At 37.8% G+C, this 288,358-nt stretch overlaps 4 protein-coding genes and 2 long non-coding RNA genes across 12 annotated transcripts; 2 read left to right on the top strand and 4 right to left on the bottom strand.

Annotated features, from left to right (window-relative positions):
* Nucleotides 1-9,824: 9,824 nt before the first annotated feature.
* Nucleotides 9,825-17,331, bottom strand: LOC148124143 (uncharacterized). Its single transcript, XR_015740004.1, has 3 exons — nt 17,135-17,331; nt 12,293-13,483; nt 9,825-11,033 (listed from the first exon to the last, which is right to left on the bottom strand). It is a non-coding gene; the product is annotated as an uncharacterized LOC148124143 (long non-coding RNA).
* Nucleotides 17,332-29,798: 12,467 nt separating this feature from the next.
* Nucleotides 29,799-57,145, bottom strand: LOC148124142 (uncharacterized). The gene is made up of 3 exons (XR_015740005.1): nt 57,019-57,145; nt 56,748-56,840; nt 29,799-29,921 (listed from the first exon to the last, which is right to left on the bottom strand). It is a non-coding gene; the product is annotated as an uncharacterized LOC148124142 (long non-coding RNA).
* A 6,758-nt stretch (nt 57,146-63,903) lies between these two features.
* Nucleotides 63,904-95,917, bottom strand: CDK12 (cyclin dependent kinase 12). The gene is given in 15 exon segments (XM_026717597.2): nt 63,904-65,615; nt 65,618-65,662; nt 67,140-67,607; nt 70,362-70,576; nt 71,206-71,337; nt 73,668-73,784; nt 75,417-75,494; nt 76,005-76,106; nt 76,823-76,879; nt 77,908-78,097; nt 78,645-78,815; nt 80,705-80,844; nt 84,116-84,292; nt 86,511-87,380; nt 93,764-95,917. Coding segments are annotated over 15 exon segments (4,434 nt in total). The 5' UTR covers nt 94,819-95,917; the 3' UTR covers nt 63,904-64,998.
* Nucleotides 95,918-96,631: 714 nt separating this feature from the next.
* Nucleotides 96,632-131,999, top strand: MED1 (mediator complex subunit 1). Its single transcript, XM_026717487.2, has 17 exons — nt 96,632-96,944; nt 101,338-101,447; nt 101,834-101,912; nt 103,198-103,252; nt 104,231-104,363; nt 104,666-104,694; nt 107,127-107,198; nt 107,613-107,687; nt 108,676-108,749; nt 113,623-113,712; nt 117,006-117,117; nt 117,334-117,458; nt 118,358-118,482; nt 121,343-121,544; nt 123,855-123,950; nt 124,283-124,388; nt 126,117-131,999. The coding sequence occupies exons 1-17, from the start codon at nt 96,917-96,919 to the stop codon at nt 129,376-129,378; spliced, it is 4,773 nt and encodes a 1,590-aa protein (XP_026573272.1). The 5' UTR covers nt 96,632-96,916; the 3' UTR covers nt 129,379-131,999.
* A 21,456-nt stretch (nt 132,000-153,455) lies between these two features.
* On the top strand, nt 153,456-207,503 carry FBXL20 (F-box and leucine rich repeat protein 20). 7 transcript variants are annotated; one of them, XM_087915978.1, is made up of 17 exons: nt 153,456-153,835; nt 155,908-156,026; nt 158,428-158,489; nt 171,613-171,674; nt 184,679-184,733; nt 186,824-186,898; nt 188,251-188,345; nt 190,538-190,606; nt 191,378-191,473; nt 192,131-192,257; nt 194,982-195,056; nt 197,062-197,192; nt 201,093-201,153; nt 202,934-202,978; nt 204,284-204,340; nt 205,135-205,347; nt 206,431-207,503. In XM_087915978.1, exons 4-17 carry the CDS (start codon nt 171,613-171,615, stop codon nt 206,536-206,538), a joined length of 1,269 nt encoding a protein of 422 aa, XP_087772104.1. In that variant the 5' UTR covers nt 153,456-153,835; nt 155,908-156,026; nt 158,428-158,489; the 3' UTR covers nt 206,539-207,503. The 7 variants fall into 7 exon arrangements, with proteins under 7 accessions (XP_087772104.1, XP_087772107.1, XP_026573395.1 ...); XM_087915982.1 differs by lacking the exon at nt 158,428-158,489 and adding an exon at nt 189,452-189,578 and having other exon boundaries at nt 153,662-153,835; XM_087915981.1 differs by lacking the exons at nt 155,908-156,026; nt 158,428-158,489 and adding an exon at nt 189,452-189,578.
* A 7,017-nt stretch (nt 207,504-214,520) lies between these two features.
* Nucleotides 214,521-238,908, bottom strand: LOC113447392 (transcription factor CP2-like protein 1). The gene is made up of 15 exons (XM_026717569.2): nt 238,725-238,908; nt 236,134-236,285; nt 234,619-234,692; nt 233,950-234,055; nt 232,837-232,943; nt 231,378-231,530; nt 230,695-230,805; nt 229,855-229,952; nt 229,705-229,759; nt 227,219-227,312; nt 226,610-226,700; nt 224,942-225,024; nt 223,999-224,144; nt 220,242-220,293; nt 214,521-218,109 (listed from the first exon to the last, which is right to left on the bottom strand). The coding sequence occupies exons 1-15, from the start codon at nt 238,805-238,807 to the stop codon at nt 218,072-218,074; spliced, it is 1,443 nt and encodes a 480-aa protein (XP_026573354.2). The 5' UTR covers nt 238,808-238,908; the 3' UTR covers nt 214,521-218,071.
* Between the last annotated feature and the right edge of the window lie 49,450 nt (nt 238,909-288,358).

Here is a 288,358-nt window from a genome sequence, read left to right as displayed (position 1 = left end):
TTGTAGAAGATGCTACGCAAAATGATGCATACATTTATAATGTAACGTTTCACAGAATTCAGCTTTGCTTTTTGGTTTCCGAACATGAAATGCTTGGACTTAACATTTGAAAGGACTGTGGGTGGCATGCAGATCCCTGGAGTGTAGCTGAGCCACAGGGCCAAAAGTCAATTTTCATCCTGTCCATCCCATAATTCTGCTCTCCCCTCCCTTGGCTGCCTAGTGTGCATGGCTCTTTGAGGATCCCTGCACAGAGACTCTACGGTCTAAAATTATCCAGCTGCCATGGAGTAATCCTAATTCTTATTTGGGGTATCAGATGCTGAGAGAAGATGTATGTATTTAGTAAATCCCATAAAACGGCAATGGGAGAAGATGTAGTGTACTGTGTGTTCTCACTTTGTGAAAACATTTGGTCACTTGTGTTTGTCTGCATAGAGAGAAACACCTTTCTCCACCTTTCTTCCCGCCCCCCCCCCCTCCATTCCTATCCTGCTGTCGGCGTCTCATCTGCTGGTACTATCGTATTTTATATGGCACGACATTTTATGGAAAATGCTCGCTCTCCGACCCCACCTGTTCCCAAGCTGCGCAAAAGCCCATTAATGAAGTTGGGCTGGTCCAGGAAGCCAGCCAAATCCTTGTGTCCTCATCAAAAGAGACATCTGTCCTTATGAAGAAGCAAGCGATTCCCCAAGGGACGGAGGGAAGGAAGGAGGGAACGAAGGCTGCCAAGGCGGCGGAGGGGGGATTGTTTGTTTGTGAGGAGCCGAGCAGTGTCTCTTTGATACAGATTGCCCCTTTCCCGTTGTTTCTAAATGTAACATTCCATAGCAGAACTAGAGATTCTTATCTTTCCTGGCCAAAAACAGGGATAATAACCTGAATTCCAGGCCTTAAATGCCCTCATCCACTGCTTGGGACCTGCATCACCTTGTTTCTGCCTATCAGGGAGGGGAAGAAATTGTTAAAAAGCTCCTGACTTTTTTTTTTAAATTCATGTGTTGTTTTATTGCTGGCAAAAGCTGTCAGAGGGCGACTTCTGCCAAAAAGCATCCCTGAGCATCTTGGCCTAACATACAAACGGCATGCTAATGTGGAAATTTTAAAGAGCCTCTTTTGGTTTTTAAATCAGAATTTTAAATGAATGGCAAGGCACAGAAGGGACCCAGTCAAACGCTAACAATAATAGCACATCTTTCCCCTTGCTTCTCCCCCACCCCGCCCGAGATCCAGCAGGCAAGGAACGTGGCAAGAATTTACCACGCTTAGCCTTCTTCAGGTTGATCGTTCTAAGGGAAGTGAATACTAAGTTGCCATGCTTTGAAGTACAGTATTATTAAACTGGAGATATTCTCTTGGAGATAGGCTACAGCTAGCCTATACCCAAGTGATCAAAACAGACTGATTCTGCACATGGGCAGAGTGCCCCACTCCACAGTCTTATAAAATAGCAGGGCTTTAAATTAGCTGTTCACAATTAGGCTGTTCCTTATCGACATTTTATCGCTCCTCACGGACACTACTTCTTACAAGAAAGGAACAAATTCATGTTGGCGTTATTTATATAGCGGCATTACAATTTCTTTATCTGCAATCATAACGCACTCGATGACAGACAACTGAATGTGTGGACTGACAATCAACAATTGGAGAGAGCACTATCTGCAGGCCCAGTTAAATACAAAAGTGTCAGATTTGTTTCTTCACAATGAAACGGGGGTGTTTAAAAATCATAAGGAGCATCCAAGGAGGAGGAAGGTAGAAGAATCATTGGTTTGCTTTTCTTCCCAACAATCATTGTTCTCTCCCCTTCCTGGGGTGATGTTTTGGGAGAGAAGGACAACACTTATAGGAATGGGAGGTGTTCCGGACTAGCAGGCTCGAAAGCCTGCAACCCTGACTGGCCCGCTGATAGCCGATCGTGATTGGTCGCCATAGACTGATGCAATTGGCCAGTAAACGGGCTGCCGCGATTGGCCCTGCCAAGAGCGGCAAACTCAAATCGCTTTCATTGGCTGCCTAGCCATTGCCAGCCCTATATAAGGGGCTGCTGCGGCTGGGATAGTTTGCTCAGATCTGAAGTCACTAATAAAGAGCTGTTGTTATCTGAGTCTTGCCTCCATTTCTGAATCATCCTCCCAGATCTAACACTGGTGACGAGGATGGGATGCGGAGGCAACGAAGTCTACTAGAACTGAGCTAGCTGAAGGAGCACGTGGCTGACAGAGCGCAACGATGGCAACATGGCCAACAGCGCTATACCACCCGCCCCATTCGATCCAGCTAGCGAGGACTGGGACTCATATATGGACAGATTTCAAATGTTCCTAGAGTCCAACAACCTCAACGATGCCACGCCCAGCAAGAAACGAGCCATTTTTCTAACCCATTGTGGACCAGCCGTTTTTAAGATGGCTAAAGCCTTAGCGAAACCAGCTGAAATTAAAACTATGGATTGAGACACCCTTGCTCCCATCCTGCGCAACCATTATGCCCCAGCAGTACCAACTCTCATTCGCAGACACGAGTTCTATCAGAGGGACCAGCGTGAAGGTGAGAGCGTTGGGGATTTTGTGGCAGACCTGAGGAACCTGGGAGTTTTATGTGGCTTTGCCAATCTCGAAGAAGCCATGAGAGACCGAATCGTCCTTGGCCTTAGAGATCCAACTGTCCATAGCAAGATCATGGCCAAGGGAGACATCTCGCTTGCAGATTCCATAGCAGACGCCACCGCAGCTGAAGCCACTCGTAAATCAGCAGCACGAATGCGCCGAACCAGTGGAACCAACGGCCAACCCACCAATGATGCTGGGAAACCTTCAGACAAGTATTCATCGACCACCCATCATGAAGATGTCGAGTCATCCTCAGACAGCAAGGAGGAAGAAGTCCACAGACTCCGGTCAGAATGTGAGCAACGAGACCAGCGGGGTCGTAAAACCAACTACCAATGCGCCGGATGCGGGGGAAACCATCCTCGATCCAAATGCAGATTCTTAGATGCCATGTGTCATTTTTGTGAAAAACGAGGGCATATTGCGAAAGTATGCAGAAACAAAAGAAATTCCAGCCCCAGATGGAGAGGGAGCAGCCCGAAAAGGAATGATGGCAACCCCACCGCACAGAGGGACCGCCCTAACAACCAGTGGAACCAGTACAGCAGACCCCAAAGGTTTAATGGTACGCCCAGACGAGAAGAGGCTCACCAAACCATCACCATCGGCTATGCTTCATCGCTAGATGCTAAAAAAATCCGTGTAAAGGTCATCATCGAAAATAAACCTTGCATCATGGAAGTAGACTCTGGGTCCTCACTATCCATGGTATCCTGGAAAATGCTCAAGCAACTGATTCCCAACATCCAACGCCAAGACCTCAGCAGTCAGAGACTCATACTGAAAGATTATCAAGGCAACCGGATTCCAGTCGCAGGTACCTGCCATTTCCAGGTCTCTTTCAAAGGACATAATGCAATTCTACCACTCACCATTGTAGACAGAGACTGGCCAAGCCTATTGGGCCTTCAGTGGTTCGCGCCATTAGGAATCGGAATGGCTGGCATCCATCATACTGAAGACAATGACTGGGAGGCAGCCCTTGTCCATGATTTCTGAGAAGTGTTCAGCGAAAACTTAGGCAAGTACAAGGGGTCCCCCATTTCATTTAATCTTCGCCCTGACATTGCGCCCATTCACCTAAAGCCACGCCGAGTTCCCTTTGCTCTCAAACCCAAAATTGATGAGCAACTGGACAAATTAATTGCACAAGGCGTGTTAGAGCCCACTGACCACGCCCGATGGGAGACACCAATTGTCACCCCCATAAAGCTTGACGGGTCCTTGAGAATCTGTGGTGACTACAAGGCCACCCTCAATCATGCGCTGCAGCAGAGCACCTATCCGGTACCAGTCGTTCAGCATCTCCTGCATTCACTTGGGGGTGGCAGAATATTCGCAAAATTAGATCTGACCCAAGCGTATCAACAGCTGCCAGTTGATTCCGAAACTGCAGAAGCCCAAACTATAGTCACACATCGTGGTGCATTCAAATGCAACAGGCTCCAGTTTGGAGTAAGCGTAGCCCCAGGCATCTTTCAAAGCCTGATGGAGAGACTATTACAAGGCATAAAAGGGGTCGTGCCCTATTTTGATGACGTACTAATAGCAGCCCCAACAAAAAGTCAATTAGAGAAACACCTCAGAACAGTCCTACAAAGGTTCAAAGATGCTGGCCTCAAGGTTAAGAAGGAAAAATGCCAGCTATGCACAGAAAGGGTGGAGTTTCTTGGCTACCTTCTTGACAAACAAGGAATCCACCCTACAGAAAAGAAATTGGCAGCTATCAAAAATGCCCCAAGACCTAAAAACAAAACTGATCTCCAAGCCTTCCTGGGACTTATTAACTTTTATAACATTTTCCTACCCCAGAAGGCGACTGTTGCTGAGCCCCTTCATAGACTACTCGATAAAAGGGCCTCCTGGATTTGGGGACGTCGGGAGGAACATGCCTTCCAGCAAGTAAAAGACCTCCTTACCTCTGATGCAGTGTTAATTCAATTTAACGAGACACTCCCTTTGACTGTTACTTGTGATGCCTCACCATTCGGGGTGGGGGCCATCCTGAGCCACGTCCTACCAAACGGCTCAGAAGCACCAATTGCATTTTTTTCAAGGACTCTGTCAAAAACAGAAAGAAATTTTAGCCACCTAGATAAGGAAGCCCTTGCTATTGTCTCTGCGATTAAAAAGTTTCATGAATATGTATATCGGAGACCATTTTCCATTATCACGGATCATAAGCCATTACTTGGCATTCTGGCGGGCGACAAACCTACCCCACACATTCTCTCCCCCAGAATGACCTGATGGTCGGAGTTCCTGGCTGCCTACGACTACCAACTAAAATATCGTCCGGGGAAATCTATTCCTCATGCTGATGCCTTAAGCCACTTGCCACTACCCGAGCCGCAGGAAGACCCAGCTCCCACGCTCCCAATACTACAAATCGAGACAATTCCCTCACCTTCACTAACGGCCCAGGACATCGCCTTTGAAACCAAAAGAGACTCATGTTTGGCACAAGTTCTTGGCTGGGTGGAGAGGGGATAGCCAGAATACGAGCCCAAGGAAACCTCTAAACCATTCAAAAACAGACAGACAGAACTTTTCTCACAAAGAGGGTGCGTTTTATGGGGAGACCGAGTCGTCATACTAACTAAACTACAAAAAAAAGTCCTCCAAATGCTACACGATGGACACCCAGGCATTGTGAGTATGAAAACGCTGGCAAGAAGTTACGCCTGGTGGCCAGGTATGGACAAACAAATTGAAACCTGGGTCGCCTCTTGTAACAGATGCCAGGAAAATCACTCAGCCCCACCAAAAGCTCCACCAGCAGAATGGGAAACACCCAGGGGTCCCTGGTCACACATTCATATTGACTTTGCGGGACCTACTAGAGGCCACACTTTCCTAATAACTGTAGATGCGTATTCTAACTGGCTTGAGGTCAATAAAATGAAAACAACCACTACTGAGGCAGTCATCAAGAAATTGAACAGACTCTTTGCCACACACGGCCTACCTGATGTCCTGGTTTCTGACAATGGGCCCCAATTTACTGCCTTAGCCTTTGAACAATACACATCGCCGGCTCATCCAGCGGCGAATGGTAGGGCTGAACGAATGGTTCAGTTCACAAAGAAAACCCTACAGAAAATGGAACAAGGTAATATCCACAATAAAGTCACTAGAATGCTGCTTTTTCAACACATCACACCTAACAGCATGACTAACAAGAGCCCAGCTGAACTTCTGATGGCCAGGAAACTCAGATCGCCTCTAGACTGCTTGCACCCTGCCTACACCCCGGAAAAGCCCCTGGGTTCCAGCAGCAAGCATCGCGCCTTTAAGGTAGGAGTTCTTGTATTTGCAAAAAAATTTTCTGGGGATCCCCTTTGGATTCCTGCTCAAGTAACTCAAGTCACGGGTCCCTGCTCCTACCATCTACTCACCACTGATGGCAGAGCATGGAAACGCCATATTGACCAGCTACGCTCCAGACTGACCACAACTTCCATCCCTGACCCCATCCTTGACACCAGGGGGGGAAGGGAAGCCATGAGCCTGGAAATAGAACCAACACCTGTTTATTCTGAACTAACACCGAGATCACCACACCATAGCTTGCAATACTCACCAGCTGTAGTTGAACCTGGGCAGATGAACACTTCACCAAGAAGCAGCAGCCAAGCAGGTTCAGCGAGCCCGGGGAGCCATAGCAGTAGCAACGAAACTGAGGACTCAATCACTCCGGGGGCATCAGAGGAGAGCCCCAACCATGGCACCAGTTCACCGTTCCTGCTAGATCCAGCAAACAGTCCATCTGAACCCGAATTTGAACATGGACAATTGGACTTGCGTAAGTCAGGTAGACAGGTGCGAAGACCTGCCTACCTGCGAGACTATATAACTCCACCCCTTAAACGGAACCGAGAGGACTAGCAGGCTCGAAAGCCTGCAACTCTGATTGGCCCGCGAATAGCAGATCGTGATTGGTCACCACAGACTGATGCGATTGGCTAGTAAACGGGCTGCCGCGATTGGCCCTGCCAAGAGCGGCAAACTCAAATCGCTTTCATTGGCTGCCTAGCCGCAGCCAGCCCTATATAAGGGGCTGCTGCGGCCGGGATAGTTTGCTCAGATCTGAAGTCACTAATAAAGAGCTGTTGTTATCTGAGTCTTGCCTCCGTTTCTGAACCATCCTCCCAGATCTAACAGGGGGAACCTTGTTGTTTATATCTACAAGACAAAGTTTTCAGTTAAAGTTAACCTCACCCATTCTTGCTACAAGAATCTAAGTGATCTGGTTTTAAGTACATGAAATAACTCCCATTGAGTCTGCTTGAGTCCTGAGGTGATTAAACAATAGCGTGCAATTTAGTCTTTTCTATCCCGATTTCTTCCAAATGTTCTTGGACTGCAACTCTCACAATTGCTCCAGGATATCTGGTGGACACTAAGTTGAGAAGGCTAATGGAGAAAACTAGATCAGGGATAGTCTGTTGACTCAACTGCCACTCACTGTATGTTTATTCATTCAGAAATTGATTCAGATGTTTATTAAGTGACACTAAAGGAAAAATTTCCCTTGGTGCTTTTCATGAATTAAAATACAACTATACCCTGACTCACATGCCGTGTGTATTCATGGAATACCTGGCCCAGTGTGAACTACCTCAGCCTAAAAGTCCCTGCTTGTAACAACAGTAATTAATATCTTCAAGCACAAAAATATGGAAGCCATCAAAGATCACTTAAAAGCCATGTCATGTGGCCATCTTCCTTAAGGTAGCTATATGCATGGGGGAAAATACATGTATATCTGTAGGTGACGTATGCTGCATAAATGCACTGTGATGTATCCCTGTGCATCCCCATACCCAATGCTTTATTTTAGGGGAGGAGATTCTCTCCACATAGGCATTCACAAGGAACAAAGGACGCAAGAGACAAAATGTGCTTTGAAATGTCATGATTGAACCTCCATATTTTATATACGTAGGCAATCTTACAATGAAAGTGTGATGGGACACAGATTACATTATGATGTCACAATGTATGTTTCATCATTTTGGCTTTATTTTGCTTAGGCATGCACATCTACATTATCTCTATTCAGAATGTGCTTAAGTATATTTCACAGTATTTTTCCACCATTGGCCATGATTGCTAGACTATTGAGAGTTCCTCATCTGTGTCCTTTTCTGTTGCCATTTCTGTGTAAATTTCAGACAGATACACTTAGCTTTAATTTTAATAGACAGATGAGAGAATAAAAGATCTGAAATATTTGCAGTCTTTTAAACTTCACATAGCTTCCTCACTTTGTTTTTCTTATCCTCCTTGGCACATTCTTCTGAATGTTATACCATGTTTTCCCACATTCTCCCACATTTAAATGTTTTTCAAAAGGAGGTTGCTCCATGATGAATCAATGTGAAGCTGAAATTTTACATGGCAAAGATATGTAGTACTCTTTTTCTTTTTTTTAGCCTTTAAGTCAGTCTTGACTCCTGGGGCTAGTTCGCACAGTTTTCAATGCAGCATTTTCTGGAAATGATTTACTAGGGCTGAGAGAAAGTGAGTGTCTCAAGGCCATCGTAATATGACCTTGTGCCTAGGGCAGGGCTAGAACTCAGGTTTCCTCATTCATAATATAGCACCTTAAGCCCTGGAGTGAATTTCTTTTTAATGTTCTTCTGTATATCCCATTAATTTCACCTGTAGGAAAATCTGTTTCTGAGCTATGTTCTATAAAATTAATACCAGGGAGCAACATGCCTTATAGATTTTCTATCTTAATCTTCAATATAGCTTAGGTTCTCCCTTTTTCATTCATCTATCCATCTTTCAGATGAATCTTTCATTTAATTTTATTTAGGAAAAAGCATTTCTTTGAAATGAGTTCTTTCCATAAATGGCTGCTTTCTCTCTCTCTCTTTCTACATAAAATCAGTTTATCATTATGAACCTTTACATGATCTAGGAAATATTGGGATTTGAGCACATAATATTACCCAATGTTGCTTTGTTTATTATAATGTATACCAAGAATACTAGAGAAAGTGGCATATTATTTTGTCATCTATTTTATTAAGTATTAAAACAATGGGAATTAAAAGTAACATCTATTTACATATGGCACAGCCTCCATATAAATTATATAAATAAATTAACTTTATGCACACAAGTCAAAGAACTTTTGAATCAGTGGCCTCATTTGAAATATTTGTCCATGGTTTAATAATAAGTCAAGTTTTACAAAGCCCATGATGAGGACCACTATCTACAGACTTCTTTTATGAACATTTCTTCTGGCCCTAATCACAGTTTGCATCATGTGAGACCTTCCTTGTATTCTTATTGGAGAACTCTAACCTGATGTTTCTTATAAGACTGGAATAAGATCAACATCAAATCTAATTCATTACACGAGCTTTTTAAACTGACCATGTTAAAGTATAATGCTCCTCTTAAGATGTATGTAAAAACATACATAACCATGATTATGGCACAAACTCAGCCAGAGAGAAGCATACATTCATAACATTCCATTTAGCCACAGTTATTTGAACAACAGCATATAAAGCCAGAAGATTTAAATCCAGACAGTAATTGAGGGACCTGCTCTAAGTTTTGTTATTAGTTCATTGGTCTCCTCTTTCAATTGGGCAACATTTCACATTACTTAAAAAATGAGTTTATCTTTAAATATATATTTTTAAATGTAATGCTCCTCCGTCTTTGTTGCAATATCTTTATGCTTATACCTGTGTTGTAATTGTAAGCAAGTTTAATTAAAACATGTAGTTTGGACTTTTATAGAAAAAAATTATTGAGAAATCTGCCATTCTGTCTTCATTTATGCAAATCTCTTCCATGTTTTTTTTTTAAATATTAAATTAATTTTTGGCAATTGAACTATAAAACTATAAAAAACTAACTATAAAACTATGAAAACAATATTATCCTTACTATGGTACTCAACAAGCAGTTGATTGAACAAAATGAGGTCTTTGGTTTAGCTAGCTCATTTGTTATTTCATTTACAGGTTTTTGTTTTTGTCTGTAATTGGAATAATTCTGATGATTACTTATGTAATTTAGAACATTTGTATATATGCCACCTTTAGAATCCAGTTGAACTACATAATGCAAATAAAATAGCTAATTAAAAACAACAGTCATCATAATTATCAACCTGTGTGGCATGAAAAAAAATCATCTTGGAGTTTACATATTCCAGTAAGACACAGTTGCTTCATCCTAACTATAGTTTATTGAATAGGAAATAACTAGCTGGTTACAACATAACCATAAACTATGGTGCACACATTTAGAAGCTGAATTTACATAAAACATTAAGCCAGACTCGAATAAACCATGGAGTTATCAGGGAGAACTGACAGGCTACATGGAAGTGCCCCCTAAACCCCTTTTCAAAACCCACAGAGTAAAGGTAAAGTGGCAAATGGTCGGGATAAGACTTGCAAAGCAAATAAATAAGTTCTAGCATTAGATACACATCAGTAATCAAACATTGAGATACCAGCATGAAAATTGGTATCCTTGTGTAGGGCATTATCTCCTTTTATCTCCAACTAGCATTGAAAATTTAAAACATGATTCTCCTTTACAGTTTCAACCTACATTCTGTAATACACTCAGCAGTCTATTTTGTAACAAAGAGGCCAATACAAAATTACTGTGGCTTTTCTCTAATATTTATATAGATAAAACTAGATTACATCAAACCAGAACAGGGCTTCTAGGTCTGTGGTCCATTTAAGCTCCAACAGCTGTTTACGTCTAAATCAGACACAGACTGGCTTCTCAAATTATCAAGCTATAATGTGATTTTTCCCTCCAAATTTGTGCCTTAACCTAGTACATGAAATCTGTTTGTAAACCATGACTTCTGGTTTAGCTGTTTGAACTCAGTCACCTCTACTTTTCTCATAAATCATCAGCAAGCAATATGTGAACAATATCTCCTTCTACAGTTTTTTTACTAGGGATAATTGTACTGTGTCTACTGGATTTAGCAAAGTCCAAGGTCTAATCCAGAAGATGTCATGAACCATCTAGAAAATATTAGCTGCCAAATATGAATTTAAAGAGCTAAATAGGGTTAGCATCATTAAAGTGAAAAAAATACAAATACAAATTCAAGGGAACAGTCCAAAGTACAATCAAGAGTTAAAAAGACAAGATGTCAAGATCAGAGTTTGCTCAAAAATAAACTGTTGTTCTCAGCAATTAGCATTCAATCTTTCTATAATAAGTGATTCTATTTTCAAAAAAATTGATTTTTTGGTTTGCCTTGTTATAAAAATAGACACCAAAATGTGCACATGCAGATGCCAGTGTTATGGAGAAGTCAAGTTGAGTTGATGTTTCTTCTTCCAAATTGGCAGACTTCAAATCTAAAATGGATGATGATTTGCATGAACTTCTTTCTGTTCTTTCCTGAAAAGGAGGAGTTTGACTAATACCAGCAAGATATAAAATAAAGATATAAGATAAAGAAAAAAACATGATTGCTTATGTAGCAGGCTTAAAAGAGCACCATTGTAATATTATATTTATTTATTTTTATCCTGCCTTTATTATTTTTTTAAAAGAAACTCAAAGCATCAAACACACTTAATATACACCCCTCCTCCCATTTCTAATTAAAATGACAAACAATTTTAGATTATATCATAGGAAGTATAACTTTCAAATCATGGAAATAAATACTTGCATTATATATTTATCATTGGTCAGAACCCAACATAAGCATAAAATCCAATTCTGGGCACAATTTTTAAAGAAAAAATCAAAGAAATTGCACATATGCAGAGATGGGTAGTGAGAATAATGAGAGAACTAGAAAATAAGCCTTACTGGGACAGACTGAGGAAACAGGCATATTTGGTCTTGAGGAAAAATGAGGGCTGGGGAGTTGGAAAACAGCTAGATAACTTTGGGCCAGTCTCTTTTAGCACACCCCACCCCACAGCATTGTTGTGCTGTGAGAAAGTAGGATGCGAGAGTATTGTATCAAATGTTGGTGGGACACAAGTCAAATGAATGAATGAATGATTTCAAGGCTGCCGAATATAGAATAATGTTCTTAAGTTATAGAAGGAAGATTCAAAATGGTAAGAGAAGTTCAACAACAAGGATAAGAGAAGTAATGAGTTTCCCTTCCCTAGGAACAATTCAGTGAGAGAGAGAGAGAGAGAGAGAGAGAGAGGGAGAGACTGAGAGAGAGAGAGAGCCATTTGTTGGGGTGCTTTCATCTGGAGTCTTACACTGACCAGAAAGTTTAATGGCCTAAATCAATGCTTCCCCACCTTTTTCCTTCATTACCCAAATGAAAGAAAGTCTTATTGAACTTTGAGGACCAGTCTTAAGTCCCTTCTTTCAGTAATATCATCACTTGAATGGTCATTTAACAAATGGTCAAACTCAAAGACCACCTGTATTATAAAAACAATATCATTGAATGATATTTACTGTCATTTCAACAAATTTCCATTGGTAATTTCACCAATGTTTTATTTAATAGGAATATTTGGGAAGTTCTTGAATACACCTGCATGTAATGGATATTTTAATTCAACTTTAAGTCAATTTAAATGTCCCAGTTGTAATGGGTAATTGGTTTGGATATCATTATCCAAAGAAAAAACACTTTTATCCAACTTTGAGTAATTTACCCAGGTTTGGGACCCACTCACCTACATGATCTCTTCCAGCTTTGATTCTATGATTCTCTCATTCAGCATTTCTTCCATGTAGATTTTATCATATTCTCTGGACTGAGCTGCTAGAGCAGGTATATTTGCTAGTAAACGCTATTTCGGTCTTTTAATGTTGGCTTTCTGCTGCTTGGTTTCATGGTCAGTACCCACCACAACACTTTCTTGGCAGTTGCCATTCCAAATGTGAAACGCAGTCTGGAGCATCACACCTCCACCCCACTTTTATATGTATATGCACAATTCACACATCACAAGTTTGTGAATATAGCTATTCTCATGCAGCTAGTGAAAGCTTATTCTCATCTATGGGCTGACTCAAGCTGGGCTAGTCCGTGTCAACAGATTGCATTTTTAAAATGTTTTAATATTTTCTTCCCCTTTCATTTTTTCAAACCACATGGTGTTCCCTTAAAAAAAAAAAAAGTCACCCAAATCAAACTCTCCACTCTCCCCCTCCCTATAGTCTTGGCCATCATGGTGCCAGCAATTTATTAAAGATGAATGTACTGATTGTTGCTAAGCAACAGGTCTCGGCACAGGACAATCAGAGAATGCAGTGTGCTGGCAACCTGATGGGAAATGTGCTTGGAAAAGTTGCCCAGAATTGAGTATCACCCTCAAAGCTGGGCACAAAGGTCTTTCTGAGCCTTTCCGCATAATTATATAAGGCATGCCCCAAATACTGTTTTTTTTTTTTTAAAAAAAAAAAAAACACCTCGCTGCATCAGCTCCATAAGATAGAATTAGAAAATGGCAGTGAAGCATCACACCTGTATGTAGCGGATCTGGGAAATAATAACTTATGATGCTTTGTTTAAAAAAAATGGTATACAAACTGCAGGGCATCTATTTTCTGTGCTAGTTGTTGATGTATGTATTTACAAATCATTTAGGTCAGAGCTAAGGCTGAGGCTCACTTATTATTTGGGGAGAGAGAATACAGCCACAATGGGTAAGTAATGGAGTCAGGCTGTATCACATATTTGGGCAAAGATTGGATTTTCGTTTTTCTGATGGTTTTTCTTGTTAACATTGTAATCAGAACTTTGTAGAGCTTATTCTACAGTCCCAAATGGTGGGAAGTTGAGACGGGGCGGCGGCGGGGGAGAGATTTGAGGTCACATAAACAGCTTTGCCATGATCCATCAGGGAGCACATTTGAAGAGACTGAAAAAGAAGAAATATAGCTGTAGTTCTACTGGATTCGAGATGCATAAATCAAGACAACCACTAGATGGCAGCAAAGAAGTTTTGGATTTCCCCAAGTGGAGGAAGCATATTTGAGAATAATTCAGATTGTTACCTAAGAAACTATTTCTTTATTCATTTGCTAGCAATATGTATATTTTCTTCAACAAAGTGCAAGGTAGCTTATAAATATGTAATATCCAATAATTAATCTAAATAGAAAGTTGCATTAATAACATTAAAAAGTAAACTCCCAAAATCTTTGTAATGCTCTTTCAACATTGTTTGCACTGCAAAACAACACTTCATTTAATATTCTAGCCAACACTGAACCCTGGAGATCCATGTTTGCCATGAGATATCAGAGGGCCTTCACTTGCTACTTTGCTGTTTATTAAATAGGGAGGGATCTATTGGCTTCTCTTAAAGGGTAACAAGATCTCTGGGAAAAAGAAAAGAAAAAAAATGCACAGTAGAGATTCTGAATTGTACACATAAGGAAGGAGAGAGGCACGTATCAAGTAAGCTGGAATCAGACTGTACATATGGAAATGTGGAATCCCCAGTTATTATATTTAGAAATCTTTCTTCATCTTTCTTAATACAAGAGGGCATTATAGTATTGGAAAATAAGATCTAAATGAATTGGACTCTGCAATAGCAAATATTTGGGAGAAAGATATATCTGTTCACCTAATAACTTAGCTATGAAATACACACATGCACGCACACATCATGTTAAATCTCCCATGAGCAATGCAGCTGTTAGGGTTTTAGCTGGCTCTAAAACATCCACAGTTTAAACATCTATTCACTATATATATGCAATTCATTCAGAGTCACACACTGTCTTGGGTAACTGTCAAAAGGCCATTGAAATATGATCCTGCAGCAGAATGAATTTGAATGGACTAAGGACTAAGGCTAGGGAATACAACTTGGAGGACCTGAGTTCAAATCTCACTTGATTATGAACAAGAAGCAAACAACCCCGCCTCCCTTCTGTATATTTGGATCCACCTTGCAAATTGTAAGCTGAGCTGAGCAGGGATCTGTTCTCCTATTGCACTGATGAAACAAAAGAGTAGCAATCTAAACAGAAATTTTCAGCTGTCTCATGGAGCTTCATGAAATGCAGACCTAGGTCTTGCCAGACATTTCTTCCATAAGCAATACATGTTATTCAGTCCCAATTCCTGTAAAATAACCTAGGAGTAGGGTGTGTATGTGTGAGTTATTGTATTTTCATATATCTGAATACATATCTGTTTGTGAAATTCTCCCTTCCCTCTCCTTTTGCAACAAGGGAAAAGCAATGCCTCATGAGGTGTGCAAATGAGGTATGGGGGTTCTAAGTGTACTAAAAGGGGAAATGGAGTTGTTTTAAAGTAAGTGCAGGAAACTTCTGGTTCAATTTGGAATGGATCTTATTTGGAGTCAGAAGAAACCATTGTCAATGTTTTAGGAAGCAAGAGGGAGAAGAAAGCTGAAGGCACACATGCCTCAGGAGGTAAATACTGTTAGTCCTTGTTTAGCCATTGCCTCATTTAGCAGTGGTATTGATGAAAAAGAACTCTGTGATCAAACTTTACAGATATATAAAGCCAAAGGAAAGCTGAAGTGAGATTATAAGCACAGTCGCAGATTCATTTAGCAACAATTTAAATCAAACGAGCAACTTGCCGGTCCCACTAGTGCTTGCTAAACGAGAACTGCCTATAAAACTGGTGAAGATGGAAGAAGGTGAGGTGGTCAGTTAGTGAGTGAGTGAGCAAATAGAAAGAAGTTGCATCCACTTCAAGTTGCATCCGCTTCGTTTCCTATTACTTTCCACCTCCGATTATGAACCATGCTTATTTTAAAACATCTTAGGAGAAACTAAAGCAGCTACTCTTATCAGAGAATAAGAAGAGAGTGCCAAGAAGCACGTGATTAGGGTTGAGTATGGGCCTGCATGCTCTAGGATTATTAGGCTGCTTGACATTTATTTTATTTTTATTTTATTTATTTATTTTGTCAAGCGATTATAAGATAACAGGTATAACTATAAACATAGTTATGAATACATGAAATGAATACATATAAGAAAAATAAAAGAAACAATAGGACAGGGATGGTAGGCACATTGGTGCGCTTATGCACACCCCTCTTAGGAAAGGGGCGAGGTCACTAGTAGACAGTCTAAGGTTAAAGTTTTTGGGGTTTGGGGAAGAAACCACAGAGTCAGGTAGAGTATTCCAGACACTGACCACTCGTATTTCCTGCAATCAAGTTTGGTGCGGTTAACCTTGAGTTTGTATCTATTGTTTGCTCTAGTGTTGTTATGGCTGAAGCTGAAGTATTCGTTGATAGGTACATTGCAATCATACATTGCAATGTATGATTTTATATACTATACTTAGATTGGACCGAAAGTGGTGTAGTTCTAGGTTTTCTAGGTCTAGAATTTCAGGTCTGGTGGCATAAGGTATTCTACAATGAATATGACATAATCAGAATTTTGTCCTCTGGGCCACTTCTTCAGAACAGGGAGGTTTACTTATTGAGGAAAAGGTGAGGGGAAAGACCCATGAAAGGTCAAAACATTTTCCTCTTAAATTGAATCCCATCAAATGGGCGCACATACATAGAGGTATTCTGCTGCTTGGTATAAAAACGAGCAGGGACTGTAGACAGAGACAGGATTTATCTTGGGACTGTAGCATTTTGCTTTAGGGGCAGCATGATTTTAATACAACCATTGGCAAACTTAGTACTTTGAAATATACTGAGGAAATCGGGTGAGTTGGATAAGGTTCTTCACCTATCCATTGTGCATCAAAGTGTACACCCAGGTTATATTTGATACTTTATCCAGAGGTGTTTTCATGAACTGTACTTTTGGCTTGGATCCATTTGTGAGTCATGTATTTATTGCATTTTTCTACATCCAGCCGTCCTCTCAAACTGAAGTCCAGGATGGCATGTGTTGGCTTCTAAACTGACCCCACCATCCAAGCCTTGAGCAATTTCAGATCATAAGTCAATAGCCCTGCCCTGAAGTAAGGGCATTCAGGAATATTTCCAACATTAGAAATTCTGGGAGTTGCAGTCCAAATACATCTGTAGGGCAGAAATGGGGGAAATTGCCTGTAGCCACTTGTAACCATCAGGGACTTTTATCCATAACTATCTCCCATCAAAGCTTGGGATTATCACAACCATATTCAAATGAGTTGGATAAGTGAAGTGCATTTAGATAAGATAGTCCTGACAGTTGCCTATTCGGAACCCTTATTATCAAATGAATTGTCAAATGGTTTATGAAGTATTATGACAGAAGAAGAACAAGTATTTCCTTTTGCTTTCCATATTCCTCAATATATTTCATGGGGAAAAAAACCTGGCCCCAAAGTCCACTGGTCGAACTAAAGGCAGGCAGAATTAAGATATAGAATGTTAACGTATGTCAGGAATAAATGAGTGCCACAAAGGAGTATAATCTGTTTTTCTAATATGACCACAAGCAGAGTGTTAGTGGAATTAGGCCGACAGCTGCTACGTTATTTTTTCCTCTTTCAACCCCCCTTCTTTGCCACCCCTCCTCCCAATCACTCCACGCGCCAGTAGGAAAAAAAAAACAGCACCCACCACCATCCTATTTCTCTGCTTCCATTCTGCGGTTTTTCCGCAGGCACTGCTGCCGAGTTGGCAGTCCTTCGGCGTCACACCTTACTGCTTTTCAAGATTGCTCCATAGAGAGCTGGGGAAAATGGCAATTTTGTGTTGACGCCGCTTGGCAGCGGGGGAAGAGTGAAGAAAAAGTTGGAACCCGTGCCAAGGCTTCCCTAGGGAGAGATTGGAAAGATAGAGAGAGACAGGCATAGTGAAAGTTCAAACACACACACATCACATACATGAAATACAGTTGACTACTTATGCATGTTCCAGCTTCACAGACCACGTTGAAATCAACAAACTTCATTCTAAACATATAAACATGCAAATGCATGATGTGATGGGAAGATGGGAAGAGAAAAGGTGCTGAAAGTGTGTTCTTTTCTGTGTGTTTGTGTATGTTGCTTAATTTTTTTTTTTTTTGGATAGCAGTAGAATGCAGTATGCAAATGAGATTGTTATTACCGCAATGTTCATCAAGCTGAGCTGAGAAGACATTAATAGCCTGATGAATATGCATGTGAATTTGTTAATTAAGTTAATTATTCTGCTGAAAATGCATTCGTCTTCCAAGGACATTCTCCCAATGATTTCTACATGCTCCACTCATTAGTCATGCTATATTTTATCAGTGAGATGAGTTTGCTTAAGTTGTAAAAAAAAAAGAGAGAGGAAAAGGAAATATAAAATAAACGAATGAATTAAAAAGGGAGGCGATAAAGGGTAGAAGAGTCAAAAATAAATAGCTAAAGAATTTAAAGTGACAAACATCAAACAAAAGTTTGAAGGACTCTGTAGTTTGGAAACAACAATGTATTTTTGCTAGAGGAGGGAGCTATGAGGGCAATCCAAGTGCAGTCAATTTGCCTTTCCGTCTGTCCATCTCTCTTTTTTAACTTCTGTCTTTTGTTTGATGAAAAAAAAAACTTTTTTTTTATTCTGGTGCCAAATTTCCAACACATTAATTAATTGTTGTAGCCAATTAACTGTAGTTGTGCAAATGAGTTTAGCACTAATTACCATGCAGTGCTTGTAATCACATAAAAACTTGCTGAGAGAGAGAAGGAGGGGGAGAGAAGAGAGAAAGAAAGGGGGAAAAAGGAGGAAAGAAGAATAACTGATAAAGATTGAGCATTGTTAGCTTAAAACAATGGTGCATGTGGATACTCTAAATTAGAGTCCCCAGAATTACAGACCCACAGAACAAAAATTATTTTAAAAAATTGGAAGAGGTTCTAGTCAATAATCTAAGTACCGTATGGAGCCCTGAAGATATCTAGGGAGTAGCTTGATAGGTCACAGGGTGGAGTCTAGCCATTGCATCATTCTATTTTTAATGAAAGCAAGTATTCAGAAGAAGAAAAAGGTCTGCCCATATATATGATTTTACTTTAAAACAATCAATTATTCAATGACTGCATATGATTTTTAATATGACAAAAATTCAATTATATTATACTATCTTGATTGCAGCAAAATATTGTTACTCTCCTTTTTTAAATTGAGAATTGCTTGCTGTTTGTTTCATTCTAGCTATTGCTAATCAGCCCAAATAAGAAAGATTCCCAGAAAGAAATTGAACCTAAGATTCTGTGGTGTAATAAAACAGCTTTACCCAGCCTGCAGTTGGGAAAACATCTAGAGATGTTTCATGGTCCCCACAACTGAAAACCATGAGAGTTTTATTCCAATACATCTAGAAGACATGAGCTTGGAGAAGATTAGTAGGAGTAAGATTGGAAACCTACCAAGGGAAGCACAAAATCCTGATAGTTTCAGATGAATACCATGTACATCATGTATTCATGTGACAATAAATTTTAAAAAATAACAATAAAGTTATCTTGTATATCAGAATAAGCCTATTGGGATGGACATCTAAGGCCACATCCAGCTGAGAGGGTCCAAAGATTTCCTGTTGGAATGGATTGATAAAAAAGAACACATGGGATTGAGAGAAGGCTCTTCTTGCTAAGATACATATGCAATGTTCAGTAGATAGCTATTCTTAATCATGATGTTCAGAAGCTGATCATCATAAAAAGTTCAGTGCATGCAGGATAATACTAGTATGTTTCCACTGCTCTCTTTTCAAAGAGAGCAGGCATTTCAGCTTTATTTGTACATCCAAAACTGGCCATCCATTTATTAGATAATAAATCCAGAGAAGGATTTATATTAAATTAGAACTCATGCTGTGCTATAAATTATAAAAATGCCATGAATATGAAGCTGTGGGGGGTTATCAGTAATATTACAGGGAGGAGGCACATTTTTACAGTCAATTATTGAAACAATCAAATATGTTTTTGACATGAACAAAATTCCATATATATACCTACCTGTTAGCATATTAATGAACCAATTTGCATTGAATTACGTTCTTCTACCAATCCCTACATTGATAGAAATAGGGTGGCTAAAGAAAGAATAAAAACCCCAGTATTTCTATTAAAAAGAATTTCATACTGGTTGTTGCATGCTATATAATAGACTATTTGTATTTGGGCATGTGCATATCTCAATTTACAGTATAGCTGAAAACACTAGATAGGTCATAAAAGATTGATTAATGCATTAAAATAAAATGAATTAATTATTTAAATTAACAACAATAATAAGCATTTTAAAAGTCCAAAAACACCAATCATACAAAAAGTTTAAAAATAAACTAGTGGGGTTAAGAAGAGAATGCATATTTACAAAAGTAGATGTTTAAGCATATGATATTCTTATTTATAGTCATATATAGAAAAATACTTGCTTATAAAAGTCATTCATTCATTCAGTCAGTCAGTCAGTCTATGTCTATATCTATCTATCTATCTATCTATCTATCTATCTATCTATCTATCTATCTATCTATCTATCTATCACTATTCATCTATAGAGAGAGGCTGTATTCAAAAACTATTCAGAAACAATGCTTCAGAAATGCATGAACACAGCACCTCTCTGCTATTCATTAAAGCAGCCCTTCTTTTTCAGGGTACCATGTCAGCCTTTTTTAAAAAAGGATACAGCTGGATTTCTCCCCTTCATTTTCAACAGACGCCTAAAAAAACACTTACTTTAATGAAAAGCTGAGAAATGCATTTCTGAATCATTTCTGGAGCATTTGCATGCAGGGAAGTCTTGACTGCTTGTGCTACACCATATGGCTGAGTAAACAGTATGTGCCTGCACGCCACTTGTGCAAATTGCAAGGAATGAAGAGTTACCACACCTAAATTATAGCTGAAAAGCAACGTTTTCCAACCTGTGCCTTCTGGGAATGTAGTTGCCAACCAGCCACCAGTTTTTGGCAAGTATTGTCTGTGTGGATCTTATTTTTAAATGATGGAGTGCCATGCATTTACAACTGCTGTACAACTCTAGGTAACTGGTTACATCTGAGACACTACCACTCAGATGAAGTCATTTTTAGATTCCTATAATATTGCTGACCAGGAGAAGAAATCTCCTTTGCCCTGCAACTATTTGGAATTAGAACTGCTCTTCTTTTATAAAAACCACTGCGATGTGCTACTCTGTGAATGAAGGAAGCTCAGGACAGAATACACAGTAATGGCTACTAGTATATTTGCACCAAGTTCTCTACCTCAATGTATGATTCAAGATTCTGACAGACATGAAGTTTTAATGCAACAATAAGGGGTAATGTACAGATTAGTGGAAGTTATGATAGGAACTTCCTGCCCTCATTTATTAGTTACTACATAAAGATGGAGTCTCTGAATGCTTTTGATCTCTTCTTCCTGGATTTTTACATCCTGGATTCGGCTGTCATTTATGACATAAGCTAATAATGAACTCCTGTCCTCTCTGTCGGTTGTTTATGCCTAAAATCTTCCCATTATTTTCCCAGCTTCCCAACAGCCTTTTACAACTCAGAAGGATTTGAAAAATATAAATACAGATTTTAGGATTGAATAATCTTTGGATTAGATTTTAAAAAAAGGAACAAGGGCTCAAACATACCATCTGTCTAAAACTCTTTAAAACAGACATATTTTCTTTGCCCTTGGCAGTTGCCTGTAATATTCATGCTCTGAAATGCTTTCTTAGAATTGATTCCAGAGCATTGAGCAGCCCTAATATACAGACATAAGAGATACTGATGTACCACATAGACAATATTATTTTCCAAGCAACGTTAGTTTAAGCGTTCAAATATTCTCTATGTCTTTCAGGCACTGTAGCAACTTACAGATTTTTATCTACATATCTAGGGCAGAGACATCCCCATGCAAATATAGTACAGAATACAATCAAGTTACAATATATACTAGGTGAAATGAAAATAATTCTATGGATTGTTCATTTATTTAGGAAAGTTGCCCATGCTGAAAAATTCCATAGCTGTACAAGACGGCATTCTTCTTCATTCCTATGCAGCTTTTACTGCCATGATGTAAGGAACAGGATGCCACGAAAACTAATGGCACATTTAGATGAGGTTCCTCATCTAATTGTGTTGACTTTCTCTCAACTCTCTTCACATTTCTTTTCCAGTTAAAGAGCGATCTTCTCTGTTCACTTTATTCTAGCTCAAGTCTCACACAGATCACCTAGATCACCTAGGAAATACTGAAAGAATGCATTTGAAGTCCGATATCCAAGTGTTTTCTAGAGCTGCAAATTTCTAGAAGGGTTTTCATGGCACTCCAATGCTTTCCTGAACTTTTCCAGATATTGACATTAAACTGCTGTCCACCAGTCCTTAAGCTGATAGAAAAGTATGGCAGCATAAACTCTGCTGATTCCATTGCTAATCCCTATTCTGCCATGGTAATGAGGCTGACAAATTGTGCTGCCCTTAACTTATTTAATGCATGACAAGTGATTAGTGGATTGCCTTGATTTTCATTATTTTCTAACCAATTGTCACTTTCTACTGAGAAAAATAAGAACCAATCAAGCTTTAGAGCAGGGGTGTCAAACTCAATTTCATTGAGGGCCACATCAGGGTTGACTGGGGTGTGTGATCAGGGTAGGCGTGGCCAACTCGCCGTCGCTCATCAAGGCTCCGTTTTTGGCCGCGATGGCCTCCTGCAGCCCTCTGTCAGTGAAAAAGGAGATCGGGGAGGCCGCACGTGGCCCACCTGAACTCCATTTTCACTGGCAAAAGACTGCAGGGGGCTGTTGCGGGTGAAGATAGAGCCCGGGAGGGCTGCACATGGCCCTCCCTGAGCTCCGTTTTTGTTGGCAGAGGGCGTAGGAGGCAGTCATAGCCAAAAATGAAGCCCTGGAGGGCTGCACATGGGCCTCCTGAGCTCCATTTTTGCTGGCAAAGGGACCATACGCCAGTCCTTTGCTGTTTCCAGGGCGGGCCTGCAGGCAGATCTAAGCACTCTGCAGGCTGAATTTGGCCCCCGGGCCTTGAGTTTGACACTCCTCTTTAGAGAGATTCTTAGACAGTGGGTTCAGCTAACATTCAAGTTGCCTAACTAATGGTGAGCAGTAATGTCCAGTTTGGTCTAGTAGACACCAGGCTAGAAACCAGGAGACTGTGCGTTGTAGTCCCACTTTAGACACAAAAGCCAGCTAGTGACTTTGGGCCAGACACTCTCTCTTAGCCCAACTCATCTCCCATTGTGGAGAAATTAGGTGGAGTAAAGAGTATTAGGTATGTTTGCCACTTTGAGTTATTTATAAAAATAATAAAGGCAGCATATAAATGAAATAAAGATGCTAGAAGGGAGATCATGTAATATGAGGGTTCTCTCTCCCTCTCTCTCTCTCTTTCTCTCTCTCTCCCTCCACCTTCCAATCATGCTGCATGATGGAAACATTTGCCTTTCCTTCTAGTTTAGATCAACACCGAACTCTTGAAGCACTGTACTCTTTCAAAAGAATGCTAAACCAGTGTTTAAAAAGTAGCTCTAATGTGCTTTCAAAAGAATGCTAAGCCCATATTCATAATAAGCTCATGTAAGACCTGACAAGCTCAATGAAAAAGTACTGCCCAGAGTTATGCCTTTGGAGAAGCGATATACCCCATCATTTCTGCCTAACCAAAATGGCTATGGAGAACCAGAGAGGATGTTTGTGTCAGCACTATAAAGATACAAAAGTACTTAGGATAACTGGATAGCATCTTAAATCACCTCAGCAACCAAATGACCACAAGAAAAACACTAATAGAGCAACAAAGGAAAATCTTCATTTGCCTCAAGAATGGGCTGAGGATGAGACAAATGCAGGGTCATGAGACTACAGCAGAAAGATGTGTCACTGAGGCATGTTCATGTTATGGTAAGGGGCAAATAAGAAATAGTGTCTTGTAAAATCAAGACAGCATTTAAGGGCAAACATCCAGGGCTTTAGTTGGCAGACGAAACAGGAAGGCTGCCAGACACTACAGAATTGGATTTTCACATTCTGAAAAAAAAGAAAAAATGAAACACAATGGCATTTAAAGGACAATTAAGTCTTGGACCGAAATATACACATGTTCGACCTATATAAGCTTACGCAATCATCATCAACGACATCAACAAATCACATATCTCATATTTTTCTCTCAAGATACCTAACATCCTGATAAGTGGAATAGGGGACAATATAGCCCAAAATGTTGTTTAAAGCAGCAACCATGGCTTTAGATTACAATGTATTTTAAAGGAAAGAGATTATTGGATGATAATTTGTGGTACAATTTTCTCTCCTTCCTGAATACATTGCTTCTCAACCTGCAACTTAATTTTGTAGAATTGTGTTCTGTCAGGTAAATGCCTGGAGTTTAAATGACTATTCTTCGTAGTCCAGAATTCGCTGAGAAAGCTCTGCTTACACAATAAACAAATAAAGAACCAAATCACCACTTTGTCCAGTCTATTCCTTCTGAAAGGCACTGCTTTTTCATGGCCTTGGGCAAAAGTCATTCTTGCCATCCAGTTCTTTCAGATGTCATAACTTTAAATGCTGAGATGGGACCTGGAAGTTTCTACATGCAAAGTATGTGCTCTTCACCAAACAGTAGCTTCCCCCTTGCTGAACTGCAGAGATGGTGGAGAAATGGCTTCAGCTTTCTTGAAGGGGAGAGGGAAGGTATTTTCTGTATGCTCAGAAATATCAACGCCAGCATATTACCTCAGACCTTTGGCATTAAAAACAGATGCCGAGGTTAAAGTGCTAGATAGCCTTGGTACAAATTACATCCTGGTTGGTTGCTTCTTTGCCAAAGACGGAAGGAGTTAACACATGGTGTGGGCATACCATAAATTTCCCTTTGCAGAGTGCAGAGGAAACTGAGTTAGGAGAATTGGGGGTGGGGGGAATAGCTGGGAAGATGCCAGTAGCTTGTCTCTAGGTAACAATAAAGACTACAACCAAGGAGCATCTGCTTCCTTTACTCCTGCTGCATCACAATGTTGGAATAATGTTAATAAATTGGCAGGCACAAACACACCCTTACACACAGACATGGATTGTGAGGCCAAGCTAAGCTGACCCCATACTTAGACAAGAAAGGAGAGATAAGTCATAAAGAAGGATCCTTAAACTATTCTGTAGTCTCTATCGTATATGTCATATAGGGTTGTAACAATGCTTGGCACCGTTATGTTCACTGTTCCCAATATCTGAACCTTAGTGTTCTAAGCAGCACATGCCCAAAATGCTACTGAATCAAGCAGCATTGCTTGTGGACAAGATGGGAAATTTAAACAGTGGCACTTGCTAGTTAATGGTCAGTGCTACTAGGATTCCTGCCAATACAAGTAGGTAAGTCCACCAGGCTCATAAAAACAGGCAGAAACCTGACAGAAATAATATGTCCCAAGAGCAAAAGAGAGGCTGATGAATGCTAACTAATAGAAATGATAGACTTGCACAGATCTTACTGCAGCAAGTGTAGCATTCGGAAGATTGTGGGCTGAGCAGTGACTATTAGTGGTCTATCTTGAATGCTAAAGAGAAGCAACTTCTGATCTTTTTTGCAGGAGTTACGAACATAACATTTATAAAAATGAGATATCTTTCTTATTGTTAAATTGTATTTTATTCTTCACTTTTTCTTTTATCCTTTTATGACCTTGGTTCTGCAGCTTTTAATATTTTTATAAAAATATTTTAATAAAAATATTTTTAAAAAGTATATGTTGAAGAGAATTTATTGCTTTCTCACTGTCAGTATAAGATGTAAGTTGACTTGAGTTGCCATGTACAAATAGGTGGCAATATAAATCTCCTAAATAAATAAATATGTAAGAATCAGCTATCAATCCTTGTAAAAATCACATTGACATGTACATATACATGTATGTTTATACAAAGTACACTCTAATGTTTTGTCCCTAGGTTAATAAAGATTTAGGAGACTATTAGATAAGCAACCCATTGCAAACATCTCTATTATTACCAAAAAGGCTTGTCTCCTTGCCTGAGCACAGGAAAACTGTTAGAAAGAAATCAAATGAATATCTGCCTTAATATATCAGAGGATAAATTGGAAATAGTTCAGTTGTTGAAAAATAACAATTTTGATTTGAGCCAAGAACCTGGCTTACATACATAAAAAGGCCAAATCAATAATTTTTAGTTTAGGCACTACTTTTACTAGGATCAATCAAAATGGCACAAAAAGACTAAGTTTAAATCTAAATAAATCTAAATCCAAGTTAACAAAATATAGTGGAAGGTATTGTATAAAATGTTTTATCTAAGTAGAAAAACCATACTGTGCTTTAACCATATCATGATATCAGACAGCATGCTAAGAGAAAAGTTGGGTTCTCCCAATAATATGACTAATTTTTAAAATCCTATTATAGTACATTGTGGAAATCAAGCACAAATGTCCTGAGCATTTGCAATGAGAAGGATAACACTTTGTCTCCAAATGAAGACCACCAACACAAGAATTTTTCACCTGAACTTTAAGTTGAAGCAGAAACATTTAACTTGTGTTAGTGAACATTTTTAAATCAAATTTCACTTGCAATCTCTGTTAAAAGAGAGATAGAGACAGAGACAGAGATAGAGAGACAGAGAGACAGAGAGAGGAAAAATTGAAGATGTATTATTTTAAAATGAATAAAATGAGTAAAATCTTATTTAAAAGAGCTCTGAAGGATGCCCTCTAGTTTAAGAATGTTAGATTGCAATCCTATATCCTATTCTGGGATAGTAAGTTCCATTTAATTCAGTCAAACTTACTTCAGAGTAAAGCTGAACAGTCAGTTAATCAACTGCTTCATCAATCAATTTAATTTTCATAGGAAAGAAATTGCTTATGAGGAATAGGGATTATATCCCTTCAGAGGATGCATTAGACTCATTTTTAGAAGAACCTTTTTTTTCCTGGATCAGGAGAGAGAGTAGAAATATTGATGGAAATTTAAAGGACTTTAGTATATTAGCAGGTTTTCACCATTTATAACCAGAAGACAAAGATGTTAACCAAACATGAAACCAGAAGATAAAATAGAACTGATATAGAAAAACTGCTGAGAAAAAAAAAGATACCCAAATATTGATATGACAAATATAAATTATATGTTATTTCAATATAATTATGTTAAGAAATGGACTGAAATTAAGAAAGACATGTTAAAATGCAAGAATTTTAAACTGTCACTTGGATAATTTCTGTGATAAAAATGAATGTTTGCCAAGAATGTTTTTGTTTCAAACAATACCTCTTTTAACAACAGATATAACATCCAAACAATGGCAAAAAGATGTCCCTAAATTTACATGGCAAAGAAAAAAAAGTTATATATAAAATGTTAAAACATGCATGGGAAAAAGGAGGATTGGGTTTATCAGATTTAAAATTCTATTTTGCTGCTTGTTGTTTGGTCTGGATGAAAGAATTGAGACTTTTTACAGTTAAATCACCTGAAATTATATACAGAATACAGTTAAATCACCTGATACTATGGATATTTATGGTTAATGTGGATTTCAAAAATCATTTTATTACACATACTATGTTGAAAATATAGAGAAGATATAAACCCAGGTTATGCCCAAAAAATATCTTTATGGATCTCAGCTTAGGAACTATATTATAGAAGAGAAATGACAGATAAAGATAAATGTTTGATGTACCAGGACCTATTGGAAAATTATCAAAGGGAATTTAAAATCAAATGAAGAGAATAATTAATAGCAGAAGGATATAATTATCAATGGTTTTCCATTTACAATTATCAGAAAGATTTAAAATGAATAAAGTAACTTATAGCAATAGCACTTAGACTGATATACCGCTTTATAGAGCTTTACAGCCCTCTCTAAGCAGTTTACAGAGTCAGCATATTACCCCCAACAATTTGGGTCCCCATTTTACCCACCTCGGAAGGATGGAAGGCTGAGCCTGGTGGGATTCGATCTGCCAAATTGCAGGCAGCTGGCTGCAGCAGAAGTACCTCGCAGTACTGCACTCTAACCACTGCACCACAGAGGCTATGGAGTGTATAAAAATCTGAAACACAATTGTGTACTGATGGTGAAAATGTAATTGCTAAAATGTACAACGTTTTGTTAAAATTTGAAATAGAGGTAGAATACCTTAAAGAATGTACGATAAAGTGGGTTTAGAAATTTGATTGTAATAGGGTTGAAATTCATCCATTAAACTCTGCTATTTTGTTATCTCAAAGAGAATTTTTATAAAATATGTATTGTAGGTACATGATGCCAGAGAAATTATATAAATTGTATAAAGCCATTTCAAGCCCATGTTGGAAATGTGAGCAACATTAAGTAAAGTTTTATCATGTTAAATAAGCTAAAAAATTGCATCCAAATACATATTTTATTATAGAGGACTTTAAAAATTAATATTCATCTAAAGGCAGAACTTTTCTTCTTAGAATTGATATATAATTAGGGGAAAAAACATAAAAGATTATTTCAGGATATGGTCACAGTAGCAAAATAATTATATGCACAGAGATGCATATGCAATTCCTATGGAAGAATTGTTGGTGAAATTGAAATATTTTAATAAAATTGATAATTTAGTTTCATTAATTAGAAAAAAAGTTATTTACATTTAATGCTGACTAGAAACCCATTAAGGACATTTTTGTAAAAATGAAGAAAGGAACTTCTGACTTATGATTTTGACGATTACACAGGTTAGAAAAAGAAGAGTAATATGTAACTTTAGAAAGAAATGTTAAGATCTATTTGTGCTTATAATTGTGACAAAGAATATTGGAAACAACTTCTTTATACTTTTTCCCTTCATTTCTATTTTTCTTAACTTTTTTCTTTTCCTATATCTTAGGCTCCCCCCCGCCCGCTTACTACCAATTAGTTTGTGTTCGGTTTTAATCCACATTTAAAAGTTTTTAAAATTACTTTTACAAAGGATCAGAAAAGGTAGGAGGATGTCACATTTTAAAAACATGTTACTATTTTATGATATTTAACAAAAACCAATTTCGCTTATTGAGAACACTTTTATCACTCAAGCAAATTTTTAGTGGATTAGTGCAACTTATTAGCCAGAGAAAACATTGTAATTTATTTTTAGTCTAAAAATGAAGTGTATTTATAATAAATATCTTCTGAAATAGTTTTAATAATAATGCTTAAGCCGCATTCTTATTGTGCTTTAGTACAGTGGTCGCCAACCGGTGGTCCATGAGAAAATTTTGGTGATCTGCTGACAAATGTCATCCCCAGAGTACCCCCCAGAGCAATTAATCCAGGCTGTGCCGCCCACATGGCCCGCAGGAACCTTCCCACCCATTCACTCCTTATCTGGCAAACTTGCCTACTAAGTTCCTATTTTTCCTATTTCCCCCCCCCCACCATCAGCTGTTCTGCTGTGCCGGGAGATTTAGATTAGCTAGAAAGCAGGAAATTGTTGGAGTTCCTGCTTTCTAGCTAATTTTAAAAAAGAGCTGAACCTTCCTTAGGACTAAAGCTTCTATTTTTCAGTGCAGACTCAGGTAGCCGTTGGCAGAAACACAGATCTCTAAGTGAATCTGTGCTTCTGTGAGCAACTCAATCTGCCTGCTCTGCCTGATTTTGGGTAAAAGTTGCTCTTTTTTAAAATAAAAAATTCAATATTTACATACATGGTGTGTTGTGAGTTAATTTTGTGAGTTTGCTTGCTAGCAAATTTTATGGGTTTGTTTCCAAGCAAATTTTATGTGACAGACTCAGGTAGCCGATGGCAGAAAGACAGATCTCTGAGTGAATCTGTGCTTCCGTGAGCAACTCAATCTGCCTGCCTGGTTTGCCTGATTTTGGGTAAAAATTGCTCTTTTTTAATAAAAAAATCAATATTTACATAAATATTTATACTATTTCCATACAAGCTATGCACAGCCAGTCACATGACCACCAAGCCACACACACAAATTAGGCCATGCCCACAGAACCAGTTAAATTTGAATCCCACCCCTGGCTCTGTGTGTTTGTGTGTGTGTGTGTATGTGAGGGAGGGAGAGAGAGGGAGGGAGGTTAGATTAGATCTCTCTCTCTCTCTCTCTCCCAGCAAGCTACTGTCAGCAAGCCACCGTCAACCAAAATTCATATTAGTGGTCCCCGGGATTTAAAATTGTCAGTTTGGTGGTCCCTGAGGTCCAAAAGGTTGGCGACCCCTGCTTTTGTACATATAAAATTTGAACCCATGGTCATATACATATTTATTTACAGATATGCTCACTTCCATTCACTTATAGAGATGTATGCCAGGATAAAGATAGAAGAGAGTTGTTCATCTCTACATGCTGGTGATGTCAATCTGCTTCTTTCCATTTCTTCTAAATAGACAGCCATGAGAGAAAAACTACAAAAAAGAAGAAGATGGTCAATGAAGCAGTGGCTATGCCGTGAAAGAGGCTTCAGATGCACAAGGGAATTACGTAGCCTGCTAAACTCCTGCATTTCTGGCCTAATGCACAGTTACCCTCTGGGCTCAACCAATCTCAGGATGGTTAACCAAACGAAAGGAATTGTTAAAGGATTATCATCCTCAAAAACTTCATTCTGCCCTTTTTGACTACTACCCCTGAAGTCACAAACTCCTTTGGGAATTTTAAATGTGGTGCCATTTTTCTCATTCTTCAGATTTTGTTTCAGACCCCAGGTTCTCTCTTTAATACACTTACTAAACCTTTAATATCACCTTCAATAGCCACATGTATGGTTAAGTTGTGATAATTACTTATATTTGCCCACACATTTTCTTCCCTTCCCTTTTTCTTTATTACTTTTTCCACTTAGGTTTTGTGTACTCTCTCTTATCACCCAGATACACATGCACACTCACATACCTAGCAGGTCATGGATGGAGGACAACTGACCTTCTCTTCTCTACAGCAGATGTCAGTGTTTGTCCCAGGAAGTGTAATTTCTATTCTAGGTATCCCTATCTCTTCCCCTGTCCATCTAACAATCATCCATTCATGATTAAATCTGATTGATCGACAGTTTAGGCCTGCCAATTTCAATTCTTGCATTCTTCTTCTTCACCCAAGCTAGCTGGCTTCACTTTGCTTTCTTCCTCTTTTAATCTTCCAAGGTTTGTCTTGTTGCCTAGAACAGTTTCCTCCTCTGTTTCCAAGCAAAGTCATGCCCATAAAACACACTGGACTGATGGATATATTTCTACATGAAATATTTTTGCTAGTTATTGCACATTCCTGCTCATTTTAACCTACATAACAGGTGTTTGAAAATCAAATTACGCCACCAAATCACTTTTTTTCCTGGTGCATTCAAGGTTTTCAGAGGTTCATCAAAAGATCAAAGTTAAAAAAAAAACAATCCTGAGAGGAGAAGCAGGTTTCTGGCCTGGGGTGCCAACTGATTTGCCTGTGGCAGTCCTGAGTCAGTTATACTGTCATGGATTTGGAGTCAGGAGAATCAAACCTCGGGAGAAAGGCATCACCTAAAGTTCTTTTTCTCATTAGCCTATCAAAATCATCATATAGTTTGCCACGAGCCAAGAATCTGTAGAAAAACACATTTAGGGCAAAATAATCAGAAATGGCTTGCAAAGATGAGTCAAGTCACCTATGCCACACTTTATGTGGAATTATTTTTGTCATTCAAGTCATTTTTCAAGTCATTTTTCTCCCTATACCCTTATTCACTTGTCAGTCTGAGTTTTCACTTTTCTCCCCAGATCCCCAGTTCATATTCATTCATATATTTGCAGATAAAAATCTTATTAGGGATTATACTGCTTATGTTTAGCATCTTCTAACACTAGCATTCAGCTACTAAATAGCTGCCCTTTCCAGTTGAAAAGATCTGATTCATATAGTAATAACTAAATGTGCAATAGACCGTGACAATCTACAAGGGATCAGTACTGTTATATAAATAAAAAATGCTGTTTGCATTGCCTATAATGTATATACTGGATGCCTCACACAAAGACTTCATGCAAATAGTGCATATAGTGTAAATATCTGGATAGAGCATGTGGCTATAACACTTTCATCTCAGAAAAGGAATGTAAAGACTGGCCATATCATATATCTAAATGTATTGACTACAAGTTCATATATTCATTTCTCTGTCCAAGTGGCAATGTATCTCTCTACTCTTGTGTTTGCTTAGGTTTTCTGAACATGCAAAATAAGATTTTGGGAATAGACACAACATCTTCAGTTAAATGTCAGAAATCATTCTAGATGACAATTTTAATTATTACAGTATACATATTATGGGATTTTAATAGCCAGGAACAACATAGATAAGAGGCCAGAACCTCTCATGTCCATTGGATGTCTTGACCTTCAGCATTGAAGAAGGAAATCTGCAGAAGCCTTTCACTCACACTGGCTTAAATTTGATTGGAAGTTTCCATGTAATTAGGATTGATCACAATAATCATTTGTGCAAAATATTCTGTTAGTTTTGGGGTACAGATCACTAAGGTCTCCTGTAGATTTTACAATTTAACATAGAGTCCATCTGCCTGAATCCTATTATTTGTATTCATGTACCCAGTTCATCTCTAACTTCGAAACAGAATTTACAAAGAAAAATTCATCTTAAACCTAGTACTGAAAATAAAGTAAATATTGTATTGTATTGTATTGTATTGTATTGTATTGTATTGTATTGTATTGTATTGTATTGTATTGTAATTATAATATTAGGCCAAGGCTGACCCTATCATTTGACCGAGAAAATGTTTTCCTTCAGTTAGCTGATGGGGGTGGTGGTGGTAAAGGGCAATAAATAGTTAATTAATGGTATTTAATTTATTGCTGTATTTTTATTATGAGGGAGGGAGAAACTCTTCTTGATATTATTTGCCTTACATGAATGAATAATCTGTCAAGCCTTGGAGGGAGGGAGAAACGAGGGGGGGAGGGGAGGGGGGGAGAGAAAAGAGAGAGAATGGAGGTCACTACTGGACGGCATTAGTTGCCCTTCTTCAGACGGCAGCAGTCTTTGCGCCAGGCTTGTGCCTATATAGTTGCAGATTGTTTTCTATCAGCATCAATGTGGGATTCAAATTTTTTTTACTACCGGTTCTGTGGGGGTGGCTTGGTGGGCATGGCAGGAGAAAGATACTATACAATCTCCAGTCAGAGGTGGTATTTGCTGGTTCTCCGAACTACTCAAAATTTCCACTACCGGTTCTCCAGAACTGATCAGAACCTGCTGAATACCACCTCTGATCAGCACCTACTTTTATTCCTATAGAAGCACATTGCTGATCCATGCCCAACAGATGATATTTCCCACCATATTAGTTAAGGTTACCAATTCTAGGCTGCAAAAATATAGTTAACATTCTATAGCAGCAAACGTATATAAGAAAACTCCAATTCTAGGCTGCCATAGAGTGATCTTCTGGATACTTGCAATCCAAACATGAAACCTCAATGCTAAATACATACATTTCAAAAAGGTATTTTTATTTTTATTCATTTATATCCCATATTTATTAGTTTTATAAATAAAGTCAAGATGGCAAATATACCTAATATTTCTTCCTCCTAATATTTTTTCCACAACCATCCTCCTCCTATAGAAATATAGGAGGGTGACTATTTACTTATTCATTAAATCAATTTATGTAGCTCCCATCTCAGTATATGACAATGGGCAGCTCACAACATTAAAACAAATACAAAATATGCAAACACAAAAGAAAAATAAGAGATAAAATACATAGCAGCTGGAGAAGCATAAAATAAAGACTTCAGTACAGTCAGGAAATGGGTTGTGTCATATACTGGGGCCGCACACTTGAGCACATAATCAAGTCTTTAGGACCCAACAGAGGCTAGTAGGATTGGAGCCAACCAAATTTCTTGAGGGATAATATTCCAGAGGGTAGCTACATACTATAGCAGAAAAAGTTATCCTATGGGGCTCGGCCAGCCAACACTCCTAGTGCAGCATGTTCCTTATGCTATTTTGGATAGGATGGTAAAGACAACTGGGAAGAGTCAGCCCCATAAAAATAACCTGGCCCAAGCCTGTAGGGATTTAAAGATAATTATCAACTTTAACTTAGAAGCAAACTGGCAGTCAATGCAACTTGCAGAATATTTCACCTGTACTGAATAACTGACACAATCAATTTTGCACCAGCTGAACCTTCCAAATGCTCCTCAAGAGCAATCCAATGTGTTGCAATAATCCATCAGAAGCTAATGAGGGCATAATTAAAACTGAGATTATCTTGGTCCAGGAACACGTGCAAATGATGCACAACACAAAGGTGTGCAAAGGCCCTCTTAGCTAAGGCCGCCACCTGCTCTTTGAGAGATGTGAGTTCAGGAGGCCACTAGATTGCATCTGGCTTTGCAGCAGTGCCATCCATCCAGAACCAAGGATAGAAGGCCTCAAAACCAAAAGGCCCCAATACTCAAAGTCATACGGTCTTGCTTGGGTTGAGCTGAAGTCCCTGAAAAAGCTTCTTGGATAAGAAGTGAAACCTTTTCAAAAATAAAAAATAAGCAAGAAAGTCCAGTTATCTTTTGAATAGCATTTGGGACAACCATGACCTGGATGACTGAGACATTGAGTTGAAGGTTATTACCCCGCATCTAGGCCCCCAGACTCCAAACACTGAGACATAATTTCCATATCATCACTTACCCAGTCTGGAATGAAGATACAAAGCTGAGCATACCAATGATATCTCACCTCAAGGTGCTAGATGACCTCACCCAGGAGCTTTATTAGATGTTAAATAGTGAGGAGAAAGTACCAACCTTGTGGCACTCCACAAAGTAGTATCCAGGGGTTAAACCTCTTACCACTCATCAACCCTACAGGGAGGAGGACAATATTACGCTGCCCACTCCCATTCTCGAAACCAATACTGAAGGATACCATGATTGATGGTATCAAAACTATACTGCTACTATAGAACTGTATTTAAAAAAAGAAATGTGTATATGGTATAAAATGAAAGAAGAAATACAAAAATAATATACTAAACTATATAAAATACAAAACAAAAACAAAGAAGAAATAGCTCAAATAAATTTAAACATGGAAAAGAAAACTTTAAAATAAAGTAGAAAGTCAAGGTTAACAAAGCAAAATACCTAAATTATATCTATTTTTAGTATAGATATATAATAGCCCAAAGGTAAGCAGGTAGATAAGTAGACAAAATAGATAGACATCAGACAACTGAAATTATGTTATGTTAATTTTCTATTTTTGCATGTTGTGATTCAATTTTTTAACAGTGAATTAAAGCAACAGCATATGCAGTTGTATTTTCTGATCTTGCCTTCCCATCAGTGCAAAGTTGATTCAAAGTCTTAGAGTAAACAAACTCCATTAAGCTACCATGTGGAGCTTCAGATCCAAGTTTATCCAGATTTCTTCATAGAGGGAAAGAATCCAAATTTGGAAACTATAATCAAGCAAAGATTAACATTTTAACCTTTACATGGCTTCAAAGAACTTGGTTTACCATAGTCATAATATTTAGTCAATTACAAGTGGACATTTCTGTAAGATATGCACCAAAGTATCTTTATATTTATTACATCTGCAACATAAAAATGATGAGAGCCAATCTTTTTAAAACATTCCCTGAAGGATCCAAGAGCATTTTTTGCTAAATTGCCTTTTTAAGTTTTAGTAAACATATTACATTAAGTTTAAAACCTGAATCTACTGACTAACATAAATTCCAATCTATTTTTCTACACTGTCCAAATTTATTTTTGAATTTATTTTTGAAAAATTTGGTAATAATAGATGGCCAGTCTTATGCACCAATGCTACTATAAAAAACACACCACCAAAGAAATGGTTCTTAATACCTCAGAAATTGCTGGAGAGGGGAGGAGAGAAATGTTTCTTTATTTGATACGTTTTTGAGTTTGGTACAGTTTTCCTTCAGATAGGAAGGTTTAGGGCATGCAACCATCCAGTCTTGAAGTAAAATAAATTTCAGAGGACCATAGCAGCTTTAATTCTTCAGGCCAAATAAATCTCCAGAGGCTTTTTGGGCCTAGCATCTGGTACCCCTAAATGTCTGCCTGGGTAAACACATTCCAATGCAGAGGAGGCGGTGTAGACCAAGCTAGATGAAATCTCCCTGCCACACATTTGCACTTTCTTCCAATGACACTAAATATTAATGAGTGGCCTACATTAAATCCACAAGCACCTGACTCTCCCTCCCCTCTCTCCTTTTGCAGGGCAGCTGCCCTGGCGCATCACCGCAGAAACCATCATCTTTACTAGCATGAACCCATCCTCCCCTCCTTCCCCTACCATCCCCTCCCCCACCGCCAACTGGGGACTCGCCAGAAGGCAAAGGGAGGCTGGTGCAGCTGAGCAGGAAGAGAGCAGCACCAGCTGTGCATTCATTTCCAGAGGTTTCAATTCTGCCCAGCCTTGCTATTCTTCCTTTCAACAGAGGCAGTGAAATTTTGAAGTACTAACTTTGGGGAGAAGGGATAGGACAGGCAAAAAAAGGGAAATATGATGTACCTGTGTCTGCCAGCCAATCGTATTTTATTTGAAGAACCAGTGCAAATGTTAGATTCTACACCCTTCAACCAAAAAAGTTGCCATCTGATTAAGTAAAAAGTCACGATCTAGCCAGTTCTTTGCCCAATGAAACATTTGTTCCTAGAAAGGAAACAAATGCAGAAAGGAAAAAATAATTATTTATCTACTCTACTCTATCTCGTCCCATGTTCTAGCTTTAGTTATACAGCAAATTAGGAGAATCAATAGCTTTCCAGAAAATATTGGGTGGCCTCCCTAGATTTCACTCAGGGCAACCCCGATAACTAGACAGAGTTCTAAACTTGCAAGAAAATGCAACTGGTAGGTTAATCTTGAATATGGAATAAACTCTTCCCCAACAAGGTGTCATTTATCTTCAACAATTATCTGCCAAAGGCAACAACTCTTCAGAAATCATCTATTTACTGTATTTCATTTTGGAATTACTACTTCACTCTCTAGACAGCTAATAAAATATATGTAAAACACATTCAAAAGCACACCATAACAATAAAATCTATACACACAGTAGATTGAAGATTTGAATTCTTGTTTTACATTTTTTATATTTTCCTCATATGTCCCCTTGGTCAGCTAAAACCTGCATGCTAATGAACTAAGTCAAAACTGGCCACTGGTGAGGGCAGATCCAAATTGGCATAGGGCTGTTCATTTCCTACCTTATTTTTGGTTCCTCCTGTCTCTCCCCCCAAACAGCAGGTGTGTTTGGGAAGGGCAGCTCCTGTAACAACTTTGAAATGAGCTCTGGAGGACAGCTTGCCAAGTGAAGCCTGAGGGAGGCAGACTGTCATCCTCCCCACCCCCCACCCCCGACCTATTTCTTCGGTTACTTTATTGGTTGTACACATTTCTAGCGAGCTGTATAAATCATCAAAAGGCCTTATACATCAAGAGTGCCTGCCAAAGGAGTACATTAGGGTTAGTTTACCTAAAATGTGTGAGCCATACAATGTGGTCCCTCCCTGCATTTGTGGCCTTTATACAGAGAGTCACTAAGTGTATGAGAGAGTGAAGTGGGGGAGGGAAGGGTGCCTGAGTGTAAGTTTCAGGCTTGTATTTCCTCCCCAAATTATTCCCTTTGTCCCTTTGGGGGGTATTTAAGTGGAGGTGTTTCATGTACCAATTTGATCCTTAAATGTCCATAACAATATGCCAAACATTGGGCTTCTTCTAGCCCAGAAATCCTGGGAGCCATAAAAGTATCCTCTATCCTAACTGCAGAAAAATTGCCTACTACTGGCCATGGGAATAGATCCCAAAGGGAATCCATATCTTTGCTTCAAAGAGAGGTTGGCCTCTTCTGGTAGATCCTCTTTTATAACACACAATTATACACAGACACATGAAACATTATTAATACATACTGCCATGAAAAGACCTTTGAGCCTAGCTGCGTGTATTCTCAAACACAGAAGGAAGATATGGAAACTACTGTATGGATACATAAAAATCTCATTTTTTTAAGGCCAAAGTAAAAACAAGTTGCTGTAAACCTGTCTCAATGTATCTATCCTGAAATTCCTGCCTTGCCCCTGGAGATTTCTTCCCACTGGCCAGGGCTCATCCTTAGAAGTAGGGAAAGCAAATTATTCTCTTTGATTCCTTGCCTGTCCTACACACACATCACATCCACACTCTACCCATTTCCCTTTATGCTGTGTTCCATCCAAACAGCCCAAAGTGGTCCTTGATTGATGGCAGTGTTTGCCCGCTAAGCGCACCCTGCGGTCCAATCCTTGCACATTCCCCAATTCCTCCCCAGTCCCTATTCAAAGACCGACTGTGTCTCATGTCAGTCCCTGAGGTGCTATTAATTAAAAATACATCCAATTAAATGGCAGGTGAGGACGTGCCATACGAGCTCCCTCCCCCTCCTGCTTCGATTGGCTCATCTGTGCTTCGAATTGAACAAGATGCAGAGAGAGGCTACAGGAGAGCTCTCTGAACCTGTGCCAACATAGGCCATGCCAGTCTGTTCGGGTTGTGCTGTGAGTGTATGTTGCTGTGTGTGCATATGCAAAAGAGATGTGGCAGGCTGATTTCCATAGCCAATGGTTGGCATTATTATAGTTTGTCAGCTGCGTCCTGCCCCATTTTTATGCTTGCTTTCTCCCAAATACCAAATGAAACTAGGGGGAAGAAAAGCTTATCTAGTAGACAGAGAGTTTGCTAAGCCAAACAACAGAATCATTTAAAAAATAAGTCTGTGGAATGGAGGCCTGCATACAAAGTTTTGGCTATCCATTTTAAAGGGTGATCCTAATTTCAATTTCTCCTTTGCAGTTTGGCCACTGCCTCCCACGCTTCTTTTGCCCATTTTAGCAGCCTTCCTCTTTCTTAACTACATTGGACTGGTTTTACTTCAGTTCTGTTTTCACCCAGGTCACAGAATCCAGTTATAGGAGTTTCACAATCAGTTTTTGAGAACTCAGAGTTGAATTGGGGATAGGGGGAGATCAAGGAAACTTAAATTATTTTTCTCTGTCTGGCTTCTGTAACAGGAATCAATTCCCCAGACCACTAATATCCCTGACAGATGAGTATTGCATCTCATGCTTATTTTAATAACAATAATCGAAATACAGTATAGAAGTGACGAGCGAAAGACAGGCAAAATATGGAATCTCTGAATACTGATTTAGTCAACAATGCTAATTTTATCCTTCTTGTAGTGGTACAATTGCAAAATATTGACCTTTTGCCAAACTGGTGATGCATTTGTCTCCTGTTAAAGGCAACAATTCAATAACCTTATCTTTTACTAATGCTGAGGTAAGGGAAAGTATATGGAACCAAATGAATATTTCAACAAGTTAGTTCTACATCAATATCAATCATTTTGTCACATAATGATGTAAACATTTTTCATGGGTTCTTTCTAAGATCTGGCTCATAGTTATGTGTTAGCAGATAGCATGACATCTAATACTATGATCCAACCCATACTTTTCTAAAAGAAAGCAATGAATATAATGGGAATTATTTCATGTATTCCTATTTAAAATAATATAATTTATAAATTCTATAAATATTTTCCTTGGTCATGGATAATATACAAGTAATTCAGATTAACCGGTGTTGATCAATTATATACTGAAATTATATTATGTTGGATTGAGCCAGGAACAATATTTTTAAATGCCTTTCAAGGATAGCTAGAAGTATAACTCTTAACTACAGTATCTAAAAATGACCAAATTTCAATCAAACATAAGGTTGGCATTTTATATTTCAGAAGTTGAGATAGTAACACTGAAAAAAGATTCTTGGGCTGAAAATTGAGCTTTTCTTGTCAGACAAGTGTGACAACAAAAGTATTCCTTCTGAAAGTGATATTGAATGGAGGAGTGTGGAGCAAGACAGAACAAATCAGAAAAATCTTGCAATGGCCAAGAAATGGGGTAGTTTATTCAAAAGTGTTCCGTTTTAGTTTTGGAATCTGCCGTATTTCTTGCCGACTTCACATTCCTGCTAATTGGAGATTTTAATCTTCAGCGACTTTCTGCTCAGGGGTGCTGACAGGATCACCAGCTGTGCAGCTATTCCAGCAGCAGCGGCTTTTTAATCAAGCCATCTTGGCAGGGAAGGTGGGATAGTGGAATTGGGGAAGGGGAGGGTGAGGTTAGGAGGATGAGGAAGGTGAGAGCTTGGTGTTTGCCCCCACCTCACTCCAAGGGCAAAGCTAATTTGTGGAGGGAAAGAGAAACTGGTTTTTCCTTGCAGAAACTAAGAGTAAGTCTTGGCTGGATCCCAAAACAGGAGTTTATGCAGACTGCAGTTTCCCATCAGCCATATATTAAAAGATTAGATTTATAAATTACATCAAGGAGCAGAGAAGGAAACCCTAAAACTTTTTGTAGCAATCTTTAGCTACTATTTTAGAGGATGGATAGCAATTTTTGGTAAGATATAGTAAGAATAAAAACACTGAATTTCTGCTCACAGTACATTAAGTATCTTCCCCTTCTTTCCCTCACAACCATGATTCAAACACTAAGGAGACATCTCAAGTATTTATATTGGAGTAGGGAATATACAAGTCAGGTCCAAGAATTGATGCTAAGCCAATAGTCCCTATGATTCATGGATAACTCTTTAAGTATCACACTATTTGATCCACGGCATTTAATGTCCTCCTAATGCTCCTCATACAACATGGGGCCTAAAATTCACCAAATAGTTTCACAGAAAACAATGTCCTTGATTTCCTCTGGTTGCCTGGCAAGCATTTTGATCCTCTGCAGATGGAGATCTCTTCCTAGCTGTCAAGTCTTATCATTATCATGGCAGATTTTTCCTCTAAAATTTGCCCTTTTAGGGGAAAAAAAATTCATCTAGGTCAAGCTTGGTGGCTGCAGGACTTCCTTTCAATCCCTGCTACGTAACTCTAGTGAACTCCGGCATCCATACCATGAGCTTACAGCTTTTATTGAAGAGAATCATTATTTTATTTAAGAGGTTAAAAGGAGAAAATGACATAGAGAATTATCCTATGTATATTTATTTTTTAACAAAACTATAAATAAATTAAGTCCAATGCTCTTTTATTTTGTCCCAACCCCAGTTTTTAGAATGTTAAAAAGCCTTAAAAGATTTGCAGACCTCTCATTCCTTCAGAAAGAGAAAAGAAAGCCCATTATTAAAAAAAATAGCATACACAAATTTGCATATGCTATTTTTATGCATGTGCCAAATTCAAAACAATTATGATAATCTAAATGATTATACACTTTTTGGCAAAATAATAGTATGATAGTGACCAGGACAAGCTCATCTGGAGGGAAGTGCTCTTAGGACTCCTTATCTTTAAAGTGTTCTGACCCAACCCTGTTACCAGCAAGAAAATCTCAAACGCAGCAACTCAAACCTTCTCAGCTTAAATCTACAAATAACTTCTTTGTAGATAAAAGATGGCTTGCAGCCAATTAGTCCAACCAGAAAAGCCTTGCCGGAGTCTCTACACACAATGCTGAGTCCTTAGAACGTTTTTGCTTTCTGCAAAAGCAAAAACCTTTTGAAACCAGGCTTATATTCCCTGGAGAGAGGGGCCCTTACGTTGCATCCTTACTCCTAAATCGCCTGTGCTGCCCCAGCTGTTCTCTTCTATGAATCATCCTGCGCTCAAGCACACTTGGTACAGGCTCCTTGGGAACCTCCTCACCATTGCTGCCAGGTCCCACAATCCCTGAAGGCAGCAGGTTACTCCCTGATGGTCCCAGCCTCTCATCCGAGTCCTCACTCTCCTCCACTGACTGCACCTGCTGCCAGCTAACCAAAACATAAAATAGATAAGGATTGGTCTGTATTTAATGTAGAATAGATAGTTTGTACCCTTATATCTTCACTACATATTTTGGCAATAGTTGTTTATTGTATTGAGTAGCATGGTGGCCTAGTGGGGAAGATGCTTGCCTCCCACTTGTAAGGTTGAGAATTCAATCCTAAAGGTTTCTCTTCTGGGGCGCAAAGAAAAAATATCCGCTATGAACTCCGCATGGCATCAGGAAGGGCATCGGGTCAGTAAACACTTAGCTTCATCCAGTTACCCTGATTCTACCCCAAATTAAGGGATTACAGGATCGTAAAAAAGGAGTTAGTGTTATTATATTGTGTGTGCTAAAGCCATAGACCTCATATTCTATTCTGAAGAAAGGTGGAAATTATTTGCATTTCTGTGATACTCATGATTACCAATTTTTATTCAGTTTTTTAAATTTAACTAATTTATCTGGCTTCCCCTCTTGCAAATGCAACTATGAGCAGTTAGCACACACATAAAAAAATAAAAACAATGCTGATAAAAGAATAAAAATCTACAGAAGTCACTGAGGGTAAACCCAAATACAGTACTCAACAAAAACCTCTCTATGGAGTATCTAACCTCTTGACTATCAGGCACCCTAGGGTCATTAGATGATACTCTTTTAAATTAAAGGCCCTTCCTGTTGGATCTGGAAGGATAGGCAGAAACAACCCAAAAGAGGTGATCCTGAAAATAACCAATCCCATGCCCTGAAACTCTTCTTAAGTGAAAAGCAACACCTTCAATTCCACCCAGAAGCACCCAGGGAGTGTCAAACTGAGCAGAGGTTAATATACCATCTTCCGGGTTCTAATTCAGCACTATAACTATGGCACCAATCTGGCACTTTTGTTATTTTAAGTTGTGATCATTTACATAGAAGTAAGTCCAATTTTGAGATTGTATTTCAATTGTTGAGATACAATCCTGAGTATCTTAAACCTCATTCTTAATATTCACCAAAGCTCAAACACTAGCCCAGACAAGGAGAGAATGTTTGACAAATATTGTTCAACTGGAGTCCTAAGGGTGGTTCACCAATGGTTATGTTGAATGAAGCTGCCATGTTCAGTTATACTAGACAACCCAAAGTCTCCTTACTCTATCTTCATAGAATGAATTCCAATGGTTGCTTTTTAAAATCACTTCAATTTCTTTTTTCCATAGCTTTCTCAGCTTTGTGAGATTTTTCAAAATTAAAATATTTTCCAAAGACATACTGTTTGGGCTTTCACTTAAAACTTGTACAATTTTCAATATTCTGAAATTTATTATTTTTGTCCTTTGGAATCTGAGAGAATTATTGTCTGGTGGACATTCTGAAAATATTACATCAAAAATAATACTTTTCCTACATTTTACTAATCTTGGAACCTCTTGTTTTTTTTAAAAAAAGAATGGCTTTAAAATTAGTTTAAGTCTATTTTATTGCTATAACTTTTAATCTTTTATGTCTGAGCCACCAGAATAAGAATATAAGGACAAAAAGAATCCTAATAGAGATTAAAACATTGGTCAATATGATTAATTCAGAGAGAGATGGAAGGGCTAGATTGCAGCAGAAACAAACATAATAGGTGAGATCCATCTGGGTACAAAATAGAGGATTTTCAACCTTGAAGGAACTCTTTTTATTCCCATTAGAATCCATACTTCATCTAGTTTCACTTGTCCCTTTCAATTTCAGGTGTTCATTGTGCTGTGTTGGTTTGTATTTGGGTTTAACTGGATGCAGTTGCAATTGTGATCCTCAAAACAACAAGGACTATTTATTTTAAATCATGTAATTCTACATGAAAAAATTTGGAAGAGGCTGGGCACAGCAAATACTTAGCAGAAAAGCTGCTATGGGCAACACTCCCCATTTTGACCGTCACAGGCTCTACACATGTTTTGTTGAATATAAGGATAGAAATATTAAGTACATTTTATTCCATTTTGTTACACTGATCCATTAACTCTCTTGCTCTCAATTTGTTACTATTCCGATTGCTAATTTTAGTTTATAAGCTCTGTAAGTGGCAAGGACTTGTCTATTTCTGTTTTGTTTTAGTTAAAGAGAGTGTTCACATAGCATTTTAAGCCATAATGTGTTTTGTTTGGCTTGGACTTAGCTGATGTGAACCCAACCCATATGCTGTGAACATGGCACTCTATATAATCAGCTGACATGCAAACATATTGCTCTCCATACGCTGGAGAATAATTGGAGTTGTTGTTTGGCCAGTTTGGATTTTCTTTAATGTAAAACTAGGAAAGTGGGAAAGGTATTTATCTCATGTGCAGCAGAAACAAAGAAACATTTTTCTTTCTTTCTTTCTTTCTTTCTTTCTTTCTTTCTTTCTTTCTTTCTTTCTTTCTTTCTTTCTTTCTTTCTTTCTCTCTCTCTCTCTCTCTCTCTCTCTCTCTTTGTGAACAAGGAAGAATGACTTGAAATACATAATGATTCTCCAAGAATCTTCTTTGTCTCTGTAATCAGACTTCTTTAGCTGCAGATATCTCCCTTCCTCAAAATGGCAAAAGGAAATGAAACCAAAAGAGGGGTCCAATGGAGTTAACAAGCCATGATGATCCAAAAATGAGATGCCAGAACTTCCCGAGGAACTGTTTGGAAGTTTTGTTGGCATGAGCTGCCCTCTTGTGTCTAAAAGAAAAATGCCAATTGGCATTAAGAAGAAATCACCAATGACCCATCTTTAAAGATCTGCATTTAATTTATTACATAACAATATTTTCTAGTTACTTTTTGTTGTTCAGTCTTGCCTTTTAATTATGTAGCATACTTTTATATTTAATGTATACAGCATTTCTCTTTTTTATAACTTCTCAGAAATATAAATTATTCATTCATTTTTAAAGTTTTAAGTATTTCTTTTCCACTTTTCTATCAAATAAACCATTTTTAAATGAATAAAATTTATAGCTATAACTATAACAAATATTAAAAACAAAGTTAAAACAGAATGGTGGCCATTCTGAAAGAGCCAGCAGATTAAGAAACACAGCATGACAAAATCTTTAAAGATATTTAAAAGAATAACTTTAAATATTTTTAAAGATCTTCAGCAGTATAAGGGGCAACATTGTATGCAATTGTAAGCAATTACTACCAGCATCACTGCTGATGAATGTCAACTCTTAAGGTGAGGACAAAGAGCAGAATCATCAGTGATAAACTGAATATAAATTGGGAAATTATGTCTTTCCAAAGATTGTGTCTCTTCACAATTTGTGGCAGCTTTCATCAACTATGATCACAATGCATGATGATGTGGTGATATTAAATTCTTGCACTGAATTCAGAGATTATAGAAAATCCACCTGAAAAAGGCTGAATATGGAAAGAATTATGATGCAATCTTAAAGAGATAGGATAAATGATAAATTTGCTTGTAACTGCTGAAAAGAAGATTAGAAGTTATTTCTTTCTATGTTCATTTTTTTCTTTTTTCACTTGTTTTATATCTTCCTCCACTCTTTTCTTTTCTATAAATATACACTGCATGTTTGTCTTTTATCATTGTAAAAATATTTTACTAAAAAAAAATTTTTTTAATCCAATTCTGTCTCAGGCCATACCATATAATTAGGCAGTTGTCAAAATGAAGTCTCATGGACTTCTGGATTGAAAACCAGAATATAAATCTAACAAATAAAACTACTATGGTTATAGCTAATGGGAGATGGGAGTTCAAAGAAGCCTAACTGGAATCCTACAAGTTTCATAGTCCTGAGCTGCACAAATAGGCAAATATTTTACTGATAGAGAGAGCTAGATTGATCTGGATTGATAAAGACCACTCACAGGAACATCATTAGTTCATCAGCTCAGACCTAACTCTATCATTGCTATGGTATCAGCTTGAAATCGCTGATTCAAGTGAACCATCTAATGAAGTCATCTTTTGGTTCTATGCAAGAAAAAATACATCACTCTTTTAGTAACTTTTAATAACCTAAATGGTAATAACATTGCTGTATAGGTAGTCCTCATTTTGTCACCCCTAACTGTGACTAGCAACCTGCATTCACTTAGCAAAGCATTTGCTAAGTGACTTTGCACTTAGCATTTGCTGAGTGAATCCATGACTGTTCTTATGATTTTTACTTTGGGTTTTCTTTGCTTTTAGGCCCGTGAAGGTCGTAAATGCAAGAACTGGTAATGAAGTTACCTTTGCATCACTGTTCAGATTATGAATGGCTACTAAACAAGGCAGTCTTTAAGGAAGGTCTATCTGTAATCCCACTGTCCAATAATCTCACTCTGTATCTCCTCTATTATATTGACTCTCTAATTGGATTTAGGACAGGAGTATAAATTATGGATGTGGCTCTGATCTGACTAAATCCTTAACAAATTTGGGTGAATTTGGGAGATATGTGAATGGCAGCAGGGAGAATCCAAAAATGATTTGGATATATTATTTCAAAACCCCATCCTTAAACTATTGTGACTGAAGAGCTCCTGATAAGCCACTTATTTTGAATAAAAGATAGAAAACAGTGATAAAATTGGTTTTACTCTTTCCTTCCTCTGTCTCCACTGTAGCGTTCCTTATATCAAAAAACTTGATGAGAATTAATATCATTCCACAGACATGCATACACTCTCCTTCTTTCCTATATACAAAAAACACACACATAGACACATGGGCTTTTCAGGAGCTGAACTGGGAAGGGAAAAATGTACATCTGCATCCTTTTTTGCCTTTGATTAGTGTGCCATCTAGTGTCAATCATTAACACTAAAGTTAGAGCAGAAAGCATACAAAGAAACTTAAGATTCCATGCATTTGTCAACCAAATAATTCTGAAAACTGAATAGAGTAAGATCTAGTTTGATGTGGAGAGAAAAGCCAAGTGCCAAGTGCAAATAAATTGGTTTGGCCAGAAGATATGGAGGAAAATATTCCAGAAAAAAAGGGAACCTTGGATTAACCATTAAATAAGCAGATGCTTCAGATATCAATGGAGGGGGGACACTAAAGAGCTTTTTCCTAAGTTATCATGGCCTTAAACCTTAAAATGAAGTTTAAATGGTTCAAAAGGGAATTATGTTAAATAAAAATCAGTTTTGATTTTCCTTCCTTCCCCTCCTGTCCTGTCTTCCCCTACGCCCTTTCCAAGACAAAAATTGTAAGCGTTTAAGGGAAATTGAGTTGAGATAAGTAGAACACAGCATGTTTTAATAAAAAATACAACTCATAGATAGATCAACAAGAATGCAGGGATTACAAACATAAAATTTAAAACAAATATATTCCTATGAAAAAGTTCTTCCATCCATCTAGCCTACCTAGACTTGTCTAGTCTAGATGTTCAGCCATGACCCATTTATAATTTTTAGTAATTGGCATGAAAAGGGTCTTCTCACTGTGGAACAACCTCTTCATCAAGATATTGTTTGTTCAAAAAACCCAACATACAAACTATGCAGTTTCAGTAGTTTTTAGAGATGGTTGGCAATAAGACAATCAGAAAAAAATGCATCTCATTGTCAACATATATAATGTTTGATACTGCATTAATATTTTGATTGATTTATAATAATTTATTGCTTTATGCTTTATATTTTGGATAATAAAGCATATATAATTTTAAAATTATTAGAAAGATTATACACTGTTTATTTAAAACACTCACGCATATCCCTCCACTCAAAATTCCATTACTAAGCAAGGCCATTGTGCCCCATTTTACGATTTTGTTTTGTCACAGTTTTTAATCACTTTAGTTACTAAGTGGACAGTTATTCAGCAAATCTGGCTTTCTTTGTTGACTTTGCTTGTTGGAAGCTGCCTGGGAAGGATACAAATAGTGATCCCTTAACCCTGGGATAGCACAATTGTAACAAATACCCACCAGTTGCTAAGTACCAGAATTTTGATCACATGATTATGGGGATGCTGCAATGGTTGTGTGAAAACCAATCATAAGTTCCCTTTTTTCAGTGCTATTGCCTCTTTGGCCAGTCAATAAACAAATGGTTGGAGGGTGGGGTATACCTGTAATATGAACAATATGCTGTATGTTAAATTTAAAAATCAGAATTGAACATACCAGTTTCTGATTTTTAAAACTTATGCTTTTAAAACTAATCTTACAGCATTTAAATATTTACTTTTAAAGGGTTTCTTTCTATTTGTTGTGTTGACAATCTTTTATGCTTATGACAATGTTTTTTTTCAAGAATCAGAAAGATTCTGTTATTGTTTGTTAAAACAAACGACAACAAATTATGTATTGAATTAGAACTAGTGTCAAATGAATTGCTGAGAGCTAATTTTTGTAACTAATAGTATGTATACATGTGCATGTACCGTATTTATCGGCGTATAACACGCACAGGCGTATAACACGCATTCCCTTTAATATGCGGCGGGCGCAGCGTCACGACGCTGCGCCGCCGCTAGGCACTATTGGGAATGGGATTATCGGGCGTATAACACGCATACATCATTTGCCCCCTATTTTCAGGGGGAAAAAGTGCGTGTTATACGCCGATAAATACGGTATATGCAGGGGTGGGATTCAAATTTTTTAACAACCAGTTCTGTGGGCACGGCTTAGTTGGTGGTCATGGCTTGGTGGTCATGTGACTGGGTGGACATGGCTTGGTGGTCATGGCCAACTCAACATCACTCATATCGAGGCACATATCTCCTCACCTGGCCTCTTGTGACTGTGGGGATGCTACAACAGTCATAAGTGTGTAAAACAGTCATAAGTCACTTTTTTCAGTGCCATTGTAACTTTGAATGGTCACTACACACAAGCAAAGTACCAGCAAAGGAGGAAAAAAAAAACTCCAGAGAAGTTCCAGAGACAGGAAGTCTAGTCCTGCCAAGAATGTAATAAGGGTTAATGGAGAGGCAGTTTCTGAAAGCAACATCAGAATGTTTCCTTCCTTCCTTACAGGATTAGGCCAGTAATTTCTTCTAACAACCAGTTCTCTTAACTGCCTAGAATGTTAACGATCGGTTCTAGTGAATAGGTGCGAACTGGTAGAATCTCATCCTGCATATATGATATATTGTGTCTCTCTGTATATTTATCTATGTATATGTGGAAAAAGCTAATCCTGGATTAGAGCATTCATTTGAAAAAATGGATACGCAGCATTTATAAAGAACAGAAAGCCAAGATAATAATAAATAATTTTTAACACAACAAGAGAACACACCAAAGGGAACAAAACATTGTTGCCCCTTTTTTGCCCTCCTTATTTTTTTATTAGCATTAGAACTGTTAGCAAAGAAAATACAGAACACCAGGAAAATTCCTGAAATTTTAAATTAAAAACTCAAAAACATCCATTAAAATTGATAAAATTACATTTACAATTACCAAAGCAAAACACTCTTTAGTCCTCTTAATGAAGTGCATACAGCAATATGGACTTATGTCAGCTTGTGGGTCTAATAAAGAAAAAAACCTCAAATGTTGACATGAAATTTAGCAGAGGAAGAAAAGCAGTTTCTGAACATAGAAATGAGTTTTAACATTGCTGTTAAAAAGATTAAATACTTAGGACTTTGTATGACCAAAAATAATCAGTATTTATATAAAAATAACTGCCTACAGCATGAGAAAAAATACAACACATATTTCCAGATGGGAAAAAATAGATTTCACTAGGCTAAGAAGAACTACAGCCATCAAAACTAATATTTTATTCATAAAATATTTTATTTTATTCCTGATAGGTCCAGTATATATTGATGATAAGATGATTGGCATACATGTGTGCCAATAAATTAAATTCAAAATTCTGCAGGCCTCAAAAGAATGAAGTGGATTAATGGCTTCAAACTTTAATCTGTATTACAATACTAGCAGGTTAAGATAGTTTTCAGAGAGACCTGTATCTCTTGATAATTCAGTTACCAAATGGCTTAAATGGATGCAGTAATAGAGATGCAACAACTGGAATTTCAATGGAAGAAGAATGTTAATCTACTGCAAAAATGTAGTCAGAGAGAATTGATATAAAGCAAGCTATTGTTAATGAATCATCCAGTTTGATTACTAAAAGGGACAATTCATTATTTTAAAAGTTGATGGAATTGAAATGAGCAGTTATTCAGAACTGATGATAACAACATCATTAAGCTCAACAATTCTGGGTAACAATTCATACTAGAATGAAGCAAAATTTAAAAACTGAATTCTCATTTCAACTTTTTATATTCTTATACCCAGGGATGGGATTCTACTGGTTCGGACCGGTTCAGTAGAACCAGTTGTTGCAATTCTGTGCAGTTTGGAGAACAAGCAAATCAGGCCACTGGCTGGCCAAGCCCCTTCCCTCCCTGCCCAGTTACTCCTTATTGCACATGCACAGCATCACTGCCTGCATTCTACCCCATTCGCCCCGCCCCGCCCCGCTCAGTCATTCCTTATCTCACATGTGCACCATCGCTGCCTGCATTCTCCCACCTGCCTTCTTAATTTTAAGTGTTCTTCTAATCTATCCATTTCTGCACATTGTAATATTTTTTAAATTACATTTTCATCCATAGGGATCTCTTCATTTTTGCACTGTTGTGCAAACATAACTCTAGCCGCTGTTAAAACATGTAAAATTAAATATGTATTTTATTCCATTTATTTATGTGGGTACCAACAATAATATTTCTGATTTTAAAATTTAAATCTGTATGTTGCTTTACCATTTTTTCTAACCATGACACTACATACTCTTGAAGAGCTACTTGACTTGAGTACAAGCTGAGCCCAATACTGAACCTAATTCATATATTCCTGAATAGATTTCAGAAAAAGAATTCTGTGAATGTGCCTATGAGTTTCATTATTAATCTAACTTCCTAGATCCATGATGGCGAACCTATGGCATGTGTGCTAGAAGTGGCGCACAGAGCCACTTCTGCCGGCACGCGAGAGGTTGCCTGTAAGAGCCACACTGCGCATGCATGTGCACTGCCTGCCCGCCAGCTGATTGTCAGGTATCTGGTGTGTATGCATGGGGGGGCAGGGGAAATGTGAGTGCATGTGAAGAGATACATGATGTGCACGGGGGGGTCATGCACACATGCGCAGAGGCCGTGGGGGGCCCTGCATGCATTGCTTTCTGAGTGCTGGCACGTGAGTACTGAGCACGAGCACAATTTTCAGCACAGGAGCCACAAAAGGTTAGCCATCACTATCTTAGATTATTTTGTACTATATCTATATATATCTGTGTAAGACTGTAAAAAGCTTCAGTACATTTTTGAGATGAAAAGTCTAAAAAGCTTAGGCAACTAAACATGGCTTCCCCTGGCTTCTCTCTCTCTGCTATAGAGGGAGCATTCCATTAGGGACTGTTGGTCCAGGTAAGTAGTCTTGGCCAGGAAAGATTTTTGTGCCACTGTGACACAAAATAACAAACTCCCTTGGCTTGTTAATTATATTTCCATTTTAAGTGTTTAGTTTTCAATTAATTAACTGTAATTATTAAATATCAGCCATTCTTTTATATACACAATGTAATATCTGTTTTATAGACTGTTATTTTCAAATCCACTTTCAGTTCCATCTCATTCTTGTCTGGTGAAACTTGTTCTTCTTCCATAACATCTTTTAAACACTAACTAACTATAGTGTCAGACACTCTCAAAAGTAACAGAATATTACTGATCTCAGTGCCTCACCCACTTTCTTCGCTTGCTAGCCTTCACCACTCAACTTACAAAACAGAGTCCAAACCACAACATTATTGGGGTTTTTTTTTTGCAGTACCTTACCAGGATGAAAAGGCAAATGAGGCTTACTGCTTTCTTCAGTAAGAAAACAAAAGGAGATACAAAAGAGTCACAACCACAACTGTTGGAGTCTAGGGAAAACCGCACATCAACTACATTCCAACCTAGGGAAAGCAGCACATCATTTACACTCCAGCCTGGGGAAGGAGCACATCAACTACTAAAAGAACTGAGTCGGACTTTGAAATCAATCTTCCTGACTGCTGGACATTGCAGCAGTACACCAATTTTAAGGAGAAATATGATGGACTGGAAGTTTCCCAGAAAAAAATTAGGCTGCAAGTATTGTAAAAAAAAATAAATAGAGATTACAACAAAAGAAAAAAGTGTTCACACAGGAAAGCAATGGAAAAATTTCCAAGTTGAGCCAGCAGGGAAGAGTAAAGAGGTGCAACAAGCATCTCTTAGAAAAAATTTGAACTTAACAAAATATCCAAACAACTTGAGATGAAATTATAACGATTGGTAGAGTTTTTGGACCAAGATGGACTTCCTGTAGTTTAAGGTCAACCCTAGTTATGTGGCATGCTTATCCAGTGCTACATCAGTTTTTTTGTTCAAATAAAAAATACTCAGGTATGGCTGCCCATCTTGAAAATACATATTTTATCACTGATTTGGCATTGATGATTGACATTCTACATGAAATATCTCTTCTTTCTAATGCACTGCAAGTGAAAAATGTAGACATCATAAAGGCTGAAAAACTTGTGATAAGATCAATTAAATAATTTGAAATGCTTAGAATGAAAAAAGGTTGATGGATTAATTACTTCAGAAACCTTCAAAAATATAACTTTTGTACAAAATCATAGATTTGTGGGACTTCCTCAGAAAAGACTTTTAGAAAGCATTGTAACTAATTTAAAGAAAAGAATGATAGATTGCGAACATTTAAAAACAGGTAGCCAATATCAAGACACTGATAAATTAACATTTCTCAATTTTTTGCAGCCAGATTACTGGAACATCGAAAGAAGTGGTGATGCTTTCCATGGAAAGCAGCTGAAAAACAATTGGTTGCATTTGGTGAAATTTTCCATTATGAAATTAATATTAATGATTATTGAGATTTTATAGAAAATGTGTTAAAAGACAGCACTAAAAAAGCTAGAGATATTGTCAGGCCAATTGCAGTAAGTTCAGCAGAAGTGGAAAGGAGTTTTTCACAAATGAAAAAGAGAGGAGAGGAGAAGTCACCTAACATTTTCCAATGTAACTAATCTACTGACTATTAATCTAATTGACCTACCTCTGCAAGAATGTAACCCTGTTCCTATAGTAAAAAAATGGTTGCGAGCACATCACATAGCTGATGATGCTCATGTAAAACAAATGAAAACTGCAAGTGAGACACCAATAAAAAAGCAATTTGGCAACACTTTAAATAACAGTTTTATTGTTTTTGTAAAGTATTGTTATTAATATTTTAAAACTTTGTTGGAACAAAATCTAGTTTTATGTTTATTTAAGCATTAAAAGCATGACATAATAAACTACTTTTTGTTTTGGATTATACTTACTGTAAAACAGTCTTTAGGGCAAAGAAATAGTGCTGAGTTGGCCACACCCACCCAATTACATGACCACCAAGCCACGCCCAGCCAGTTACATGACCACTAAGCCATACCCATAAATTAAGCCATGCCCACAGAACCAGATGTTAATAAATTTGAATCCCACTCCTGGTTATACCAAACTTTATCAAACCATATACATTCCTATAAAGCACATTGAATTGTCTTTACGTATAACAACTGCTACAAGGATACTACATTACTATGTGTTTTGTATTGAAAAAGTAACCTGATCTCAATGGCTAAGTTGCGAAAATAAGTTTCAATGTCTAGAATATATTGACACCTTAAAAGCAAATTTGACAGAGATTTCAATTATTGAAGATCCTGGTAAAGACTGATTGAAGATCCTGGTAAAGACTCCAGCCAACTGATCAGCACAGTCTTTGTATTGGATGATATAATGGTGGTGGGACTCATCTCCAGCGGAGATGAGTCTGCCTACCGAGATGAGGTGGACCGACTGCTTTCATTGTCTGGAGACAATAACTTGGTCCTCAACACCAATAAGACCAAGGAGCTTATAGTGGATTATAGAAGGAACAGATCAGACATCCAGCCCTTGCTTCTCAATGGAGACCGAGTGGAGCAAGTGGCCAGTTTTAAGTTTCTGGGTGTTACTATAAAAGAGGACCTGACCTGGGGTGCCCACATTGCAGCCCTGGTCAAAAGGGCCCAGCAGAGATTATACTACCTGAGACTTCTCAGAAAACAACAAATGAATGAAAAACTGCTGGTGACCTTCTACCGCTGCACCATAGAGAGTATCTTAACTTACTGCACCTCTGTATGGCTTGCCAATTGCACAATGGCAGATAGGAAAGCACGCCAGAGGGTTAACGTCATTGCCCAGAAGATCACTGGTTGCCTTCTCCCCTCTTTGGAAGAGCTTAATAGCTCTCCCACTGCCTTAAAAAAGTTCAAAACATCCTCAAAGATCCATCTCATCCTGGGCACCCTTTTTTTTTGAACTATTACCATCTGGCAGGTGGTACAAAATAATAAAAACAAGGACAAATAGGCTGAAAACCAGCTTCTATCCCAGGGCAATATCTCTTTTGAATTCTGCTGTATAGTGCAGTGTTGGTGTGGTGTTGGGGGTTTTCGGTTCAATATGTGGAGGGTGAAGGATGTTTATTTTCATGGTCATGATGTGCACTGAAGATGGTGTTTGATTTTGTTGTGTGAAGTGCAATGACAATAAAGTAAACTAAACAATTCAAACTGGTAACAATTCTTAGATTATAATTTAATATTGGCACAATATAAAAGATTGGATTTGTGCATAATAACTATATTTTAGTTTTATGAGATACCTAAATCAAAATAAAGTTTTAGTAATGTAGACTGAATTAATTACAATACAGAATTCTGTTCTATAATTTATATTGTGTTGATTGTGGCTCTTGATATTCCTTTGTAGCTTAAGTTTAATGATGTCAGGATTCCAGCATACCCCAATTAAATCATGAGTCTTGAACCAGTGACAGATGATTGCTAATATTTGATGTGATATAATATTTAAAACATATTTAACTATTTACAACTAATCAATAGGATAGTAGAAAGTTATAACCTTGATATTTTAAAATCCCTGGTTTACTTATTTGTATTTCTTTTACTCTTTTTTCATATTTTTTGTACTTATTTAGATATTTTCTTTTAAAAGTCCAATAAATAATTTATAAAGAAGGAAGGAAGGAAGGAAGGAAGGAAGGAAGGAAGGAAGGAAGGAAGGAAGGAAGGAAGGAAGGAAGGAAGGAAGGAAGGAAATTCCAATTAGTGCACAGGGCTGAGATAAGTCCTGAAGATCTAAATTCCTACTTTAATTTCATCTCTCTAGCTCTACTGACCAACAGGAAGTTGTTCAAATGTGAACTATTGGCCCCAGTCAGCATGATACAGGTTTCTGAGAATTACAGTTCAAAACATCCAGAAAACATCAGGATATTTACCACTTCTCTTCTCTGCTGAATGCTGAAATGGCTCCAACACTAAGCACTATTCTTCCAAAATGCTCTCTTCTATCAGGCAGACACTGAGAAATGTCTGGAATGCATGACATCTTCGCATGTCTCTATCTGCCTATGACTGAGAATGAACACATTCTTCACACTGGACTTTAATATGCTTTGAGTAATATTATTTAAATTTGGAATTGGAACATGGCATTTCTGTACCATCTGGAAGGGCAAATGCAGGGACAGTGCTGAGCTACTCTTGCTCTTTCTTTTGCAAAATGTTGGTTTTGAAACTATGATACTATGATGTACCGGCATCAGCACGCATGACCAAGGCAAGGCAAGCCGAGCGACCAGCCAGCCAGCAGTCCCCCGCTTCTCCCCGCCACCTTCAACTCCTCCTTTGCACCTTCTTGCGGTTGATGGGCTTTTCGGGCTCTTTCTTAATCTCCTCCTGAGTAACACGAGGCTCCACCGCCATCGGGACAGCTCTTCGTTCAAAGCCACCCCCTCCCTTCGACAAAACTAAGCCGCGAAGATTCCTTCAGCACCCAAACGCCGCTTTCCATCCAACTGACAACTGACAAGCTCACCCGGAAGCACTTTCTCAAGCGCCGTCGAAACAAGATGGCAGTGCCCAAGCTAAGTAGGCGGCCCAGTACAAAATGATCCATGGACCGGTACCAGTCCGGGGCCCGGTGGTTGGGGCCCCCTACCTTAGGCAGCCTCTCCAGGTGCCCCTTCGGGTTTGGGCTGGAGGGACTTGGGAAGTAAGCCAAGCTCAGGCCGGCCCAGCTCTTTTGGTTGGCAGGCGGGCGTGCACCCGCGGCTCGCTTTCCCGGCTCTGCCCAGTCCGCATGGCTCTGGTGCGGCCCTGGCGGTTCTTTTAAAGTTCGGTTGCTAAACAAGCTATAGGATCCTGGTATATGTGTGATGAAACCATAATGTTTCAGTTCAGAGACCCAAAACTAGAGAAACTATATTACTGTGGGGAGGTTTGTCTGTTTGTGGGCGATGGGTGCAATATTCTATGAATGATCATACTTTATATCATTAAGTTACTTAATTTTTACTATGGATGTTTAATCTGCATTGATGACAGATGTTGCAATTATATATTGTATACTAGCTCGATACCCGTGCTTCACTAAGAAACTATGTGGTTAGGCTTAGTTTTTTGGGAGGAAAATAAGGGGAAAAAATTCTGCTTCTGCCTACCAGCATCCATCGGTATTCATCTGGCTAGCATCCTGTCAGTGTGTGAGAGAGTTGAGGGCTGTTTAGAAACTAAAACAGTATCTGCTGTCTGAGCAAGAAGGAGACAGCAAAGAGCCTGGGTGTGGCTTAGCTCAACTGTTCTGTACTAAAGCTGCTTGGTGCTGTGAAACTGAAACTGAAATTCCTCTCCTCTGCTTGTGTTTTGCATTTGGAAGATATTTCTTTTCAGGTGGGGAGGGAGAGTAGAACTCCTTAGCATCAGAGCGTGTTAATAATAATAATAATAATATAGGAAATGCTAATACTCTGATGGTCATTTCAAAAGAATTCTTTCTTAGTGAGCACCTAGAAGCCAAGAGGAACATATGTGCCAAATTTCAAGTTTGTAGGCTTTACAGTTCTGGAGATTTAGTGATGATGCATGAGTGGTATTTCACTTTTATATATATAGATTACAGGGAATCCCTGACAGAGCCACCAGTACTAGTTTCAAAGAACAACCCAGTTCAAAAGATGTTAATTTAGGAGACATAGCATGGAATTGCAGAAAAAGACTGCAAGTTATTTTGTTTAGTTCAGTATGTGACTGATGCAAAAAGCATTATTAAAAAAAAACTGGCCTCAACAGCTTGACCTAGAATTATTGACTCAGCTAAGGGACCTTTCTATACCAAAATACGATCAATAATCCAAAAAGTGTGGCAAGGCAGAAAAATAAAATCTCACTGATGTGGAGCTAATGCAGTAATCACTGTAGGTAATATTGAAAAGTAATATATTGGGGATAACAGCTTATCCAATGCAATTACTTACAAACTTTGGTTTTCTTCTCCCTGAAGAGCATGCTTCCTGGGCTGTTTCCTGGGCTGAAAGTAGACCTCTTTTAACCAATATCCAGAATTTAACCTGTAGTTGGGAAAATATTTTTTTGTTATTAAAGCTATTTAATTCAAATAGATGCAGTCAAGGGAACTCATGTAGCATAATGATTAAAAGCATGATTTAGGAGCCAGCCACCCTTCCACCCATCCAGATATTTGCTCAACCTAGTTCCAATTTCAGGCAAAGTTCACCAAAAACTCACTTGGAGGCCTTCCACAAGCTGTGTTCTTTCAGCCTTCAGGGTCCGGTCAGAAATTTCAAGATCTGAACCTCCTTCCCTGGTCTCTAAGAGAAATCTCAGAGTAAGGGGTCAAAACCAAGGACCATATTAATATTTTTATATTTGGCTCAAAAAAGCCAGGTCATTTTTTTTTCTATGCTAGCATGCTCCACCCCTTGCTCCAAGGCTCCACCTCCCAGTCAGTTGGATATTTGTTAGCCAGTTGTCAGCAAAGAACAATACAAGCAAACCTTAATGACTGCAGTCTATTACTGAAATGTCATTGCTTTGTATTATTAAAAAGATCAGAAACATAAATACTAAGTTTTATAGAGCTGTGATACTGTAAATAATTTTCTACTGCAGAGATCAGAACCATTAACTTCTACAAACATTCAAATTTGTACATCAGTTTGCAGTCAAACATCAGTAACAAGTGCTTGAATTCTAATGGGCAAAGCATTCTGGACTAAATCCCTGCAAATTCTATGTCTATAGAAAACTTAAGGTGCCATAGGTTGGCTGAATCACACATGGAACTTGGCACTGGAAGGTCCCAGGTTTGCTTGATTTAGATGTGCAAATAAGTTGGCCTAAGTATGAAATAACACTTTCATACTTGTTAGTGAAGTTAGTCCTCTTGTACTGGCAGCAATAAGTATACAACTCTCAAGCAATACACATATGTGTGAACTGGACCAGTAACAGAAACAGATATATGTGTTTGTTTAGGCAAACTTCATTCTGGGGGCAAAATCAGTACATTTATGTCGTCTATTAGGACTGTTAACAGAACTGTGCCTTTAAAAAAGGGAGTGGAATAAAGGGACATGTGATTATTAGGCCCACTTACAAACCTGTATAACATTCTTAAATGTGGTACATATATTGTCTTTCCTACAAAACCCTTTAAATCTAAAAGCAATTTCTGTTGAGCCAATTATACCTTATTTCTTCACATATCTTTAAGGGATTGGGCTTATCTTCATATCTGAAATACTGAAGATGAACCAGTTTACTTGAGTGATGGGGAGGATTGCTCTTTGGACTTGAGATACCATTCCCTAGCCTGGTGCCCTTCAGATATGGTGGGTTATCTCTCTCATAACAACAATCCAATTCTAGTTGGAAATTATTGAACTGATGCTCCCAAAACACAAAGTATACAAGATTTGGAGTAATGTGGTATAAGTGTCAAGATGGAAACTGACCAAATAAACATGTTTTTCCATCCAAATATGATAGATTGTGGAGCTGAACCTGTTTATTTTAAAATTGGGGCCTGTTCTGTATAGAAATATGGATTTTCCCTGTACAATTAAGTTTATGAGTATACTCTGTCACTATAGTATACTGCAGGAAAAATGGCTTCATAGCATAAACACAAGTATGCATACCAATGTCTTTATCACTACCACCAAATAGGCCCTACTTTCACCCATGTTTATATCATGGAGAAATAAATTATTCTAGTCTTTTGAGAAGAAACAATCACATATACCTATGCAGAAAAGACAAGGAACACGGAAGCCATCTTCTTAGAGGGAGTTGGATAAACATTCTATCAAACAGGAGAAGAAAGAAGTCTATGTGTAATTAATGTTGAAATGCGTATTTAAAAAGAGGAACTGGTTAATCTTTTATTTGATGCCTCATGTTGTTAGTGTGCTTTATAGTTTCATTACAGCTATATTAGTTTTGCAGTTCAAATCTATAAATGACAATAATTTGTTGATGTCAGCTAAGTCCATGGAAAGTTGAAGTGCTGACTTCATTACTATGGAGACTTTGATGCTCCCTGAGCTTGCTAGTTTTTTTGCAGGTGTTTCTTTACCTGATAGGTAACATCACCAGTGCTTTGATGATGTACATTAATGTTATCTAGTTGGGTAATGAAATGTTTCCAAGCAAACAAAGCTCAGAGAACACTAAGGACTCCACAGTTCAACCCTGAGCTATAGATATTCTCTTCTATTGGAAATACATGAATCCCTATATTGCCCATTTCCTATAAAAATAATTCTACATATAATAGCAAAGGACAAATGACATTCTGCTATTTATATTTGTATGTTTATATATCTACATAGAGATATCCACAGATACAAATGTGTGTGCACATGAGCATGTGGGGTATATCATGGAAATCTGAGCCTTAAAAATGAAATATTGTTTGAAAACCATTTAGAAAAGTACAGAATGTACAGCATATAGTTTTCTTTACTATAAGCCTATAAAAAGGAAGCAAATTTGATAGCAGGAAATTTGAATTAAATTTGCTTATGAAATATAAGTATATAATAGCCACAATGACCCAATACTGAAGCAGAAATAGCAGGGTGCTGGGTTACCAGCAACTGAGTATTATTGTAGAGTGATAAAATGTGAAAGGTACTGGAAAGGCTTTCCGTGGAATTAAACTAATGAATGCAGATTTGAGATTTCTTGAAACTGTTTTTCTATAATTAAGAGCATATTCCTAATCTAGCTATTTGAATACATGCAACCACAAAAAGAAATGTCATATACTCAAATAGCTAGATTAACTTCTGCATTTCAGTTTTCTAAATATTCTGTTTGGTATTTCAATGGAGACGTTTAAATATTGTGAATTAGTTTGCAGTGTATTAACTGCTACTAAAATGCTAATTGCATTTTAGTATTCCCAAATCTGCAGATCAAAGGCTGGAATTCTATTAAATTCAATGTGCCTTCTATCCAAAGACATATATGATTGTGCTATACAGATAGTCCTCAAGTTAGAACTATTCATTTAATGACACTCTGAAGTTACAGTGGCACTGAAAAAGTGACTTTGGTCCATTTTTCACACTTTCACTGCCCAGGAGATCAAAATTTCAATGGTTGACAGTTAGCATGTATTTATGATAGCTAGTGTCCCAGGCATATGTGATCACTTTTTGTGACTTTTCTGACAAGCAAAATCAATGGGAAAGCAGATTCACTTAATAACAGTAGCAGTGACTCTTCTAGTTGTGGCAAGAAAGGTCATACAATGGGGCCAAATTCATTTAACAACTGTCTTGCTTAGCTAAGGAAACTTGGGCTCAATTTTGGTGGTAAGTCAAGGACTTCCTGTATAAATTAGAAACTGTCAAAACTGATGGAATTTGTGAATTCTAAACAAATAAAAGCAACCTGTATTTATACAGGCAAAATATTTTGAAGTGGATACACACAGAACTGATCTATGTAAATCTGCCCACCCACCCACACTATATCTTTCTCCTTTTTTGATGATTTTTAAAATGACTTTAGATATATGAGAGATGGCCATAGCTTGACAACATTTCAAAAGAGACAAGAGTTTTTGAACAAGATTTCCACTAACTAGCAAGGGGAAATAATGCCGTCCTATGCTCTTCTGACTAGCAAAATAGAAACCATACAATTGAAACTGATGAAAAGCAAAATACGCCAACACTGTTTCAACCATATGGTTTAGACTAATCTGATTATTATTTTTCTGTGCAGAATTTTTATATACAGCCCACAAAGGGCTCTTGTTCATGAGTTGCAAATATGCTTTTTAATACTGAAACTGTAAAGGCAATTAATCAACCACCACTGGAGTATTTAAACAGGATCAAGGCCTCAATGTAGCTTGCATTCTTTACTCTTGAAGTTATAGCTTTTTGTTATGTACTGCTTGCACTGCAATAATAGGAGTTACAGGTAAATGATGGACCATGAAGATTTACAAATAGAATAACAAAAAACTTACAGGACAGAGGCACAGATCAGTACTAGTAGCACTGATATTTCAATTTTGTTTTTCCCTCATTTTTCATCCTTGAGCAACCCTTTCTCAGATGAGCACAATATATTTTTAAGATCTCAGATGCTGTTCACACTTGATATTCTCCAGGTCTGTGTCTTGCATTTGCTTTGAACAGAGTTGGAAAACAATCTATTATTCGCATGTACTGTATCTACATATTGCATAGGAATATGTAGTGAACTGACTGACCTTTAGAGAAGACCTGCCCTGACATCCCTGATCTGAAATTTCAATTAATTTGCCAGATTACAGATACATGTACTCTCATCTTTGTACACTGGAATTTGCAGGCAGCAACTCGTTTTTGTTGCATTTTTCCAACACCAAAAATAGATAGTCTTAAACCTACCAGGCTAGTACTAGCATGATGAATCACTATTTTTCCCCCCTTTTCTTGGGGATGTGTGTGTGTTTTGTAGAAAATGTTGTAAGGAGTTTTAAAACGATCCCTGAAAGTGCTATTGCTAATATACTTGATAAGAAAAGCTAAGGATCTGTTACAGGAGTACTGTAGTTCTGAAATTGTAACAGACAAGGAAACTTCAGCTTTGATAAACATAATTACTATTTTATTAGAGGTATTCTGCCTTATTATTTTGTCAAAAGGTACGTATGTGTTAATTTTCCGACTATTTTGAAAAGTATTAAATCCACGAACGAAGGTACTTAGTATGTGATGGCTCCTTCATATATGCAAGTAATTATTTGCGAAGAAGTACAGGTAGTCCTCGACTTACAACAGTTATTTAATGACCATTTGAAGTTACAACGGCACTGAAAAAAGTGACTTGACCATTTTTCAAAATTATGACCGTTGCAGCATCCTCTTGGTCATGTGATCAAAATCCAACCACTTGGCAGCTAGCATGTATTTATGATGGTTGCAATGTTCTGGGGGTCACGTGATCTTCCTTTGCGAAGCCAGATTCACTTAACAACTGCATTGATACATTTAACGACTGTGGCAAGAAAGGTCATAAAATGAGGCAAAATTTACTTAACTCTCACTCTTAGCAACAGACATTTTGAGCTCCATTGTGGTCATAAGTCAGCAGGAAGCATCTGAAATTCCAAATTAGGGATTTATGCTAATCAAATATTTAATACTGACCTTTCCCCCTCCCCAAAGTTGTCCTACATGATATTTATACCTTCTTCTATCCCCTAGCACTTAGTAGCATTTTTTAAAAAAAAGGTCCTGAAGTTTTATCCAAGTTAATTGGATATTATAATTCCTTAAGAATACAGAGAGCACTCCTTAAAAGAAACCATGCCAATCAAGATCAGGATACCATCCTACAGAAAGGAGAAGGTGGGGTGTAGAATAAAGTAATGGTCTTAGGTGAACTCAATTTACATCTTGGGTGAATAGCACTAATTCAGAAATCTTAATATGGTTCAATGATGAAAGATGTTAAAAATGAACAAGGCAATCACGTATTTAAAAAAAAAACCCAAGGTAACCATGTATATAAAAACTGTAAGATACAGTAGTTGTTGAAAATTCCAGAACTAGAGTGAACATTTTCTCAATTCCCTCCCAATGTATCCTTAATTGTACTAAAATTCAAAGCAATTCCCTGTTTCATTCAATGTACTGAACTAGGTACTAGTATTCTGCAAAATCTATAAGCCTGTTCTGCATAGGACAAAGCATGAAAAAGAGGGTGTTGAAAAGACTCCCTTCTAAAAGAAGAAAAATTATCCTCCAAATCAATTTGCAACAGCAAATTCTTCACTTGAAGTTAATTATCTACAGTAGCTGTGCTATGCTTCTAATTCAAAGGTTTTTAAAAAGTGCTTTGAAATGCGTAAGTGTGCATACATGGCACCACTTCTTTAACCAAATCCATTTTTTCCCAGGATCACAGAGTAATACTAGAGGGCAACTGCAAAATCTCAGGAAAAAAGTTATTTTTTTTCTGAAGCAAATACTTCTTTTGGAATCCAAAATGCTGCATAATTCTGGTTTGTGCCTTCAAGTTGATATCAATTCTAAATCACATTTTCTCCATGATAATCTGTCCCTAATCTGGTCTTTCATGTCCAATGGTAGGGAAAAAATCTTGAAGCAGGTAATTGTATCTGTGATGCTCAAATTCTTTCAGGTGAATACAAGAGAAAATGAATGGCCATATGGCTAAATGATAATTCTGTCTTTAGACAAAAGAAAGGATAGAAGGAATATGATTGGGATACCAGGACAATTTAAGCTTGCTAACATAAAAACATCAAGAAAAATGCATAATAAAGGAGGGGGATCAGAGAGAGAAAACCCTCCCTTTTATTTACCATATTCTGCACATATAATACTTTTTTTTTGCACATTAAGTACGAACTGAAGATTTTAAAGTACACACAAAATTTACACTTGGAATTTTGCAAACTTTCTACACTTTGCAGAACAAAGAAAACAGTATTTTTCTAATATAAGGTGGCACATTACTATACTTAATGATTCCCCCTTATCCCTTTGTTTCAATTTCAATTATGACATCACTCCCTCATCATGTTTAAAGTATATTCAGCAGCAATGTGCTTCCCCAAATATTGCAGTTTTTCTTCGCTATAATTTGAAAGCAGGGTTTTTTTTAATGATCTATAGCAACTATCAAAATTCGCAATGCTTTTCAATTTCTAGCATGCTTCTCTCTTTGAAAACCCTCATTTAAAAGAATTGGAAGTGGGAGGAAGTGGAGCCATGTTACTAAGAAATTATGTCTCTCCATAATTCTGTATTTTGAAATCTTGGAGCATTATAGCCTTCAGTGCAATGTTTCACAAAGATCTACATGGGGGAGAGGAATAAAAAAAATTGAAATTGAAAATTAATCAGTATGAGTGATACTACTAAAACAAAAAATAAAAAATAGAATTAAAAATAAGTAAGTACCCTCATTTTATTGAGGAATGTTTCAAAAAGTCTTCTCAAACACTGAAAACAGTGTTTTATCATATAAGAGATATCAACACTTATCTTTTAAAGACTGAGAAAAAAATAAACCTATTCAAGTTTCCTTCATTTTAGTATTAAATACCCTCTACCCCAAGAATTTAAGAATTACAAAGTTTTTGGTTTTTATTTTATTTTAGCCATTCACTCAGGCTGTATGAACTTCAACAAAAAGACACTTGCCATTCTTAAGAGGGAAAATTTAAAAATAATCATTCCATCCACTACTCAGTGGACTCACTACAGAAACTTAGTTCAGCTAAAGTTTGGAAGTAAGTATAACCGCACATAGCTTTTCACAGTAAACCAGGGAACAGCTTACCCTTGGAAGAATGTAGCCTCCTGCCTTTTCATATAAAGAAACAATAACTAAGAAGAGGGAAAATATCCCAAGACTTACATAACATAAGCAGTTTTTTTTTCTAATTCAGTATAAAAGGCATGTAGGCACCATCTGACAAATCTTGAAATTCAAGGCGGCAAGAGAAAAACAAAACATGTATGGACTTTGCAATACTGAGATTAGATCTACACGAGCCGTAGAATGAGCTGGTTGAGTGACTGATGATGCTGAACTGCACTTTTCAAGCATTCTTCTTCCCAGAAAGTGCAGTCTTGGCTTTAGAAAGATGATTAATACAGCCAAGGGGATGTTGGGCTAATATTTCTCTTCATAATATGCTGAATTTTCTACCTACAAAAGGGAAAATTTCTATCTCTTACTCCACATATGGATTTCTCTACCTGCTATTGAAATAGTACAGCTCATTCTAAGACTTTATTCTGCAAAAAAACATAGACCAAGACACTGATTCATCTCATCCAGATCTTCAGTGGGCTGTCAAAAATAACAGCGCAAGTCATACAAGCACATTCAATTCATGTCTCCAATTTATTCTTTAAGAAATATTTCCTTCTTTTCCCTCCCCCCCCCCACCCCCCTGTCAATGTAACAAAACTTATCACACCAAACCCAAATCAATAGATTTTGGGGGATGGAATGATGTCACAAAAAGGCTAAAGAATTTTCATTCTAAAGCCCTGAGGGGAAAGAAACAGAGCAGCCCAGTGAGCAAAGGGGGGAGGGGGGGGGATCAACCATTTCTATAGTAGGTGGTCAATAGTTTGCCCGTCAAGCTAATTGCTCTGAGGTCAAGACAATAAGAAAGTAAACACTACCCCCCCTCATGCCATCTCTTCAGTCATTTTAATAAGGTACCCCTCTTCCTCCTCTTGGAGGTACTCTATTCTGCCCACGAAATGCTTTCCCGTATGCAGTGGACTGGACTGGGTTTCCCCACGTGTGGCTTGTTCCTGTGTCACTTGAATTTGTTACTCCCACCTCATTGTAGTTATGAATGTTGGCCTCTGAGTGTACCAGTGTATTGTTACTCCCCTCAGTTTTGATGAAGGACTGCCCAATAGCAGAACGTACCCCTAAGGGGACTTGGGTGAAACGGAGGTCCTGGTCCCCAGGGAACTGAACTGATCCTGTGCTCTGGTAACTGCTGGACTCCCTGATGTGGCTTGTGGAACCCAGGAAGGTGCTACTTTTCTCCGCAGTTGGGGATGATGTCTCTGTTAAAGTCTGGATGGAATTTCTTTCATCAACATCAAAGTTGCAGCCCTCAGGCCGGACAGTGGTATAAGTCCTGGATGAAGTTTGTGACCTGGTGTATTCCAAGGAGGGCCTTGCAACTTGGGGTTCCTGTTTTGGGTGGCTCAGCAGCCCTGCCTCTTGCTGGGATAAAAGTTGGAGGAGAGCGGCTGTCATAGCCGGATTCAACTCCTGAGCTGCATTAGAGTTGTTCTCTTCGTCAGATTGGGTGGTGGCAGCAGTGGTGGTCCAGGAGGCTCAGGGGGTCTCTTCTCTGGTGGGAGAATGTGAGGACAGGCTGTGGAATGGTTACTTCTTTTAAACACCATCTCATAAGTACATGTGAACAAACATCAAACATTTCAGAGAGAGATATAAAGGAAGTGGGAACATTTAGGGAAGAGAACATTATATTTGAATAAAATAACTTTCAAATTATCGGACATAAAAAGGATTGCATACTGCAGGACTCAAAAATTCTCCTTCTGAGATCTTTGAGAGCCAGTCAGGGTAATAGTACTAGGTATGAAATAGCTGTGTGTGCTTTAAAACTTTTTAAAAAAGAGGTAAACCAAAGAAAAATAAATTTCTGCATCAAACTTGGTCTAAATTCCTGGGACCCATGTACAAGATAATCATTTCTGGCTTTTACTGTTTATTATACATCTGATTTCATAGTTAGTTACAAAGATCTAGGCAGGGTACTGAAGTTGCCTCCCAGAAAAAATGGTGCTGAACCTCTCCTTCATCTTCTTAAATTTCAGCAGTCATGGCCCACATATTTTCAAATACTATCTCTGAAAATAAAGCAGCTAAATACACTCCTTTAAACAAATGAAAATATTATTTTCACTATGAAGAGTATCATATAAACAACAAAATTCCATATAGAATATACAATAGCCCTTCCCATAATCAAAACCCATATGGAATACCCAAAAGAAAGAAATGTATAATGATTCAATATTGCAAGAGACCAAGCAATATGCTGCTCATTTCCATTTTGGTAAAATGTAGGGGTTCTCCCCATAGATAAGATATCAGATATCCCAAACCATTGAAGCTGATAAGAATGGACCCTCCCCACCAATATTGGCCTAGTTCAGAATAAGCACCTGGAATTTCTACTTCAGTTTAGACTGTGATAGTTTCTTTCATAAGAAGGGTGAGATGATGGGGTAGGCCTCAGTGGGAGAATCTGTGTCCTCTCATTTGTAGAACAGACTTCTTTAGAACTCATTTCCTCAGCACAGATCAGCAACTATTTTAAGTTCACCTTCATAAAGGACTTAAAGATTTAATTAGAGTAACATTAATTATAGGCTTTAGTCTTCTAACATTCTAAAGACTAAATGTAAGGTTTCTAAGCACAAAGCTAGGGCAATAATGAGGAGGACTATGATCTAGCCTTCTCAGTACCATGCTAGCTTCCATGTGCATGAAAACTGATATAAGAGAATATCTGAGCAATCACTTCTCAATTGAACAAGGTACATGCCAAGACTTCCCAGCCTTACATCCTAAAAATTCTTTCACAAGAGAAGCTAGGGCCAAGAGTACACAACTTGCTCAAGGTCTTATGACGAGTACTTTCAGGAACCCCAAACTGTTGCCAGATTCCACACACACTCAGAGACGACTACCAGGCTTGGTTAAAGAATATTCAAAGTGTTTTTTATTTACCACATGGAAAGACCCATATAATTTTCCCCCTTAAGTCCTAGGAGCAAGGGGGTGTCACAATTATTTACCTGCAGTTTCCTCCTGAGGCAAAGTGGGGGTTTTCCGTTGCCCCTGTAGATCACTGTTCTTCTCACTGCTATTCTGCTCTGTATTTGTTGCAGGCTCTTGGGTTTTAATTAGCTGGCTCAGCAAAACTGCCAGAACGCTTTGCATGTCTCCCTGAGTGCCTGCTGCTTCAGGAGTGGGTTGTTCCTCAGAGGGATGGGCTGGTGGGGGTGGTTCCTCAACAGCTGTTTCCTCTTCAGGCACTTTCTGGGAATCCTGCAGTTGAATGGTGGTGGTGGTGGTGGTGGTGGCTTCAGTGAGTGCATTGATAGACTGGTTAAGGGCCTCTAGCTGTTGTTGCATCTCAGGGTTTGAATGAATGTTGAGTAGTTGGGCCATCTGTGGAACACTTAGGTCTGTCTGGCTCTGCAACAAGTTCAGTAAGACAGCCAGCTCACTCTGATTCAGCTGTTGTGTGATGTCACCAAGACCTGCTGAAAACATGAAGGAAGGCAACAGGGAACAGAAAAAGAAGCAAGAAGACCTTAGAAAAAGTAGACCAGGAAAGTGTCTATATGTAACTACATCTTACTTATAGACACATTTAGTGTTATTCTCCTCTTTTCCTTCAAAAAATAATTTTTAAAATTATTTAATGTAAGAATAGTAAATGACACAACAGTCTAAGGACATAGGGTATGTACAGAGGGGCAAACAGAAAAGTTAACCAGAGCAATTCAAAATACTAGTAGGAGATTCATTCAAAATGCTAGAGGGAGAACTATCATATAAGCCCAGCTTCTCATCTCACATACCAGGATGGATTGTATTTGCGGAGCTGAATCTACGGAAACATTTCTCAGTCTGGTATCCTCTAGTCACCTGGAACTTAGCCTTCATGTTATTAGCTGGAGATTATAAAAACTGAAGTTCAGGAAAACTGACATTCACTAATTTGGGGGATCAGTCTAGACTGTACAACTGGAAAGCACACATTTCACCTTTATTGTATATGGCTACACTATTAAGGAAATTCCTCTGTTTGATCCAGTTTTATACACCTGCTAATTTGCACTACTGCCTATTGGAATTGCAGCCTCAGCTTCCTCGGTGCATTTGCCCCATCTGTTTTCAGATTCCAGAATTTAGCTCAATTTAGTGTGTAGATGATAGAAGTCAGAAAAGACAGAAAAATGAACCTGTTAACTTTACTGGGACTCTTCAGAAACTATTAACGCATTAGTCTTTTGAAAAGAATTCTAAACTGAGAGCAAAAAGCAGCATTTTAGTTATTTATAATCTGTTCTTTGTTCAAGTCTGCAGGACTGTTTTTAGTGTGACTTTCAACCAGGTCATTGGATGAGAAGATATACTAAATAAATCTTTGAAGTCAGTGATACACCGAGTAAGGAACAGAAGAGACATTAGGACTGGATACTTCAACAGCCCTTGAATAGTTAATTAATTGTAGAAGTGTGCCTCAATGACTAAAATAATGTGTATCTCAAAAGTAAATCTGACACAGATTTTAATTCAAACTGGATTCTTCAATTATAATTCAATATACAGATTCTATCACATGCAAAATTTAAATAACTCAGCATAATTTTATTAATAAAATACTGTCAATGATCAGTAGGACTCCAAGTCTATATTGCAATTTCATAGGACTTCTAAAGCAGAGTTACTTCTAATAATATGGACTGAATTTACTGAGATTCACAAATTTCATTTTATGATTTATACAGTGGAGCCTTGGGTCACAACTGTAATCCGTTCCAGGACTACGGTCGCAACCCAATTTGGTTGGGACTGGAAGCACGACCATCTGGGCATGTGTGGACCCCCCCAAAAAACGGCAAAGGGGAAATCGGCGCAGAACAGGAATCTTTCCACACCGATTTTGTTCGCCACCTGATTTTTGAATCGTGACCAGATTCAAAAGTTGGGTGGATTTTTTGTTCACCACGCAATCTGGTCACGAACAGGATCGTTCGTGACCCAAGGCTCCAGTGTATTGTATTGACTATGTTTCTAGATATGTATGCTTTGCTTAGAGATTAAAACTGATGTTCAAGCTTTTAAAATGATATAATGTATTCTATTATTCACAATCAGTTAATTATATTCTGGAAAATTATCATCTCCTAAGACATTTGTAAATCCCTTGCTTACTTTTTTGTCCCTTTTTTCCCTTCTTTGTTTACATATATTTATCTGAAATGTCCAATAAGGTAAAGATAAAAGGTAAAGATATCCCCTATCCAATCATGTCTGATTCTACAGGGCAGTGCTCATCTCTGTTTCTTGGCCGAGGGAGCCAGCATTGTCCAAAGACATTTCCATGGTCATGTGGCCAGTATCACTACATCAAGGGGCAGGGGGTGCTGTTACCTCCCCACCAAAGTGGTACCTCTTTATTTATTTGCATTTGTATGCTTTGAAACTGTTAGGTGGGCAGGAGCTGGGGCAAGTAAGGGAACTCACCCCATTGCACAGCACTTAGGTCTGAAAGCTGGGCTGTTAGATTCCCAACTGAAAAGCTCAGTTTAACCACAGAGCCACAGCACTCCCAAAATACATTTATTAGATATGTTTAATAAAAACGTAGAGACCTAGTTCCTGAACAGGCACAAGTAAACCCTGTCTGAAGAACAAATACTATTGATTGAAGTTAATACATGATGCATTATATGCATATTATGCATATTATATACATATGTGAATGGGAATTTATCCACATGTAAAATGGTAAAGAGATTTCCATCAAAATACTGCTAAACTGAAATTCAACAAATTTACTGGCTCTTTACCCTTGCTTTCTCAAGGGAGAGTAAGACCCCTTGCTTCATTGTGCTTGCCATTTTTTTAATATTATATTTTCTCTTTTATTAATTTTATTATAATTTCTTTGTTTGATTGTTGTGAGCTACCCAAGATTGTTGACCACTAGGTGGCCGCCTACAAGTTTAATAAATTATTATTATTGTATAAATTTCCAAAAACTACCCAGAAACTTTAATTAAGGTGGAATAAAGCTAAGAAATGTCTAATCAAAATTGGCTATAAAGAATGTATTACTAATTACTATTATTAACATGCATATGGTGTTTTTAAAAAGTACACACCACTATTCTAAGTACCTCTAAGTCAGTTTGGAAAGTTGAATTTCCAAATACGTAAGGATGCAAAAAATCCTGCCAATTAATTAAATTTTGAAGGATTTTCTTAGGTTATGCACTAACCAAATGAGTCTCCAGCACAAGGTTGTGTTTTGATCTGAGCAGGCTGGGGGGGTATTGGGCTGCTATGATTCTTGATAGCTTCAGTGCTTATTACAGAGGCTGTGTCCTTCCGGGAAACCTTTGCTAAGAGAGGTTCCTCGACCGCAATCCCACTTTGCCGTTGCCGCCTGCGTTTCTTGCTCCAGAGTTCATGACAATCCTGCCAACGAGGGAGGCTAGAAAGACAATACATAAACATTAGAGACAATAATGGCAAGGGCAAACAATTAAAATAAAAATTCTAATATTAGATTATTGGTATTTCTCTCATTACCCCAATAGTCCAATGCAAAACTCCTTTCTCGTGTGTTAGAAACTCTTATATAAGTCAAAAGGGAGGTCATTTGGAGTGAGTGAATGAGAGGAAGAATAAACTTAGATTTCACAAAAGGCTTTAAAGCTATACAGAAGCCACAAGAATTGCACTACTACTGTTTTAAAGCTTAGGGCATATATATCAAGGGCCATTTCAGTAAATAAATTTGGAGTTACAGAAAAAATGTGGCTTGAATCTAGACATGTCTATTTTTTCTTGGATTAAACAATTTTCTCCTTGCCTCATCTATCTGTAGCTCCAACAGATTCCACAAAGAACTTGACACACACACATCCCCAAAAAATGTGGGAGGTGGCTACGTGCAGACATATCATAGGAATAAAGGGGATGCCAGCAGCCTTTGCATGTACAAAGAAAAAGTAGATATCAGGACTGAAGTACAAGGTAGGCAATTCTAAGCTATCCTCCAAATTTGAACTAGCTTGTAAACCAAGGATGGGTTTCTTTTTCCTTTAGCAGGATACTTACTCTGGAGGATCCATCTTGCTGATATCAACATCCTTTAGGAAATCACTCTGCAAGGCTTGCTCTGCTGTACATCGTTTATTGGGGTCCAGTGTTAGCATATGGTCTAGCAAGTCAAGGGCAGCAGAAGGAATGCTAGAAGATGAGAAAAAATATGGAGAGGAGAGGCCAGAGTTGACACAATAATCAGCACTAATTAATATATATATATATATATATATATATATATATATATATATATATATATATCTCCTATTTCTTAATCATCCACCTTTTTCAAGGAGGGGACCTGTGTAATGTACAATGTAATTAAAATATAAACAACATATAAAATCAACATTAAGATATTTAAATTAAGATTAAAAAATTAAATGGTAAAATATAGCACTATAAAATTTCAGAAGTCAAATTACTTGACATAACTTTCAAATATTTAAGACAAACTTTTCAAGTTTTACCAGGTGTGGCCAATCTATAGCATCTAACTATGTATTTTGTGCCTCCAAGGCTCTTTCCAACTATGAATAATATTTCAATGTCATATTCCAAAATGTACTTCAGGGAACCTGTGGAACACCAACATAGTCCTTGTTTGCCTTATGCTTTTGTCAGTAAATTCAACTGACACCTGCAGAACCGTTTTTTTAAAGGGCAGCACTCCGTGAAAGGTAGGTCAGAATGAGCCCTTTGGGGTCAAGCCTATGGGAAAGAACTTGTTCACTGAATATGGATACACATCTGTCTTTCATACAGATAGTCCTTGACTTGTGACCACAATTGAGCCCAAAAGTTCTGTTGCTAAGTGAGAGTTGTTAAGTGAATTTTACTCCATTTTACGATCTTTCTTGCCATAGTTGTTAAGTGAATCACTGCAGTCGTTAAAAAGTTAGTAACATAGTTGTTACGTGAATCTGGCTTCCCCATTGATTTTGCTTGTCAGAAGGTCGCAAAAGATGATCACATGACCCCAGGACACTGCAACCATCATAAATATGAGTCAGTTGCCAAGCATCTGAATTTGATCACATGACCATGGGGATGCTGAAAGGATTCTAAATGTGAAAAATAGGCGTAGGTCACTTTTTTCAGTGTTGCTGTGTAACTTTGAGTGGTCATTAAATTAATTGTTGTGAATCGAGGACTATCTATACTGCAATGTGATACTTGCAGGTACATGATTCTGATAATTTGTGCTTCAAACCCATGTGTTTATGATTATCAATTGTAAAATGTTTGCTTGAAGAACTGTTACTAGTCAAAGCAGATGTTTCTGGATTAGATGGACAAATTTGATTATTAGTCATCTCCATATGTTCATTTAAAAATCAGTCTAATACACCAGCTCTGGAAGAATGGATGGGATGATCTTAAACTGGTATCAGTTGTGTTGGGATTAAATCACTAAAAATTGAGGCCACACGTATGAATTTTCTCATTTCTTTCCTTGCTTAAAGCCTACTGCCTCGGGACATGGATCTAATGCTCTCTGCTGACTAAACAAATAATTATGCCTTCATTCATTTCTATCAAATGTACATGGTTGTGGCATACATAGTAATTCAAATGAATGTACCAATCTATGTGCTGACAAAAGAGAAAATGCTTTGGGAATTTGGCAGCAAATATATTTACTCATATCCACATGTATATTTACTCATATCCACATGCCTTCTCCATTCAAATCAAAACACAACTGAGATGAATAAATACCACAATAATATCAGCACAAATTATTTATTTAAAAAACAGTTCTAATAACAAAGTACTAGGAGTCCCAAACCCTGAAATGAAATCTTGTAGCATATTTTAATTTCATCTATTTGCCCAACCATGAATTGCCTAAGAATGGATGCTCTTGAGTGCAAAGTATTCTCAAGTATGGGGGAAAAAAACAAATTGTATTTTTTCTGTATGCTGGCAGTAAGTAATCACTCCTCCCCCTTTATCCAAGACACTTATTGGACACTACTGAATGCAGTTAACAGCTGAAACAGGTAAATGTCCCCATGTCCTCTCCTAATTCTCATCTAGAATCCACTAGAAGTTTGTGACTTTAGGCCCATGAATGTTTTACAGACCCTGGGAGTTCACAGGTATCTAAAATCCAATACAATTAACAATATACATTGGGCCAAATAAAATTATCTATAACTGCAGTAAGCCTACATGAGACATAGCGGTCAACAATTTCATCCTTCTCTCTTTTCCATCCCCAAAAATTGATCTAGAAACCAGGAGACTGTGAGTTCTAGTCCAGCCTACCTTAACCTGTTTTCTGAAAGGGAGGAACTTGAGCAAGCTTTTTTAGGAAAACAAGTGGATAGCCTCTGCACCACTACATCATACCATATTCACACAGACCGCATATAGAAATAAAAAATTAGATATTGTGCTTTATTATTATACTAAACATGAGGACATACTGCATACAATGCTATGCTCTCATCCAAAGTATGCCAACTTACAAAGAAAACTCCTCCCGCAGGCGCCTACGATATTGCTTCTTAGGTTTCATGGTGTTGAAGTAGGGAAGTTTGATGACATCTGGCCAGGCAGCTGGACACGGGCTCCCACAAAGACGGCTGCAAGGAAATATAAATACAGTTTTGAATTTCTCAATAAACATAATACTTGAACTCACTCAGTTTTATGGTTATGTTCAAATTACCCATCCAACTCCAAATAATACATTACCAACACTTGCATATCACCTTTCCCCATTATGCAATGTAGAAACCAATATCCTTTGGCATAGTGGCTAATGTGCTAGCCTAGAAAGTAGGATATTGCAAGATCTAGCTGGATGATTTTGGGTCTCTCTCTCTCTCTCTCTCTCTCCCCCACCCTCCCTCTCACTACTAATTTTTAAAGAGGAAATTCACAGAGTATACATAAATGATTTTCAATTCTGTCTAATTAAACTCAAATTTTATTTGAAATATCTCAAAGGATTCATTAATAGTTATTAGCATGGACTTTAAAACTGAAATAAAAAGAACATCAGAGAAAATAAAATGAAATATCATTTGGGCAGCAAAATTGAAATTTCCATTAGTCATCTCTAAATGCAGAAGACATATGAAGAAGAGCCTATCTTTTTTTGGTAGTATTTAAAGAACCACAGAAATGAGTTTGCTACATACAGTAGCAAACTGAACATTCTGACAAGCAGAGATGATTGATTGATTACATTTATTTGCCCTCCATCTCATATCCAACAACTCTGGGTGGCTTTTAACATAAAAAACATTGAAAAAACATTAAAATTATCAATTACAAAAACACAGAAAATAAAAAGATTTAACAGATACAATTAATGAGACAAGATAGCATAGAAGGGAACCAAACGCATGGGGGGGGAGGTGGCCTTGAGTTTTATCTACTGAATCCAGTATGGAGCTCCCCCACTGGGGTCCCAAGCCATCTGGCAGGGTCATTGTCTTGAGGTACTTTTGAAATATCCAGAGGGCTCTTCTCCTGGATCCTGTCAGCTGAAATTCCTTGGCTGACAAGATCTACATTATGGCCCCTCTGCCAGCATGGGTGAGGCAAGCCATGATTAAGATTAGCTAAAGAAGACACTTGTAGATGAATAATAAAAATGTATTTATTTATTTAACTCAAATGCTGTCCATCTCACCAATAAGGCAACTCTGGGCCCAGGCAATGGATTTCAGATTTTAGAAAAATTCCTAACAAGGATTAAGTTACTTGAGAGAAGACTTTGCAGCTGATGAAACTGCAAACATTTTTTTTTCTCAAGGATTAGCAGATGTTGACCAGCTAAATAAGTCACATAGCGATTCTTTTCCGCCCTGGCCTCTTTGTATGGTATCTAAAGGGAGTCTAAATGCCAGTTTCTGGTAATCTAACGGCATCATTAGAATCACAATTCAAAATTATAGCTAAGCTGCATATACAGAAGTCTGGGTTCCTATCTCCTGAAGAGTGGATTACCAGACTGGAGATAAAGACTCATAATATAAGATATAGTTACATAAGTTCAAAAACTTAAGAAAAGCATTTATTTTGGCATCTACGTACATTTCTAACATGAGCAATCAGCTGGTACATACTGTTTATAGATCTGATCTGGACCTAATATAATTGCTTGCAATTCTACAAAATATGACAACTGCTGGCACAGCCAAGGCAGAATACACAAACTACTTCCTGTGCCCGATCTCCTTTCTATCATTCATAGAATGCTTTACCTGATTAATTCAAGCTGGGACAACTCAAGATTAGCTTGAAAAATAGGTTTCTTTGTAAACAGTTCCCCAAGGATGCAACTAGGAAGAAAACAGAACAAGCTAAAACACCAATAGCATAAACTGGAGTATTTGGGGGGAGGGAGAGATGGCAAGCTTATCTTGGTTGCCTAAGGATCTTATTAGGTATCTAGCAAATTGCCAATGAAAGGTGCATGCAAAGGACCTATCTGTATTTACCGAGCAGCATTTCCCATTGCCTTGTGTGAGAGAGAGATCTTCATATTTTCTTCTGAAGAAAATTATTGCCATGAACAATGGTAATGTTTTAGTTCACATTTATAAAAAGAAACAATAGAATATCTTAAATACAAAAACCTGAAGGCTTTTTTTAGAAGTGAGCTCTTGCATGTGCTTGTGGCTACTGTCCAAAGAAACAGCAAAAATTTAGATTTATCATATTATTTAAGGAAGATCAAAACTAAATAGCATTTCAGCTACACAATGCTTAAACCTTGAGGTATGAACCACTGTAGGTAGTAACCACAAGTTTAAGTCAGAAACCAAAGCATGGAAGAGTCACTGGCTTACCCACAGCTCCAAACATCTATAGCTGGTGTGTAACGCTCCTCGCCTAGCAGCAATTCTGGTGGTCGATACCATAATGTAATGACTTTATTGGTATATGGACGGCTAAGTGAGAAAACAATTATAAAATACATTTAGATTCAATAATTCTGTAAAAATCAATGTTAACAGAAATATATCAGATGGTACAATCAACAGAATGGCTATTGATTATTTAAGCAGAATTTTAAATTTACAAATTTCATTTAAAATCACCCTCAAGTCCAGCCTGAAACATTCATGATGAAAAGTGATCAAGATGCAATTGCAGAACACATTTTTGTGATAGGCAGATACCTGCATATCACAGTTCAGATACAAGAAATAAACTGCCTCTGATCTCATTCCCCTCTCTACAAAGAAATCATCATCTATCAGGTGTTCAAACAGGATGCTTTCATTGATTAAAAAAAAAGATAGGTCAATGCTTTCTCTCTGATAAATTGTAAACAAAATTGGTAAAATCATTGCTTTTATTGTCAGGGATCTAAAGCTCAAAAGAATTCACTTAATGGCTTCAATAAGTTTAAGATTAAAGTGGATTATAAATGAACTATAAATTTAGTTCTAAGTCCAAGGCATAACCAAGATGATTAAAAATAGGCAAAGACAGTGCAATCAGCTCTCTCACTAATACCACTAACTCAAAAAGAGAGACAACAAAGATAATGCCTACATATTTGTTTGCAATTGAATTCAATAGGGTTTGCACAGCAACCCAAACAGGTATATTACATGTAAAATATCTAAGGTCATGCCTATGCCCCTCTTAAACATCTTACCTTTCTTCTGAACTGTAAAGTCGGGCAAGACCAAAGTCTGCCAGCTTGATCTGCCCACTGCAAAAAAAATAATTATGAACCCTTAGTAACATTTTACACAAAAGAGCAACACTGCATAAACAAGAATTACTGAATTTGCAGCAGGTACCTGTAAGTAACACTTTCAAGACATAGTAATCTCCTACAGAAGAGATTCCCTACAAAATTATCCTACAAATTTATAGATATAATCTATTTTTCAACTACATAATCTATCCTTATAGAAGCCTGGGGGCAGCAACAATGCACGGAAATACATTTTCAAGTTATTCATCAGTTCATTGATCAGTTCCCCCTTGGTGTAATAGAGCGCTAAATATGCACCAGGGGGAGTGTTACAATAGTAATGGAAGGTAATTAATAAATAGCCTCAGAATTTTTAAAATATGAGGACCAGATCCAATAGTTCTGCTGAGATCAGCTGCCCGTGGCCTTTTTTCCTCTCAGAATTATTTCCATAATGAGAGTATGAATCCAATGGGAATGCAGTATGTTTGGAAGAGTTCTCTGGGTGATATCAGATTAAAATATATTAAATAAGACAAATATTCATGACAAATCCCCCTTTGCTGTGAAAATGTATATATGAAGTCATATAGATGAACTAGATTGGATCTGGTGTCACCATAATAAGAAAGATTCGTTCTGATAGAAAACTAGCAGCTTTTTATTATAATTTATCTAGCCTATCTCACAAAAAATGACCCTAGGTGGCATGATTCTTTAACAGAAATTATGGCAAAATATATGTAACTCAAATGAACAAACAGCGTATATAAAAGATGTTTTACTTGATGGAACAATGATAGTCAGATAGATCTCCATTAGAAATGTGTTTCATGATGCTAGTACATTAATAAGTAAATTTTTGCTTTCAAATTATTACTAGAGCAGGAAAAGAATACAGAGCAAAGCATCTTCCCCATATCTCAGGAAGGGTAAGAATACAACAGACATTTTTTAAACATACTAGATACAACATTGAGAAAATAATTATTCAATTCCCATACAAAGTCATCTAATACAAAATAAATTTACATCATTACCTGTTGTTTAATAAGATGTTGGAACATTTGATATCTCGATGAAGAAAGTTTTTTTTGTGACAATAGTCCAGTCCCTCCATCAACTGCTTCATGAATGATTTGATATGGTCCTCTGAGAAATGCACCAACCCAGATTCTAGCAATCCCATGAGGTCATGGTCCATATATTCAAATACAAGATAAAAGGCACCTACCAGAAGATTAAAAAAAACCAACACCACTATTTTTATTTAAGAATTAAAATATGAACATTTAGCACATCAAATACCCTGGGAATATTCTAAAGTATATTATGCCATAAGTAGGAAAATGTAATGCCATAAATTGTGCTCTCAGAAAAAAGGATTCTAAATTGTTTAATGTTCCATTTCACTTAGTATTCATTATTGACAATTGGATCTGCATATCTAAATTGTAAAGAAATTCTAAATCCTAAGAATAGCAATATTCCTCCCCATACCTATTATTGAAGAACCTGATTATCTTACACAGCACAGAATTCCTCTCAAAATTTCACAAAGATCCTCAAGGTAAATAGGAATCTTCTTACCCAGATGTCTGTTATAAAGTAAGCCACTGGTATTTTAATATTCTAGACAAAATTAAAATATACCTCCTCACAACACATTTTTAAATGTACAGAGGATGTTTATTACTGCTAAATAAGCCAGTTAATTTGAAACGCAGGTCATAATCTCACAAACTATTTCCAAACAATCTTCTTTGACAATGAGTACCTTTGTCCTTCTTGAAATCCAGTGCATCTTGTTTGTCTGTAACGATTTCCTTCATGTTGACAACACTCCGATGAATCAACTGTCTGAGAATCTTGATTTCACGGATAGCTGTAATAGGGAAGCCTTCCTTTTCATTGTCCAGCCTTACTTTTTTCAAAGCTACCAATTCACCTGTCAAATACAGCAAATTTTAAAAGTAATAATGGTCAAACAAAACAAGAGAAATGAAAAATAGGATCTTCCTGAAACATGTCCCTGTTTGTCACTTATCTGAGTAGACAATGTCAATACAACTGGTCTGCGATTTAGGACCAACCACTTAATGACCATTCAGTTATAATAGACTTGGGAAAAAATTATTTACGACCTGTTCTCAAAATTATGACAGTCACACTCACATTCTCTGTGGTCTCATGACCAATCCTGTGATCACATGACCACAATTTGTGATATTTTTTTGTCAGTTTCCAGCAAAAAATGCCCATTCAGAAGAATGGATTTGCTTAAAGACCATGTAATTTGTTTAACAACATGGTAATTTGCATTATTTATAAAATTTATTTACTTATAAAATTTATTGGCAAATTATTTTTTATTTTTTTTAATATTACTATAAAAAGAGTTATAAAATATAGTCATGTGGTACCTTGACTTACAATTGCAACAACTTCTGACCAAAATTCCAATCTGAATTGTGATTGTAGGTACAATGAAAACTTTTATTCATAACAATGTTGGGGATATTAGATGTTATATTTCAGAACCTTTCTTCATTTCCATACTTGGAATTAATCCCATAACAGGTATTTTGAATTACTTGCCATTGAGACTAAAAGGGCAACCAGTTTGTCTTTAGTTTATTGTTACCAACTATTACAAATAAACCTCTGCTTATATAACCACAATTAAGCTCAAAATTTATATTGCTAAGCAAGACAGTTGTTAAGTAACCTGTGCCCCATTTTATGACTTTTTTGCTGCAGTTGCTGAGTGTATCACTGCAGTTGTTAAGCAAAGTTGGCTTCCTATATTAATTCTGTGTGTCAGAAGCCAACTGGGAAGGTTACAAATGATGATCCCATGACATATTTTGGTTTTAAGCCAAGGACTAACTGTATAGATCATTTGTTCCTCTATTTACAGAAGAAGTCACACTTTTATAATGAAAATAATAAAAAATCGCATGTGTCAATAAATAGCTCTCTCTCCTCTCACTCATATATATGTGTGGGGTGGTGGTGTATTATTCAGAGGAGAGAGAGATGGAACCAGGACTGCCTGCATGATGACATTCCTTGCAATGTTTGGAGAGGCCAGGCTGAGTACAATGCTGTCCCAGGTCCCTCAGGCAGTGGGGGAGATGGTCGATGGGACAGAGCTGCCTGCCCTCACAGATATGGGGGACGATTGACTGCAGAAAGTGATGTTGAGAGGCAACAGATCCCTCTGATGAGAAACAGCTGTCTCCCCCTTGTCCCGAGGACACAGAGCAGAGAGGAGGGAAGTTCAAAGGTCTGAAAGATTGCTTGGAAGAAGGCCACCTCACCCCTTCTCACAAGGAATACATGGGTTGACTTAAGCAGAAGCCAGGGGAGACTCTTTGTCAGGAACAATTGTTTGCTTTGGCTTACACTCCTCCAGCTTTGAAAAAAAAGCCTTGACTTGTTTCAGCTTGTCTTTTGCCTTGTGGACCTGCCTTGCTCTATGGACTTTGACTCTTGTGGACCTAGACCTTGCACCTAGTCTTTGGATTTCCTCTCTGCCTTTGCAAATTGATTTCATTGCTTATTGGCTTTTGTTTGTTGGACTGGGTAGCTGCCTTCAGGGAAGTGTGGGGTGAAGCCTTACTGGCCATTTTTTGTTTGTTGGGAATTTAACAGAGCAATAAAGAACTCTATTGTAGTCCATCTCTGCAAAGGTGACCTGGATCATAACATATGTATGTATGTATGTATATATGTATGTATGTAATGTTTATGTATATATATATATACACTACATACATATACACACATGCTCAGGAAAAGAAAGTTAAAAATAATCCATGTTTTTATATTCACCTGTATCCTTGTCCTTGGCTTTGTACACTTGCCCATATGTTCCCTCACCAATAATACCAATAATATCAAATTTGTCAACGCAGCGCTTTCCCCAATCACTTTCTGTCTGTCTCCTCTCACCGTAACGAGGGCAACAGATTCTGGAAGAGATGGGGGGAGAAACAGAAGAATTGTTAAAATGTGTAATTCTAAGACAAAACTGTTTCATAAATGTTTTATGATCATCCTACTCAGATCTGTGTGTGTGTATGTCATATAAAGTGTATATCAGAAATGCTGTAATACCTAACTTATTTATTATAAATATGAGCCACTCTTTTTCTCAGGAACTCAAAGATCAAACTTAATTTTCCAGGTAGGCAGATAACAGTACTAAATGAAATTAAGTATTAAACTGTATAGTCCAGATTCAGACTGGAATAATGGCTTATTTAACAGATTTATTAAATAAACAACAATTGGCAAGATTAATTCATGATTAAATAGTAACCATTGTTTACAAACCACAATGATTCACTTACTTTCCTAAATCAAAATAAAAAACATAACATCACAGTTCAATATAATATCTGAGTAACGGCACTGTCAAGCGGTCATCAATTTCAGATTTCTCACCCTATGTTGTAAAAAAATTGAAGACATTTTATGTTTCATAGTCCTAAGATAAGTCTAAATTATGGAATTTGATATTTTATGAAGAATTCTGGCTTAATTAAGTACAAGACTATTATGGATAATTATATAGACATCTGTATTATTATCACATACATATATGGAATTATTTCATGTAGATGGAAAGACACATTTATATTCCTGATGTTAAGGAGTGAAGTGAAATATGGGGGTTTTGTCAATTTTTGAAATGTACTTATACTTTAACAATGACAAGCTAGTTTCCTATGGATTTAATGATAAATTTAAGAATTGAATTTATTTTATATTACCATATAGGTTTTTTTTCTATTTTCCTACATTTTTTCTTTTTTCCTCTCTATTTTTTAATTACTGCAATATATGTAATTCCTTTAATTATCACTGTATCACAATATGATATATTTTTGGTTAGTTTTTTTAAAAAAAATTCAGTGTTTATTAATGAAAAATAGTAATCATTTCATCAGCTAGCAGCTCTGGAGGAAGAGAAACATAAGCAATTATAATATCACTGAAGCATCTGAAGATGTCTAATAACTGAAACACTTTTAATATATGGCTAAAATTTTTAGCTAAAGAAAAGAATTACAAGTCCATAAAATGATGTAAAACGTTATCATAAAAATAATGAAGAAGACTTTTGAAGAATGGAATCTGAAAATAGTGTGGATAGACTATGTCCAAAAATTATTATTGAATAAATGATAGATGCAGAAAAGAACAAATTTTATCCAGCAAAATAGAGATGGAATCAAAAATGGATTTACAACTAACAGGTCAAGAGAATGACCCAGAAAAGGAAGTTTCACTGGACCTACATTAGAAACTGGCTGGTGTTTTAACATACAAAAATACAAATGACAAAACAAGAAAGTGGTCTGAGTATATATTTTTTCTACTGGATTTACAAAAGAGACTTGTTAGAGACTTGGAAAACCCTGGGTGATGGGACAGAAAAAGAAATGAAATCAAATCCTACAACATGATGAATTAAAGAATAAGACTGTTAGAAGTAAAAGGAAGGAATATAAAGTTGCTTTATTTGATCAAGGTTAAACAAGGTATGTTGTTACTTCTGGCAACCATTTATGGACTTTCTCCTAGTAGAAAATATGGTATTTATGGATTTGTTTACAGTTAAGAGATGGTATATGGAATTAAAGCATAAATGCTTGTCACCTTATAGGTAAAAGTCACTAAATTTGTTTACATTTGTTTGGAAGTTTGGAGGTCATTTCTTTATATTTTTTCTTTATTATATTCTTACTTTTCTATTTATCTTTTTTCTAACAGCTTTTACTTTTTTCTATTCTATTATCTTACTTTAAGTTTAGTTTATATTAGATTTTATCATAATCAAAATTCTTTAAAAATTTTATCTATATATTAGCTTGATGTCTATGCTTCATGGTCAGACTTAGCTTCTGGGGAGGAAAATAGGAGGGAGAATTCTGCCTCTGCCTACCAGCATCCATTGGTATTTATCTGGCTAGTATCCTGTCATTGTGTGTGAGAGTTGACGGCTGTTTGGAAACTGAAGCAGTATTTGCTGTCTGAACAAGGAGACAGCAAGGAGCCTGGGCATGGCTTAGCTCAACTGTTCTGTACTAAAGCTGCTTGGTGCTTGAAACTAAAACTGAAATTGAAACTCCTCTCCTCTGCTTGTGTTTTGCACTTGGAACAGATTTCTCTTCAGATGGGGAGGGGGAATAGAACCCTTTAGCATCACAGCATGTTATTAATAATATACGAAGCAGTAATGCTCTGATGGTCATTTCGAAAAATCCTTTCTTCATGAGCAGCTAGAAGCCAAGAGGAACATACATGCCAAATTTCAAGTGTGTAGGCTTTACGGATCTGTGCACCCACGGGTATTACCACAAAATGGCTGGGGTTTAGATGTCTTAGCTCAACATTTCTATAGGATGGTTAACTGTGTGTAAAGCAAATCCCCTACCCTGAATGTTGACATTTTTCTTAGGCTGGATTTTCACACTACATTAAGGCTTTAACTCAGGGAAACAAGATCCAATTGCAATTTTTGTATAAAATTATACAGAGCATACTATTCCTTTATAATGATGACAGAATTCATCAAAAGAGTTAAAGATGTTTCCATAATGCTAAAAATAAGCCGTTTTCCATCCAAACAGAACAGTTATTTTATCTTTTTCTTTTTTTTTCTGGTGAGATATTTAGAAACAAAGCTCTAGCTAAATCCATATGCCATTTTATTTTCAAGAATATTTCTAAGATTTATGTGAAACCCAATGCATTAATAGAAATACAAATCATATTTGAAAGTGATGCTTTGCAATATGCTTAACTTTTATTTTAGACTATAAAATAAAAACTAGATAGGCATGAAGTCGGACAGATTCTAAGGGAGATGTTGTCGGATACACTGGCACCCATGGATAACAAGCTGAAGATCAAATTTTATCTTCCATGCACTATGAACTGAATCTGCATTTTAAGATTCCCTAATTTTCCATTTCTATCCTTTTCAAAATGAATTGTATTTCAATTGGAAATACAAGTGTTATATTTACCAGTACTAATCAAAACTAAATCTAGAGTTTATGAGAATATTATATTAACTTTGCTATATGTCATGGCACAACATGAAAGGTGATTTGGCTAGGTCTATAAACCACCCAATTTATTCATTTTTGCCAATCCTCAATGTTAACCTAAAGAAATACTTTACAAGTATTTTGAACAAATGCCATCAAATAAAGTACATTTAGTTCTTACTTTGGTCTCTTTCTTAATGACTGCTGAGGTGGTGTGGCTGGCTTTGGTTCTGGAGACTCCGGCGGTGAAGGGTCTCCACCAAGAAGCTCTGGAGGAAGTGGGAGGTCTGTAAGCAAGTGTCGTGGTCTCTGTTCTTTCTCTTTCTTCACAGACTTCAGAGGAACGATTTCCTTTGGACTAAAGCACCAGAGAAAAGAAAAGTGTTATGAACTATTCAGAAGCTGATCACTGTTCCACATCTCCAAGGTTTAACACGCATGAATATAAGTCAGCTGCTACAATTATAGAGTTACTAATAGAAGTATCTAGAGGGAATCAATGTAACCGATGTTGCACCATTTTAGCACTGAAGCTCAATATCTGATATACAGCTGAAATTTCAAAATTCTGGGGTTTAGAAAATGTATCACTTTTAATTCAATGGAAGTAAAAATAAAAGAACACAATAACTAATTTAACTATATTGAAATCAAAATTGTTATTTTTTTCTTAGCCACACACATTTTAAGTACCTTCTTCCTCCATGCCCACCATTCTACTCAAACATCATTGCTTGAAAGGATCTATGAACTCCAGGCCAAGGCTGACTATGGTTTTGTTTTCCTTAAAGCAGCTATCTGACCCTTTTAACTAGTAAAAATTAATTAACTTTATTAATGTTGGAGTGAGGATTGGAAATATCCCCACGACTTGCTATGGCAAAACACCCTTAGATTACTACAAATACATAGAAAACTGTCTACATGTAAGATTTATACTAACTACAGTTTTGTAAATGAACACTTTAAAATAGCATTCTCTCTATAGATTAGTATTTTTCATCCATTCTTTTACAATTCCTGGGTATTATGAAGTACTGCCTCCATAATTGTTAGTTATAGAGATAGTGCTATATGCTGACTGACATGTGGAAAATTAGCAGTATAGTATCAATAATGTCCAACTCTACCAGCAAAGATGTAACAAAACTCTCATAATAACTTTCCTTTGTACACTTTCGAAGTCTACAGCCCCTGCCAAACATAGAATACAAACACATGTGAGGATTAAAACTGTTTGCTAGATTTGAAATTAGGAAAACAAATTCCTGGAAATCAAACCAGCTAGAGTCTTAAAAACAACTGATAGTTTCCAAAGTAACCTAGCTGGAAGAGAGTTATTTGTTTTCCAAACTTCTGCTACATAATTCTCAAGATGGTATCTGTAAATTGGTGGATAGAATTGCTTTTAGATGGAAATTTAGTTGCCTGGGTTCTGTGTCATATTCCAACACATTACTTACAAAAACAGTAGGCATTAAACCCAAGTAGAAATTGACAATGTCTCTTTTCATGTAACAGTTCACTATGCTTGCTATTTTTCTACAGTGTCTTCCCTCCAAAGAACTTTTGAAGCAAAAAATAAAATTATTTTAAGCACTATTTCTAAAATATTAATAATACTCAGACAAGATATATAGTTCTGTCTAGAATTACCTTAGGTTCATCAGACAGAACCTAGTCATGCTGCACCATTCAAGATCACAAAGAAACATAAAAATCCAGCTCTGCATCCCCAGAAATCTAAATATTGTGCTATCACTATTATATTTATTAGTTATAAATTCCCTACAGCATGATGAATATTTGACTCTGGAGAAAAGGTTCAAATTAAAAGAAAGAAAGTGGAAATAGTGTGAAACTATAATGTAGCTGAGAAAAATTAGGTCACCGCCATAGTAAATCTTGGTCTTGAAATCCTCCCATCATCTTCTGTATGCAAGACACATGAAAACAGGGTAACATGTCCAGCAAGAAGGTAAATGAAGACAGCAACCAAGATGGCCAAGTTATACTTTACCACCCCCACTACCCCAAAAAATAAATATCTGATTTAAGATCACCATTCCTATCTACAAATATAGCAATCAAATACTGGTAACAAAATAAATCAATACACATTGACTATTTAGAGGGAACAATGGATCAAAAAGCACATTGCTCGCCTATTTAAAAATTTTCTAGTCATGAATTCAGAGTTATGTTCATAAAAAGTACTGCAAGGCAAGAATAAATACTGAAAACAGTAGCATTATCAAGCAAGTCATTGAAGTCTAAAATTATTCTGACCAGCAGCAATACATTGCTTGGATTTCAGATAAAGCCCCATCCAAGTTATTTTCTATTAAGAAGGTACATCTTTCATATCCTGCAAGAAATTCCCATTCCTGTCGACATTACTAGAAATTCGAGGTTGCAAAGGCAACAAGCAGGTTACTATTACTGCAAATTCTATTGACTGCAGAATTTACTGCACCAGCGCAACAGTTTTCAGATACCAATCTTCATCAGAACTGAGTGAAATAACATATTACGCTAACAGGCCTCTGTAGAATAGCAGTGTCTGCAAACCTTACCTTTCCAACTCATCTTCCCCAGGCAAAATTGGTGGCAAAGGGAGTGGAGGCAACGTTGATGTTTTCAAATGAGGAACAGCTATGGTCACAGAACCATGTCCCTTTGAGAAAGATTGCATGGTGGACTGGGAGTTAGCCTGAGAAGTCAAGGATGTTTTAGAAAGGGCAGAAAATGGCAGAGGAACTAAAGCAGGGCTTTGAATAGTAGATGACTGGGCAGATGGCAGAGGGGGAACAACTGGCAATGGAGGCAAAGGAGGCAATGGTGGAGGAATCTGAGGAGGTGGGGATGATGACGGTAAAGGAGGGAGTGACTTTACAGAAGGCAAAGGAGGTTGGACCTCTTGCTCAGATGTCTCTATTTCTTTTGGAGTCACAATTTCCTCCTTTGCTATAACAAGTTTCATATCTTTTGTTCCCTCAGTTTTTGAGTCTTTAACCAAAGGAGGACGTTTCTTTTCAGAATTTTCTGTCTTTGTTTTGACAGGCTCGGGAGTTGTTTTCATCTCTGCACTGTGCTGTAGAGTATTTACTGTCACCAGATCATGAGGACATTTTTCAGGCTTAGCCATTTTTGCCTTCCTGACATCGATTACAGACTCTTTTACTTCAGCTAAATTATTTTCTTTTCTAGACACCAAGCTAGACGAGTCCTTGATCTCCCTTCCGTCAACTTTTGCTGCAGCGGCTGCGGCTGCAGCCCTCTCCTTTTTCTTCCTACTCAGCTCAGCTCCTAAACTGGAAGTCAGTGGTAGCCGAGCAGGTGAGATACTGGAATGGCGACTGCGAGACCCAGTTCTCTGCTTTTTGTTATGAGATGAAGAATGCCTTGAATAAGTGGGACTTCTGCTTCGGGATTTCTTGGGCTTCCTGTGAAAACAAAATAGAATAAATCAGAATCCAAAAGCATCTCAACTGCCATACTTTTATATAAAAGTCAACCTCTAGCTCTCAAGAAGTTAGCTCAATAATTTATGTTCTGTATTTCTATTACACAATGTTTCTTTTGAGATTACAAGATATGTGAACAGTGTCACTGCAGTTTGTAAACCATGTTTAAATGCTACATGAACCCAGCTGATTTATTCATCAGACCATGGTTAAAATAGGCCATGCTTTAGCTATTTCAGAACCTACACTATTTATAGATACCGACCATGATCCTTAAAGCTCCAGTAATTCCTGAACTTGCTACAGGTTTCTGTTTTTTTCTTGGACTCGCTTTATGTGCATAGGCTGAAATTGCAGCTTCCACTCAACATATAACATAATACAACAATCTTTATAGTACCACATGTTAAAATAAAAGGGGCCAAACATTTTAACCTGCATATATTTAGAACTTTTGCTTGGAATCTAGAAACCATGATATACCACCATTTGCATGTGGAAAAACAGATATACACTCCCTGCACAAAACAAGACAGACATTTTTAATATTTACTATGTTTTTCTTTAAAGTGTTCTAACTGACAGATGGGAGGGAGGGAAGCTGAGCTGCCTTTGCTTGGGTCAGCATTGCTTTCAAATTTCACTTTCTCATATTGGTGGTTACTCTCCCAAGATGCCCTTAAACATTTATGTAATCAGAAAATAGCCTCACTGAAGTTACCTTTTCTTTCCTACCAAGAGGACTGAGAGTTCACTGGCCAGATCAGAAAGGAAGTAAATTTTCAATTGTTATTCAACATAGGCTATGTGTTTTCCACTACAGTACAGCCATAGAAGGTTGTTGTGTGACTGTGAGCTAATAGCTTTTTTTTAGTCCAACCTAGGTCATTGCCCCCTATCTACAGCTTCTGAAAAGTTATAATTAAAAATTTTTAAATTAAAAGAACTGCTAAGACCAAAACTCAGTAAGTGTCAAAAATCCATATGCTGGTTCTTAGTTTTTCCTAATCCTTCCCTAACATTGAGGTATTTCAATTCTAATGTTACTGGACAAAACTGTTCTAAGAATCAGATCACAACAGATTAGTAATCTTATCTAAATCATTCCTAATCCAAAACACTCCAACAAAATACTAAGATTGAAAGCAATTTCTGCAGTTAATTATAGGAAGCTAAGATGTATGTAATCCTGAAGGTTCTTTGCAGTGTAGGTTACTAATCTAAAATTTAGAAAATACAGTAAGTTTGAAATGTAAATGTTACCTGCCTCCTTACTTTTTTAAAAAAAAACCAGTGAAATATATTAAAAGCTACCCCTTTATTTTAAGATTGTTTAAACGTTACCAGAAAGGAAACATGTAGTTAGGGATGAACTTTGGAGTTCCTGGTACTATCTGAGCTTGGTTATTTGCTTGCAGACTTTTCATTACCCAACTAGGTAACATCATCAGTGCTACAAAGTGTGGAATTTGGTCCATATTTATATATTGTTTATATTCAAACATTTTAGCTATTTTAAAATCTTTAATATGTTCATTTTAACATAATATAGCTATCCAAGACTTGAAAACTAATTTTTAGAAATCCAGTTGCCTGGATCATTATATATGCAAGATTGTACAAGCAGTTGTTTATGACGAGTACCTTTGATTTAAATTAAGCTGAAAAATAAGCTATCAATTAGTCCTTATTTGCTACTTTAAGCAAAGTTTTTATGACTTCCAATAGGAAAAGAGATAGTTGTACTCTTGGGGATAGTAAAGCAATATTTACTGATGTTATTCTGGAAATATAAAGGCAGATCTCTATTAACACCAAAAGGGAATGAATATTCTTTCTTGAATAACATTCAAGTTAATTTCTTAAATGTAACTAACCAAAAGCGGGATTCTCTCCTTGCGATTGTTTTGTCATTCCTAGAGAACACAAATTATCCAACAGGAGTTAAATAATAAGAGGTTTTTTTGGCTAAAAATGGTTACTCCCATGGAATGCACTCACTGGCTGAGTTCACACATCAAGCTGTAGTGTTTGTTTTAAAAGCTATGATGGCCTAATTTTACCACAATACTGGGTTTACCCAGTACAATTAATTATAATCCAAACCACAAAGTTAAGTGATATGTGAACCAATCACAAATAAATATTAAATATTCTTCAGGGCACACTTCCAGGTAAGGCAACATACAGCATTCTCTGGCTTTTCATACACTCCAAGAGAGCACTCCCAGATTTAGCTTATGGTCACCCATTCACAGCATACAACTTGTAGGTCCCCCTTACTTTCTTTCTGAGTTTTTCAGATAGATACAATTAAAGCAGACAACATACACATCCCTGATCAATAGCTTGAAAATAATTAGGGACACACACACACACATCACTTTTATCCAAATACTGAGGCACAAGGGTTTTTTGAAATACAGAGACTCTGTGAATTTAAAACAAGAGAACTTTATGAGTTACATAAACATTTGCTCTCATACACACACATACACAATTACCCAAGCTTTCCTCAACTAGGCTGACAGGCACTAACTAGAGCTAGAGGGGCAGAAGCCACCAAGTCTGGCACCAAAAAGTGAATGGATTTTAGGACCCCTTTTAGCCCCCCAAAGTCCTTGCTTTGTTGATTCACAAGTATGGTAGCTGTAGATCAGATGGCAGTATGCTCCATGTATTCAGGCTCAGTTTCCTTGTCTGGCCTAACTTTTTCAGTTAATAGTTAATTTTTTTCCTTTGAACTTGGTTCTTTCTTAACTACCTCTCTAAAGGGATCTTTTAGATAAGATTCCTGGCTTGTTGTGTTCTCTGCTTATGCCTAATCTCACAATATCCTACAATATTCCCCAAAATTGAGGTCATCAAAATAAATCTGCAACAAAATCCTTTACAGGATATTTGAGCTCTAGTGACCCATATCCCATTCTCCAAGTTAGCAGTCTGCCAATCCAACTTGAGAATTCGCTCTTGAACTTGCTACAGACACCTCATTCTATAGTGTATTGTACCAAACATTAAAGAAGCCATTCTCAGTTAATATGAAGTTTAGAGGAAGGGCATCTGTTTAGTGGAAGGGCATCTTTTTTATAAAAGACTGTAGTGCAGAAAGTGAGTTAAAAATAGTTTAAGAATTTCAGAACCCAACATATGTAGGTGAATGGGAAAAAGAGTTGGCAAACTAGAATGCCAAAGCTTTATAAAGTTTATAAATAAAAGAGAATATAAAAAATGAACAGGAATGAGATAGATGTTTCCTTGCAGTTTTACATATTTAAATATACAATACTTACTGTTTGTTCAGCTCAAACCCATTTACTCCACATATCATAAAGACTCAACCAGGTCACTTTCATAAGTTTTCTAAACTTATGAACGTGAGTTGTTAGATGACAAAATGTTTACATATATTAACCAATCCTTTCTCAATAGACATGGAGATGCTTTGCTGATATTTGGCTCATAATCAACAGAAACACCAGCTCCATTTGTCCATTATTTAAAAGTAATTGCTAAGAGTTGAAGTACTAACCATCTTAACAATAGGAACAAAAAATATTGGATTCAAAATGCAGCCACCAAATATAGGGTTCATCAGTTTTTCTTTCACACTTGGTGAGAAGCTTGCCTAGTAATATTTGCTTCACAACATTTCAGTCATATAAAGTGCCTTATGTTAATGATTATATACTTTCTCTCATGTTCATTAACTATCTCATTATAGAGAGCAGAATGGAGCTGTGAGACACACAATTCATGAAGACCATCCTGTTGTGGTTCGCCAGCAGCAATCAGGTGGACGTTCCCGAGAAGCCTGTGCTGGGTGTGAATGAGAGCATGATGATTCATGGAAGAACAGCACAGGCAACTCGGGAGTAAGAATGCTAATTAATGGCCCCTCCCTCTAGGGAAAAGAAGTATGGTTTCAAACTGCTTTTGCCTTTGCAAAAGGCAAAAGTTCGAAGGAGTTAGTGAGATGATTACAGACTCTGATTTATTGGACTAATTGGCTGCAAGCCATCTGTTATCTACAAAGAGGGTTATTTGTGGAATAAAGCTGTGAACGTTTCAGTTTTGGAGTTTATCTGTGTTTGCTTTGGTAAACTTCAGCTGGGACAGAACACATCCAGAATTCACAAAAAGAAGAGGAGAGTTCTGTGAATCTTCAAAATGATGTGATAAGATTATTGTTTAGGTCTGCTAGAATGGTAGCTGCTTCACTGAAAATACTCCTACTTGAACGCCAAGGTTCTGCATTAAAAAGTGTTAACAAAAAATTATAGAATCTTATCCATGGAAATGTTAACTATGTAATGCCCAGTGATAACCAGTATTACCAGCTCCAGACATTTATTTATTTATGGTGACTCGAGGCAGCTTACAGAATGTAAAACCATATTTAAAATAAAAAAATAATAAAAACTAACAAAAGGAATCAAATAAGTTAATAAAGTACAATAGAACAAAATCTGGAAAAAATAAAAAAATCACCCAACTCCCACTCTCCGCCCTGACGACAGCAAGCCATTTAATGGGCTCCATCCCGTTCTGGGTTTCTCAGACCCGCTGGCAGAACCAGGACTTCAGTGCCTTCTGGAAGAGGGGGCCATTCTAATCTTTGGGGGAATGATGTTCCAGAGAAAGAGAGCCACCACCGAGAAGGCCCTTCTTTTGGGTCCCACCAGATATATCTCCCTCAGGGATGGGGCCCGCAGCATTCCCTGACTCCCCATTCTAATGGGTCGGGTAGATTTGACCGGCCACAGATGTTCCCTCAGATAATCTGGTCCCAAGCCATGAAGGGCTTTAAAGGTGACAACCAGCACCTTGAATACACCCAGAAGCAAATCAGCAAGCAATGCAGCTCCCACAGGAGAGGTGAAACAAGTGCACATTGGGGTCTGGACAAAACCATGCAGGCCCCTGCAGTTTGCACCAACTGGAGCTTCCGGATGCTCTTCAAGGGCAGCCCCATGTAGAGCGCATTGCGCGTTGCAATAATCAAGACAGGAAGTGACCAGGGCATAAGTGACTTTGAGTAGGAACCGTTGGTCCAGGAAAGGACATAACTGGTGCACAACCCAATTGTGCAAAGGACCTCCTGGCCTTATTTAAAGTAAATGATCAGTATAAAGCTTAGAATCAATGATAAATGTTGATAGGAAAGAGGACTATTTTCTAAGTTCCTTTCTGCTTTTAGGTTTCAATAATTAGTTGTTAATATTACAGTTCAAAGGAATAATATAAATATTTTAGCTATACTATATATAGCTAAAATTCCTATCTATTCCTATATAGTGTTCATAAATATCGGAAGATGAAATCAAAGATGATTTTTGAGCACATAACTGTTGTTTTTCTAAATATGTATGAACAAAATATCTATCCCTACTTAAGAAAGGTCCAGTAAAATAATTGTGATATAACTATCACACTATATGGAAAGTCATGAAGCCTGATAAAACCTGATAATTCAAACTCTATATTGAAATGGTATATTAAGTATAGTTCATTTTCTTTGAATTGAGTACAATTTGCTAAAGAAGAAAGTTCCTTGCAACACTGGTTTACATATTTACTAGGCCCATTCTGTCATCACTTCCAGTTTTTTAATTTCATAAAAACTGAAAAACCATAATATATATCATGAGAATGGATTAAGTTGCAGTTTTAGTTTTCAGAAATTTCTGATTACATTTATACATCTGACTATAGCACAATGAAAGCAATTAACAGTAAATCTTAGCAGCTGTTTCTTGCTTACACACCTGGCACAGAAGCTATCCATCTGCACTAACTATAACGTAATGTCATTCATCCTTAATGCTGTAGTTCATGCCAATCATGATTTGATCATTGATTCTAGTTTGCCAAGTTTTGATGACATGACAAATTAAACCAAAGATCTGTTGAAAAATGTGCAAGACCACTGCTCACTGGCAATAAGTTTTCATATTATATGATTCTATTTCATAACATGGTTTAGCCTGATTCCCCATCAGTTCAGTATTATACTGGCTGTCCTGGCTTTTTTTCAACTTCATTCTCCAATAAGATAGAAACTATTACTTAGGGTATAATAATTTGGAAGAATGAAAAACAAGTTTGTACCTTAAATCATCCTGCTTTAAGCCACATGTGTTAGGCTCCAACTCCATTCTCACAAGCATAAGCTTGCTATCTTAAAATAATATAATTCAACACATAGGGCCGCATCATGGTGAGAAAGATTACCCTACTGAATCAGATGAATATAAAAAATTTTGTTCTAAGAGACAATAACAATTCTTGGACTTTATTCCCTTTAGTTACATTTTACTTAGGAGGCTCAACAATTCTGATATAAGTATGAAGACCAGTACCTGGAAACAGGACTACGACTCAGAGACCGCTTGGAAACAAAAGGACTGCTGGAGCGCCTTCGATTGAATGGACTGGGAGATCTTCCACTGTATGATCCACTTCCTCTTTCATAACTGGATGAGCGCCTCCTGTTGTATGGACTGACCGACCGCTGTCTCTTGCCGTAAGGACTGGGAGAACGCATACTGGATTGGTAGGCAGCAGGTTCCTTATATGGAGGGCTGACTGATGGTCGTCGTGAGGATACACTAGGACTCTTCTTATATGAATCATAGTTACTGGATGTATGTGAGCGTGGAGGGCTGTTGTCATAGTCCTGTGAATAGGATGCACCTGAGGGACTGTCATCTTGTTTTGGACTATCTGACCATTTACGGTGTGGGCTTCTGGATTTCCGCTTTGGACTGTCCAATGACTTGTAACTTTTAGGGGCATCTCTTTTCCGATGACTTTTACTGTGATCTTTGTGGCCAGATTTTGCCTCCCGTTCTTTTCTAGACTTCTCCTTATGCAGTTTGGCTGCACGGGACTCTTTGCTACTACTCTTGAATGATTTAGATGAGTGGTCATCATTCTCCTCCTGTAGTCTTTTGGAAGTACCAGATAGTCTGTCTTTACTAGAACTCAACTTGCCTGAGGACTCTTGGTTTCTGTCCATTTTCTTCTCGTCTCCCAGCTTACTTTTCATCAATTCACGGACACGCCTGTGTTGATGATGGCGATGTCTATGTAGTCTATCAGTCTTGTCTGATGCTCCTTTTCTCTCATCATTTTCTCTGCGTTCCAACTTGAGGACTGCTTCATCTGAGAAAGTGTCAGAATCAGAGCTGATATCGTCATATTCCACCAATGGCTTGATCATGCTGCCAAGAGGTGCTCCTCCTTCTTGGGACCCCAACGGCGAATCTTTGGAATGCCTGGATCTGTGTCTTTTATGCTTGGAGAGTCGATGCCTTTCTCGGCTGTTTGAGCTCCCGCTACCGGACACTGCATCTTGATGCAAAGACCCCCCACCTCCCGTATCCTTCTTGCCATGTCTCTCCGGGTTTGGCATTCCTTCTCCACTGTGCTTGAAAAGAGGGAGGAATCCTCCAAAAACCCCAAATTCTACTCTTTAAGCCCCTCCCCCTACAATGGAAGGGCTACTTTTTCTTTTGTTACCTATGTCCTACATTCAACCCACCCTTGGTCTCTTTATCAGGATAAATGTGGTTACTCTAAGAATACCTGATTCTGCAATTACATGCAGAATGTTGAAAGAAGCTAATTAAGGAAATAGATCTGAAACTGAGTTGAGCTGCCTTTCACCTGGAGGAAATATTCTCCAAAATATCAAAATATCCTCTGGTCTCACACTTCACATATAGGAAAGGAAGAGACGATGTTTTAAACCCTGAGCAAGAACATGCTCTTCCTTTACTCCAAGTCTAAATTAACTCCCACTTTTAGGGTATTAATTGTTCAAAAGGATTGGTTAAAGGGAAAACCCAGTTTGTAAATAGGTAAGAAGCTGAACTTTACAAACGCCAAAAAAGTAAGTAAGTTCTGGAGACCAGTCACTTCAAGGTTTTTGAAAAAGCCCCCCACCCAAGACTAGTCTCTCAAAGTACTTAAACAGCGGACTGCCTTGGGTCGAGGTTGCCTTGCCACTAACTAAAGGTCCCAACGTCCCTACAAAATGAAAGTAGGGACTGAATTTATTTGCTATTTCCTTAACTTCCTGAGAGGCTGACTATATACTCTTCCAGCCCGCCCCGGGGCCTCGCTCACCGAGCAAATCCCGGAGGCCAGTGACCAACCCAAGAGCCTCTACTAAGGGGACACCCCCTTCCTCAACCTGAACCTCTAGTGAGTTCCCCAAGTTAAAATTCCCATCTTTTTTTACCTACTTCCCAGACCGAAACGGCGCTGTTTCCAGATTGGGGGGGAGGGGAAGGGAAGAGGAAGGCAGGATAGTGAGGAGGGAAGGTTAGCCACCAATTCTCGCGAGAATACGAAAAAATAATCGCCCACGTTGTCGTCCTCTGAGCCGCCGACGCCGTGGCTTCTTTTGGTATACCTCGGAGGCTCCTTTCCCCCAACTCCTCTCTACCAGCTCCTATTTCTCCAAATACCGCGAGAACACGCGCCTGCGTGCGCGTGTATTTGCTCTCACGCAGGCGCACGCGCTCCCGCACAAGCCGAGTTTTGCGAAGTCTCGCGACGCCCGCCCAGAGATCAGAGATGGGACGGAGGTTATTCTGGTTTCTGACCTGCTGCGGGGTTTCTTAGACGAGAATTGCTGCTATGATCTCGCGGGATCTGGGTTTGGGGTTTCCCTCCCCCAAAGCATGGACGGTTAAAGATTAAAATGCACTATTAATCAAACATTTATTTTTGAAAAACCTAGAAGACCGAAAAGGAAGAGGGCGTTTGCTTTCTGGCAGTCATTTTTCTTCTCAACAGTGGGGAGAAAAAACATAGTTTAGCTGTGTTGTAACGCTTTTATACGATCCTAGACCATTCTAATTTTCGGCTATGGAGTATATTAAACTTTATCACAAGGCAACTGCGGACATTTTTGTTTTTTCACAAAAAGTGATGAATTTCCTCGGGAATAAAAACAATTTGATTTAGAAATGGCGCCCCCCTTGCCTTTTTCTCTCAATGCATGCTTATTAAGAAACTTGGAAAGAACATCCTGCCAGGATCAGACGTAAGGGGAAAAGAATGACATTTATTGAAAAGCATACTGTACTTGAAAACAGCTGAAAATAAAAAAGCAGCCATTATGCATGTTTAAAGAATGAGGAATTCGATAACACAGGCGGGGGAAAAGGAGACGGAGATAGAGGCGATTTTAAATATCGCGAGAATTACTAGCCTTCCTGCCTTTGCACTGGCTGCCACGCGGGATTCTCGCACGACTTCCTGCTCTACATTTGTCTGTTTCGAGCCCGGAGAGGAGGAGCAGGGAGGTCTCGCGCGGCGGGGATGGGTGGGATGGCGGTTGCTTTGCAGTAGTCGGGACTGAAGGAGGCTGCTTTTGCTGGGCCCGCCCTTTTCTCACCAAGGGAGAGGGCTTGTCTGGCTGGCAGGGGCAACTCGAGTCTCTACATGGGGGAAAGCAGCAGGGTCGCTTACCCCCTTACCCCCCCACCATCATCAGAGGGATGAAGGCAGTTCAGGGCAACACCGAGGGTGAGTGATGGGGCTTCGGGCTGCCAAAAAGCGCTTGCTCTCCTCCTCCGTGGCAGAATCTTTAGGGAGGTAGCAATAACACGAAAGACTTATGTACCACCCCATAGTGCTTTACATCACTCTCTAAGCGTCAGCATAATTGCCCCAAACTGGGACCTCATTTTACCGGCCTCGGAAGGGTGGAGGGGCAGAGGTAGCCTTGAGCCGGTGAGACTCCAACTGGCAGAATTAGCCTGCAATGTAGGAGTCACGAAGGTTCTCTGATCAGATGGGAAGATCCCTTTACCAAGTGCTCAATAGGGGATTGCCGTTGCGGCGGTGGTAATCGCAATAACCGTGCAGGAGGGATCAATTTGGGGGTTTCGGAAAGAAAGGCGAGTTCTGAGAAATTTTTGTCAATTTCGGATAGACCTCCGAGAAGATGCTTTTGTAGAAAATTGGTAGTTGTGGTATTGGGGGGGGGGGGTAAGAAAACGGAAAGGAGGTTTCGTTTTGCAGCATTTTACAAAAGCGATTTGGGCATGAGCGACAACCTGAGGGCAACTGCTGAAAAGACAGTTGGGTAACACATTAACAGCCATTGCCCTAATGCGACCTCGGTTGGAATCTGGTGTCCATTTTGGGGCGGTACAATTCAAAAAAGACTGAAACAAAGCAAGTTTGAAGAGGTCTGTCAAGGTAGTGAGAATCTGGAGTCTAAGCTTTATGAAGAAATATTAGAGAATCTGTGTGTATTTACCTTAAAAGATGACTTAGGGGAGATGGAAAAGCAGTCTTCAAATATTTGAAGACTTCTAATATTTGAAGACTTGCCATGGAAAAAAAAAGAGCAAACTTATTGCCCGAGAAGGCAGAACCACAACTAATATCTTACATTTTCAAAGAAGGAGTTCAGAATAGATATCAGGAGAAATTCCTGGCTGTAAAGAGATGTCAAGTATTGGAACAAACTTTCTCATGAAGTGGTCGGATCTTCTCTGACTTTAAATTGAGGCAGTAGGAGTCCTGTTGCTTCCTTTTCTCCTTGTTTCTTATGCTGTGAATATAGCATATAATTGGGCTAGTGAAGAATTTTGTAATGTATAATTAGTTATACATTAATAAAAATCCAAGATCCACATGCCCAAAGGTCTTTTTCAAGAGGCAACTTGACTTTGTTTTTCTTTGAAGATGTCTTGCTTCTTATCTAAAAAGCTTCTTCAACTGACTGGACAGAAAGGAAATGGAAGGATTTATATTCCTTGCAGACAGAATTTGCATTCTTTCAGAGAGTTGTTAAGACCATTTGGACCCTAACACCCTCTACTGAGCAAAAGCTGTTCAGTTTTGATATAGGGCCAGTTTTGAGCAGTTGAGCAGACCTCAACAGAGGGGGAGGAATACGGCATTTATCTCCAGTCTACAACATAGTTCTTTCAATAGTTCTAAGAGGCTCCATACCCATTTGCACTATTCAGGTGACCCCAAGGACACAGATTAACCTCCAAATGGCCTCAACAACTCTCTAAAAGAATGCAAATAGCAATAGCGCTTAGACTTATATATTGCTTCACAGTGCTTTTTACAGCCCTCTCTGAGTGGTTTACAGAATCAGCCTATTGCCCCCAACAATCTGGGTCCTCATTTTACCCACCTCGGAAGGATGGAAGGCTGAGTCAACCTTGAGCCTGGTGCGTCTCAATCTGCCAAATTGCAGTAGGAGTAGCTTGCAGTATTTCACTCTAACCACTGTTCCACCGAGGCTCCTAAATGACCAGCTGTCTAGAAGGAATATAAATCCTTCCATTCTCTCTCCATCTAGTCAGAGCTAAAGGAGCTGGGATGAGCTCCTTAATATCTTCAAAGAAAAACAAAGTCCAGTTGCCTCTTGAAAAAGCACCTTTGAGGTAACCATGACCTGGATGACTGAGAATCTCCATAGACAAAGATCCACATATTTCAGATCTGTCCATAGTATTGAATATTAAGTATCTAAGCCAATAGGCAGAAAAGGAAAGAATCAGTTGGCTTAATTAAAATAGGGAAATCTGTCATTGTGTCTTTATATTTCCCAACAGATTTTGAAGCCTATATATATAGCAGATTCTAATACAGTGTTTACTATTTCCTCCTATGCCCTCTGTTCTGAATAAACTAGATTTTTGTGGCTTCTACAAGAAGTTCTATCTTCTATTTTGCCTGAACAACATAGCTTGGTATTGTGATTTTGTTTTCTTTGGATGGAGTGGTTGGCATAGACTGCACAAATAGTCCTTGACTTAAAACCACAGTTAAATGAGTTTTGCCCCAAATGAGTTTTGCCCCAATATGACCTTTCTGGCTTGTTAAGTGAATCAGTGCAGTTGTTAAGGTACTAACATGTTACGTGAATCTGTCTTTCCCATTGACTTTTCTTGTCAGAAGATCGCAAAAGGTGATTATGTGAACCAGGGACACTGCAATCATCATAAATACATCCCAGGTGCTAAGCTTCTGAATTTTGATCATGTCACCATGAGAATGATTCAACAGATGTGTGAAAACAGTCATAAGTCACTATTTTCAGTACTGTTGTAACTTTGTCACTAAATAAATTATTGTAAATTGAGAATTACCTGGAAAGTTCAGTTAGGTAAAAGCTGGAGAGAGAAACAATATCAGTTTGTATAGAAAGCAGGTGCTAATTAATGTCTAGTAGATGAACCGTTGCTTGATTGCAAACAAAATCAAATTAGCAGCCAAATTTTTTATTTGGTTAAGAAACACTTTAATTTGGCGTCCAGCAACTATATGTGTAATGGATTTTAAGTGATATAATATCCAAGTCAATCTAACAATTAGAATGTAGAATTTTAGCAGAAACTGAACAACCCATGACTGTTGGGCATCTTTTCAAAAGTATTTTCTTATCTAAACAGAGAAACAGAATGGACAAAAAAGCAGTGGGAGTAGGAGCTCCCTTATGGAAAGCTGGCAGGGAGTATCAAAAAACATGATCACTTGACTAGCAATGCTGCAGCAGCCATATGTTTGCTAATACAACTGACTTGAAGATCCTTTAAATTTCAATCATATGAGAATAACGGTCTTGGATTTTGTATACATTCTTTAATTTAGTAGATTTTAGGTACTTAATTTAAAAAATGCACTATGAGGTATCATTTTGGAATTGAAGATTATAGGGTTTTAGTATACAGAAAAGAGATTGTAGAGAAACAGAGTTCTACAGCTATGTATAATAATTAAAAATTTGCTGTTAGCAAATTTGTTTTCTAGAATTTGTTCAGAATTTGAAATATTTCCAGAGAGAAAGGCAAATGATGTACAACTAATGATGCATATTGAACAGTTTTAGTTATGATATTGTCTGCTGAACTTATGCATTCCTATCTTCTCTAAAAATTACATTATGATGAAGTCTATAAGAGAAAATTCTTCTGAAAACTTTACCAACCATTTTGAAATTTCCCCTGCAACAATAGATAACAAGGTCCTGATCTTCTGAAATATTTTAGGGATGTAATAGATCTGTGGGAAGGATTTTCAAAGGTTTTGAGACTTGATTTGCTTTTCTTTCAACCTAATCTTTTCTCTTGTTTGAGGCCACTTCATTATATTATTAGCCTAGAAAATTTTATCTTTCATTAATGCAATGTTGAGAATTAATTGTAAAATAATCATTGTTAGTTTTCTTCACAGGTTATACTTGTTCAGTTAGGTTTGGTCAGGGGTGCGATTCAACCGGTATAACAACTGGTTCGGTGACCGTGCGCTTTGCTCTACACTGAAAAAAGCTAATACTAACTTTCAACTGTAGCTGAAGAAAACAGCTGAGGTACAGCAAACTGCTCTGCCATGCGAATCAGTTGTGCTCTAATAAAAAGACATAAATAGCAGGGGCAGGTGGGCAGGGCCACATGCTCGTCAGAGTGAACCAGTTCGGAGCCAGCTGATTGTCAGAACAAGGGGTTCACCCAAACGGGGAGAATTCCACCCTGGGTTTGGTGATTATTTACATGATGCTCTTTGCTCTGCAAAATAAACATTGCAGAATAGTGGTTTGTTAGTCAGCCCTTCTAAATCTGTAAATCAGAAATTGGGGAAAAAGTATTTACAACCACAACCCAAAAAGAACACTGAATATAGGTCATGGTCATCTTCTGTAAGCTGTTTTTCTGTGCAGAAAACCTGAATCTAATTTTCTGAGTTTCAATAATAATAACTTATCAAACGTGTATACCTCCCAAATCTTAACAACTCTGGGCAGCACACAGCAATCAAAGAAATTAAAATCAGTTAAAAGATAAAGATAAAAGATGACAAGTGTAATGAAGCAAGGGTTCTTACTCTCCCTTGCTAAAGCTTTGGTGAAAATTAAAGATAAATTACACATGACTTGTGATTTTCCTTATAGAATCAGAGAAACTGAATAAGATGAGTTCCCTTCTGGAAAGACTTCATGTCAAGTTTAATCCCAACAGTAGACCTTGGACAGAAACCATGAAGCTTGTTAGACAAGTTATGGTAAGGATTAATAGACTTAAATTAATTTGTTTTTTTAGACTTTTGCTATCATCCCCTGTGAATTAATTGATAGTCTATTGATAGTCTTATTGAGCAACTATTTCAGATCTTAGGAAATATTAATTAGAATTTACTTAAATTTGAATAACAGTTGTCACATTCTATCATTCCATAAGACAATTCTAAACTACCATTGGTCCATTGTGTTGATATAATCCATATCTCTCTTTTCTTGATTTCTTTGTGATGATAAAATACAGCTTGTTCAAATCTCCATTTTCTGTAGCTATAGAACATATATATTAAATGTATTAATATCTTAATTCTCTTTCATTTTACTATTAAATATGACATGAAATATTTTCTCCTATTTCTTTTGAATGTAGGAAAAACGAATTGTCATGAATTCTGGAGGTCATCAGAATCTCATCACTTGCTTAGAAACTTTGCAGAAGGCTTTAAAAGGTTGGTGGTTGTGTCAAAAACATATATATTAAATATTTAATTTTTAACAAATACTCATTGGTTTATAAGAATTATCATTAAGTATCTTTTAATGCTTTGTTTACAGCATTTATTCAAAAGAAACTCACAGTATTTATTGACTCTTTTTTGTGTAACAATACTTTTATGTCATATTCCTAAGGACTTATAGATTGATGATAAATCTGTGCACATAATGATTTCCTGCAGTCTGTATCTTTATGTTTTATTAGGTTAATCAGCAGATATATTTTGCATATTAATGTACAAAATGCCACATTACTAATGTGTCAGTGCTTTTGCTTTTTCTCTCCACTCAGAACCAGCAAGCAGTTGCACAGGCATGTTTGTTTCTCTTGCTTCTATACTGTTGCCAGTTAGAACTTAAGCTGGTTAATAGGTGCAAAGTTAAGCCTCTGCCCCCAACTCTATCCTTCATAGCACAGTTAGAGGAGTTAAAGACTTTTGTATCAAGAAGCATAGAGTTAAAACAATATAGCTATTTTTCCTCTGTTTGTGATTGGAAAGAAAGTACCCTTTTTTATTAGTGCTTGACCAACAATTTGAGAGAGCTGTAGTGGGGTCATAATCCAAATCTTGTTTGAGGAAATAGATTTAGTTCCAAGGCAGCATATTAATTGGAGTCTGTTTCTTGATTTGTTAACATGGGGAAGTTGATTTAGAATGATACATATCAACAGCAATGAAGTCAATGTTACATAGCATACAGTGATATATAATAAATTAAAATGCTTAAAACAAGAAGTTATGATGCTGAATTAGGATACTTGAATCAGACATGCAAAAGTTCCCTTATCATGTTTCTCTGCTTTTCTTCCAACTATTTTGGCTAATTCACATGTGGTTAAAGAGAAAAGCAGTCCAGAAAATGAATGGAATGAAAAAACACAAGATTCTGCTATTTTCATCTACATGGTTTCATCTACTGTTTTTAAAACAGATACTACCATTCCCTACTTCTTGCTAAATAATAATAATATATACACAGTGCTGCTGTTACCATGTTTTGATGTCTCTTACCAGTCTTTTGCTTTAGAAAAAATAAGACATTTTTCTTGGGCAATAAAATCCTTAGTCCTCTTACCCCAAGCCTTTGGGGTGAATCACCATAGGAGAAAAATAGAAAAACTTAATGCCACACAAAAGAAATTGTAAATTTAATCTAAAAAGTGAAGATTCAACTTACCATTTATATGAAGAAACTAAAGTTGACAGAGGACCGGATCTAATTAAACTCTCTTCCTAGTGTCATCTCTGCCTGCTATGACAGATCGCTTAGAGTCCATTGCTAGACAAAATGGGTGAGTTATTTATTTCTTTTATAGGTTTTACCTAGTTAATTTAAAAGAATAAGTGGTGGGACTCAAAATTTTTTACTGCCGATTCTGTGGGCGTGACGTGGCTTGGTGAGCATGGCAGGGAAAGGTTACTGTATAATCCCCATTCTCTCCCCACCCCACTAACCTGCTTTCCAGCTCCATTCTCCTGTGCAGGGCAACAAAAGAAGACCCAGCCAAACAGCTGGGACTCGGGAGGCAGTGAATAGATAGGGTGGGGCCAGTCAGAGGTGGTATTTGTCGGTTCTATGAACTACTCAAAATTTCCGCTACCAGTTCTCTAGAACTGGAGAGAACCTGCTGAATATCCCCTCTCATGCTAATCTAATTGTCTCTTTGATATACTACAAAAACACACGTTTCTACTGGTAAGCAGTTTCAAGTTCAATTCTTTTGCAGGAAACATAGTTTCCTTTGGTTATGCAGTACATGGAGTGTAACAAATGTGTTGATCCAAGCGCAAATCTCAACTGTAGGACCATAGTGCAGTGCATAGCTTGCTATTGTGGACCTCTGTGATCTGAATTGTATTATTTTATGAGTGGATTAAAATGTAATTTTCCATAAATTGACAGAAGCAGAATAGTTCTAAATATTTATCATTATACTGTATTTGAAAGCAAGTTTGAAATAATTCTATTCTAATGTCATACTACTCCATAGGTTTCATAGCTCTCTTTGGCCGGCATTATGCATTATACATTTTTATATATTTTCATAATAGTTTAACATTGTTTTGAGGAGATAAAAGTGAAAATTTGGGTAGGAGGCACTTAATTTCAGATATGAGAAGCTACTTTTCTAGTTTGGTATAAATCAAGGAATTGATGAAGTATTGAGTAAATTACTAGCAAGTATAAGTATGTATAAGGTCTTGATGAAATTTGGTAAAGTTATATAATCTTATACATTTTTTTGACATAATTTTCCCCTTTACAAAAGTCTTGGATCTCATCTTAGTGCAAATGGCACTGAATGCTATATAACATCTGATATGTTCTATGTGGAAGTCCACTTGGATACTACAGGACAACTGCGTGATGTCAAGGTGGCACATCATGGAGAAAACCCAGTGGTATGTAGAGTGTAATGGCTAAGTAATTTGTTAATATTTATGTTGATTTATAACATGCATTTATATAACTTATATTACACTAAGCCAGTATTTGCCAGGCTTTTTCCCTCCTTGAGTTAGATTTCTTTTATAATATCCATGGAAATCACAAAATTTTCATTTTTAAAAAAGAAATTTTTATGCATTTAAGGACGTCTCCAAATCCCATGTTAATCTTTATGTGATTTATTTTGCTTTAAGGAAATGCTATTGTATTCCCAATAATTTGTAGTTTATATGTTATCCTTTCCCCCCCACTACAGAGCTGCCCAGAGCTGGTACAGAATCTAAGGTCAGTACTGTGTTCTTTTATTCACTGGCTATATCATCCTTTCCTAGCTGTATGTTTTCTAACAGCTGAATTATCGTTTTATCAACTGCTTTTTGATCTCAGCTCTCAGGTTTATCAGTTGGCCTTCTCCAACTTCTGGGTTAATCTTTTAAAATACCCAGGTTTGTTCATGCTGTAATCCTTTAGGGCACCATAAGGAAAGGTTATACAGCTTATACTAAATATGAGGGCAATCCAGGGGTGAGCTTCAAATTTTTTAACAACTGGTTCTGTGGCCGTAGCTTAGGTGGTGGACATGGCTTGGTGGTCATGTTATTGGCTGGGTGTTTGGTATAAATCAAGGAATTGATGAAGTATTGAGTAAATTACTAGCAAGTATAAGTATGTATAAGGTCTTGATGAAATTTGATGAAATTTAATATCACTCACATCGAGGCACGCATTCTCCTCACCTGGCCTCTCATGACTGTGGGGATGCTGCAACAGTCATAAGCATGAAAAATGGTAGTAAGTCACTTCTTTCAGTGCCATTGTAACTTTGAACGAACATTCCACACAAGCAAAGTACCAGCAAAGGAGGGGAAAAAAACTCCAGAGACGTTCCTGAGACAGGAAATCTAGTCCTGCCAAGAATGTAATAAGGGTTAACAGAGAGGCAGTTTCTGTAAGCAACACCAGAATGTTTCCTTCCTGCCTTCCTTACAGGATTAGGCCAGTAATTTCTTTTAGCAACTGGTTCTCCGAACTGCATAGAACAGGGGTCACCAACCTTTTGGACCTCAGGGACCACCAAACTCATAATTTTAGATCCCAGGGACTGCTAACCGGGTCTGTGGGCGTGGCCTAATTTGTGGGTTTGGCTTGGGGGTCATGTGACTGGCTGGGCATAGCTTGTGTAAATATTATAAATATTTATATAAATATTGCATTTTTTATTAAAAAAGAGCAACTTTTACCCAAAATCAGGCAAAGCAGGCAGATTGAGTTGCTCACAGAATCACAGATTCATTCAGAGATCTATCTATCTGCCATTGGCTACTCAGTCTGTCACATGAAATTTGCTTGCAAGCAAACTCATAAAATTAACTCACAACACACCATGCATGTAAATATTGAATTTTTTATTTTTAAAAAAGAGCAACTTTTACCCAAAATCAGGCAAAGCAGGCAGATTGAGTTGTTCACAGAATCATTCAGTTATCTATCTATCTGCCATTGGCTAGCTCAGTCTCTCAAATTTGCTTGCCGTGAGTCTGCACTGAATTTTCTTGCAAGGAAACCTTCAGTCCTAAGGCAGGTTCGGCTGTGCTTAGCTAGAAAGCAAGAAATCCAGCCATTTCCTGCCTCCTAGCTAATCTAAATCTCCCACCACAGCAGCACAGATGATGATTGGAAAAAGGAAAAATAGCAACTTGGCAGACAAGTTTGATGGGTAAGGATTGAGTAGGTGGGGAGGGTTCCCGCGGGCCATGTGGGCTGAGCAGCCTTGTGTTTCTGTGCACCCTGGATTAATTGCTTTGGGGGGCTGCTCTGGGGGTGAGATATCTCTGCGGCCCACCAAAATTTTCTCATGGCCCACCGGTTGGCGACCGCTGGCTTAGAATGTTAACAACTGGTTCTAGTGAATAGGTGAGAACTGGTAGAATCCCACCCCTGGGGCAATCTTTTCAAAACCTTTATTTATACACAAACAGTCTCCATTCCTTTCCAATAGTTTTCTGCAAATTTCTCTCATTAACAACAGCAAACCAGTGATTTTGTCCCTGTCAGTCAGATAATCAAACAATGAGCTAGCTAATGCAGACTAGTTTATTTGCCTTTAAGACTGGCCAGCAGTCAGATTTCCTATGGCTCCAAAGCTGTGCTGATGGGTACCATGGCCTTGTTCAGGCAAATGTGACCTCCACTGTAGTATTTCACAGAATTATTAAGAGTGAATAGGAAATTGTAATGAAAAATTGATAGACTTAAAAAAGGTTTATGCTGTGAATGAGATAGATAGAACTGAATAATTGTACAGTATGGGCTGGAAATATTAATTAGGTATTTAAAATAGAGACATTTGAAAGAAGAAACTGAAGACTATCTTAATTCTGCATTCTAACAGGATGTTATGTCCTTCAAGGATGTAGAGTTATGAAAATGTCTTTATTTCTTGTATTATTCTTTATAAATGTTTGTTTCTTTTTGAAGGTTAGAAATTAAGGCTTTGAGAAACACATCAAGAATCCTCTACTACAGAAGTAAAAAACAATCCAGAAAGATTGATGGGTGATATAAGGGTATCTCTGAAAAGTATACAATGCACATTAAGGGTATAATTGTTCCAAGCAGGATGCTACACGGCAATATCAAAACGGTCACTTCTCCCCTTCCTCCTTACAAATATTCTAAATAGAATGCTGGCTTCAAAGGATTTTCTTCTTTCCTAGAGAGAGAAACTTCAATGAATTTTCCAAGCATCTTAAGGGTCTTGTTAATCTATATAAAGTGCCAGGTGACAAGTAAGTATTCCATTAAATCATAGTTTCTTAATGGAGAAATAGAAAGCAGTTTTTGTGTTACAAGTTGTTTTATAAATAATTATCCTATTCTGTCATGAGTCAACTGAGACTGACTGCAGCAAGGGATAACACAATATCAGGAGAGGGAGAATTGCAGAACACTGGATATAAAATTGATTTACTTATCTAATTTCTGTAACATCAATCCCACCTAAGCAACTAAGAACAGATTGCAAACATGGCATTACACATTATGGGAGGTGTTTTAACGTTCTAAAACATTGTAGAGCATCTTCTCTTTTACAGAGAATTGAAAGCATTGTTTGATTCTAAAATCTTTAGCTAATTCTTATAGAGTGGGGAATTTCTTTTTTTGTATAAAATGTTTAAAACAAGTTTTTCTTTTCCTTTCAGCAAATTGAAAACTAAAATGTATTTGGCTCTACAATCCTTGGAGCTTGATCTTTCAAAGATGGCAGGAATGTATTGGTAAGAACAGTTTACCACAATGAACCCAGGATTTAGTTCTAATTTTTTTAAAAAAAGAAAAAAAGTACCCAGGGAGTGCAGGTGGCCTGAGAAAGAACTGGCTTTAATCCTATTTGAACAATAGATAAATAAAATATTTGTGCATCATGTTGTTTCACCAATGTTCTTTCTGTTCTGCATAGGAGCGTGTTCACTTTTTAAAAGTTTCAGCCTTTTACCTTTGATGGTAATGGAGGAAGATGGAGTGCCTACATCTGTATTTAGACAAGGCTATAGAGATCATATCTCATGTCTTTATTATGCTGACCTTTATACTCTACACAGTGTTTCAATTAAACCAGAACTCTTCTCTTAACCTGAAGAGTTATTGATCTGAAGAGAAAAAATATTTTTGTTAGCAAATCAGTCCATAGAAATATCCAAAAAAGCTGCCACTTCATCCATTGTGATTGCTGTTAGAAAGAACTGAGTTTAGAAGATTGCAAATGCCAGTTTACTATAACTTGAAAGTTTGTCAACATACTACATATTTTGCCAAATTTTTTTCCTTTCCTCTTTATAATGTTAGTTTCTTATCCTGTTGTGTTAGATTTATTGTAGTTGTAATTTTTGGTTATTATTTTTACTATATATATAATAATTTAAATAACTGTATATGTATGATAGATCTAAGATTCTAAACATGGTTTAAAAGATGAGTTCCAAAACTTTGAATAGGGGATGTGTGAAATTAAGAAAACAGTTGCTGGAACAAAACTGAACTGTGTTTCCCAAATTCAGTAATAGATATCCAATGATCCTGACTGTTTATCCACATAGATTTCATGGCAGGGGAGGAGAGGATCTCATTTAAAGGATTAGATTGTAGTCTTGTCCAAATTTATATTATTGAATTTTACAGAATTAATTTCTGATTGAATATACTTATGATATGTCTTTTGTATCATGAATGCCTAGAAATTTGTTTTTGTTTTCTATCTGCTTATAGGCAAGCCACAAATGCAAACCCCTTGGACAAAATTCTCCATGGCAGTGTGGGCTATCTCACTCCTAGAAGTGGTGGTAGGAAGTGTTTTTTTACTAGTCATTTTCTATTTTATATAAATTAAGTAGGTAGATAGACAAATATAAACCAATTAATGGTGCAATGATTCTTTTTGTAAATAATTTCCAAAATGGTTGATTCCTGATTATTTAAAACAAATTGTGAAATTACTATTACCTAATTTTGTTCTTATATTATCAAATATTTTATCCCCCTTTTAATATTACTTTTGCCATCGTTATACATATATATCTGTTTCATGCACACCCTTCCCTCTAACTTCATCACATTTACACAAATTTTATATTTTCCATCTTATTTTCATTTGGCCAATTATATAAATTAATAACAATATAATCATTTTTTCTATTACCCTATGCTTATGTTCACATACCTCATTATCTTATACAGATAAGTAACAAATTATATTATCCATTAAAAATACTGTCATATAATATATGTGTGTGTTCTCTGTCAGATTCCACATATTTCCTTCCCCATATTACATATTAATTTCTTACATCTTCCATAGACACTTATATAATACTCCTAAGATATTATTTTCATAACTGTTCCAATTAAATTGTTACTCCTTATTCTTATGATTGTTATCTATATATCTTTAATAATATTTCTATAAGAAATTATTAATTCCAAATTCCTCAAAATCTATATTTATATATTTTAACTACTAAAATACCCCTTCATGTGGAATCCCCATCATTTCCATCTTTAACCATCATCTCAAACACTCTTTACTATGCTAGTTCATCTCTTAGCTTGCTTTCCATTCTCTATCATGTTTTGGCCCTTTCTCTTAGTCGTTCCTCCTTTCTCTATTATTTTCTACTGGGTTTTTTTTTTAATAGTTATCAATTTTTTCCCCATCCTCTCCTGATCTTTCTGTAATTTCCTTTCCTGTTGTTTAACTTTCAAATTGTTCTCCCTTTATTACATCAATCATTAACATCTTAGATTTAATTTCCTTTTTGTTCTTTTGTGTTGTTTGTTGTTTCCTTTGGTTTGTTTTGCTGGCTTCTCTTTTATCTAACTCCTCCCCCTTCTGTATTCTGTTGCTTGCATCGCCATTCTGGATTTTCCTCTGTGCTCTGTATTTTAGTACATAAGTCCAAAATTCTATTCATCATTTCATTTGCAGGTTGCAATTCCAACCTTCTTTCTTTACATATTTCACTCATCTTTATTTTGCTTGTTGTATCCAATTACCTGATTGTCCTGTAGTTTTTATTTTATTTAAACCAGCATCTTTCTTTAATTTTTAAAGTCGATGTTCTCAAGTCTTTATTTCCCAATTTTAATAAGTCTATTACTTTTTAAAGAGTTCCAAGATAAAATAACCAATAGTTCCAGGGGTAATATCTTCATATATTCCTTCGCTGTTTGGTTTTAATATTTCAACTTACTGGGGTCTTTTAAATTCACACTTTAAATTCCTTTTAAATTCACACTTTAGTTAAGTCTTTAGCTTAAAGGGATCTGCAGGATTTTTCTTTTGTCAATAGATGGCAATATTAATCCAGTTTTCACTTTCCACCCTTCCCTCTCCCCCCCACATTTCTTTAAACTTTTATTAACTTTGCCAATTTTCCAAATATTAGCTGTTATTTTCTTTTTTAAATAATAAATTTCAGCATTTTAAATAATGCCTTTTTCATGCCAAATCCTGTCCAATCACCAGTTCCAATTTTATGTTCTTTTTTTGTAAAAGTTTTCTTCTGAGTTGTTTCTGTTTTAATTTTTTTCTTTTCCCAAAAAAGTAAATTCCTTGCGTTTTCCAGTTTTCTCACTTTCCAATCGCAGCTAACACAATTCTTTATGAGAATTCTTTTCTGTTTGTTTTATCGGGGTTACCTTAAAATTTGCAGTATTATCACCCAGTCCGCACACCATTCACTGCTTCTCCGCTCCAGCACAGTCTTAGTTTTCCAGACTGCCTCCCGTTTTTATGGTAGCCATTTTAGGCTATCGCTGCAGCTCATCTTTGGAGGGGGTTTTCCTTACTGGGGAGAGGAGATGCGGCTCCCCTTGACCTGCCAGGCAGTCCCCCTTTCTTCATCACCCCTACAAGATGGTTCCGGTCCTGATTGGGACCCTCCAACGAGGAGAGCTCGGAATAAAGCCGTAGACAATTGCGGACTCTGCTCTGACTGCCAGCCTTGCTTAGCTCAGCCAATGCAGTTGAATCCGTAGTGCATTACAGGTAAAATACGGATCTCAAAAACTGCTAGTTCAGCAAAAATATTATAAAAAATGCACATAAAGTGCATATTATAATCAACCTGTACATTCGAGAAAATTATTTTGCAGTCTTAAATGAATTCATAAAGCTTCATCATTCTAGTCTTATTGTCAGCAAAAGTCCATTAAAAGGTTTACCAGAAATAACAACATCTATTTTAACCTTGATCAAACAAACCAACTTTATATCATTTCCTTTTACTTTTAACAACTCTGGTCTTTAGTCCCTTCAAATAAAGTTGTACAACTTGATTTCTTTTCATTTTTTTTCTCTATGTTTTCTCACAAGTTCAAAATTTTAACAAGCCTTTTGTACAAACAATATAATAAAATTCACCAAATTACTCTCTTGGTTTGTGTTTGTATATCTCTTTTAATTATTAAGACTAGCTCATTTCTTTTATATATCCAGTGTAACATCTTTTTCCCTGTCATTCCTGCAGCATGTCATTTTTTAATCCACTTTCAACTCATTCTTGATCTTGTTAAGTAGAACTTGTTGCTCTTGCATAAGGTTTTTAATACTATCTAGCTCTGTGATGGCGAACCTATGGCACATGTGCTGGAAGTGGCATGCAGAGCCATTTCCCCTGGCACACGAGAGCTCACCTGGAAGAGCCCCACTGCGCATGCATGCGTGCTGCCACCTCCTGACAGCTGATTGTTGAGTATTTGGTGCACGTGTGCGGGAGACACGTGCACATGCGCAGAGATGAGTGATTGCATGTGCAGACACATGGCACATGATGGGGAATCATGCACGCAGGCACAGAGATGCATGGTGCACAGCGGGGGAATTGAACACGCAGGTGCGCGGCAAGGGGATCACATGCGTATGTGCAGACATGCGGCATGCGAAGGTGGGGTGGGGCCAGCACACATTGCCTTCTGGGTGCTGGCACACGAGCGCGCACACGCAATTATCGGCATAGGAGCCAAAACAGGTTTGCCACCACTGATCTAGCTATATTTGAAGACACTATTAAAATTAAATTGTGAGTCCATTGTTCAAACATATCCTTCAGTATGTCCAATTTTAAAATAGTTGTTTAATTCTGTAATTGTAAGTTAAGTTTTAGAGGTTTGGTCCTTTTATTATGGTATTTATTTTCCTCTGGTGTCTAATTTATAAACTATTATGCTTTTTTTGTAAAAACAAATCAAACCAAAGCATTTTTCCACAGGAAGGATTCTTTATAATTAATTCCAAAATCTTATTTTCAAATTTATCTGGACTTTTAATACATTTGTCACTTTCCAAAATAATAGTCTAATTATTCTTTTGCTATTTATTCAAAGAAAAATAATTAAATTCTTAAACTTATGGTTAAAATTTCTTTTGTCAAGGATTGCAGTAAGCTTACCCAGTATAATGAAATGAATTTATCCCAGGGTTGCTAATAGATGCAAATTAGTTAACAAGCAATTTTCAAAAGTGATTAGAAAAGGAAGTATATGAACTTGTCCTTTCAAGGTATTAACTGAGTTTTGCTGAGATGCTTATTCCCTCATTCTGAGACCTCAAAATCTGCCAGAGTCCACTATCTGTTGGTCTTCACAAGAAGCAGCTGACTTGTGAGCAATCTCAAATCCTCTCCTTATATGGAAAATACTATCAAAGACCTGGTCTAGTCACGGCCTCTTCATTCTGTCCTGATTTTCAGTTCTCCTTTGCATGGAGCCATCTTTAGCTTGCTAATTTCTTCCCCAGAACAAATTCCTTTTCTGACAACAATAAAAAACTTTCAATCTGGTACAAATGTAATTCCTGCCTACAGCCAAATACACTGGTTTTTGGGGTTCCAGCAGCTGCAGGATCCTAGGATTAACAATAATAGTAATCTGGATAATGAGCAGAGCAGTACCTGGAGACAGCAGAACAGAAGAGAAAGAAAGAACTGCAAAAAATCCTAAAATAATATAAAGATCTGCAAATAGAAGTAAAATGAAGAAGAAAGTAATAAAATTAACTGGAACACTACTTGAACACCAACAGCATCGACAAAATCATTACCAGCCAATTGCAAAAGATAGTTTTACTTGAAACAGCTTGCATCCTGCGACAATATCTTTAACATCATCAAACAACATCTGCCTAACCCAGTCCTTGGGAAATCCCAAATCCAACTGTACATATCTGGCTAACTGCAAGAATAACTATAGTAATATTAATACTATTAAACATGCATGCAACCCAGCTCTCAAAGAAAGACAGACAGTATTACGTTTCAATTTTCAAATCATTTTTTCACCTTTAGTTCCAAAGTATTGAATAACTGCTGGGTAAGCTAAATGCATAAATCAAATCACATTTTAAATAAATAAAATAATAACTTATTGTTTTAAATGCTTTTTATTTTTATTGTTTTTATAGTTTTTGGAATTGAGTCATTAATTGAGATGGAAATTTAATAAATAACTTTAATTCAGGGGTCTTCAAATCTGGCCACTTTAAGACATATGGACTTCAACTCCCAGAATTCCCCAGCCAGTTTGGAGATCCTTGCACTAATTGAACAGATTAACTTATATATTCAGATCAACATTTAGACTTGATTTTTTTTATTCTTCTTACTTGTTTTTTTACTCTTCTATTCTTATTTTTCCATTAAAAAAACCTGCTTATTTCAGGTCACCTGATGAATCTGAAGTATTATGTTTCTCCTTATGATTTATTTGAAGAAGGCACTGGAGCTCCCATCATTCTGAATGAGAATAATGGTATGTTATTCTTGCATAGTATTGGCCATCATGCACTGATTATCTGAATTGGGCATTCTAGGATGCTGGATTGTCTTAAATCTCTTTGAATATCCTTAATAGCAGTAAGGCAGATTAACACTTAGGTATGCATATTTAATAAAGAATAGCTAAAGTAAAGAATTCAAATAAAAAAACTTGTAGAGGCCTCTTGCAGCCATTATGTGATAATTATTGATAAAATTAATGCATTATGAAACTCAAAGCTTAAATTATGGGTGTCCAATCTTTTGACTTGCCTGGGCACACTGGGTGAAGAGGAATTGTCTTGGGCCACATATACAGTCTATAATACAGTTAATGTATATAAACCATATAGTTTATGATCTTGTGGGGCCACATTGCTAGCTGACCAGGGTTGCACTTGGGCCATGGGAGATGGGTTGGACACACCTGGTCTAAGTGATGGGACTGTGAAATGACTGTGCTACCTGGATCACAGATATATCCTCAACCTGAGAAATAGCCTGAAGTGCTGTGCTTTCTTCATAGAGATAACTTGTTCCAACTCATTTCTGATTTTCAGAATAACTAGAATAACTCTGCTTGCTCATAGTCTAGCAAAGAAAAAACATAAATCTTTAATCACATTTATAAAGTGTACAAAATTTAATAGAACTTCCAGGATTTATAAGTCCATGGTGTTTTGATTGCAGCAACCCAATAACTAACCCAATAACTATATTGTAACCCTTTGCCAATGCAATTTGACAAGAGGACACATCCATATACCTTAAGTTTTCGCAAGTATTTATATGTATGGTATTCAGCTTTGTTCGGGTATTTTCCCACATCATTACAGTTGTGCTTTTAAAGTTGTAGAGACATTTCGGCAGAATCTCATCTGCCTTCATCAGGCTTGTGTATTGTGTTTGTCTGTGAGTCAAGCTTTCACAGCCCTTTCTGTTTTAAATTTGGTGCTAGTCTACTGCTGGCACCCAGATGAAACCTAGCTTCCTAATAAATGATAGCCGTCTATTTACCCGAAGCCAAGCTGCACTAAAAGCCTCCAATACAGGAAACACAATATTGCCAGCCAATCAAGACAAAAAAAGGCTACAAAACAGACAGAAGATATTAGAAACACCAATCAAGCAGAACACAGCAAACTCCAAGACCAATAAACACAGACCAAGACTCCCAACCAATCAGGATGAAGAAAAAACCATTCTGGTACAGCAATAGGCTAGCACCAAATTTAAAACAGAAACAGCTGTAAAGCCTGACTCACGGACAAACACAATACAGAAGCCTGATGATGGCAGATGAGATTCTGCCGAAACGTTGCTACAACTTTAAAAGCATAACTATAATGACGTGGGAAAATACCCAAACAAAGCTGAATAACACACACACACACACACACACACACACACACACACACTGAAATGGGAGGAGCATTGAAATAAAAATAAAAAAGAAGGCAGATATAAAATTGATATTTCATTTAAAATTGTTCACGGAGCAAAAAAGTAGTAAGCAATGAATTATTTTCTAAAGGGATTATTCTGGAGAAATTATTAATGATTAAGTAAAATGTACGTACAAATGAAAAATCATTGTCTTCCAACAAAAAATGTGACATGGAGGATGGAAAAAGAGAATGAAAAATATATAAACAAAGTGAGAAAGGATTAAATTGAAGTGATAGAGAAAATGTTTAGTTATTGGGGAAAAAACATGCAGATACTTAAGAATACATAATTCAAGATGAGAAGGATATGCAAACACAATCACCTTTCACCAAAAGCAGAGGTTGAACCGACAATCATAGAGGCTCCTGTGGGATGCATTGATCTCTTAAACAGTATTACACCTACCAAAATATTTGGGGAACAAAGATTGTGAAAATCTTTCCCCCTTTGCAATGCAAGTTATTGCCTTACCAAACAAATGCATTGAACTTCTGAAATATATCTTTTACACAGAATCCCAGAGAGGACTTTGAATCAGCGATACCTCTTTAAAAGTTAAAAATGATCTTGAATTTCTTCATTCAGTATCAAATACATGATTTATATTGAGATGGAGCCAGGGGTGGGCTGCTACCAGTTTGCCTCAATTTGGGTGAACCCATACTGAACTGGTAGCTAATTTTAAGGCAGTTTCAGTGAAATCCATCCTTGGCTGGCCCTTCCCCTCCCAGGAGTCCCCAAGCAGCCTGATTTGGATCCCAGGTAAGTACAGGGCCCGCACAGAGGCTCAGGGAGGGCGAAAAACAGTCTTACGGAAGAGGGCCTCCAGAGCCCAGGGAGGCTGTTTTTGCCCTCCCAGAGACTCGAGGAAAGCCTCCAGAGCCCAGGGAGGATGAAAATGCACCCCCACCTCTGCCATGGTGTAGGAGCCTGGCTAAGCTATGCCCACCATTGGCCATGCCCACCCAGCAACTCGGCAGAGAACTGGTTGCTAAATTTTTTGAATCCCACCTCTGGATGAAGCACAATACTGGCATTCCAAGAAAGTCTTAGATGAGATAATCTTACATGTTAAATTGCTGCCAGTTAATTTTCAAGTTAATTTGGACAGTTATCAAAGAGTAAATGGCCAAGGCCCAAACATAAATCATTGCCGTTCATTTTGCCAGCATCTCTTGCTACCCATGCCCATATTCCCTTCAAGTAGATTGTTGATTCCGTTACAGATACTAAAGCAAAAGAATGTATATGCTTTAATATATGAGAAACTGTTCTGTGGTTAGAGTCCCTTTCTTAAACTCTGAAAACTGGAAGGAGTGTGTCAGTGACATTTGTTCCTATTTTCAGAGCCTAATAGATATCTTTAAATGACATCGTTGACAGAGTAAGAACCCTAGAAAGGACATAGCTGGAATATTTGGTTTTAAATAAACTCTTGGGTTGTGAGAGCAGGGTTGGAGAATCCCATACAACCTTACAAATTTGCCAAGGATGCTTAAAACTTTGAGAATAAGTAGGAAAAAGGCATTATTTATTAAATGTACATGCTCCTGACTTCCAGTAAAAGAACATATATCAAGAATCTGCCATAGAAAGAAATTGTACTTCCAGTTCATGGGAGAACATAGGATTTAAAGCTTGCCTGCAGTGGGCAGGTCTTAATTTGTATACAGCAGCCTTTGGGATGTTAAAAGTCATTACTCATTCAAGAATGCCCTCCATTATCAAAGAATCACAAATCTGTTTTCTGTATAACAGTGCATTATGTTGATCACAAGTTATGTAGTGTCTAGCATTAAACTGTTTGAAAAATTGTACCTTTTTCTCCTTTCCTTTCAGTTCCTCGTTACCTAGGCATGAATGTATGTGTTACAATTGAGGGAACCTTAACTATGAATAAACTTCCAATTGCCCCTCTGATTATGGGGACTCACCCTGTTGATAACAAAGGGTAAGAAAAAAGCAACACTGAATGCTCATTAATGTTCTATAGGACAAGGTCATTTTGGTCCCTTTTTTGCACATTTCCCATTATATTCTTTTTAATGAATAAAATAGTGAGTTAAGATGCTCTTTCCCTACACATGTAATCAATCATCTCTTCTCTGGTCTTCAGTCACTAAAAACAATCTGATTATCAAATATTTTTTTCTTTTCTTTTTTTCAGGACACCCTCATTCTCCTCAGTTACCAGTGCTAATAGTGTTGATTTTCCAGCTTGCTTCTTTTTGAAATTTCCAAAACCTGTTCCTGTTTCACAGGCTTTCATTCAGAAACTTCAGAACTGCACTGGTAATAACGTTTGATAAATTCTTGCAAGACTTTTGTGGACATCGATGGATTTTTTTCCAGTGGTACCTTCTGTCATTAGATGGCAGCAAAGTAGCTTTTTAAAAATGCATTCTTATTCTTTTTCACAAGACTTTTCCATGAACCTAATTAGAAGCAATCCTAATTTCTGCTGCTGAAATTCTATTTTTTTAAGCCAAGAAAATGTTGTATATTTGTCATTATAAATAATCATGGAAATATATCATAGTCTGGGAAAGGGTAGCATCTCAGAGTAAGGTTGCACAGTTTTGTGGTAATAAATATGCTTCGTCTTTTTCTTTGCTCTCCCCACTCCTTTTCCCCTGCCCTTGCAAGTTACCCATAGCTACTTTCAATACTTTATCCCTTTTTCTTCTTCCTATGCAGACAAAACAAAATTTATATATATTTTAAAATATAAATTTGATTATTCACAACTATTTTAGCTCTCCTGTAGTTATACAAGTACACCTTCAGCCTCCAATTCAAACCAGAGATATTATGCTAAAATACTTAATTAACATGTTGGGAGATGAATGAGGAAAAATTTGATTGGGGAAAGGCACAGGTTTTGATGATTATACCTTTTTATCTCCCAAGAGTGGTATTCTCTCTGTGGACCATGTTAATTTTTAGGTTGGCTTTATTATGTAAGTAATGATCCAATCCTTGACTTCCAATTGCCAAATGGGAATGTATTTGTGTATTAAATATTTGTGGTGTCTGGGAAGATAATTATGGCAATTCCATAATGCAGTCTCCCTCCTTGGAGAAATTGCAGAATTGCACTAAACAATGCAATATTCCCTCAACTGCAATGTAATAACAGCTGTTCTTTAGTTAAATCTCTGGGGCTGATAATATTTTCTTATTATTTCTAGGTATCCCGCTGTTTGACACTCCTCCAACATATGTCCCATTATATGAGCTCATCACACAGTTTGAGCTATCCAAGGAGGAGGAGGAAGATCCTTGTTCATTGCACCACACCATGCGCTTTTATGCTGTAAGTTATCAAGAGAGAGTAACATATGAACTAGGCAAGTTCTAAGTATAGAATTTCTGAAAACCAGAACAATGTTAATACATAGTGCTATAAATATAGTTGTGTTCTATTATGTAATGTCTTTAACTTTAAACTGAGAATTTCCTTATTATTTAACTGATAAATCATATTTTGATTTGAGATTCAAGTACAGTCAATCTACAGGTTACAGTCCTAATTGGGACCATAATTTCCATCACTAAGCAAAGTTAAGGAAAACATCATATAACTATGGCACTTAGCAAAGGCAGCTCTGACAATTCAGCTTGTGATTGTTAGGCTAGGACTATGAAGTTGTTAGGCTAGCTAGGACTTCAAACTGTCTGCCCTTTTGGCCACCTTTCATAGCATTGGGGTGGATGGGTGTACAGCAGCAGAATACAGCAGCCTCTTATCTTGCAGGCTTGCTGGCCAAGGTCACAGATTGGGGGAGTAGGCTGATTGGGGGGGGGGGGGTTGAAATGTAAGCATTTTGCACAGGACAAGAAAACGTGACCACAGGATGCTGCAATAATTTTAAATGTGGATCAGTCACTAAGCACTCAGTTTTGATCACATGACTAGGAATGCTGCAGTGGCCATAACTTTGATGACCTGTTGTAAGTCCATTTTTTCAGTGCAGTCATAATTTTGAATGATGTTAAACAAATGGACATAATCCAGGGACTACCTGTAGGCTAATTTCTTTTCCTATCTTCTCTCTTTTTCTTTTTTCCTTTTATTTTCACCATTCTGTGAATTAATCTTCTTAAGTTATTCTAAATATGCCTATTTAGAAATAGTGTTAGAATAACTTTATTGTCACTTTAAATACACACTAATCAGCATACATTAAAATGAAATTTTGTTCTTTACAGCACTCAAAGGGACACCACCTCCAATATACACTACATAAATATTAATTAATTAATTGATTGATTGATTGATTAATTAATTAATTAATATGCATATACCCACATATATTATCTTACCTTGGAGTAAGCTCCATAGAATTCAGTAGGGTTTCTTCTCATTGATGTATATGGGGCTAATTGTGAATTTCTCTATCATACTGTCCATTTTATGTGAAAGAATAATAATGCCTCCATTTTGGTGGTTCAGAGCATATCTGAAAAATCCTTTTTTTTTTTTAGATAAGAGTTTGTTTTGTGTCTATGGAGATTCTCAGTCATCCAGGTCATGGTTGTCCCAAAGATGCTTTTTCAAAAAGGCAACTGGACTTTCTAGTTTTTCTTTGAAGACGTTTCACTTCTTTGAAGAAGCTTCTTGGATGAGAAGGGAAATGTCTTCAAAGAAAAACCAGAAAGTCCAGTTGTCTCTTTAAAAAGTACCTTTGTGATAGTTTGTTTTGTATTTTATTTGCTTTTTTCTTAATTTACAGAATTATCTATTTTATGTACCTGGGAAGTATCTAGAGAGCATTATATACACTACCCTCTTTGAATGGTAGTTTCAGTTTCATACTATTACAGATGTTACCAATTAGGTTTTCTATTCTAGGGAACAAAGATCAGTAGGTCTGTAACATATTTCTGCATTTTAAAGACCTTCAGTGCTCCAGCAATACAGAGAAAATAGTCTATGCTTTCCAAATGGGAATAGTTACAAGAAAATAGAAATGGTTAAGGACATTTTTTTTCTTCCTTCATCACACTCTTGTTGACATAACATTTTCTTGTTATAATACTATGATATAACATTGACATAATGAAGATAAGAAAACTTATCCTACAATATCTTTTTTTTTAATTCAAGCCATGCATTTTTATGTTGTGTTTCTATAAATTTCCAAGGGATTCTATAAACCATCTTCCACTTTCTGTTTTAGGGGGTTTTATTTGAACGTCCTCTCTTTATCACTTCTGTCAACAGCCATTTCGAAAGCTTGTAACTCTTAGATGTCTTTTAAGATTTAAAAAAAATGTTTGGTTCTTCATTTATAATGTGCCAAATTTTGTTTACAATACTTAGTTGAATCTTATTTTTTAATAAGCCTTTTTCTTGCCAAATAAGTAGTATACAATCTAAATTACAATTAAAAAGTATATCATTTTTTGATGTCACATTATTTACCTGGGATGGAAATTAAAGGGTAATAATTCCTTTATGTCATGGACAAACCTAGAAAAAAACATTTTAACTCTGTTGGATTTAAAGCATTATATATATCATTTTTTTTCCTGGAAGAGTCTGTTAAAATTTAATATATTAGGTATTAATTTTATTTTTAAATGTCTATAAAAAGTAATAAATCAGAATGTTATCCTTGTACTGTATAAGAACATACCATAAGTAAACTCTGTAAGGTTGCCTAAACAAAGTGGTCATATGTGGATTAAAGCAGTCTTTTGCCATCTTTTACGGGTAATTTTAAATTAGAATTTTTGTAATCATCCCCAATAATTGATACTGATTGCTGAGATTGATATGAGTGGAATATTTGCTGAATTTAGAAAGGATGCTTTCACTGTTACTATTTTGACCCATGTTATTAAAAGGACAAAAAGGTTGTTACTATATACATCCCAGGATTTGGTAGTTCACTATTGGAACACATCTCCTTTACTCCAGTAAACACATACAGATATTAGATATTGTAAACAGTATAAATATTTTTAAAAGTATAACTTTCCCCTGGATAAAATCTACCCTATCTGTATTGTCACTAGGAATTGAAACAACTTTGTGGCACATAATCAATAAACATTTGCCTTAAAAGGTGATTCAGTTCACCTTTGTAAAGCTACTCCTTATAAAAGCATTTGCTTTGTAATATTCCCCCCTGCTTTATGTATATATGTTCATGTATTTCAAATTCCAGGCCTTGCCAGGACAACAGCATTGTTATTTCCTCAACAAAGATGCCCCATTGCCAGATGGACGAAGCCTTCAAGGAACACTGCTTAATAAGATTGCTTTCCACCATCCTAGTCGAGTGCCTCTCATTCTCAGTATGATCAGGCATCAGGTGGCCTACAATACACTAATAGGCAGCTGTGTCAAGCGAACTGTTTTAAAAGAAGGTGAGTACTACTGCTTCTTTAAAAAGGAAGCATCCAAAGAGCTTTTAAAAGGCACCTTTGTTACTGGCATTGTCAAGTTACGAACACACACGCACACACACACACACTGATTTAAACATAACTATTATTTTTGTTTAATAAGCCACTTTAAAAAATCATGCCTGCTTATTTTACAGATTGTTCCAGCAAAATAGAAGATGCAAGTATGCTTTACTTCTGCATCTGTCATTCTGCTAGTCAACATACATTTCTAATAAACATGTTGTGATGCTGTTATTATATCCAGTACAGATAGTCCTCAACTTACTTCAGTTTGTTTAGTAACAATTCAAAGGTATAAATAACTACACTGAAGAAAGTGACTTATGACTATTTTTCACACTTACAACTGTTGCAGCATCCCCAGGGTCACTTGATCAAAATTCAGACACAGACACCTGATTCACATTTATGACAGTTGCAATGTCCCAAGGTCATGTGATCACCTTTTGTGCCCTCCTGACAAGCAAAGTCAGTCTGGGGAAGTCAAGTTCATTTAACCGTGTTACTAACAAATGCAGTAATTCACCTAAAACTTCTGTCGAAAGATCATAAAATGGGGGAAAACTCACTTAACTGTTTTGCTTAACAACAGAAATTTTAGTTAACTTGTAGGCATAAGTCAAGGACTACCTGTAATGTATCACCTGTATTTACATGCTACTGCGCATCTTTCGTCTCAAGAATTACAGTAGGTTGTATATCTATCTGAAGGAAAGACAAGTTCCAATATTGGACTTTATTTGGTTGTTTGATTTGATTTGGCAACATGCAACTCAAAAGTACTTGAAAATTTTAAAGTACAGGATACTAGTACAAGCAGACATAAATTCGATTTTTAGACTGTTATTTTTTCCAGATGAAACTAAATATATTTTGTAGCTAAAAATTTCTTTTTTACAGAAAATTGGGTAAGATCAGAACAGTATTGATATCGTGCCTTTAGACAATATTATTAGAAGGAATTTCAGTCATGATTTTGAATTCAACCATGTTGAATTTAAAACTAATTTTCTATTAAATTTAATATATTAGTATTCTCCCAACATAGTATGTTTATGTCTTTGCTAGAGGCATGAAAGGAGTACAGAATATGTTAGATACTTTGAGGAAATATTAAAAGTAAGATAAACGAAATCAAATTACAATTAGGAGAATTTGTTATGTCTCCTCCAAGGAATCCAGATTGGTGAATTTAAGATTTTTTTTCACTATAGACTTGCAGCAAATCTGTGAGATAGGTTAAGTTACAAATGGCAACATGTGGTGGTTAGGATATTTTTACACTGCAACTCTTGTCAGTCTCACATTGACCTTGATCTTGGCTAATACATAAATCAGAATCACAGATAAGAGCAAACAGCAGAAAAAACAGTTGCAATACTCCTACAGATATCTCTTTCATTCCCAAAGAGACTTCATTTCAGAATTGTTTTTAAAAATACTAGCCGTCTCTTTATCATCAGGAATGTTTCTTCTACCAAGATTAAATATATATTTCACTTTCATTTGCATATTGTTTCCAAGAGCAACTAAATTCAATAGGAACAGGCAGAGTACAAAGTAATAAAAGCCTAAAAATGGCAATAAAATATATAGTAGTTTATAAACACATAACAAATATGATTTAGGCAGCTATGATGAATCATTGAACTAAGCAGTTTTGTTCTATGCCAGGGACAAAGCAGCCTATCAGAAAGGGAGATAAATAAATGTGCAAACCTCTAAAGAAAGGAGCATTTGAAAAAAAATAACATTTAATTCTAAAAGTGCATGCTCAGAAATAAGTTCCATTGGAATAAGTGATCCTGAATAAATCACTAAATCCTAGTTAGCTAAGTTCTGTCTATGGGAGGAAAAAAAATCATTGTAGGGTCAATTAAAATAATAAACAGTGCAAAGATTTTCAGGTTTTCAGAACTCAACAAGCAAACAACAGTTAACACCAGTTAAAGTTCTGTCAGCAATATGGTTCTGTCATTCCCTAACACAAATTCTATTTGGGAAGATCTTCTATTAAATCAAATTTAAAGGCTCCCGGTTTACCTCTCTATGTTTTTTTAATGGGGACAACAAATTATCTGACCTTGCCTTCAAATCAATTTTTCCATGTCATAAATAAGTTGCAAATAAAAACATTAATGTCTCTTATTTCCTTGACTTCCATTATAAGTGAATAGTGTTCTCTAGACCTTCAAAGGCTTATTGATATCCCTACTTAAAACAAATACTTTTCTTTTGGCTATATTAAAAGTTGTGTCCTTTTTTCAGATTCCCCTGGCATCCTGCAGTTTGAGGTCTGCCCCCTTTCTGACTCCTGCTTCAGTGTATCTTTTCAGCATCCTGTTAATGACTCCTTAGTTTGTGGTGAGTTGCAGGAAGGAGGAGGTTTGGGGCAAAATATATGTATAAACTGAGAGTCAGTTTGGTCTAGTGGCTAAAGCACTAGACTAGAAAGCAGTGGCTGTGAGTTCTAGTTCCACCTTAGCTATAAAAGCCAACTGGGTAACTTTGGGCTCAAGTCATCTCACAAGGTTGTTATGGGAGAAATTGGAGGAGGAAGGTATGTTGGATATGTTTGCTGCCTTGAGTTACTTGAAAAAATAATAAAGGCAGGATACAAATAAAAAAATTAACTGGCATTGTTTGAAAATTGAATAATTTTCAGTAACATTCTGCTTATGAATTCTGTCTTTCAGTGGTAATGGATGTACAAGATTCTACCCATGTGAACTGCAAATTGTATAAAGGGCTTTCTGATGCACTCATCTGTACAGATGATTTCATTGCAAAGGTTGTTCAAAGGTATGTCTGCTTAAACAAAAGAAAACTGAAGACTTGAAACCAGTAAAATATAAAAGTGATTATTCAGAGATATATTCAAATAGCTTTCTCCATAAATCCTTCTTTATTATTTTCCTGTTTGATACACTGCTATTTTTCAGATGCTACTCCAATAGCAAAAAAGCTTCCCTCTATGCAACACTATTCTGAATTTACTTTGCCTAATTTTTTCAAAGCTATATAACAGTGGTGGCTAACCTTTTTCGGTTCCTGTGCCGAAAATTGTGCATGCGCAACCAGAAGGCAATGCATGCTCCCCCCTGTGCATGCACATGACACACACACACCCCACACACGCCATGTATCTGCATATGCGAGTGCGATCTCCCCACGTGCCATGCGTCTCTGTGCATGTATGTGTGTCTTCCGCGCACCCCCTGCCCCCCACGCATGTGTGCCACATACCCGACAATCAGCTATTGGGCGGCGGCGCGCACACACATGCACAGTGGGGCTCTTCCAGGTAACCTCTCGCATGGTGGCAGCAGAAGTGGTTCTGCGTGCCACTTCCGGCACTTGCGCCATAGGTTCTCCATTACAGCTGTATAACAAGATTGGCTAAATTCATATATATATTAAGATACAATGTACTTTGTTTTGTTATGGCTTCACATAGTAAATCTTTGCAAGCAGTAGTTTATGGCTTCAAAGTATGTATGAATTGGGCCACTAGCTTGTCCAGTATATGAAAGCGTACAGGTAGTCCTCGACTTACGAACACAACTGAGCCCAAAATTTCTGTTGCTAAGTGATATAGTTGTTAAGTGAGTTTTGTTCCATTTTACGACCTTTCCTGCCACAATTGTTAAGTGAATCATTGCAGTTAAGTTAGTAACATGATTATAAAATGAACCTATCTTTCTTTGACTTAGCTTGTCAGAAGGTCGCAAAAGATGATCTCATGACCCTAGGACACTGCAACCAACCAATATGAACCAGTTGCCAAGTGTCTGAATTTTGATCACCTGACCATGGGAATGCTACATAGGTCATAAATGTGAAAAATGGTCATAAGTCATATTTTTTAGTGCCATTGGAACTTTGAACAATCACCAAATGAATGGTTCTAAGTTGAAGACTGCCTATAACATACCTATGAACCTAATCAGATATAATCACTTTTATGTAGAAGAAAATGCGTATAACCCATGAGATCTTGATATCCCATATTTTTTTCTCATTCAGGATTAGCCAACTTATTTTAAAGCTAGGGACTACATTTATTATATTTTTGTCTAATTGCCTGCGAGAACCAAGAATTGTGGCAATTATGTTGTTATATTCCCAGTAGGGATAAGACTGGAAGATTTACATCTTTCTTTGAATCAGAAACAATATGGAGAGTTAAAGTACATATAGTTCTTTACAACCATTCATTTAGTGACAATTCTATATTCAACAGCATAGAAATAAGTGACCTACAATCAGTTTTCACATTTATGACTATCGTAGTAACCCTACAATCACATGATCAAAATTTGGGCAATTGGCAACCATGTTCTAAAGAAGAAAAAATTAAGTGTATATACTACTCATAAAGCATCTGAACTTGAATTATATTTGGTTAAAAAATGTATAGTTAGACCTACCGTTGTTGGCATCTTTTGTGATAAGAGTAGTTGTGCTTTTCTGAGAAAATTATTAAATAGTAGGACTAAATGTGCTTTTTTACAACATTGTATCTTGCAGGTGTATGTCGATTCCTGTGACTATGAGAGCGATAAGGAGGAAGGCAGAGACAATCCAAGCAGACACACCAGCTTTGTCCCTCATTGCTGAGACAGTTGAAGACATGGTGAAGAAGAATCTGCCTCCTGCTAGCAGCCCAGGATATGGCATGACTACTGGCAACAACCCAATGAGTGGCACCACCACCCCAACCAGTACTTTCCCTGGGGGCCCCATCTCCACTTTATTCAGTATGAGCATGGGCATCAAAGATCGGCATGATTCAGTGGGACATGGGGAGGACTTCAGCAAAGTGTCTCAGAACCCCATTCTTACAAGTTTGCTGCAAATCACAGGAAATGTAGGCTCTACTATTGGCTCTAGTCCCACTCCTCCACACCACACACCTCCCCCTGTGTCATCTCCTGCAAGCAACACCAAAAATCATCCAATGCTTATGAATCTTTTGAAGGACAATGCTGCTCAAGATTTCTCAACTCTTTATGGAAGCAGTCCACTTGAGAGACAGAACTCTTCTTCTGGCTCTCCAAGGATGGAAATGGGACCAGGGGGCAATAAGCAAAAAAAGAAAAAATCACGTGTGTTAGTGGATAAACCAAAGCATCAAACTGAAGATGACTTTCAGAGAGAGCTGTTTTCTATGGATGTTGATTCCCAGAACCCTATATTTGATGTCAATATGACCACTGACACTTTAGATACTCCTCATATTACTCCAGCACCCAGTCAGTGCAGCACCCCTCCAACAACTTATCCACAATCTATACCTCATGCCCAACCCAGTATTCAGAGAATGGTCCGGCTCTCCAGTTCAGACAGCATTGGTGCTGATGTTACAGATATTCTTTCTGACATAGCAGAAGAAGCATCCAAATTGCCGAATACCAATGAAGATTGTCCTCCTATTGGGACACCAATAAGGGACTCATCCAGTTCTGGGCATTCACAAAGTGCCCTTTTTGATCCAGATGTTTTTCAGTCAAATAACAGTGAAAACCCATACACTGATCCAGCTGATTTGATTGCTGATGCTACTGTGAGCCCAAATAGTGACTCTTCAAATCAGTTCTTCCCAGATGGAGTTGACTTCAATCCTGATCTCCTGAACAGCCAGAGCCAAAGCGGTTTTGGAGAAGACTATTTTGATGATAGCAGCCAGAGCGGAGACGCTGATGACTTCAAGGGCTTTGCACCGCAAACGATAAGTACTCTGGGTGTGCAAGTACTGGGGGGAGATGGAGGGGAGAGTAAGTTCAAGGCAAGCAGCCAAGCGGACACAGTCGACTTTAGTATTATCACTGCTACCAGCAAGGCTCTGGGAGCCTCTGATGTATTGGAACATCATAGTGGAAGCCAGAGCCCCTTACTGAGTATGGGAGAATTGGGGAAAGAAAAATCACAGAAGCGGGTCAAAGAGGGTAATGGAACTGGGAGTTCTTTAATGGGCCCTGGGCTGGATGGCAAGGGTGGAAAACGCAATCGCACCCCATCCAGTGATGGAAAGAGTAAAGAAAAGGTCCAGAAGCGGAGGAAGGTAGAGCCAGAAGGCAAATCTCCTTCTCATAGTACATCCACCAGACCTTTCACCCCACCAGCAAGCACAGGTGGCTCAAAATCTCCTGGAAGTTCAGGCAGGTCTCAAACACCCCCTGGGGTAGCTACTCCTCCCATCCCTAAAATCACCATCCAGATTCCCAAGGGAACAGTGACTGTTGGCAAACCTTCCCATGGGCAGTACACAAGCAGTGGCTCAGTCTCTTCTTTGAGCAGCAAAAGTCATCACAGTCATTCCTCCTCCTCCTCTTCGTCCTCCTCGTCATCGTCATCCTCTTCGTCTTCCTCCTCGACGTCAGGCAAAATAAAGAGCAGCAAGTCGGATGGGTCTTCGGGGTCCAAGATGAGCGGCAGCCTCTACTCAGGCCAAGGCAGCTCTGGTTCAGGTCAGTCCAAAAGCTCCACCCAATCAGTGGGCAAGCCCGGGTCCTCCCCAATCACAAAACACGGCCTCAGCAGCGGCTCTGGAGGTACCAAGATCAAACCTCAAGGGAAGCCTTCATCGCTTATGAACCCTTCCATGAGTAAACCAAACATTTCTCCTTCTCATTCTAGACCCTCGGGCGGTTCTGACAAGCTGGCCTCTCCGATGAAACCTGTTCCAGGTACTCCCCCGTCATCTAAAGCAAAGTCCCCTATTAGTTCCGGTTCTGGAGGTACACACATTCCTGGGACAGGATCAAGTTCAAGCATGAAGTCATCTTCAGGGATGGGATCTTCCAGTTCCACATCCCAGAAGCCTCCTCCTTCAAATTCTTCAATGGGATCTTCATCTTCCTTTTCATCTGGCAGCTCTTCCATGTCTTCATCTCAGAATCAACATGGGAGTTCCAAAGGCAAGTCTCCAAGCCGAAACAAAAAGCCATCTCTGACTGCTGTCATTGACAAACTCAAACATGGGGTTGTCACTAGTGGCCCCACAGGGGAAGATTCAGTGGATGGACAGATGGTCCAGAATTCCAGTTCATCAGGCCACTCCATGTCCTCTAAGCACAATCTGTCAGGAAATGAATTGCAGGGGAAACGAGAACGAAGTGACAAGGAGAAATCCAAAGTCCCTGCTTCAGGAGGTTCCACTGAATCTTCCAAGAAAGCATCTGATTCAAAGAGTGTTGGAAGCACTGGAGTGGCCAAAATCATCATCAGTAAACATGATGGCGGTTCTCCTAGTATTAAAGCCAAAGTTACCTTGCAGAAACCTGGGGAAGGAAGTGGGGATGGCTTAAGGCCTCAGATGTCATCTTCCAAAAATTATGGATCACCCCTGATAAGTGGATCAACTCCAAAACATGAGCGCTGTTCTCCTAGCCACAGTAAGTCACCTGCATATACACCCCAAAATATTGACAGTGAGAGTGAATCTGGATCATCTATAGCAGAAAAATCCTATCAGAATAGCCCCAGCTCTGATGATGGAGTTAGGCCTCTTCCAGAATATAGCTCAGAAAAGCATAAAAAACACAAAAAGGAAAAGAAGAAACTGAAAGATAAAGACCGTGACAGGGATCGTGACAAAGAGAGAGACAAAAAGAAATCTCACAACATAAAGCCAGAAAGCTGGTCTAAATCTCCCATCTCTTCAGAACAGTCCCTGTCTATGACAAGCAGTGCCATCCTTACATCAGATAGACCATCTAGGCCCAGCCCTGATTTCTTAATTGGGGAGGAAGATGATGATCTCATGGATGTTGCCCTGATAAGGAATTGAGAATATTTGTAAATTGTGTGTATGTGATACATTTAATTTATGTTTTTTAAAAAATAAAAATGTGAGCATGGGTTCAAGTAAATCAAACCTGATTTGGACAGCTAATGAGGTGTGTGTGTGTATGTGTATGAGAGAGAGAGAGAGAGATACACGGAGAGAGAGAAAAAACACTTCTATCTATATTGGAAACCTGTCTACCAAGAGCCTCTGCCACAAAAAAACCCTGTTTGGTTATAAATCTGTCACTTGTTCACAAGATTGCATTCCTTTAGGCAGAGGATGAACATTACCTTTTTAGCAGAAATAGATCTTCATTGCACCACTTTTTATATTTCTATTTGGTGCTTAATTTTAATCCTTTTTAAATATTTAGAGCTTGGTTTTTATTATTCATATTGGGTAGAGATTTTCATTAACCGATTATTGGAAGCAATTTAGTGCCTGATATTTCTCTAGTTCTTTTAGGTGCTGACACATTTCTTTTTAAGAAAAACAAAAACACCCAATCTGATAAAAATTTACAGATAGCACCAACTTTGGCACTCATCCAAAAGGGTGAAGTATTTTGATATATATGTGTGTGTTATACCTATAAGGTAATTTGACTTTCTCTTCGTATTATAAAACTGAATTTTTTAAGAGTATCTGTGTTGAATTTTATGTCTGTTTTCTGTGTAACAGTTACACAGTAAAGATTATCATTTGATAAGAAGCAGAAAGGGATGGTTTTAGAAACTCTTGAACACAGAATTTAAATACTTCTGGTCTGTTTAATTTTGTATGTATATACAAACTACAAAGGAGAGACTTCTAATAGTGAGCATCATGTCCGTTTGCTTCAATGAGTATATTTTTTTAACATATCCTGAGATAATATGAGTCCTCTTTGATGTATAAGCCACTCTAGAAATGTAATGTTCTTGATCATATAACAGGAGTCACTAGTACAGTATTTTAAAGAGTTGTGTTAGTTCCCAAGAGTTTGGCCAGCTCATTACCTCCTTTCATGTTAGCGGAATAACATTGAAAGCATCTAGGAAAAGCACCCTTGTTTGCACTGTTATATTTTGTCATAGGAAATGAACTGAGACTCCATAGACTTCCAATATTACATATGCATCTGTTTACCAATCAATACTTCCTGTCTTTTATATTTTAACACTAACATTTGCCCAGTATTTTGAAAAATTGCACAGCTCAGCACTCTATATGCATCTGGATTAGGCAATGGCAGTATATGGCCATATCTGTACTGATAGATTAAACTGTGGCCTTAGGACTATGCATTCTAAATAAATTGTTTTTTTTTACAAGGTATTATCTGGTTAGTCTATCTATTCTTGGATTCTGTTTATTCATGAAATATGAGGCAGCTTTCATTTAATCTGGTATCCTACAAAATATAAATCCTTACATTTCCAGTCAGCTAATTAAGAAATCTGATAGCTTAGCCTTACACTTCTGGCAGTGCCAGCTTGGATAATGCTGCTCTAAGATACAATGGAGATAACACTAACTGTACTTTCTTTGTATTGCATTCTTGCTTTCTTGTTTTTCAAATTTAGAGCAAGTTACATTATTGTGTCCTTACAGTTGGTTAATTGAATTGCACACAAAATCTATGAAATAGTAAGAATTATTTAACTGATATTCCTTATATAGCACCATATTACAGACTTGCAATTTTTTATTGGTCAGGTTGTCATGTGTTCAATTTCTATAGTATTTTTAATTGAAATGCAAAGTTCTAAATAACAGCAGCATAGGATTTTCAAAAGCAAAACTTCATGAAAAGCTTGCTATAATTCCAGGCATAGTATCATATATAGAGAATAGAGATTCTCTGTCATTTGCAAGAATTTTTGAAAATATCAATGGTAATAAGCAAACATAAATACACCGGTTCTTTAAATCAGGATCTACAACCCCCGGCCCCCAGCCTGTTTGTAACTGGGCTTCACAAGCAGTGTGCAGGCAAGACCAGCTCCACATGTACAAGTGGTGGACCTGCACACAAGTGCGCTTGCTGCGCAGCTTGCAGAGAAACATTGTCACCACTGCCTGTCCTCAAAGCCAGAAAGGTTGGGGACCGCTGCTTTAAATATTGTGTCTGCCTTTCAGTGAAGATATAACAGTATTGGCTCTAGATCCATTTTATCAATTGGCATTAAAACCAGTATGCTGTCAGAGTCATATATTCCCCTTATATATTGAGTTGCCCAAACATGTGGCACATAATAGGATGTTCTTTTTTTCTTTTGTATATGTTAGATTGAACCAATGTGTTAACTCTAGAGTTTGCTATCACATGATTAAAAAGAATAATTTTCAAAAGAATTTACTTATTCACAATATTTCAAATCCCTCAGTATTGTCAAACCAAACATTAAGAAATTAAGATAGGAGAGCTACATGTTTAAATCTCAATTGCAGCATCTTACAGATTTTTTTTTCCATGTAAATATATGACTTTTACTTTCACTGTATGAACAATTTGTATAAAGCCTGCTTCCCATGACAGGTGGTTAAGGAATATATTGTATAGCAATGTTTTAGCTTCTTGAAAAGTATTTTAAACTATATGTTGGGTTTTACATATAAATAAATTTGTTTGGTAGAAATATTTGCCTCATTTTGATTATTGCATTTTTAATATCATTTTCTATGCGGAGGAAATTCTGATTATTAAATGCTATTTTGGAAAGTCTGTTGAAATCCTGACATAACTATAATATCTAAAATTAACTGGAAAGTGTAAATAATTGTGTAATAGTGTAATAATTCTTATCCTCATCAATAATTGTACACAATATAATTGCAAATGCTACATCCTTTGATTATTTGGGGGGTTCATGGCAATAACATAAGATTTAATGCAGTAAAAACCATTTGTCTATCCTTTTTTTGTTCCTTCATTTTTGCTCTTTTGTTCCTGAAGACTTCATTACTAGTTTTATTTATTTTTATTTATTTATTTGATTTGTCAATCGCTTACAAGATAATAGTTATAAGTATAAACATAGTTATGAATACATTAAATGGATACATATTAGAAAAATAAAAAGAAACAATAGGACAGGGACAGTAGGCATGTTGGTGCACTTATGCATGCCCTCTACAGACCTCTTAGGAAAGGGGTGAGGTCAATAGTAGACAGTCTAAGGTTAAAGTTTGTGGGGTTAGGGGAAGAAACCACAGAGTCAGGTAGAGTATTCCAGACATTGACCACTCTTTTGCTGAAGTCTTATTTCCTGCAATCAAGTTTGGTGCAATTTACCTTGAGTTTGTATACCTTGTGTGCTCTTGTATTGTTATGGTTGAAGCTGAAGTATTCATTGACAGGTAGGTCATTGCAATGTATGATTTTATATACCGTACTTAGATCAGACTGAAGGCGGCATAGTTCTACATTTTCTAGGTCTAGAATTTCAAGTCTGGTAGCATAAGATATTCTGCAGCAAGTAGAGGAGTGGAGAACTCTTCTTTTGAAATATTTTTGGACTTTCTCAACTGTGTTAATATCAGATACGTAATGTGGGTTCCAGACTGATGAGGTGTATTCAAGTATTGGTCTAGCAAATGTTTTGTATGCTCTAGTTAGTGGTATATTACCAGAGAAAAAGCTACATAGGATTAGGTTAACAACTCTTAACGCCTTTTTGACTATGTAGTTACAGTGGGCTCTAGCACTTAGATCACTAGAGGTCCAAGGTCCTTGACAGAGTTTCGATCATCAACAAGATCTTGACTATTCAGCTTGTATTTTATTTTCTGATTATTTTTTTGGCCAATATGTAAGACAGAGCATTTATTTGTGAAATTTGAAGTTGCCATTTGTTTGACCCTTCTGATACATAGTTGGGGTCTTTTTGAAGGGTAGCAGTATTGTCTGTGATGTTGAATAGCTTTACATCATCAGTGAAGAGAACACAGTTGCTCTTAATATGATCACAGAGGTCATTTAAGTAGAGTATGAAGAGAGTTGGTCCTAGAATACTGCCTTGGGGGACACCACTGTTGACAGGTACAGAATTTGATAGGACACTCCCAATTTTGACCATTTGTTGTCTGTTTGACAGGAATGCTTCTATCCAGTTATGCAGTTGTCCAGAGATACCATAAGATTTTAGTTTTAGTAATAGTTTGTCGTGTACCACTGAATCAAAGACTTTACAAAAGTCTATGTAGATTGCGTCTATTGCTTTGCCCTGATCGAGTTGTGTAGTCCATATGTTTTTGCAGTGTAAGAGTTGCAGATTACAGGAAACCAAATTGTTTATTATAGAGAGTAGGTTGTTTGTCTCTAAGTGGAGGATAATGGATTGGTTAATAATTGATTCCATGACTTTACAGGTGACGCAGCATAAAGAGATTGGTCTGTAATTTTCTTTTCTTTTTTTTAAACAAATTTTATTAATTTTACAATTAAAAAAAAACAAATCTACAACATATACACAAATAACAAAACCAGAAAAAAGCAAGAAAGAGAGAAAGAAAGAAACACGAAAAGAAAGGAAAAGATAGAAGGGAGGGTGAACATTTAAAAACATTTTCCTTTTTGACAGTTTGTAACATCTTTTCTTCTTAAATTGTATCATATACGCACATCTTATCCGTATCTATATTTGGATTGCACTCAAATAGTTTATCTCATTCTTTTTTTTATACCTTATAATACACGATCTATCTTTGGTCTAACCACTTGTACCAGGAATTCCAGTTGTTGTAATATATTGAAGACTCTTTGTTTTTTAGGGCTAGGGTTAGTTTGTCCATTTCTGCACAATTTGAAATTTTCTGGATGATCATCTGTTCTGTAGGTATGTGACATAGTTTCCAGCACTGAGCAAACGCTAGCCTGGCCGCTGTTAAGATATATATTATTATATACTTCATCTTTTTTGGTAATTGTTTGTCAAAAATCCTTAATAGGAAGGACTCTGGTTTATATTCAGTTTGTTCTTTGGTTATCTCCTCTAGCCATTTTCTAATTCTTTGCCAGTATTTCTGGATTTCTTTACATGACCACCACATGTGGAAAAAGGTTCCGTCTATACTTTTACATTTCCCACACTTTGGACTCGTGTCGGGGTGCATCTTCACCAACCTCGAAGGGGGAAGGTGCCATCTGTAAAACATTTTGTATGCATTTTCTTTATAAGCTGCCGATTTTGTGATCTTGTTGTTTCTGTTCCAAATCCTTTCCCATTCTGTTAATGTAATACTCCGTCCAATGTTCCTGCTCCAAGCTATCATATTTCCTTTGACTATCTCTTGTTCTAATTCCACTTCTAGTAAGTATTTGTAAAATTTAGTTATATTTTTTTTTGTTTGATCCTAATAAAATTTTATCTAAGTGCTGGAGTTTGTTATAAATTCCGAAATCTTTGTTATCTTGTTTATATCTACTATGGATTTGGAGGTATACCCACTGGTCAATTTTAAATCCTTGCTCTTGTAATTCTTGTCGTGTTTTCAGTTTTCCTTGTGAATCTAATAAGTCTTTGTATTTAATCATTTTTGTGATGTCCAAATTGTTGGGATGAACCATTGCCTCCATTGTCAATAGCCAAATCGGTACTTTTAAGAAGTGTTTTTTCTGTACTTTTTTCCAATTGGTTAGTAGTGAATCTCTAATTAGGTGTCTATGAAAATATGACAGATTGGGTTTCCCCACCTCCCACAAGAAGGCGTGCCAACCTCTCTGCAAATCGTGACTTTCTAATAATAGTGTTCTTTTGTTAAGTAAGTTCACCCAATCTTTTAACCATAATAAAGTAGCTGCCGTATAATATAGTTCCCAGTTTGGAAGTGCTAATCCCCCTCTGCTCTTCAGATCCTGTAATGCCTTTACATTAATTCTAGCTTTCTTTCCTTGCCAAATTAATTTGAGTGTTATCTTATTTAGTTCTTTGAAAAAACTTTTATGCAATTTAATTGGAATTGTCTGAAATAGGTATAAGAATTTTGGCAAAATATTCATTTTGATAGAAGCAATCCTGCCCGATAGTGAAAGTTGCAACCTGCTCCAAGATTCTAAATCTTTCTTCACTTGTTGCAACGATTTGTCATAGTTATTCTCTTTGAGTGTTTTACATTGTGGTGTTAGCCATATTCCTAAATATTTGACTTTCTTTGTTACCTGTATTCCCATACTTACCTCTAATTCTTTTTTCAGGTCTTCTGTTAAGATTTGGTCATTAATTTTGTTTTTTTTCCTATTGATTTTAAGTCCTGCTACTGCGCCGAATTGTTCTAATTCTTTTATCAATTTGTATCCTTTTTCTATTGGTTCCTCCAAAAAGAAGACCATATCATCAGCAAACGCATGTAATTTGTACTCTTCTGCTTTAATTTTCAATCCTTTAATTTCGGGATTTTGCCTGATATGTGTTAAAAGTGTTTCTAGAGCGAATATAAAGAGAAGAGGTGAGAGAGGGCAGCCCTGTCTAACACCTTTTTCTATTTTTATTGGACCTATGTGTTCCCCATTTGTTAAGATGTTAGCCTGCTGTATGTCGTAAATTGTTGTTATGATATTTTCAAATTAAGTGCCTAGATTCATATTATAAATTTTTTGAATTAAGAACTGCCAATTTAGGTTATCGAATGCTTTTTCTGCATCTAAAAACATAAGTGTGAATTGTTTCTCAGGGTGAGCTTCATAAAATTCTAAGACATCTATTACTGTTCTTAAATTATTCTTTATTTGTCTAATCAGGAGGAATCCATTTTGGTCTTCATGTATGTGTGGATTTAAAACTTGTTTTAGTCTAGTGGCTATAATGGAGGAGAGTGTTTTATAATCAGTATTTAGGAGTGAAATTGGTCTGTAGTTGTTAATATATCTGTGGTCAGCTTCCTCCTTTGGGATCAGCGAAATCAATGCTCCCTTCCACGAGTCTGGCATCTTAGCTGCTAGTAGTACCTTGTTGAACACTTCCATCATCAGTGGTCCAATTAATTCCATTATTGCTTTATATAATTCTGCCGGAATCCCATCTGGCCCTGGGGTTTTATTATTACTTTCATTCTCTATTGCTGATTTCAATTCAGACCATGTAATATCTTTATTTAATAATTCTATCCATTCCTCTCCAATTACTTTGTCATTCATTTCCTCTAAGTAAGTTCCTATTTTATCCTCATTAACTTCTTCCTTTGTATATAACTTTTCAAAATATTTGTGAATGATGTCTTTTTTCTTTTCTATCTCATGTTGTAAGTCGCCCTTCTCGACTATTAATTGGTATATCAATCTCTTTTCTTTCCCTTTTTTAAGTTTATGAGATAACCATCTTCCTGGTTTGTTTGCATATTCAAAATAAATTTGTTTAGTCGTTTTCAAATTTATTTCCATTTTTTCTTGTTCCAATAAGTTCAATTTATGTTTAGTTGTTATTAACTGATTTTGTATTCTTTGGTTTTTAGGGGTTTTTATATAATTGGATTTCTAATTCCTTAATTTGTTGTTGTAATTTATTTTGTTGAGCATATTTTCTTTTATTTCTCATGGCATTATAAGAGATTGTTATTCCTCTTATGACTGCCTTCAATGTATCCCAAATATTTTGTTTCGAGGTTGCATCGTTATCATTTTCCTTTAGGAAATAATTTAGTTCCTCTTTAAGCTTATTAATATACTCTTCTTCTCTTATTAATTGAGTGTTTAATGTCCATCTTTTCTTTGATTTTCTCCTGCCTTTCCAAATTATTTGAATTGGGTTATGGTCGGCCCATTCATTTGGTAAAATTTCGATTCCTTTTATTTCATTTGCAATTTCCCCATTCATCCAGGCCATATCTATTCTTGTCCATATTTTATGCGGGTTAGAGTAATATGTAAATTGTTTGTCTTCTGGGTTTAATTTTCTCCATAAATCTAGTAAATTTAGTTCTTTCATCATTTCCTTACAAGTCTTTCTTGTTCTTACTCGCATTACTATGGTCCTTTTGGCAATCAGCAATAGAGTTAAAATCACCTATCATACAGATGTTCCTTTTTTCAAATCCTATTATTTTTTGGTGTAAATATTTTAAAAATTTTCCTTGTTCTTCATTAGGTGCATAAATTGCTACCAATAGAAATGAAATATTAATCGAGATTTGTAAAACCAGAGTTCTTCCTTCCGGGTCTGACCAAATTAGATCTGCTTTTAGGTCATCTTTCACGTATATTGCAATTCCTTTTTTTGTTTATCTGCTGGTGCCGTAAATAACTTCCCTAGTTTCAGGAAAATTAAATATTTTTCATCATTTTTCCTAATATGAGTTTCTTGTAAACATGTCGGCGTTTTGTTTAATTAGTTTAGCTAATATCCTTTTCCTTTTAGTTGTTGAATTTAAACCATTTATATTGATAGATAGGAGTTTCTTTTCTTCCTCCATTTAGCTAGGTCTGTTTCGCTTTTTGTCTTGTGATAATTCGGCTCTCTCCTTGTAGTTGTTGTGGGATTGGTTCTTCTCTCTCTTGATGTGGGTAGTCGTTCCCTTGGTTTTGGTGGGGTCCTTCTTTTTTATTTCTATGGCGATTTCGGTCTTCCTGCAAATTTCTTTTGGATTCCTCCTTGGTATTTTGATCTTCCGTGCCTACTAACTGTTCGTAGAAGTCTTGTGCCCATTCCATAGAGTCTATTTTGATTTTCCTTTCTTTCCATGTTATTAACATCCCTTCCAGGATTAACCATTTGAATGGGATTCCTTTTTGATTTAAATAACTGGCTAGGAATTTATAATCTTGTCTTATTTCCCTCACTTTCCTTGGGATTTGCTTGAGGATCATAATCTCTTTGCCCTTGTACATTATTGTTCCATCTCTCGACAGTCTAAGTATTATATCTCTCATACTTCTTCTTGCGAAACGGATGTGAACCTCTCTCGGACATTTATGGCGTCTTGTGTAATTGGTACTGACCCTATAAACTTCATCAAATTCCCTGAGTATATTGTCTTTCTCTTTTCCTAACAGTTCGGCCAGTATTTCTGCCATTAGCTGCTCTAGTTCTTCATCCTTCGATTCCTCCACATTCTGAAATCTCAGGTATGCAGCTGTCTTGTCCATTTCTAGGTAGACCAGGGAATCTTCCACTTCCTTGCTTACATTTTTTAATTCTTCGTCTACCCTTTCTAGATTCTTTTCCATTCATTCTGTCCTTGTCTCTATTTCTTTTATCATTGTTTCATTTTTTTCCATAGCCTGTTGTAATGTCCCAATCTTGTCTTCTACCTTAAGTATGTCCGCTTTCATCTCAGCTTTTAGCTTTCCCATCGCTTTTAATTCGATGATATCCACTCTTGTTTCATTATGATTTTTTTTTTGAAAAAAAGTTTTATTGACAACCAACAAAAACACATAAAACATAAAAACATCATCCTCCTTCATGAATTTACAGACAGTGTATCGGTTGGTTTACCACTTTTTTGTGTGCATGCATCCATTTCGTAGTCTCCATTGTAGTTATATTACATAATAGCTCATATTATCAATCAACAATTATATAGCCGGATATCATTATTAAACAATCATTTGACTATAATTTTATTAATTCATACTTGAACGAGATAACTATAATTTACTTAATTTATTTTATAACAAATCATAAAGTCATGCCAAGTCTATCTTAATAAAATTTTATAAAGATAGTATCAAAAAAAGAAATATATATTCATTATTTCCTAAGTTTCTAAATATTCTATTATTATATTTTATTATCTAGCCATTGATAGAAAAGGTCCCAAACTTCATAGAATTGCTTATCTTCTTGTTCTCTAATTTCAAATGTCAATCTACTCATTTCAGCATATTCCAATATTTTCTTAATAATTTCTTCCTCTGATGGTATTTTCTCACTCTTCCAATTTTTAGCAAATACAATCCTAGCCGCTGTTAATACATTTACAATCAAATACTTCAAATTTTTATTATATGTAACAGGTAAGATTCCCAATAAAAAAATCTCTGGTTTCAAATCTATCTGTTTCTTTGTCATTTTTTCCAACCATATGCAAATTCTAGTCCAATATTTTCTAGCGTCCTCACAAGTCCATCACGTATGGTAATATGAGCCAGGTATCTGATGACATTTCCAGCACTTTTCAGATTTATTCTTGAACATTCTTGCTATTCTTGTCAGGGGAAAATGCCACCTGTAAAACATCTTATACAAATTTTCTTTATATGCTGTTGACATTGTCATTTTGTAATTTTGAGACCACAATTTTTGCCATTTCTCTATATCCCATATCCAAAATTCTTCCCCCAAGCAATCATCGTTTCTTTAACTTGTTCTTCCTCTAGTTTAATTTCCAGCAAATAACTATATAATTTTTTGATCACTTTTTCATCAGTACCTGTCAAAATCCTATCTAGGTCAGTCAATTTATCATAAAATCCCTCTGTTTTAGAATCTTTAAGATACCTTGAATGTATTTGCGCATATGAAAACCAATTCATCTTTATACCTCATTCTTCTAGATTTTGCATCGTTTTAAGTTCACCCTTTTCATCCAATATTTCCCCATATCTAACTGTTTGTTCCTTATATGTTATAGGATAAGAAAAAGCTTCAATAGTTGATAACCAAACTGGGATTTTCAAATAACATTGTCTCTTAATTTTCTCCCAGTTCAACCATAAAGACTCCCATATATAATGCCTTCTAAAATAGCCCTGCGATTTAGTTCCCTTATACCACAGAAAAGCATGCCAGCCTAGTAATAAATCATGTCCTTCTATAATGTCAACAATCTAGTCTTTCTTAATGTTATCCATTCTTTGGCCCACATTAAATTTGCAGCTTGGTAGTACAACTCCCAATTAGGAAGGCCAAATCCTCCTCTAGTTCTAGCATCTTGTAAAAATTTTAATTTTATTCTCGCTTTCTTACCTTGCCATATATACTTCAGCACAATTTTATTTAATTCTTCAAAATAATCTTTGCCAAGCCTAATTGGTATTGTTTTGAACAAATATAAAATTCTGGGTAAAATATTCATCTTGATTGTTGAAATTCTGCCTATCAATGACAATTGTAGGTTTTCCCATTTCTTCAGATCAGATGCTATCTGCTGTTTAAGTTTAATATAGTTATTCTCTTTCAATGTAGTACATCTTGACATCAAATATATCCCCAAATATTTAACCTTGTTCATAACTTGAATTTTCAATAGGTCTGCCAGTTCTTCTCTTTGTCTTAATAACATGTTCTTTGTCAGAATCTTTGTTTTATCTTTATTTATTTTCAAACCAGCCATCTCACCATACGTCTCTATCTTTTCCAATAGTTTTAAGGCTGTCTCTAGAGGATCTTCCAGAATGAAAACCAAGTCATCCGCAAAGGCTTGCAATTTAAATTCCTCCTTTTTGACTTTCATTCCTTTTATATTTTGGTCCTCTCTAATATATAGCAAAGGTGATAATGGGCATCCTTGTCTTGTGCCTTTTCTTAAGTTAATAGAGTCTGTAAATTCTCCCTCTATCATTACTTTTGCCGTTTGCTTATAGTATATGGCTTCTATTGCTTGAATAAATTTTCTGGCAAAGCCCATCTGTTCCAGTAGTAATAACATAAATCTCCAGTTCACATTATCAAATGCCTTTTGGGCATCTAGGAATATCAAAGCCATTTGCTTTTCAGGATGCGCCTCATAATATTCCAAAGTGTCCAGAATTACCCTCATGTTGTCTTTAATTTGTCTCTTTGGTAAGAATCCATTCTGATCAGGATGAATAAAATTGTTTAAGTATTTTTTAAGCCTTTCTGCCAAAATTGAAGCAAAGATTTTATAGTCTGCATTCAATAAAGAAATAGGTCTATAGTTCTTGATTTGTAATGGATCGGCCCCTTCTTTTGGAATAAGTGTAATATAAGCTTCTGACCGTGTTTTAGGTATTTTCTTATTTAACATAACTTCGTTCATGACTTCTAGCAGTGGAATGCTCAATGATTCTTGTAGTGTTTTATAAAATTCTGCCGGAAGCCCATCTGGACCTGGTGCTTTTCCATTATTCTGTCTGTTGAATGCTTCAGTTAGTTCCATCATTGTTATAGTACTTTCTAACATTTTTTCAGTCTCTTCAGGTATCTTAGGTAGGTTAGCATTTTGTAAATACTGTTTAATTTTTTCCTCATCAGGATCCTCCTGTTTATATAGTTGTCCATAAAAGTATCGGATAATTGCCTTTTTCTCCTTATTACCATAGCACATTTGGCCTTGATCATATATTAACTGTAATATTTTCCTTGATTCTTTCTCCTTTCTAGTTTATATGCTAACCATCTACCTGGCCTATTTGCATCTTCAAAATAGTTCTGTTTAGCACTTCTAATTTTTTGTGCCAGTTCTTCTTTCTCTATCTGACCCATTTTATGTTTAATTATGTCCATTTTAAGTTTAATATCTTTTTTCTGTGGCATTTTCTGTAATTCTTTTTCCAGTTTTTTGTGATGATCTTCTAGAGCTTTAATAGTTTGCCTCTTCCTAATGTTCTTTTTCTTTGTATAGTCTATTATTAATCATCTCGCATATGCCTTCATTGTATCCCAAACATTCTGTATTGAAGTATCTTCTTTTTTATTTTCACTAAAGAAGAAGGCCAATTCTTTTTCCATCTATTGTGTGAAGTCTTTTTCCTTTAAAATAGTATTATTTAATGTCCATCTAGATCTTCTTTTTTGTCCTTTCCATTTAATTGTCATTGGATTATGGTCTGCCCATGTACTTGTTTCAATATTTATTTCTTGAATATTAGATATTAATTCTGTTGAGATCCAAATCATATCTATTCTGGACCATGATAAATGTCTATTTGAATAAAAAGTATATTGTTGAGTTTTAGCATTTCTTTCTCTCCATATTATGATTCTTGATCATTATTTCTTGCAGTTTTGACATTGATTCTTGCAAGGTTAGCAGAGTAGCTTGTATATTGGCGTTTGAGACATTGGATTGTTTTTCTCCTGTTAGGGATTCCTCAATAGTTTTTTGAATTGTAGGGGAAGCTGTTGCCAAGTGGTTGTTAGGGTCGGGGTAGTCTTCCTTCCTGTTTTCAGGGCCGTGGTTGTTGTGGAGGTCATTTCTTTTAGTGTTTGTTTTTGCTGTTGAATTATGTTAATTATGTTGTCCCAAATCACCATTCAGTGTTATTACTCTTATGATAAAATTTCAATGTCTAATTGCTTGGACTACCAATCTATTGAGTGGTTAAATTCAGTATTCTCAACTAGAAATTAAGATATATAAATACATATTATTTTTGGTTTATGTCTTCAATCAGGCATGTAGTTTACACAATCTATATTCCAATACTATAGAGCACTATCCACCACAATATAATATTCTCTATGATAAATTTATATAGCAAATATGTATAGCAAGTGATATATCAAATCAAACCAAATTTTAACTTTATAAAATTCTAAATTTTATAAATCTATATAAACGTTTATCTAATCCTATTTCTTAATATTAAATATTCTAAATATTCTAAATCAGCAATATTTTACAATCCTTATTGTTACTAAGTATTCAAAGCAATTAAATCAATTAGCAATTAAGTCTAGTAATCCATATACCTTTTCTAAGTAAATAATTTATAGCTATTATAAGGAAAAAAAAGTGAAAAGAGAAAAGGAATTTGCTTTAATATCAAAAAGTCAGTAAATAGAAGACAGGATAGAAAGTTTAACAGAATAGTACCAAGGGAGAATTCAAGAAAGTAAAGTAGAGTGGTGAGAAAATAGAGTTTTAAGGTCCAGTTTTAAGGAATATTAAATCCAACGTTTTTGGAATTTTGTAATTCTCTTCAGGCATACCGGAAGGAGGGTGGTGAAAAGTGCTGACTAATTGCTGTCAGCAATCAGTCTCTTCCCAAACTTCAATTACTCTCTCTTTTTTTTTTTCCAATACTTTGGAGTCTGATATCTTAATCTCCTTCATTTACTGCCTTCACCTCAGTCAAATAATGTTCTCCTCCAAATCGGTTAAAGGTCTATTGAGCAAATAGTGTCAAATAGAGTCTGTTATATTGTTGCACTAAATTCAAAGATTCAATGTATCACATTTAGCGCCGCGTTTCTTTCTCTTCGGTCGCCTTTCTCCTTTTCAGGTTTTAAACCTAGGGAATAGTCCAATATAACAATCCACTCAAAAGCTCGAATCCACAAGTCTCTTAGTCTTTCCAACAGTTCTTCTCCTCATAGACTTCTCCTTTCAAACGCTGTAATCCACACTTTCACTCCGTCTGTCAAGCCATTCCACCCACGCTTATCACACTTTCGCTTTTCTAGCTGCTTTTCTCTCGGGCTTCCGACAGATATAACTCACGATCAAAGGAAAAGAAACCACTTGCTGGTCTCACTCTTCACTGTTAGAGTCTTTCTGCACATCTTTCTCCACCGATCTTACAAGCTGTCACTTTCTCGCTTTGTCACATCCGAGGCAGACCGGACTTTGGAGCCGCCATTAACAGGCGGCTGGCTCTTTCGCGCTGGGCTCAGGGGATCTTCTCTTCATTGCCAGGGGGTTGCCTTCCCCCACACTGCAACCCGAGGGTCCCCTACACCAACACGAATCTCTCCGGGATTCGTGTATCTTCTGGGGATCGCTCCAAACGCAAGAAGAGGTACTCGGAAACTGCAGCTGGGCTTCTCCACCTCTGCACGTCCCTGTCCTGCCACCGGAAGTCCTGGTCTGTAATTTTCAACTAGACTGGGGTCTCCCTTTTTGAAGATGGGGATGACCGTGGCTTGTGACCATAGTTTTGGCAAAGAATTGGTCCTGAAAGATTTTTAAAGATTATGCTTAGAGGTTCGGCTATGACAGTGGATAGCTTTTTTAAGAAGTAGGCACATATTCTGTACGGTCCAATAGATAGAGATGGTTTTAGATTGTGTAGTACTTTTTCAATATTGTCTTCTGTAAAATCGATATGTAGCTGATAGATGGCTTATAGGCCCTATATTAACATCCAACAAACAGCAGAAACAAGTACTCCTTATTTTTATTTGTGATTTGAAATTATTGGGGAGCCATCACATAATACTTACGCAAGACAAGTTCCTTAAAAGACAGCTTGCCAACAACCAACATTCTTGGCTTATGGAAGGAGGCTTAGGCTAGCAGTCGTGTTAAATACACAAACTAAATGCATAACTGTCCTTGAAATATTTGAAGATAGGAACATTTCTGAGAATGAAAAACATTGTTGAATGTGATTGACTACAATCAAGGTTAAGAAAAGTCACACTTTTTATGATCTTAAAAAAAACACCAAGTAGACTGTTACAAAGAGTATATACTACTTTGCAATTTGAATGCCTATTTGTTTTAAAGGACATATGTGTGGAATTTATTGTACTGAAAAACTAAAACAAAATTCAACTAATACAAAATAGGAGGTAGCAAGCAATTTATAACTTATTGCACAAGCTGAAATAGGAATCTACAATGCATCAATATAGAAAAAGATTTATTCTCCCCAAATTATTATCTAAGAACCTTAGCAGAGGTCAGAAGAAAGAATATGCCTGACAAGAGGTAGCCCATTAGAGTATTTTGCTCTTAAAGCCATCTCTAGGAGAGTATACAAAGAATTTGCTTCCTGCTACAGCTTCATTATCCCATTTTGTCTTAAAAATCTTTGTTTCATTTAGTAAAGGGATTTTAGTAATAATACCACTGGATATGCTCAATGTTATTCAGAACTTAATATCTCAGATTACATGTGGGGAGAAAACAAGACAATAATTTAAAATAGTGAAGCTCTGATTTTATTTAATTGTATCTAAACTCTTTGATGTTTTAAGGTGGGAAGGGATCATGCTTATACCTACGTGAACCAGGTTATAATGTAAGGAAGGTAATTATCCTTACTCATGATGGCAAGTTCATACTTATGGTGGCCTACTGGTCTAAAGTTGAATCTGAGGCACAGATCCTTACAATTCAGAATTTTTCTACTGGATCTACATGAAATCATCATAGAATTGTCTGCATGTAATCATAATTATGTATATAACATCATTTTGTAGCACTGTGACTCCAGAATTTGGAGACATCTTAATAAGATCGGTAAGATCAAAAACAATAGCCAGAGCCCATTATATGCTATGGGTGAAAGTACCCTTGATTATATATCAAAATTGAATTTTTTAATATATTTACTAAATTTATATGCTGCCCATCTTGCAGTCATGCAGCTCTGGGTGCCATTGAACATACTTGCACATAAGCCCATTTGCAGATAAATCAATCTAGAAATTTTCGTATTTTATTTTTTATAAATGGTTTATCCGTAAGAGGTGTATTTTTCATGATACTTTGATTAAAAATATGAGCAGAGGCTTAGCTGTGGATAGGCTTGTAAGTATAAAATATATGGGATATATGCCAGCCTTGTGAAGTAGTATCAAATGAAAGAAAGCCTAGGTGAACTGTTTCTATTGTAAAGACATATTAACAAAATTATGCGAGTCTGAATATACAATAAAAAGTAAAGTGTGATGTTACATGACTGCATCACTTAGGATGACAGTCCAGGCGGTCCAGGTGTAACCGCAAGATATGCAGGTCATTAATTGGCACATGCAGGGAGGCCAGGGAAAGAAGGCTTTGTGTGCAAACAGCAACAACAGAGCGTGCAGTATACATTAGTGAAGAAAGGCCAATTGGAGAGACTTACCCATGCAACTTGTGACCTTCCCTGAAGATTTCCCCATTCACTTTGCTCGTGGGAAGCTACCAGAAAAGGTTGGCAACAGCAATAACATGACCATGGGATGCTGCAACTAGTCATTAGTGTCAGCTGGTTCCTGAGCATCTGGATCCTGGTCATGTGATCACGGAGGTGCTGTAAAAGCCAGAACTTCAAGGACCGGTCATTCTTTTTGTTCAATACCATTGTAACTTTAAACAGTCACTGAACAAATGGTCATAACTCAATGGCTATCTACACAAGTATTTTAAAAAATATATTACTGTACATACTTGTAGATAAACTTATCCACGGATAAGTTGAACTCATTTTTCTGAGTGTATTTTGGCACTTAAATTCTTGGCTCATCTGCAAGTATACAGTATATTGGATTTCTGCATAATTACTGTAATAAAGATTTAAGAAGAAAAAAGATTTTTTTAAAAAAGTTCATTATAAGTAGGCCTTTCATTTTATACTTGGTAACCGCAAGATACCCTTCTTAGCAACTATTCCTATCCCTGAATCACCTGCTCAGCTTGAGCCTATACTTCATACACCATCATGGCACAAAATCATAATTGTGTCACAGTTTAAGAGGAAGCATTGCACATGAAGGATGAACACTAGTATATGATAAGGTTTGTGAAACATGCTTACCATTTGCTCTTTTTTGTGTGAACTGAAATGTAATTGTTTATCATTGATATGGTTTTACATATGTTAACTATGCAATTTTGCTTTATCTCAAAGGTGCTTTTTTCAAAAGGATTTTATAGGGTTGTGTAACCGTAAAAAAAATACTGGAGAAGAACCAATGTGAATGGTAGTGCCAGATTGCTGTCTTCCACAGATTATCAGCGGAATTATTTGTTAGTCTCTCAGAATCATGGCAACACAGTGCTAGTCATGGCACATGTTGATTAAGAAACCCGAAATACAGGCAGGAGACATCTAGCTTTTTGCTGTTTCCTGCAGAGCAGTCCCATTCCTCTCCAAGGCCCCAATGGCTAATGACCTCAGTCTAGAATTGATGATGTCCACTCATAATTGATCTGGTAGAAGCTGAACACTCACCTATCATATTACTGAAGCTTGGTTTCATAAGATTGTTAATATCACTTTCACAAACATCTGTCTTCCTAACTTTCAGGCAGTTGTCATCAATTTCAACAGCAGGAGGGGGAAGGGAGAATCCCTTTCTGAGGCTCTGGGTCTAATCTCAGCATTAGCATTAGAATTACCTTACCTGATAATATTACTATAGATGATTTCAATCTCCAGATCTCTGTGGCTCATAGCCTATATGGCAATCATAGGTTTGTCCCAGGTAATGTCAGGTCCACTATACGCTGATGTCCCCAGTTCTCTCAAGCAGTTATTTAGTGACCTGGAAATGGAAGACATAATATCTAACCCTTTACTCAGATCTGTTTCTGGTCCAGATAAGATTGGCTCCCAAGACCTTCACACGGTAATTAGGCTGATTTCAATTACCTGCTTTAAGTTTTATGAATTAGAAAGATCCTGTTAATCATTTGGTGAATTTCAACAACCTAATCCTGGGTATTTTGTGGAGTTCCAGGAAATATTGAGACAGAAATTATTCCTACAATCAGTCATTCATGTAGATTCACTATCAATATCTTCTCTTCATGGGTAGAATCCATAGTAGTGACTAGGGCAATGCCTTATCACAGGGGTGTCAAACTTGCATTGTCATGAGTCGTCACATGACATATCATGACTTTTATCCCCTTTGCTAAACCAGGTGCGGCCATGGCCAGTGTGGGATGCATCCGCGAGTTTAACTGGCCTGCTTATCATATTAATTTGGAATTCCTTTTGGCCTGTGAATTCCATCAAAGTCAATAAAATTTATTAATGTGTCCCCTGCCACTTTTGGCTGGATCTATGTCATATGAGTCCTTGCAAAGATGAGAGTGTCAAGTCAGTTAGATGTGGGAGGTGATCTATGCCTAAATATCTTTGAAAAAAGCATCTTTGGGATTCTCTTTATGCCTAAGCTTCATTTCTCTGAGGCCTTGATTCTATTGGAGCATATCTTTAAGACACCTTTGTGGATTCCTTAATTGTCCTGTTCCTAACCTTCCCTTTTTAGGAAAAAAATGTAAAGCTGAAGTGAGAGTGCAAATGCCAAGCCCCCTAGAGGAAGTGGATTATCTAGACCTTTTACAGTCCTTGACATAAGACAAACACTCCATTGATCTCACCACTTGGTAATGTGCTCTACATGCATTTGCATTTAAAGTAACCCAGAAACTGCAGCTGATACAAAATTCAACAGCACTAGATACATCAGACACATCATGCCAGTGTTGCTGATTCTGCATTGATTGACAGTAGGTCTTCGGATGGAGTTTAAACACTAACTTAAAAAAAATCAGCTCTCCTTTTTTTAACTAGAATTGAACTAGATCCAATAAGTATCCCAAAAAATAGTCCTTATAATTTTTCACTACTGCAAAATCAGGAGGCTGAGGTCAGGCTGATATGCTTGTTTCCCTGTACTGCAGGACAGCTTTTTCTTTCTAATCAGATACCCCAAACTGTTGGTCTTCTGTAAATATGGTACAATGGAAAAGAGCATTTTAATAAGCACCCTGGGTTCAGGGTAGGAATATTCCAGAGCAGGGGTGTTAAACTTACATCATCACAGCGGTATCACATGACCCATCAGGACTTTTTCTCCTTTCACTAAACTGGGTGTGGATGTGGGTGTGACTAGCACATGACACATCTGGCCAATGGGCTGGGAGTTTGACAGTCCTGTTCCAGGGCATCTTCACAAAGAAGACCCACCTGTGAGTAGATTGCTTTTACTAATCTTCATAAATATAGAAAGGCCTTCCTGGATGATATCAAGTCACTTACCAGGTCTAAATTAGCAAAAGCAATCTGACAAGTATTCCAGTTCCAAGTTGCCAAGGGCTTTATACGTCATAACCAAACCCTCAAATCTGGTTTTATACTTAATTGGCAGAAAAAGCTGTGATCATGGAAGAAGATAAATCAATCCACAGGAAATATTTTTAATAGTAGTAGTCAAGCTGCCATCAAAGGCTGTCTTTTCCATCCCCTTCCAAATCCAGGAAGATATGGATTTCCCCCAAGGATGTCTGTTTCTTAGATACACTTGAGAATGAACATCATTCAAAACTGGATATAATTAGAACGTGTCATATTACTCATTCCTAAGCAATTTTGGAACTGGGAAGGAAAATTGCTTTATTTGAATGTTTACATGTAGTAAACATTCAACAGTATCCCACCAATAATGATGATATCATAACTTTAATGCACATTGCCCTTACAGCATACTGAAGTCAGAATTTAATCAAACAGTAATATGAGGAAAAATGGATTTATTAAAAAAAACAGCATCAAGATAATTGATAGTAACATACAATATACAAAGCGTAGCCCATGGCAAGATAGGTGGCAGATAAACTTAAAAACAACATATATTTTGTGAGTGAGCTAAACATCATGCTAATGAGATAAATCTGTTCAGATTAGGGTTCTTTTTAGTCTCCTTATGATCGGAATATTGGTAAAGAGAAGTCCAGTTATATGTCATCCATGTGTTTACAATCCAAACTGCCAGACAACATTCCTTAGCCAAATATTATGCAAATATTAAGAAATCTCAGTCATAAGCCAGTGTCTGTTACACTATTTTCTAACTCTGTTCTCTAAACCAGAGTTAAATTATACTACTTCAGATGCATTATGCAAAGTCCTAGCTCTCTGGAGAACATTGTTCAAAAGTATTTCAGCTATAAATGTGCTTTATCATTCAGCAGCAAACTTGGAAGTATTGCATATAAAAATAAAAAGGAACTTTGGGATTCATGTTTCCTATGCCCGTTTTGAATCTTGATAATATAACAAAGCAACACGTGCATGGGCTGGGGGAGGTTCTTGGGGGGAGTCAAGGTGGGACGCTTAGGTATTGATTTGGACATTTTGGGATGTGTTTAACTATATATGCCTTGGTTAGAAGGGAGTGATGGGTAAAAGCAGGGAGGAAAGACTGAAAGGGCTGGCAAAAATATTACATCACCAGCAGAAGAAGAAGGTATTATAGGAATCCAGTGTTGCACTTGGGGATCAGGCCCACTGTTTGAATGTAGTCTCTCTCTGTCTACATTCAACTTACGGTCACAGTCAGGATTGAAATATCCATCATGGCATGATGCTGGTGATAATTGTGCTCAAAATTTTTAGATAGCTGATTGTTTTGGACTACTTCATGCAAACAAACATTATACAAGTATTCCTTATCTAACAGTACATTTAGTGACTGTTCAAAGTTACAACAGCACTAATAAAAGTGACGTATGACTCTTTTTCACACTTATGATGATGTTAAGTATCTCCATGTTCTCATGATCAAAATTAAAACACTTGGCAACTGGCTCATATTTATGACAGTTACAGTGTCCCTGTATCATTGATCCCTTTTTGCGACTTTCTGACAAGCAAAGTCAATGGGAAAGCAACATTCACTTAACAACTGGGTTGCTGACTTATCAACTGCAGCGATTCACTTTATATTTGTGGCAAGAAAAGTCATAAAATGGGGCAAAATTCACTTAACAAATGTCTGACTTAACAACAGAAATTTTGGGCTTAATTGTGGCTGTAGGTCAAGAACTACCTGTATATGATTTTGAAGTTTTATATAAATCTGTCAGGTGGGAAGAATTAGAACCACAAGTAAAATTCCAGTTAAGCTGATGTGTTCAGGTCATGCCTATAGACACAAGAATCTAGTCAACTAAGATCATGACTAGCACTGATGATGCTACCTAGTTTGGGTAATGAAATGTCTGCAAGAAAACCACCAAGGTCAGAGAGCACTAATAATTCTTCATTTCAACCCTGAGTTACAAATATTCTCCTTTATTGGCACCTAAGGTCAGCACTAAATTGGTGCTAGAAAGAATTAACCGAATTACATTTGAGTTCTGCTAATTCTTATCTAGTACGAGTTTAGTTGTACAACTATGGTGCCAAAGTGGTGAAATCTGTAATTTTGATGGCTCAATGTATGCACACCTTCGAATTTTTGTCTTGGATTCATATTTTTATCCTAGGGGGCTATTAAGAATGATTAAATTTCTAATTCTGATCACTCACAGTATGCAGGTCAATAGCCTGTGATTTGTTGTTGGTTTTCAAAATGACTTCCATTTAAAAATCATGTGAAGTCAAGATACTCTGTGCTTTTGAGTAAAGCAATGTGAAAAATTGTCAGACTCATGATTGTCAGAATTTAGTATATGCAGAAATATGTGATCTTTAGTTTTATAATTTGATATGGATCGTATGTTGATTTTTTTTTGCACCGTGATGCAGTAAAAAGTGCTGACTCCATTATTGTGATATTTCATTATGGATAAATAAAGCTGTTTTGTGATTTGGTAGTACTTTCATGAGGATACAAACAACAATTATGGCTATTCATGATAGTTTAATACCTTTTTAACACCCAAAATTATCAGATACATTATTGCAATGGCTTACCGCATGCCAGCAAAGAGAATCTGTAATGGAAACATAACTTCATATTAATCCCATGCAAACTGACCTATGCCTCTGATCCACGTAGCACTCTAGTACTCAGAGCCATGATTATTTATTCATTTAATTTATATTGCTGCCTATTCGGCCATGGCGACTTGAGGTGGCTTACACAATGTAAAACCATATTTAAAACAAAAAATAAAAAACCATAAAAACTTAACAAAAAGAATCAAATAAATTAGTAAAGTACAATAGAAAAAAATAAATAAAAAATCACCCCCCAACTCCCACCCTCTGCCCCGATGACAGTAGATCACATGAGCCATTTGATGGACTCCATCCTGCTCTGGGTTCCCCAGGCCTGCTGGCAGAACCAGGTCTCCAGTGCTTTCTGGAACCGTGCTAGAGTGGGGGCCATTCTAATCTATGGGGGAATGATATTCCAGAGAGAGGAAACCCTCACAGAAAAGGCCCTTCTTCTGGGTCCCATCATCTCCTTCAGGGATGGGACCCATAACATTATCTGCCTCCCTGCTCTAATGGGTCGGGTAGATGTGACCAGCAAGAGATGTTTCCTCAGATAACGCAGAGATGTTTCCTCAGATAACCCAGTTCCAAGCCATGAAGGGCTTCAAAGGTGACAAGCAGTATCTTGAATTGCACCTGGAAGCAAATCGGCAACCAATGTAGCTGCTGCAGGAGACACCAGGGTCTGCACAAAACCATGTGGGCCGCGGCATTTTGCACCAACTGGAGCTTCTGGATGTTCTTCAGGGGCAGCCCCATGTAGAGCGTGTTGCAATAATTAAGACGGGAAGTGACCAGGGTATGAGTGACTGTGAATAGGAACAGTTGGTCCAGGAAAGGGCATAACTGGTGCACAACCTGCAGTTGCGCAAAGGCCCTCCTGGCTATGAGCATCACCTGCTCTTTGAGTAGGAGTCATGAGTCCAAGAAAACCCCTAGATTACGCACAGGGGCTGTTTGGGGTGGTGTCACCCTATCTAAGACCAAAGGGGGCAATTCTCCCTGAGCCAACGAACCCCAAACCCAGAACCACTCGATCTTGCAAGGATTTAGTTTCAACCTGTTGCTCCCCTTCCAGCCCCTAACACCTTCCAGGCACTGCAAGAGGGAGGACACAACTTCATTCACCACAGGCCCAGACATACAGCTGAACATCATCAGCATATTAGTGATATGTGGGGTCCTTGCCCCCATATAACTGTGTTTTGTGTTTTAATTGTGATTTTATGTGGGTTCCATAACTTTATGTTAGGATCATACACAATCCAGGGAAAACTTGAAATTTTAGCATGCTCAATCATCAATTGGTACTAGCTTCTTTATTGATCTATGTATTAATGAATTGGCTTTATTTTTAATGAATTAGTGGCTTTATTTTAGGACTCAGTTAATCAGAAAGCCAGATCTCAAGTTTCATTCCTCTTCCACTTCCATCTCCATCTCGGAGTGAAACTGAGATAGAACGTATTAAAAGTACTGCAGAGAGAACATGCCTAACGCACGTAAGCACGGAAAGAAACACGTACATAACTTAGTGAGCACGTAAAGAGTCGGTGAGCACCCCCAATACCTGAACTTTCTAGACTGGGGGGGGGGAACCCTGCATCTGCCTCGGATGGGGAAGTAGCTTCTGCTGCATCGGCTACAAAGATCAGAAAGGAGGAAAAAACAGACACCTCCGCCCTCTTCCCCGTAACAGGCGCGCGCCCACGGCAGCCTCGCTCCAGGCCTCGGGAGCGCGCGCCGCCTATATTCCCTCCTTCGTCTGCGCCATCCTCGGCCAATGAGCGGCACTGTTGCTGGCAGGTGCTGCGTGTTTTTGTTTTGGGTAGAAGAATTAGTTGTAGTTGAGGAAGGCCAAGATCCCTTATTTTCGCCCTTTCGGAGTCGCGCATGCCGGGAAGGAACTCTCGCTGAGCAGCGCACCCAGAGCCTGTTCCCGCCGCTTGCCTTGGGTGGGAGGGGGGGGGAAGGAATACGGCTCCTCCTCTCTCGCCATCCCCCTCCCGCGGTGAAGAGGGAGGACGACGGCCGAGCAAGCGAACGAAGCCGCCGCGCCAAGGAGGTGGGGGGCCAGGTCTGGCTCGGCCTGGCCCGGCTTGGCTTGGTCTCGCCCGAGCTGACCGCCGCCGGGCCTCAGCGATGAGGAGGGAAATGAACGGGGTCACTAAGGGCCGGTTTGAGGTGAGCAGATGACCGGTTGGCTGCTTGGCCTTCTTGGAAGTTTCCTCGGGCGGAGGGGTGGGGAGGCTTTGTTTGGTGCGCGGTTGAGGGAGAATTGGAGTCGGAAAAGGAACATCTCTCTCCCTCCTGGAGATGCTGCCTTTCCTGTCTCCCTTCCCGATCTGGAGGAGTGATGAAGGGCGGCGGCGGCGGCGGAAGGGCCGTGCGTTTTCTTGAGTTGGGGCAATCGGGGTGGGGGGAGGGGGAGGGGGGCATACTCGGGTGGAGGAGATGTCCCTGGGTTGACGGCTGTCCTCTCCCTCACTGCCTGTCCGGCCAAAGGAAGGGAGTGCGGTTTTATTTCTAAGTGGTTATTGACAGGAGAGGCAGGGAGGCTTTTCTCTGTGGGCAGAGAAGGGATTCCTTCGGAAGAGACCCGCTGGCCTGCCTGCCTGCCTGCCTGCCTGCCTGCTTGTCTCTCCTCCTCTATGCAAACACAACCACCAAAGCAAACGATTGTCAAGATCAAACCAAACGATTGTGGGTCGAGGTAGCTCGATTGCCCAGAGGGAGGTGCCGGTGCAGCTGCTTTTACAGCCTCCTGGCTGGAGGCAAGAGGCTGGGTACGTGCGTATGTGTATGGGGGATTTCGCCCGTGCGTAGCGGGGCCGCAGGAACTGCTAGAAACTGTTAGGGATTGGGGGGGAGGAAGGGTACTACTTCGCACCGAGTTTTCCCCCCTCCCCCCCGCAACTCCGGGAAGAGGGGCGGAGCCAGCAGAGGAAGGAGGGGCGGTGGACGGGGAGGAGTCTGAGCGCTAGGTTTGTGTGAAGTGGAAGTCCCTGGGTAGGGCCGTCGTGCTCGATTGCGGGATTCCCCTTTGGTAGAAAAAATAATATTATTTTTGTTTCGGAGGGTGTGGTGGATGGAGGGTTTGCGGGGAAGGTGAGTTCAGAAGAAATAGGTTGTGAATACGTCACAAGAACTGAAGGGATAGCACGGAGCATGCAGCTTGTTTCTCCTGTGTCTAATGATAACTGGTGGTAGTCGGGATACTTAACCAGGGGCCTGTCTGGTGGCAGAAATAGGAGGGGATGTGGTGGAAATGCGTATCTATAGGGATCCCTCTGGAATGATAGAATATAGATAATCGCTGCTTCTGCCGCCGCCATATCCTCGTCTACCACGTATTTTTTCCCACTTTGGGGTAAAGGGAGGAGACGTTAGTATGATAGAGCAAAGATGTTATGAGGAACCGTATAATGAATGGTGTACGTTTTGGGAAAAGAGGAGGGCAAAAATTATTAGGTAAACAACCGGAGATATCAAGCTATGTCTAATGTTAATGTTGGGTTATGTAGATGAACAAGTATAGTATATGAAGCTTATGTAATTACTGTATAGGTTAGTGAAATGAGAGCAGCTAATGTTTTGAATGATATCCTAGACGACATAGATGTATCCATTAGAAATATTAATAAGTATACTTGATATACAGATGTGATTATGATTTTAAGGAGATTGTGGTGCTTACAACTCTTTCAACAGGAAGTACAGCTGTTTTCAGCGTGTATAATTGATCATGTCATTTTGAAAGCAAATTTAAAACAGCTATTTTACAATAAGAGCAAATGACTAGTGTTTAATATCAGATTGGTCAAAAGCTAAACCGGGTGTTCTCAATCTAGTACTATTGTTGCTTTTCATATCCTGAGGTGAAAAAGGAAGGAGTCAAATACTTGGAAGCTGAAGGAGAGATTTTGGAAGGGGAGCAATACAAGAATAAACAACGAACTGTTCAGGAAAATATGACATGTAATCAGAATAATCTGGGACTACACAAAAGCACCTTATTTTAACCAGTTACTGCCAGTGTGTTATTGTGACAAATGTCTTTCCTCCTATTTTGATCCTTTCTGAATTTATGATGCTGGCAGGGAAACAACATGGGAGGCATAAAATTTATTTCTTGGTTATTTTTCTTATCTATGTATTATCTCTCATGAATGTAAAGCAGGAATAATTTAAGTGCAATAATTTAAGTCTTGCTTAGAAACTACAACTCTGAACATTGTTGCTTCTTCATTTTGTAGTTTAGAAAGGAAAAATAAAACTAACCAAGTGTTATAAAAAGTATTTAGCACCAGATGATAAACCTCCAAGCATGAAAAAGAATATCTTCGTCCAGAAATTGGCTGTTGGATTAAGACAGGTAATTCTGTGTTTTGTTTTTATTTTTCTATTTTATACAAACACTAAACTGCATGTTGATGCAAGAAACAAATAAAAAAGAGATGGTATATTAATTGAATTAAATGTCACAAATTGAATAGCATTGTATGATGTCACTAGGTTCAAACTCCAACTCAAAAGATAGAACCTTGTGCTTGGCATAGAATAAGTTTCCACCCAGCACCACCATCCCACACAAATTTAATATTTTGTTCAGTTTCAGTCACCGTGCCTGAAAGAAGAAAGACTAGCAATCTTTGAAAGAGAATTTAGCTGTTTAAACTGCACCACTTGAGCATTTTAAAATTTGAAATGAGTTAGAAAAGACAGCCATGCTAGCTCAGGAATTCTTGGAGTTGAAACCCATAAGTCATAAAGAGGCTATATTTCTCCACCTCTGTCCCAAGGGTTTTGGAAATCAACTATATTCAAATCTATTGGTTTTAATTTTGCTTTGCATGTAATAACAATATTCTTATTTAAAAAGGGATATGTACAATATAGTTTGCAAAATTATGGTTTTCACCATAAATCAAAAAAACTTTCTAAAGGAAAAATACATTATTAAAAATATAATGTATTTATTTATTAAAATAAATAGAATAATGTAAAAAAGTGTAAAAAGCTTTTTATGCAGAAAATATTTGAATTGTATAATTACATTGAAAAAAATGAAAATTATCTTGAAAACATTTCTATTACTGTGTTTTTCTATATAAAGTTTTTCATTCTCATGAATATCTTTTATCATTAAATTACCTAGTAATAATATAAATAAGCACTGTATAGGCTTAAGTGGAAAACTGGAATGGATATAATACAGGTAACCCTCGACTTACAACAGTTTGTTTAGTGATAGTTTGAAGTTACAACAGCACAGAAAATAGTGACTTATGGCCATTTGTCACAGTTGCGACCATTGCAGCATCCCCATAGTCATGTTAAAATTCAGGTGCTTGGCAACTGACTCATTTTTTAGGGATGCAGTGTTCCAGAATTATGTGATCACCTTTGGTGACCTGACAAAATCAGTGGAGAAGTCAGATTCACTTATCTGGGTTGCTAACTTAACAACTGCAGTAATTTACTTAACAACTATGGAAAGAAAGATCATAAAATGGGGCAAAGCTCAGTTGTCTCACTTAGCAACAGAAGTTTTTGGTTCAATTTTGGTCATAAGTCAACGACTACCTGTACTAATCAAATCAGAGTTGTAACATACTTTCTTCTAGAATCCAACTTGAGACAGCTGTTCATTAGGACCATTGAAGTTTTACAAAATACAATACAATACTTAGATAAAGATGTTTAGAAATAGAAGGGAAGTTACATTTAGAGAATATGCACAAAACAAATTGGGTAATATCAAGATCTGAAGTAATTTACTTTTGATGAGTAGAAACTAGAAATGAGAGTAAAAGTTGGAAGTAATTTAAGCTATTTCTGGAGAAAGCAGTTGTGCATACAATTCTTTAAGCATGCTAACATCAACGTGATGCTAACATCAGGTTGTGCTGCCATTTTTTTAAAAAAAAATCTGTCTATATTAAATCTATACCATTCAATTTTTGCAAGCATTTCACTGTAAATAATTTCTAAATAAATATTTGAATATGTATGATTTTCATATTAGGCCATACTTAATGCACTGATTCTAATTGCCTTCTCAGATCTAAATTACCTTTAAGCAGTTGAAACGTTGGGGGAAAATAAATAAAATACTAAACACACACTGTACGTGAAATGTTCTCGATCAATTTAGAATTGCAGAAAATATTTTGGAATTATCCATAAAATATGGAGACTCTTGATAGTCTGACCACAAAGTATTTCATATATGTCAAAGTGTTGCATACCATTATAATGACCAAAATTCTCAATTCCAATAAAAGGCAGACTTAAAGCAAACTATAGAATACCAATAGGAAGAAATTTAAGTGTAGAGGGACTGAGAAAAAAGTAACATAAATGCATCATAGAAATAAGCTTAATATGTTTGAAAATTATTGATGAGCAAACGAAATACTATTTGATGGAGGGGTGGGGGAGAACTAACTTAAGTGATCCTATGGGAACTTCTGATGGGAACTTCCAGCCAGCTGGAAGGAGGGATCTAGCTTGGAGTCTGCACAGTCACAAATGTGGTAAGTGTGACCTCCCCCAAGATCCATGAAGCCTTATCTTGTTGTTCCCAGAGTAAGGTAAGCAGTCTGGTGAGATTCTTGTAGCAGAAGTGGTAGATAATATAGTTACTGACTTTACTTATTCACAAGTGACTCTGGTTGCTTGTATTTAATAACTTCAAAGTTATACAGATTTTCAGGCAGAGGTGCTAAACTGAAACATTTCATAGTGCTAGTAGAAACTTGATATATTTCCAGATTCTTGAGTGAACTTCAGAAGACTTTGGCCTGTAACAACTAGACTTTCATCAAGGAGAAAGGTATTTATATATGTTCCCTGAAATTAAGAAAGCAAGATACAGTAGTAATAGATATTCTTTGGTCCTTGAAAGAGACAAAGATGGCAAAGACAACTTTATATAGTTATTATGAAAAATAGATACCCTGATAATTCTTTTCATGATCGGCATCTCAATAAATAGAATATGAAAAACTAAGTGGCCCAAATGAGCAATATAATGGGAAGGATTGGGCTTAACTTTAAATCACTATATTTGATACATATTAACATATTTATTTAAAACTTATAGTATGAATGAGTTGGGTATTGAGTTACTGTTTCTGATAAAAGAATGTAATATAAAACTAAAATACAATAGTGTTTATATATAAGTTCTCATAGTTACTTCATGGTATTTAAATTTGCCTACAAAACTCTTGAAGGATTGAGTTGTTTCTGAGTATTCAAAGAAATGTTTTGGCAGGAAATAACTTTTTCATTAGCAAACTATGAAAGATATTGTTTGTTTATAATTTTTCCTCTTCTCTTGATTGAAAAAAAACAACAGAATTACAGGGTTTGAGCAGCTAACAGTTGTTTATTGAAGAACCAAAACAGAACGTTGGATTTTGCCTTGGATCTTGAATTTGTTGCTTCAAATTATTACCTGTCTTGAAGATTTATAATGTTCACATGGTATAATCCTGACTGATGTATTTAGCTTCCTGAAATTATATATACTGTAAAGAAACTCAGTGGTAAAAGCCATTAGGCAAAAATATTGTTTTAAAGGGCTGAACAGTCTTAAGTATTTTCTCTTGAAATTTAATTTTCACTTATTTGCACCCATTTGTTCTTGTGTCTTAGTTTTTCTTTTTGTCAATACAGATTCTGTCAGATCTCATAGAAATAATTATTTGGCTTTTGAAAAATGTTCATAGTATCTTACATTGTCTTGACTCCATCTTTAACTGAAATATGCAATATTCAGACCAAACATTTAAGGGGATAATCTTCCATCCACATGTGATCCATTTTTGCAGCAAAAATTTCTGGCAACCTGCTGAACAATAATGAGAAAAATTCTCATCAGTTTTCAGTGACAACAAAAATAAAAAAAGTATTCTGTATTTAGTATAATCTCAAGCATTAGTGTATTTTGTTTGGTTTAGATTTAGCATGTTATGTAAATCCAGATATTACAGTTTATAACTTTTTTCTAAATATAATATATCTAGAAATGTTTTCTTTCTAAATATTTAGAAAGTCCTGCTGCAATTATCAGCAATACACTACTGTCACCAGACAATGAATATCATTCATCCTTAGTCTAGACTAGAGTAATAGCGTCTGCTATTTTTGTAATAGCAATGCTGCTATATTGATTACAAAATGGTTTGGTATTATTTATTATATACTTGGTTTAGATACCTTTTAGTAATAAGTTTTAAACATGTTCTCACTATCATAGTGTCACAATGCTTGTCACTACACACATTCATTTAGTTTGGGGCTCTTTTTTATAACTTGTTTCCACTGCATACAGTCAAAAGCAATTGCAACGAGGTGCCTGTTTCTGATATATTCTTTCCTGTTAAAGGTTTAGTGTAGTATGACTTCTCTATAACTTGCTAAGTCTGCAAAGGGAGATAATAGAATCATAAGACACCTTTTTAAAATACTCTTAGATATTTGGGTACTGTGATTTCCCCCCCCCCCCATACCTTCTTTGTTTTTAAACTGTGAAATTAATTATGCTACCTTATGATTGACACAAATCTTTTCATGTCCTTGTAAACAAACTTGGAAACTTGGGATTTAAACAGTGGTAAAGTCAGTTACTGTTAAGTTCCAGAATATTTTATATTAACATTGTTATAATCACTTCATTGATAATATCTTAATGACTTTGTTGGGGATAGTAAGCTTATTACAGTAAAGATCAGTAAAGATTTTTTGTGCAGAATGAGCAACTTGGTTTCTGTACCTGACTGTTGTCTGTCCAGTGGGAAAAGTGACTGGCTACAGCAAAACAAGTAGGACAGAGTGTAACTCAGTAACTAAATCCTCACACATAAAAATTCCCATCATGCTCTTCCCTAAAACATTAAACAAGGTGGACAAAAGGAGTAAAATAGTAAGCCAAAGTAATTGGAGCATGAGATTAAAAAAGGAATGGAAAGGTAGCTGAATTTAGTAGACATCAACACTCCTTATTTTTCTTGCAAACTATCCCTGCTTTTTACCAAGTATCTATACTGCTCAGTGAATTTATTTTCTTTAAGTTTCTTACTTCTCCTTTTTTGAGGATCTCATCACCTTAATTTAATCATGACATTCTTGGTCTACCCATTTCTTTTAAGCCACCTCCCCATTTCCTCTTAAATTTGTTTTGCAATTAGAATCTCTGTTTTCCTCTTTGTACGATCACACTGTCTCATTCTTTCACACATTGCACATTGCCTTTGGTATTCAATTCATTCAATTTGGTCCCATCTCTTCTTACTTTAGGGCATACACTCAAATAACTAGTTCTGTTGCATTCGACTTAAAATTTACATTTATGCTTACCTACCCAACACTCTTGTCTACTCGAATGGGAAGAAGCACACTCTTATATAGCCATCTTTATTTCTTTCAATAGATTCATCAGAGTAGAACCACTGTAGGACAGAATTACCGCTTCTTATTCTCAGTGGAGACCCAGAAAGATACATGGGATTGAAAGCCACTGAAAGACCAAGCAGCACAAGGGGGTGACACTCCAGAGGCTATCTATGGGTTCGCTGCAGGGTTCTCTGGAGTTGATGCCCCATCATTTTCTCAACAATTTTCCCCCCAAAATTTAATGTCTGATTGGTGTCTAATAAGTCTCATGTTATTAGGGACTGGATGAAAGACTGACCTGGCATATATTATTGAGACCTAGCTGAGTACCCCTCTTAAAAGGTAATGCTTATAAAATTTTAAAAAAACAGACAACTAAATAATATTATTGGTTTCAGATGGCTTTACAAACAAAGCAAGATTTGGCTATATTCAAAGAAACAGTCTATACCATTTGTCTAATAAATAAAATGGATTGCACTTTCACTTCAAGGATACAATCTTAATAAGTTACGTTCCTGAATTTTCCTTCAAAAATGACTGTTGGAACTGTGTTAAAATATGCTAGGCTTAGTGCTCCTAAATTTAAGGAACCATATTTAGCTTAAATAGCTTGTTAGTATGAAAAAAAAAGACTAGGTATTCCTTTTTTTACTGGTTACTTTGACTAGATACCAAAAATAGCTCCAAGATGGGTAATAAATTGATTTTGTGCAACCTCACTATGTGCTAGCATGGAGAAATATATTTGCTTGGCCTCAAAGGTTATATTTAAAATATTCTGCTTGAAAAATAAGATTAGAGTATGAAGCAGACTTGGTCAGGCGTCGTCCTTTTGCAATCCCTTATCAAACACAATGCCATGGTCAAGTTGAGCCTGCTAGTTCTTGGAAATGTTTTGAATAGTCAAAGGACTGTGCCAAGTGTGTGAAATATGCGTATATCTTCTACATAATTCTCTGCTTACTGTTTCAGATATTTAGGGATGATGGTTAGTTAATTAAAGAATAAGTTATTTTTTTAATTAGTAGCAGAGCATTTCAAGATATTAGTTGAACTCCGAAATATAACTTGCCTCCAGAGTATTTCTTTTCTAGTCAGGCACTGTAGAAGCAAAGTACACAGTACTTACTGGTTTCCCTTTACAGAACACACTATTAATTTTATTTTAATTACTGATTATAGTTCTGTCCTGTTCTAAGAGGCCTCAAATATTGCAGGCAGTCCCTTTCACATAGTCTTCCTGTCCGAAGCCTAAATTGCAGTAAACTAAGGAATTTGATCTTGTTCTCTCTGGTTAAAATACATTTATTCCATCAAGTTTATTAATATGTTTTAATAGGTTGGTGGTCTTAGGAAATTAATAAGTTGTAGAATTGAACAATTGTCAGTGCAACCCACGTCCAGGGTTCTTCTGTGGGGAAAATAGAAAGGAACATTATATGCAGCTCCTTAAGTTGCCCAAAATGAACAGTATAAATCTAATAATATATATATATATATATATATATATAGCAATGAGCTTATTTCATGCTTCCCTCTGACTTTTTCTAAACTTAGCTGAGTTTCTCATCCAGCAGACTCCATAATCCCAAAAAAGTTATGGAAATTTGGACCACTTGCTTACATATGTAACAGTCAGTTATATCAGATTTATCAGTTCCCATTTCTTAGGTTTTTGATGGAACATAAACTACCAAAAACAGTGGAGAAAATGGATAATACTGACAGCTGACATGATAAAATTCATTTGATGTAAAATAAATTATTACTTTGTTGTATGTTTGCAAGAAGTAAATTTGAATCCATTTAATAAAATGGGAGGCCATACCTAGACAAAACTTGCTTTAGAAAATCTCAACTTTGCAAAACATTTTTTGAATATCCACAGGTAATTAATACAATAGAATTCAATCTATATTGAGACATATCTGTAATGTCTATTAATGAACATAAATTTCCAATGTTGTCTGTTTTTGAAATGGAGTAAATTAAAGTCCTCACCAAGAGTCTTAGAATCCTTTAGCCAAAAAGAGACTAATATCTAGGTGTCTATAGTAATTAATGTGATCTGTTTAGGAACTTTTACCTGGTTTTAAAATAATATTATAAATTATATAAATGTTATAAAAAGATAAAGGCAATTTGCCACATTTAAATGATTAATTATAATTTCTAACAATACTGGAGCCAATAAATCTATAAGAAATGTATACTCTTTGGCTTAGAGGCTTTCCCATTTTTCATCAGTTGGTCTTCAATATCTTTTCTGATTTCAATGGTTCTTTTAAGACATTTTTGCAATAATGGTTTAATGCCCCATTCATTCTTAAAAAAACCTATCCATTGCATGCAATTCATCCAGCATTATCCAAATTATAACAGTAATGGATTTTGTATCTTTAAGTCTCAATCCTTAATTTGTTAATATTTCAGAAATTCAGAAGTTAACTTCAGAACAACAATCAAATAAGCAATCAAGAAACTGCCAAAGAGCCATTAGTAAACAACCCAACCAAAGAATCCCTAGGACTGCCCCTACCCACACAGACAAGACACCAGAATATATCCTGACAGCAAACAACACTCCTTACTAGCACTGATGAGGACCCTCATTTCAGAAATATTTCATTTTCAAATGATATGCTAACAATTTACCATATTTACACCATATTCCCAGTGTTTTAGCTTTGATATCTTCAAAGACGGTTAACCCAGGAATTAAAATTCCTGCATAAAAATGAATATCTACTCTAAATTGGGGCTGTAAAGACAAACTGGGAATACTAATGGTTCACCAGTCATTCTATTACCAGCAGGTTCCCTCTCTAAACTTGTAGAGTTGGTTGTTGCTTGAAGCCTCCTCTCATTTGGTGTCAGGACAATTCAATTTCCATGTTATGAGCACCACATTGAAAGGCCCAGAGGTTCATGGTCTCTATGGTAATTCAGCTTGTCTCAGGTGATCTGAGGCATAACAAACACATATGGATAGACTTTGGACCTTGCTTTTGTGTGAGATTAGTTGCTATGTAATTAACATTACCCTCGAACTTTTGCCATGATCAGATCATTTCCCAGTTTGAACATGATTTACTGTTACGTTGGAGTTCTGTAGAGCAAGTCAGCCTCAGGCTCCTTATGGTTTCTGATGAGTATTGGGAGAATTTAATGACAACAGATTAATCTATTCAGGACCTGGTTTACAAAATAAAATAACAGACTTGGAAGGGACCTTGGAAGCCTTCTAGTCCAACCCCCTGCCCATCCAGGAGACCCTATACCATTTCAGACAAATGGTTATTCAACTTCTTCTTAAAAACCTCCAGTATTGGAGTATTCACAACTTTTGAAAGTAAGTCATTCCACTGATGAATTGTTCTAACTGTCAGGAAATTTCTCCTTAGTTCTATGTTGGTTCTGTCATGGATTAATTTCCCTCTATTGCTTCTGGTTCTTCCTTTAAATGTTTTGGAAAATAGATTGATGCCCTTCTTCATATGATCATGAGGTGACCAAGCTCTTGACAAAATGACAAAATAGCCTTTGCTGGCTAAACCTGGATGGTTCCTTGGTTTGTCAAGAACCTGCAGGAGATGAAGTGACATCTATTCTCCCTATATGAGATTAGCTCCAATTGTTGTGACTTTCCAGAAAGCCCTTAAAAGCATGCTTTTTTCAGCAAGTCTGAGAATCTTCTGATAAAAGGGAGTGTGTGTGTGTGTGATTGTGATTAATTTTATATCATATATAACATATATGATGTTATATGTAAAACATCTTCTCATGATTGTTTTATTTATCCTTGTTTTTAACTAGCTTTATAGAATACCAATTTTATTGTACACTACACAGAGTTAATTCATGGACAGCATATAAATTTGAAAAATAAGTGATGCCTAGAACATCCGTGAAGAAAGTAAAGTGTATCTGACCCAACACATGTATTCTTGTTTTCAGGACTACTTTGTCATGAGTGGGGATTGTTGGGATTTGGGCACTATATTGTAGTTCTCCTTTGCTAGTTAAGAGTTTAACTAGTTGAGAATGCCATCTGAAGATTTGAGGTTTGATGTCATCAATATATTGATGAACCCAGCTTTATATTATTGTGACTGTCCAGATCTATTTTTGATTACTGTTTGGTTTAATTAATCCTATTTTATGTTTCCATTATTTTATAGACTTTCTGTATCTTTTATACCTATTGTTCAAAATATATTGATTTTTGAACATTTTATCTTGTAACTGAGAGTCCTTAAAGATTCAGCAGTCTATAAATATGGTAAATACTAAATGTATATGGTTGCAAATGTTTCCAAGTTTCAAGTGGATTACAATCCATTGTGCTCTGATTGTATATTGACTTACGGTCACATAATAGTTTTCTGTTAAGCCATTTTCTGACATAGCATGCTCTGTAGAATATGTTATGGAATTAATGTGAGTAAATCATCTGAAATTAATGAACTGTAAAATAATTATTAGGATCCCCTTGGTTTTAATGAAGCTTAAAATCTAATCCATATTATTTGATATAAATCAGCCTTCTCTAGCTTAATATTTTGCAAATACATTTGGGCCATATTGTCATTAGCAGTTGCAACAAAATTATATTTTATTTATTTAATTTCTAAGACATGGAGCTTTATTTCAAAAGAAATTGCAGTGACCTGCCAAGTTGTGAACATACAAAAAGTCTCCTGTAGTTTAGGAAAATCACATTCACTTTTGTGTATCTTCGATACTTTTAATATTCTTCATAATACTTATTTCTTAAAGTTAATGAAAAAAGATTTAACAGAAATCTGAAAGACATGAAACATTTGTTAATCAAAATGAATTAAGACTATTTTTTAAAAAAATAGTAACATTTTCTCTGTTATTTTAAATACTGTAGCTGTATTAACACAACTGGTTTGTTGAACATATCGTTACTTTATAGTAAGCTGTAGTTGTAGACTCAAACATCACATTGCCAAAACAATGTTATAGCTAATTGTGATTTGTAAGTATGCCAACTAAAGCTTACTATTATATATACTTGCTCAATAGTCTCAGGATACTACCTTGTTGCATTAAGCCATGATTACTTTGTTGTGATGTTGTATTCTATGAACAAAACATTTAAGATATTTAAACAGTATTAGTGTTTGTTAACCTTGGTGAATTTTAAGATCTGAGTGATATCTGGGGAACTCTGGGAGTTGAAGTCCACAGATGTTAAAGTTGCCAAGGTGAGAAAATATGGATTTATAATATAAAAAGCAAGCTTGAGCTTAATGAGTAAATTGGCCAAATAAACATGGCTTAATGTAATGTGTAATCTTTTATTTCTAAGTTATCTATTCATATTTGTTTGATGTATAAAGCATAAGCCCAGCTAAAAAAATCCATAAGCAATGAACAGAAAGTTCATATGCATTTTGTACCAGGGCTTTGATTATCCAGGTGACATTCCAGTTCCTATCAGCCCCAACCAACCTGGCTATTGGTCAGAGGTTATGAGAGTTATAGGCCAGCAACATACAAAGGACCAAAATGCACTATTGCTGAAAATACTTAAATATCTAAATATATTTATCTGGTAGCATTGTGCAAATAGCATTTCAGCTGCTCATGCATTCTGTCTAAAAAAAAAAATACAGATAGTAAAGTAGACTAAAGTAGAAGAATTTGTAAGCATTTTACGAACACTTTTTATTAATGAGATGAGGATTTTAAAAATGATCATTTTAGTTAATTTATGTTTAACAAAAGTTGTTTTTCAAAATCATACCCTGTTTGCATTTACAAACAAAGAATTAGGATTCCATCAGGAGAACATAATAGAAGGTATAAGGAAATGAAAAAAGAATGTCCTTAAAGTAATTCACAGTCCTTGAAGTAATTCACAGCCAATGTGAAATGTTTTGTTCTGTAGAGTTCTGTATCTACCACACCTTTGCTTTTAGTAAATTTCAGGGCCCTCTATAAAGCCACCATCAGTTACAGCCTTAATTTTGATGTAACAGTTATAAAATGTAAAATGCAGACAAATCAAAAGAACTAAAGAATTAAAAGTGATAATTTATATGTAATCCTTAACATGAGTAGAATTGGACCCAAAATTTCTATTGCTAAGCAAGGCAAATGTGAGTTTTGCCCCATTTTACAACCTTTTTGCACAGTTGTTAATTGAATCATGTGATCATGAAGCAAACTTCCTTCATTGACTTTGCTTGTCAAAAGCCCGTTGGGAAGGTTACAAATGGTAACACATGACCCTGAAATAAATACATGCCAGTTATTTAGTGCTCCAAATTGACCCCAGGAATGCTGTAATGTTTGTTAGTGTGAAAACCAGTCATAAATCACTTCAAACAGTCCCTAAATGAGTGGTTGTAAATTGAGGACTTACTATATTGAACATCAGTTACTCAGTATTCCGTATAACCAGTAACAAAATAAGTGGATCTGAGACGAATACTGAGAAAAATTAAGTTCAGACATAATATATTTGTAATACACCTATTAGTTAACATCATGACTACATTGTTAGCTAATCTTCCTATTAACAATTGTATAAGGATCATTAATAAGTAATTTTGATTTCCTTAATTGCCAGTCTATACATGTTTACATTTAATTTTTCTCACTGAATTTTTTTTTGCATTTATGGAATATAATTAGAATTTGGAAATGACCAATAACCCAAGGTAGAAATCACATGCTGCATAAAATTGGTCTCAGTCAGAAGTTTGTTGTATCATTCTGATCCAGCTGAAGTTTCCAATGCTTTTAAGGGAATGTCATGCTGTGATCCAAAGGTTAAAATCTTTTATATCCTCCTTAAATCTGATGAAAATAAGAATAACCATTATGATTGTGTAAAAAAATAATTGCTTTAATTATTTGTTGTTAATTTTAAAATATTTCTTATCGTGCAAATTAAAAACCTATATGCAAGATCAATACTCCTCAATCTGTCCTGTAGTGATTAAACTCATTTCCTGGTGATTTGATTAACATATTCACATAGTTTCCTTAGCAACAGTGTGGAGCTGGTGTGTCATTATTTTCTTTTGGCATATGTAATATTAACAAATAATTATCATTGAAGAAGTAACGTGATTGTTAGATGGAATCCAGTGAAGGTGTATATGAAAATAAAAAGTTATCTTCTTAATATAGAAAAGCTACTATGTTGAAAGTATTACATTAATCTTTGTTTGCCATACTAATGTGTGTGTGTGTGTATATACATACACATGTGTGTGTGTGTGTATGTGTGTGTGTGTGTGTATGTTATTCAGCTTTGTTCGGGTATTTTCCCACGTCATTGTAGTTGTGCTTTTAAAGTTGTAGCAACGTTTCGACAGAATCTCATCTGCCATCATCAGGCTCCTGTATTGCATTCGTCAGAAGCCTGATGATGGCAGATGAGATTCTGCCGAAACGTTGCTACAACTTTAAAAGTACAATTATAATGATGTGGGAAAATACCCGAACAAAGCTGAATACTAATACACACACACACACACACACACACACACACACACTGCTCAAAAAAATAAAGGGAACACTTAAACAACACAATGTAACTCCAAGTCAATCACGCTTCTGTGAAATCAAACTGTCCACTTAGGTAGCAACACTGATTTACAATCAATTTCACATGCTGTTGTGCAAATGGAATAGACAATAAGTGGAAAGCATAGGCAGTTAGCAAGACATCCCCTATAAAGGTTCTGCAGGTGGTGGCCACAGACCACTTCTCAGTTCCTATGCTTTCTGGCTGATGGTTTGGTCACTTTTGAATGCTGGCAATGCTTTCACTCTAGTGACAGCATGAGACGGAGTCTACAACCCACACAAGTGGCTCAGGTAGTGCAGCTCATCCAGGATGCCACATCAATGTGAGCTGTGGCAAGAAGGTTTGCTGTGTCTGTCAGTGTAGGGTCCAGAGCATGGAGGCACTACCAGGAGACAGGCCAGTACATCAGGAGAGGAGGAGGCTGTAGGAGGGCAACAACCTGGCATCAGGACTGCTACCTCCGCCTTTGTGCAAAGAGGGACAGGAGGAGCACTGCCAGAGCCCTGCAAAATGACCTCCAGAGGGCCACAAATGTGCATGTGGCTGCTCAAACGGTCAGAAACAGACTCCATGAAGGTGGTATGAGGGCCCGACGTCCACAGGTGGGGTTTGTGCTTACAGCCCAACACCATGTAGGACGTTTGGCATTTGCCAGAGAACACTAAGATTTGCAAATTTGCCACTGGTGCCCTGTGCTCTTCACAAATGAAAGCAGGTTCACACTGAGCACATGGGACAGACGTGACAGGGCCTGGAGATGCCATGGAGAATGTTCTGCTGCCTGCAACATCCTCCAGCATGACTAGTTTGGCAGTGGGTCAGTAATGGTGTGGAGTGGCATTTCTTTAGGGGGCCGCACAGCCCTCCGTGTGCTCGCCAGAGATAGCCTGACTGCCATTAGGTGAGATCCTCTGACCCCTTGTGAGACCATATGCTGGTGCAGTTGGCCCTGGGTTCCTCCTAATGCATGACAATGCTAGACCTCATGTGGCTGGAGTGTGTCAGCAGTTCCTGCAAAACGAGGGCATTGATGCTATGGACTGGCCCACCAGTTCCCCAGACCTGAATCCAATTGAGCACATCTGGGACATCATGTCTCGCTGTATCCACCAATGCCACATTGCACCACAGACTGTCCAGGAGTTGGGGGATGTGTTAGTCCAGGTGTGGGAGGAGATCCCTCAGGAGACCATCCGCCACCTCATCGGGAGCATGCCCAGGCGTTGAAGGGAGGCCAGACAGGCACATGGAGGCCAAACACACTACTGAGCCTCATTTTGACTTGTTTTAAGGACATTACATCAAAGTTGGATCAGCCTGTAGTGTTTTTTTCCACTTTAATTTTGAGTGTAACTCCAAATCCAGACCTCCATGGGTTGCTAAATTTGATTTCCATTGATCATTTTTGTGTGATTTTGTTGTCAGCACATTCAACTATGTAATGAATGAGGTATTTAATAAGAATATGTCATTCATTCAGATCTAGGATGTCTTATTTTTGTGTTCCCTTTATTTTTTTTGAGCAGTGTGTGTGTGTGTGTGTGTGTGTGTGTATACTATATATATACTATATATATACATATATATTTTCTTAAGTTTTCGCGGGTGGCGAAAATGTATGGCATTCAGGTTTGTTCGGGTATTTTCCCACATCGTTGTAGTTGTGCTTTTAAAGTTGTAGCAACGTTTCGGCAGAATCTCATCTGCCTTCTATACAGAAGCCTTGACTGGAGCCCGGTTACTCCTCCAGAACCATCAAATTTCCAATTTACTGGAACATTTGTTTTACAAAACTGAAACATCCGCATTAAACATGCTGGTCTTTTATCTTATACAGTATATGCTTTAAAAATAATAATAAACCATTCTCAAGTTTTGTTATAAATTATATATGGATTTGCTTATATGCTTAATGTTTATTTTGGTTTTCTTAATATTTAGAAAATAAAGAAGGATTTAATAGCAGTGCCAGTCCACTAGAACAATCTTACCATGGAGATCATACTGGCACCATCCCTGAGTGCATATAGGAAGATCTTGAAGAAAGAAATGTTCTGAAGAGAGCATTTCAACCTGCCTGAGTCATCTTTTATTTTGTTTTGTAGTGATTTTTTTTATTTCTTGTTATTTTATATTTTATTTTGCAAAATTTTGTTTCTATTTTTAGATTTATTGTGGACATTTTAAACATTTCATAACAGAAAGACATTTGCTTTCTGTTATATCAGCCACCAGAACCATGTATAGTTCTACTGCACATCCACTGGAAATCTTTCTTACCTGCTGGCATAGACATGTGGAAATTCCGAGTAGTAGTTAGACTCATCTCTACTTAAACTGATAGTGTTTGCCAAATTGTATGTATTCAGACAAAGTTTGGGGACATAATTTGGCAAGGCAAAATATATGTTGAAATACCCAAAGAGATCAATTTTGAATACAACGTTAGAATTAACAAATCACATGACCCAGTATTTTCAAGATTATTTGGACAGATGTTTGATCTCAATTTCTGGGAATGCACCATTGCTTCATGATCACAGTCCGTCTGCCCAAAAAGAATAGTTTTATCTTAAAGGAAAACAAAGCCTATTCCGCTGGTATAACACAAAAGAAATGTTACTTAGACTCAGTAACTTGTGTCTAACATGCACATATCTATATGCTCTGGCAGAAAAAAAAGAATAGCCTGAGATGAGGGGGGAATAGTGTTCTTGGTTCCAGTGTTATTACAGAGATTAAAAAATAAGTATAGTATAATTTAAAATGATACATAGTCCCAGCCATTCAATAGGATTGCAACATATTTCCAAATTACTTTTCAAAATAAATGTACAAACATAATATCTAAAAGCTGTCAATCCAATCTGATTTAAAAACAACTTTTTTGTGCAAAAGTGCCATATTGATTTTGTTGTAAGGATATGGTCTATAATGAAAATACAGAAGACTTAATGTGTGTTCTGTTTTTATTTTGTAGATGTTCTCAAATAATGATGAAGCTGTGATCAACAAAAAGCTTCCCAAAGAATTGCTTCTTCGGTAAGATGTCTTCTGTTTTATTCAAAGATTGAGCACAGATTTAACTAACATGAGAGTAAAGCAAGATGCTAGCTGACTGCAAACAACTCCAAAGCCTAGATGCTGTAATCTGGAAAGCTACATTCCCAAACCTCTTGAATCATTTGCTTTATCAAATTAGTTCTGCTATATGCAGTGCAGCGTTTCAACAGATTTAGAAAAGGGCTGCTTTCAAGGTGGTTTGGCACAGTCAAAACTTAGTGTCCTAGCCCCTTCATAAGGAGTCATAACTTAAGGAGCAACATTATGATGATGAGCAACATTTTAAACCTATTTACAAACATCAGAGCAAGTGTATTGAAATGAAGGTATTTCTAAAATAACATGGGAAATTGCTACGTTTGTTTCAGATTCCCCCCAAAAGTCATATAGACAAATGATCTTCAGATTGTTCTTTAACATGCTCGACTATCTGTCCAGATTCAGATTTTCCCCCAACAGATTGTATTAACCTTTTCTACTGTTTAGAGAAAAGAGATACTTCTCTTTGTTCAACAATTGCAGAACTGTAGGTCTTGAACAAAACCCACAGATTTTAGCATTGGTTTTAGCATTCCAGTTTAAGTTTTGTGAAAGGAAATGTCTGATCCTAGTTTTTGTTTTTGTTAGCCTGTTAACTGTTCATCCTTTCTCATGCTTTCAAATGCCAGCATTATGGTAATCTAAATAAGGAAAAGGAAGGTAAAATTTGTCTTAAAAATATAATGTTCATTTCATCATTTAAGACAGAAAGAAAGAAGTAGCATTTTTACCCTTAATATTGTTCCTAAATGTCTATTTAAATCAGTAGCCAGTAAAAACCTTCAAGTAAAAAATTGTTTGGGTATTTTAATTATTGAGCTTTGAGAGGAAGAATACAATAAGTATATCTAGGTTTTAAGATACTTCAGGCAAGGATTCCCTTTCACCTCTCTGGATTTCCCATCTTGATTAAAATATAAGCTAAGGAGCTATTTCATTGCACTCATATCAGGAAATTAGACCAGGTACTTTTGGTTTTTGCATTAGTATGTATTTTTTCTACTTCTTGCTTCTACATCTAAGTACTTTTTCTTGCTTCTTAAGATGAACCTTCTTCTGTTTTACTATGAACCCAGCTTCTGCTTTTTTGTGATTTACTCTGTTCCCATTCCCATAATTTTTCCTCTCAGTTTCCTTTCTTTCAGCTTGCTTTTTCTCTGTATTAATTTGTATTTAAATCATTTCCTTTGCTGCCTTTAAATACTCATTTATTTTATTGCTCCCTATCTGAACAATGCTTTCAATCAAATTCTTGTTTCTTCCTGATAAAAGTAATTCCAAGGTAAAAGTCACTATTCTGATATCTTCCTTCTTCCTTTCATTATCTTCCCAGGGCTTCCTAAAAGAACCAATTTTATAGCTTTTTCTAAACCCCAGTGGGGTGGGGCTATCTGGAATACAGGGAAAGTGTTGTTCCAAAGAATATAGGCATCAGTTGGTAAGAGAGTCATTCTTCCTGAACTTATTAGATAGCAATTACAATTGGGAGTAGGTAGTCGATACCTGGATCTTGAACTGTGTAGGATTTTGAAGATGAAAATTTGCACATTAAATTGCACTCAGAAATCAGCTGGTAACTGGTCAGCACAATTAAATGTAATGCTGTTATATGGGTGAAAGGATATGCCTTTAACTATTCAAAGTGCTTTGTTCTGGATGAACTTCTGAGAACCCCATCTATATAGTCCAAACAATGACCAAAGCTTGAATGTTCTTGATTAGGATCATAAGTGGCACACAGGGTGGAATTTGGAAAGGCTCTTTTAGTCACATCAGTACTGAACAAGAAGCAATGAGTCAAAAGGGCCCACACATTATGAACCAATTTGATATGGTAGCATGACTCCATCCAGTATTAGAAGTGGGATTTTCCTGAAATTGGATGGCTTCCAAAGCCAAACCCATTCTATCATGCTAGGATTGGGCCTAAATATTTTTCTTCTTCTGGACCCAAACAGCTTCCAGGCATAGAATAACCTCTTGACTTCATTTGTTCATATAGAGTTGATTATTTTTGTTATAATTTCATATTCATGTCCAATGCTATTTGCCTCTAGAAGAAAAAATCATAATTTTTAGAAATCTTATGGATCTTCAAGGCTCTTACAATGTGTAATCATTTTTATCTCCCATACACTACCTGACAATGAAAGAGTTTTGTGTAGTCAGAACAAAAGAAGGGATTTTCAAAAAAAAAAAATCAAGCTACAGAATCTGTTGGTTAAAAATAAATTCCTGGAAATCCTGATCCACAGCCAAAGCTATAGTGCTAGAAAATTGGCTGCTTAGAATACAGTTTGAAAAATCTCAGTCTAAAGAACCGTACTAAAAATTGCACTATATGGCAATAGGAAATCATTCAAATCAGTTTTGTCACATGAAAATTTTTGCTGTCTGATGCCAAGATCTGCCAGTGGAATAGTGAGATATGATAATTAAAGGGGTTAGACCAGGTTGAGAGTAATTCTAAGCAATTTCCAACACTTTAAATCCCGTAGAATCTCCAGAAGAACAATCCCCTCTTCTGGATTAAATAAGGAGATCACCCGAGATTTAGCTAGACTAACGATAGCTCATCCTCAGCAGATGGCAGCACCTAGTGAACCTTGCTCCTCTCAGAAAAGTTGAACATGGTCAAACTTGATTAGCAAAGACATCTGTGTATCCGATAGTTTGAATCACACTCATTTCTATTGTTAAGTTTACAATACCGTTGTAAGCCCAGATCTGTTCATTAGAACTAGGGATCAACAGTCTATTTCTAATAATTATCATTATATATTTACTCATGTCCATTCAGATTAGCTTCCATATTATATTTATTTTAAAAAATGCATACAAAATATGACAGAAGAATGTTAATCTGTTTGTAAGATGTTAATTTATTAATTTAAAGATAATAGTTTTAGTAAATGGGATGTTTTCATTCATTTCATTCATCCAGGCTTTAAATAATCAGGATCACATGTCTCTTTAAGACTACCCCTTTAAAAATCTTTTTTTTCAATCTTAGATAAGATTCTCACAAAAGTGTAATAGATGACCATATTTAGTGTAACACAAAAGCAGAATAGCAAATTAGATAGCATACGTTCTACTGATCAGTCTATAATCAGTCTTTTGTGATTCCAGTCTGGTAGTGATACTGCAGACTTTCTGGGTATACCAGTTTTATATTCTCATTAATTACTCAGCATAGACAGTTCCTTTAGAGTGAATAACAGAATAGCAATCTTCATTTTTTTAAATGTGAGCAATAGATTCCAATGTGAGACCTAGGTGCTGATTAGCAAAAAGTTACAAATCCATTAGCTCTGACTCAGAAAAAGTCTATTTCACATTATAGAATTAAGGAACTAATTTAAACTGCTTTGTTACTGTGCCTTGGCTACTTAAAGAGCAGCACTTGGATTGCCTTTACTTGCTATAGAGTGGAATAATTAGTATTTAAAATTAGTTTGCTTATTGGCTATCATAACATTTATATTTCTATTATATTATATAAGTCATTGTTTCTGGCTTTTAAAATGTGCTTGTTCCCATTTAATATTACAGCACATGAATATTGAAAATATGTATTAATAGGACTCTGCTTTCTAGAACATATTGTTGATGGATAGAATTCATTTGTTTCAGATGTGGAAAATAAATAGCCATGATGCAAATCAAACACTCAGAGTTTAATCCGCTAGTGCAGGGGTGTCACAAGACCCGGGGCCTGGATCTGGCCTCCGGGATGCTTAGATCTGGTCCGCGGGGCCACCCTGGTGCCTCTGTGACCAAAAATGGAGCCTGATGGTGGTGCCTCTGTGACCAAAAATGGAGCCTGGGGGGACATGAGAGGCCCATCCAAGCTCTATTATTGCTGGCAGAGGGCTGCAGGAGGCCATCGCAACTGAAAACAGAAGCCCATTTTTGCTGAGGAGTGTTCGAGCCACCACAGGTGCCCCCAACGAGTGACATCAAGCTGACCATGTCCACCCCAGCCCCTGAGGTTAAAAACCACCCCGGTGCAGCCCTTTATAAAATTGAGTTTGACACCCCTGCTCTAGACAGATGCTTTGAAGATTAAATACACATTGGAACTCATCTGAAATTCTCTATTGCTGTTTATTTAATTTAGAAATTGATTCGAGTGATCTACAAGATTCAGTCTTGCAGATCATCCAAAACCACCTATTTGAATGTCAATCTTAATATACTTTGGATCTTAGTCTCGGTTAACCTTGATCAGCTTTCTGTTACATTTTTAAAACTATTACATAAGTTATCATCTTAATGAACTGGTTGGCTGTGGGAGCTGGTGAATTTATTATTGCATTGTCCTTTGTCTTTCCATATGAAAGACAATTGTCCTATATTTATCTATGACTTTTATACATGAACTCTAATGTTGCACTCACACAAAATCCATCTAGTCTAGTACTTTGCTTCCCCAACAGACAACTAGATGTTTCTGTGAAGCAATAAAGAAATGTCCTTTAAAATAATTATTACTATAGTAGCCTTAGTATTTTTTTGTGTTTAGCAAATTTTTCTGTATGTCATAGGACTTGGAAAGAGGACAGCATACTATATCTTGCTGTCAGTTTTGAAAGTAACTAAGCATTTAGTGTATTCTTTTGAGTTACATTTTGCGTCTAAATACAGATCTGTTTCTTATGTAAGCATTTCTGAGTTTTAACCAACAACGGTTTTCAAGATGGTTGCGCACATGGATGCCGCAGCTGGCTGCTTCTCCTTTCAGTGTATAGTGTGTATGATTCTGTGTGTGTTTTGGATCCTTTCCTTGATTGAATCCTGTGGGGCAAGGGGCATCTATAGTTGGCAAGCTTTGTTAGAAATTGGACTGAAATGTGAAAAGGCTGTTAAGGACGATTTTATACATTCTCATAATATACCGAAGGAAGCAGCTAGGACCCTGAGGGAGTCATGGATCATTATCCCTGTAGGAAGGAGGAAGAGGTGGAGAAAGAGGAACAAGAAGGGGAAGAGAGAATGCCGTGCTGGGGTTCTCTTTAGGCTGAGTAAGTTTCCACACAAGCCTTCAATTGCAAGTATATTTCTTACCAATGCAAGATCTCTGTCTAACAAAATGGATGAATTAAGGCTACAGATTGCAGACTAAATTCATCAAGAACTGCTGTGTTTTGCTAATCAGAGAAACTTGGGTTCATTCACTCATTCCAGATGCAGCTGTTGAGCTGGAAGGCTACACAGCTTACCGGCAGGACAGGAGTAGAGATTCTTGCAAGAGCAAAGGGGAAGGTTTAAGCCTTTATGTGAACAAAAGCTGGTGTATCAATACAGAAACTGTAGACAGCCACTGCTCCATGGATCTGGAGTATATGACTCTTAAATGTAGACCCATATATCTTCCACAGGAATTCAGCGTGGTTTTGATTACTGCAGTCTATATCCCACCTGATGCCAATACTACCATAGTTTTGGGATTCTTGTATAACATTGTTAGTAATCAGCGGAATACCTATCCTGATGCTGTGCATATCATAGCGGGGGACTTTAATCAAGCTGATTTAAAAGCAGTGCTCCCTAAATTCAATCAGCATGTTAAGTGTGCTACTGGAGGAGCAAACATATTGGACAAAGTATATACCAACATCAAACATGGCTATAAGGTTATACAATTACCACATTTGGGACAATTGGACCATATGTCACTGTTTTTAGCACTAGCATACATACCTCTTAGGAGATAGGCTCTCCCTATAATAAGGACAGTAAAATCTTGGCCAGAAGATACTTCCCAATAACTTATTTTGAGAACACAAATTGGGACATCTTTTACCACCCTGATCTAGAGGAGCACACTGCAACTGTTCTGTGCTATATTAGACACTGCAAGATACTACTACCACTATGGATAAATGTATTAGGATCTATCCCAATCAAAAACTCTGGATGATCAAGGAAATCTAGCACCTCTTGCGTGACAGGACCAATTCCCCCCCCCCCGTCACCCTCTTACCTGCACTGCGCCTCACAATTGATTTTTCAGCTGGTTTGAGGCCTTTTTTGGCCTTCCAGAGGCTTGAAAAAGCCTCTTCAGGCCGAATAATAGACCTGTTTTATCACTTCCTATAATATGAAACAGGACTATTATTCGGCCTGCAAAGCCTGCAGAGGCTTTTTTCAAGCCTCTGGGAGGCCGAAAAAGGCCTCAAACCAGCCAAAAATCAGCTGTGAGGCGTGCACATGCATAGTGAGGTAAGGTTGCCTGCAGCTTGCATGCTGGCACAAATGGCTCTGCATGCCACCTGTGGCACGCGTATCATGAAAGTCTTCTTTTTTTCCTATCCAAAAAATTACAGTTAATTTAATTTTTTTATAATTAATCCAGTTATACTTAAATATATTTTCTCTGATATCAGCCCATTTTATTACCACATTTCTATAGTAAATGGAGGATCTGGAAAAGGATTTAGAACCTGAGCCTCAATAGTATAGTACGTAGCAACCTACTATAGAACTTTTGCTTTTTGGAGTGTTTTTTGTCTGTGTGTTTGTGTGTGTGTAAGTAAAGCTATACATTTGATACTATAATAAAGAATATTTTCAGAAATGCATCTCTTATGGAAATAAAATGAAGACTTGCTTTCAGACCTCTTCATTCTAAAATTTTGAAGCAAACTATTATTTATGAAAGCATATTCGACAATAAATTAGTTTGGAAAGTCAGTACTGTAAAATCTTTCTGCAGATCAAATCAACTTTGACTTTAGGAATACTTCTTGACAAATTTAACAGTGTGCTTTCTGGGTTCTGTGTTTTTGAAAACTTATATGAAACATAAGAAATAGCTTTGAGAATTAGAAGCTTCTTCCATGCAAGCTGTGAAAATTTATTAACGCAAATTAGCACACAAGATTTTGAAAGAGAGCTTTATCCAGAGGATTGCCTTATAAGTAAGCTTTAGTTTCTACAAGACAAAGACTGGTTTGTTTTCATACAGAATTATTGCATAAGTAGTTGTTTCTGGATTTTCTTAATATCAAAAAATGTCTTGGCATTTCATGTATGGGGGTGTCAAGCAAAAAGCATTATATTTTTCTCCATTTATTTGCAATAGGTGTTCAGTGAGTGACTTCCAGTTTTGATGACTTAGGAATATTTTGATGATTTTGATTTTAATGATTATGAATCTTTCCCTAGGCCTGACACTGAAAGCTTGTTGTTTGACACGCACTAGAAAGCCAAGAAGACAGATGAATGAAGTATTGGCATCTGTTCAGCATCTTCTTTCTTTTACACATTGGTGGCAATTAGACACTTTTGTTAGAAATGGGAAAGTATGAATAATAGTACTAGCAGTTAACTGGTACTATTCTAGAATATAACTAGAATCTCATTGATATGCTGTAGTATCATATGTATTACATAGCATTAAATAAAGTTGTGACCTATCAAACTTTACTTGGTCATTATACCTAAATCCATTCTGTAAAGATATTGTAGTTGATTATCTGGGTACAAGAGCAATAGCACTTAGACTTATATACTGCTTTATAGTGCTTTACAGCCCTCTCTAAGCAGTTACAGAGTCAGCAAATTGCCCCCAACAATTTGGGTCCTCATTTTACCCACCTCGGAAGGATGGAAGTCTGAGTCAACCTTGAGCCTGATGGGATTTGAACTGCCAAATTGTAGGCAGCTGGTTGCATGCAGAAATAGCTTGCAGTTCTGTACTGTAACCACTGCGCTCCAAAACCCACAATTATTTAAAAGCTAAAGTTTACAGTTCGATATATCCAAAAACAATATTTTAGATAATTTTGATTTGGTTTTATGCTCCATCCATTAGAAAATAGGTGGAAGGCAAAAGTAGTTAAAAACTGAAAGTGCTCCAAAGATTTTAGTTTCTTGGCGTTTTTCCGGAATTAAGCCTCCTGCTGCAAACAACCTAGCAATAGGAATCTGACCCTGCACCTGCAGGAATACACTAGGAAGAAGAAGATCACAGTAGATATTTGTAATATCTCTTGTTGGTTGTGAGTAGGCAATTCTTCCTGACAGGGAATAAAGTTTTGCTCAGAAAGTTATTACCCAAATTCACTAAGTTATATATGATACCTCTTTCTTCTTCTGGGATACTCTTTTTTCCTACTTTCCCTCAAATTTCCAGCAATATATATTCCAGTAGTGGGTCTGATACAAAGGTGTGGTGGTGTAGTTACATTGGCCAAATACTAGGAAGCTATGAAGATGTCCAAATAGTTCATTAATTTGTTAAATTAATATGCAGCCCATTTCACTATTAAGCAACTCTGTTATTCACATTGATTTTATGCTGTTTGCTGTTACAGTAACAGTGTAGTTACAGTGATCAGTCTGCCCATAAGGAAAGCAAGATATTCTTTGGGTCCATGATAAAGCTATCAACCTTTTGGAAAGAAGATAATTTGGGTTACATGCCTGAATATTCTGTTTAGAATTATTTGGTAGTTGAATTCACACATTGTTGTAACCTTTTTTAAAAAAAGTTATTGGTTTTTAAAAACAAACATCAACAAACAAAACATAAAAACATCAAGCTATCTTCCATAGGTGTACATACAATGTGCCGGTTGGTTTACAAATTGTTTTGTGCTTCCATTTCGTAGTCTTCAATTACAATTACATTACATATAACCTCATATTGTCAATCAAAAATTAAATACCTTAGTATCATTATTAATCAATCATTTGACTATACTTTTATTCATTCATGTTTTACAAGATAACCATAATTTACTTAATTTATTTTATAACAGTTCATATTATCATCCCAAATCTATCCTAAAATCATTTTGTAGTTATAATAAGAAAGAAGTACATCTTTATATATTTATTATTTTCTAAAAATCTACATATTTCATTACTGTACATTGTTGTCTAACCAAGATCCCAAATTTTATAAAATTGTTTATCTTCTTCTCTAATTTCAAATGCCAGTCTACTCATTTCAGCACATTCCAATATTTTCTTGATTATTTCCTCCTGTGATGGTATTTTCACATTTTTCCAGTTTTTAACAAATACAATCCTAGCCGCTGTTAATACATTTACAATCAGGTATTTCAAGTCTTTACTGTATATTTCAGGTAAAATTCCCAATAAAAATATCTCTAGTTTCAAGTCTATATGTTTTTTCGTCATTTTTTCCAACCACATGTGGATTTTAGTCTAGTATTTTTTAGCATCCGCACAAGTCCACCACATATGGTAATATGAGCCAGGTGTCTGATGACATTTCCAACATTTTTTGGATTTATTCTTGAACATTCTTGCTATTCTTGTCGGGGGGAATTGCCACCTGTAAAACATCTTATGTGCTGTTGACCTTGTCATTTTATAATTTTGAGACCACAATTTTTGCCATTTCTCTAAATTAATCCCATATCCAAAATTCTTCTCCCAAACAATCATAGTTTCTTTAACTTGTTCTTCTTCTAGTTTAATTTCTAATAGGTAATTATATATTTTGGTAATCATTTTTTTCACCCCTTGTAATATTTTATCTAATTCTTGCTAGTTGTATAAAAACCAAATTGTTTCTTGTCTTTTTTATGTGTTTGGACCTGCAAATAAGGCCACCATCCTATTTCAGTTCCCTGGGATTCTAATTGGTTTTGCGTTTTTAATTCCCCTTTTTCATTTAAAAGATCTTTATATTTTATCATTTTGTTGAAATCTAGAGCATTGGGATATATTAGTGCTTCCATTGTTGATAACCATAACAGTACTTTCACATAGTGGTTCTTTTTTAGTTTCTCCCATATAGATAATACAGTATTTCTCATCCAATGTCTTTGGAAATAGGTATGATATTTGCTTTTCCCATCCCAAAGAAACGGTGCCTGCCAAGCTGTAGGTCATAACCCTCTGTTGTTGATATTCTTTTATCTGTCAAATTAATCCAATTTTTGATCCATGTAGTTATTGCCACCTGATAATATAATTCAAAATCTGGGAGGCCAAATCCTCCCTTGCTTCTACTATCTTGCAGTAGTTTATATTTTATCCTAGCTTTTTTCTTCTGCCAAATAAATTTCAATATGTTTTTGTTTAGGTCCTCAAAAAAGTTCCTTCCTAGCTTGACTGGCACCGTTTGGAACAAGAATAATAATTTTGGTAACACATTTGTTTTTACAGTTGCTATCCGTTCCAGCAATGACAGTCATAACTTAGCCCAATTATCTAAATCCTTTTGAATTTAAAGTATTAATTTATCATAGTTGTCTTCTTTTATCGGAGAACATTTCACCGTGAGCCAAATTCTGAGATTTTTTTACTTTTTTTACTATCTGCATGCCTAATTTATTTGCTAGTTCTTCATTTTGTTTTTTTGGTGCAGTTTTTAGTTATTATTTTAGTTTTTTCTTTATTTTAAGCCCTGCCCCCTTTCCAAATTCTTCTATTTCACTCATTAGTGTAGAACTTGTTTCTTTTGGGTTTTCTATTATAAATACCATGTTATCAGCAAAGGCTTGGAATTTATACTCTTCTTTTTTAACAGTTAATCCTTTAATATCTCGATTTTGTCTTATCTGTGACAACAATACTTCTTCAGATAATATATATAACAATAGGGCTAGTGGACATCTTGCCTCACTCCTTTACTTATTTCTAAGCCATCCATGGTTTCTCCATTCACTATTACTTTTGCCATTTGTACGTTATAAATTGTTTTAATAAGTCCCCAAAAATTTTCACCAAACTGCATATTAGTCAATTGTTCAATGAGAAAATGCCAATTTAAGTTGTCAAACACTTTCTGGGCGTCCAAGAACATAAGCGCCATTGGTTTATTTGGATGCATCTCATAATATTCTAGGACAGGGGTCATCAACCTTTTGGACCTCAGAGACCACCAAACTCATAATTTTAAATCCCAGGGACCACTAATTGGTTCTGTGGGCATGGCTGAATTTGTAGGTGTGGCTTGGTGGTCATGTATTGGGCATGGCTTATATGTAAATATTATAAATATTTATATAAATATTGATTTTCTTTATAAAAAAGAGCAACTTTTACCCCAAAGCAGGCAAAGCAGGCAGGCAGATTGAGTTGCTCACAGAATCACAGATTCATTCAGAGATCTATCTACCTGCCATTGGCTAGCTCAGTCTGTCACATAAAATTTGCTTGCAAGCAAACTCATAAAATTAACTCACAACACAATATGCATGTAAATATTGATTTTTTTTATAAAAAAGAGCAACTTTTACCCAAACTCAAGCAAAGCAGGCAGATTGAGTTGCTCACAGACCCATTCAATGATCTATCTATCTGCCATCGGCTAGCTCAGTCTCTCAAATTTGCTTGCCATCAGTCTGCACTAAATTTGCTTGCAAGCAAACCTTCAGTCCTAAGGGAGGTTTGGCTGTGCTGAGCCAAAGATCTAAAGACTAGCTAGAAAACAAGAAATCAACCATTTCCTGCTTCCTAGCTAATCTAAATCTCCTGGCACAGCAGAACAGATGATGGTCAGAAAAAGGAAAAATAGCTATTTAGCAGGCAAATTTACCGGGTAAGGAGTGAATGGGGGGGAGGGTTCCGCACGGGCTATGTGGGCGGGCGCAGCCTTGTGTTTCTGTGCAGCCTGGATTAATTGCTTTGTTGGGGTGCTCTGGGGGTGAGATTTCTCTGTGGCCCATCAAAATTTTATCACGGCCCACCGGTTGGCAACCGCTGTTCTAGAACATCCATAATCAGTCTTGTGTTGCTCTTCATCTGCCTATTGGGGAGAAAACCATTCTGGTCAGAATGAATGATTTCACTTAGTATCTTTTTCAGTCTTTCGGACATTATCGTTAGCTAAGATCTTATAGTCCATGTTTAGGAGCAAGATCAGTCCTAGAACCCTTCTATTATGAAGGGAAAATGGTTTAAATTAGTCCTGTGCTACTCTGTCTGAACTTAAGAATGTAGCTATTTTAAACAGTTATAGTGGAGCAAAAGGGAAAGTGTGGTCTTTAATTGATAACATTCATCAAAAACTAAAGTAAACTAACCCTTTTTAACTACCGGTATAAAACACAGATCTACACCCAGATTTATATATCCTATATAGATCTATTTCTATATATTTGGCCTGGTACATTCTATCTTCCATTCAATAGGAAATGTAAATTGAAAATCTCAGATGTTAGAACTATGTTGAATTAAGATTCTCAGTGGCTGAGAATGGACTTCAGTGTCCTAAAAAATACCTTACTAATAACCAAATAGTCAAGATCTTTGTGGAAAGCTATCTTTTAATTGCATCATAATGAAATGATATCAAGAGTGAAGATAGAATTATAATTTTTACTTGCCATCATATTTTAAAACAATATTTTATGATGTTTTATGAATTTTGTGATTTAATCTTTGGATAATTCAATGTTGTTTAGTAATATGATAGTTTTTGGATTGAGATTCCAAATAATATGTCACATTTATAGTACAGACATTATAATTTAGATTGCTTCTATCAATAGTTTTAATCTTTGTCTTTACCACTTTGTTTATCTAATTTAACTAATTTTAATAATTAATAATTTTGGTTTGTGGATTTAAATGGTAAAGAATGCAGAATCAGAAGATGTATATCTCCAGCTAATTAAAAGTTAGACACATGATCCAGTTGCATTATCTTAAGCAATGAATTATATAACTTTAATTTTTTTCTCCACTATGTTTCAATTATTCAATTATAAATAAATAATATTATGCCTTGAGATAATATACAGAATAAATTGTAAATTATTGTTGTAATAATGCTCAATTGTAACTTTACATAAGTGACTGCTCACTTGACTATTTTTTTTTTACTAATTAAATGTTACGTAGTAGTTTTAGTTTTTCAGACCTGAAGCCTTGATAACTTTTGCTTGTTATTTTGCTGTACATTTATACATATACATTTAGTTATTTGTTTGTGTGTGTGTGTGTTTTAACAGAATATTCTCCTTTCTGGATGTGGTCACTCTATGCCGCTGTGCGCAGGTCTCCAGGGTAAGAATATTTGCATACTAGTATTGGTAAGGCTTTCTCTATTGGGTACTTCCAGGTTATCTCTTGAAACCCAGAAATCAGATCAAATCAAATCTTTAATATGATTATCAGCATATGAAACTCAGGAATGTGTCAGCCTTAAATAATATTCAACATGAGCCCATTTTCTTCCACCTCTCCATTTTTTGTATCAATACAGTACCAACAATGTCCACTCAATTTGTTATTCTAACATGCAGACTTTTATGTTGCTGGAAAACGATGGGAGTGCAGCTAATGCATTCTCTTCACCTATAATTCATGTTCACAGGTCCTTGGTAGCAAAAATTTTCAAGTGCATGAGTAGGAGAAGACTAACAAAATGCATTTTATATAGGCGGTCCTTAGTTTAAGACCAAAATTGGCCAGAATTTCCATCGCTAAGTGATGTAGTCATTAAGTGAATCAAGGCCAGTTTTATAACATGTTCTGATGGTCCTTAAAGTGAATTACCATGACTATTAAGCGAATCCAGCTTCTCCATTGGCTTTGCTGGTTGGAAGGTTGCCATGCATCCAAATTCTGATCATGTGATGTGTGGATGCTAAATCATAAGTGTTGAGGACTAACTTTTTTAGCACATCATAATTTTGATCATTAAATGAATGATTGTAAGTCAACTATTCATAGAGAATACAGAGAAGTCTGTGAACTATATTTGGCTCAATAATTAAATGCTTGTCTGGGGGGAAATGTCATAAGATGCTCAGACTCATATTTTGTTAGACATCAGGAATAGAATTTAAAAACTGAAGATGATTACTGAGAGTATTTTCCTATATTCCTGTATGGTTCATTTGTTTCATAGAAATATATATGGTATACCTCAGAGGAAATGATGATAGACTACTAGACCATGAGCAGAATAGCACAGTTATTATAATTTACAGTGTGAATTGGGTAATGTGATATAATAATCTTGATTTATTCCATAGCACATTATATTACATGTCTGGTACAAGTTTTCCAAACTTGCTACTTCCAGATGCATTAGCCTTCATTTCCCATAATTCCCAATTAGACCACAAAATGCTGAATAAGCATATTGGGAGTAGTTATCCTACCTAGATAGTATTGTGTTGAGAAGTTATCTTAACTTTTAGGGGCTTATTGCGCTGATTGCCCCCATTTTTAAAAAAATGCCAAAAAAAGAAGTCAGATTAGTCAAAAGGTTGGAATATTACAGTCCAGGGCTGTGCATATCCTTTAGAATTGCTGTTGTGCTATATCTGGTGCATGTGTGCAGAGGCCAGTTGCAGCAGTTTCTAAAACAGCTGCACAAGCTTGAGAAAAATCCCAGCTGCTTTAATGTATCACACCTCTTCTGAAGGATTTGCATAACCTTGTTGAAATCAATAAAATTTGCATTGGGAAACATAATTGGGAAAATAGGTTGTTTAGAAGCATTATTTCAAAAACAACTCATTAAAGTGTTATTAAAAGCGTTCAAAGGATTTCTCATAGTATCAAATATAGGATCAGTGTTATCAAACAACATAGACATCTTTTTTTAAAAAGGGAAACATATAAGCTACTCACTGATTGAATTAAAGATTCTTTGCAGCTCCTCATATTTCATAAGGAAGCCTTTCTGCTCCTTTAATCATCTGGGCTTTAAATAATATCATTTGAATTAAACTGAACTAAGGTGGTCCAGGCAACTGTTGTATATTGTATTATATTACATAGAGCATTCACTCCTAAAACATAATGAGGCATTATTATTTGTGAAATGGAATTGTGCAGGAATCACATGTGAGTTGTTCATGCATATATGTATCCTCTGTAATTTCTGAATGAAAGATTCAAAATGGTTAGCTACAGAAAGATTAATTCAAATCTGCATTGTTTTAAATATATGCATGTTTAGACCATTTGTGCTTGAATGTATTGATTCTCATGAATAAGTAACTTGTTGATTGTATTATTAGAGTACAGAAGCTTTGGACTGGCTCAAATGATAGAGAGGTTATATCTGCCTTCAGTTTTTCTATATTTAGAGGTATATATCTGACAATCTTTTTTTCAACTTTCTACCAATTTCATTACAGGCATGGAATGTTCTAGCTTTGGATGGTAGTAATTGGCAACGCATTGACCTGTTTGATTTCCAAAGGGATATTGAGGTATAATTAACTGACAAGCAAAAGATTGTCTCTAGATAAACTGTAATTACTGTACTGTCTCAGATTAATAACAAGCCATATCATCTTTTTAGTTGTTCAGAGACAAATCATTAATTTTTACTCCTCATTCCAAAGAGCCTTTAAAGCTATAGTATGCTTTAAAAAAAAACCTGATTTACACTGTGAATGCTTATCTCTGCATGAATTTATTCAGTATCATCTGTGAACAAAGATTTACATCCCTAACCTGAAAATATTAAAGGAAAAATGTATTACTTGAGGGAGGTAATAATCTTCTCAATTTGAACATTGTGCCTTATATGAATATGATATCTTTGAGGTATAACTAGTATTAAATAGCATGAAGTTACACATCAACTATAGAGGTTCAAGAGTATCATTAAAAGTTACCAAATTAAAAGATTTGCGTTTAAATTTTTAGTAAAAAAATGAAATGTAGTAAGGATGCCACTTGGTTGTTTTTTTTTTTAAGTTTTGAAATGGTTGCCAGCATTTCTCCTTATGCAGTTCTTTATGTGACAATGCTGCAATGATGCACCTCAATACTGCTGCAATGATAAACCTCAGTAAAAAAAAAAAGTACAGAGGCTGCATGGATTTGAAAAGTAGATGTAATGCTTTGCCCCTTATAAATATGTTTTTATCGGTTCCTGTAGCCAAATTGTTTTTATTGGTTCCTGTAGCCAAATTAACTAATTTTTATTTAGCACCCAAGCGTATACTACTGAACAAAGTCCCTCTGTTGTTTCCATCACAAATTGTAACAGATAGCCAGTCAGTTTTCTCTAAAAGAACTAGCCCTGTACACCACACACACACACACACTACACACACACACACACACACATACACACACTTCTATATAATCATATAACCATGGAATGTATAATTATGTGGCTAAGTTAGCGGCATGATTTTTGCAGGCACAAACTGAGGAAGAATATATAGCACAATAAATAACATATGAGTTGGATGATAGCATACTACATTATGCTTTATAGTTATGCTTGAAAATATTCAGCTGACTAGTTTGCCACAGAAAAGCATCTTAGTGACTACAATATAAGCACTAAAATATAAACTTCAGGTTCTGTGAATTGATCCTAAAGAGCCCTATTTATGAACCAAATAAATTCAGGCATTCCACAGAAAATACCATTCAGAATAGTTTAGATTAGATTAGATTAAATGCCCAGAGATGAAGGAGAATTACAAGATGTGATAAAAATATATCAAATAGGAAAAGATAGTTTAAAGAAAAAAAAGTTGTTTGCTGCATGTAAAATTAAGCAAGAGAATTAATTTAGAAGATTCTCTTCTTCTTCTTACAGGGGCGTGTAGTAGAGAATATTTCTAAAAGATGTGGAGGATTCCTTCGAAAGCTGAGTCTACGTGGATGCCTAGGTGTGGGAGACAACGCATTGAGGTAGAGAGGTCAACACAAATTATTTAACACCTATCTGAGAACTAGGCATGAGATGTTAGGGCAGGTAGCTAATTTTGGGTATAAAAATTGAGGCTGCAGCATCCTCAAATATTTGATTTTTGCATTACCATAATTATCCATAACATCAAACTAAAGTATAACTTTGATGTTATTTATAGGAGGGAAGCATTATTTCTTGCTCCTATTTCCAGATCAGTCCTGCACAACTCATTAAGGGGAAAGGTTGCATTGATAAATTAAAAATTCTCATGGGCCCCAAAGAAATACTAAGAGTGCCAATCTACTGTTTCATAATTAGTGGATTAGCAGAAAGGCTGGTAATACCAGTAAACCTTGGAGGTAGTTGGTAACATTTTTTTTTTGGTGGGGGCAGCACTTTTAAAGGAATATTGGTAGGATATACAAGGCTGTTGGTGGGCTTTATGTAAGCCTGCTCTAGATGTTTTGTATCTCCACACAACTCTAAGCAGAAGATTTACTTCCACGTAGTAGTATGCAGTAATGTAATGAGGAAATCTTAGGAGACTGAGTAATGTGCAACAAACCAGTTAAAAACAAATCTAAAGAAATATTGAGAACAATTAGATATAAATCTAAAACCAAAATTATGGGGAAATGGACTACATTTTGCTCAACAACACAGACTGGCTTCAGCTTTTATCTAGAAGAATGAATTAAATACTTGGTTTCATGGTCTGTCTATAGCAGGGGTCTCAAACTCGTGGCCCACGGACCAATTGCGGCCCGCAGGACGATATCCTGTGGCCCCCACCATGATATGAAAGTATAATATTAGTGCGGCCCGCAGGGGGAATGGACCTCTGAAGGAAGTCCCACCCGCCGTTCCTCGTCGTGGCTTCTTCTCCACCCTGAACTTTAACAAGTCCAAGTACAGGTCCAGACTTACTGATGATCATCTTCAAGCCATACTGAGGGTCTAAAGTGCCTCCTCTCTCTAGCCAAATGTGGCTCAGATATGTGAGAGGAAGCGTTGTCAAGTCTCTGGCAGCAAGGAGTAAGCTGGAGAAGCCATGTTCTGAGGAACTGTTCATGATCTTCATTCAATGTTCCATTCATGTGTTCAGGACAGTTCATGTATTGGAGAAATCATTAACTGTTGATGACATTTGAGGATATTTTTTTAACAACGTTTTTTGTGGAATCCCTTATGCGGCCCAGCCTCACCCAGATTCTGCCTCCAGCGGCCCCCAGGTAAATTGAGTTTGAGACCCCTGGTCTATAGATATGCTTATGATTGAATGAGCATAGAATTCTCATCTTAGATTGAGAAATGTTAAATTCAGATCACAGTCACAGGCTGTCAAATATAGCATTACATTTACAACCACAATTGAGCCCAACATTTATGTTGCCAAGTGAGAAATTTGTTAAATGAGTTTTACGCCCGAGTTTTATGACTTTTCTTGCAACATTTGTTAAGTGAATAACTGCAGTTGTTAAATTAGTAACAAGGTTGTTAGGTGAATCTGGATTCCCCATTGATTTTACTTGTCAGAAGGTCACAGAAGGGGATCACATGACTCCAGGACATTGTAGCTGTCATAAATGTGAGTAAATCATGTGACCATGAGGAGGATCTAATGATCATAAGTGAAAAATAGTCATGTCACTTTTTTGGTGGTGTTGTAACTTTGAACAGTCACTAAGTGAACTGTTATAAGTTGAGGACTACCTGTACAGTTTCTGTCTGATGCGTCCTCAAGTCACTCCTGGTAAGATATACGATATCTATTCTATTGCTTAAGTAACTAAAATAAATACCTATTGGTCCAGTGATGCTTATCCCAGTAGAGCAGGAGTGGGAAATAATGGCCCATGGTATTCTGGGAGTTGAAATTCACAAGTCATAAAGGGACCATCATTCCCCACCTCTACAGTAGAGGTTGGCAAACATAATCTCTGAATTCGTACATTTGTGACATTTAAACATGTCACAAATGTCAACACTGATAGGAATTTTCAGTAGAGTTGTGTTTCATGGGGGGTTGCTTCCTAAACTGGGTTTTCTCCCTAGATATTGTCAAAATACTACTGAAAGTTTATGTTGCTAGCTTTACTTTTCAATGCATACAAGATTTTTTAAAAGTCAAATCATTGTGATAAAATATTTCATTAAAAGCCTGAAAGAATGTATGTTTCTTTGCATGAAGGATATTTGCACAAAACTGCAGAAATATTGAAGTGTTGAATCTAAATGGCTGCACCAAGATTACAGATGCGTAAGTGATCTTTATTTTGGAATTCTGAAATATTTCATTAGCTCTTTAAAACTTCAGTCTTATAGCACTTAACTGAGAGTAAATGTCATTGGAAATTAGTCTGGTCTTCTGAGCAGACATAAGATTACACTATGATTCTTCTCCCCAGTGGTCTTCCCTGTCCCCCTCCTCCTGGTTCTTTTGTTGTTGTTAGTTTGCTCAGATATGGTGTTTTCATGTAATTGCTATATTTCTTACCATGATTTAAAAAGGATATTGGAATGGGGTTAGAGTAGATTAGTGGTGGGGCTCATCTTAATCTCTTTACCTGTACCCTGATTCATTCATTCATTCATTCATTCATTCATTCATTCTTTTCCAATCTCTCCACATTTCTACTTCTACCAATTCTCAAGTCTGTCATCAAGCCTATCATGCCTGCCCTCCTCTTGATACAGTTCTCCACTTCCATAAACCACTCTCAACATCCTTCCCAAAGAATTCTTCTGCCAAACTCCTCCAGATCAACAAATTTGCATATTACTGCCGTCTTCATCTCTTTATATCTTAACTCAGTTTAGTGTCATCTCCCATTTGTAAATTTCCACTATTTTCAACCATTTTTATTTCTTATCACAAGAAAATCATTGAAGAAGGTAAGGTGGAATAGCAGCACAGTATCTTAATTGCTAGTATTAGCTGTTGTCATCCATGTGAAAATGTCTCCAATGCTTTTTCCTATTTTTAAAAATAAAAACAAAATGAACCTGTGGATATTCTATTTTCTTCCAGTACATGTACTAGCCTTAGTAAATTTTGCTCAAAGTTACGGCATCTTGATCTAGCTTCCTGCACATCAATAACCAACCTGTCACTGAAAGCATTGAGGTGAGTGTTCAGATTGTTCATAAAACTAACTACCTGAACTAAGTTAATAAAAGTAGACTCACAGTGATTGTCTTTGATTTAAATATGTCAGATGCCTTTGCAATGCATTTATTCTCTTCCATATCCAAAGTACTAATAGTGGTGCAGTAGACCCAGTTTATTACTTGAAGAAATAAATATGTGGTTCTTTTGTAGTTAATGTAGTTCATGAAACTCAGATAAGTGGGGACACAGGATGACTTTTTGTATGCCATTAAATGGTTTTCTGATCCCAGAACAGTTCCTAAATTTTGGGTTTTTGATAAACTTTTCAGCAGCCATGATCAATAAGATTTACATTGGAAATGTAACAAGAAATATGCAGAGAATTATGAGTCAAATCAGAGATGCTCTCTTATCTCAAATCCCTAATAAGGATGCAAAACCAGACCAAACCCTTTTCCCCAGCCCTATTTCTATAGCTATCCTGTTTGTTCCAGCTATAGCTTTCAATTGGATTGTCTGTTAAGGCTGCATCAGAGAAGAAAACTTAACAGTTTAGAGCAATAAACGTAAGCAAGGGTTAATCTACCTTGGTTCCTGAAGCAAGATGTTTATCTTTAGAGTTAATATATACACCTGCATTTTCTTTCTGTGTTCATCCCTTTTCCCCTTCAGTGAGGGGTGCCCTCTACTAGAACAACTCAATATCTCGTGGTGTGACCAAGTGACAAAAGATGGCATCCAAAATTTGGTGAGAGGCTGTGGTGGACTGAAAGCTCTGTTTCTTAAAGGCTGTACACAGGTACTGTACAAGTCTCCACGGAAAGTTCAGAAGTCTAAAAAGCTGAATTTGGATTGGCTGATTCAGGAAGTTCAGTAGTCTGGAAAGCTGGATTGGCTGATTTGTTTCATGCAATGTCTCATGATTCATATATGAGACATTGAAAATCATCTCAGACTATCCAAAAGTGTTTCAATAATGTTTCACAATTTTTTCTTTAAATCAGAACATTCGAGGTAGTCCTTGGGTTGCAACACTAATTGGGACCAAGTGATATGGACCTAAAGTGCAACATCATGTGACTGTATTTGTTTAGTAACAGCAATCCCAGCATTCCCTGTTGCCATCTTTAAATAAGGATTGCACATCATTAAGCAGGGACCTTATATGATTGCAACTTGCAATTTCCTACCAGCTTCCAACATGCAAAATCTGGGGAAGTCGGCAGGAAGTTACAGTCCCAGTCACCACAAGCCTTTCCTCAGGCAGTACAGAAAGAGACCAGAGGGCAGATAAATGTGTGGCCAGGTAGTGTAGTTGGGTGGGGAAGTGCTGTGATAGGATATGAGTTTGGCAGGTGAGGGTACTATAGAGTGCAACCAGGTAAAAAGGCAGGTACTGAAGGGTCTATGACAACTCGCTGCTGCCAGCTCCAACTTGCCATAGCTAACTGGCTGCAGCCAACTTGCCATGGGACAACTTACTATGCCCAACTTGCTGCGGGACAACTCGCCACAGTATAAGAGTTACATTAAGATAGAATAAATGGTGGAATAAAATCATTACAGAAAAGATGCCAAAGGAGGAATAAAATGAAATATAAATGACAAAAATTAAAATCATTTAAATTATTTTAAATGCTTATATGGAATTGTTGAATTGTCCCACAGCAAGTTACGTGGTGAATTGGCCATGGAGAGTTGTCTCATGGTGAGTTGTCTCATTCTGACTACAGCAGCATGGGCCGTCAGCTGGGGGTGTGGGGAACAGATGCTGAGCCCATTGCAAGCTGGTGCAAAGGAGTACAGGGAGAGTTGATGCTACATGCATGTGTTATGTAGTAGGTGATCCCCAGGATCTCATACTCTATAACAGACTCTCAAAGAAAAAAATGGCAGGAGCAGCTTGCAACCTTCCCTGCTAATGGCTTCCCCATTCACTTTGCCTTGTGAGAAGCAGGCAGGGAAGGGCATAAATAGAGACTTCAGGACATTGGAACTATTGTAATTACAATCCAATTGCCAAACGCCTGAATCTTAATCATATGACTGCAGGGACACTGACTGCTGCAACTTTGCAGATCGGTCGTAAGTTTCCCCCCTTCCCCTTTTGTTCATATTTTTGAATGGCTGCTGAATAAATGGCTGTCAAGAAATACATTATTGCAAAAACAATGTGTGCATGTTTTGTTTTGTGGAAAACATCTTTGTTTTCCCTTGGAAATAAAATGTGACAAAGTCCTTAATAGTGAAGTCCTGCACTATTTTTGAGACAGAAATTGTGGATAGCATTTGTTGTTAACAACCATATGGCAGAGATGGAAAATTTGATTGCAGCCAGAGATCATACTTATTTGGTGTTTGTGTAATATTGATGATCTTTATTCAGCTATCACAATAGGGACTGGCAACTCAATCATTAGATAATGTTGTTAGTAAGTGGAAAATCACATGACTGTGTTTGGTTTTTGCTATTTTATTATAGGTTTCCTTTTTACCCATTTCTTGCCCTTTGAAATATTCACTCTAGCACTGGGATAATCTTCAAAAAGGAAATTGATATTTGTATTTATAGTCATTGAAGAGGAAGGGGGTTACAGGTAGTCATAAAACCATTTGTTTAATGATCCTTTGAAGTTAAAACAATACTGGATACTTTGTCTTTGGGTCATTTTTCACACAACCGTTGCAGTATCCCCTTGGTCACATATTCAAAATTCAAATGCTTCACAACTGCATGATAATTGCAGTGTCCCAGAGTCATGTGATCGTCTTTTGCAACCTTCTGACAGTCAAAGTCAATGGGGAAGCCAAATTCATTTAACAAACCTGTTACTAATTTAACAGCTGCAGTAGTTCACTTAATAACTGCGGCAAGAAATGTCATAAAATGAGGCAAAACTCATTTAACAACTCTCTTGCTTAGCAATGGTAATTTTGGGCTCGACTGTGGTTATAATTAGAGGACTATCTGTACAAGAGAGTAAACAGGCACACAATGGGAAATGCTTATATGGTAGTATCAGTTATTTGCCAAACACACTCAAGATTGCCAATACTAGATATTCTTTTCAATGTGTATTCCCCATAATAATTAACATGTTATTGAGAGACACTGTAAAAATTGTATCTTCACAAAGTTATTTTTTCAGCACTGCTGTAATTTTTGACAAGTCGATGCACAAGTGAGTGAGAGTTACCCATAATTTATTTTCAGCAACATATACTCAAAATTCAAAAGCTGCAGGAGGCATAACAATAAGTTAATCAGATAATAACATTTGCGATTTCTTATGGAATCAGTTGCTTTTTTTAAAAAAGGAGGGTGGTGAAAAAAAAAATATTTTTTGTTGTGTTGAAATATATCACCAAATTTCTGGGTTTTGTTTGCAACATTATCTGTAGTGAGGCAGCAGGAGTAAGAAAGCAAGATTGTCTGAATATTGTCTACTCATGCTATAAGTGAAAAGTACAATGAAGAGATCTAAGAAATTCTCTATATTTTCTATTTCTGTCTTTCTCTTAGCTGGAAGATGAAGCTCTCAAATACATTGGTGCAAACTGTCCCGAATTAGTGACTCTGAATTTGCAAACATGCTTGGTAAGAAGTTGGACCTTATAAATGCAGTCTTGTCTTCTTTCTTATACTATGGCAGCTTTGTAAATCACCTCTTCCATATCATATTCAATGTTTTATTTTAACAGTACTGGCTTAGCAGAATGACTGTTTATTTTATAGTAGAAAAATATAGGATATAAGAAAATGTTTAAAATTTGAACAATAACATGAGCCAGAGGGAATAAGTGGGTCAAAATCTGTAAATTATATTATCCTAGTTCAACTAGTATTTTCATGAATCAGGCAGTTGATTTTCTTATTATAATCAGTACAGATGTAAATTTTTTGCCACTTTTTTTTTGTTTTGGACTTTGTACCTTCATATTCTGAATTATGAGGATCACCAAGGAAAAAATGGACCAATCCTTAAACACAATAGATTTAGGAATAAACATAGGTTTACTTAATTGGCCACTCTTTGGCATTGTTGGAAAGCTTGGCTAACATTGATACTCTCTCTCAATTTCTATTTTCCTATGATGCCCTTCTAGGTTTATGTAAGTATGTATAGGGGTGAGGGAGAGTGGCATATAAACATATTACATTGGTTCCAAGAATACTTTTGAGCCATCAGTGCCCCCCATAAATATGGCAGATGATTGCAGTCTACTAGTTTGCTTCCAAATTGATCTATTGACCAGAAAAAGGGTAAGGGTAGATTGTGAAATAAAAAGGAGATAGCACGTATCTGACTGATTACTTTTATCTTTTTTAAGTGATTAAATTGTCCTAGGCAGCTACTTTGTGAATAAACAAGTTCCCCTAGAAGCCATTTTTCACAATTCCTATGTTTTCTCCAAATTTCATGCAAGCCAATCAAATTTCCAAGGTTAAGGATTCATGCCCCACTTTCTGAATCCCTTGGATTCACCTGATTTTCTCATTTACACAAGAAAACAAGTGTAGAAACGACATCTAAGTTGAATTATTGGGTAGCAAGGTTTTCATAGTGATCTACTGATCAATAAGTGTGTACTTTTGTGCATGTGTTCCTACACATGTAGGCTTGTGCAATTTTGAAACTTTTTTTTATAATAATAAGCCTTCCCTTGTAGTTGTTTGCCTACCTTGATTTCAAACTGCATCTATCCCTCCATTACCCTCTTTTTACTAATGCATTTAAAAAGAGAGTTTTTGTAAGACTTGTTTTCTGGCACTTTCTGTTTTAAAATAATAAATGGGTACTCCATGCCTAATCCCTTCTATCAGCTGGCATTTTTCCTAGCATAGTTTGAATTTTGAATTGGGAGATTTTAAAATACTCTTTTGGCTCAAATGCTTTTATGACCTAGTTTTTGATCTCTGACCAATCAATCCAAAAGCCATTATTTTCACTGTCACTATAACGACAAAGGAAAAGTCATTTTTTTTATGTCTAAACTTTGAAGACTTTGCTTGACTCCATTGAATGACTAAATGTTTCTAAATTCTCAAATTGGCAACTATTTCTTCACATTTTTATATACTGAATATCACTTTAATATTTTGTAAAATCTTCCAAAACCATTGTAATATTAGCATTTAGTCTGGTAAATCTATTAGCTTTTATTTGCCTTATATATTAACTTTTTTCAAAGTTTGTTTGTAGAACAGTCTGGAAAAAAATCTTTATTTTGAACTATCGTGCTTTGTTGGTCTTGTCTCCATTTTGTTTTCAACATGTGTTAAAAATACAATCTGTTTTTATGTGTGTATAAAAAGAGCTGAAAGAGGAAGTACATTTTTTCTTCCAAGAAAATTTCATGAACCGGTTTGTGGTGATGCCAAAAATGGAACATTTATCCAGAAAAAGAACTGATTTGAAGTGATTGTATGTAGTTGGCATTCTGGTTTTTCATAAGATAGTTGCCAAATAGTCATTCATCCAACTGTTTCACCAGCAAATAGTTTTTAACATTTAATTTTAGAATTTGCAGAGAAAATGGAGCACAACATCATCCCAATTGTGCTTTTTGCTATAAATGATTGACTTTCTTTCCTTTTCTAGCAAATAACAGATGACGGCCTCATTACAATATGTAGAGGATGCCACAAGTTGCAATCTCTATGTGCTTCTGGCTGTTCCAACATCACTGATGCCATCTTGAATGCGTTAGGGCAAAATTGTCCAAAACTTAGGTAAATAGACTTTTTCTTTGTGGTCTCTAAGATTCACACATACATTTACACAAATAAATACATACATTTGCCTGTTTGGAACCTTTTAGAATTAACAGAACTGTTTGATGGATGCTCTGTCTTCATGCCTAACTTTTTAACTAGCACAGCTCCTGCTGAATCTCTTCAGTTTTGACTATCATTGTATTGCATGTTCTTAGAGCCAATCATATTTCCACATTATTGAAATACTTTACCTTTTATGTACGTTTTCTTTAATCTCAATTCTTCAAAACTCCTTAGGATTCATCAGAAATATCAGAATTAAGAGTGTACAAAATGTTTTTAAATTTAACCATTTCAGATTTTAACCTCCACCCCTCAAGTTTTGAATACAAAACATGGGTTTCAAGTGTATAGCTATTTCAAGTATTTTGGGAACATTTTGAGCTCAAAACAAGCTAAAGTTTCCCAGGACAGGCATACTAAATACACAACTTCCAATTGTTAATGTAACACAAATCACAAGAAAGGTAAATTATTTTTTCCAATAAGCTATGAAAATTATCATGTTTAAACTTGAAATGGTATATATGTGAACAGTTACCACAACTGTCAGAATTTCTAAGTCAATTGTTTTGAACCAATTGCAGTCCTTGTATATAATGAATCCTTAGAAAAAGCATCATTTGATCCATCTTCTTGAACAATTTTCATCCTGTTTCCAATCTTCCCTTCTTAGGGAAGATAATGGAAAAGGTGGTTGCCTGTAGCTTCAGAGGGTTCTGGATGAAACGGATTATCTGGACCCCTTTCAGTCAGGATTTTGGTCTGGTTTTGATACAAAAATGGCATTGGTTATGCTTATTGATAATGTCTGGCAAGAGCAGGATGGGATAATGCAACTATCTTTTCTCTCTTTGATCTCTCAGTGGCCTTCAGTACTACCAACATGGGTATCCTTTTGGTCCAGCTACGGGATTGGAGCTGGATAGCACCAGTTGTACTGGTTGAACTTCTTTATTCAAGGCTGATGGAAATTGGTATCAATAGGAAGTGAAAGATACAGCCTATAGCCATGCTTGTAGCATGCCGCAGGGCTCGGTATTCCCTTCATTCCTTTTTAACATCTATATGAAGTCATTGGTTGGGATCATTCATCACCATGAGTTGAAGTATTTTCAATCCTTGGGGGTTGTGAGAGGCTAGATGAGGGACAGCAGCTTTTAAATGAACCCTGGAAAAATTGAATGACTCTGGGTGTATGGAGTTCCAAAATCCAAGATTTTGACATCTTTAGTTCTGGATAGCATGACAATGCCTCAGACAAATCCAGCCCACAGTTTGGGTATTTTCTGAATTCTCAGCTCCTTGAAGAGCAGGTTGCAGTTCCGGCTAGAAGAGCTTTGCACAACTTCAGGTTGTGCATCAGTTAAGGCCTCTCCTGGATCAGGAGTCCCTGTGCTCAGTCATTCAAGCCATCTTGCATTTAGACTACTGCAACATGCTGTACAGGCTACAGTTGAAGAGCATTCATAAGCTACAACTGGCACAGAGTCTAGCAGCACCATCAGTTTTGCGGCCCCAAGAGTAGCCCATGTAACACTACTGCTCTGCGGGTGGCACTGGTTGTTGCTGTGTGTCCAGGTATAATTCAAGGTGTTGATAATCACACTTTAAACACTTCATGGCATAGATCCAGGATACGTGAGGGATCCTCTCAAGTAACAAACTTCATAAAGAGATTTCAAGAATAACGGAGCAGCTACAGGTTTTTTTGAGCGCATACGAGATTTTCAGTTATATACTAGAGATATGTGATAGAATTATCTTGCTTTATTCAACCAGTTTGAAAAGGATGAACTGAGAAAATTGTTCATGAGACAGGGCAAACCAGAGAATTGGGGAGAACTGTTCCAACATGTGTAAATTGATAAGCAATTGGAAGAGTTGAGGTATTGATTAAATTAAAATAAAGGGAGAAAGTTAGTTTTACAATCTCCCTTCATCTCTACCCCCTTCCTATTGCTTTCTCAGCACCAAACAGCCCACACAAAATATGCTTCCTTTACAACTAAATGGAAATCCTCTGCTGAGAAGCAGTAATTCAGTCTCTGGCAATATCAGATCCATCATGTTTCAATCTTTTCTCTTCATTTGAAGCAATGAGGCTTTTCTCTTCAGTGACAGTGTATCTTGTGGCTATCTCTTTTTTCTCTTTATTGGAAAATACTTACTTTCTAGCCCACTTACAAAGCATTTCATGGAAAGCCTAATACAGTTCTGGCATCTCTGTCATTTTTGGTTTGGAGCTTCTGCCTTCTCTCTATGTTACATTCTTTGAAACCCTGATTACTCTTCCAGTTAATCTCATCTCCTTGAAAATAGCATTTTTTATTGCGGAGACATTGAATTATCAAGAATAGACTTGTATGTTTCTTTTTCTGTTATTTTTTTTCTTTCAAAATCAGGGTTAGAGTTTTATTTAACACTGGAATTTTTATTGCCACCTTCCCCCCATCCTCCCCCCCCGCTCTAAATACCACTAGAAACACTGCTTCATTCTTTCCATGACACTTGAACTGAATGCCTGTTTCACTATGTAAAAAAGTTCATTCCTGGCCTTCTAATGCCTATCTAAAGGGAAGAACTTCCCTCACAGTGGTCTTCTAATAGTAGCAACCATGTAGGTTTATTATGAGTTACCAACTTTGCCTCTTGCAGTCTGTACTCTGGACTAGAGCACTTTACCGAAACCATGTGGGCAGCCACTTGATCTCAGGCCTCCACCTTTACTCAACATAAAAAGGGACTTGAATTTACAGTGAGATACAGTCCTTGGAAGGGCTTTCCTTGCTTTTGCAACCTTATGTCATTCAGACTCTGTTTTACGTGCCTAAATGTGAATGAGAGAAATCATAATAATGAAGTACTGCTTACAGTTAGTCATCTGCAGATTTACACAATGCACCATGTTACCTTGCTTCATTTCAGGTGACCTTAATGTTTCTTCAAGTCTTTTGTATCAGTCTTAGGAACTCAGAGGGTTCAGTGAGAACAGTGCATAGTCATATAGTACATATGAGAATGGGGCTTCTTTCAAATTTGTAAGCTCTGGAAGGCTCTGAATCGAGCTAGGTGGAGGCATAAAATCATGTGTGTCAAATCACAGAGTATTTGAAGAACAACAGTTGCAGGTAAGTAACCAGTTCTTCATCCGCAGGACAATGTAGGAGCATGTAATCGTGTTATATGTTTAGAATATATCCCATATCTTTGAGGGAAAAGCATAAAATACCACTATAGAATAGAGTTTCATTATATTATTATGAACTGTACCACCTCCCTTGCTGAAGCTAGTTTAGCATTCAGAAACAACAGTGTGATTCTTTCATAAGTTCATTGTTAAGATAATTTTGATTAGATCGGTTTGAGAACCTGAACAAAATTAATTTGCTCTAAAACAGATTTATGAAGCATTGCTGAGAATCAAATAAAGAGAGGGCTGTGATATGCATTGGGGAAGTGAGGGGATAGATGACAAAAGGAATCAGCTAAAAGGTGTTTCTTTAGCTAAGAAAGTCAAGCAAGCAGGAATGTAGATTTTTATTTCTGAAAAATCTTCAGTACTAATACTGGGAAACAGTAAAAATATTAATATTTAGAAATAAGTCATAAAAGAAAATTTGTTTTTTAAATTTATACTGTCTTATTTCTTTATTCTATTAGAGTCCTATTTTTTTGATAGGATTGCTGATATCTAAAATCCTATGAAATGGGAGTCGGAAGAATTCGGTATCTTGCCTATTTTGGAACAAGGAGTTTAAAAAGTATTCCTTAGTTTATACTGGCTTCCTGAGATTTCAGAATTAGGTTTTAAATACTAAAAACTATTTGTTGGTACATTTATTTTCCATGCAGGATATTGGAGGTAGCTCGATGTTCCCAGCTTACAGATGTGGGCTTTACAACTCTGGCTCGGGTAAGCATTTGATGTCAAGGCTACCTTTTCCATTACAGCTAGTCTTTAACTTACAACAATTTATTTAGTGACTATTTGAAGTTATAACAGCACTGAAAATAGTGACTTATGCCCATTTTTCACACTTACAACCATCATAGCACCCCCATGATCACATGATCAAAATACATATGCTTGGCAACTAACTCATATTTATTACAATTGCAGTTTACAGAGGTCACATGATCACCTTTTGTAACCTGATAAGCAAAGTCAATAGAGGGAAGGCAGATTCACTTAGCAACTGTGTTACTAACTTAATAACTGCAGTGATTCACTTAACAACAGTGGCAAGTAAGGTCGTAAAATGGGGTAAAACTCTCTTGACAAATGTTTCATTTAGCAACAGAAATTTTGACTCAATTGTGGTCATAAGCTGAGGACTACCTGTAAATGCTGTTGTTTGCTTTTTATGTCAGTACTTCATAACTGAACATCTTCTGTTTCAGTATTTCCTTGGGAGACCTTGTGCTTCCCTTTAATGCTGCTTGCTCAGGAGCTTTAAGGATGGGAGAGAAAAAAGCATATAACAGAGTCTCACATACCCAAATCTGTAATGCTAGGCTAAATGGGTAGGATTGGTCCGAAAACCAAAGAAGAAAGGGAAGCAAATTAAAGATCAAACTTAATATGAAAAGAATATTATTCTGTTGTCTTTCTGAAATATATGGAAAGCAGAATATGTTGTCTCAGAATAAAAACAGACCATGAGAATGAATGAACATAGAGCTTTTCTCTTTATGCTTTATCACCAATAAATACCGTGTTTCCCCCAAAATAAAATCAGGTCTTATAATTTTTTTGCCTCCAAAAGAAGCACCAGACCATATTTTGGGGGATGTCTTATCTGCTTACCATAGGACCACCACAGCCAGGCCTCCCATGGCCCAACACCTGTCGTGCCGTTGCCTGTCTTTGGCCGCTTGGGGCCAAATGCCACCTGGCTCACCAGGGCCAGTGCCGCCACTCTTGGCAGGATGCCGCGTAGCTTGTGCATCGTAAGAAACGACATGGTACAAGGCATCCTGCCACAAGTGATGGCACCAGCACAATGAGCCACACGGCCTCCTGCAGTGAGTGGCATCACTGGCACAACGCGCCACATGCCATTCTGCCCAAAGCAACAGCACTGGCGTGATGAGCCACACAGCCTCACAACGCACCACGTGGTGTCTATCTGCAGGCTGCAAGTGTCTTCTGTGGCTGCAAGTGGCTACAGAAGAAGTTGGGCAGCAGCACGACAGATGTTCAATATGATAGGAATTGAAATGTAATAACATGTGGACATCAGTGACTAGTTTAAGCCCATAATGCACAAATAACTGTGCCTTATTAATGTAATCAATTTGAATTATATTGGATCAGTTTGATACCATTTAGTGCTAAAAATAAAAATCATTTCATGGAATAAGAACACATTGCTTTGATAATTAGACATTTCCATAAAATTATATAATTTGTTGTGACTGCAAGCTTGGATATTTTTTTAGAGCCAAGTCAGAAAGAAGAGGGCTGTGTATGTTCATATTTATTCCTGAACAGAATTAGCTTGTCCTAAAATAATTTTAATATGTTGCATGCAGTTGAGTTCTCTGGCAAAGTTGGTTTTTTTATCCTTAAGTAAACATTGTCCAACTGCTTACACAGAAATTACTTCGTAGTAACAAATGAAACTATTTTGCAATACCAGGACATGTTTCTATAAACAAATTAATCTTTAATTTGTATGTATGTTCTCCAGAATTGTCACGAACTTGAAAAAATGGACTTGGAGGAATGTGTTCAGGTAATTAATTGTACTATGTTAAACCTGTTTTCTAGATTATTTAGTTAAAAGTTATCTGATGAAAAATAAATTACAATTTATCAAGAATCTGCTTGATTTTGCTTTTGAGCATCACAGCAAGCACTGAAACAAGAAGTATTTTTGAGTGATAATTTGGCTGTAAGACCGCTATGTAATGATGAAGATGGGGTATAACTAATATATAATGAGTTATTTTCATAGACCTTTATTATACCTAAGAAAAGATATTCATAGTTATGCCACAAGGTTGAAATAAGTCTCTGAATCACATTTATTCATTTTATAATGACATTCAGAACTGGAACAAGTGCAGACATATCCTATCCAATTTTTGGCTATACACACACACACACACACACACACACACACACACACACACACACACTGTTAAAAGTTTACAGTCCTATAGGACTGCATTATTAGCTGTCCAGGGTCCCATGCAACCCTTGGGACGCAGATTGGACATGCTTGCTCTAGTCTAGTGAGAAGCAGCTGATCCACTTTCTCTGTGTGGCCCAATAAACATCTTTCAAACTGTGCAATACATTAGGCAGAAAGTTTCTTCACTCTGATTCATTGGCTGCTTTAAGCAAAAAAGGAAGAGTGTCTATGAAGTTTTCTGACATCACATGTCTCTTTATTACACATTACGAGAGAGTTAAGAATAGATCATAGAGATCCTGCTCTGCTGCTGCTTTGGAGATTAATCTGTTTAGTTGCATACTATTATATTATGAAGATTCACACACATAATAAATAAGAAAAGCTTTAGATTACATGATGGGAAACAAACAACTGGTATGCCATCTACCAGCCTGGAAATAAGAACAAAGTGGAGACAAAGGGTTTTTTAAAGTCCAGAGGATTGATTTCAGTTCTACATGGTTTGGTGATTTTTTTATTTTTATCAGATCCCTCCATAATTGTCAGCAATAATTTATGATTAAGTAAGTTTAAAGATCTTCTTTAGATTAATGTTCTTAGTTATTAATTGTAAAGCGACTCAAATTTTAAATCCTATGTGATCTGAATTAGAAAGACAAATTTTACCTAATTTATGGATACCTTAGCATTATTATTGGCTTAGAAATACAGTACTTTCTATATTAAGAAATTCACATTTTGGCTTTTGGCTCCATCCAAAATTCTTATTGTGGAAATGACCAGAGAAGAATCAGTACTTCTCCTAGGAACTTTCCTCTTCGAGCATTATGTTGTTCCTGGAAACTTCTTGCCAATACAGTATAATACAGTTTTAGTTTCAAATATGTCTTTGTTTTCTAGATAACAGACAGCACATTAATCCAACTTTCCATACACTGTCCACTGCTCCAAGTTTTGGTGAGTTACATTTTTCTTGCAGGCTAAAATTTTACCCAATCCGTTTTTTCATCTGCACTATAGAAATTTAGAATATGAGTCAGAAGGGCCAAGATAATGTTTTATTATATATCTTAGATGAAGGGCCTTTTTAAGAGGCTGAGTTATATAGCTGAACATATATACCTTACATACAACCAGATAAAACTCAATATTCCCTAAATGCTCTGAACAGGACTCCAGCCCTGTTAAATGTCAACCTAAAAAGATTTTATAAATTATAAAAGGGCCAAGTATGCAATGACTTTAAAAAAAGCCACTGCAGAAATCTGAAGAGGAGAAAACATGCGCTCTATAAAATATCTTTCTGGAGATTAGTAAGGTGTTATAGACATAGCTGTTACCCCAGTGTCGTGTAGTGGTGGTCCATATAGCTATGACATATTTATGAGTTAGATTGCATATGACATCAAGCATTTGGTTTTATTAAATTGTGGTGATGGGTTTAACTTTTGTAAGCCTCCACAATCATTTTGGAGATTATTAAGATCATTTATCAATGATTCAGATTTTAAAAAAATGCAGGGAGAAAAATTGGCAAACCCAGTATATATATGGAATTGGGTTTTTTATTGAAGAATAGGGGCTCCATGGGACCTGTGTATTTTCACCTGAAGGATTTAAAATATTGTGCAGGATTTCAGCAGATTGTAGAGGATAATTGAGGCATGGACCTGGTAAATTAGATTGGAAAAAAATCTGCATAGCCAAGCCTGGATTATCACCTGTTGCTTTGTTTTCCCTTTTAATGACAGAGTTTATCACACTGTGAGCTGATCACCGATGATGGTATTCGCCATTTAGGCAATGGTGCCTGTGCCCATGATCGCTTGGAGGTGATTGAGCTGGATAACTGCCCCTTGATCACAGATGCCTCCTTGGAACACCTCAAGAGTTGCCACAGCCTGGAAAGGATAGAACTGTATGACTGCCAACAGATTACCCGAGCTGGAATTAAGAGACTCAGGGTAAGAATACATTTACATCATTTAATAGATTGATGTGCACATAGTTCTAGCTCCTGTACTTGTTTAATTCGTTTCTCATCCTAACAATAGCTGCAACTACTTAGAACATATTCTTCAAACTGAAAGTAAGGGATATATGGCATAATATCAGAATATTAGACTTAGTATTCATAGAACTGGGAAGTTATAGATTCAAGCCTCTATTTAACCACAAAATGCACTGGAAATTGGGGGTCAATCATTCTCCCAGTCCAGCCTTTCTCACAGGGCTATCATTATGGGATAAAATTAGAGCAGACTTCCATGTAAATTGCTGAGATAAATACAGGATATAAATGTGACGAATAAATAGTAAATCAGAATTGAAGACTTGTTGCCTGGGTAAGTTAAGAATGAGATGGAAATTAGTTTCCAACTTTACAAAGTATTCATAGGACCCAGTGACCATTGGTAACTTTCTATTAAAATATCCTTCAGTAGATAGCTAAAATTGAATTGATCTCATTACCTCCCTCTTTCTGAGATACTTTGATCTGTTTGTGGGCCTCTCCTGCTTTTTTGAGGGAATGTTGATATTGTATCACACTAGTAAGATCTTTCTCAGTGCAGAAAAGCACTTGCACAGTTCATTATTTAAAAGAGCTCAAAATAAGATAATTATATAATAATAGTTCAATAAAATAACAGTTCAAGCATCTTAAAAACTTAATTGCCTGACCCAAATGTTACTTCTTGGCCTGATGATGAAATAGCCCTTCAGTCATGCATATTTGTGTCCCTGCATTTGTGAAGCAGTGTCTTTTACAAATCTGTAGAAATCTGTAGAAAGTAAGATTAAGGGAAGTTCTCTTTACAGAAGCAAGAAGAAGAAGAAAATAGTGAAGTAAATTTTTTTTGCATATGCACCAAACTAAAGTGGGGAGGATTGGGTTTCCATAAAACATCTTTTATGCAGAATATTTTTTCTGCATAAAAAGGGTCCAATATTACTTTATGTTAAACTTTTTAAGTTTACAATCTTTATTCATGTTTTTGGTGTTTTAAAATTTTTCTAAACGGGAAAAAATCTGTTTGTCTTTTCAGACCCACTTACCCAATATAAAAGTCCACGCCTACTTTGCACCTGTAACTCCACCACCATCTGTGGGGGGCAGCAGACAGCGTTTCTGCAGATGTTGCATCATCCTATGACGTGAGAGCCAGTCTACCGTGTGAAAAACAAACTGAGTATTTAAATTACCCTTCTAGAAGTTACAGTGGACACCAGTATCTCTGCCAACAAAATGATGCCAGTGCTCCTTGATCAGGGCCTTTTGGAAAACAAAGCAGGGGAAGCTGGTGCAAAACATTGTTCCCCTTTTTTACCCTACGTAAACACACACACACACACACACACACACACAAAAGTATATACATACTTATTCCCATAGACAGAAGGTCTCTGAAACTGAGGACCTAAATCTATGGGAACTTGCTCCTCTCACCCCCACCCCCACCCAATCGCCCCGTGGGTGGATTGCTATAATTGTAAACCATTCCTACAGAGCCTGCTCAGAAGAAATCATGGGGGGGACACGTGGGAGAAAAGAGTTGTTGGCTGAATCACTTCGCACATCAGAAGAACTGCTGTTGCTTCCAAGAAAGGGGAAAGTTGTTCTTTTGACACTGAAAGCAGCAAAAAAAAAAAAAAATGATGTTGGGATAGAAGGAGAGGTTTATAACTGAGGAGGAACAAGGGTGAGCACTGAACCTGGAAGATACTGTTCAGGTGGGAGGAAAATGTACAAAGCAAAAAGAAAACACAGTGCCCATGGGTATATTTTTTATTTAAAAAGAAAATCATATGTGTGTTAAGGAATGTTAAAACAGCAGCCATTGTGAGATGTAGATTCCTGCGCTTCTGTACTTCCTTGTTTTCTGTGCCGGCACATACACTGAGCATGTTCATCTTGGAGGTTCAGCAGTTTCTCTTCTTTTATAATATTTGGCTCAGAGGCTTCCTAGATTGTTGTGATGATAAAGCTAGAAATCTGTAATGTCAGGCCTGATATCTTTTCCCCCCACTCTCCTCAGTATCTTCTTTTTTTATATAAACTAGATGTCTAATTCTGAAACTGTATGAAATGACTGAACATATAATACACATGCCAAGTTAATATTTCTTTTCAAAAGGCATCTTTATACTACTAGGAGATAAAGGTTTGGAAACACAGCTGTGAAATGGGTTGACGTTATAAAAGCAAAACCCTTTTATAAAGATTATTCTACATTTTTTAAACAACGCAATCTGGGGAGAAGACAGAAGTTTTGTCTATTGTAGTGTATTACTTCCAAAGAAATGGGTGCCTCATAAATCAGAAATGGTATACAAACATAGATTATTCCAATTTCAGTGACATGCCCTTTTCCATTATTAGATGAATTGGAAAAAAAAATCCTTTTCAGATACCTGGACATTTATGAAAACTACACCAGATGTTTGCATTTTACTTAGGAATAAGTAGAACTCATGATGGGAAAATTCACAAGGTCCAATCCCGTTCATCACTGAAGGATTATATTTACTGAACTTGGTTTGATTTGCTCAAAGCTGCTGTTTCAAAAACAACAACACTGGAATCATTTGGAAGCCATTTTTTGTATCAGACATGGTTTAAAATGGTTGTGGGAATGATACAACATTCCAACGTTCTCTTCACAAATAATGCAAATGGAGCCCCAAAACATGCCAAAGGTCACTCAACGCTTTCCGTGATATCCAATAACCTGCTTTTATGAATACTTCTTGTTAGGAATGTTTATCATTTGTTTTTGCCATTCAAATTACTGGACGTGTTGCTTTTTCCCCCTTCTGTGCCAGTATTTGACACAGTATGATTTACATAACAGGTTTTTTTTCCTCTCACAGGATAGTTAGGTGCAAAATTTAACCTGGAGTTTAGACCTTTCCCAATGAGGCTCTTCGGTTGTTTGGATTGCAAACTCCCATTATAATCACATTCATCTCAGCCTTCAGATTTGAAGATTGTTCTTTCAAACAACCGTGGCGATTATAGTATCGTCTTAATTATATCCTGTTGATACAGGAAATTGGAACCTACCGTAAAAATGGCAATATTTCAGAATGTTCAGTTGATAACAAGATCAGGGAGGCAGAAGGACAAACAAGGCAGGAGACATTAAGCATTCCCTACTTCATGAAAGTTACAGATTTTAAAGGGATGGTGGTGGTCACCCACTTCTGGAAGCAAAAGCCCAACACAGATTGCAAAGTCCTATCCAGACAACCTTCCACATTTTATATTAACTTATTTTTCTCTTGTCAAGCTTATAGATACTAAAAGAAACTTTCTTTAATACCTTAATTATACTAAAAATATTCAGATGGGGTAGGATTTCACTGTTTTATTAAATAGTTCTGTGACATATTCTTTCATTTTTCTTAATCAGCAACACATTTATTTCGAGATCAGAAAATTTGTTTTTCCTTTGCGCCATATGAAATATTTAAATCTGCGGTGATCTCTATATTCACAATTTCTTTTGCACAGATACTTGCTTTCTTTCACAAACATTTACAATGAATTTTCTCAACTCAACAATATATAATTTTTAAAGGTCTTTAAACCAATTTAGACTGTTCAAAAAGATATTTAAAAATATATTTTTTAAATCATTTCTCTCTTCCCTACAATCTCTTCTATTTATAGTTTTAAGAAACAATCATCTGGCTCCATTAGAGAAATATGCTAAGTGATTATCAACTCCAATATATATTATTGATCCACTAATACAGTGTAAATTCCTTCTTTTTTGAATCCCTTAACACCATTGTGATGATTATTATCCAGAACAAATTAGAAACCTGTGTGTGTTACTATCTTATCAATGGTTAGCAAAGCTTTGAAGGTAACCCCAGAGTGTTTTGGATTTTTTTTTCTATGAATGAACATGTGGGGATAAATGTGGGTTATTCATGTCAAAGTCCCCTTGAGATGAATGGAATTTGTTGCATTGCATATAGTGTATTTTAAATGGTTCTCTTAAATGTTCCATTCTATCTAACAGTGACATAGGGCTACTTGATCAGGGTAAGATAGAAATAGCTCTATGTCCCATTTGGGGTTAAAGGAAGGACTTTTGGGCAATTTTTCTGTGAATTTTTAAGATCCAGCATCATAACATGCATTTACTTGCATTCATGACAATAAGGATTTGCCATGATTGCCAATAATGGACTGCATTTTCTGGAGTTGAAACCCAGAAGATAAGCAAGGGTGTTATTGCTCTATTATTTACCTGGATATGACTTCAAAGAGCAGATGAGTCTTAGTATTAATTATTAATGTCAGAAATTCGTTTGGCTTTGACAGATGTCAGATTGATGAAAATTTCCCATTCGTTAAAACTCTATGGGTTGTCCAAACTCAGTTTGTGTTTGCTAACTGTGACAGTCTAGGTCATTAGGAGCTGGGTTAGATGATGTATGACTAAACTGCTGCACAAAAAAAGATCAGAGTGAAGATATGGACTTCAACAGCTTCATGATTCTAGATTGATGTGTTAACATAATTTTTATGGAGTCAAGGCATTCTACAGTAGGACATCTCCCTTTCTCCTAGGCAGGGTGAGAAAATACTACTGCAATAGTTTTTAAAAGCACCATTCCTTGTTCTGACTCTACTATTTTCCAAAGAGTCTTTATGACCATCTGTTCTGTCCAGGACACCCTTGATATTCAGACTGTTTCTTCCTCAGACAGTTCTTTCCTCTAATTTTTCTCCTCTTCCAGACTGATATTTCCCCAAGTGTATCAGCAGAAACTCTTAATGTTTGAAGGTATGTCAGAATTTCTTCAAAGCTGGGTCTGGGCCATAAAACCAGTATATATTTACATGCTAATGCACTCGCTTCACCTCATTTCCACAATCTCTTGAAGAGACATTAGTCAATGCTGAATCACTAGCCACAAGCCATGTGAACAACATAGTTGACACAGAACCTGTAGCCATTTCTGGGTAACCGGGTAGCCTGAGCAGTAGAGGGCAAAAAAAACTAATGCTAGGTATTGTTTCTCAACCGCTGCTTCCAATCTCTCAGCATTTATTCTCAGACATTACCAATGGAGGCCATGATCTTGGTATTTGGCCTGTATTATAAGAGACAAAAACGATTGGAAATGTCCTAGAGTCTTCCCATTGAATGAACTCAAGGTGCGAGGAGAGGTTCTGCAGCAATCCGCACATTCCATTCCTCATAGGTGTTTCCTTACTGCAGATGCCAATGTCCAAACTCTCATCAAATGGGAAAGAGCTGAATATCTAATGGAAGCTGTCCTCAGCTCTATGCAATTTAGATAATTCCATTAAAGAACAGAGAGGAAGGAGGGAAACAGTCTATGGGCCACCAATAGCCAGTCTCAGAATTTACACATGCAAATTTACCCCAGATTAATAAATTCTGTAAAATCCCAACACAAGGAACCTCCAATCTTCCAATTTAAAATTTCCTATGAACACAGACATAGTGGATATTTTCTTTGCAGTTCATATGCCTGCTTTGTGCTTCCCTTTGCCTGAAGCATGTAACAAAATCATTTATGATTGAGTGGGGAAACCATCAGGATCAGGAGGAGTGGCAAAAACTGTATAGATGGAAGGCTAATGGGATTTACCCACAAATTGAACCCACATAACTACTATAAAGACAATGTCACAAATGTCATGCTAGAGTTCATCTCTGCGTGTACACTAAGTTACTATATGCCATCCCACAAGTCTCAAAAGACAAAACATCTCACCCAGGTTCTTGTCGCTACAAAAAATGAAGATCATTCAGGATACCGTATTTCACATTCTTCATTATTGGGGGGAAAAAGAACTATACATTTATCTTGGATGTGTAATGCATATATTGCAATGTCAAATATTAAAGGTGTGGATGGAAACATCCAACAGAATGTCTCAAGAAAGACAAAAGAGTTTTATTTAGACATTCCCAAGGCACCTCACTATCTTCCATTCAACAGTTCTTGAGATAGTGATGGTAATCAGTATAGCCAATCTCATATCCCCAAATGCTGTCTGTAGGATATATTGATTAGTTTAAAAAGGGAAATGATGTTTACAGACTCTGAAATATTTGGTCTTTATAAAAATAATTTTAAAAAGAATCCACTATCACCTGGTTCATAGCACTTCAGTGCCATTCTTGACACCAAAGGCAGTTGATCTTCCTGGAGTGAACCAATCCCTATCCACATACAACTGCCACAAATGTACGTGTCCAACTATAACACAATGATAGATTAGCTCAATTGAGAGACCTATCTTGAAAATATAGCTTAATTCTGGAATGCTTGAACAAATCCCGTTAATCTTCAGTAAGTTGACAACTGATCTAAAAACGTGTGATCTACAAGATTGGGAAATTAATCTCAGATTTCCCAACTAAGGAGTAAAGGCAGAAAATATATTAATTAGATCAAGAATCTCTGTTATTTATGCCTTTACATTCCCACTAATCTCTTAATGTATTCTATATAATGCAGCTATACCCCATTACTATACTTTTATCCATACCCAACTTTTGTGACCAAGATGAATTAGCCTTCCCCCAAATTCAGGAATTGATTCTCCCCTCCTATCTCAACCCCAATGTGTAATTAAAAGGTGTTTGGCAAAAAATTGGATGTCAGATGTCTGTTAAAACAGTTTTTTTTTTATCAGAACAGAGGAATTCAAACCTCATTTTCAACAGACCCATTTGAGTTGCAGAGCTTCATTGGTTATTTCCTATATCAAAGTAATCTAGAAGACTTCCAAGTATGCACACGCCGTTAAGAAGTATAGCCACCATACCCATATTTTATTTGTTAAATTTGTTGCTGCTATCTTGCTGTGAGACAACTGGGCTACTTACAATGTTAAATATTGATACAAATGCCTCCAAAGATATTTTATGCATACTTTTCTGGTGTTCTATTTTGTAAAATAACCTTAATTGATGTGCCTCAATCAAAGTCTCTTAGATGGGTCTAGACTCTAGGGGCATTCAGCTAGAAGATCCAACCCACAAGGTCACCCTGCTCTGTAATAGACAAATATGTATATCACACTTCAGGCCCACCCAGTTACTAATCAAAATCACAGAAGAGTTTCCAATTGGGTTGAACCAATTGTACATATCAACTGAGCTCTCCCACAATTCTGCAAGGGGGATGCCATCTCTCCCCCAGAAGAAATACCATCTCAATTTTTTGTCTTGCTTCAGACATGAGCAATGATGGGTTCTCAACTGTAGAATGCTGACTATATTGAAAACTAGTTAGAAGGCCATTATTATTTATGTTCATTAATCTTATTTAATTAGAAATCCAATAACCTGACATGTCAAAATATTAATATTGGCATTGGATATGCCTGTACCTAAACATTAATAACAAATGCCTCAGCAAAAATTTCACACAACTCGAGACTTACATATTGTGGAAAACAATAATTCTTAAATATATGAATTACACATATGCATTTGCCTTATAAACAATAAATGTGCTGGGCATGACAATATATCTTCAGTGAGTGATCAGAAGACCCTCTAGCTCTGCTGTGTCAATAAAATCTAATGCTCAAGGTATGCTAATGTGATATTTCACAATTCTAAAGCAGTTATTTCTGAAGATAGAGAAAAAATAACTTTAAAAAATAGCAAACCTGTAGTTGTTTTATTTAGTTTTATTTGAAAGTGATAGATGTGGCACCTTAAAAATGCTGTATTTTCAGTAGAAAGATCCATAGATCAAGTTTTACTACTTTTAACTATGATCTATTCACTTGGTTTATATTTGTTCCTGGAGGGCAGAAATAAAATCATAGATTTGGAAGAGATCATTTAAATTTTTGGGTTTAACCTACTAGTAGTACCAAATTAAAAGACAAATGATTATTTTCTCCAGTTGGAGCACATTTGGTGAACTGCAATTCATGATTATTTGTCAGGTGGTGAAGGTGGTTACTAATAGAACAGAACAGAACATTGACCAAGTGTGATTACAAATACAAGGAATTTGTCTCCAGTAAACAAGCTTCCAGTGTACATGCAAAACAAAGTAATAATCATAATGAAGGAAGAATCATAATACCAATAGATAAGGTAAAGGAATAGATGAGAAGGATAAATGTAATAGTGTACAGTCATACTACATGGGTAATATACTAAGACATAAGACAGAACTGTGGAAAGCAGAGAATACAAGTCCTCAATGGAGGCAGGCTGGTTGCAATGGTTTTTTCTACAAACCTTACTAAACGTTGAAGCCTGTACTTGCCCTGTTTGGTTGCTGTGCTAAACCGGACAGTTGCAGAGGTACAAATGACAGATTCGGATATTCCTGCGTAGAACTGTAACAGCAGTTCCTTGGACAGTCTGAACTTTCTGAGTTGACACAAGAAGAATATTCTTTGTTGTGCCTTTTTAATGATGGTTCTAATGTTAATGTCCAATTTAAATCCTGAGAAATGATAGCACCCAAAAACTTGAAGGACTCTACTGTTGATAGTGTGTTGTCTGATATAGTAAGAGATGGTAGACTAGGAGTGCCCTTCCTAAAATCCACTCTTATCTCTAGTTTTGAGCATTTTTAGTTTCAGATTGTTCCCGCTGCAACATAGGGTCAGTTGTTCAACCTCCCATTGAAGACTCATCACCATCTCGAATGAGAACAATGACTGTTGTATCATCTGCAAACTTACATATTTTAACAGAGGGATCTTTAAGAGGTGCAGTCATTGGTATAGAGAGAAAAGAGTAATAAATGGAGAGAAAGCACATGGCCCTGAGCTGGGGGAGGGGGGTGCCTATGCTAATTGTTTGGGTATTTCACACTGTTTCCCCAACTTTCCCTCACTTATTGCTTTCTTTCTGTCAGAAAGCTTATAATCTATCTACAAGTATGGATAGGGACAATTAGCTGAATCGGTTTAAGATGAAGAATTACTGGAATAACAGCATTGAAGTCTGAAAAAGGACCCATACATAAAAGAACCCCTAGGGATTGTCCAAAGGTTGGGTATTTGAAATTTATATACCAAATATATTTAGAACCTAACAATATAATGCAATTCCATGAATTCCTTTAGGAAACCAGTGTCAAAGCACTCACACAAGCACTTTTTAATTAAATAAACATTTTATTGAACATTTTAGTCTGGAACTATACAGTATCTGTTTCTGAATTTTAAGAATGCATTTATACAACTTGATACTTTGCTTAATGTGAAAAAGCTACTTTGGATATATGGAACATAATTCTCATCTTTAACAAATATATTAGGCATACAGGATGAAATCTTGCCATTTAGTCCCTTAAATATAGGCTATAGAGAAATCAGAATATTTCAAGAACATGGAATCTATTCATTGCTCCTGAAAACTGTTGTAGATGTAATAATGCCAATTTACTCAACCAAAATATGCACATGGATCAATGTGTTTCTATTTTATAATAATATAACCTTGATCAAGTTCATAGTGTAGGAAACTTGTTGCAAAAATTTTATCTAGTTGGTATTTTGTCACCATTAGAAAAAAAAAAACTTTTCCAAGAAGAGATTTGGAGGAACAGATTGAGTAATTTAAGTGTTCTTCAAACTGTCTTCCAGAATTAAGATTTGGATGCACAGTTAACGGACAAGAAATTCTGTTCAGAGCACAACCTATTTAACTGGAATTCTAAAATCAATGGTATACTATATTATAAGTATTAACTCTTTTTTGAAATTAATACTAGGTCTGTGGCATGTCAAATGCTTTCCATAACAAATCCATCTACTACAACATAAAAGGAACAGACCAAAAATAGTGTATGAAGATGGACAATTGACATACCATAATTAAAAGGCAATAAGTTTACATGTTCCAAATAATTCCCCTTGAGTAATTGTAGGTTTTTCCCCACTTTACAAAGGACAGATCTAGATTTACTGTATTGTACAATATTGCTAGCAAGATTTGTCAGCAACAGTAAATTTACCAATCAATACCTACCTGAAACAAGTCTGTTTTCCTCATATCCTGTACAACAAAACAGACTTTAGGAGTATGGTATATGAAGAAAGCTTTGAGTTGGTAAATTGTAATGTAGGTTAAAGCTTTCATCAATATCTGGGAACTGATTAAAATATTAAGGTCAAATTTCTGAATGTTCAAGTTTAAATGGGATTTCCTTTGTATAGGAAAGGCAAGATTTTTTTTTAAACACAGAAGTTACACATCACAAACTGGATCACTGTTCAAAAGGATAGGCGTGCTTTGTGCTATTGACTTAGCACTTCATATGTGTTTGCATTAATACATTATGTTTATCTGGTATAAAAATAGGCACTCTTGATTACTTTATAATTAGGCTGCTGCTTTCCTACTGTGCAGGATTTAGAAATCATTACCAACCCCCCCCCCCACCCACCCAGCTGGTAACAGATGGCAGTAAGATACAGTCATGTTTTAATATAAAAAGATTTAGACAAATAACAGCAATATCCAAATAAAAATAGATTTTTTTAAAAAAAAAGACTGCAGTTAATACTAATTGAAATCATAGTTTAAGCCATATGAATCCAGAAATGTTTCTTATGAAAAGACTTAAGATCTAATGGTTTACAGACACTTCTTTTTTGATAGATTATTTAATAGCAAGATTCTGTACACATTTACTCAAAAGTCAGGACTGTTTAGGTCAGGGGTCACCAACCTTTTGGAACTCGGAGACCACAAAACTGATAATTTTAAATCCCAGGGACCACTAACCGGATCTGTAGGCGTGGCCTAATTTGTGGGTGTGGCTTGGTACTGGGCATAGCTGGTATGTGAATATTATAAATATTTATATAAATACTGAATTTTTGATATATAAAAAAGAGCAACTTTTACCCCAAATCAGGCAAAGTAGGCAGGCAGATTGAGTTGCTCACAGAATCACAGATTCATTGAGTGATCTGTCTGCCATTGGCTAGCTCAGTCTGTCACATAAAATTTGCTTGCCATGAGTCTGCACTGAATAATAGAAACTTCAGTCCTAAGGGAGATTCAGCTGTGCTTAAAAGCAGAGCCAAAGATCTAAAGACTAACTAGAAAGCAAGAAATCCAACCATTTCCTACTTCCTAGCTAATCTAAATCTCCCAGCACAGCAGAACACCTGATGGTCAGAAAAATAACAATTTAGCAGGCAAGTTTGCTGTGTAAGGAGTGAGTGAGCGGGGAAGGTTCCCGCGGGCCATGTGGGTGGCACAGCCTGGATTAATTGCTTTGGGGGGTGCTCTGGGGGTGAGATTTCTCTGTCTCCCACTAAAATTTTCTTGCGGCCCACCAGTGGGCAGTGGCCCACGAGTTGGCGACTGCTGGTTTAGGTCACTAGTGGTTATTCATAGATAAGCAAATGAATGAGTGCTATCTAAACTATTTGAGGATAATCCAATCATTTCAATATTTGGCTTTTTAAATTAAAATGCTGACAAAAGTTGGCAACCAATATCCCATAATCTATATTTTATAAATGTAAAAACAACTCATCAAATGTTTGAAGAAGTGTCTTTACCTACCCTGGTGGTTAGAATATATAATAATTTCATATTTATGGAAGATTGTTACATAGTCTGATGTATCTTATCTTAACTCTTTGGATTTCTCCACCAAGAAACATCAATATCTAACTCTATTTTTCCAGTAGAAGCCGACAAAAACAGTTGGCACTTCTCCCACTGAAACTATCCAATGTCAAAATGAAAGAAAGCTACACTGACAACATTGCAACACAAAGGAGTGCACAGACAAATCTGCTTTTGGGTTGAGGGAAGGATGAGCAGCAAAAGCTAAAGTGGTTTCTTTTACAACCTAACATTTTCTGGCATTATCACACTGAACTAATCATTAATGAACACTTGAAAAGCAAAGCTCTGCATTGCTTGATTATTTTTATAGAGAAAGAAATTGGCAAAAGTAGATGGCCCTGCAGCATTCTCTACAATTCCAGGTAATTGACTGATGCGCCATCTGTGCAGTGAGCATGGCTGTTCACCTTCATCACAGATGCTGCAACCATTAGTTGTGGAAAGGACCCAACCAAAAAACATGGGTTTTTTAAAAGTATTTGCAAATTTGACTGGAGGATAAGCATTTCCCATACAGAAATATTTTTGACTGTAGCTTGCTTTCCCATACAGCAAAATTAGTCTGTGATAGTTCCCATCCCTCTTGCAATGGAGAATTATTGCCCTTGTAAAGGATCAGCTACCCATTTGTTCATTCTCTTAAAAGCATTTTATCAGGTTTCATCACTACAGCAAATGTAAGTCTGATAACATCTTCCTCCTAACAGAAAATGTGGACTTGCGCAAATAATATTAGAAACAGATAATTATGCAAATAGTCATTTTGCTTGCAACATATTAGATAATCAGTTGATAATATACATCATTCTTTGGAGTCTATGTAAGTGAGGTGACATGGTTGCCACTTTCTTTTTGCAAACAAATACCGGAAAAATCCTTGTAGTTTATTTCAGTACTTCCTGTTGCTAAAATACATAACAGATGATGTCAGCCTTGAGTTATTTGGTGTAGAGTCAACTTGTGGAGTATTGCTATTAATATTCTTATTGCGCCTGCTTTTGCGCCTTTCAGCTCCCCATCTTCTTGCAGGCCAGCAGCACACCGTCAAGGAGGTCCTAGTCTATTTTAGAACTAAATGGTAGCCTTCTGCATTCTGTACTGTAGTGACACATAAGACAAGACAAAACCAAGTCAATTTTTAAGTAGTTCCTAAAAACGGAGTTTTCATCCTTTCTTAGGATGGGCCAGTATTGGGTAAGCATGGGGTCTGCTTTTATAGCTTATTAGTGGGAGGGAAATCAAATAGATTGCTTCAAAGGGACATTTTGAGTAGTCTTCAAAAACCTCTAAGGGAATATTTATGCTGCAATATTAAATGAATTTGCTGTGCCTTACATACTTAATTGGATAGGTATAATACTTTTTTCAGGACTTGGCTGCCTACCACTCTATGTGCAATATTCTCCTGCTGACTTAAAGAAACGCCTTGTTTTATGTAGTGACACATTGCAAAGCAGTAAGGACAGAAAATTCAGTAAATCCCAGGAATCCTAAGCAGGTTTAGTCTGGTCACTGCTTGAATCCTGTTCTGTAATACTGGGGTAGGGTGGGAGAGGGAAGTGGGGAAAATTATACAGCCCCCAAGAAGGTGAAGTGCCAGGTGATATTACCGTGTTTCTCATAAAATAAGGCCGGGTCTTATATTTTTTTGAGCCCCGAAAAAACAGGCCGTCTTTTGGGGGGTGACTTAATTCCCCCCCCCTTGCATCCTCATCTAGAGCGCCCCACGGGCAGCCTCGCCACCAACCGCTCCTAACGGGTGATCATGGCGAAGCGCAGAGAGCTCCCTACTCCCACCAAACACCTTTGCTGCAAATCCAAGTCCTTTGGCACCTGCCGCTGTTGCTTTCCCTTCTGACCATCCCACCACGTTTGGAGCTGCCACTTCCATGTTTGGAGTGCCACTGCCATTTGGAATGCCGCCGCCATTCGGAGCACCGCCACCATGTTTGGAGCTGCCACTTCCGCGTTTGGAGCTGCCGCCGTGTTTGGAGTGGCGGTGTTCTGAATGGCGGTGGTGCTCCAAACAGCAGCAGTGCTCCAAATGCGGAAGCGGCAGCTCCAAATGCGGACATGGCAGCTCCAAACAGTGGCAGTGCTCCAAACAGCGGTGGGGTTCTAAACACGGAAGCGGCAGCTCCAAACGGCAGCAGTGCTCCAAACAGCAGTGGTGCTCCAAACATGGAAGTGGCAGCTCCAAACGCGGTGGCGGCATGGGCAGAAGGGAAATCAACAGCGGCGGGCGCTGAAGGTCTTGGGTCTGCCACAAAGGTGCTTGGCAGGAGTAGGGAGCTCTCCGCACTCTGCCATGATCGCCCATTAGGAGCAGCTGGTGGTGAGGAATTGCTGCCCACGGGGTGCTCCTAATGGCAAGTCCCCCCCTTTCCCCCCATTTTGCATGTTTTAAAATAGGCCTAAATTTGGGGGGAGGGGCTTAATTTCATTTTATGCCTAGAAAACATGCTGGGTCTTCCTGTTGGGGGAGGTCGTATTGTTGGAGAAACATGGTACTACCTCCTGGTTTCTGTTCCTCTGGTGGGATGTATTACAGTGTGTATTAGAGGGAATACAGATAATCCTCAATTTATGATCACAATTGATCCCAAAATTTCTGTTGCTAAGTGAGACTTAGACTAAGTGAGGTTTGACCCATTTTATGATCTTTATTGACACACACTAAATGAATCGCCGCAGTTAGGTTAATAACATGATTTTTAAGTGAACCTTGACTTTGTCAGAAGATCACATGACCCTGGAACACTGCAACTGTCATAAATATGAGCCAGCTGTCAAGTGTCTAAATTTTGATCACATAACCACAGGGATATGCAACAGTTGCAAATGTGAAAAACGATCACAAGCCGTTTTTCAGTGCTGTTGTATTTCGAATGATCACTAAATGAACTGTTGTAAGTCGACTACCTGTAATAATTTTCACTAATTCCTCCTCTTTATATCCTCATGAACCTCCTAGAACAGAGTTGAAGAGGGTGAGGTCCGTGAAATGAAGAAGGGACCTCTTCTACACTGTTTCAGTCTTGTAAACAAAAAGCACATTTCTGGAGTAGAAATTTGGGTCCACGGTGTCTTGGACATTTTGGCAACTGAGAATATATATCCAAAATTGAATGATGGGGTTTTTTTTGTCTACACACACTCAGGCTTCAATAAATCTTATCAGTCCTGAAGAAGCCAGAACTCTGCTTCTATTCACAGGCAGATCTACCTACCTTTTGTTACAGCTGCTATGAAACAGGATTCATCTGGAAGATTTCTGACCATCTGTGATAACCAGGAGAGAACAGTGAAAGGTTAGTTCTTGGCTAGACTCCTAAATGTCTGCTTAAAAAAAAACTCCAGTCTGATTTACCGGAGATGGGAAGATGGGGAGCTCAGCTACAGATGGTGATGGGGTAAAGGGAGATTGTTAAGACATATAAAAGCCAGTGGCAGTATCAATAGGGGAGGTGTGTGTATATGTGTACAAAGAAATAGATGGGCTGTAAAAGGCTCTTGAAGGTGGGGTGGGGAACTTAATAGAAACGTATTTTAGTTTGTCTGAAATGCTGTTATATAAGAATCCTCCAAATGGATTGTGCAAAGTAAAGTGCTTCTTAGCTTAAGCAAAGTGGTTTTGAACTGCTGAGTGACCAAAACTTGCATTTTTTATTTAGAGCAAAGATACCAAATTTGGTTTGTGAAGGTCTCCGGCATGGCATCTGTCTACTACAATACTGTGCATATGCTATAATTACCTCTCAGAGTCTAAGACAGGTTTAGACCCATCTTGCCTTTTTGTGGTTTTAATCTTTTAATTACAAAAGAAGACAGGAAACTGGTTTGTTGCAGAGCAAAACACCTACAGTCTCGTTATTTTGTCCAAAAATAGTTTGGGTACCCAAAGTTAAAATCACGGGGCTAGAACATTAGAGTTCTCCTAGTCTAACCCTCTGCTCAAGGCAGGAATCCTTATATCATCCCAGAAAAATGGTTGCTCAATCTTTTCTTGAAATCTCCAGTGGTGGAGCACCCACAACTCTGATTAATCGTTCTCATTGTCAGGAAATTCCTCCTTATTTCCAGGTTGGATCTTCCTCTGACAAGGTTCCACCTATTTTTTCTTGTCCTGCCTCAGCTGTTGTTGAGAATAAATTGATCCTCTCTTTCTTGTGACAGCTCTTCAAGTATTGGAAAACTTCTGTCCGGTCTCCCATAAGCCTTTCGTTAGACAAAGTTTCCTCAGGCATTCATTATATGATTTAGCTTCCAGACCAGAGGTGGTATTCAGCAGGTTCTGACCAGTTCTGGAGAACCAGTAGTGGAAATGTTGAGTAGTTTGGAGAACCGGCAAATACCACCTTTGACTGGAGATTTTACAGTATCCTTCTGCTGCCATGCCCACCAAGCCATGCCCACAGAACAGGTAGTAAAAAAAAATTTAATTCCACCATTGTTCCAGACTCCTTATCATCTTTGTTGTTCTTCACTGCACGCTTTCTAGGGCCTCAGTATCTTTGTTGTAACATGGTGACTAGAACTGAATGCAGTATTCCAAATATGGCCTCACTCATGGTGCTACCATTTCCTGTGTTCTTGATGCTATCCCTCTCTTGAGGCATTGGCTTTTTGACAGCTATGGCACACTCCTGACTTATACTTAAGTGTTGGCCCACCAGAATACTTAAATCCCTTTCATAGTTACTACTATTGAGCAAGTACTGCAAATCCTGTACCTCAGCACCTTGTTTTTCCTGTCTAAGCACAGGGCCTTACTTTTCTTGCCACTGAACTGCATCTTGTTAGAGTCCAATGCTTAAGCCTGTCAAGACCCTTCTGAATCTTGAGCCTATTTTCCAAAGTAAGTAATTTGTCCCATAAATTTTCTTTACATATAAAAATAATGGTTAGTTGCAATCTAAATGCTTCCTTTGGGAATGCATTCTTTCCATAGGAAAGGAAGGGAAGGAAGGAAGGGAGGGAGGGAGGGAGGGAAAGAAAGAAAGAAAGAAAGAGAGAGAGAAAGAAAGAAAGAAAGAAAGAAAGAAAGAAAGAAAGAAAGAAAGAAAGAAAGAAAGAAAGAAAGAAAGAAAGAAAGAAAGAAAGAAAGAAAGAAAGAAAGAAAGAAAGAGAAAGGAGAAAGAGATAATCTTCTTAGTCAATGGCAGAGTCCCCAATTATAATGAAGGAACGCTCTGTCTGCTCCCAGCCAGCCACCTCCATGGCTGTCAGTTTAGAGAGATTCCGCATGTTCTCAAGTGTGTTCATCAACCCTCCAAAATTGGGATTTCCAGGGTTCAGGAAAAAGGGGAGTAGCAAAGTGATTGTTTCACTAGTTCATAATATGGCTTCCATATTACATGAAATTGGTTCTTGTGACTTAGCACGTTGCGTGACCTCTGCCAATTGTGGTAAGGTAAATAATAATAATCCATGGTGCGTGCCAATTAGGAAGTCTCCAACTCAGATCTCATTTCTGTCAAGAAGTGATGAAGTGGCTTTAGGCAAGGAAATACTTTTTTTTTTTTTCAGAAATCTGCAGCAAAGCAGGGATATTTTTACTGGTTTGTCTTTCTGGATGGTTGGCATTATTTTAACTGAAAATAATCTATAAAAATCACTGATAGCTGTTTTGGTCCATAAGAATTTTTTCCCCAAAATAAAATTGAATTTTTTTTTAATGACTAATAACTCATTACACATGCACATGGATTTTGAGCTACCCAGAATTCTTCCATCTACATCTGTATGCATGGTGATAAAGCTTGAGTCTACAGTTGTTAACTGTTTTAAAATGCAAAGCAAATGGAATTAATGCAAGAAGGTATATGTGTTGTGTTTGCAGTTCCCAGAATTTCATGCCATCATGAAGCCAAATTGGAGAAGGCAAGATTAGACCAATAACCCCTTTCAGAAATTCAGTATCTATTGAGAAGACAATTTGAAAAGGCTGTTTGGCTGAGAAAGATTACAATTAACTTCTCTTCCCGCTTCTGTCCACAGCTAATTCACTTCATTTGGAGCAAATTTTAGGTTGGATTGTGTGTGTTAATTCTATGGAAATGTCATTGAACCTAGTGTTTTCTAGATATGTTGACTATAGGTTTTGGAAGGACGCATGAGAGCATGAGGAAGATGTGTCATGTGGATATTGTTCTAAATTTTCACAATCTGAAATCTAGGAAAATGCAGTAGCTGAAACTGTGATCTGATCTGGATTCCCCAATCAAGCAATGCCTGTTTATAATATGTCCTTTCAAGCATATTTGGCCATAATCCATTCTCAACTGCTGAAATTACTTTATGGAAGAAGAAGAGTCCAATTCATTGGTTTCAGCCAAAGTTAAATGCTGGCAGAACTCACAAAAGATGCTGTGGACTGAACAAATAAAGTCAGCAGAGGGCAAGAAATGGCTGGTTTTATCCATATCATATTTGGGATTAAACTATTATCTCCACTTTACCATGTTTATATAAATAGCAAAACACATCTAATTAAATCCTACTTAGTTTTTCAAGAAAAAAAGCTGGAGATACAGATATGTGAAAAAAAGCTTATCCACTTCTAAACTTACTACTAAACAGCATGAAAGAATACCTAATAGAGTACCTTGTTTAATGAGGTGGGTAACTATGTAATAAGCAAACAAGGAAATAGATAAATAGTGACTGGTCACAAGATCCTCCCATAATGCTATTGATAAAGAAAGAGACAGGGATGCTATGGGACTGCCAGGACTTTCCAAGTACAAAGATCAGCAGACGTGAATGAGGGCTTTAGGCCCTTTGAAGTGATCTTTGCAGCCAGAATCTTGTTGCATTAAGCAAAGATTAATCTCCTTGAAAGTCCATGGTCAGAATATTACAAGAATAATAACTGTGATCTTCCTATCTCTATCTTTTAATCTTTGGAGACAAGGATTCAGTCTTCTGTGTTTCGGAGAGGTATGGCTGAATAAGGCTCATTCTTAAAATAAGTCTGAACCATACCTGATCATTAACAAGGATGTGAATTCCTGTAGGCCCCTGTTTGGAAACTTGCTGGACCTGATTGGCTGGGACGCTAAGCAATTCTGCTAATTTATTAGTCAGCTCCGTGGCAGTCAGTTCCTCCAGATATAATTCCTGGTATATAACTTTTGGGAAAGAAACATCAATGCGTGAAATATTGTGCAGTTTTAAGAAATACAATTTTAAAAAATGATTTATACAACAATTATGTGATCGGTGCTTAAAAGTTGTGAAGGAGAGACTGTAATCTCCCAAAAGAGCAGCATAGCTCCCTTGAGCATCATTGTGCCTGCAAATTCCTCCCCTGCTGCTTGCCACACTCCACCTCATCTTAATTTGTTTTGTAGACTCTTTCATCAAAACCAGAAAAAAGAAACGCAACCACCTGGCATGCTGCAATGTAAAACACCAGCTTCCATCATCCTCATTGCTTCCAAGAATGCCTCAAAGCCCTAAATGATTCCCTTAGGCATTCTTAGAAAATGGTTTGGTGCTTTGTTTAGAGCAATGCCCTTCTGGCAAGAAAAGCTGAGAAGGGACAATGAGTACTGACTTTGATCAGTTTTGTTCTGGGTAAATTAGTGTTTTTGCAACCAGCTACACCTGCCTGGGAACCATTTTGTGAATAGGGAAAATGTCTTCCAAGACAGCTGTAAGTTGCTGGAAAATTCCAGAGCCTCTTGTTTCAATGCTTTGCCAGATCGGTTTGTTGTTTTGCTTAAATTTACATAGATGCCACTTTTCAAAGCTGCTGATATTAAGCAGAACATAAACATAGTACGCAATATTGCATATTTTTAAAAATGCAAAGCACTGAATGTGTGGCTAAAAGGCCTCCTCAATCAATGGAGATGTGTTCGGATTGCTTTCTGGGAGGTGCATATAGGTACCCAAAATCATGTGTGAAATAATTCTGACTTACCAGATGCCGGGTTTGGGGGAGCATTGTTCCCACTTGTTTCTAGTTCCTTGGACACATAAAGAATGAGACGAGGGCGCACAGTCCTGGAAAAACAGAAGGAAGTCAGGCCACTTTCTGTGATGTACCAAGACCTGGCAGGATAAAATGATTTCAAGGATTAGCTACAAAATTCTCACCAGCTGGAAACTCATTTGATGGTGGCAGTGTTGAGAGGGGATTTGTGGGAGGAGCAGCCTAAATAAAGTCAAGAAAACAGCCACAACTGTGCAACTGAAGCCCCGCTTCCTTTTATAATTCAGGTGAAACAAGAAGGACCTCAGTCACGTAGAACATAGTAAATGATCTATGTGACTGAGGTCCTGCCCCTTTTACCTAAATTATGAAAGGCTTGGGGTTTCAGTTGCGTAGTTGTGGCTGTTTTCTTGACTTTTTAGTCCACTCCTCCCACAGACACACACACCCCCAACATCTCAATTATATGGTTGCTGAATGGTATGAGTAAGCTAGACTTCTAAGTTCACAAGTATCACATATATTTTTACCGCAAGCTTGGGATGGCCAGGGACAAAAAAAAAAGAAAGTTTAATAGCCTGAAAGAAAATGGAATTTGACCCTCTTCTCAGTTCTCAGATTAAGGAGCCCATCCTCTTTTATATTTGGCTATTCTCTGAGCTTGTCGATCAGAAAGGCAGGCAGTTCAGCGGTTCGAATCCCTAGCACCAAGTAATGGAGTGAGCTCCCACTACTTGTCCCAACTTCTGCCAGCCTAGTAGTTCGAAAGCACGTAAAAATGTAAGTATAAAAATAGGGACCACTTTGGTGGGAAGGTAACAGTGCTCTGTGTGCCTTTGGCGTTTAGTCATGCCAGCCACATGACCATCGAGATGTCTTTGGGCAGCGCTGGCTCTTTGGCTTTGTAACGGAGATGAGCACCGCCCCCTAGGGTCGGGAATGACTGGCATGTATATGTGAGGGGAACTTTTACCTTTATTCTCCCTAAGCTATTTTTATAAATTTCCCCATTTTTTTTAAAAAAAGTATTAATTTGGGGAGAAGAGGGAATTGAATAAATTAAATTAAAATTCAGTTGTTATACTGACAACTCAATATAGCTAGCAGGTTGTAAAACAGTATGGGAAGGTATATTTAGGTTTAAAATAACAATAATTAATATAGAATAGGAAGATACCTTGGAGGTTATCTAGAACAATTGCTCAGTGCAGGATTCCCAAACTAGCACATGTCTCCTAAAGGCCATCCAGCCTCTGAATGCATGAAGACTCACCAAAGGCACCTATCTCCTAAAGGCCATCCAGGCCTTTAATGCATGAAGACTCACCAAAATATATAGCCTGTCTCACTAGCTGGCAGCTCAAATAGTCAGGAAGCTCCTTGTTTGTCTAATCTGAAGTCCTTCCTAATAGTTAAGCCTTGGCTCTGGTTTTCTTCTCATGTAATCATTGAATCACAACAATATACTTATTTTGAGAGTGGATTAGATTTGATTTTACATTTCATCATGTGTTTATATTAAAAGTTCAAGCTTGACCTTTGGTGACTTCATGGGCTGTTTTGTGAACTTTCTTTGGTCTCCTAGGACAATAGTTTCATTCTTTCCCAATGTTTATTTCTCCTTTAATCTTGCTACCTTTATTCATAACTCCATACCTTGCTTTTAGAGCATTTGAAAGTCTAATCCCATCTGCCATTCCACAGATCTGTACAAGATCATTGCGGGACAGTTTGAGCAAATCAGTACCTGCGGGGAGAAAAGAATTTGAAATTTGCTGATAATTGATCATTTTCAGGGAGCAAGGCAGAATTGGATAAATGTTTATTTTGCTATATTCAGATCCATCACAATGCACAATGTAGTTACAATTCTTTTTTTTCATATTCACAATATCAGAGACTGGCAGAGCCCATTCTTCATTATTATATTTTATTGCATGATTAATATATAGGGTGTCTTGCAGAGTAACTTAAGAAAAAAAGAAGAAGAAACATCTAAGAAGAAAGTTGTAATTTAAATTCAGCTTTGGTATTTCCTTTATCCTCTACAGAATAGTAGATATATATTTCCTAATTTACGGAATGCTGGAGAAAACTGGGAGGTTCTCCCTCACTTAAGAAATGTGTGTGGGGTTTATTTCATGGTCTGATTTGGGAGGCCATAAAAGGCACAGGCCTGGGGGGAAAAAATGCAAAATTGCAAGGTTACACAGTCTTGGATGAGTTTATTGGCATCTTCACCCTGGAGAAGAAAAGAAGTCTCACCTGTGTAGCTGGCAAAAACCCTGGAATAATTGGAGAACCTGTTTTTGAGTAACCACTGTTGAGTTTCCAAAATGGAGGCACTTGGACTCAGGGTCTGAAAACAGGCAGACAATTTAACAGGCATCTTTAACCAAGTCCACCAAAACAGGTTAGAAGAAACTCTCTGATAACAGATTCTTTGGAAGGGTAGAAGCTCTTGTCTAGACTATTGGGTTTTTTTCAGGGCCAAATTGGATCGCAGAAAATTTATTCTGGAACTGAATTAGCCCTTATGAATCCTGTAGCCATATTTCATGATGTTCATATAATACATTAAGAAGCCATCTCGTTCCAAAAACCTCTGACAAATGCAATAATTTTAAATAAATGCTTTCTACACAAAAATAAGTGTCAGAACTCCAATGCATCTTTTTTAGTCGTTGGCCCTCAAATTAGCTAAGAAGTCATATTCTCTGATTAAAAACCTCTCCTCCTTAATCCAGATGATTATAGTTGATTACTGATTCATGGGGATTAGGAAATTCTTCAATGCATGCTGGAAATATGTTTTTTTATTATGGTTCATGTATTAAGAGTAAGTGTTGCTGTCACATGAATTGTAGAAAGTATTTTACTTCAATATCAATTAGGTAGCTAAGTAATTCACATTCTGAGGGATAAAGACCCCTTTCAAATGTGAAACAGTTACTTTGAGTGCAAAAGAACCCATGCTATTTTTTCTAGCTTAAAATACTTCCAAAAGCAATACAAATACTTTCATTTGTGGTCAGCAGCTGTTTCAAACTCAAAATAGGCATTTTCAAATTCAGAATAGTTGATATTTGAAGTATTTTGCCCACTGCTAATATCTTGCTCCATTGCTATGGCTCCTGATTACATGGGTAAATATTTAGATTTTCATTTTGTAAACCACATGAAAACTATCAGAATTTTCTTACATTTATTGTAACAGTTGGAAAAGTTAGAAGTAATGAAAAGGAATTCTCAAAATCTGTGCTTTAAGCAGCTTCATGTACAATAAATTCAGTGCTCTAGGCAAAATATTGGGGAGCCACCACCAACCTGCAGATGCATTGAACTACAGCTTCTGACATTTACATATGTGGAGTCTATTGTAGTAGGAAAAACTGGCTATGGCAGAAGTGTATAATGTAAAGCAGAAATAGTGAACCTGGGGTCTGCCTGGTGTGCTGACCAGGGGTGGGATTTACAGGTTCACACCTATTCGTTAGAAGGTTGTTAACATTCTAAGCAGTTCGGAGAACCGGTTGTTAGAAGAAATTACTGGCCTAATCCTGTAAGAAAGGCAGGAAGGAAACATTCTGGTGTTGCTTACAGAAACTGTCTTTCCGTTAACCCTTATTACATTCTTGGCAGGACTAGACTTCCTATCTCTGGAACTTCTCTGGAGTTTTTTTCCCCTCCTTTGATGATACTTTGCTTGTGTAGAGTGACCATTCAAAGTTACAATGACATTGAAAAAAGTGACTTATGACCCTTTTTCACACTTACAACTATTGCAGCATCCCCACAGTCATGAGAGACCAGGCGAGAAGATGCGTGCCTCGATGTGAGTGATATTGAGTTGGCCCTGCCCAGCCATTAACATGGCCACCAAGCTACATCTACCAAATAAATCATGCCCACAGAACTGGTTGTTAAAAGATTTGAATAACACCCCTGGTGCTGACGTGAAGTTCTGGGTATAACTTACAATTAAGCTAGGCTTAATGATGTTGGGAATTGTGATTCAGCACATCTGGAGCAATAACCCTGGAGCAATAAGCCATCGGGAGCACCAAGTGTTACCCATTCACAATTTAAGACAATATATTGTAGGTAGTGGATGAGGTATCCTATGAGTTTGTTCCTCTTCCCAATAAATGAATGTTGGGAATAGCAACACCATTTAGCTTAACATTTTAATTAAAATGTTGATTAGCCAAACATCAATTAGCTGCCAATTTGGGGTATTTTGGATGTTCTTTCATAAACTAAATTTCATCCATTTTTAAAAATTAACTGGAAACAAAATGTTACCACCAGGGGGCACCCTTACATTGTGTTTATTTGAGTGCAAAGTAAACACAGACAGTTTATTCAAACTTTTGACAATCCCAGCTGACATCACCTATTAGTAGATTGTGTGGCTTCATCAGTCTAGTGTCTTTGTAAAGACAGTCATTTCTGCTGATCATTTTAGTCTACTGCTGGTAATTTGCAATATTCTGCCCTAAAGCAGGGAAGGCAGGATAATTAGCAAGGTCATCAATGATCAAGTCATCTCATAGTTAACTAGTAGAATGGTTCACAAAATGCAACTTCTCTGAAAGCATTTGCTTTAGTTTACTGAAGAACAGGATCTGGACAAATTCAAAATACCAAAAGATCCACCTGGATTTTATTTAAACTTCATTTATTATATTTTAATAAATGAATAGTTTATGCATAAACAGTTCCACCTGCCTACATGTACTATTCGTTACCTCTGCCATGCTCTCTGATGAGCTGTCCAAGGCATAACTGGGTGAGGAGCAGACCCTGCCAAAAAGAGCAACAAAGACAGTTTAGCTTACAGATATCCCAAGACCAAACTAGAGAAGGAATGCCGTTACAGATGGCTCGGCATAGCGTACCTTTCAGGGGTCTGAAGTTTGAAGGGATGTGGAGAGACAAGACCAGGAGTTGGTGGAGGACTATTGATATTGCTGGAAACTTCAGGCCAAGGGGCACACTAAGGGAAAGCATAGGAAGAAATAGATGGGAGAAAAGAAATGTTAGATCCTGGAATTTGCACTCTGCAACTGCCGAATTTAAAGCAAGTTTATCATTTTGAAATTAAGCAGGATATTGTGGGAGAAGTCATGGCTGCTTGGCGTGTTGGTATTGACCATCCCAAGTGACATTTTACTGCATGCTTCATTAGCAAAGGTATGAATGCATCAGATTTTTTTGTATAATCCCAGCTATTATAGTCTGCATAGTGTGTAAACTAATGGTTTAGTGAAATATGTGAATTCAGCCATTGTAGCTTATTCAACAAATCATTGTTAAAAATAAACCAAGGTGTGTGTGTATGTGTGTGTCTCTCTGTGTGTGTGTCTGTGTGTCTGTGTGTGTGTGTCTGTGTGTGTGTGTGTGTGTGTGTGTGATCATCATTTTAGCCATTGTGTATCCATTGCAGGATGAAGCCCTCTTCCGCATGTTTCCAACCTATAAAGTCCTGAGCTTTCTTTTGCCAATAGGGCCAGCAATACTTGCTGATGTCGTCGAACCATCTTGTTTTAGGAAATAAACATAGATAATGTTGTGAAATGTTATTTTTGCCTTTTATTTCAACCCCATAAATTCTAGATTCTAGGATTCTTCTTATCCTTGGACTGACTTCCTTATGCTGCTAATGAAAGTAAATTTTTAAATCACACAGAACTCTTTAGCAAGACAGCAGAAAAGGATGCGAGAAGAAGCACGAGTACCTCTGTCAATACTGTGCTGTCATATGAGGGCTGGTACTTCTCCCGCTCCTGGAGGGACTGTTTTTCAATCTTCTCCCTATCTGTTTTCTGTTTCCGGTCTGCTCCTTTGGGCTGGGGAAAAAACAGCCTCACTTAAAATATAGCAGATACTCAGCAACACGTGACTCATGTCAACTAATCATGCATCTCATGATACTTCTCTGCATATAATAATGTATGTTGGATAACTAGTAATAGAACATATGACCAACCTCTGTTGATGGTTTTATCTTCTGGACAATCTAACATTCTTCCTGCTCCTTAGATCCTCAATGTTCACATATGAACAGTATTGCCCAAGACTGTTACCACCCAACAAAAATGCATATGGATCAGCCTTTAACTCAGCTCTCATTCCATTTCCAAACAGAGAAGCCTGCTTGGCAGCAGTGCTGGCTGAAGAATACGTGGTGCCCTTAGGCCAATGTGAAGATTTCCATTTTTAGAATGATTTGGAAGGAGGGATAACATTGGCATCCCCTAAGGTTTGACACCCTCCACTTTAACTTGGCAATGATTCTTTAACTCTGTCCTGCTTTCATTATACTGTATCCAGGGCAGGGAACAGGAATTGTAGTATTCTTGTAGTAGGAATCTTTACTTTCAACCACCGTGTTTGCTCCTACTGAGTCAGGCAACATTACCTTGAAGACTTTGATGAGACAGCTGGCAGAGTGCAAGTGTTCCATGTGCTCGCCCTTCTCATTGGGCTTGAAGGTGTCAACTTGGATGCGAAAGGGGACCCCTTTTTCCCCACCATTCTTGCGAAGTGTGAACTCAGTACTAATGCAGTGGACCTGTTTCAAAGAAGGAAAGAGGAAACAGACAACCCACTCTCAATTGGGAAAAATGCTGCTGGATCAGACCATAAGCATATCTAGCCAGCAGATGGTCCCCAAGTGGCCAGTGAAGGACCTGGGCACCATGCTTTCCTTCACACACCATTGGTTCCCCATAATTAGTGTGGAGGGGCAATTAACTTTCTGGAGGTAATACACAATCACCAACTAATCAATTTTCTGCAGCCTTGAAATTCATAACAACTTGTGAAATTTCCTGTGATCAGCTGGAATGAGAACACCGATGGCTTGTTGTAGCTGATATTGTTGATCTTGATATTGGCAATCTGCACAGTTTTGGGGTAGAACATTTTTTTAATGTATCACCCTGGTTCCTTTTGTGTGGAAAGCAGATATTTTGATATTGATCTACAGCCTTTCTTTTCAAAGCCAATTTTGCATCCCCTGTGCATAAAAGCTGGGGTTATACAAATCAATTCTTGCAATTTGAAGGTCATTGTTTAAGAAGCAAAAACATCATTTGAACACAAGGAAGTGAAATTAGCAGGTAGGGTAGTCACAGGGTTGTCCGAATATAATAAAAATTGTGAGGGGATAATTGGTGGAGGACCCCCTAATATAATCTACTGCTCATTGACCATGAAATGTTCACTAACTTAGTGAGTTAGAACAAAGAAGAACTGATGGCTGAAATCCCAAATGAGGAACAATCCATGCTGAGCCATTTTGTTGCAGATTCCCCCTCCTCCATCTTTTTCATACGTATTCTACAAATTTCTATCATCATACCAGATATTATAATAAAATGATTTGGGCTTATTTGTTGTGTAAAGCAGTGACAATTTCAGAATTATGCGGGAAACAAAACTAGGAAGAGCTGAATCACAATATTGGTGTGGTCTTGTGGGAAACCTGCTTTTTTCTTATTTTTTAATAAGATTTTTATATTACCTTTATTTTATAAGTAACTCAAGGCAGTGAACAAAATAGCATTTCTTCTTCCTCCTAGTTTCTCCACATCAACAATCCTGCGAGGTGAATTCAGCTGTCCCAATCCTCACCCAGCCAGCTTTCATGCCTATGGTGGGACTAGAACTTATTCCCCTAGTTTCTGGACCAGCACTTTAACCACTACATCAAACTGGATCTTTTTTTTTTCCTGATTATTGGTGTGGGGGGGAGGGGGGAGGGGCCTTTCATTGCTTTTAAGCCTGTTGTAAAATCTGCACTCCTGTTTTCATAAAAGTAAATGAAAGGGCAAAGGGATGAAGACAAACCAACTGACCAGCAGGTTGCTACCCACCTGCACAAAGACCGAAGTGCGCTTAGTTGGGTCCCACAGGAATTCCACAGTATTGAGCAAAGTGGAGGGCATGTGGGGCTCCAGAATGCCCACAGACATGGGGATATCTACAACAGGCCAGAAAAAGGAAAAACCTATCAGAACCATAAAAAGGGAGCGAAGGATCTGCGGGGCAGGGTAAGGAGAGGAAGCTGCATGGCGTTAACCATGGAAATCCCACTTCGATCAAGAGTGTTTCCGATACTTTTCTGCCCCACACCAAATTGCTTCTCAACTTTTTCATGGGGATGGTTGGCTTGACAATCCTGCAGTTCCCTTTCCAAGGAAGGAAGTGGGGGAGAGGGTCTTGCAGGGTCAATAAAAATCAACAGGATGGTCACCACTCTGCCCTGAAGACTTTGCCTCTTGTAAACAAAAAATGCATTAATGATCATATTTTCTTGAAAAAAATAAAGGACAAGCCTGAAGAAAGAGCAAATCTGAAAGAGGACCATAAACATGTTATGTTTAAAATTTTTGTTTTACAAATAAAGCTTCAAGTGCAAAACCAAGACAATAAATAAAACTAAAGGACAGATTTCTATATCTTGACTTTTTTGACTCACTAAAGGGTACCTAAGTGCTTATAAGGGCAGCAAGTGTGTGTTTTTAATTAGAATGCTCCTATTGTGCGGTGTAATGGATGCAGGGGATGGCAAGTATAAATTAAAGTAGAAAGGTTCTGCCAGCCAAGCACAGACTAGGCATAAAAATGGGGAAAGACAAAATATTAGATGGTGGTGAAACAGCAGATAAGCCAAGAATTGTGTCCCAAAAGCTTGTAATGGGAGTGTGGTAGAGATTCACTTAACAACATTGGTAAAAAGGGATGTAAAACTGGGCATGATTTACTTAACATCCACCTCACTTAGCAATGAAAATTCTGGTAGCAATTGTCATCATAAATCAAGTGTTATCTGTACAGCAGAGCTGAAGTGATCAATCCGTTTTTCTCTGTTCAGAGCAGGCATTCTCACAATTACAATATCTTTGGAAGATTTCTATGAAAGCACATTCCAAGTTAGAGATTTAGGTAGATAATACCACTTCTCCCCCTTTGAAAGTACACCTTACCGATATCCAGGATGCGGTCACCTGGCCTGTTCCATCTCCATCCCTCTAATTGCTGGTGTTCCGTGTATTGCAGTCTTCGGTCATGGAAGACTACCCTGATTACACTCTGATCAAGAAAGGGGGGGAGGGGGAGGGAGGGGGAGGGAGAGAGCCAACATTTTTTAAATCCATTTGTACCACCAGAGTGTTGCATTGAGTCATAGACAACTGGTCCTTCTTTAGGCTGCACATAGGAGAAGTTATTGTGAGATTGCTTTAATTAGATTTAATGGTTGCACTACTCATCACACCAAAGAGATTTTTGGGGTGGTGGGAATGAATTTTTGGACTCTGCGATTTTTGCCTCAAAGACACTGAATTGGTTGAACTATACAAAGTTCTCTTCTGATTAATTTTCAGTCCACTATCTATTGAACAAGATTTTCTTCAGACAAACTCTGCAAGCAAATCATGATAGGAGTACTCAAGATCTGAGAGTTCCTGAAGAAAACAATTGTTTCTCTGGGAAATCATGATTAATTATGGGTTCTACCCATAGGCACTGAATTGGAACTTTTAGAAAAATAGTAATATGTTGCGTGAATGAGTTCCATAGTTTGTTATAGGATGAAGCTTCATGAGGACTCAATTTTCAAAAATGCCAATCAATTCTCCTATCCTATGCTTTACCTTCAGCAGCTTCCGTCCCTCAGCAAATTCACCTATTTTGGGATTACACAGCATCCGGATTTCATATGATTGCCCTGGAAAATAATAATACAGCATGTGGAATGTGAGATTGGCCAAATATGCCAAACATTGCCCCAAAATCCAAAATATCATCTTTTAATGTTCCATGTTTGTTCTCTAATACATTTTCAAATGCTTGTTATTTAAAAATACAAAAGCTATTAAAAACATTACAGCTGAATATTAGTTTATAATTTTTTCTTCCTTTTATTAGGACTGATGTTTATATATATTTTAAAATGCTGGGTGTGTTTTGAAGTAGAGGCAGTCTTAAGGGTTGAGCTCTTACATCACGGGTGTCAAATTCAATCATGTCACTTGATGTGACGTATTGTGAAATTTTTTGCCTTTGCAGAGCCAGGGTGGGCATGGCCCACATATGACCAATCCAGGCCGCAGGCCGCCAATTTGACAGGTCTGTAAAATGGTGCTAATCTATGATTTGCTTAATCATACTTGAAAAACCCATGACTGTGCTAAGACATAAATTCACCAAGCATGATAGCATAGTTCATATCACATATAAGCAAAAATATTCCAGTTATTTTACTGTTAATCTTACATTTAAATTGATCTTAATCTTAATCCAACCAATAACAATCCATAACCGCACTTCCACAGACCATCTATAATTTTGCTTTTAAAATGATCTGCTCCACCTTGTTTGTATAAGTGTTTCTCAATGTAAGCAACTGTCTGGATTTCAAAGTCAGTAGGGAATTCTGGATATTGAAATTCACACAGCTTAAAATTGCTCAGGTTGAGAAATACTGAATTATATGAATAAATATATTCACAGCAAGCAATAAAATTTTAAAAACATCCATTTGTGAAAATAATCTCTATTTCAGTAGAATTTATTTCTATATGTCTAAATTCAGTTGCTAAAACACAACTTGCATTCTTGTACCAATGCTATGCTGTGTTAGTGTTAAAGGCAGCCAAAAAGAAGTAACCCATTGTGGAGACCCAACCCATGCGGCTAGTTTTTGGTAAAATATATTGTGCAAGCCTTGACAATGAGTTAATTCAGTAATCAGATTAAGCATATTGTGTAAACACAGTATACAGTTCTAACAAAAGATCTTCTGCTGGATAAAATGCAACCTTTAGCTTTTAATTAGAAAGGCAATCAATCTTGCAATGTGTTAGGATTTAAATAGTTGAAAGCCTTATTGTTACCTGGTTCAGCTGTCAGCTCATGGAAGGTCTGTAATTTACCTTTCTCTTCCAACAGTAGAGACTTTGGGTGGTGTGTGTGTTTGTGTGTGTGTGTGTGTGTGTGTGTGTGTGTGTGTGTGTGTGTGTGCAGTCATTTTTGTGTCACAATGTTATATAGGCCGTGGAATCTTGTCTGTACTGTGTTATGTTTACCACTAGGGGGAAGTTTTAAGTAGAATTTGGTCACTTTTCTTCTCTCTCCTGCACCACTTCCTTTGATTTATAAAATCTTACCTTGGTTGAGATAGGTGAGAGTTTCCTCATGTTGTTTGACAGCTGGAGAGGTAACAGCACACAGAATATACTGGAAAGATGGGCAATGCTGCTCAGCTGATGTTGAAATGTTTGGTTCTTCCTGCTTTAAGAATGGCAGTGCCAGTGGCTCTCTGCAATAGCGAAAAGGATATGGATAAGAGATAAAAGAATGTCACTTTGGTGTAGTGGTTAATCCATCAGACTACAACTATGAAACAGTTGAATTGTAATCTTGTCTTAGGCACAAAGCCAACTGGAGGTCAGTCACTCCATCTCAGCTCTAGGAAAGCAAGCAATGGCAAAGAATTCCAAAATTTTACCAACAAAAACTTCAGGAAGTAGAATTTACCAAGAGGCTATTTGTGTGTGTTTGTGTATTTGTGAGAGGGGGGAGGGAGGGATAGATTTTTTGAAGTAAAGTTCTGAATCATAATATGTTCAGAAGCCACAAAATTACTGCCAAAATATACTGTTCAATTTTTGTAGCTACCCATCTTACTTGTGATTCTGGATAGTTCATATAATTAAACGACTATAAAACAATAAACATTAGAAAACACAATAAGTACCACCATTAAAAGTAAAAAAGATAACCAGCAGGAAGTTACACGTCATATGTAAATCAACACAACCATCTTACAGACTTCACATCACCACTGTCTTCCCAACTATGATGACACAACACCATGTCTTCAGAACCTTTTAAAAGGCAAGTAATTTTTGTAAGATCTTGCTGTAAATAGCTATGTAGTAGCTAAAAGGCAGGACGATGAAAGGAAGAGTTACAAAATGCACTTTCTCTAAGATTATTTGTTATTTTTGCATCTTTTTTTTCTTTTTCCTTTTGCAAATAAGCAGGAGGTAGTAGTTCACTGCAGCTTTCTAATTCTTGGTTGCTTCATGTTAACAATCTTCCCTTCTGAATCCTGCACTGATTGTAAATTCCTCAGCAGGGCACACGCTCAGAAACACTTAATTTTTAGCACATCACAAATGTCAGGGTCTTTATTTAGCATCTACTTTGGATCAGCAGATCTTACAGTTTTAGTAAAAGCCAGGGAAAATTTTTCAAGTACACCTGTAATACTATGCAATGATAATGCACTTACTAACCATTATTTGAATGCTGAGTCTCCATTGGTTTGTTTACTTTAAAATTAGTTCTCTTTCACATTCTGTTCTGCACTGATATTGTTACAATCAATTTTACAAGCGCATGCTGTTTGATGTAAAATATATAATTAGTCTTTATCACAAAATATACCAGTACTAGTTATTAGTAGCAAGCAACAATTTTGAAGGGGAGGAGTAAAAAGAGAAAATTCTCTTTCCCTGTTCCCACAGGTGTTCTATAGAAGTCCAGTTTTCCATTTCATATAAAAAGGCTGCATCATAAAAAGGCTATTGTAAATGTTGCTAGCCAAATTACTAATAATAGGGTGGCCTTGGGCCAATGGATGACTATCTACTTAATGTATTTCACAGAAACATTTCATGCTTTCTGGAATTGATTTCTGACCTTCAGCTTTCAAAGTGAAATGGTTTATTAATATATACAAATGTTTTGGTGCATGGCCACAATTCTGGACTTCAAATGGCACCTCTTCCTCTTGAGATGCCATTAAAGTGAGCTAGTGAAATAAGGTTCGGCTACAGAAGCTGGAGGTCTTATAAGGGAGAAGAGTAGTTGTAATGCGCGAGAGTGTCAAAATTAAAAAGGCTGCAAGGGCTTGTGCATGATTAATATTTGTGTAGAAGAGGATACTTTAATACTTAGGCCCTATTTTTCACAACAAAACAGCCCTTCAATGCAATCCAAAACAGATAAGGGAAGAAAAAGAGGGGGTGAAATAGCAATTCCAGAGAACAGGGGCTCTCTGCATAATAGGAATGATGGCAGTCAGGGAATTCGAACGGAATTAAGAAAGGCCTTCCTATTAGCCTCCGAGCAACATCCAGCTCCTGCTTCTCAAGCAAGAGCAGAGCATAGATGGGCCCCCACATTCCCTGCTATGCCATTCTTAAGCTACCTACCTGTCCCCCAAAGTTAAAAGCGAACATGGTCGAAACAAGATCTGTCACGTCATGTGAGTTTATACCAGAGAAACGGACAAGATGTGTTGTTTTTCTTTTTTCTTGATCTGGCTCTGATACCAACACTGCATTCCCTTCACTTAACCACATAACGGGAAAAACAGTGATGGTCAGGTCTAAGTGGCTTTAAATTTAGAAGAGACCAACTTGTGGATGGGAAATCCTTTTATCCAGGATAGCACCATGCAAATCCTATGTGAGTAGAACGACAGCTCTGCCTATGAGGTACTGGGAAGAGGAAGGGAGAGAAACATTGCAAAGTCTTCACCTTCTGTGATAGTCTGTCTGATAGGCGGTGAGCTTTCCAGGCATTCTCTTGAAATAAACAAAATCCTGGAAACTGAATCAATACAACTATTTCACATATACCCAATCATGAACAAGTTAATTTACTTGCATGCTACCCCCACTTCTTCTTACAGATCTCGGCTGCTGGCATAGCTGGAAAGAGAGGAGTGAAAAAAGAAGTTGCTCACCTTATGAGATTGTTCCCAGGACAAGAATACATTTCTCCCGGACTTGGCCAGTAATGATCAGGTTGGCTATGCCAAAAAAGCATGACTGGTGGATTTCCAAAGGTAGACTAGAGAAGTGGCAGGAATTCAGGGAAGGGGAGAAGTCAAGTCCCAGCTCTTCAGCAGTTACTTAGTGCTCTGGAGTGTCATTTCTTTTTTCTTTTTATGCACCTGCCGGCCAAGTAGGTGTGGTCAAAGAAAGGTGTTGTCTGATTGGCTGAGGTGCTATGGAGAACAAGTCTTCTTTTTTTTTTTTTTTACACTATTTCCCCTCTGGTAGACCAAAGCTGCATAATTTTGACCATTAAATGACTTCTAGTCATTGCCAAGAACCAAAATATATTTTCTTGCCTCTGCAGAGTCATAAGGAAGGTATGAGATTTGTGGGGAGGAGGGAAGAAAAGCAAAGAAATGTCAGGAAGGTAAGGCCAGTCAGTGCTTCCAACAGTAGGTAAAGATTCACCAAATGTGAATCCTTAACTTTTAGTACACATTCTGAAAAAAATCCCTATTAAATGAAATAAAAAGGTGTGGGATTTTTAAAACCTTCTTGTAAATAAAGAAAGAATGCAAAATAGGTTTTTTTTAAAACACTAGATCAATATTTCTTCACCTTGCAATTTTAAAATATAGGGACTTCAACAGCCATCTGGCTGGAGTATTCTAGAATTGAAGTCTACATATCTTGAAGTTGAGAAGCATTGTACTACATCATCATTATCATAGTGCTACAGCAAACTGAATGACAGAAAAAACAGGAATTGGAATGTGTTTACCTATTAAGTGTTTTATTTTTTCAGGTGCAGTTCAGTTAAAAAAGCCAAGGCGACAGCAGAACATAAAAAACAAGCCATTGTTCAGATGGGTTGTCTCGATAGGATGATTCTGGAATCCTTGCATCTTCCAGTCCACACACACACACATTCCAAAACTTTGTTCGTTTCAAATGTTTTTACTTTGCAGTTTAGCAGGAAAGGCTTTCAGGGGAACTTCCAATGTATCACTATTAAGACAGGCCCAAGCCTGCCCAGTTTGCAAGGAGCTGCAAAGGAAAGGATAGTGTTGCTAGTTGCTAGCAGAGCAGTGGAAAAAATCCAGGGTAACTATCTATCAACCACACTGAAGATATAATCTCATTTCTCTTCCTCTCTACAGCCTTATGGCAGAAATACCAGGTTTGGGGATAAAATATGAAGAGGCACCATGATCTTTTATCTTTCTCTCATTTAAAAAAAGCAAAGTTGCTTGCCAGAATATGGGTGAATCATTTTGAATATGTGTAGAATGCTTTTCCTTGAGTATTGAATTATCAATCAGCTTATCTGCACCTCAGAGAATGTCCAGGCAAATAACTGGTCTTTCTGGCTAACATGGACTCTTGAACTTCTTGCTCTGGGCAGGAGGGGTTGTTCAATAGAAACTTCAAAAAGGCAACCAAATCATGCCTTTTCCAATGTTGTGTCAACTTTAATGGTACCAACAACGAGGCTAGGCAGTAAAGCAGGGTTATTTACAAAGGCTGCTGACTCTGGGACAGGAAACAAGTCTCACTTCAAAGATATCCCTAAGTAGACCCAATATTTCTTCTCTGTATGTAAATGGTGCAACCCTTTTTGAGCATTTATTTATAAGGTCATTTAAAAAAAAATCTGCCTCCAATAAACAATTACCTGATCAGTTGACAAAACACAACACAGTGAAAATACAAAACAAAATGACAACATTGTAAAACAGGAGAGAGGATTCTGGCAGGAAGAATACATACTGTATATTGAAATCATTGCCAATTTTAAAACGAATACGCATTGGCAAATATACTATATTAGAAACCAGGTGAGCCTTCCTTGGAAGAGAAACCCACTAATAAGTAAGAAAATTGTATTTATAGTCATAGGCCACTTGTTTGTTATGTATTACATACAAGTAAAAAGAAAACAATGGAAAAAGATGAAAAAACACTAAAGTTATCCAAACAGTACAGTAAATTAATTATGCCATTCTGTGAAGTACAAAGACACACATTATTTATTAATTTCTATTGCATCTCAGTGTAAAGCTGTATCAAAGCGACTGGTTTTCACAACTTTCATGCACACCATTGCAATATTGCATGGAGAGAGTAAGCAGTGGGATACCACAAGGTTCCATCTTAGGCCCAGATTCTTCATAAATGACTTAGATGAGGGAATAGAAGGGGAATTCATCAAATTTGCAGATGATACTAAGCTGGCAGAAATAGCCAACACTCTAGATGATAGGCTCAAGTTCCAGATGGATCTTTACACACTTGAATACTGGGCCCTAGTTAACAAAATGAAATTCAATGTAGAGAAAAGTAATCTCACACTGAGGTAAGAAAAATGAAAAGTACACATATAGATTGGGAGAAACCAGCACTAACTATAAGAGGGATCTAGGAGTCTTTGTGGACAACCAGCTAAATATGAGCCAACAGTGTGCAGTGGCAGTCAAAAAAAACCAATGCAATTCTAAATTCCATTAACATTATGCTAAGTTACAGGATCACATGAGGTACTAATGTCACTCTGGTCTATATAAAGCCTTAGTAAGACCACACCTAAAATACGGCCTCCAGTTTTGGTCACCACACAATAAAAAAGATGTTGAGACTCTAGAAAAAGTGCAGAGAAAAGTAAGCAGAACGATTAGGGGACTGGAGACTAAGGCATATGAAGAATGGTTATAGGAACTGGACATGGCTAGTCTAGTGAAGAGAAGGACCAGGGGAGACATGATAGCAGTCTTCCAATATTTTGAGGATCTGCCACAGAGAGTAAGGGATCAAGCTATTTTCTAAAGCGCCTGTAGGCCAAACAAGGAATAATGGATGGAAACTGAGCAAGGAGAGATTTAATCTGGAAATAAGGAAAAACTTTCTGAAAGTAAGAACAATCAACCAATGGAACAGCTTGCCCTCGGAAGTTATGGGAGCTTCATCACTTGAGACTTTCAAGAAGAGATTGGACTGCCATTTGTCAGAAATGGTGTAGGTCTCCAGCTGGGGGGTGGTTGGACTAGATGACCTACAAGGTTTCTTCCAACTCTGTTATTCTGTTCTGTATCCTCATGGTTACATGATCAAAATTTGGGCACTTGGCAACTGGCATTTATAAACTGCATAAAGTGCAATTTATGATAGCTAGCTTGTCCTGGGGTCATGTGATCTCCATTTGCAAGCCTTCCCAGCTGGCCTCTGACAAGCAAAGTCAATGGGGGAAGCCAGATACATTTAATGACCATATGATTCACCTAGTAACTATGGCAAAAAGATCATAAAATGCGGCAAAACTCACTTAACTGCCTTGCTTAGCAATAGAAATTTTGGGCTTAAGTATGGTTGTAAATCAAGAACTTAGCCACTCCTTCCTATTTTAAGACATGATTCGGGAAGTACGTTTTTCCAGTATGATTTACTAGGACAGTTAGATAGCAAAGGTATTATTAGATTAATGCACAAGACCAGACAAAATGGGCACACAATTATGATGCAAATGACTTGGAAAACGGGGAAAGTTGAGCTGGGAACTGATTGTACATTCCTTTGATAAAATAGAGGATAAACATGCATCACCATACTACCGCTATGACTCAGTGCACTTGTGTCAAATGTCTGTTGATGTCACCAGACACACGTCATCGCTTTGACTTATTTATTTATTTATTTATTTATTTTATTTGTCAATTGTTTACAAGATAATAAGTATAAGTGTATACATAATTATGAATACATGATATGGGTACATATAAGAAAAATAAAAGAAACAATAGGACAGGGACGGTAGGCACGTTGGTGTGCTTATGCACGCCCCCTACAGACCTCTTAGGAAAGGGGTGAGGTCAATAGTAGACAGTCTAAGGTTAAAGTTTTGGGGGTTTGGGGAAGAAACTACAGAGTCATCTTGCTTTGCTGTGGATTCTGCTGTGCTTCAGCAATTGCTAAAGAGAAAGATCTCCAATGTGGAGTCAGTGAGCCAAGTCCTTTTGCCCTTTACTTATTTAAAAAGAAGGAAAACAGTAGGGAAAATAAAGGGTGGGGAGAAGCAACAGCAATAACAAAAAGTGTTGTGTGAGTATGAGTATATAAAGGCTTTTTACATGTGTATACATGCACGGAAAGTTTTGTACAGAAGTTACAGTAGATGAGCATATTTCATTGTTAAATCATCCACATAATCTTTAAGCAATTCATTAATAAATATTCATAAATTGCAAATAATAGTAGATGTTTATTGGGGCCATACAGTTCTCTTTCCAGTGTTGAACACATTTTTAGCAGTAGAAAGGGCATATAAAATCTATTTCCATTGCCTAGCCATCAATAAATTTTTAGTTTGTTGAATTAATATATATATAGTGACAATTTATCTTTTCTGCCTTCTGCCCAGCTTCCCGACACCCTTTGACACTGTGGAAGCAAGAGTACCATTCCAATCCTAAAAGGCCACTGGAAGCAACCACCAGACTTTCACCTTTGCCAACAAGAGTACCTGTACACCCTAAAATGCCACCAGAGGTGACCAGCAGACTTTCACCAAGAGGCCAAACTTGAAGATTGAACCTCAAGCTTTGCATGCTTTGTTTTGTTTGATGCTTTATTAATGTTGACTGTTTCTCTTAGTTATATAGTTATCTGCTATTCATAGTATTACTGTTTACTGATTATCTTAGTTTATAGTTAATTTTTTTTTCTCTTCTTTTAATAGTGGAATTTACAATTCCAGGCAGGGAGTGTGCTGTCCCAGCCAGTCTATGGGAATTGGATAGTTACTTAGGAATTAATGAGCTGTCCCCTTAAGGGTAGGCATCATGGTAAATGGAGTTAAAGGTATCCTGGGAAATGTAGTTCATGTCACGTGGCCACATCTGTAATCCTGATTGGTCACTAATTTGACCCTCGATGGGTTGGGGGAGTTTCCCTCACTTTTGCCTGAACTCCCTAACTCATAGAAGCTGCTTTCTATCGCTACGAGATGGGTTAGGAGATAACCATCTTTTACTTTTCTGCCTTCTGCACAGAGGTGGATTTGAAACTGTACAGATGCAGATAGATATCTCAACAAGACATCCATAAAAAATTACATTTATTGGTTCATCAGGTATCCTCATAACTCATGTTTGTGATGAAGTTCTTCTTTAATGACCAATCCTTTGTATATCTGCCTTGTAGTAAAAGATGGTTATCTCCTAACCCACCTCATAGTGATAGAAAGCAGCTCTCATGAGTTAGGGAGCTCAGACAAATGTAAGGGAAACTCCCCCAACCCATCGAGGGTCAAATTAGTGACCAATCGGGATTACAGATGTGGCCACGTGACATGAACTACATTTCCCAGGATATCTTTAGCTACATTTACCATGATGCCTCTCCTTAAGGGGACAGCTCATAATTCCTAAGTAACTATCCAATTCCCATAGACTGGCTGGGACAACACATTATCAGTGTGTAACAATTTCAAGACAATACAAAAGTATTGCACCTTCAGAACATGATGAATTATCCATTTCTTATTCCTTTTCTATACAAATGCAATTGGCTCCAGTAAGTCTTAATGCCTGTTATCAAAAATTTCAACAGATTTTTTTTTGCTGAATAAGTCATAGCCTAAAAGCTGTTGAAATTTTTGATAACAGGCATTATGACTGTTGCACATTATTCATACAGAATGGGAATTCCTTGTTCTACTCAGTCTTTAAAATTTGCGGATCGAATTCATTTCACACAATTTCAATTAGATAATTAAATGGGATAAAAAGCCTGCTGGGCGAACCACTATTATAATGATGGGAGGCTGATTTTTCTGGAAGTCAAGAGTCTATAAAATATCTCTCTCATCTTTATAGTAAGTAGAATCAAAGATTGAATCAAGGGGTCATAATGTCTAAGATCTCATCAATTGTTTACTACACTCTTTGACTAGGATCAAGTGTAGTGAGAGACGCAGAGAATGGACACAAGAATAGATAAGACCTAAGTAATTTCAGATGGTCATAATACTTAGAAAAATATATGTTAATATGTCAATCAACATATCAAAATATTGCACATACCATTTTCAAATTAGAGAACATGTTCATCAAAATAGTGTGGTTTATGATACTCAAAGCCAATGGGAGATTTCCAGAATCAGATTTCTCCTGTTTTCTCTCATTGGTCATCAATCTGAATGATTCATAGCCATTTTATAGCAAGGCCAAGCCTAAAACTCAACTGAAGTGAGCCTAGATAATTAGCTGCTGTCCACAGCGTTTCCATGATAACCATCCACTCAATAATTTTGCCAGAAAAGAGATGACAATTTCAACCAGTTAAGGCTTAATGATAGTCTTTGCGATTCAGAGGGTACAGCTTCGGAAAAGATTTCTCAGTTGTGTAATTCATGGCAACTAAAACATCTGTTCTCCAAATTAAAAATATATATTTCTCCCAGGAATGGTAGCACACATTTGATAGCTCAGCCTTCCCTAATATTTCCAAATCCCCATGGCCAACCAGATGCTTTGGCAGTTGAGATCCCAACGTATCTGAAGAAAACCAGATTGAGAAGGGACGAGCTTAGGGCTATAAACTAAGATGCAATAATAGACCTGAGAAAGTCAGACTCTCCAAAGTTCTCAATTTCTTCCTTTGCCAGCAAATTAAACTAGTACCACCAACACAGGTCCGATCAGTACCCTGGATGTGACCTTTGACTTGGCCAATCAATAAAAACCATAGCCTACGCATAATTTGCCTCCAAAAGTAAAGGCAAATGTGCCTTCTCTTTTCCAAAATTGAAAGTGTAACTTTTGGAAACAACTGTCTGCAAATCTGGCAATAGACTTGTAAAAAGATCCCTTCCTCACAGATAAATAAACATGCATCCACGCATACAAATACCACAATGACAAATGTGTTTCTAGTAAGCAGTAAGGAATAACATGCAACATAAAAGAAACACTGAGCACTTCATACACATAGTTTTAGAACAATAGTACATTAAAATGGCACATTATGTATTTATTTATTAGATTTATCTCCTGGCTTTCTTTTTAGTACACAATGCACTGGCTTTCTCCTTTTGTTTCTCCCCACAACAACAGTTGCATAAAGATACTTTGGGCCAATAGAGATCGTTCTAGAACCACCCAGTAACTTTCATGGCTGTGCGTGATCTAGATCCTGGTCTTTTGGCTCCCAGCCTATGGCTTTAGCCATTATACTCTGTCAGTTTTCATATCTGAGGTTAATAGGATAAGGTCTTATATTACAATTTATTTTAAAATCCCAGCATGTCAAGCATTACTGTACAGCTGGATCATACGTTTATTTCCTGCTCATATTCTGAGACAACATCTTGCAAGATTATGGAGAATCAGAAAGCTAGCTAGAGCTGATTGATCATGGCTGCCAAAAGTGCTTCTGTCACGACTAAATCTATCCTCCCATGGCAGAGGAGGGCTGGTGATTTGGGATAATAGGGATTATGGTTCATATATGTGGGGTGGGTGGGGAATGGAAATCTATAGCTTTCCGGATGTCAATGAACTACAATTCCATAGCTTTTGTTTTCATGCTTAAATTCTACCTCCCTGCTCTAAGGAGAATTGAACTAATAATAGGTTAACTTAAGAGGCAACACTGATATTAATTATTGTTGCATACAGTAAAACATACAGTTGCCTTCAGTATCTAGGAGGTCAAGGAAGAAAAGAAAGAGATCTGACGCAATAAGAGAGGATGCATTCTTTCTACTCTTGCACAACCTTGCTGGAAACTTTTCCATTTTACAGAGAAGTGTTATAAATGTTTCATTATATAAAGCCACATAGTTGGACAATCACTGCTGGAATGAAATCAGGCCCGGGAGGAGGGGAAATTGTTGCTTTCTTACCTGTTGCCAGATCATTTCCAATTGTGCTACGGTTTAGTAGCGTCACTTTCAGCATCATAAAAATTAAGTTTCAGCGCATGGTAGTCCAGGTGTCATATTTAGGGAAGCCTAATTGCATCTGTATTTTCTACCCGAGATCTGCAGGAGGTAGGGGAAATATTAGGAGGAGAAATAACTTGATGGTAGACCGCATTCTTTGCACGCATAAAATCCCAGTTTCAATTCTCTCCAACGTTTCTAGTTCAAAGGAACTTGGGTGGTAGGGCTAGAAAAGTCCTTCCATGAACTCTTGGAGAATCTTTGCCCGTCTGATTAACAGTGGGAAGATATTAAATCTGAAGCAACACATTTGTTCTTCATAGAACCTCGAGTTCTCAGTAATCAGACAAAGAATATTTATCATAGTTAGGATACTTCTAGACTTCAGTGACTTTTTTGTCATTGATCTCATCTGATACCACTTGAAATTCTAATTATTTGTAAACTTGTGGAGCTCACAAAGAAGTGACTGCCAATAAGTTATAGGTGGTTGTTGTTGCCTTTTCCTGCCCACTCAGCTTACCACAAACCGTGTTTCTTTTCTCCTTAAAAAAGTGAAACATGTTGCTCCACAGCTCCTTATCCTGCACTGATGGCTACTCATTGTGTAGGCATATTGATCTGCCAAGAATTAACTGTGGGTGGGGGGCAGAGTGCGCTGACCATCCCTTCCAAAGACAGAATATCCCATTTCTTTAAAAACTAGATGGTGAAATGTTACCATTTCTACAGGAACACCACTCCCTCACATGATTTCATTGGAAAATAGATCATGAGAGCTATAAAGATACGCCAGGACATTTCAGGCTGGTAATCACCTAGTCATAGAGCTGTGTGTTCAGTAAAAGTCATGCCTCAATCTGCATCTCCATCTGGAAGAGTTCTTAGAAATTTGAAACAAGAAACAAAACAATAATTAAGATTACATGAAGTGTCAATGCCACTTTATAATGCCTTGGTAAGACTACCTTTGAAATATTCATCCAGTTCTGGTTGCCACGATATAAAAAAGATGTTGAGGTTCTGGAACTGGTTATTCAGCAGTTTCTGACCAGTTCTGGAGAACCGGTAGCAGAAATTTTGAGTCGTTCGGAGAACCAGCAAATACCACCTCTGACTGGAGGTTTTACAGTATCCTTCCCCTGCCACGCCCATCAAGCCACACCCACAGAACCGGTAGTAAAAACTTTCAATCCCACCACTGCTCTGGAAAAAGTGCAGAGAAGAGCAACAAAGATGATTAGGGGACTGGATGACAAAACTTGATGAAGAATGGATGCAGGAATTGAGTGTGTCTTCTTTAATGTAAAGAAGGACTAAAAGTGACATCATACCAGTAGCAATAATATCTAAGGGCTGCCACAAAAAAGAGGGGGGTCAGTCTATTGTCCAAAGCACCAGAGGGCAGGACAAGAAGCAATGGGTGGAAACTAATCAAGGAGAGAAGCAACTTAGAACTAAGGAGAAATTTCCTGACTGTTAGAACAATTAATCAGTGGAACGACTTGCTTGCAGCAATTGTGGGAGGAGGTTTTTAAGAAGAGATTGGAAAACTGTTCGTCTGAAATGGTTATTGGGTTCCCTGCTTGAGCAGAGGGTTGGACTAGAAGACCTCCAGGCTCCCTTTCAACTGTATTATTTTGTTATTGTGTTAAAAATCCCTAAACTTCTATATTGTAGAAGAGAGGGGATTGGGTTCCTGCTATTGTTAAACTATGAGGAATCAGAAATCTTTGCTGATCAGCCAGCAGATGATTAGTATATTCCACTTTGTGGATATTTCCACTCATCCAGGTCATAGTTATCTCAAAATTGCTTTTTCAAAAGACAACTGGACTGTTTTTCCCTTGAGAAAGAAGACAAAGAAATCCACTTCTATATCTTATGTACACTTCGCCTTGTATCTTTTCTAGACTTAGACAGGCAAGTGGGTGTCTCTCACTTATAAAAGAACTTTGTAATTTCTACATAATGACATATGATCAACTGTTAAAAGTCAGTAAGCCATGAGCCATGACTAATGGGTATTCTTAATTTTGCTGGTTTATTAACCCCCAGTTTGGTGGAACACTTTTAGATAAGTCTCAAATTTTGGGTGCATGTTTTAATGTGTATTTAGACAACAAATACATATAAACAATTTGTTTTAACGTTCATGTATGTATAGTATGAATACAGTGAGGAAATTGCTTAGCTGTTTTAATTACAGAAATATTCACTCCCAATACAAACTTTTCAGACTCCCTACAAGTAGGTGTTGGGGAGGATCCTACCTGAATGTAGGTAAGGCAATACCTGTATTATATAATACTTATAACAGGTATTATAATATGTTTCTGCAAAGATTTGGGGAAAATGTGACTTGTTCAGCATCACCTATTATGATTATGTCCAAAACAAACTTTCACTCCAGGGTATCATTGAATTAACTCAGCTGCCTATACAGACTCCTAAGCTAGGAGGATTTAAAGACAAAAAGTTCGTTTGCTTAGTAACCTAAGTAACCTTTTAAGTTACTGAGTAACTTTAGTAACCTATTTTAATCGAGAATAAATTTGGGACAAATTCAAAATATATTTGTTATAACAATTTTGAATTCTTAGTTTGCTTTTAATCTTTCTTTTAAAATATAATTAGAACCTTGATGTAAACCTTGATATTTAGTATAAATGTTTTAATAATTTGATATCATAGTCTTCAGCAATGGCTAAATTATATTAGTAATTGGAATGTAAAATTAAAATAAATCTGATTGCTTTTTGTCTCAGTTGGATTAAGACAAATTTGTTTAAATGTTCTTCATTTCCCTTTCCCTAAATATTAATTGACCTAAAACTATCCAGTTCCCACAGGTAAAAGATTCCAGTTTGCTTTTTATTTAATCACAATGGACTGCAGTGATTATTAGCTGGCAACTGCTATGGGAAGTATTTATTTTCTTTGCTGGCAGTATCTCGCAGCAGATTTATCCTCTTCTGAAATAGGTTGTCTGCAGTCAGGAGAAAATGAAGGAAATAAGTAAGCCAAGGAGTGACACTTTGGTTGGAGGTGAAGGTCCTTGAGAAGAGTAAGAAGTGTTGGGGCAGGGATTCAGGACACCAGGGATGCTTCTAATTTGCCAAGGGCGACAGAGTGCTAAGAAGTCATTTTGTAGCATTTCTTCCTACGCAGCCTTTCTGACTAAGAAGGTTTAGCAAAGGCCACAAAGATAGGAGAGCTCTAAGATGTGTGAGTCATAAATGCTGCCGTACGTAGCTTTGGCAGCCTACAACTGTCCTATTATTTTATTTGGACAAAAAGATGATCTTGGACTCTAGATGAACAGGATGGATGATTTCACTTCCTATTACTCTGTGCATATGACATATATTACTCTGGTGACAGCTAAATACAGCAGGGTTTAAAATAAAGCTTCAAGTTTCTAGGCCTTCGATCATCTACAGCCACACAAAAGGATTTGGTGGTGAAAAGACAGCATTTCTGTTTTGTTTCCAAGACTTCCTGGCCTCTTTCAGGAAAGTTTATCCTGAGAACAAATGAGCTATGTCTCACCTGTTGGTCTTCTTCACAACCTATCTATGTGTGGCAAAGTGGTCAGACTTTCCTTAGTCAACCTCTCGATTTTCCCTGTGTGGAGTTCAGGAGGCAAATCCTTCCTTACAGAGTTGCAGCGACAAAAACTGTTTCTTTTATTCCCTTCCATTGAAGGTAACTAGAAGGACAACTGTACTTTTGGCTCACAAAGCAGACACAGAACAAGAGAAATAACAACAGAGAACAGAAGGCTGCATTGAAAGAAGCAATGGTTGAATCTACTGGCCCTCAGTTATCAGGGTTGCAGAAAAGGAGCTGATGAAACCTTCTCTGGATAATGGGCCCTCCAGCCAGGGTTGTCAGAATGGCTTTGGCTAAGCTGACTACTGGAGAATTCTGCTTTTCTTTTGGTTTTGGTTTCTGTGGAAGGAGCAGTTTCCTTCTGCTCAAAATACTTCATTGCAGGACATAGCGCTCCCTGCTGAAGAGGCTAAAGCCCTTTTAGTTATTTCACTGTGTAGTTCAGGGATTCAATTTGCAAGAAACCTGCCTTGAATTGTTTTTCCTTTTTTTGAGAGAGAGGGAGTGGGGAGGAAAAATGAAGAGGCGGGAGTTGTGTGTGTGTGTGTGTGTGTCTATATGCAACAGGGACATTGTATTCTTAATTGCGAACAGTAAAGTTGCAAAAAGGCAGTGCTGAATTTCAAAAATAAAAGGCGAAAGAAAGGGTGGAAGGAAGGAAATCTTACAATCTGTCTTTGCATTCCATGCTGAGCTTGGGGTGTGTGAGGGAGAACGAAGATGGGGTTCACACAATATGCTGTTTTAATGTTGTTTACTTCATTTAGCGTGCTGGCTTGGCAGTCACTATGGCATGTAAATTATTACCATGAACAGACCCAACTGAGTGTGGCTATATTCATTGCATCATGGCTAAGGAAACCAAGCCAAAAAAAGAGGGGAAATGGAGATAAGGTGATGCTGATTGTGCTTTCTAGGCATAAAAAATGAATGAGAGCATTTTCTAGATTATTGTCCCTGAATCAAATTTGGGCCAACTCAGGAATACCGGAATATAGCTGCAAATATCTGGATAACCACCATATTACAACAAAAGAGGAGTTGTATCTTTCTGTTTCCTTGCGGTGCAAGTCTTTCTCAATGGCAGCAACCTTGAGAGGCATCCACCTCAACTCCAAGAATCCCCCCCACCCCCATCAACCAGCATAGAGTTCTGGAAGTTGAAGTTCAACACATCTTAATAGCAAACTGGACTCTTTTCCTGAAACTTTCACCATTTCACTATATGGATAAAAACAAAATGTTTTAAACCAGAAAGAAAAGAAGCCCAATTGTCATGATTCAGTTTTGAGACAACTCCAACCAGGGTGATTGGGAATCTTCATTAACAACACAACTTAATAGCAATAGCACTTAGACTTATATACAGCTTTATAGTGCTTTACAGCTCTCTCAAAGCAGTTTATAGAGTCAGCCTATTGCCCCCAACAATTTTACCCACCTCAGAAGGATAGAAGGCTGAGTCAACCTCGAGCCTGGTGGGATTCGGTCTGCCAAAATGCAGGCAAATTGCAGGCAGCTGGCAGGCAGCAGAAGTAGCCTGCAGTATTGCACTCTAACCACTGCTCTTATGCTTAATGTTGCTGAGGTTGAGAAATACTGTTGTGGTGGCCAGTCATAGCTTTGCAGCTAAAACTGCTGCTCTTATGCAATCGCTGTGTTCTCAAATTCAGTTTTAATTTTCCCCTCATGGCAATACAGTCCCTCCACCTTGCTGGTTCTCCAGCACCCATGCCTATCTCTCCCATGAACAGGATCCTGACCTGATTCTTTCTCTTCAAGGAACCTTAGCTTTCGGTTTTCCTCTCTTGCAAACAAAGAGGAGGGAAGCTGCAGTTTCCAGCCCTCCTGACCCATTTATCTCCCTTGTAGAGCTGAGCATAGAGAACATGAATCCATCTCGTATTTTTCTCTACTGCCCTTGTAAAAGGAAAGAAAATGTGCATACAGATGCAAACCTTCAGTTAGTTACAAATGGTAAACGAAAAATGACATAAAAGAAAACACCCTCAAATTGAGCATATAACAAAGCAATGGGGAATGTTTAAAACAAATTATCTCCTGCTATTTGTTCTTCTTACAGTACACAAAAATTATAGATTGTACTTGAAAGCCTTCCATTCTGCTTCACCATCGTCTATAGCCAATTCCAATATCAAGAGAGATTACATATCAACTATTTACTGACAGAGATCAACTTTCTGTTGAGATCCCGTGTAATAATTTGTTTAGCTGGTTCTCCCACCTAGAGGTTGACTGTCCTTAATATGACATAGATTCTCTACCTTAGGGAACATTTTAAAGAGACCTGATGCACAAATGTACAGCAATAATTTTCCTTAACAATTTTTAATACCAAATGAAGCAATAATAAACTATATGTTTGACTGCAGTACGCTCCCAAATCATAGGTGGTAGTACATTAACAGTCTTTATTAAACAATCTCAGATGTGCTAGTAAATATGAATATTTTTTTATTATTGTGATAATCTTAATTTAAGAAATCAGAACAAGTATAATGGTGTATAAATAAGCCTGCTGAACTAAGCCAAGAGATTGCCTTTAAGTTTAATGAGATGTAAATCTCAAGAAATTGGCCTATTTGTATTAAATGTACTTGCAGGTATTACAAGAAGACAGGGGGCAACCCAGGACAGTGCTCCTATTGCTGGACATCTTTTCTTCTGCACAACCAATTTTAGAGTAGAGAAGTACATTGTATAACCTATATCAGGGGTGTCAAACTCAATTTCATTGAAGGACACATCAGGGTTGTGTCTGAACTTGGGGGAGGGCAGGGTGGGAGCATGGCCAGGGTGGGAGTGGCCAGTTCAATATTTATCGAGGCTCCGTTTTTGGCCATGACAACCCGCCCGTTTTCAGCCCATGATGGCCTCCTGCAGCCCTCTGCCAGTGAAAATGAAGCTCAGGAGGGCCACACACGGCCTCCCTGAGCTCCATTTTCACTGGCAGAGGCACCGCAGGCCGGTCCTTTGCTGTTTCCAGGGTGGCCCCATGGGTCAGATGTAAGCACCCTGCGGGCCTGATCCAGGCCTCAGGCCTTGAGTTTGACATCCCTGGCCTATATCATTTCTTTTCATTCCTCTCCTATAGCCACACTACTAAAATCTGATTTTTGCTAGAGTTAAGAACTAGGGCTGGGATAGGTATGAGAAGTATCTAGAAAGGGGGGGAAAACACAACAATATCAAAATTTAAGGAAGGCTTTGAACAACATCCATTGTGGCTGAAAAATTCTGGGAATTGATATCCACCTATCCTAACATTTTCCAGGTTGAGAATCACTGCCCCAGAAAGACTTAACCATGTTTAAACACCCAGGTGTACTAGTAATTTGGCATTATCCTATACAGCTAGCTGTTCTTTTAAATACCCAACATGATTTCTCAGTCCACTCCAAAGATACACAATGTGGGGCAACAAAAACCCGATTCCACATTTATTGGTGCAAGTGCCAATCAGAATTCAGAAGTCTAGTGAACAAATGGCAACCACTGTCATCTTTGGCAGCAGGACCTCATTTTATTTTAGACGTTTCCAGAAGAATAGTTCTACTTGTTGTTGGGAAAAGAAATTAACCATGTGTTGATTTCTATGGCTTATGTGTGATCCTGATCTTCACAATCTTGCTGGATTAGACCAAGAGTCCACATGACAGAACTTTCTGTAGTAGTAGCTTGCAAGAAAAATGTGTGATGCTTGTGGTGCCATCAGGGAAGGATTATAGGGCAGAAAACCATGCTCTCACTTAGTAGAGCAAACAGGACCAGTCTGTTTCTCTTTTTTTCCTCTTTTCCCAGAACTAGAACCTTTTCCAAAGGGTGGTATCTTCACATAGTGTGTTCAGTATAGGATAATTTGAACCTGATTATTTGAGCCTTAAATGCAAACCTCTTATTTTATTTCATGAACCATTTGTTTGTTTTCTCGACTGTCCATGATATTCTCAGGGGTCTTCTCCATTACCAAAGTTCAAAGGCATCAATATTCTTCCTGTGCTATTAAAAAAGTCCAACCTTTGCTTCCATAGAATGTTACACAGAATACCATAGCTTAAATGATTCAAAACAGGATGATATGGCTAATTTCCACATAGATGCCATCTTACTATACCCAGCTAGCTATAGCAATTTAAGAGGGGCCAGGGGGCCCTTTGAGATAAAGGCAAGTCTATTCATTCTCTCTTCTTTTGTCAAGCGTGGAGATAATCTCCATGATACTGAAGGTGACCAGTGTCTCCCCAAACCATAGTCAAAGCCTATCTAGATTCTTTTATTCCATGGAGAATGAAGATTACGGGTAATCTTCAATGTAAGGATACAATCAGAAGCAGAATTTATTAAACTAAGTAAGGCAGTTGTTAAGGGGCTCATGCCCATTTTTACAATATTTTTGCCCTGTTTGTTAAATGAATCACTGCAGTTGTTAAGAGAATCATATAGACATTAAGTGAATCTGGCTTCCCCATTGACTTAATTAATCACGGGGATGCTAGGATGGTCATTCAGTGCAAGGACTAGTTGTAAGTGACTTTTTAAAGGGATATTGTAACTAAAGGTCACTAAATGAATGGCTGCAAGGCAAGGACTACTTTATAGGTTCTCTCCTTCCAATAACTGCTTTACAATAAAGTAGATTCTGTATAGGTATCTATGAGGACCACATATCAATAAGTAGGGAGATAATGTTAGGACAAAAAAATGGGAAGAACCAGCCAAAAATCTAACTGAGATGTAATTAAAGCTGGTAATTTAAATCATGATTCTTCCCTCTGTATTTAATAATGTCTTTTTTCCTGTCAAATTAGAAACAATTGTTCAGTATTAACTTTTGGAAGAGTTTTAAAGCTGCACCTGAGACTTTCAGAGAATGGAAGTAGCCTTGGGCCTTAAATCAAGCATCTTTTATCAATTTAATGATGACAAATGACCATTCTAGAAAGAAAACTTTGTCAGCACTACAAACATCTTCCTTCCCACCCACAATGTGCAATGCCATAAGGAAAAAAATGAGATTCTAGATACACACATGAGCTGAATATTAATTCATAAGGAGAGACAATATGGCCCAGTGAATTGCACAACCACTTGACCATGATATCAATCCTTGCAACATATGTAGTCCTATTGCATATACACCTTGACAAATGACACAAGGGGCACATGTGTATATAAAGTTTCAACCATTCTTATCTTTAGTCATAAGAACTCTTGCCTTTGGACCAAGACCTCCAAGGAACTTTCCAGCCTTATTATTCTGATTCAATAACTCCATGAAAATTAGGATTCATGAGAAAGCAAGATGGCTGCTTTAGCTTTGGCCCAGCTGGAATGCAGGGACCAGAACTAGATTACCAGTTCCTGTGAAAATATACAAGTAGTCCTTGATTTACGACCACAATTGAGCTCAGAATTTATATTTGTTGTGAGTTTTGCCCCGTTTTACGATTTTTCTTGCCCCATTTGTTAAGCGTATCTCTGTAGTTGTTAAATTAGTAACATGGTTGTTAAGTAAATCTACCTTTCCTATTTACTTTGCTTGTTAGAGTATCACAAAAGGGGATCAGGACGCATCCGTATGTAAATCACACGAACATGGGGATACTACAAGGGTCATAAGTGTGAAAAATGGTCATAAGTCCTTTTTTCAGTACCGTTGTAACTTCATATGGTCACTAAATGAACTGTTGTAAATCAAGGACTACCTGTATTCAACACATCTCTGACTTGTTTAAAATCTAAATCTGTCTTTTGCAATAGCAATTTTCTTCTAGCTTGTCCAGCACCTTGTGTTCTGAAAAGTTGCTGATTTATATGATAAAAATCTGCTTTGGAAATTTTACACGGGAAGGTGTGTCATAAATTATCTTATTTAAATAAATAACATAACGGAAGTGTTCAGCTTGAATATGTGAACAAAATGTATTTTTAAAGAGTCTTTTTGGACCTTGTAACTATTTTACACAGAGCTGATCGCCCCACCCTTTACTGCTTTAGGGATTAGCCTTTGAATGAAAGAGCCCACCCTATTGTTGTGATATAGATCTCTGCCTCTTTCTCCCCAGGGAATTTTTGGCACTTTCCCATTTGCCTCTGTTGAAGTTTATTTGTAAACCAATAAGCAAAGGATGTCTGACATCAATTGTATCTCTCCCCCTAACCTTTAAACCCCCAGTCCCTATTTCCCTTGTTTATACAGTATACACCCCAGAGGCTCTCATACTGTCCTAGAAACTGGGTATGTGTTTGATGTCAAAACATATGAAGATCAAAGGCCTGAAGAAGAGTAGTCGAGAGAAGAATTCACATCCTAAGCCGAGATGACTGGATTCCAGCTGTAACTCCCTAGTAATATTGTTGCTTGTGTGTTGCAAAGAGAGGAGGAGTATATATCATAGCAAAAAAAGAAATAAACAGGTACAGGGTGGAGTAACAGTTTTTATCATGTGGAGGAGGGAATGGTAAGAATCATTATCTAATTTTAGTAAAAAAAATCTCACTGTAGTCGTATGTTTCAGTCTAAACAGAAAGGTGTTTTAGGATGGGTCGCCATTTAAATTTTTTAAAATAAATTAAAATAAATAAATATGCCTGCATTCTAAGTGTTCACAGATTAGGGTCAACTTCTTGGCTGCTGCTACTGCTCTCTCCTTTGAAGTTTTTTTTTCAATCTTTAAACAAGACTTGTGGTGGAGTTGCTTTCACAAAGTGAGTGGTTGTCCATAAAGAAGCTTGTATGGATGCTCTCCAGGAGAAGCAGACAGGTTCTCCCAATGTGTATTGCTGCAGATGCAGAGCAAAAGTATTACCCAGAGATAGATTTATTTTGGACTCCCCACAATGAGTTGCTTGCTACCTAAGAGTTCCCTTTTTCCCATCCAAATAAATGAAATTGAAGAATTTGCCATTCTAAGTTGCCCATTTCGATATGCTTTCTTGGTAATCCTTTTGTGATATGTACTAGTTCTTTTAAGAGAACTTTATGTTTTGTCAACCTTCTCTCTCTCCCTCTCCTTCTTCCTTTCTTTCTCTCTCCCTCCCTCCCTTTCTCTCTCTCCTTCCCTCCCTCTCTCTCTCTCTGTCACACACAATCCCTGTCGCTGTTACTCCTAACCTTTCTATAAACTGCACATAGCAATCTAGTGTAGTAGACAATTCCCTCCATTAAAAAAAATAAAATAAAATTTCATTTTTATTCCCATTATTTCTACTGAGCAGTATCCTGCTACATGCATTCAGTTGTGTAAGCAAGTGCAAACATCACTTTGCAGACTGCTGCATGTAAAATATTGTTTCTTTTGAGCTTAAGTTGAAGAATCTGTGCTCATCCTAATATTGCTAAACTATAACCTGCAAAACCTTCAGAAGCTATGGCAAGGAATGCTGAGAATTCATAGAATCTTACAAAATCTAGTCCATTCCCTTTTTCCATGTAGGATCCATTACAAGAATATTTCCCAAGCTGGTCAACTATGTGTGGGCTTGCATTCCTAGAATAAATAAATGGTTATGCTCAGGGGTGGGATCCAACCAGCGTAACTACCAGTTCAGTGATTTTACATTTTGTGTGCGCATATGCGCTTCACACGCATGTGCACCTGACACATGCTGCGTGCGCGTGTATGTCATTGTCAGCTAGCTGCCTGGACAGCTGAGCAGAGCTGCGCATGGGTGCACAGCGGTTGAAAAGGCGCTTTTTTCCTGCTTTTTCAACTGCAGCTGTGTCACGCAAAGCAGCTGCGGTTGAAAAAGCAGGAAATAAAGATCAGGCAAGAGCTCAGGTGGGTGGGTGGGCCAAAGGAGCAGCAGACATAGAACCAGTTCTATGTATGCTCTCTGTCTGCTGCTCTTCAGAGCAATCGGTTCTACAGAGGTGGATAGAACCGGTAGAATCCCACCCCTGGTTATGCTGGCTGGGGAATTCTGGTAATTAAAGTCTATTCACCTTGAAGACACTTGGATTGGGAAACACTACCCTAGATCTTAGGCAAATGACTTTACAACTGTTTCAGGACCCCCAATGATGGAAAACGTTTTTTCATGTGGCAGTCTGTTCCACCAGCAGACAGTTCATACAGATGGGGAAGTTCCTCCTGACACCCACTCTGGATCTCCTTCCTTGCCATCTCAGCCTCTTCTATGTAATAACCCTTCCAATTACCTGAATATTGTTATCATATTTCAATTTGATCATCTCTTCTTTTGGCTAATTATAAGCAGACCCTTTCTTGCTCCTCATAGGTCTTGATTCTAAATCTTCCATAACCTTGGTAGCCCTTCCCTGAACTTGCAGTGAAATTTACAGTTTGAAAATTTCAACCTTTCCCATCCAAGTCATTGATAAAAATATTCAATCGAACCCTGTGGAAATCCACATATTAGTTCCCACAAGCTAAAGTGCAGCTAGTAATGAGTTGTAACTCAGTGGCTTCCAGCAGGCTATCGAGTCTCCATCTGTGCTTTTCTTGCAGACTGAAATGTGGTTATATTTGCACTACATACTAACTCCACGGTTAAGTGATTTTCATCTAATTCATTGCCTCGGTTCACAAGTACAAACTGTAAAGGAGCTACACCAGCTGGACTCACGCTGAATGATAAACAAGCCAACATAACACAGATCTCACTTTAGCTTTGTGAATTGTGTGGACTTCTATTGGGCCAAACATTCATTCTCCAGGTACGGACTTCACCCAGTCTACCTCCTGCCTCTCTCCAGATCCCCCAATGTTCAAAAACTATCAACTGTTAGTAGAAGAAAGGTGAGGTAACCATTACAGGCCTTGGGTGTGGGGTGGGTAATTCTGTACTTTGGATGTTTTCTATATACACATGCCAAGTTTTCCTATCTGTTTTCAGTAAATAGTGTTTCACGTACAATGCTAGTAAAACTGCAAAGTCCTGCCTGTCTGTTAGGGAGGAGGAGAATTTTATGGAACAAAAGAAAGGCTGCTTTTTTCTTTAACGGGTAACTCTTCACAGCCATTTATTTTGGTCTGAGGCTGAAATGCTTCCTTCTTTGTAGAATGCTTAGGCATTTTCTCATGCAAGGCCAAAGAAGGTTTTTCACACCTCTTTTCTGCAGATGATGGCCTGTTGCTGCCTGCCCTGTTACTATTTCAATTGTGAGGCAGGTTGTTTCCTTTCTTTTCCTACTACCACCACGGCTACTCCAGCTTTACAATAAGTTCTGCACTGGTGACATTTGTGATCTATCTGAGGAATTTAAATCTTCCCTTTCTTCTAAGAGTTCAAAGCAGAATGCATAGTGCTCCATCTTTCTTTCTTTTTTTAAAAAAAAAACCCTCTATAAAATAGCAACTTGTAAGTAGGGGGAAGAATTAGTCATAATCTAAATTAGAGCTGAGTCTCCCAAGCACAAATCCTGGGTGCTGGCCAACTGATGTAGAAGTAGTTAATTCTGAATGTGCAACTCATGTAAATGGCAGCTTCTGCAGAAATAAAGAAATAGCATACATTCTTTTTTCTGTCTGCTTCGTGCCAAGTACATTTGATTAGAAATAAGGCCATTTTGTTGAAAAATGAACATATGGAGCCTAGGGGAAAATGTAAATAAAAACATTACATATTAAAAATAATATAAGGAACCCATATATTTTTTTAACCATAGGTAGAAACAAGTAAAGCCTACCAGGGGGTCACAATCTGGAATGTAATGCGATTTCTTGGGCTATGGCTGGTATCATCTGCTACCAAGTCCTATAAGGGTTCTTATATCAACTATTGAGTGCGACTTCTCATTTTGACATCTGCATTTTAAATTCATTATTTGCCCAAGTGTCACTGGGAAGGTAGAGGCTTCCCAGATAAGTTCCAGGTTGCAAGAACCTTCAAAGAATTATAGTGCCCCCTGCAGCCCAAGAACAAAACAAACAAATTAAACAAATTAACAAGAACAAATTAAACAAATTAAACGGAACTATCTCAAATACACATCACATCTCTTAAACTTCATTTCTTTATTCATTAAAATTATTTGCAGCCCATCTTACCACAGGCAACTCTGGGCAGCTGACAACTTTAAAAGCAATAAAACTATAAAAATAGACAATTCTAATAATGACAATAAAAATACATATTATAATTAAAAGATGGGGGAGGGAGCAGGATGCATGTGTGCGTGCGAGTGGGGGTGGTAAGATCTTCTACTAGTTCATCAAACACCTGCAGTTTAGGGGCTCCAATTTAATTGGCAGAGCCAATTCTTCAGGCTCTTGAGGAAGGCCAGGAGGGTGGGAGCAAATCTTACTTTGGAGACCAAGATGTTCCAAAGGGAAGGAGCACCACAGGGTAGGCTCTACTGCTGGTCTCCAGCAAGCTGGAATTTGTTGACCAATGGGTCTGCAGTATATCTCCTTTGCCAGCACAAGTGGGGTGGAATGAAACAGTTCCTTAGGTAACCTGGACCCATGTTGTGTAGGGCTTTAAAGGTGATCATCAACATCTTGTATTGAACTTGGAGGCAACCCTGCAATCAGTGCTGCTCAAGGAAGAGTAGTGTAACACGGCTACTCTAGATTCCCCAAACACTGCCTGTGCCAGCATACTCTGCATTAGTTGTAACTTCTAATTGCCATTCAAGGGTAGCTTCATGTAGAGCACATAGAACTAGTCTAGGCATGAGATGGCCAGGGCCTGAATGTCTAAGAGCAAGATTCTTGATCCAGGAAAGGGCACAGTTGATGCTCAATGCGAAATTGTGCAAAGACTCTCCCAGCCATGACTGCCACCTACTCTTCAAGCAAAAGTTGTAGCCCAGGATAATTCCCAAGTTGCAAACCAGATCTGCCTAGGGTAATGCAACCCCATCCAGATCTAAGGATGCTGATGTCCCAGATCTTGAAGCTCCATGCATCCAAAACCACTCGATCTAGCCAGGATTCAGCTGAAGTTTATGGTGTGATCCTCCATCCAGGCCCCCACATTCTCCAAGCACCATGAGAGGGCAGCAACAGTACACTTGGATCACCAGGGGTGGAGATATAAAACTGATTGTCATCAGCATACATCAGTATTTCAACCAATGATGACAGATGATCTCACCCAGTGACTTCAAATAGATGTTAAAAGGACTGGAGAGAATATTAAACCCTGCGGCCCAGCACAAAAGAGCAGCCTGGATTTCTTACTCCCTATTAACAGTAATTGGGGCCAGCCTTGAAGAAAGGAACTGAACCAGTGTAAGACTGTGCTGCCCAGCCCTAAATCCTGTAGCCAGCCCAAAAGAAGATGGCTGAAAGATCAAGGATGATTGCACTTCCCCCATCCCACTCTTGCCAGAAATAGCGTTAGAGATCATGCTATCTCTGTCCCATATCAGAGGCTGAATCCTGACTGGAAGGGGCCAAGATAATCATTTTTATGCAGGACCCACTGAAACTGCCAAGCAACCACCTTTTCTGTCACCTTCCCTAAAACAGGAAGACGGGAAACTGGATGGAAATTGTCCAGACAGGTGGGATCTAGTGGATTTTTTTTTACTTTTTAGGATGGAGTGAACCAGGGCCTACCTGTCTACAAACTGGAAATTACCTCAGGGAGCTGGAACATATCATTAACATTACACATCAGGGCCATCTTCCTTGTAACAACCTGCCCTCTGGCTCCTATAGCATTCTATACCTGTCACTATGGGCAACAATTTCACAAAAAGCAAAGGGTATCTACTTGAAAATTGTCCCCCAAAATCTATAACCAAGCACAGTTCTTGCCTTGGCCATGGTGATTAGGGATTATGGAAACTGAAGTATACAACACCTATTGATAAATTATCATATAGTAACCCTAGTTTCTTTAAACAACCATTGCCCAGATATTTAGGATTGTAATATTTAGGATTGTAGTGGGCATCCAGAGAGATTTGACTTTGGGAAATTGTAGCTAATAAATAATTAAAATGACAATAAGTGAAAACCTAATAAAGCAGTTTATCTCAATCTTGGCAAGGTTGAAGTTGACTGGACTTATAGAATTCCCTAGCCAACATGCTAGGTGGGGAATTCTGGGAGTTAAAGTCCACCCATCTTCATCTACAGAAACACTGTAATAAAGATATACACACCAAATGAAGCATAATTTGAACATTTTTAAATAAAAAGAATGAGCAAATATCTAAAAATAACAAACTTCTATGAATCGGCAGCTTTATACAGGTGAAACTCAAAAAATTAGAACATAGTGCAAAATTTCATTTATTTCAGTAATGCAACTTAAAAGGAGAACCTAATATATGAGATAGACTCATTACATGCAAAGCAAGATAGTTCGAGATGTGATTTGTCATAATTGAGATGATTATGGTTTATAGCTCATGAAAACCTCAAATCCACAATCTCAGAAAACTAGAATATTACATGCAATCAATAAAACAAGGATTGTACATAGAACAATATTGGACCTCTGAAAAGTATAAGTATGCCTACATACTCAGTACTTGGTTCGGGCCCCTTTTGCAGCAATTACTGCCTCAGTACAGCATGGCATGGAAGCTATCAGCCTGTGGCACTGCTGAGGTGCATGGAAGACCAGGATGCTTCAATAGCGGCCTTCAGCTCTTCTCCATTGTTCGGTCTCATGTCTCTCATCTTTCTCTTGGCAATGCCCCATAAATTCTCTATGGGGTTCAGGTCAGGGAGTTTGCTGGCCAATCAAGCACAGTAATCCCACGGTCAATGAACCAGGTTTTGATGCTTTTGGCAGTGTGGGCAGGTGCCAAGTCCTGCTGGAAAATGAAGTCAGCATCCCCATAAAACTCGTCTGCAGAAGGAAGCCTGAAGTGCTCCAAAATCTACTGGTAGACAGCTGTGTTGACCCTGGACTTAATGAAGTACAGTGGACCAACACCAGCAGATGACATGGCTCCTCAAATCAACACAGACTGTGGAAACTTCACACTGGACTTCAAGCATCTGGCAGTGTGTGCCTCTCCATTCTTCCCCCAGACTCTGCGTCCTTGATTTCCCAATGAGATGCAAAAGTTGCTCTCATCAGAAAAGGGGACTTTGGACCACTGAGCAACAGACCAGTTCTGTTTTTCTTTAGCCCAGGTAAGACGCTTCTGATGTTTGTTGTTTGGGAACAGCTTGACAAGAGGAATATGACATTTGAAGCCCATGTCCAGGATCTGTCTGTGTGTGGTGGCTCTTGATGCACTGACTCCAGCCTCAGTCCACTCCTTGTGAAAGTCCCCAAAACTTTTGAATGGCCTTTTCCTGACAGTCCTCTCCAGGCTGCAGTCATCCCTGTTGCTTGTGCACCTTTTTCTTCCACACTTTTCCCTTCCACATAACTTTTCATTAATGTGCTTTGATACAGCACTTTGGGAACATCCAACTTCGTTTGCAATTACTTTTTGAGGCTTTCCCTCCTTATGGAGGGTGTCAATGATGGTTTTCTGCACAACTATCAGGTCAGCAGTCTTTCCCATGATTGTGATTCCTACTGAACCAGACTGAGAGACCATTTAAAGGCTCAGGAACCCTTTGCAGGTGTTATGGCTTAATTAGCTGATTAGAGTGGGACACTTTGAACCTAGAATATTGAACCTTTTCACAATATTCTAATTTTCTAAGATTTTGGATTTGGGGTTTTCATGAGCTGTAAGCCATAATCATCTCAATTATTACACATCACGACTTGAACTATCTTCTTTGCATGTAATGAGTCTATCTCATGTATTAGTTTCACCTTTTAAGTTGCATTACTGAAATAAATGAACTTTTGCACAATATTCTAATGTTTCGAGTTTCACCTATACATTAGAAAGAGAGAACATGGGGAAGAAAGACCATACACACACACACACACACACATGCACAAACATTTGCTGGCAGGGCGGATGGCCATGAAAGCTGGCTACGAAAGCATTAAAGAGTCTTGCTGTCAATCCTGCTATGTGAAATGGGAAGCAGGGTGGCCTGTCATTGTTCTTGTCAGGTAATAACATACCTTGGCCTGATTTTGGGCAGTGGTGGGCAACTCTGACAGCTTGAGTTTCTCTTACTTTTTCCATGTGCACATGTGTCTCATCTCATTTACATAGCAGCTTGAGATGTTTTTAAACATACGTACATGCTTGTACACATATACACACACATTCACAAACCATCTGTGTTTTGTCTAGTTTTCTCAAGCATCTTTTTGTTTACAATTGTACAGTTTCTCATGCAATGTTGCCTAATATAAAGAATATTCACTTCATTTTCATGAATTTATGTGATATGCAAGCATGAACATCTTTATATAATTTTATTCATTGATTTTGTTCAGTTTTTTTAAATTGTTGAATTGTTCTACATATCCATGAAAGTATGAATTTTGAAAGGTATCTGAGCTTTAATTCATGCATTTTGGAATAAAAACATGACATTAAATGAAACTTATTTCAACCATGAACTAAATTAATATCTCTGCATTCCTTAATGACTTCCATTTTGTTCTTAATAGCAAAGATTTCAAGTCATAAGTTATGCTTTATCTTTTTTGCCAACTCACCCAATTACAAGCTTTGGAAAGCTCTTTCTGTCATCCTTCCAATCAGGAAATGAAGAGAATCAGCCAAGAGAGACTCACAAACAGGGTTATTTCACACTATTAGCACCTTGCATTGAAGCCTAAGAATATCTACAAGTAGATAATAAGAAATGGCTGGGCCCAGCTGGGCTACCTATGTCTTCTATAATGAGGCAAGTTTTATAGAGGAATTGGCTTGTGTGTTTTGGTATTTTGAAGTGTTAATGCTTCTCAATGCTTCCTTGCTTTGCTAGTAACTCTTAAAAGCCTGTTAGGGTGAGGTCCCAGTATACTCAACATTAGTTTTTCTTGACAAGAAAGTTGGACTTGTGATCCTCCGAATTCTGAAAAGAAGCCAATGAGAGAGTCATTGCACTGCAGCCAAATTCTGCAAATTAGATGATAAAATATGTGACAAATAGGCTTACTTTTAATGTTTTATTTTATTTTTATTTTATTTTATTTGTTTGTCAAACATGTACAAGATAACATGTATAGGTATGAACATAAACATGAACAAAGGAAGTAAATACAGATAAATGGAAACAGTGAGACAGGGATGGTAAGCATGCTGGTACGCTTATGCACGCCCCCTTTATGGACCTTAGGAATGGGGTGAGGTCCATGGTAGACAGGTTTGAGGTTGAAGCTGTGAGGGTTTGAGGCTGTAACAATGGGGTCAGGTCAAGCATTCCAGGCATTGACCACTCTGTTCCTGAAGTCATATTTTCTGCAATTGAGTTTGAAGCAGTTTACCTTGAGTTTCTATAAATTGTTTGCCCGTGTATTATTGTGGTTGAAGCTGAAGAAGTTGTTGATAGGCAAGATGTTGTAGCAGACAATTTTGTATACTATGCTTAGATCAGAACACAGGCGGCGCAATTCCAGATTGTAGAATCAGATTGTGGATTGTGGAAGCAGACTGAATGCACCAATTATCACATTAAACAAGAGGAAAACCTTCTATGTACCAATTCCCGCGCTTTCTTCAATTTTGTAAACAACAAACTAAAAAACTCAAGGTCCATCCCACCGCTGAGAGGACCTAATGGTAAAGACTGCAACGATGACACCATTAAAGCCAACATCTTTAACACATTCTTTGGCTCAGTATTTGTAAATAGCAATGGATCATGCCCAGTATTTCCTAGTCGAACCACAGACAACAGCAGTGATATAATACATATCAATTTTACAGAAGATAATGTTGAAAAAGCACTACACAATCTAAAACTATCTCTATTTATTGGACTGGACAGAATATGTGCCTACTTCTTTAAAAAGCTATCCACTGCTACAGCCGAACCTCTAAGCATAATCTTTGAAAAATCTTTCAGGACCAGCTCCTTGCCAAAACTATGGTCACAAGCCACGGTCATCCCCATCTTCAAAAAGGGAGACCCCATTTTTTGTATTTTCTGTAGTTGAAAATTACAGACCAATCTCTTTATGCTGAGTCACCTGTAAAGTCATGGAATCAATTATTAACCAATCCATTATCCTCCACTTAGAGACAAACAACCTAGTCTCTAATAAACTATTTGGTTTCAGAAAATCTGCAACTCTTGTAATCCTGTAATCTGCAACTCTTACACTACAAAAACATGGGCTACACAATTCGATCAGGGCAAAGCAATAGATGCAATCTACGTAGACTTCTGTAAAGCCTTTGATTCAGTGGTACACGACAAACTACTCCTAAAACTAAAATTGTTATGTCCCCGGGACTAACACAAGTTCTCTATCAGGTCCGTCCATCCGGTGGGGGCGTTTGCAACCCCCATTGGCTGGCTCCCTTCGACAGCCGGCTATAAAAGCCGGCTGCTAGGTCGAGCCAGTTGCTGTTCGCTAGCTAGTCTGCTGTTAGCTGCAGACGCGACAGCCCCCTTTATTCCCTCGAATAAAGCGTGTTACAGAATGCTCTGGTGTGGCCTCCCCTTTCTTCGGAACTTAACATTGGCGACGAGGATGGGATGTGGCCAACCAGCAGCAACTAACAAGAGCTGAATCACACACCAAAACGCTGAACCGTAGCCGCGTCGCTGAGAGCTCGGTCAGTTGTGAATTGCGGAAGTGAAAGCAGAGCGTGTAGCCGCTCATTAAAAAAGCTACGTGAAAGTAGGGCACTGAAAACCTCAGCCGCCCAGCATTTGAGCACAGAATCCAACCGTCACAGTTCGGATTCTGCTGTTAGCGAGTTCCGGCGCTGCACTCACAGCCGCCAGGATACAATTAGGCGCACATTTTGAATAGCTGTCAGCACGGGGCTACAGCCATAGCCGCCTACGCCCTTGTAAGGGCGCGATTTTCAAACTGAAGTCAGTTACGGCTATACAGCCATAGCCACATAGAGCGTGTAACCCAGAGAGATCCTATAGAGCTGAAGCAGCACTGCGTACTGCAGCTGCCACACTTATCAGGGCCATTGCATTCCCAGTGAGATTGGTCAGTCTACAACAGACTGAACTTCAACATGAATTCAAATCCAGCATTTCCACCATTCAAGCCAGATGAAGACAAGTGGGACTCTTACAGGAACCGCTTCAATCACTACATTGATGCCATCGGTCTGGCCGATGCTACAGAGAACAGGAAGAAGTCGTACTTCCTGAGTTACTGCGGGGCCGCAGTATTCGATACCGCCACAGCGCTAATCGCCCCCAGAGAATTGAAGAACGTTCCTTGGTCCGAGCTGTTAGCGAGACGCTTCGCCTTTCGTATGAGGAAGCAAGCAGATGGGGAATCTGTCAATCAGTATATGGCCGCTTTGAGAACCGCAGCACTCCACTGCGAATTCAGAAATTACCTAGACAATATGCTCCTGGATCAACTCGTCTGTGGAGTCAGAGATATAAAATTACAGAGGCGTTTGCTGGCCAGGAAAGACCTCAACCTCACTCAGGCAATCGAAGAAGCTTTGGCAGCAGAACTAGCAACTCAGTCGGCCGCTGAAATTCAAGGTAGCGCAACCAAAGCCAACCCGGTCACTGTCCACTCCGAGGAAGTGGTAGCGAAGAAGACTCCATCGAGCACTCAGAGGTCCATCGCCTCAAACCCTTCAAACAGCCTCAGGTAGGAGCTAGACTAAAAAACAGCAGCACACCTAGACACAACCTGTTGTGCCTCTCCTGCGGGGGTCCCATGCAAGAACAACTTGCAGGTTTAGGAAGCCACCTGCAACAATTGCAACAAGAAGGGCCACATCGCCAGGGCCTGCCAGGCAACGCACACAGCTCCACAAAGGTCATCATCCTTTTACTCTCCTTCCGAGCCACCCAGGCAAGTAGAAAATTGTTATACGTGTTACCAGGCTAACCATACCTTTTTGACCCCTAATAAAATCACACTTTCTATCCATCTAGAAGGTAAACCCTGCCTTATGGAAGTCGACACCGGGTCAGCGCTCTCGATCATCTCCTGGAGCACGCTCAAGAAAATACGACCTACCCTGTCCAGGAAGCAGCTCCAGAGAAGTCGCCTCACCTTGAGGGATTATCAAGGGAAGAATATTCCAGTACTCGGAACAGGCAAGTTCCTTGTTAGATTCAAATCCTTTAAAGGCCATCTGCCTTTAGTGGTGGTGGATGGTGCCCTCCCTAGCCTTTTGGGGTTGGATTGGTTCCCCTATCTCGGCCTTAGCTTAACGGGAGTACATGCTGTCTCACCTTCCGATATTGACACCCTATTTTCAGATTATGCTGATGTATTCAGCAATGAATTGGGCTGTTACAACGGTACACCCATTTCTTTTTCAGTGGACCATAAGCTGTCCCCATCCGCTTGAAACCACGGAGAGTACCATTTGCTCTGCGTTCTAAGCTGGATGCAGAACTCGATAAATTGCTTAAGCAAGGGTGATCGAGCCCACAGATTTTGCTAAATGGGAGACTCCAATTGTCACACCCCTTAAAAAAGATGGCAGTATAAGAATGTGTTCTGACTACAAGACCACAATCAACCGCTATCTACAGACTAGCGCATATCCAGTCCCAGTAATCCAACACTTACTACACACATTTGAACCGGGAACCATATTCGCCAAATTGGATATGTCACAGGCGTACCAGCAATTTCCTGTGGATAACCAAACGGCCGAATTGCAAACAATTGTCACCCACAGAGGGGCATTTCGATACAAGCGCCTCCAATTTGGCGTTAGCGTCGCCCCAGGTATTTTCCAGTCATTAATGGAACGGATACTGCAAGGCCTCCCTGGCGTAGTTCTGTACTTTGATGACATCTTGGTTTCAGCCAGGGACAGACCCCAACTTTTCCTCAGAGTCAGAGCGGTATTGGATAGGTTTAGGCAGCATGGCCTCAAACTAAAAAGGGAAAAATGTGCCATCGCCACTAAGCAGGTGGACTTTCTTGGGTATAAAATAGACACCTCAAGCATCCACCCGGTGGAGTCCAAGGTCAAAGCCATTCATGAGGCACCCACTCCTTCTTCCAAGTCAGAATTACAAGCCTTCCTGGGTCTGCTAAATTTCTATGCGTCGTTCCTACCCCACAAGGCGTCAGTAGCCGAACCGTTGCATAGACTTCTAGACAAAAACACTCCATGGCATTGGGGACCCAAAGAGGAACACGCCTTTAAGGCAGTCAAAACGCTAATCACTTCAGATGCTGTCCTAATTCAATTCGACCAGCGCCTCCCTCTAGTCTTAGCTGCAGATGCCTCACCTTTTGGAATTGGGGCTGTTTTAAGCCACAGACTCCCCAATGGCACCGAAGCTCCAATCGCATTCTTTTCTCGAACCCTGTCAACAACCGAGCGTAACTATAGCCAAATCGACAAAGAGGCCCTAGCCGCCGTTGCTGCGGTCAAAAAATTCCATGAATTTCTTTTTGGGCACAATTTTGAACTTGTCACAGATCACAAACCTCTGTTGGGACTCCTCTCAGGAGAAAAACAAACACCGCAAGTCTTGTCTCCCAGGATGACTAGGTGGACCTTATTCCTGGCGGCTTACTCGTACAAACTGGTTCACCGCCCAGGAAAAAACCTTAGCCACGCCGATGCTCTCAGCCGCTGCCCGTTGCCAGCACCCGTGGAGGACCCGGACCCGGTCCATGCAATTTTCGATGCCAGTGAGTTTAACATCCCAGTCACCGCTGGTGACATAGCTCTCCACTCCAAGAAAGACAAACTTATCGCCCAGGTCCTGGACTGGGTACGGAGGGGGTGGCCGGGCAGTAATCTGTCAACTGATTTCTCACCGTTTAAAACCCGCCAGCAGGAACTTTCCAGTTTACAGGGCTGCCTACTATGGGGGACCAGAGTGGTCATTCCAAAACCGCTGCGTACGCCCGTCCTGAAAGCGTTACACGAGGGGCACCCCGGCATCGTCCAGATGAAAGCATTGGCTCGGAGTTATGTATGGTGGCCCGGCATGGACGACGAAATCGCGAAATGGGTAAGCTCCTGCCGCCCCTGCCAAGAATCCAGGCCAGCACCACCGATTGCTACCCCAACCAAATGGGAGAGTGCCAACGCACCGTGGTCACGATTGCACATTGACCTGGCAGGTCCCTTCCACGGCAAGACTTTCTTAGTGGTCGTGGATTCATTCTCCAAATGGATAGATGTGGCCCTCCTACTCACAACTACCACCCGAGCAGTTGCCCAGGCTCTGACCCGCTTATTTGTTACACATGGTCTACCTGACACCATAGTCTCAGATAATGGCCCCCAATTTGCCTCCACAGAATTCAGCCGTATGTCACCAACCTGGGCATCCGGCATATCCTAACGGCTCCCTTTCACCCTGCCAGCAATGGGTTGGCAGAGAGAGCCGTTAGGACAGCGAAAGAAGCATTGGCAAGATTCACTCAAGATGACTGGCACTCCAGACTCTCTCGTTTTCTTTTAAGCCAACACTCGACCCCTTGTACTGTCACAAACAAATCCCCGCCGAGTTACTGATGGGCAGGCGCTTAAGGACAGTATTAGATAGACTGCATCCCCACTACTGCCCTGACACACCAATTGGTTCTAAAAGTAGGGTCAGGAGTTTTATGTTACAGGATCAAGTGTTCGCCAGAAACTACGCAGGCAATCCACTGTGGGTGCCCGGAAAGATCGTGGCCATCACCGGCCCAAGATCATACCGCGTCCAGCTAGAGGATGGTCGTATATGGCGGAGGCATCTGGACCAGATAAGAAGTCGCCAGATCGAACATGCCAACGCTGATCCAGGGACTCCGGTGACTGTCCAATCGCCGCATCCGAATCCCAGCTGCGACCTCCAGAGTGACCAGTCATCACCAGCCGAGCCAAGAGAACGGACGGTAGACCGGGACCGTCCTACAGAGGCGTCAGCCATTCCAACCAGCGACACCACCGGGTTGCGTGACAATGACAATTTAACAATCCAACCCGGGGGCTGTGACCATTCCCATACACCAGACCGGGCCCCAGTTCAATCCGAGGGTCCAGCAGAGCCAGTTCCGGACTCCCAGAACTCCATGCCACCTTGTGTCTCACCAGAACTGCGCCGGTCTGGACGCTCGCACAAGCCGCCCGCTTATTTAAAGGACTACTCGTGTTCGTATCTGGGGGAAGGAGTGTTATGTCCCCGGGACTAACACAAGTTCTCTATCAGGTCCGTCCATCCGGTGGGCGTTTGCAACCCCCATTGGCTGGCTCCGCCGACAGCCGGCTATAAAAGCCGGCTGCTAGGTTGAGCCAGTTGCTGTTCGCTAGCTAGTCTGCTGTTAGCTGCAGACGCGACAGCCCCCTTTATTCCCTCGAATAAAGCGTGTTACAGAATGCTCTGGTGTGGCCTCCCCTTTCTTCGGAACTTAACAAAAATCTTATGCTATCTCTGCATAACTGGATAGAAGCATTCCTGTCCAACAGATAACAAATGGTCAAAATTGGGAGCGTCCTATCAAATTCTGTACCTGTCAACAGTGGTGTCCCCCAAGGCAGTGTTCTAGGACCAACTCTCTTCATACTCTACATAAATGACCTCTGTGATCATATTAAGAGCAATTGCCTTCTCTTTGTAGATGATGTAACGCTATTCAACACTACAGACAATACTGGTACCCTTCAAAAAGACCTTGACTATGTATCAGAATGGTCAAACAAATGGCAACTTCAAATCTCAACAAATAAATGCTCTGTCTTACATATTGGCAAAAAAAAATCAGAAAATAAAATACAAGCTGAATAGTCAAGACCTTGTTGATGATCCAAACTCTGTCAAGGATCTTGGAGTACTCATCTCTAATGGTGTACGTGCTAGAGTCCACTGTAACTACATAGCCAAAAAGGCATTAAGAGTTGTAAACCTTATCCTATGTAGCTTTTTCTCTGGTAATATCATACTACTAACTAGAGCATACAAAACATTTACTAGACAAATACTTGAATACAGCTCATCAGTCTGGAACCCGCATTACATATCTGATATTAATACAGTTGAGAAAGTCCAGATATATTTCACAAGAAGAGTTCTCCACTCCTCTACTCATTGCAGAATATCTTATGCCACCAGACTTGAAATTCTAGACCTAGAAAATCTAGAACTACGCCGCCTTCAGTCCGATTTAAGTATAGTACATAAAATTATATACTGCAATGTCCTACCTGTCAATGAATACTTCAGCCTCAACCATAACAATACAAGAGAACACAATAGATACAAACTTATGGTAAACCACTCCAAACTTGATTGCAGGAAATACGACTTCAGCAACAGAGTGGTCAATGTCTGGAATACTCTATCTGACTTTGTGGTTTCTTCCCCAAACCCCCAAATCTTTAACCTTAGACTGTCTACTATTGACCTCACCCCTTTCCTAAGAGGTCTAGGAGGTGCATAAGCGCACCAACATGCCTACTATCCCTGTCCTATTGTTTCTTTTTATTTTTCTTATATGTATCCATTTCATGTATTCATAACTGTGTTTATACTTATACCTGTTATCTTATAATCTCTTGTCAAAATAACATAAATAAAAGATTTAAAAAAATGTCCAAGCCCAAAATTTCAAGCCTGGAGGCATAAGGAATTCTATGTGACTGACATTGAATGATTTCAGACTGAACGTATATGTTACTATAATATTATACATCTATGCCAGAGTGAGAGCTATTGCTGGATTGTGGGACAATGCTGGATGAGAAGTTATGGGAGTTAAAATCCACCCATCTTAAAGTTGCTGAGTTTGGAAAACATTATACTCCGCCAGTTAAAGGTATATTTGAGGATGTTAAATGGCAGCTTCGATTGGGTGACCAAAACCTACGTTGACTTCTGTTTTTTTCCTCCTCTATAGGCACCCTAATTCTAATACTTTACTGCTCCTGATCTGGTCTGTAAACAAGGTCACTGCAGGTGGCCACTGAGTAATGAGGGAGAAAATGTAGCAATAGTATAATCCCATGTATGATTTATGTAGTCATAGCAGGTGGCTGTTCTTTGCCAAATTTGGCTACTTCTGAAAAGCTAAACAAAGCCGGCCTTTGTTAGTTCTTAGCAGAAAAGCAACTAGGAAGTTCCAGGGTTGAAGGCTAGACTGAGAATTCAAAAGAAGATCCAAGGATTATAATTTATAACTCTTCTGTATCATATGCAACAGTAGATTACATTCTTAGTGTTGTAGCTTGAAAATATTCTTGGGTAAAATGACATTCTCTGAATTAATTTGGCATGATATCAGTGTGAACTAATGCTCTCTATGCATAGCAAATCCAAGAATAGATCTGTGGCTTTTATCTAGCACCTTCAAAACACTGGTCTCAAATCACTATGGAAAAAGATGGAATTAAATATGTAACTTAAATTAAATTTATAGCACTAGTGACTATATGTTTAGTCTAGTCATATTTTGATCAGATCATTTAAAAAATCAATTTATACAACATCTTGTAGGATAGCATTTCAGATAACAGATAACAAACAACAGATAATCAGAGTTGGAAGGGACCTTATAGGTCATCTAGTCCAAGCCCCCACCCAAGCGAGAGACCCTACACCATTTCTGACAAATGGCAGTCCAATCTCTTCTTGAAGATCTCAAGTGATGGCGCTCCCACAACTTCCAAGGGAAAGCTGTTCCATTGGTTGATTGTTCTCACTTTCAGAAAGTTTTTCCTTATTTCCAGGTTAAATCTCTCCTTGTTCAGTTTCCATCCATTATTCCTTGTCTGGCCTACAGACGCTTAAAAAATAGCTTGACCTCTTCCTCTCTGTGGCAGCCCCTCAGGTTGTGGCAGCCCCTCATCTAAGTCGTTAATGAAGATATTGAAGTGTACCGGCCCTAAGATGGAACCTTGTGGCCCTCCACTGCTTACTTCCCTCCATGTAGAATTAGACCCATTAAGCCTGTGTTACAGTGTATTAGGCAAATTCAGAAAATGGGTTAACTCAGTAACTAGGTTAGGTATTTTGGGTTTCAGAGAAATGTGTCATTCTTCACAGTCATGGATAGGCTACACAGAACCCTCCCCTTCCGTTTGTTTTTATTTCTAATGCTAAACAGCTATAGTCAGCACAATTGATGAGAAATAATGGTTGCCACAATGCACTATGTATCTGAAAGGATTTGAACCATCCAGCCCTGGCCAAAGAGATTAATCTAAGCAAAACTTTGTTGGAAGAAATATCCATCTGGATTCAGTTCCAAGTGGGGAAAAAGACACTGGAAACATGGAGGCTGACTGAGAAGATGGTTTATTGATGGACAGGACCAGATGGATTTGAAGTCCTGGTGCAGCTGAACACATGGAGTTGAGAGAGGAGGGGGGATCTATACCCTCCCTTGGGCCTTGCCCTTGAGCTTTCTGTTCCTGTGCAAGAAATGTTTTGTATTGGCTGCGGTCAGACTCCCATGGGGCTATGCAGGGGTCATAGCTAACTTTTTAGATTGTCTGAATTAAGTTTGGTTGAACCTTGCTGGGTGATGTAATGTCCCCAGGTGATTTCACAATGCAGCAAGCCCTTCTGCTAGAAGGGTAGAGGGCTAATCCTATTATGTCCTGAGGGTCTTGTCTTAATCCCATCACCCTGGAGCAGAAGGTCTAATTGTCTTGCAGATAGCCTGGCCCAGTCTTAATGTGCACCAAATATCTGCTGGGGACAAGGACCTGCAGGAAGCTGGTTTGTCCTTAAAGATATGTCCTTAAAGACAAAAGTTTCTCCTTTTCTCATCCTGGGAAATATAATATTCTGCCTTTTTAATATTTCCTAGAATATTTCATTCTTCTAGGAGAGGGCTGGGTGCTAACTTTCTATACCTTTAAATTAGTTTTTACTATTATCCACCATTATTTTGGCTTTGAAAGTGTCACCAAATCTATAGTATAATCTGACATATTTTCAGTTTTTGCTCCAGCCTTTTCCCAGTCAGGGACTTGCCTTGCTGGTAAAAGATAATATAATAGTTGTAATTTCATCAGCCATCAGCCGAGAAGCTTTTGCACATTTTGTTTTATCTCCAGATTTTTGCCATTCCTGGAAATCACATGTGATCTTCCAAATGGAAAGTACTTGTGGGCCACATCATGTCACAGCTGTGTAGATATGCCCCTTATTCAAATGGTTCTTCACTGAGGAGAGGAGATTTAGCAATGTGGTTACACTTGTCTTAAGTAATATGTAATCCTTCTGTACCAGATGGCTCAGCAGGGTGGCAGGTGGGCTTCATCATTCCTTGACTCTCTTAAACTTTTACCACCATCATTTCCATCTCAGCAGCATTTTTGCACACACATTTTCCTAACCCTTCATCCTGAAACTAGCTGCATTGCAGCTTCTTAGCACTGGGTAATAAACCCATGCATGGTAATCAACTGCTAAATATAGCCAATGCTGGAAGCTTTTTTTATACGCAAGCACACCTGACTTAGCTGAGAAAAGAGGAGGGGCTAGGAGATTTGAAAGGATGTTTGGAATGCTTCTTCAGCAAACACTTGGACTTCATGACCCAATAGTTATTGTTATTGTTATTATTTCTACTACTATTATTTCTTTGTGTGTTCCTCAAATATTTATATTTATCCATCAGTTTGCTTTTGAGCACATATTAGCCTGATATACATATGTCAGGCTAATATGTGCTCAAAAACAAACTGATGGATGAATTGGAGTTAATGATTATATTTGGTTTTCATTCAAAGCCTCAATTTAGTTCTGTGTCACCACATGGTCTGGCAGTCAGTTATTCTCATACTTATATGAAAATAACCCTTACTGACTTCAAGGGGGCTAATTGCTAGGGAAATGGGAAACATCTGATGAGTGGTGGAATTCAAATTTTTTTACTACCAGTTCTGTGGGCGTGGCTTTGTGGGCATTGCGTGGTGTGACATGATGGGCGTGGCATGGCAGGCATGGTAGGGGAAGGATACTGTAAAATCTCCATTCCCACCCCACTCCTGGGGGAAGGTTACTACAAAATCCCATTCCCTCGCCAATCCCACTAACCTGCTTTCCAGCTCTGTCCTCCTGTGCAGGGCAACAAAAGAAGACCCAGCCGATCAGCTGGGACTCAGGAGGCAGAGAATAGATGGTGGCGGTGGTGGTCAGAGGTGGTATTTGCAGGTTCTCTGAACTACTCAAAATTTCCACTACTGGTTCTCCAGAACTGGTCAGAACCTGATGAATACCACCTCTGCATCTGATACAAATATGAATTCCCAATGATTTTTCTTCTATAGGACATGTATATTTTCTATCTAAGCATCTTTTTGATTTTCTACATTCTCCAGCTATTTGTACTACTGAATGTATAAAAAGATGTAGATCATAACAGAAGCCAAGTTATCCACTGATTTTGAGACCCAGAAACATCCTCCTTACCTCCAGATGCTTCAGGGTTAGGAATAACCATTCACTTGGGAAGTGTAGATGTAGTTCCTATGTAGCTATTGTCTTCTGATATTGTCATTTGACATAGTTTATCCTTCCTTGAACTGGTACCCAGGAGTATGATGTCCCATCATCTCTTATCATTCTATCTGTTCCGGACTAGCAGGCTCGTAGCCTGCAAATCTGATTGGCCCGCTGAAAGCCGATCGTGATTGGTCGCCATAGACTGATGCGATTGGCCAGTAAATGGGCTGCCGCGATTGGCCCTGCCAAGAGCGGCAAACTCAAATCGCCTTCATTGGCTGCCTAGCCGCAGCCAGCCCTATATAAGGGGCTGCTGTGGCTGGGGTTAGTTGCTCAGATCTGAAGTCACAAATAAAGAGCTGTTGTTGCTATCTGAGTCTTGCCTCCGTTCTTGAACCGTCCTCCCAGATTTAACACTGGCGACGAGGATGGGATGCGGAGGCAACAGAAGCTATTGAATTGAGCTAGCTAAAGGAGCACGTGGCTGACAGAGCGCAACGATGGCGACATGGCCAGCAGCGCTATACCACCCGCACCATTCGATCCAGCTAGTGAAGATTGGGACTCATACATGGACAGATTTCAAATGTTCCTGGAGTCCAACAACCTCAAAGATGCCACGCCCCGCCAGAAACGAGCTGTTTTTCTAACCCATTGTGGACCAGCCATTTTTAAGATGGCTAAAGCCTTAGCCAAGCCAGCTGAAGTTAAAACCATGGATTGGGACACCCTTGCTCCCATCCTGCGCAACCATTATGCCCCATCCGTGCCAACTCTCATTCGCAGGCATGAGTTCTACCAGAGGGACCAACGTGAAGGTGAGAGCGTTGGGGATTTTGTGGCAGACCTGAGGAACCTGGGTGGTTTGTGTGGCTTCGCCAACCTCGAAGAAGCCATGAGAGATCGCATCGTCCTTGGCCTCAGAGACCCAACCATCCAGAGCAAGAATATGGCCAAGGGAGACATCTCGCTTGCAGATGCCATAGCAGACGCCACAGCAGCCGAAGCCACTCGTAAATCGGCAGCACGAATGCATCGAACCAGCGGGACCAACCGCCAACCCACCAACGATGCTGGGAAACCTTCAGACAAGTACACATCAACCACCCATCACGAAGACGTCGAGTCATCCTCAGACAGCGAGGAAGAAGAAGTCCACAGGCTCCAGTCAGAATGTGAGCAACGGGACCAGCGGGGTCGCAAATCCAACTACCAATGCGCCGGATGTGGGGGAAACCATCCCTGATCCAAATGCAGATTCTTAGACGCCATATGCCGTTTTTGCGAGAAACGGGGACACATTGTGAAGGTATGCAGAAACAAGAGAAATTCCAGCCCCAGACGGAGAGGGAGCAGCCCAAAGAGAAATGATGGCAATGCCACCACACAGAGGGACCGCCCTAGCAACCAGTGGAACCGGTACAGCAGACCCCGAAGGTTTAACGACGCCCCCAGATGAGAGGAAGCTCATCAAACCATCACCATCGGCCACGCTTCATCACTTGACGCTAAAAAGATCCAAGTAGAGGTCACGATTGAAAACAAACCATGCAACATGGAAGTCGACTCTGGGTCATCACTATCCATGGTATCCTGGAGAACACTCAGGCAGCTAATCCCCAACATCCGACGCCAAGACCTCAGCAGTCAGAGACTCATACTGAAAGACTATCAAGGCAACCGGATTCCAGTCGCAGGTACCCGCCATGTGCAGGTCTTGTTCAAGGGACATAAGGCAATTCTACCACTCACCGTTGTAGACCGAGACCGGCCAAGTCTATTGGGTCTTCAGTGGTTCGCACCATTAGGAATCGGAATGGCTGGCATCCATCATACTGAAGACAATGACTGGGAGGCGGCTCTCGTCCACGACTTCCGAGAAGTGTTCAACGAAAGCCTAGGCAAGTACAAGGGGTCCCCTATTTCATTTAATCTTCGCCCCGACATAGCACCCATTCGCCTAAAGCCATGCCGAGTTCCCTTTGCTCTTAAATCCAAAATTGACGAGCAACTGGACAAATTAATTGCGCAAGGCGTGTTAGAACCTATTGACCACGCCCGATGGGAGACACCAATTGTCACCTCCATAAAGCTTGATGGGTCCATAAGAATCTGCGGTGACTACAAGGCCACCCTCAATCACGCGCTACAGCAGAGCGCCTACCCAGTAATAGTTGTTCAACATCTCCTGCATTCACTTGGGGGTGGCAAAATATTCGCAAAATTAGATCTGGCCCAAGCATATCAACAGCTGCCAGTTGATCCCGAGACTGCAGAAGCCCAAACTATAGTCACACATCGTGGTGCATTCAAATGCAACAGGCTCCAATTTGGTGTAAGCGTAGCCCCAGGCATCTCTCAAAGCCTGATGGAGAGACTATTACAAGGGATAAAAGGGGTCGTGACCTATTTTGATGACGTATTAATAGCAGCACCCACAAAAAACCAATTAGAAAAATGCCTCAGAACAGTCCTACAGAGGTTCAAAAATGCTGGCCTCAAGGTTAAGAAGGAAAAGTGCCAGCTTTGCACAGAAAGGGTGGAGTTTCTTGGCTACCTCCTCGACAACAAGGAATCCACCCCACAGGAAAAAAATTGGCAGCTATCAAAAACGCCCCAAGACCCAAAAACAAAACCAACCTCCAAGCCTTCCTGGGACTTATTAACTTTTATAACATCTTCCTACCCCAGAAGGCGACTGTTGCTGAGCCCCTTCATAGACTACTCGATAAAAAGGCATCCTGGATTTGGGGACATCGGGAGGAACACGCCTTCCAGCAAGTAAAAGACCTCCTTACCTCAAAGGCAGTACTAATTCAGTATAACGAGACACTACCTTTGACTGTCACGTGTGATGCCTCACCATTTGGGGTAGGGGCCATCCTGAGCCACGTCCTACCAAACGGCTCAGAGGCACCAATTGCATTTTTTCACGAACTCTATCAAAAACAGAATGAAACTATAGCCAATTAGATAAGGAAGCCCTTGCTATTGTCTCTGCAATAAAACGATTTCATGAATATGTTTATGGGAGACCATTTTCTATTATAACGGATCATAAGCCACTACTTGGGATCCTGGCGGGCGACAAACCTACTCCACACATTCTCTCCCCCAGAATGACGCGATGGTCAGAATTTCTCGCTGCCTATGACTATCAATTAAAGTATCGCCCAGGGAAATCTATTCCCCACACAGATGCCTTGAGCCGCTCACCGCTACCCGAGCCACAGGAAGACCCAGCTCCCACACTCCCGGTACTGCAAATAGAGACAATGCCATCGCCTCCACTAACGGCTCAAGACATCACCTTTGAAACCAAAAGAGACTCTTGTTTGCACGAGTTCTTGGCTGGGTGGAGAGGGGATGGCCAGATTACGACACTAAGGAAATGTTTAAGCCGTTTAAAAACAGACAAACGGAACTTTTTCACAAAAGGGGTGTTTTGTGGGAGACCGAGTTGTTGTACCAACTAAGTTACAAAAAGGGTCTTGCAAATGCTACACGATGGACACCCGGGCATCGTGCATATGAAAGCTGGCAAGAAGTTACGCCTGGTGGCCAGGTATGGACAAACAAATCGAAACCTGGGTCACCTCTTGTAACAAATGCCAGGAAAACCACTCAGCTCCACCTAAAGCCCCACCAGCACAATGGGAAACACCCAGGGGTCCTTGGTCTCGCATTCATATTGACTTTGCAGGACCTACGAGAGGCCACACCTTCTTAATAACTGTAGATGCCTACTCAAACTGGCTTGAGGTCAATAAAATGAAAGCAACCACTACTGAGGCGGTCATTAAAAAACTGAACAGACTCTTCGCCACACACGGGTTACCAAATGTCCTGGTCTCTGACAATGGGCCCCAATTTACTGCCTTAGCCTTTGAACAGTATTTAGTGGAACGGGGCATCCGACACGCACTCACATCACCGGCTCATCCTGCGCCGAATGGCCGGGCTGAACGAATGGTTCAGTTTACAAAGAAAACCCTGCAGAAAATGGATCAAGGCAACATCCACGACAAAGTCACTAGAATGCTGCTCTACAACACATCACACCAAACAGCACGACCAACAAGAGCCCAGCTGAACTCCTGATGGCCAGGAAACTCAGATCGCCTCTAGATCGTTTTGCACCCTGCCTACACCCGGAAAAGCCTCTGGGTTCCAGCAGCAAGCACCGTGTTTTCAAGGTAGGAGACCTTGTTTTCGCAAAAAAATTTCTGGGGATCCCCTTTGGATTCCTGCCCAGGTAACTCAAGTTACGGGCCCCGCTCCTACCATCTACTCACCACTGATGGCAGACCATGGAAACGCCATACTGACCAACTGCGCTCCAGACTAACCACATCTTCCAACCCTGACCCTAACTTTGACACTAGGGAGGGAGGGGAAGCAGTGAACTCAGAATTAGAACCAACACCTGTTTATTCCGAGCTAACACCGAGATCACTGCACCATGGTTGGCAACACTCACCAGCTGCAGCTGAGACTGGACAGTCGAACGCTTCGCCAAGAAGCAGCAACCAGGCAGGTTCAGCGAGCCTCGGGAGCCGTGGCAGTAACAGCGAGGCTGAGGACTCCATCACCCCGGGGGCACCAGAGGAGAGCCCTAACCATGACACTGGTTCACCGTTCCTGTTTGATCCGGCAAGCAGTCCATCTGAACCCGGGTTTAAACAGGGTCAAGCGGAACTGCGTAAGTCAGGCAGACAGGTGCGAAGACCTGCCTACCTGCGAGACTATATTACTCCACCCCTTAAACGGAACCGAGACAGGAGGGGTGTTCCGGACTAACAGGCTCATAGCCTGCAAATCTGATTGGCCCGCTGAAAGCCGATCGTGATTGGTCGCCATAGACTGATGCGATTGGCCAGTAAACGGGCTGCTGCGATTGGCCCTGCCAAGAGTGGCAAACTTAAATTGCCTTCATTGGCTGCATAGCCACAGCCAGCCCTATATAAGGGGCTGCTGCGGCTGGGGTTAGTTGCTCAGATCTGAAGTCACAAATAAAGAGCTGTTGTTGCTATGTGAGTCTTGCCTCCGTTCTTGAACCGTTCTCCCAGCTTTAACACTATCGTTATCTAAGACAGTTGAATGGTGAAGAGTCAGCAAAGGTTGCCCTCATTCTAAGACTTAGCCCTGTTGTCAAGAAGTGGCCCTTTGGCTAAATAGGGAGTAGGCTGTCTCAGCCTATGTCCTTCAGATTCCTTGCTCCCCTCAGTTTTTCTCTGATTATCTCATTTCTTCTCTTGTTGCCCGTCTGTTCCTTTCCTTTTGTGTCAATCCAGATGCATCTATTTCCTGTGTGGTTGTGTTATCTTTTTCTGTCACACTTCATTCCCCTTGTCTCCTCCATGCCTTTATCTCTCCATCCTTCTCGAGCCTCAGCCTTGCCTATCTGTCAGTTAAACCACCACACACAGTTAGAGAACAACCTCATTCATATTAAATGAAATAGCATTCTTTAGAAAGCAAAACAAGACTAATCCAGTAGGATTTCCTTCTGGGAAAGAGGTCAGAGATCTTTTTAAACCAGCCTGAGGAACAAAATTTGATGACAGTCCCTTCTGTTCAGCTCCCTAATTGAAAACACACACAGAGAGAGATTATTTAACCTAAATGTTAATTTACTCTGACAGTCATGGAGAAAAGAATGATTTTCTGAGTGGCACTGTGGAACAATAGCAACCTATACTTACATGATTTGACTTTGATAAGTTATTCAGTCAGTTTTACAACAATTCTTTGAGATAAGCAAGTGATATTAAAGGTAGTCCTCAGCTTACAATCATAGCTGGCATCAGAATTTTTGTTGCTAAGCAAGGTGATTGCTAAGTCAGTTGTGCCCGATTTTACCACATTTTTGCCACAGTTGTTAAGCAAATCACTATAATTGTTAACTGAATCACCCAGTCATTAAGTAAGTCTCATTTCCTCCACCGACTTTGCTTATGAGAAACTGAGTGGGAAAGTAACAAATGATGGCCACTTGACCCTGGGATACACGCCAATTACCAAATGTCCAAATTTTGATCATGTGAAAATGAGGATGCTGCAATGGTTGCAAATCACCTTTTTTGTAACTTTGCATGGTCACTGAACCAATAACTATAAGTCAAGGGCTACCTTGCATTCTATTTTCCAAAAGATAAATGATTACCTGTTTGGCTGCCAGGGCTAAAATAAGATAAACATCAGTTTCTTCCAGTCAGTAGTAATGCAGATAGATAAGGTTTGCTCTCTATTTACTGTACTCTGCATATTCCCTTTCTTTGCTCAGGTCAAAAATAGAACAGACGAGGGTGAACATGCTAAAGTTCATATCAGATGACTAGATCTGCTATGATAGAAATGTTGTTGAGGGTTGGCGCAGTGAATTATAGAAAGTAACATATTCCAGCCGAAGTCAACCATATCATGAAGCAAGAGAGAGCAAGTTGTTTCAGATAATGGGTGTGGCACAGTTGACATGGACCAACAAATCTTTTTCAAGCCATTTTTTCCCCACCTGGTACTTTCAAGAAGCATTAGACTTTACATTCCATTTTTCTTTATCAACAAAAGCAAATGTCACTGTTATGTTGCATGGCCAAAATATTACTTGAAATCCAATCTGTAGAGTGCCAATTTGGAGAGAAATTCTTTAAAAAGTTTGGCCCTAACAAATACTGATCTGATATCCTCAATGCAAAATGGTTCCATGACCAAGTCTTCCCCTATTTATTTTTAGAGCAAGCACATCATTCATATTTTTATTTGCTGCGTCTATCATGTTACTATTATTAAAACAACAAAATATGTCAAGCATTGTTTATTAAGCTTCTCTGCTAATGATAACATGGAAAGATGTGCATATACTGAAATGCTTTTTTATTTTTAGACTAGTTCCTAAATACAGTATATTAGGATGAATTCAAAATTTGTAACAACTTACGCCCACTGAAACAATTAACACTACTTATCTTGAATAACTTCAGTCCTATTATTTTTAAAATCTTCTCTAAATGTGTTCAAATTTGAACTCAGTCCCCCAAATTTTAAAACTGTTAAAACTTTCATTCCAATGTCACATAGAAAAGAGAGGGATACATTCTGGGGTGGGATTCTACCAGTTCACACCTATTCTCTAGAACCGGTTGTTAACACTCTAAGCAGTTCGGAGAACCGGTTGTTAGAAGAAATTACTGGCCTAATCCTGTAAGGAAGCCAGGAAGGAAACATTCTGGTGTTGCTTACAGAAACTGCCTCTCCGTTAACCTTTATTACATTCTTGGCAGGACTAGACTTCCTGTCTCAGGAACTTCTCTGGAGTTTCCCCCCCCCCCTCCTTTGCTGGTACTTTGCTTATGTGGAGTGACCATTCAAAGTTACAATGGCACTGAATAAAGTGACTTATGACCATTTTTCACACTTACAACTGTTGCAGCATCCCCACAGTCAGAAGAGGCCAGGCGAGGAGATGCGTGCCTCAATAATATTGAGTTGGCCATGCCCAGCCAATAACATGACCACCAAGCCACATCCACCCAGTCACATGACCCCAAGCTGCGCCCACCAACTAAGCCACGCCCACAGAACCGGTTGTTAAAAAATTTGAATCTCACCCCTGGATACATTCCTTTCTGTGGTGGATAAGATTGCAATAATTTAAACTTTTTAAAAATAACAAACATGTATTTATTTTTATTCATTCATGCATTCATTTCAAAAGGTATTATGCTTTTTGCTTAATCTAAAGTCAGGCAGGTTCTAATTGTATTTTTCCCCATTGTTGCAAAATAAGTTCATTAGCTTTTTAGACTAGCTGGTGTATTAGAGCATTTTAAGATGGGAGTAGGGAGATACACGTTATCTGAACATCTGGGAGGATATAAATGTACTAGATGTAATAACTAGGATTAGATTCAAACTAAGAGAGCAATTGGCTGGAACAAAATAAATTAGAAGCGGAGTAGCTTCTCTTCAAACTTAGAGGTGGTTGAGGCCTAATCTCTTTTTACATGCAACCCATAAAAAAGGACTGGGGTTTTGGTTGTATGTCATGGGTGCCCTCTTGATTTTAGTAACCCCCCTGAATATCTTTGCCTCTAAGAGTGGCAGCCCTTACAAATTAATCTATGGAATGCTCTGGATATGTTTCTGCCATTCTAGGTCCTGAATAAGGTCTTCTGGGATACTGGGAGGCAGTGTGGGATCTGTCCAGGGTTCAGTTCCCCCAAGGCTCATCTTTAGATAAAACGGGAAAGTCTTTTGTTTAGATCCTGGGAGAGCCACTGCTGGGCTGTGAGAATTTCTGCACTAGCAGTTCAGAACCTCACCCTGCCATGGCTGTGGCGATGTAAGCAGTGTTTGCATTTATGATTTATTACCACTGCTGTGGCTCATTGACACTATAAATCATTTGTGTAGAAGTCCTCAGTGTAAAGGCCATACCACCTGAGTTGAGGAAAAAGCGCTGCCAAGGCTGCCCCTGATCTTGGGTAGTTGCCCAATTAAGAGATTTAATGTTAGGTACTTATGAAAATAACAAAAGGTATACTCAAAGCCAAAACAGCCATTTTTCATGCTCTACCAGCTTCACTTAGCTCTGCATTCTGAGTGACTAATTCTTTCAGCCACTTGTAGCAAAAAAATCCAGAAGGCTGAGTAGATCTGAACAGCTGATCAGTCTCATGGGGCGAAAACTTTTGTGGGGTTTTACATTTCTCTGTGAAAGTCACTTCCAGAATTGAGCAGAGCATTGTTTGAAATAAGAAAAGTAACTTCAGTAATATATTCATTTTTAGGGTAGCTATTTTCCCTATCATTGACAGTTGTAAATACTTCCATTTCTCCAAGTCCAACTTATTTGTTGAATTAACTTTGTGTAGTTATCATCTTTAATTATTGCACATGTTGCTGTTAAGTAGATTCCTAAATATTTCACTTTCTTTACTATCTGAAAGTCTATTTTCTTTGTCAATTTGTTTCTCTGTTTTTTACTATTATTTTAGTTTTTTCTTTGTTTATTTTCAATCCGGCAACTTCTCCATATTCCTCTATTTTCCCTATCAATCTGGGGCCAATTTCTAATGGTTCTTCTAGTACAGGGGTGTGAAATAACAAAGGACCGGTCCGCGGTGCCTCTGCCAGCGAAAACAGAGCTCAGGAGGCTATGCAAGGCCTGGCTGGCTCCGTTTTTGGCTGCAATGGCCTCCTGCACCCCTCTGCCTGTGGGGCCACATGCTCCATTTTCACTACAGGAGGCTGATGCAGTTGAAAATGGAGCATCAATGAGTGACATTGAGCTGGCCATGCCCCCTGGCCATGCCCCTCCTGATTCCCCCCCGCAAATCAAACATAACCCTGATGAGGCCCTCAATAAAATCAGTTTTGACACCCGTGTTCTAGTAATAAAAACTAGGTCATCTGCAAATGCTTGTAGTTTGTATTTTCTTTTTTCTTTTCATTCCTTTTATTTCTGGATTGTGATATTGCATTTGCACAAGACGCTGACACGACACGGAACTTCTTCAAGGCAAAGCAGTTTATTGTTACGATTCTGCAGAAACGGGTTCACATCCAAGGCAGCAAGATGGAACACAGAGCCAAGCCAAGCATACATTCTTATACTCCCAGTACAAAGAAGCGAAGAAGCGAGATACAATGTATCAGCAATAGGAACATTCTGTTGCTGCATCTATCTGGAACTTTGCACATATACTAGCTAAGCAATAACCACCTCCTTGTTCTTTGTTTCTCCGAAAAACCGCTGAGGTTGCTTTTTGAAACACACACACACACACATACACACAGTGGAAAAGTACAAAATACAAAATGGAGAGCTTATCTAAAATGGAGTTACATTGGTTCACTTCTCACAATCCCCCCTTTTTCTGGTTCATCTTTGTTTCAAAAGCAAATATATCAGCTGTTACTTGTTGCAAAGCCACTTCTGGGTTACTATACAGAAGCTTCTCTCCTTCTCCATTATGAAATTTAATTTTCCTACAAGCTTGAGTACTCATGTTAAACAAGTTAGGAATACATTGTATGCAACAGCACAAGCAAATCAAGGCAACTATTATGGTTATAACAGTAGTTAATATGGATTTCCACCAGGAACCATCAGGCAACCAGGACCATAGGGCGTCCCACAAAGATCCTGCTATACCTGACTCATCCCATTCCTTCTGATATTCATAAATTCGGTCTTCCATATCTCTTATGGTTCTGGTAATATTGGGCTCATAGTCATGGATATATGTGCAACAGTGGGAATGTACCAGAGCACATACTCCTCCTTTTGCTGCAAGGATTATGTCCAAAGCATATCTATTCTGCAGGGTCACTTGCCTGACTTCAGATAATTCTTGATTAATCATTTTAATACTTTTAACAGTGTTATTAAACACGGCAATAGTAAAGTTGTTCATTCGAGTCATATCCCTATAATTCATACCTACCCCAAGAGGGAATATTAAGGCTCTTGCTAGTCCCTCATACCAGGACCTGTGATGTATTCCAGTATCAACCTCTCTTTTGTTCCGGATTCGAGTGTTGGGTAGTTCGTTCAACTTGTAAACTGCAGGTAACACAAACCCTATAGTGCAAGTGCCTGACCATAATTTTGGTATTTCTCTGTAAGCGTATTTCCCACACAGCAGCCATCTATTCCTTCCCATAACCCAAGTCAAGTTTGACACTCTAGTCCAGTTAATCATTTCTTCGAAGTCAATGCACATTTGACAATAATATTTCCAGAATGGCAGATATTCATTCTTACATTCATAAGGGGTAACCACACTATGATTGAAACATGTTTCAGGCATTTCCCAAGTCTTATTACACTTTTCCCAATCTCCAAGGAATGGTCCTCCTTTAACACTTCTTTTAAAGCAAACATAAGCTGTCTCCCTCAAATGAATGAATACCTTTTTCGTTACAGCCCCTCCTACAGGTCCAGTCTTGGTTTTGGTTTTCCCGTCCGGCACCATCATCTGTTGTGTCAGTGGTATTCCATGCAATATAACCCCTCCTCTCCCTGTTCCAGGCATATGCATACACAACCAACAATTTGTCAGATTCAAAGTTTGTGCGGTCCCCCTAATGTCCTTAATGTACGAATTTTCTGTCCACAGATCATTTCCCAGGTCTCCAGCTTTTTGTACATGTTCAGTCTGTTCGGTTCCTGCTCTTCCAACCTGTTGCAAGACAAAAGCACTCACAAGTACAGTTGAAATACACAGAAACATATTTCTCAGTCCTGATTCTTTTTCAGAGTCAGTTTCAAAGGTTGTCCTTCCACTGGGTGGCTTCTCCAAGGCTTCTCAGGTTCTGGAGCTGCTTTCACACGACTGTAGTGAGTCCATCCACTTTCTTTCGTCCGGACAGCAGACTCCGTGGTAAGAAGCACTTGATACGGTCCTTCCCAGCTAGGTTGCAATTTCTCAGTCCTCCAAGTTTTTATCAGGATCCAGTCTCCAACTTTATGGGGATGTTGGCTGCCAGCAAGAGGTGGTCGTTGCACCAACAATCCCTGTTTGTGAAGAGAAAGCAAAGACCTGGACAGTGTCTGCAAATATTTTCTTACAAACATATCACGAAACTCAGGAATGGGACCCCCGTAGTTTGTGAGATAGGGTCGTCCCATTAACATTTCAAA

Source organism: Pseudonaja textilis, chromosome Z, assembly GCF_049901715.1.
Source record: "Pseudonaja textilis isolate UNSWEBS1 chromosome Z, rPseTex1.2, whole genome shotgun sequence".
NCBI classification, from domain to species: domain Eukaryota; kingdom Metazoa; phylum Chordata; class Lepidosauria; order Squamata; family Elapidae; genus Pseudonaja; species Pseudonaja textilis.
The sequence above is the reverse complement of the archived record's forward strand: the minus strand, read 5'-3'. Positions and strand labels throughout refer to the sequence as shown.

Bases quoted from the DNA above. Each gene is read 5' to 3' on its own strand.
- MED1 (XM_026717487.2), top strand. From the start codon at position 96,917: ATGAAGGCAGTTCAGGGCAACACCGAGG. The intron at 108,750-113,622 runs GTAGGAAGTGTT...TGCTTATTTCAG, and splicing joins TCTCACTCCTAGAAGTGGTG to GTCACCTGATGAATCTGAAG. The intron at 124,389-126,116 runs GTATGTCTGCTT...TGTATCTTGCAG, and splicing joins ATTGCAAAGGTTGTTCAAAG to GTGTATGTCGATTCCTGTGA.
- FBXL20 (XM_026717610.2), top strand. From the start codon at position 155,979: ATGAAAAAGAATATCTTCGTCCAGAAATTGGCTGTTGGATTAAGACAG. The intron at 197,193-201,092 runs GTAAATAGACTT...TTTTCCATGCAG, and splicing joins CAAAATTGTCCAAAACTTAG to GATATTGGAGGTAGCTCGAT. The intron at 202,979-204,283 runs GTAATTAATTGT...TTTGTTTTCTAG, and splicing joins ACTTGGAGGAATGTGTTCAG to ATAACAGACAGCACATTAAT.
- LOC113447392 (XM_026717569.2), bottom strand. From the start codon at position 238,807: ATGCTTTTTTGGCATAGCCAACCTGATCATTACTGGCCAAGTCCGGGA. The intron at 227,313-229,704 runs GTAACGAATAGT...GCCTGTTTTCAG, and splicing joins CATCAGAGAGCATGGCAGAG to ACCCTGAGTCCAAGTGCCTC. The intron at 220,294-223,998 runs GTATGGTTCAGA...TGGTTATCACAG, and splicing joins ACATCCTTGTTAATGATCAG to ATGGTCAGAAATCTTCCAGA.